Genomic DNA, 288358 nt, shown 5'->3' with positions numbered 1-288358 from the left:
CACAAGTACCTTTTCTCAGGCTGCACACCTGTTGGAGAGGATTGGGGGAGGGCATTTCACACAAAGCCTTGCTGGTTAAGCTCTCCATCGCCCTTGTGATGGACGAATGGACCGGCAGCATCAGCATCACCTGAAAGCTTATTAGAAATGCAGAGTCTTGGGCCCATTCAGGACATATTGAATCTGAATCTGCATTTTAACAAGATCTTCGGATGATCTGTATGCAAACAAAGGTCTGAGAATCACTGCTCTGGAAGACATACTCACAAGGGCAGTCATCAGCAGACATAAAGAAAGAAGCTGAATATTCTCTGGTGGATTCTGTGAGAGTTAAATGGGGTATATCATTTGACTACTACATTCAGATATTAACTTGGAAAGCATCACCTGGTTCTCATGCATGACAAGAATGTAAAGGAATTAGCACTCGCCTTGGACTTCAAGCAGCACACATCAGAATGCAAACTTAACTGCTGAATAGCTGGCAGTCTCTCCCACCTGCAGGAGGGAGACGGGGGTTGGGGGGAGGAGACACCCACGCAAAGAGAGGCACCCATAGATATTCCGCCCAGAAATAGGGCTTTGACTGGCACCATTCACTCACTACATGTTTTCTGATGCTGCACTAAGGTGTCAGGGGCTTAATGTTCTGAACACACACATCCAATTCTGTTTGGCACAGACCAGAAAGTGACTCTTCCCTTACACATTATGCTGCCTGAGTGGATTTCGTGGAGGTCTATCATCTTGTCGGTGGACAGGTGGTAGGCTGAATTGGATTCAGCCTCCTCCTCCCACCCCAACTCTCCCGCCAGATCTCATACCAGAGGAAGTCTGAGTCAAACACTATTTTTGATTTTTTTTTTATAAATTGTCTCTACAGGATGGTGTTCAGGCTATAATATGCAGTGTGTTTTAAAGAACCAGTTTTTAAAATTTGTCTGGAATTTAAAAAACTAAACATGTTGATAGATTTTCCTCACCAAGAGAAGCACATGCTAAATCAAAATGAATTTGTTAATTAACTTTAATGGTACTATAGAGGGTTGAATAGTGTTCCCCCAAACCCATGTCCTTCAGAGAAGGCAATGGCACCCCACTCCAGTACTCTTGCCTGGAAAATCCCATGGATGGAGGAGGAGCCTGGTGGGCTGCAGTCCATGGAGTCGCTAAGAGTCGGACACGACTGAGCGACTTCACTTTCATTTACATGCATTGGAGAAGGAAATGGCAACCCACTCCAGTGTTCTCGCTTGGAGAATCCCAGGGACAGGGGAGCCTGGTGGGTTGCCGTCTATGGGGTCGCGCAGAGTCAGACATGACTGAAGCAACTTAGCAGCAGCAAACCTATGTCCACCAGAAACCTTGGAATGTGACACTAGATGGAAATAGGGTCTTTGCAGATGTAATTGGTTAAGATGAAGCTATACTGGATGGGGGCTTTCTTGGTGGCTCAGATGTAAAGAATCTGCCTGCAGTGTGGGAGACCTGGGTTTGATCCTTGGGTTGGGAAGATCTCCTGGAGGAGGGCATGGAAACCCACTCCAGTATTCTTGCCTGGAGAATCCCCCTGGAGAATCTCTGGCTACAGTCCAGAGAGTTGCAGAGTTGGACACAACTGGGCAACTAAGCTCAGTTGCAAAGAGTCGGACACAACTGAGCACATGCTGGATCCGGCTTCTCTCGTGACTCAGTGGTAAAGAATCTGCCTACCAATGCAGGAGATGAGGGTTTGATCCCTGGGTCAGAAAGACCCCCTGGAGAAGGAAATGGCAACTGACTCCAGTATTCTTGCCTGGGGAACTCCATGGACAGAGGAGCCTCACGGGCTACAGTTCATGAGGTTGCAAAGGAGTTGGATATGGCTTAGCAACTAAACAACAACTTACTGGATTATGTAGGAGAGGGTCCTAAATCCAATGGCTGCTGGTGTGCTTATAAGGAGAAGGCTATTTAAAAATACACAGGTGTGCACAGGTAAGAACAGGTGATGATAGAGGAAAAAGCTGGCGCTACAAGCCAAGAGACACCAAGGCTGCCAGCAACCACTAGAAGCTAGGAAAAGGCGAGGATTCCTCCCTAGAACCTTCAGAGGGAATTCAGCCCTGCCAACACCTTGATGTCAGATTCCAGATTACAGAACCGTGATAAAATAAGCTTCTGTGTTTGAAGATACTTAGTTCATGGCACTTTGCTAAAGCAAGTCTGGGAAAGTAATAGAGTATCTAATAAGTAATGTTGCTAATATTATTTTGGGAGCTTGCTCTGTGGCCAGGCACTGCTCTGAACATGTATTTACCCACTTAATCATCAAAGCAACCTTCTGAGGGAGACAGTCATTCTCATTTTACTAAGAGACACTAAGTCATTTACCCACATTTGTTATCCAGCTGATGGATAGACAAACAGGCTCTCACCCAGGCAGTGCTACTTCAGAGCCCCCACTCAGAGCCTCCAACCATGAGCTCTGAGAGTTGGCAGTTGAAACTGAGATGGACATAAGGGCCAGCATCGGTGTGAACACAGCATCTTGTGTTCCTCCTCTAACTCCACCTGCCTGATGAGCAGACATCAGAACCAACAAGATTCAGCTGGACAAGCAGGAAGCTTCGCTGCTGGGTGGTAGGAGTTAATGCTGTTTGGATTCTAGGAAATGGAGTTATTAGTGAGTGCTTTCAATTAAGGAAAGCTCCAGAGTCCTAAGCTGAGTTGAAAGATCTCAAAGGCTCCGGAGCTGACATGCCTGGGGGCTATCGGCAGGGCCAAAGCTTCAAAGCACAACTCGGAGAAGATCCAGTTCACTCTGAGACTCAGAGGCGTACCAAGAAGGTACCAAGGAAAGAGTGACCTTGCTAAGTTAAGATGTTCAGTTCTTGGAATACATTTCCCTTAAATCTCTGATGGCACTTATTAAGAACTCTTCCTAAAATTACTGTGCTCATGTACTGCTTGCACTGGTTGAAAAGGCGGGCTAACTTGCTAGAATCTTTCAAATTCTACTTTCAAAGGTGGCCCTGCTATTGAAACACAAACTAGAAAGAGCTGCAGTGCCCTGTGGTGACAGACAGTTCTTCCTGTGAGCACAGCACCCAAGGCTTTAATAAGTTGTGCCGAATGAGTGGGACCAACACACAGTCTTCCTCATGAGTTCTGAGCTTTCTTACTTGATGTTTGGTGCTGGGCGATGGTTTGCTGGGGCTTCCCAGGCGGCGCTTCATTGTCATTCAGTCACTCGGTCATGTCCAATTCCTTGCAACCCCATAGACTGCAGCACGCCAGGCTTCCCTGTCCTTCACCATCTCCCAGAGCTTGCTCAAACTCAGGTCCATTGACTCGGTGATGCCATCCAACCATTTCGTCCTCTGTCGTCCCCTTCTCCTCCTGCCTTCAATCTTTCTCAGCATCAGGGTCTTTTCAAATGAGTCAGCTCTTCGCATGAGGTGGCCAAAGTATTGGAGCTTTAGCATCAGTCCTTCCAATGAATATTCAGGATTGATTTGTTTTAGGATTGACTGGTTTGATCTCCTTGCAGTCCAAGGGACTCAGTCCAGGTGGCGCTAGTGGTAAAGAACCCCCCTGCCAATGCAGGAGGCAGAGGGATGTGGGTTCGATCCCTGGATCTGTAAGATTCCCTGGAAGAGGGCGTGGCAACCCACTCCAGGATTCTTGCTTAGAGAATCCTGTGGATAGAGGAACCTGGTGAGCTACAGTCCATAATGCCACAAAGAGTGGGACACGACTGAAGGGACTTAACACACACGCATGCACGATGCTTTGTTGGGGATGACAAGAGGCTGTCCTGTGCATCTCAGGATGTTGAGCAGCGTCCCTGGCCTCTTACCCACCAGAGGGTCAGAAGCCTCCCTACCCCAGTGTGACAACTACAAATGAACCCAGAGAAATGAAATCACCCCCTACTGCATTGAGAACCGCTAGTCTGTAGAAAGTAACAGAAATAAGCCACCGTCAACTTGGGGAGAACTTTGTGTTGACAAGGCTTATCTGGCAGCTAAAGGTAGAGGGAGAATAATACTACCTTTTCTCATCAGCTCTGTCCACACACCCTTAGCCCATGTTTGGCCATTGACCTTCAAATTTTCTTTGCCTTCTTTCTCTCTTCCTTCCCTAGCTTCTCCTCACAACTTTCTCCTTTGTTCCATCCTTAGCCCTTCTCATGTTTCTTTCCTGGCTCTTTTTCCTTCACTTTCCCCTAAAATGTTGATGTTCCACCAGGTGTTATCCTCCAGCCTTCATCCTGCTTTCTTTGATTGCTGCTGCTGCTGCTGCTGCTAAGTCGCTTCAGTCGTGTCCGACTCTGTGCGACCCCATAGACGGCAGCCCAACAGGCTCCTCTGTCCCTGGGATTCTCCAAGCAAGAACACTGGAGTGGGTTGCCATTTCCTTCTCCAATGCATGAAAGTGAAAAGTGAAAGTGAAGTCACTCAGTCGTGTCTGACTCTTAGCAACCCCATGGACTGCAGCCTACCAGGCTCCTCCGTCCATGGGATTTTCCAGGCAAGAGTACTGGAGTGGGTTGCCATGGCCTTCTCCACTTTCCTTGGTTAAGTTTCACTTATCCCAGCCTTCTTTCTCACCTACTTGTTGATAACCAACTTTAACCTGACCCTTGTCCTAAGTTCTAACTTAAAAGTACTAAACTGGCATTCCAGTGTTTCCAACTAGTTATCCATATATGTTCCATTTATATCTCAAAATCAATTTATCTAAAACTATGCAGAATATTTATTAAAATTCCATGTAGCTTAGTTTCATGTTTGATTTGGTAGAATCAAAGTTCTACCAAAATTCTAAGAAGCATCTCTTCTGGAAGGCCCCCACAATTAATGAGACACTACATAATACTACAGATATTACTTGTGGTCTAAGCTCTCCTTTCTATTCTTGCTATGGCTACCCTGGTCCAGACCTTCTTTAAAGACTGTAAATCTCAGCCTCTCCAACTCCATCACCCTGCACAGTTGCTAAGGCACCATTCCAAAACAGTAAGGCTCCAATCCCTCTCTTCCTCTGATGCTTCTACCACAAGGTAGGCTCCCTGATCCACCTAGGTCCCAAAACAGAAACCTAAGCTCCACCACTGGCTCTTCCTTCCTATTAACCATTCAACCTGTCAACACAGTCAAAATCATTCTGCCTAAAATCCATCCACTCTTTCTAATTCTGCTCACTTAGTTTCAACAACCAGATGTTCAAGCTGGTTTTAGAAAAGGCAGAGGAACCAGAGATCAAATTGCCAACATCCGCTGGATCATCGAAAAACCAAGAGAGTTCCAGAAAAACATCTATTTCTGCTTTATTGACTATGCCAAAGCCTTAGACTATGTGGATCACAACAAACTGTGGAAAATTCTGAAAGAGATGGGAATACCAGACCACCTGACCTGCCTCTTGAGAAATCTGTATGCAGGTCAGGAATCAACAGTTAGAACTGGAAATAGAACAGACTGGTTCCAAACAGGAAAAGGAATATGTCAAGGCTGTATATTGTCACCCTGCTTATTCAACTTATATGCAAAGTACATCATGAGAAATGCTGGCCTGGATGAAGCACAAGCTGGAATCAAGATTGCTGGGAGTAGTATCAATAACCTCAAATATGCAGATGACACCACCCTTATGGCAGAAAGCAAAGAAGAACTAAAGAGCCTCTGGATGAAAGTTAAAGAGGACAGTGAAAAAGTTGGCTTAAAACTCAACATTCAGAAAACTAATATCATGGCATTCGATCCCATCACTTCATGGCAAATAGATGGGGAAACAGTGGCTGACTTTATTTTTGGGGGCTCCAAAATTACTGCAGATGGTGACCTCAGCCATGAAATTAAAAGACACTTACTCCTTGGAAGAAAAGTTATGATCAACCTGCTGCTGTTGCTGCTGCTAGGTAACTTCAGTCATGTCCAAATCTGTGCGGCCCCATAGACGGCAGCCCAACAGGCTCCCCCATCCCTGGGATTCTCCAGGCAAGAAAACTGGAGTGGGTTGCCATTTCCTTCTCCAATGCATGAAAGTGAAAAGTGAAAGTGAAGTTGCTTAGTCGTGTCCAACCCTCATCGACCCCATGGACTGCAGCCTACCAGGCTCCTCCATCCATAGGATTTTCCAGGCAAGAATACTGGAGTGGGGTGCCATTGCCTTCTCCAATGACCAACCTAGACATCATATTAAAAAGCAGAGACATTACTTTGCCAACAAGGTCAGTCTAGTCAAGGCTATGGTTTTTCCAGTAGTCATGTATGGATGTGAGAGTTGAACTATAAAGAAAGCTGAGTGCCAAATAATTGATGCTTCTGAACTGTGGTGTTGGAGAAGACTCTTGAGAGTCCCTTGTTCAGCAAGGAGATCCAACCAGTCCATCCTAAAGGAGATCAGTCCTGAGTGTTCACTGGAAGAACTGATATTGAAGCTGAAACTCCAATACTTTGGCCATCTGATGCAAAGAGCTGACTCATTTGAAAAAACCTTGATGCTGGGAAAGATTAAAGGCAGGAGGAGAAGGGGATGACAGAGGATGAAATGGCTGGATGGCATCACCGACTCAACGGACATGAGTTTGGGTAAACTTCAGGAGTTGGTGATGAACAGGAAGGACTGGCATGCTGAAGTCCATGGGGTCGCAAAGAGTCGGACAAGACTGAGCAACTGAACTGAACTGATATCTTGCCTGAATTCAATCGGTCTCTCTGTCTCAAATACTGGCCCCATGTAAAATTAGTCTTACACACAGTTACTAGAGTGATCGTTAGAAATTAAAGTCTGCCATGTAATTCAGCAATCCTGTTTCTGCGTATTTACCCAAAAGAACTGAAAGCAAATCTCAAAGAGAAATTTGCATATCCATGTTCCCTGCAAAACTATTCACAATAGCCAAGAGGTGGAAGTAACCCAAATATCCAACAATAGATGCCTGGATAAGGAAAATGTGATACACACAGTCAATTGAATATCATTCTACCTTATGCTGCTGCTGCTGCTAAGTCACTTCAGTCGTGTCCAACTCCGTGCGACCCCATGGACTGCAGCCCACCAGGCTCCTCCGTCCATGGGATTTTCCAGGCAAGAGTACTGGAGTGGAGTGCCATTGCCTTCTCCGATTCCACCTTATAAAGGGAGGCAATTCTGTCACATACTACAACATGGATAAAACTTGAGGACATTATATTAAGTGAAATAAGCAAATCACAAAAGGTAAAAGCTAAAGGTAGCCAGAGTAGTCAGACTCATAGAAACTGAAAGTAGAATGGTGGTTACAAGGCAATAGGTATGAAACTGAAGAAATACATCGTGGGGGGTGCTCCAAGGAACTCCAGTTCTTTATGTTTCAACTCAAAAGAATTCAGCAAGAGGCAAAGTGATAGAGAACTGACTTATTAGAATAGAATGCTTGTGAAGTTTATAAGTGGTTTGGCAAGGGAGTACCTTGCACAGAATTTAGTGGGTTTTTGTTTTACAATCAAAGGAAAAGTAGGGAAGGGGAAAAAACCATCTTTGTCCACATTCTTGAGTAGATGTCAAGCTTCCATCATCAGCTCTTCCTCCATGTCAGGCAGGGAGTTTTCTTATCTCTACAGTCAAGCCAGGACTGCCACAGTGCAATGAAAACAAGTAAAAAATGTAACGCATACTAAAAATGGTAAATCATCTCAGGTTTCAGTATAACGTCACTTTTTCCTTATATTTTTAATTTTAGTGTGCCCGGAGGAGCATGTCCTAAGACTCATTACCTTACTGACTGAGCTCACCGGGCACCATGTGAGGCTCATTCCACCATTATTTGTTTTGGGGCACGTCTCATGCTTCTATTCCATGGCTTCAAAGCAAGCCTACCGGGGTTTGTGGTTAAGCAAACTTGCTTTCTTAAGTGATTTTTAACTTAACAAGGGTCTCTTGTTCTTTTTCTTGTGATCCCTTAGTGGGATTGACTATTTAATCACGTACTTTGTCCCTATCAGGGGGAGAGGGGAATGAAGAGTTTTTCAATGGATATTGGCATTCAGTGTTGCAAGATGAAAAATTTCTAGAAATCTGTTGCACATCAATGTGTATATTCTTTTTTTTTCTTTTTTTTAAATTTTATTTTATTTTTAAACTTTACAATATTGTATTGGTTTTGCCAAATATCGAAATAAATCCGCCACAGGTATACATGTATTCCCATCCTAAACCCTCCTCCCTCCTCCCTCCCCATACCATCCCTCTGGGTCGTCCCAGTGCACCAGCCCCAAGCATCCAGTATCGTGCCTCGAACCTGGACTGGCAACTCCTTCCATATATGATATTATACGTATTTCAATGCCATTCTCCCAAATCATCCCACCCTCTCCCTCTCCCACAGAGTCCAAAAGACTGTTCTATACATCAGTCTCTTTTGTTGTCTCACATACAGGATTATTGTTACCATCTTTCTAAATTCCATATATATGCATTAGTATACTGTATTGGTGTTTTTCTTTCTGGCTTACTTCACTCTGTATAATAGGCTCCAGTTTCATCCACCTCATTAGAACTGATTCAAATGTATTCTTTTTAATGGCTGAGTAATACTCCATTGTGTATATTCTTAACTATTGAATTGTACACTTAAAAATGACACAGATGGTAAATTTTGCTATCAGATTTTTACTACAAATTTTTTTTAAAAAACTTTAATGAAAATCTGTACCTATAATTCTTTTATAAACTTTTCTGGGGCTCACTTTCTCTCTGGCCTTTGCGCAGTCTGTCTGCTCTGCTTGGAACTTGCTTCAAAACACGTCCCCTCCCCTACTCACTCTGCTTCAGGTAAATGCCTCCTTCTGGTGCTGATGACTTCTCTGCCCTCCCTGCTTTGTGCCCCAAACCTACCCCAGCAGGGAACTCACACCAAGTAGCGGCTGCCTGCCATCCACGTCTACCCACCCTAAGAAACTAACGCACGCAGGCAATACTCCCAGGTACTCATGTCTCAGGATGAGCATGTTGCCAGTTTATTTGTCAAGGCATTCATCAGAACCTAAAGCTCTGCTCAGGAGGACTGCTGTTGAATTAAGTTTTTTCCATCTTGTTCTACCTGAAACTGACTTTTCTTTCTCTCTTTTTATAATCTTCTTGCCTCAATAAACATCTGACACCAGCCTGGTCCTGCCTAGACTAACCTCAGGCTTTCCAAATTTCATTTTCCTCATACTTCTCTCCCACAGTGGCTAGACTCCAAAGCTTTTCGTCACTGTAGAGTTTCCTGCAGACAGTGTGCAGGACGATCCACTGAACCAGAAGGAAGTCTCCTCTTAACTGAGGCCAAGTATGATAAACCATGCAGTGGTTTACATGCAATGTGAAGGACTGTCCTTAGGCTCACTACTCAGAGCCATTAAAAAGCAGAATCATAATATTCTCCATCTCTCTGTTTTGTTTTGTTTTTTATTGGAGTACAGTTGATTAGGGCTTCCCTTATGGCTCGGCTGGTAAAGAATCCACCTCCAATGTGGGAGACCTGGGTTCAATCTCTTGGTTGGGAAGATCCTCTGGAAAAGGGAAAGGCTACCCACTCCAGTGCTCTGGCCTGGAAAATTCCATGGACTGTATATACATGGGGTCGCAAAGAGCTGGGGCTTCCCTGATGGATCAGCAAGTAAAGAATCCACCTGCAATGTAGAAGACCCAAGAGACATGGGTTCAGTCTCTGGGTCCTGAAGATTCCCTGGAGGAGGAAATGGCAGCCCACTCCAGTATTCTTGCCTGAAAAATCCCAGGGACAGGGGAGGGACCCTGGTGCACTACATTCCAAAGGGTCATAGAATTGTACCCAACTGAGTGCTACACTCAATATGCCAGCAAATTTGGAAAACTCAACAGTGGCCACAGGACTGGAAAAGGTCAGTTTTCATTCCAATCCCAAAGAAACGCAATGCCAAAGAATGCTCAAACTACCGCACAATTGCACTTATCTCACATGCTAGTAAAGTAATGCTCAAAATTCTCCAAGCCAGGCTTCAGCAATACGTGAACCATGAACTTCCAGATGTTCAAGCTGGTTTTAGAAAAGGCAGAGGAACCAGAGATCAAATTGCCAACATCTGCTGGATCATCAAAAAAGCAAGAGAGCTCCAGAAAAAATACCAATTTCTGCTTTATTGACTATGCCAAAGCCTTTGACTGTGTGGATCACAATAAACTGTGGAAAATTCTTCAAGAGATGGGAATACCAGACCACCTGACCTGCCTCTTGAGAAATAGAACTGGACATGGAACAACAGACTGGTTCCAAATAGGAAAAGGAGCACGTCAAGGCTGTATATTATCACCCTGCTTATTTAACTTCTATGCAGAGTACATCATGAGAAACACTGGGCTGGAAGAAGCACAAGCTGGAATCAAGATTGCCGGGACAAATATCTAAACCTCAGATATGCAGATGACACCACCCTTATGGCAGAAAGTGAAGAAGAACTAAAAAGCCTCTTGATGAAAGTGAAGAGTGAAACAGTTGGCTTAGAGCTCAACATTCAGAAAACTAAGATCATGGCATCTGGTCCCATAACTTCATGGCAAATAGATGGGGAAACAGTGGAAACAGTGTCAGACTTTATTTTGGGGGGCTCCAAAATCACTGCAGATGGTGACTGCAGCCATGAAATTAAAAGATGCTTACTCCTTGGAAGGAAAGTTATGACCAACCTAGATAGCATATTCAAAAGCAGAGACATTACTTTGCCAACAAAGGTCCATTTAGTCAAGCCTATGATTTTTCCAGTAGTCATGTATGGATGTGAGAGTTGGACTATGAAGAAAGCTGAGCACCAAAGAATTGATGCTTTTGAACTGTGGTGTTGGAGAAGACTCTTGAGAGTCCCTTGGACTGCAAGGAGATCCAACCAGTCCATTCTGAAGGAGATCAGCCCTGGGATTTCTTTGGAGGGAATGATGCTGAAGCTGAAACTCCAGTACTTTGGCCACCTCATGAGAAGAGTTGACTCACTGGAAAACACTCATGCTGGGAGGGATTGGGGGCAGGAGGAGAAGGGGATAACAGAGGATGAGATGGCTGGATGGCATCACTGACTCGATGGATGTGAGTCTGAGTGAACTCTGGGAGTTGGTGATGGACAGGGAGGCCTGGTGTGCTGCGATTCATGGGGTTGCAAAGAGTCGGACATGACTGAGAGACTGACCTGAACTGAACTGACAGGCTAAGCACTTAAAGTTGATTAACAATGTAGTAATAGTTTCAGGTGTACATCAAAGTGATTCAATTATACAAATATGTGGATCTATTCCTTTTCAAATTTTTTCCCCACTCAGGTTGTTATATAATATTGAACAGAGTTCCCTGTGTATACAGTAGTTCCTTGCAGGTTCAGTTAGTCAGTTCAGTCACTCAGTCCTGTCTGACTCTTTGAGACCCCATGGTCTGCAGCATGCCAGGCTTCCCTGTCCATCACCACCTCCCGAAGCTTACTCAAACTCATGTCCATCAAGTCAGTGATGCCATCCAACCATCTCATCCTCTGTTATCCCCTTCTCCTGCCTTCAATCTTTAGCAGCATCAGGGTGTTTTCTAGTGAGAAAAGTGATTTCTCACTAGTGATTTCTTTGCATCAGGTGGCCAAAATATTGGAGTTTCAGCTTCAGCATCAGTCCTTCCAATGAATATTCAGGACTGATTTCCTTTAGGATGGACTGGGTAGATCTCCTTGCTGAACAAGGGACTCTCAAGAGTCTTCTCCAACACCACAAAAAGCATCAGTTCTTCAGCTCTCAGCTTTCTTTATAGTCCAACTCTCACATTCATACATGACAGCTAGAAAAACCAAATCTTGGACTAGACGGACCTTTGTTGGAAAAGTAATATATCTGCTTTTTAATATGCTGTCTAGGTTGATCAGAGCTTTCCTTCCGAGGAGTAAGCATTTTTTAATTTCATGGCTGAAGTCACTATCTGCAGTCATTTTGGAGCCCCCAAAAATAAAGTCTGCCACTGTTTCCACTGTTTCCCCATCTATTTGCCATGAAGTGATGGGACCAGATGCTATGATCTTAGTTTTCTGAATGTTGAGTTTTAAGCCAACTTTTTCACTCTCCTCTTTAACCTCCTTGCTGGTTATCCATTTTAAATATGGTAGTGTATACATGTCCATCGAACACTCCCTAACTATCCCTCCCTGTTTTTCAATGCAGATTTTATTATTATTAAATTCTGGTGTAAATAATAAATTCGGAGATGAATGCCATCAAAAAGACATCGAGTGTTCCTCACACTCCCCAAAAGGAAGGGCAACACCGTACCAATAGGGCCTCCACAAGGAAGGGCCAGGGTGGGTCAGGAGGCAGTGGGAGTGAGGAGGGAGTGGGGAAGAACCTTTATTATTGTTTGAGGGGAAAGGAATAAGTTCAGCAGGATAAGCTAGCTGAGTATGGCTGGATGGGCTAGCCTGAATACTTTCAGTGGGCTCCAGGGCACAGGGGCTGTTCCTCATTGTCTGGTATCTGAGCCTAAAGTGCTTAGGGAAGGCAAGAGTACCTGGAAGTCTGAGAGTCTAAACAAGGAGATGATCAGAGGCGGGGTTCTGGATGGGGTGATAGAAATGTGACAGGTGAAATTGTAGGGGACTCATCTGCTATCTCCAAGAACCAGCTTACCCTGGGATGGGCAGTCTGTCCACAGCCAGTGAGTCTCCAAAATGACAAAGTGTCATAAAATGCAAAAAATTAAAAATATCCACACCAGGATCAGATGGAATATGAAGTATTACAGTGGCAGGGAGGACAAGGAAGGAAGAAAAAAAAATAAGGATGCTGCTGTTAATAACATTGCTGGTAACCCAGCTGAGAGCATTCCCTGACTTTCATAAAGTTGGTAAGAAAAATTCTTCCAGTCCTGGATTAAAAATAGCCACTCACTTTCTGAGAAGTCAGCTACTAAAACATTTACTTCAGATTTCTTTTTATGTGAAGTGATAAATATACATTTTTTCCCCCTGGAGAATATTTATGAAAACTTTTCTGGGAAATGTCTTTTCACTAAATATAGGGTCTCTGGAGACAGTTAAGGAAAGCAGGCCCCCAAATGCGCTGTCAATTGTGACCTGACTGTCAAAATTACCATATTTTTATATTGTAACTCACTTCCTTTAATGATATATATATTCAGCTAATGGTGTGAAAGAGACGGAAACTGGCAGCTTTAATGGTGTGTGATGTATGTGCTCCCTGAGTATTAAATGTGTGGGTTTGCCTGAGACCAGAAGAAGCTACATGGCCTGCGTCTGGGCCACCGGCTTCCGTGTGTCACTCCGCAGAGGTGACTTTGGTGGTGATGTGGCATGTGGATGCTGTTTCCTTAGAGCACATTACAGATGACCGCAGAGCTGGACTTTGCCAGTGGGAACTTCAGAGCCTTTTAAGCACCATTTTCTTCCTTTCAGGCCTCACCCCCACTCCCCTTGGGCCTCCTTTCCTTACTTTTCTTACTGTCTGTCTTCCTGGATGAGGCTCCAGACCTCAGCACTTACTGGAAGTGACTGTCAATTCAAATGACTCTACCGCTGGTCATTCTGTTGAAGGAGAGGTATGCCCGCACACACGTCTCTGGGTTTTGGAGACCAGGATGTTTAAAATGAGCCCAAGACAGGGCTGGGGCTTTTCGGGTGGTGCGAGTGGTAAAGAATCCACCTGCCAAAGCAGGAGACATAAGAGATGCAGGTTCGATCCCTGGGTCAGGAAGATCCACTAGAGGAGGGCAACCCACTCCAGTATTCCTGCCTGGAGAATCCCATGGACAGAGGAGCCTGGCAGGCTACAGTCTAGAGTGTTGCAAAGAGTCCAACATGACTGAAGCTACAGAGTATGCACACAAGACAGGGCTCAAACAGTAGGGCACCAGGTGTGTCTCCATCTGGGAAGTAAAGGGGGGAACACCACACATTGAACCCCTTCGTCCCTACCCTGTGTCTCCTCTCCAGACTGTCCCAACTCAACAGACCCAGCCAAAGGGGGGCAACATGAATCTAGAGCGATGAGTGTCTGTTACCCAGTGGCTCTCCTCTGTCCTCTTTTCCCGTCATTATATCCCTTTATTACCAACCCCAGTGTTCTCGACGCCTTTTCCTTGCAGAGGTGAGGAGAGGATATTTGATCAGTAATTCCTACTTCAAGCTAATCGTCCTCGCTCCAGGCATTTTCAGCCACTTCTGACTGTGAAGTACAATATTTAGGTTCCCTCAAAGAAACTGCAAACAGGAGCCAGCAGAGGGAGCAGAAATGATCTGACACAGTGGAAATGGGTCCTCCCTGGACCCATTTGATAGAAACAATTAAAAATACCTACTCCTCAAGGAAAATTATCAACCCAAAGAAAAAGAATAGGCAGACTGGGCAAATATAGTTGGAAATGACTATTTTTAACATGCTAAGTGTGCATGCAACTTAAAATAAATGCATTAAGACCCCAGCAGATAAAACTAGGAAGACAATAAGATAATAAAATTCAGAAATGTGAAAGACAAGTTTGCCAATTATAAAAATAATGCAAATTAAGTAAACATTAAGGTACACAATTTACACATTACGTTAATAAAGAAAAGTTTAATGGTAATCTACATTACTAGTAATGATGTATTGAAAATATGATCACCTACATTGTGTACAGCATTTTTAATGATACAATCCTTTCGGAAAGCTACTTGGCAATATATTTCAGGGACCAAATGAAAGATTATATTGTTTGACTTGATAATCTTACTTCATACAAACTATGGGAAAGGCTATATATATGAAGATATTTATCACAATATTACTTTAGTAGGAAAAAAAACAAATAATGCCCAGTAACAAAAGGATAATTAGGACAATTAAACTGGCTCTGGACCTGTGCCAGTTCTAAAACATCTCTGCAAATTCTTTCAACCCCTTGCCAGAGAGACATATCCCTTCCCCTTGAATCCGTGCTGACCTTAGTCCCTGGCTACCAAGGGGGAGCTGACTGGCACCGTTTTAAGGTGAGAGGAGACCAAGCTTTGCCTGGCTTGCTAGAATGCTCCTGCTGGAACCCTGAACCACCTCCTATGAAGTCCTAGCATCCTGGGGTTGCCATACTGTGAGGAAGCCCAGGTGGAGAGTCTACACCGAGATGCCCTGAAACTACAGAAAGACAAATGGATGCCCAGCCAGACCCAGCTGCCCCAGTCACCTCTGTCCAGGATCCAACCACCCTCTGATGGTAACTACTTGAGCCTAAACCACCTAGGCAAGCCTTCCCCAAACTCCTGACACACAGAAAGCATGAGAAGTAATTCAATTATTTTGTTGTTTTAGGTCACTAACTTCTGAGTGGGTACAACAGATGCCTAGAACAGGAATCTCTATTCGAACATGAGGCAGCCACTAAAAAGCTTAATTAAAAGACCATGTAGAGGGACTTCTTTGGTGGTCCAGTAGTTAAGAATCTGCCTTCCAATGCAGGGGACACAGTTTCAATCCCTGGTCAGGGAACTAAAACTCCTGAGGGGCAACTAAGCCTGCATGTCAAAATTAGAGAGCCCATGTGCCACAACTAGAAGCCCTTGCACTTCAGAGCCCCGTGCACCACAACTAGAGAGTCTGTGCACCGCAACAAAAGAGCCACAAGACTTGACAAAGATCCAAGTGCCTCAACAAAGACCTGGGACAGCTAAATACATTTTTTTTAAAAAGATTATATAGAAACTCAGAAGATTCTTGTACATAATATTTAGTGAAAAAGCAAGACTACAATTTTTTATTATGATTGTAAGAATTAAAGATCCATACTGAAAAGGACTAGAATGGAATAACTACAATGTTAAGAGTGTATTGGTTTGGTAATATGAGGATGGTGTGTGTGTGCTAAGTTGCTTCAGTTGTGTCCAGCTCTTTGCCGTTCTATGGACTGTAGCCCCCCAGGCTCCTCTGTCCATGAGATTCTCCAGGCAAGAATAATGGAGTGGCCATGCCCTCCTCCAGGGGATCTTTCTGACCCAGGGCTCTAACTCACATCCCAGTCTCCTGCGTTGGCAGGGGGGTTCTTTGTCACTAGCGCCATCCGGGAAGCCCAAGGATGGTATTACTGTGCTCAGTTCAGTTCACTCAGTAGTGTCCAACTCTTTGCAACCCCATGGACTGCAGCACTCCAGGCTTCCCTGTCCATCACCAACTCCCAGAGCTTGCTCAAACTCATGTCCATCAAGTCAGTGATGCCATCCAACCATCTCATCCTCTGTTGCCCCCTTCTCCTCCCACCTTCAATCTTTCCCAGCATTAGGGTCTTTTCTAGTGAGTCAGTTCTTCACATCATGTGGCGAAAGTACTGGAGTTTTAGCTTCAGCATCAGTCCTTCCAATGAATATCTGGGACTGATTTCCTTTAGGATAGACTGGTTGGATCTCCTTGCATGCTAATAAAGTCTAAACTCACTAATAGTGTTACAATGCTTGTGCAATTAATTAATGAGAGTCACTGGTCCCTAAGAGAAAAAAAATGAAGAGTTTCACTTTAAGATACTGGTTTAGCAAAATGAAAAAAAATCTACGATGCCAAAGCACAGAAGTACTATGGCAAAATCCATCCCTTTCTCGAGAGTGATTCTGAATTGGGATGGAACCCCTGAGGTTTAGGTGTTAAAATGTAAAAGTTGTACCTTCCATTGTTTCTAAAGACTGATAAGCCCTCATAAATATTGACACTATCCACAGCCAAACAGGCACTGCACATTTCTTCTTATTTTATAATGCCCTTATTTTTAGGACAAAAATTGCCAAGTATTTGTACAGAATGCAAACAATACAGAAGTGTTTGACATGGCTAAATGAAAATGTAGTCTTACAATGGTCTCTCTTGGGACTAGATAAGACTCTTGGGGCTACTTTTGAAGTTCACTCATATCCCATCACCTCCAGTCCACCAGGAAATGCATGGCTCCTTGGAGCTCAGTGACCTATCAACTGAAGGACACACCCATACAATATGGGATGATGGAGTCAGTCTCAACGGTGGTAAATAAAACATCCTGCTAGGGGAAGAGGACTCAGGAAACACAGAGCAGCCACTGGCCCACTTGTCCTTTATCAAATCCACAAGGTAAGTGCTGTGCAGGCCTCGTCTCAGGCCACAGAGTACACTGGCTGCTGGCCCTCTGTCCTGTCGTTGGAGGCGGGTGAGGCGGGCCCTGGAGGGTGTGCTCCTTTTAGATGCTGACCACCCACCTCCTGCTCATGCAGGTTTGGGATCAGCAGCATTGCTTTCAGGCTTGAATGATTCCAGACTTTTGCAGGTGAAGGTAATAGTGACTTAAAACAATAAAATTCCCCCCAAATTTTGCTAAGTTTCTTGCTTATTTGCCTGCAGTCACTCTGTGTATGGGCTTCCCTAGTGGATCAGCAGTAAAGAATCTACCTTAAATGCAGGAGATGCAGGAGACTCGGGTTCAATCCCTGGGTTGGGATGAATCTCCTTCAATTCCTGGAGAAGGGTATGACAGTCCACTCCAGTATTCTTGCCTGGAGAATCCCATAGACAGAGGAGCCTGGCAGGATATAGTCCACTGGGTCACAAAGAGTTGGACATGACTGAGCAACTGAGCACACACACAACTTTGGGTCTAAGACCTTATATGTGCTCATGATACCAGTCCAAAGGTTGGCAAACTTTTCTTATAAAAAGGCTAGAGAATAAACACATGGGGCTTAACGGGCCAAAACACAAAATCAGAAGTATTATGTAGATACTTATAGAATATTAGAGAGAGCACATATTGACATTTTTTTCCACCTGTTTTAAGGTCAGAATCATACAGAAACCAGCAGCAGGTCAGACATGCCTGCACATCAGCAGTGAGCCTGCCCCTGATCTATTCCTCACTGGCCTCAGTTTCCACACCCTTACTTTCATCTTCATAGTGGCTGTCTTGAAGCCATCGGAGACAGCAGGCTTTAGAGAGAGGGCAACACTTGATCTGATCTTTGTCCATTACTTTACTTTGCTTGTGGAGATGCAGAGAGCTCTTCATAGATTAAGCTTAAGAAGAGCCTACAGCCCAAAGTTTCTGTCCAGGCAAAGCTGCCCCTTCAGAGTCACCACTAAGCACTTTGGCTTTGGACACAGATGCATTGGCACTTTCAGTCCCCAGTCCCCAATTACCAAGCACTCCTTCGACTTAAGATTGCAGGACACGATAGAGTCCTATTTTAGCAGAGCTGTGCTCGCTTCCACCAATGCCTACAGACTGCTAACCCTGGCCAGGGCTCAGCTCTCTTATGGCAAGAGTGTCAAGAAACAGTCAACACACCCAACATTGTAACATTTTTTCACCTGTTCCTGAATACTACCCCTGTTCCATCTCCCAGTGAACTCAGGCAAGAGTTTTTACTAAATGTTTTGCCACCGCAAAACCAGAAGCTCACCAGCTTCTTAGCCAGCAATATCTGTGTATTCCCACTCACTACCTGACCACTTCAGCTCATCCTGTGCCACACACTGAGGTTCTGTAAATGCAGTCTCCCACTTAGGAGCCAAATTCTCTCTTGTAGCTATTCTTGGCTTTCATCTTTGGTCCAAGATTATAGCATCAGCTTCCAGGGAACACTATGGAAGACAAGGCAGAGTTAAAAAGGGAAAGGGGTATGTGCCGTGTCTTTAAAAGAGGGCTCTTAAAAGCTACTAAAAGATGTTTTTGCTTGCATATCATTTGCTTGCCAGAAGGTAGAGACTAAGAAGAGCTCAAGGAAGAGCTAAGAAAGGCAGTTTCCATCCTGGGGAGCCTGATGCCTCACAAAAAAATTGGGCTTTTATCACCATGGAAATGACAATGATATAAAGGCCGACTAATAGTCTCTTTCATTGATCAGTCAGTCAGTTCAGTTGCTCAGTCATGTCTGACTCTTTGCAACCCCATGGACTGCAGTACGCCAGGCCTCCATGTCCATCACCAGCTCCTGGAGCTTACTCAAACTCAAGTGCATCGAGTCAGTGATTCCATCCACCCATCTCATCCTCTGTCTTCCCCTTCTCCTCTTACCTTCAATCTTTCTCAGCATCAGGGTCTTTTCTAGTGAGTCAGTTCTTGGCATCAGGTGGCCACTGTATTGGAGTTTCAGCTTCAGCATCAGTCCTTCCAATGAATATTCAGGACTGATTTCCTTTAGGATAGACTGGTTGGATCTCCTTGCAGTACAAGGAACTCTCAAGAGTCTTCTCCAACACCACAGTTCAAAAGCATCAATTCTTTGGTGCTCAACTTTCGTTATAGTCCAACTCTCACATCCATACATGACTACTGGAAAAACCATACCTCTGACTAGATGGACCTTTGTTGGCAAAGTAATGTCTCTGCTTTTTAATATGTTGTCTAGGTTGGTCATAGCTTTTCTTCCAAGGAGTAAGTGTCTTTTAATTTCATGGCTGCAACCACCATCTGCAGTAATTTTGGAGCCAAAAAAAAAATAAAGTCTCTCACTGTTTCCATTGTTTCCCATCTATTTGCCATGAAGTGATGGGACCAGATGCCATGATCTTAGTTTTCTGAACGTTGAGTTTTAAGCCAACTTTTTCACTGTCCTCTTTCACTTTCGTCATGTGGCTCTTTAGTCCTTCTTCGCTTTCTGCCATAAGGGTAGTGTCATCTTCATTTCTGAGGTTATTGATATTTCTTCCCGGCAATCTTGAAGCTTTTGCTTCCTTCAGCCCAGCATTTCACATGATGTACTCTGCATATAAGTTAAATAAGCAGGGTGACAATATACAGCCTTGACTTACTCCTTCCCCAATTTGGAACCAGTCTGTTGTTCCATGTCCAGTTCTAACTGTTGCTTCTTGACCTGCATACAGATTTCTCAGGAGTCCCAATATAATTCTCATTTTGAAGATGAGAATATGTGCATATGTGTGTGCTAAGTCGCTTCAGTCATGTCCAACTCTTTGCAACGCTATGGACTGTAGCCCACCAGGCTCCTCTGTCCATGGGATTTCCCGGGCAAGAATAATGGAGCAGGTTGCCATTTCCTCCACTAGGGGATCTTTTCAACCTAGAGATCAAACTCACTTCTGTGGCTCTTGCATTGGGAGGCAGGTTCTTTACCACTGAGACATTCTTTACCACTGAAGATGAGAACAGCAAGGCTTAAAGAGACTGTGTTGCCTGAGATAAAGTGGTAAAACCAAAATTCCACACCAGGCTGTCTGACTCAAAGTCTCATGTTCTTAACTAGGATCAACCAGCTTTTATGTGGGATTTCACCACACAGTTTGGGGGTGCCCCTCCACTCTGCATACAAATAGATTTAGAGAAGGAAACTGCAGTGGGCTTCCTACCCAGCAACTTTTTTGAATCAACACATTTTCTAGCAAAATTTTCAGACTAAGTCTGAGAAGACAGAGGGGAAAAGGAAACTATGGTCCCCGAAGAGTGGATAACAAAATGCACTATATCCATACAATAGAATACCATTTGACTACCAAAGGGACTGAAGTGTTGATGCATTCTATAATATGGTGAACGGTGAAAACACTGTGCTAAGTAAAAGAAGCCCATCTCAAGGGAGCACACAGTGTAAGATTCCATTGATGTCAAATGCCCCAGATAGGAAAACTCATAAAGTCAGAAAGTAGATTAGTGGTTGCCAGGGGCTGCGGAAAAGGGCAATGGCAAGTGATTGCTAATGGGTACAGGGTTTCTTTTGGGGGTGATGGAAGTATTTTAAAATTGATTGTGGTGATGGTTATGTGACTCCGAGAATATACTAAAAGCACTGAGTTAGACGTTTTAATTGGGTGAATTCTATGATATGTGAAGTACATCTCAGTATAATTGTTGCCAAAATAAAAAGCCCAAGGTGACACTGCAACAGGAAAGTTAACACAATGTGTTATGTTGATAGACACGTGAGCATCTCATGTATTTACAACAATGGTCCCTGCTACTTGCCACACATCCAAAGAGTGCCATGGGAAAGCCATATCCACATTAGGAATCACTAGCCACAGTTGTGTGGTAAAGATTAACCAAAGGAAAAGAAAACAAGACAGGGAAAAGTGAGCTATGATGGTCAAAGAATGCAGGGTGAATGAACTTTCCTTTCAAACTGTTAAAATATTCTTATCTTTGTTATAGACTGATTAACAATCATTGATATGTTTCATGGTTCAATACAGCACCAAACATTCTGCACTTGGACTGAAAATTATGTGAGCAAGGAGAGCTTTCTCCAGCTGTGTTGCCTTGTTCTGGCCACACAGAAGTGACAAGCCCTCTACTCCACTCAGGGCCTGCCCTCACCTAGGCCTGGATTACTTGGGATTCCACTAATTACATAATCAGAGACTTCAAAGGTCCAGCTAATCCATCTCTCTTATTTTACAGGTTAAAGAATCAAATAATCCTAGTGTTTAGTGACTTTTCCAAAATAAGGCATCCTGTGGGGGCAGATCTCCTCGCCCCTCCCCTTAGCCCAGGATATTTCACCTTATGTCTTATTGTTGTTGTTGTTCAATGGCTAAGTTGTGTCCAACTCTTTTGTGACCCCCTGGACTGTAGCACTCCAAGCTCCTCTGTCCATGGGATTTCCCAGGCAAGAATACTAGAATGGGTTGCCATTTTCTTCTCTGAGGGGTCTTCCTGACCCAGAGATTGAGTCCACGTCTCCTGCGTTGGCAGGTGGATTCTCTACCACTGAGCCGCCAAGGAAGCCCACGCTAAGATTAAGCCTTGCTCAATCTCAAATGGCAATGGGGAAATGCTCTGGAAATGTCCAAAGGTTGAAACTAATATCTAGTGTCAATATTCTCAATGTTTTACAGAGACAAAAATATTATTGTGAAACAGGGACAAAAATGTATGTGTAGCTCTTCACTATGGCATCTAAGAGGGAAGAGTTCTCACAAGTCAGGTCAGCTCTTGGGCTGTCAGTATGAAGGTTCTGGACAGGGCAAAAGGGAAAATCAAGAGAGCCATTATGCATACAACTGTCAGGAGATGGTTTTCAGGAATAGGGAAATGAGAGTAAAAGATATGGATTTACAGTGGGCAAAAACTATTTTTTTATTGGAGTAAAGCTGTATTACAATGTTGTATTAGTTTCTGTTGTAAAATGAAGTGAATCAGCTTATGTATACATACATCTCTTCCTTCTTGCACCTTCCTCCCAGCGCCCATCCCACTCATATAGGTCATCAGAGAACACCAAGCTGAGCTCCCGGTGCCACACAGCAGCTCCCCACTAGCTAGCTATTGTATGCGCGGCAGTCCTCATCTCCCAGTTCATCCCACTCCCCATGTGTCCACATGTCCATTCTCTACATAAACTTCAATGTTTTTTTCCAGCAAAGAAAGCCATAAGCAAGATGATAAAAAAGCAACATAGCAATGAGAGAAAATATTTACAAAAGGACAAATAATTAATCTTCAAAATATACAAACAGCTCATGGAATTATATCAAAAAACAAACAACCCAATAAAAAAAAATGACCTAAATAGACATTTCTCCAAAGAAGACATACAGATGGCCAAGAGGTACATGAGAAGATGCTCAATATCACTAATTATTAGAGAAGTACAAATCGAAACTACAATGAGGTATCACCTCACACCAGTCAGAATGGCAAAAGCTATTAAAAGGAATAGTGATGGGAAAAAAAATATATCCTAAAAGAGGCTACTGTGTCTTAAGAATACACAAGCTTCTTTTCCATTTCAGTAAGAGTTTGAGTAAAGAACTAAGGTATTTTTATAACCTTTTGGCCAAAATATTGCTTACTTGAACATAACACCCTGTCCAAACCAAGCTTTGAAGTGTTGCACAATTTATGTAGGTTACAGTGATAATAAAATCAATCCTCTAAGAGTTCTATAGTTTCTGGTCTTAACAAATTGAGAAAGTAGCATTGACATATATACACTATCATGTATAAAACAGAAAACTAGCAGGAAGTTGCTATATAATATAAGGAGCCCAGGCTGGCGCTCTGTGATGACCTAGAGGGGTGGAATGGGGTGGGGAGAGAAGCTCAAGAGGGAGGGGATATATATAATTATGACTGACTTGCACTGATGTATGGCAAAGACCACCACAGTACTGTAAAGCAATTATCCTTCAATTAAAACAGAGAAAATTAATCCATTAAAGCCACCTACACAGTAATTCAGAAAAAGAGTGCTCTGAGGATTTTCTTTAACATTTTATTCTTATGCAATGTATGACTTGACAACTGGAGAGTAAATATTTTGAGAACAGAGAGTGGTTCTTACTCCTTTTTGTATTCCCAAAGTACCTAAAATTGCTTTTTCACAGTTGTGAGCATTTTCCATATTTATTAACGATAATTATCAACTTTCTGATCATCCTCAAATGTGAAAAAGAAAGTAGGCAAGCAATGCCTTGGGCCCTGAGGCAGAGCAGAGTTAGCCCTCAGGATATATTTTCTCCATATTACATGCCTGGATGCTCAGTCGAGTCCGGCTCTTTGCAACCCTATGGACTACAACCTGCAAGACTCCTCTGTCCATGGGATTTCCCAGACAAGAATACTGGAGTGGGTTGCCATTTCATTTTCCAGGGGATCTTCCTGAATACGGGATTGATCTCCTGCATCTCCTGCAATGGCAGGCGGATTCTTTACCACTGAGCCACCTGGGAAGCCCTGTCCATATTACATAGTAATAGGATTGTTGTAAAGGACCTGACTATCCCTTTAAAGACTACATTTCCCAGCCTCCTTCACCAATAGGCAAAGCCACATGACTCTTCCTGACTCCAGGATTGAACCTGCCACTCATGGCACCCCACTCCAGTACTCTTGCCTGGGAAATCCCATGGATGGAGGAGCCTGGTAGGCTGCAGTCCATGGGGTCGCTAAGAGTCGGACACAACTGAGCGACTTCACTTTCACTTTTCACTTTCATACATTGGAGAAGGAAATGGCAACCCACTCCAGTGTTCTTGCTTGGAGAATCCTAGGGACGGGGGAGCCTGGTGGGCTTCCATCTATGGGGTCGCACAGAGTTGGACACGACTGAAGCGACTTAGCAGGAGCAATAGAAGCTCCTGAATTGGCAGGCAGTTTCGATAACACTAGCGCCACCTGGAAAACCCCACATGACTAAACTGTGGCTAGTAAGAGCTAATGTGAGCAGCAGTGCTGTGTGCAAATTCAGGATGATGCCCTTAGAGAGAAAAGGGCTCCCTTCCTTTCCTCTTTATTTATCAGTCTCTATTACTGCAATAAAGTCATGATGGAAGAAGCTAGAGCAACCATGCTGATCATGAGATGGAAGCTGTGTTTTAAGGATGGTAGAGCAACAAAACATAAGAAACCTGGGTCCTTCTTATGGTGGAGTTGCAGACTGGCAAATTAAATTTGTAAATAAGAGAGAAATACACTTCTAGTTTATTTAAGCTACTGAAATTTTTTAACCTCTCTGTTACAGAGATCAAAACAATTGTGTTTTTATACATTTCATGAGCTTTGATCAATGTAAAATGGCATGCATTCATCATTCTAATATCATATAGAACTGTTTCACTGTCCTAAGAAAGTCCCTTGTGCTCTGCCTATTCACCTCTCCCTCCCTTACCCTCTAGCAACCACTAATCTTTTTACTGTCTCTAAGTAGTTTTGCCTTTTCCAGAATATCATATAGCAGGAACCATGTAATATGCAGCCTTTTCAGATTGGCTTTATTCACTTAGTAATGTGCATTAGTTTCTTCCATGTGTTTTTGTGGATTGATGGCTCATTTATTTATAGCACTGAATAATATTCCATTGTCTGAATGTACCACAGTTTATCCATTCACCTACTGAAGGAAATCTTGTTTGCTTCTAAGTTTTGACAATTGTGAATAAAGCTCCTGGTGCCCTAATGTATATTATGGACTCTGGGTGATGAAATGTCAGTGTAGATTCATTGATTGTAACAAGTGTAGGATTCTGGTGAGGGATGTGCATAGCAAAGGAAGTTATATGTATACGGAACTCTCTGTAACTACTGCTCAATTTTATTGTTAAACTAAAATAGCTCTTAAAAAATTAAATTTATTAATAACAAAAAATTTATGTCTTCAGGAGAATTTTTCATATGTAAAATATGAAAGCATCTTACTCAATTCCTTCCCAAGAGTTGGTTTTCCACACTTGTTGTATGACATTACTGGATGTCACAGGTTTTGGTTGAACCTCCAAATTAGCACCTGGATATGTTCTATTCAGTTCTCAGGGAATATGAGGAGTTTTCCCCTATCTTTAAATTTTTTTTTTTTTTTTTAAGAAACTATCAAGGAATTCTCTAACGGTCCAGTGATTAGGACTTAGTGCTTTCACTGCCAGAGCCCAGGTTCAATCCCTGGTCAGGAAACTAAGATCCCACAAGCCAAGTGGCACAGCCAAAAAAAAAAAAGAAATAACTACTTTGTTCTATTACACATCTAGGGGCTGTTATAGACCTTAAAAAGTATTTTCTAGGGATTGTTTTTTTCCGAGACCCTAAAAGTCTATAATGCATACAATTCTAAAAACACCAAAGAGGATTAGTTTTGAGAGAGAGAGAAATGTTTAAAGAACTCAAATAATCAGGAAGTTTTGCAAACATTGCTGCAGAGGCACTGGAAAGACTTCCTGTCCATGCGACCCTGGGTGAGGTCCTGCTACTCTCCCATCTCAGAAACTCAGTGGGAGGCGGGGTGGGGGGCCGACTGTGCACTAAGTCCCCTCTAGCTATAAAATGCAGATGTTAGTAAAATGAGAGCAACTTGGTTTCCCAGCTTTCAGTTAGACCAAGATAAGTTTATCTCCAGCCTCAGAACTCCAGGCTGAACTTCTTGGTTCTAATGGCCTACGTAAGATCTGTCTTTGGAATTCCGCTGAAAGTCTCCTGTTTCAGGAATGTAAAAATCAGTTGTAACACAGAGGTTTGAGTTGAGTTTCATGAAGACCAAGTAGGTCTGCCTTAAGGATACCCCTGAGGCTGCCGCACCATGAGGATCTGGGGAACTCTGGAGCCCAGGCACACCATCCTTTGCCCACTGTATCCTGATGGGTTTGCTTCTGCGCTCTGTGTCAGTGTTTTCTCTTACAACATCAGTGTGCATCCATCTTCCTGTGCTCTGCCCTGCTTCTCCTTGTATCACAGCCTGCCAGCCTCTACTCCCACAGTTTACTGCTCTGTTACCCAGCCTCTGCCTGAACGTCATTGTTATTCAGTCACTCAGCCATGTCCAACTCTTTGTGACCCCATGGACTGCAGCACACCAGATTTCCCTGTCCTTCACCATCTCCCAGAATTTGCTCAAACTCGTGTCCATTGAGCCAGTGATGCCATCCAATCATCTCATCCACTGTAACCCCGTTCTCCTCCTGCCTTCAATATTTCCCAGAATCAGGGTCTTTTTCAATGAGTCAGCTCTTCCCATCAGGTGGCTAAAGTATTGGAGCTTCAGCTTTAGCAACAGTCCTTCCAATGAATATTCGAGGTTGATTTCCTTTAGGATTGATTGACTGAATGTCACTGGCCCAGGTTATCTTTCAATGATAGGCCAAGCTATTGGTTAATGGCCAGTCTGCAGTCTGGCTACCACTGGGTTACACTGCTGTCTCTGTGCCAATCGGAGGTAACCAGGGAGATCTCACACTCCAACCCATGGCTTCCCTGCAGCAGTGTCTACAGACACAGTAAAAGCACCTTGATGGGTGTGCCTTGTATTCTATAATGGGACTGTCACTGCGTATACCCTATTTTGAGTTCTAATTAAATTGCAAGGCAACTGAAAGAGCTTTTGATTTTAGAGTTCATGCTCTAGAGGGATATGGACCCTCTCAGCCTCTGCTTCCTCAATTCTTGGGTGGGAATCATCATTTCTGCTTGTATTACTCAGGGATCTCCAGAGAAACAGAATCAACAGGAGATATATATATACATATGCATATGGAGAGGGGTTTATTTTAAGGAATTGGCTCACATAATGGTGGGGGCTAGCAAGCCTAAAATTTGTAAGGCAGGGTAGCAAGCTAGAAATTCAAGTAAGAATTGATGTTGCAGACTTGAGACTGAATTCTGCAGGGGAGCAAAGTAGAAATTTAAAAAAGGTTTCTATGCTGCAACCTTGAATAGAATTCTTTCTTCCTCAGGAAACCTCAGTCTTTGTTCTTAAGGCCTTCAAATATAAGGATGAGGCTCATCCAGATTATGGAGAGTAATCTGCTTTACCTAATGCCAACTGATTGTAAATATTAATCATATTCAGAAAAAAAAACTTTATAGTACTATCTAGACTATCATTTAACCAGATAACTACTACCACAGTGCAGCCAAGTTGACACATAAAATATAAAATTAACCACACTACCCTTCCTGACTCACAAGTTGCTTAGGGAGGCATCATTCCTACATATTTTGCTTATTGCCTACATAGCATTGGGCACACAATTACCACAAAAATATACTTTGTAAGTGTATGCTGTGATAACACTTTGGAATTCAGAGCAATTGTCCAAGTTAGGCCCTGAGCACTGTGGTTTGGGAGTGAGCACCCTCACTCTCATCATATATTTTTGAGCCCTCTGCCGCTACACCTTAATTTCACCTATTTCCATGAATATACTCACAGAGACACAAACTGACTTAAGGACAGTTATTCATCACAGCAAGGTTTGTAGAAGAAAAGACTAAAAACAACCTAAATGCCCATCAATACAGAATTTGGTTAAATGAACTTACTGGAATTTTTAAAATGAGGAAGCTCCTTATGTACTGTTGTGGAAAGATCTACAAGATAGATATACCATTAGCAAGAAAAGCAAGAAACGTAATGAGGGATAGGATGTTACCAAATTTTAAAAAAGAGAAAAAATAAGGAATATTTGAAATATGTCCTTACTTATACATAATACATATTTGTACAGGGGTATAAATTAATTATAATGGAGAGGGACACTGAGTCGCTGAGGGATGGAGGCGGGAATGAGACCTTTTACTGAATATTCTTAGTAATAATCTTAAATCCCATGAGCATATGACTGATACAAAATTAAATTTAAAAATAGAGAAAATGAACTCAACTAGTACTTGGTATAAAAATAAACAGGCAAACAAGTGAGTTTTCTTTGAGTTTTCTCTTCACTTACTTCTACCTGCTTTTGAGGGCTTCTCAGGTGGCTCAGTGGTAAAGAATCCACTTGCCAATCCAGGAGAAACAACAGATATGAGTTCAATCCCTGGGTTGGAAGATTCCCTGGAGAAGGAAATGGCAACCCACTCCAGTATTCTTGCCTGGAAAATTCCATGGGCAGAGGAGCCTAGTGGGCTACAGTTCATGCCCACACAAAGAGTCAAGACTCAATTGGGCAACTGAGTACACACACATCTGCTTTTGAACTTTGTGTTCAAAACTTTGTGTTTCTTGGATCTGAGAATCTCATAGAATGAGACATATTAAGAAGACCAACAGAGGCTTCATTTCCACAGGAAGAAGTCCTAAATTTTAGATTTGGGGCCTGATGTCTGGTTTGTAACAGATTTTCCTCTGAAGAAAGAAAAAAAAGAAAGAGTGAAGGGTTGGCTTAGAGGAATTCCAGGAAACTGATCTGAGTAAAAAGCAGCAGGAAAAGGTTTTTGAGAAGATGGCCAAAACACATCAGCCCAAACATAACAAGAGCTCAAAAAAAAAAAAAAAAAAAAACCAAGTTATTTAGTTGAAAGACAGAATTCCAACGCTTTTTTTTTTTTTTTGCATGCAGCCCATCAGAACTAAAACAAGTGAACCAGAAGAAGACTTCAGACAAGATTATAAAAGGTATATCTTTAGAAAACCAAGCTTGCAAATCCAGCCAACTCTCAGTTGGCAGAGGTTGGCAGTTCAATCTATGAATCCAGACTAATTCTTCATCTTTTTCAGAGCCCTGCTATCTGCTTTTTAACACTTCACCAACTCCCTCAAGCTGGAGAGGAAGCAGAAAAAGAAAAAAATCAAAATATTTCGCCCAGGAATTTGGATTATCAGGGCAGGGCTTTTCTCCTCCTTTTCTCAGTAAAGTGATATTCCCTATTCAGTAAATGTTGCTGTCTGTTTCTTTCTGTATCCATCAGGTTATGCTAGTTTCCACTGTAGTAACTGACAACCTCAAACATCTTAAAAGCTTAAAACAATGGCTTATTGCTCAGTTATTCAAAGTATACTGCCAGTTCTGGCACCTTCCAGGTAGCTGTTCTTGCTGTTGCACCCCATGACACATCCTACTCACATGACCACTGTAGAAGAGGAGGCCAGAACGTGGAGAACCTCAATTAACTCTAAGGCACTGGCACCCAGAAGCAGCCTGCACCTCCTCCAATCACATTATCAGGGACAGAAAGATCACACGAGACATCCGTCCTCAGAAGCCAGGGAAGTCCAACCTTCCTGCTCACCTAAAGGAGGGGAAGTGGGAATATTGAGAGGCAGCATTAGTGGCTTCCACACCTGCTTTGCTCCCCAACAAGAGAAGCTCTGTTATTGCTTGGTTTTTAGTTTGATTTTTGAAACCCCAGTTGTGTCTGGAATTGTGTCCAAATGCTTGGCGGGTAACAGTACTTGAATGACAATTTCCCTGGTGGTACACTGGATGGGAATCCACCTGCCAATGCAGGGGACATGGGTTTGATCCCTGGTCCGGGAAGATTCCACATGGCGTGGGCAACTAAAGCCCATGTGCCACAACTACTGAGCCCATGTGCTGGAACTACTGAAGCCTGTGCGTCCAGAGCCCGTGCTCTGCAACAAGAGAAGCCACCATAATGCAAAGCCCATGCACTGCAACTAGAAAACAGCCCCTGCTCACTGTGATGAGAGAAAGCCCACATGCAGCAATGAAGACCCAACACAAACAAAAATAAATAAATAAAAATTTTTTTTAGAAAAGCAGTGCTTGAATGAGTTAACCAGTGAAACAGCAGTCTGTTTCACTTGTCCTGCTTATTCTCTGACACTACTTTTTGAAAGCTATCCTCTAGGCACTACCTTCTAGGCACTAAGGGGACCCTGAGGGCTTCATCAACAGGGCACGTTCAATGGGGTTCCACTGTAAGGAGCCATTCCCATTCTTTTCATGACTCTTCCTTGTAAGTACTGCCAAGTATCTGTAAAGCTAGAGGGTCTTATGTAGTTTTAGAACCAAGTTTCCAAACATCTAAACTGATAAGACCATTAGATGATTAGACCATTAGAATATGCCAGCAAATTTGGAAAACTCAGCAGTGGCCACAGGACTGGAAAAGGGCAGTTTTCATTCCAATCCCAAAGAAAGGCAATGCCAAAGAATGCTCAGACTACCACACAATTGCACTCATCTTACACACGAGCAAAATAATGCTCAAAATTCTCCAAGTCAGGCTTCAACAATACATGAACCGTGAACGTCCAGATGTTCAAGCTGGTTTTAGAAAAGGCAGAAGAACCAGAGATCAAATTGCCAACATCCGCTGGATCATGGAAAAAGCAAGAGAGTTCCAGAAAAACATCTATTTCTGCTTTATTGACTATGCCAAAGCCTTTGACTGTGTGGATCACAACAAACTGTGGAAAATTCTTAAAAAGATGGGAATAGCAGACCACCTGGGCTGCCTCTTGAGAAATCTGTATGCAGGTCAGGAAGCAACAGTTAGAACTGGACATGGAACAACAGACTGGTTCCAAATAGGAAAAGGAGTACATCAAGGCTGTATATTGTCACCCTGCTTATTTAACTTATATGCAGAGTACATCATGAGAAATGCTGGGCTGGATGAAGCACAAGCTGGAATCAAGATTTCTGGGAGAAATATCAATTACCTCAGATATGCAGATGACACCACCCTTATGGCAGAAAGCAAAGAAGAACTAAAGAGCCTCTGGATGAAAGTGAAAGAGGAGAGTGAAAAAGTTGGCTTAAAGCTCAACATTCAGAAAACTAAGATCATGGCATCCAGTCCCATTACTTCATGCAAATAGATGGGGAAACAGTGGAAATACTGACAGACTTTATTTTGGGGGCTTTAAGATCACTGCAGATGCTGACTGCAGCCATGAAATTAAAAGACATTTGCTCCTTGGAAGAAAAGTTATAAACCATCTAGCTGCTGCTGCTGCTAAGGCACTTCAGTCGTGTCCGACTGTGCGACCCCATAGATGGCAGCCCACCAGGCTCCGCCCTCCCTGGGATTCTCCAGGCAAGAACACTGGAGTGGGTTGCCATTTCCTTCTCCAATGCATGAAAAGTGAAAAGTGAAAGTGAAGTCACTCAGTCATGTCTGACTATGCGACCCCATAGACAGCAGCCTACCAGGCTCCTCTGTCCATGGGATTTTCCAGGCAAGAGTACTGGAGTGGGTTGCCATTGCCTTCTCCAGAACCACCTAGACAACATATTAAAAAGCAGAGACATTACTTCGCCAACAAAGGTCTGTCTAGTCAAAGCTATGGTTTTTCCAGTAGTCATGTATGGATGTGAGAGTTGGACTATAAAGAAAGCTGAGCACCAAAGAATTGATCCTTTTGAACCATCATGTTGGAGGAGACAACTCCTGAGAGTCCTTTGGACTGCAAGGAGATCAAACCAGTCAATCCTAAAGGAAATCAGTCCTGAATATTCATTGGAAGGACTGATGTTGAAGCTGAAACTCCAGTACTTTGGCCACCTGATTCTAAGAGCTGACTCATTTGAAAAGACTCTGATGCTGGGAAAGATTGAAGGTGGGAGGAGAAGGGGATGACAGAGAATGAGATGGTTGGATGGCATCACTGACTCAATGGATGAGTTTGAGTAAACTCCAGGAGTTGGTGATGGACAGGGAAGCCTGGCATGCTGCAATCCATGGGGTTGCAGAGTCGGACACAATTGAGCAGCTGAACAGAGACTATTAGAAAACACTTCCATTCCAACCACTGCCCAGTAACAGATCAGAAACTTGAGATCCAGAAATGAAATGCCTTACTCAAAATCAAAAAGCTAATTCACGAGTGTTAAGTGGCTAAATGTGCAGTAATTTGTTACACAGTAATAGAGAACTAACACCAAGTTGTAGTCTCCCAAGAGTATTTCTGTTTTAACTAGGTGAAAATTAAGACCTAAAACACGAAAAGCAGTAAAAAGACTTTGACATCCAATAGTCACTATCACATGTAATTCAAAATAAAATGTTAGTTTTTTAAATTTCACATATCTTACATGTGTCGGATAATTAAAATAAATTCCTTAGAGATATTCTGATTTCAAAGGTCTAGATCATTCTATCAAAATAAAATTTTTCTCTTTTCTCTTTGGTACTAGATAATCTGTTGATTTTTATGATAACCCTTACTGACATTTAAGAACCTAGACTGCTTATTAAAAAAGCAGAGACATTACTTTGCCAACAAAGGTCCATCTAATCAAAGTTATGGTTTTTCCAGTAGTCATATATGGATGTGAGAGCTGGATTATAAAGAAAGTTGAGTGCCAAAGAATTGATGCTTTTGAACTGTGGTGTTGGAGAAGACTCTTGAGAGTCCCTTGGACTGCAAGGAGATCCAACCAGTCCATCCTAAAGGAGATCAGTCCTGGGTGTTCATTGGAAGGACTGATGCTGAAGCTGAAACTCCAATACTTTGGTAAAGAACTGACTCATTGGAAAAGACCCTGATGCTGGGAAAGATTGAAGGTAGGAGGAGAAGAGGAAGACAGAGGATGATGAGATGGTTAGATGGCATCACCGACTCAGTGGACATGAGTTTCAGTAAATTCCAGGAGTTGGTGATGGACAGGGAGGCCTGGTGTGATGCAGTCCATGGTTGCAGAGAGTCAGACATGACTGATGACGAACTGAACTGAAAATAAAAAGTAAACATCTTGGTGTGTGTGTGTGTGTGTGTGTATACATATAATGGAATATTACTCAGCCATAAGAATGAAATAATGCCATTTGCAGCAAGGACCTAGAAACTGTCACGTGCTCAGTTGTGTCTGACTGAGTTGTGACCCCATAGACTGTGGCCCTCCAGACTCCTCTGTCCATGGGATTTCCCAGCAAGAATACTGGAGTGGGTTGCCATTTCCTTTTCCAGGGGATCTTCCCAACACAGGGATCAAACCTCCATCTCCTGCATCGCAGGCATATTCTTTACTGTCTGAACCACCAAGGGTGAAACCAAGTTTGGGCCTCCTCTGAGTGGGAGAAACCAAGGAAGCCAGGAGACGCTTACGGCCCATGGCCACCAGGCCCAGATGACAGCACCCAGCAGGCACCCCGCTATAAACAGACTGAAAGCTCCTGAGGCAACTTCTCCCTTCAAGGCAACCACTGCCACTCCCTCACAGACATGATTTACAGAAGGGTGACCGGGTCCGGGGGTGGGGGCGGGGACGAGGCGGCGGGAGAGAAATTGAGGGAATAGGTGTCGCACCGGAATTAGAGAGCAAATTTCAGGTTACCATAGACAGAAACTTGGTTCTACACACCATGAGCATCCACAGAAGCCAACAGGGCCGCCCTCACAGCAGTCCTGTCCAGGGTAAGAGCAATGCTCTTGACAGCTTGCCTACAAATCCCGAGGCAGCATTGGCTACCTGTGCCCCTGGCCAAGTCCCCTGACTTCTCTCAGCATCTGTTACCTCATTCATAAAGTGGGCATGAAAAAACTAGCTCCATCATTAGGTGCTTTTAAGGACTGAATGACTTAAAACATAGAAAAGTTCGTGGTTTGATATCTAGCAGATAGAAAATATCTAAACATCTATTACAAAGGCACTGTCTTAGCCTTCCCTGGTGGTTCAGTAGTTAAGAATCCACCTGCCAATGCAGGGGACACAGGTTCAGTGTCTGCTCCAGGAGGATCCCATGTGCTGAGGAACAACTAATAAGTCCGTGCACCACAGCTACTGAACCTGTGTGCATAGAGCCTGTGCTCTGCAACGAGAGAGGCCACCGCGATGAGAAGCCCATGCACCACAGCTAGGGAAAGCCCGCATGCAGCAACAAAGACCCAGTGTAGCCAAAACGGTGAAGAGTCTGCCTGCAGTGCGGGAGACCCAGATTCGATCCCTGGATCAAGAAGATCCCCTAGAGAAGGAAATGGCAACCCACACTAGTACTCCTGCTTGGGAAGTCCCATCCATGGATGCAGGAGCCTGGCAGGCTACAGTCCATGGGGTTGCAAAGAGTTGGACATGGCTGAGGGACTTCACTTTCACACTTTCAAATCAACAAACAGAAACAAAAAGCAAAGGAGCTCTCTTTCTAACCTTTGGTAAACTCACTCTCAGCATGGAAGAAAAGAACCACCACTCTGTTCCTCTCTTCCACTCCTGCCCCCACTCCCAGAAAGAGCCCTGGTCTTATTCACCCACTTCCCTTGTTTACAGGATGAAGTCCGGCACCATGGCTGATATTTACTCTGTGCTTGGAAGAAGCTGCTCTTGCTGTAGCTTCAGGCCTATTTTTTTACTTCAGCTACTGGTTATCACTTCAGTCTGCCAAAAGCTGCCACCAGTGCAGCAGGCCATTGAGGTGGGCAATTGACTTTTTTTCCCCCTTAATTTGGGGCCAGAGGCAACAGCTTCTTTCAAGAAATGAAATCATAGCTCTGACTGTTCTCAGTGGGGAGGAGGTCGGGACTCAGTATGAGGAGAGGTGATACCTCCCTGTTCCAAGATTCCCAGGCAATGAATGTGCTTGAAGGTAGACATGGTTGGCCTGGGTCCACAGAAATGGGTAACCCCTGGTGTTAAGTGTCATCTGTAGAGAAAAAACCACAGAACCCGCCCAGCCCAAGGCAGTTAGCAAAACCCAGGCCAGCACTGTGAGCTACAGCAAAAACAATGAGCTTAAAAGGAAGAAACAAAGACAAAAAGTATGTGGTTTTAAGCTACATGGTCTTTATTTAAAGAGGTGTCCAGCTATTAAACAGCTGCTTGGAATTCAATACGGAAAGTACAAGGGGGTTATGGGATCACAATCCCAACCAAAGTTTAAAGTCAATTCACAAAGCCGCATCAAACTGCAGAGAAAATACTCAGAACATCTCTAAATTCACAGTTCAAAGATGACATTCTGTTGGTCACGTTTCTAGCAGCTTCTTTGGAGGTGTCCTCTCCTTTGAGTCCTTTTACTCAGGATAAGATAAAAAGAGAAATAGGGATGCTAGTGGACTTTTGAATCCCACAGGGCTGGTCTAAATGGCCTAAGGAACTCCACAGTCTAAGTGCACAGTTGTCTATCACTCAGAGCTACAGATGGAAAACTTAGACCCCCAAAACCTCCAATGAAGAAACAAAACAGCAGATACATTATCTGAGTGGCATCAAGTCAGGGAATTTTTTTTTCTTATTTCTTTTTCTGTATAGAACCATCCAGTCATCTAAACCTCGTGGTTATAACCAGGAGAGTCATTTAGTCTGAAATGCACTGGTTCCATTTGTCCACGAAGTGATAGTAATACACTCTTTCCCAAAGGGAGCAACAGCAAGAACGGAAATGTAATTTATTTTTTATTGCTGAGTTGGGCTTTTCAATTTTTGCAGACATATCTTTAATAGATTTTCCGACATTTTATTTGTTGAAAAATTTCCATGCCCTTGCATAATTTCAATTATTCAATGGAAAACACAGTTTGGGGAATTGCTTCCAGCCACTTATTCAGCCCTTTGAATAAGCCATATTTATTACTTGAATTGATTACTTTGCCCATTTGAAGATTAGCTCGGATGAACGGGGATTAGGAGAGAACGCGTTTTTAATTCTTTCTCCTCCTGAAATCACACAGGGGCCCTTTGTTTCTTGGAGCAGCTCAGAATCTGGCCGTGCAGATCCCTGGGGTCCTACCAGAGAGGAGCAGAAGAGGAAGGGTGCCATTGGGGCTTCCCAGGTGGCTAGGTGGTAAAGAATCCGCCTGCCAATGAAGGAAATACAGGTTTGATCCCTGCGTTGGAAAGAGCCCCTGGAGAGGAAATGGCAACCCACTTCAGTAGTCTTGCCTGGGAAATCCCATGGATTGAGAACTCTGGCAGGCTACAGTACATGGAGTTGCAAAGAGACACGACTGAGCACACACACGCCATGGGGGTGCCACATCAGAACATCCATCAGCTGCAGGCAGCAGAGCTTTGTTGAATCTCTAAATACAGGAAATCTGGAGATGGGCAATTATGGGCCTTGGCTCAGGGAATCGACAAAGCCCTGGGCTGACATCTCAGGATGTTTTTTTGACCACAAACAGCTGTAGCAAATCAGGTCATCACATCCACAAAGAAGAGTCAAAGGGGAAAGACCACTTCTGCACATTCTGCCTCTTTTTATTAGGAAATGAAAACCTTTTCCAGCAGTCTCCTGCTGGCATCCCCTTACTTCCAACTCCCACCCTCAATCCAAGCTACCATCTTATCACCCCCACTACATTCTCATTTCTCTTCCACCTTCTTCTCCTCGCTCTGTTTGCCTTTTCTCAATATAACAACCAGAGTGAACACATTCAAGTGAAAATGAGATCATGCTACTTGTGCCCTGAACTCCAGTAGCTTCCCCACATACTACAGAAAGAAGTCCAGGCTCCTCGGAGGGGTTGTGAAGCCCACATGACCTGGCCATCTCCTTCCATCTGTGGTCTCTAACCACTGAACAATCTGTGTCCACTATGCTCCAGCCACACTGGCTCCTTCTGGTTTTTTTTAAAGTATATATGTTTTTATTATTTATTTGGCTGCCTCCGGTCTTAGTCGCAGTATGTGGGATCTTTTGTTGAAGTGCACAGACTCTCCACATGTGGCACAGGCTCCAGAGCACATGCTTCAGTAGTTGCAACTCATGGGTTTAGTTGTTCCATGGCATGTGGGATCTTAGTCCCCCAAGCAGTGACTGAACCCATGTTCCCTGCATTGCAAGGCAGATTCTTAACCACTGGCCCACCAGGGAAGTTCCAGGCTCCTACTATTTTAATAAGACCAGCCTTTTCCTCCCCATCAGGGCCTTTGCACATGCTCTTCCTGCTGCCCGGCATGCTACTCCTCCTATAACTACACACTTGGCTCCCTGACCTTCTGCAATCTTTGTTCACATTTCATCTTAGAGGTGAGATCTTCCCTGACCACACTACTGATAATTCCAACTTCCCTTTCCCCATTTATTTCCATGTTTATCTTACTATTTTTGCATAGCATTATCTAACATATCCTGGAGGAGGGCATGGTAACCTACTCTAGTATTCTTGCCTGGAATCCCCATGGACAGAGGAGTCTGGCAGGCTACAGTCCATGGGATCACAAAGAGTCTGACATGACTGTGCAACTGAGCATATCTAACATATACATTAGGTCCCCTACATATGAATGAGTTCCATTCTGAGAGTATGTCTGAAAGTCTAATTTGCTCGTAGGTCCAACTAACTGAGTCTAGGTACCAAATTAACATGATCTACTATCTCAGACGGTAAAGCGTCTGCCCGCAATGTGGGAGACCTAGGTTTGTTTCCTGGGTAGGGAAGATCTCCTGGAGAAGGAAATGGCAATCCACTCCAGCACTCTTGCCTGGAAAATCCCATGGACGCAGAAGCCTGACAGGCTACAGTCCATGGGGTCGCAAAGGGTCAGACACGACTGAGCGACTTCACTTTCTTTCACTATATAGTACTGTACTGTAATAAGGTTTATAATACTTTTCAGACAAACAATACACACAAAACAAACACACAAAAAATAAGAAAGCCTTTTAATATTACAGTACGGTATTCTAAAAAGTACAGTAGTACAGTACAACAGCTGGGATACAGGGGCTGGCATCGAGCGAGAGAAAAGTTACTGACTAGAGAAGGGAGAGGAGGTGGGAGATGGTAGAGCTAAAGGATTGTCAGCAATACGAGAGTGAGGGCAGGCTGCAACTTCACTCAAGTCTGACACTGATGGAACATACATTCACATCTTTGAAAGTTCACAACTGGAAGATTTGTATGTAGAGGACTTACTGTATATTTATTTGTCTTTTTAACCTGCCTCCCCACAGTAACTGGAACAGAGCCTCACATGAGTTATCCACCAACGCACTCATGCAAGAATGCAAGAATGGATGGGACAGAACTAGTTTGCAAGGCCTTTATTAGCAAGAGCCTATGTACCACATATGTGGTATTCTGGCCTCTATGGCAAGAGCCTATCAGGAGAAAGGGGACTAGGAATTACTTTGGTGGGGGAGGTGGTGGTTGCCACACCATGCAGCTTATATGGGTGCTAGTGGTAAAAAACCTGTCTGCCAATGTAGGAGACATAAGAGACGCAGGTTCAATTCCTGGGTCAGGAAGACCCCCTGGAGGAGGAAATGGCAACCCACTTAGGTATTGCTGCCTGGAAAATCCCATGGACAGAGAAGCCTGGTGGGCTACAGTCCAGAGGGTCGAAAACAGTCAGACATGACTGAAGTGACTTAGCACACACGCACATGCAGCTTGTGGGATCTCAGTTCTTAGTTCCCCAACCAGGGATTGAACCTGTGCCCTCAGCAGTGAAAGCACAGAGTCCTAACCAGTGGACTGTAGGGAAGTCCCTAGAAATGACTTCTGAGTGCAACTAACAGTGAGTGTGATATACATACACCAGCCCTTCTTCATTAAAACAAAATCCCAATCTACAACCACTTGTGAGTGATTTTAACAAAACTGATCAAATTATTCTGATTTTTCTCCCTGAGGATTCCAAAGGTTAGCTGGAGTATTAAGGATAAGAAAAAAGAGAAAAAAATTAAAACAGATCATAGATCTTCATAGACATGTGTTATTCATTCTTTAAATCCTCAGGACAGCCCCAGAGGAAAGCAAAGTTAGGAGATACTGGGCAATGTGTCCACAGACCCTGTGGGGGTGTAATACTGGGGGTGTTAGTCCAGTGAAGGTGCTGGACACCCCACTGTAGAGACCCACACTGTCCAATGCTGTGGTCATCAGCCACAGGGGCCGTGGAGCACTTGAAATGTGGCTGATCCAACTTGAGATGTGCCATCAGGGCCAATACATAACAGATTTTGATGGCTTAGTAGGTAAAAAATGTAAAATACCTCTCTAATACCTTTCATATTGATTACATATTTAAGGGAAGATATTTGGGTTATATTGAGTTGAACAAAATATGTTACTAAAATTAATTACACCGGTTTGTTCTTACTTTTTTCATGTGGCTACTAGAAAATTTTAAATCACAGTTGTGGCTTGTGTTATATTTCTATTGGACAAAGTGGACAATTCATCATATTATACTGCCATTATTTGTTTTATCTCTGTCTCACCCACCAGACTGGGAGCTCAAGAAGAAGAGAAAAGAGAACCTTCCAGTGCCAGAGAGAGATTTATGGTAAATACTCCAGAAACATTTGTTGAATGAAGCTGTGAAAAAAAAAAAAAAAACTGCAGCTATTAAATGATTTTGAAATAGTTATAAATCTTTTGGAATTATATGCTATAAATTACTACTGAAGTGACCACCAGTATGTTGGGTGTGGATTTTCGATACATATGGTTAGTTTCTATGTCCATATAATCTCACGGGCATAGAGAAAATGAGTATTCCAAAACTACACCAAACCTTATGCATGTGAACTCAAACCTGCACACATTTATCTTTCAGGTGAGTTAGGCAGCCTACTAATAAAATGCTGCAAGTGACATAATTTGACTCTTCAGTCAGCTCTTCTATCTATATCCCTACTACGCAATGGCTGATCCAAGGACCAGCAGCAGGAGCATCACCTGGGAGCTCCTGAGAAATGCAGCACTTCTATGCACCCTGATGTCCACTGCAGCACTATTTACCATAGTCAGAACACAGAAGCAACCTAGATGTCCATCAGGAGAGGAATGGGTAAAGATGTGTTACATATATACAATGAAATGTTGTTTTTCAGTCAGTAAGTCGTGTCCAACTGTTTGCAACCCCATGGACAGAGGAGCCTGGGGGTGCTATGCAGTTCATGGGGTTGCAAAGAGTTGGACACGACTTACTGTTCAGGAATATTACTCAGGCATAAAAAGAAACAAAATAATGCCATTTTCAGTGACATGGATGGACCCAGAGAGTGTTATACAGAGTGAAGTAATTCAGAAAGAGAAATCAAATATTGTATAATACTGCTTATATGTGGAATCTCGACAAATGGTACAGAAGAACTTAACTGCAAAGCAGAAATAGAGTCATAGATGTAGAAAACAAATTTATAGTTACCAAGTGGAGAAGAAGGAGTGGAATGAATTGGGAGATTGGGATTGACATATATACACTGGTTAAAGCGTCTGCCTGCAAGGCGGGAGACCCAGGTTCAATCTCTGGGTTGGGAAGATCCCCTGGAGAAGGAAATGGCAACCCACTCTAGTACTCTTGCCTGGAGAATCCCATGGACGGAGGAGCCTGGTAGGTTACAGTCCATGGGGTCGCAAAGAGTCGGACACAACTGAGCGACTTCACTTTCACTTTCACTTCATATATATAATAGATAACTAATGAGAACCTACTGTATAGCACAGGGAACTCTACTCAAAGCTCTGTGGTGACTTAAATAGGAAGAAATCTTAAAAAGAGTAGATATATGTATATGTATAACTGAATCACCTTGCTGTACAGCAGAAACTAATACAACATTGTAAAGCAACTATAACCCAATAAAAATTTTTTTTAAAAGAAAGAAATGTAGCACTTCTGGTTGCACCCCAAACTTAGTGAACCAGAACAAGATTTCCAGTTAATAGTATGCATGTAAAATCTGAGAAGCCTAAGCTGTCTGTTTTTGCTTTTTAACTCTGGGAAGAAGGCCACCTGGGAACTTGGCTATCATTCCTTTTCATTTTTCACACCTTGCTTGTTAAAAATAATTAAGCATTTACTTTGTGTAAAATGCTATCCATAGGCCCAGAGATCCAGGGATGAACCAGGCACATGGCTCATGGCTCTGTGACTTGTGTCTCCTGTTACTGAGTCCTCACTCCTTGTATGGCAGCTGGATACACCAGGTACTAGAGCCCCAGCAAGCACTGCTGGGGGTGTGTACTGGAGTGAGAGGGCAGGCACAGTACAAATGGCCCCATTTCTGCAGTGAACCCGCGGATAGCCACCTCATGAATCGTGCATCTCAGCATGTCCAGAGGAAAGGAAGCAGCCAACACTCTCCTTTTCAAGAAAGAAACTTTCCCTGAATCTGCCCGTTTCCATAGAGACCCAAGAACCTGCAAAAGCTTCCATCAGCTTTTTGGTCCCCAGGCTCCAGTGCAAGCAAGCTTAATTTCCCTTTGTCTGAGTCTCTGGGATAGCATGAGTTTTCTTACTCTGGGGAAATGCAGGGTATTTTAGTCACAGGTGTATGGTCCCAGAGAGCAAAATCAACTCACACTGCATCTCAGCAGCAGTTCTCAGACACTCTGTGGCGGGCGATTTGTGCTGAAACCTCAATGAACTCTCAGACATAATCAGGAAATCCAACTCCCAGATTTCTTTTCCTCTATTTCCACAATTACAATTGCATCCACTTTATCAGTCAAATGTCTTGAGCACCTTTGATGTTGATTGTAAAGAATGCAGAAATTGTCCTTCTCAACAAGAAAAATTGATGTCTAAACAAGTAACAGTTTAAAACTTAATGCATGGCTTTCAATTAGTCACTGTTGCTGTTATTGTTCAGTCACTAAGCCATGTCCAACTCTTTGTGACCTCATGGACTGAGGCTTCCCTGTCCTTCACTATCTCCTGGAGTTTGCTCAAACTCATGTCCACTGAGTCAATGATGCCATCCAACCATCTCATCCTCTGTTGCCCTCTTCTACTCCTACCCTCAATCTTTTCCAGCATCAGGGACTTTTCCAATGAGTCAGTTCTTCACATCAGGTGGTCAAAGTACTGGAACTTCAGCTTCAGCATCAGTCCTTCCAATGAATATTCAGGTCGTTGATTTCCTTTAGGATTTACTGGTTTGACCTCCGTGCTGTCCAAGGGGCTCTCCAGTCTCCCCCAGCACCACAGTTTGAAAGCATCAATTTTCTGGCGCTCAGCCTTCTTTATGGGCCAACACTCACATCCATACACGACTTCTGGAAAAACCATAGCTTTGACTATAGACTTTTGTTGGCAAAGTGATGTCCCTGTTTTTCAATATGCTGTCTAAGTTGGTCATAGCTTTTCTTCCAAAAAGCAAGCATCTTTTAATTCCATGGCTGCAGTCATCATCTGCAGCAATACTGCAGCCCAAGAAAATAAAGTCAAGCAAAATTGATGTCTAAACAAATAACAGCTTAAAACTTAGGCACAGCTCTCAGTGATTCATCAGATCAGATCAGTTGCTCAGTCGTGTCTGACTCTTTGCGACCCCATGAATCGCAGCACGCCAGGCCTCCCTGTCCATCACCAACTCCCAGAGTTCACTGAGACTCACGTCCATTGAGTCAGTGATGCCACCCAGCCATCTCATCCTCTGTCGTCCCCTTCTTCCCTTGCCCCCAATCCCTCCCAGCATCAGAGTCTTTTCCAATGAGTCAATGATTCATACATGGAAATTATTCCACAAATGCTTGGTCCACCAGGCTCTATGTTCTGGACAGGCACCTGGCTCATCTCCCCTACCTCTTGCCTGCTCTCGGCACTTCAGCCAGACTGGAATGTTCTTCCCACCTTCCCCCTCCTCTGCCCCTCTTCTTACCTAATGAACTCTATTCATCCTTCAGTTCTCAGCTCAGGGATTTCTTTCTTGTGGAGCCTTCCAGGTGCCCAATGGCTTGTGTGACCTGGGTTTCTCCCCTGTGCTCTTTCTGACACTCTCTCCCCTCAGCCCTTAGCTGTACACCTCTTTCCTGACTGATTCAGACTTTATTCTATAGATTAGGGGAATTTGAAAGTTTTTGAGCAAAGGAGAGATAAGATTAAAGCCAGGGAAAGATAAATTCAGCAGCTGTGGGCAGAGTACAAAGGAAGAGATTACAGGCACAGGGAAGAGCCTGGAATGATAAGCTGTTAAATGCCAAGCCTGGGGCTGTTTTTAAAGTATTATCTTATTTGTTCTTCATCACATAGCTTCCCAGGTGGCTCCAGTGGTAGAGAATCCACCTGCCTATGCAGGAGACATAAGACTCGGGTTTAATCCCTGCGTCGGGAAGATCCCCTGGAGGAAGGCATGGCAACCCACTCCAGTATTCTTGCCTAGAGAATCCCATGGACAGAAGAGCCTGGCAGGATTCAGTCCACGGGGTCACAAAGAGTCGGACACAACTGAGCGACTTAGCACATATATCTGTGAGGGAAGTTTTGCTTTCCCCATTTTTTAGTTAGAGACTGGGACAGAGAAGGGTTTATTAACTTGCTCAAGGCCCCACAGCTGAAATGCCCAGGCCTGCCTGGTTCCCATAAGCAACTTCTTTCACAGGAAGGAACGAAAGGAAAGAACTGATCTGGCAAATATTGTAGAGAAAAAGCAACAGAATTAATTGATGATTATATGCGGGGATAGGCATGGTGGTGGTGGTTTAGTCACCAAGTGGTGACCCCATGGACTGCCTGCCAGACTCCTCTGTCCATGGGATTTCCCAGGCAAGAATACTGGAGTGGGTTGCCATTTTCTTCTCCAGGGGATCTTCCCAGCCCAGGGATCGAACTCGTGTCTGCTGCACTGGCAGGAGGATTCTTTACTACTGTGCCATCTGGGAGCGGACTGAAGTAGGAGAAAGGAATTTAACCAAGATGACTGACATTCTCACCGGGTCACCACCTCCTGGAAGCATATGAGACACATCTCTCCTGAGTCCCCTCAGCACTCTGTGTCTCCCTCCGTGCCCCCACCCCCACATCATAGCACTCTTCCTAGAGTTTAGAGCTCCCAGTCTGTTTGCCTGTCATCCCCACCAAGACGACGTCTATGGGATTCACTGCTGGAGCCCTGCAGGAAAGCAAACAGCCTGAAAGTGCCTAGTGAAGCCCTGCTACTGGAACACAAGGTGACAAATGAACAAAGGGCTGGACAATCAGGAGAGTGAGAGTGCCAAGGACACATTCACAGAGGGACGTGCTTGGATCAAAGTGCCAAAGATCAGCCAGCCGGAGAGGGCAGGACAGCTCTCTGGGGTTCACCTGGAGTGACGGTCTGATACTGGGGTTAGCTTCATGAAAGTTAGTGAGAGAAGCCCCACTGCATGATGGTCTCATTTCTATGTCATAGTTAAAGTCCACTGGTAAACAGCAATCACCCACACTCAGCACATTAGTGCGTTGCTCTGGTGTTCTTTGCAACCTAAGAGTTTCTGTAGCTAAGGACCCTAATTAAAACTATTAGCATGTCAAAGGAAATTTTTTAGAAAAAAACAATAATTAGCTTTGAAAATTTTCATAATTTTTTAATGTTGTCAAGCTCAATAAACACTATTTTTTTCCTGCTTACAAGTCTTTCAGGAAAGGATCTGAAATCCTGAATGAGTGGAAATACAATGGGTGGCCATTTTCAAACATTTTCCCTTTTTTCTAGAAAAAGAGTCTACAAAGGTTTTAAGGGCAACCAACTCAAAAATTCCTTATCAACTGTTTCCTCCCTCTTGGATAATTCTCAGCTTGCAAGAATATGCTAGAATCTCCATGTTTAATAACTTTCTCTTAACCTAGTCCTCCCCTCCAGAAATGGCACCAGCAAAACTTCTCAGAAAGAGTTGTTCATATACATTCTATCTCTGCTTTCTCATTGCCTACCTAGTCTCTATTTTGAATTAAATTTATATTGTGTTATAAACATAAATTCATTGTGGGAAGTTATAAAATACAAATAAACTATGACAAAATTAAAAGAATTCATGTGACGATGGACCTACAGATTATCGTACTAAGTCAGAAAGAGAAACAAAAATACCATATGATATCACTTATATGTGAAATCTAAAATATTACACAAATGAACCTATCTATGAAACAGAAACAGACTCACAGAAATAAAGGACAGACATGGTTTCCAGGTGGCAGGAGGGGTGGAGGAGGGTGTTTAGGACTAGCAGATGCAAACTATTATACCAAGAATGGATAAACAACAAGGTCCTACTGTAAAGCACAAGGAACTATATTCAATTTCCAATAATAGACCATCATGGAAAAGAATATGAAAAGAATGTGTGTATATAAATATACTTAATCATTTTGCTATATACTAGAAATTAACACAACATTATAAATCAACTATACTTCAACTTAAAAAAAAAGGGATGGGAAAAAGTATCCATGTGAGGAAACTAAGCACATGGTAAACTGCATTGCCCAGCACCCCTTGCAGTCTGGGCATGCACTTACATTCCATTAGTGAGTGAGACACATCATTTCTACTCACTAATGTGAGTGGTAGTAATATGTTCTACTTACTGGCATGGGCCACAAAACCCCCCATGTACACTCTTCTATGTTCTTTCCTCTTCCTATAATATATAAGAACTTATAACCAACTGGAATTTATTCCACGGATTAAAGGTTAGTTTAACACTGGAAAATCAATCAATGTAATACATCTTATATAGGTAAAAACCAAAAATTACACAATCATCTCAAAAGATACAGAAAAAAATTTGATGAAATCCAACACTTTTAGGATAAAAACACACAACTAAGAATGGAAGGGAATTTCCTCAACCTGATAAAAATATCTATGAAAATCCCAGAGTTAACTTTATACTTCCTGGTGAAAGACTGGAAGATTTACCCCTAAGACAATAAACAAGACAACGATGACCATTCTTGGCCACTTCTATTCAATCTTGTACTGGATGTTCTATCCAGGGCAATTAGTGATTTAAGATTCTTTCAAAAAATACCACAGACTGGTTGACTTAATAAATATTTATCTTGGGAAATTAAAGGTCAAGGTGCCAACAGACTCTGTCTGGTGAGAACAGCTTCCTGCTTCATAGACCACTATTGTCATTGTGTTCTTATACAGCAAAAAAAGCAAGGGAGCTCTCTACAGTCTCTTTTATAAGGGGACTTGACTGTGTGGACCACAATAAACTGTGAAAAATTCTGAAAGACATGGGAATACCAGATCATCTGACCTGCCTCTTGAGAAATCTGTATGCAGGTCAGGAAGCAACAGTTAGAACTGGACATGGAACAACAGACCGGTTCCAAATAGGAAAAGGAGTATGTCAAGGCTGTTTATTGTCACCCTGCTTATTTAACTTATATGCAGAGTACATCATGAGAAACGCTGGCCTTGAGGAAGCACAAGCTAGAATCAAGATTGTTGGGAAAAATATCAATAACCTCAGATATGCAGATGACACCACCCTTATGGCAGAAAGTGAAGAAGAACTAAAGAGCCTCTTGATGAAAGGGAAAGAGGAGAGTGAAAAAGTTGGCTTAAAGCTCAACATTCAGAACACTAAGATCATAGCATCTGGTCCCATCACTTCATGGCAAATAGATGGGAAAGCAGTGGAAACAGTGGCTGACTTTATTTTTCTGGGTTCCAAAATCACTGCAGATGCTGACTGCAGCCATGAAATTAAAAGACACTTACTCCTTGGAAGGAAAGTTATGACCAACCTAGACAGCATATTAAAAAGCAGAGACATCACTTTGCCAACAAAGGTCCGTCTGGTCAAGGCTATGGTTTTTCCAGTGGTCATGTATGGATGTGAGAGTTGGACTATAAAGAAAGCTGAGTGCTGAAGAATTGGTGCTTTTGAACTGTGGTGTTGGAGAAGACTCTTGAGAGTCCCTTGGACTGCAAGGAGATCCAACCAGTCCATCCTAAAGGAGATCCATCCTGGGTGTTCATTGGAAGGATTGATATTGAAGCTGACACCAATACTTTGGCCACCTCATGTGAAGACCTGACTCATTGGAAAAGACCCTAATGCTGGGAAAGATTGAGGACAGGAGGAGAAGGGGACGACAGAGGATGAGATGGTTGGATGGCATCACCGACTCAATGGACATGGCTTTGGGTGGACTCCAGGAGTTGGTGATGGACAGGGAGGCCTGGCGTGCTGTGATTCATGGGTTTGCAAAGAGTCGGACACGACTGAGCGACTGAACTGAACCAAACTGAATTCCAGCCATGAAATTAAAAGATGCTTGCTTCTTGGAAAAAAAAAAAAAAAAACTATGACAAACCTAGACAGTGTGTTAAAAAGCAGAAACATCACTTTGCTGACAAAGGTCTCCATAGTCAAAGCTATGGTTTTTCCAGTAGTCATGCACAGATGTGAGAGTTGGACCTTAAAGAAGGCTAAGCACCAAAGAATTGATGTTTTCACATTGTGGTTCTGGAGAAGACTCGTGAGAGTCCCTTGGACAGCAAGGAGATCAAACCAGTCAATCCTAAAGGAAATCAATCCTGAATATTCATTGGAAGCACTGATGCTGAAGCTGAAGCTCCAATACTTTGGCTACCTGATGCAAAGAGCTGACTCATTGGAAAAGACCCTGCTGCTTGGAAAGATTGAGGGCAGGAGGAGAAGGGGGCAACAGAGGATGAGATGGTTTGATGGCATAATTGATTCAATGGACATGAGTTTGAGCAAACTCCAGGAAATAGTGAAGGACAGGGAAGCCTGAGGTTGCAAAGAGTCGGACACGACTGAGAGACTGAACATCAATTCATTCATGAGGGCTCCGCCTTCATAACCTGATCACCTACCAAAGGCCCTATCTCCTAACACCATCACACTGGGGATTAGGATTTAAATTTATGAATTTTAGGGAGATACAAATATTCACAAATATTCAGTTTGTAAACAGCAATTAGTGCATAAAAGAAATAAAAGGAAACCAGATTGTAAAGAAGTAAAACTGTCTCTAGTCACAAATGACATAGTTTTGTATATAGAAAATTCTAATGAAACCACCAAAAAACTACTGAGTGTGCTAAGTTGTTTCAGTCATGTCTGACTCTGCAATGCTACGGACCATAGCTTGTCAGGCTCCTCTGTCCATGGGATTTTCCAGACAAGCGTACTGGAGCGGGTTGCCATTACCTCCTCCAGGGTATCTTCCCAACCCAGGGACTGAACCAGCATCTCTTCAGTTCAGTTTAGTCGTTCAGTTGTGTCCAACTCTTTGCAACCCCATGAATCGCAGCACACCAGGCCTTCCTGTCCATCACCAACTCCCGGAGCTCACTCAGACTCACATCCATCGAGTTAGTGATGCCATCCAGCCATCTCATCTTCTGTCGTCCCCTTCTCCTCCTGCCCTCAATCCCTCCCAGCATCAGAGTCTTTTCCAATGAGTCAACTCTTCGCATGAGGTGGCCAAAGTACTGGAGTTTCAGCTTTAGCATCATTCCTTCCAAAGAAATCCCAGGGCTGATCTCCTTCAGAATGGACTGGTTGGATCTCCTTGCAGTCCAAGGGACTCTCAAGAGTCTTCTCCAACACCACAGTTCAAAAGCATCAATTCTTCGGCACTCAGCTTTCTTCACAGTCCAACTCTCACATCCATACATGACCACTGGAAAAACCATAGCCTTGACTAGACGGACCTTTGTTGGCAAAGTAATGTCTCTGCTTTTGAATATGCTATCTAGGTTGGTCATAACTTTCCTTCCAAGGAGTAAGCGTCTTTTAATTTCATGGCTGCAGTAACCATCTGCAGTGATTTTGGAGCCCCCAAAAATAAAGTCTGACACTGTTTCCACTGTTTCCCCATCTATTTCCCATGAAGTGATGGGACCGGATGCCGTGATCTTCGTTTTCTGAATGTTGAGCTTTAAGCCAACTTTTTCACTCTCCTCTTTCACTTTCAGCATCTCTTAGGTCTCCTGAATTGGCAGGCAGGCTCTTTACCACTAGCACTACCTGGGAAGCCCCCAAAAGACTACTAGGACTAATAAATAAATTGTTGGCAAAGTTACAGAATACAAGATAAATGACACAAAAACAAACTGTATTTCACACTCTTGCAATGAACTATCCAAAAATAAATTATGAAAACAATTCACAATAACATTAAAAAGAGTAAAACAGTCACCAAATAAATTAACAAAGAAGTACAAAATTTATATGCTGAAAACTACAAAACTTTATTGTAAGAACAGCTAAACAAATGGGTAAGTATGACATGTTTATGGATCAGAAGACTTAATACAAAAACCACTGCAATATTTTAGAGTAATTAGCCTCCAATTAAAATAAATAAATTTTTTTAAAAGATAGTAACAATCCCCAAACTTATCTACTACAAATCCAAAACAAAATCTACTCAGAATCCTAACTGACTTCTTTGCAGAAATTAAAAGGCAATTTGAAACTCATACGGAATTGCAAGTGACCCAGAATAGCCGATACAAAGCAGAAAAAGGAGGACAAATGAGAGGACTAACACTTTTCAGTTCTGACAATTACTACAAAGCAATGTTAATCAGAAAGTGAAACTGATGTACTGCTGCTGCTGCTAAGTCTCTTTAGTCGTGTCCGACTCTGTGTGACCCCATAGATGGCAGCCCACCAGGTTCCACCATCCCTGGGATTCTCCAGGCAAGAACACTGGAGTGGGTTGCCATTTCCTTCTCCAAGGCATGAAAGTGAAAAGTGAAAGTGAAGTCGCTCAGTCATGTCTGACTCTTCACGACCCCATGCACTCCAGCCCACCAGGCTCCTCCATCCATGGGATTTTCCAGGCAAGAGTACTGGAGTGGGTTGCCATCGCCTTCTCCGACTGATGTACTGATGGGTATCTAAATCAATGCAACAGAAATGAGAGGCCAGAAGTCAACTCACACATTAATGGTTAACCAATTTTCCACAAGAGTGTCAACACCATCCAAGGGCGAAAGAATAGTCTTTCCAACAAATGGTATTGGGGACAACTGATTAGCCAAATGCAAAAGAATTAAGCTAAAACTTGACCTCACATTGTGTTCTAAACTGAAAACAAAATAAACCAACGACAAAATTAGAATTATACAACTTTTCAAAGAAAACATAGAAGTAAATCTTCATGACTTGAAATTTGGCAAAGGATTCTTAAATACACCAAAAGGACAAGACATAAGAGAAAAAACTGACAAATCAGACTTCATCAAAATTAAAAAGCTCTCTGCTTCAAAGGATACTACCAAGAAAATAAAAACGACAACCCACAGAATAGGAGAAAATACTTTCAAATCATATATCTGAAAAGGGACTTGTATCTGGAATATATAAACAACTCTTACTCATAAAGAATTCAATAATTTAAAAAACTCACTTTACAAATAGGTAAAAGCTCTGAATAAGCATTTTTTCCTAGGAAGACACACAAATAACCAGTAAGAACTTGCAAAGATATTCAACACCATTTGTCATCAGGGAAATGCAAATTAAAACCACAGTAAGATACCTAGTCATACCCACTAGGATGGCAACAGTCAAAAAGTCATATAACAAGCGTTGGTTAGAAAGTGGAGAAATCGGGACCTTCTTAAATATGAAGCTGGTGGGAATTTAAAAGGGTGCAGCCACTTTGGTAAACAATCTGGCAATTCCTCCAACAATCCAATATAGTTACAGTATGACCCACCAACTCTACTTCTAGGTATACAACCAACAGAAATTAAAATAAAAACTTTTAATACATGAATGTTTATAGTAACATTATAATAGGCCAAGTTAGAAACAACCCAAACATCCATCAACTGATGAATTAACAAAATGTTAATTTATTTTAATGTTAATTAAATGTTAATTAATTAATAATATTCCACACAATAGAATATTATTCAGCCACAAAAAGTAAGAAAGTGCTGATGAATTCTACAACATGGACAAACAGTGAATATACTATGCTAAGGGAAAGAAGTCAGTGACCAAAGACCACATATGCCATTATGTCATTCATATGAAATCTCTAGGATAGAGAAATCTACAGTCAGAAAGCAGATCAATGGTTGCTTATGGCTGGGAGGTTGGAGATTAGGGGGTTAGCAGGACGACAGGTAAAAGAGTATGAGGTTACCTTTTGAGGTAATGAAAATGCTCAAACTTTGGTGATGGTTGTACAAATCTATGTATACACTAAAAAGCACTGGATTGTATATTTTAAATAATGGTATAGTATATGAATTATATTTAGTGCAGCTGTTTAAAAATGTTTGAGCCATTGGCTATTGGGTTCAGCTTACCCTAACTAATACAACCAACAATCTCACAATCCATTTATATGCTTATTTTGACATATATCCTCTATACTTTGTTTGCATTATACACTTAAAAAAAATTCTTTTTAATGTGCATTTTTCACTTAATTATAACTATCTATAAATAAATATGCTTTTTCTTGTTTTATTTACTACTGAGCATTCCATTTCATTTTCTGTTTTATTATAGTTTAAAATCTTGAGTTGACAGGCTTTCTTTTTCTTTCAATTTTAATTTTTCCACAGCATATCAATTTTTTAACTTTTTTTCATCTTTTTGTTGTTATGTTTTATCTTCTGAAAGATTTCCTTAGCTTTAATACCAATGTCTCTAGCATATTTTAAATTTCCAACCTTCTATCTTTTTCTCTGAATGTTCCTTTTTATACTGCCTTATTCTTTTTCATGAACATAAAATCTTCTCCTATGCTTCTGAAGATATTAATTATAGGCTTTTTAAGTCTGTCTGATCTCCACATTGCTTTCTCTGAGCTCTTTTCTTTTCTTTCCTCTGTTCATTTCACTCTCTGTTTCATCATACAGGGTTACTTTAAATACATGTTCTTCCCTGGCTTTCTGTTCTTGTTTAAAGTGAAAGTGTTAGTCACTCAGTCACATCCAATTCTTTGCAACCCTTTGTACTGTAGCCCGCCAGGCTCCTCTGTCCATGGGATTTTTTAGGCAAGAATACTGGAGTAGGTTGCCATTTCTTCCTCCAGGGGATCTTCCCGACCCAGGGATTGAACCTGGGTCTCCTTCATTGCAGATAGATTCTTTACCATCTGAGCTACCAGGGAAGCCCAGTTCTTGTTTAAAAGTGCAGCATTAAAACATGATTGGAAACTATTTGTGTAGGGGTGCAGTATGCTAACTGCTGAGCACACAGTACAGTCAAGGAGAGGAGAGTCAGACTCCTCTGTTGTGGTTTCTCTAATATTAGTGTCTGGAGTTCTCTTATCTCACCCTAGATGATGTCTCCAGGCAGAAGTCCTCCAATCTCCAAGCCTGCATTCTTACATATGGCTGCCTGCATGCCAGTTGCTGGGAAAGGCAAGGGGCCTAGAGGGTAACCCCACTCAGCATGCAGTTTTCCTTGATCCCTTGTTTATCTTCCTGCCTTACTTCTATCTTTCGTTTTGTGACCATCTGCAAGCTCAGATCTTCTTCATTTCAGTCTCTTCCCAGGAAATCTTTCTCCCTCAACCACTCTGATCAGTTCTCCATCCTGATCTCTGAATGAAGACTCTCCTGCCCAAGTCCTTGATAATCTCCATCTTGCAAAATCCAAAAGATGTTTTTCCATTCTCATCTCACTCATCCTCTCAGAAGAACTCGACACAGTTTAGTATTCCCTCTTTATAGAAATTCCTTGTTTTCTATGACAAAAGAGCTCTCTGCCCCCTTGCCTTCTGCTGAATTCCCTTCTGTGGTTCACTTCCCACAATGCCAAACAAACAGGCCACTCTACTGCCTAAGCACAGTGAAGCATCTTATCCCAATTCAAAGCATCCAGTTTCCTTAACATGAACCCAAAGACTCCACAGCAACTCTCCCTACCTGCCCCTCCAGCTCATCTCTGCCCACCCTCTGCCCACTCACTCTGCCCCAGCAAACCTGGCCTTCTTTCTATGTCTCAAACACACCCAACTTGTTCCCTGGGGACTCTTTAAAATAAATTTATTTATTTTAATTGCAGGCTAATTACATTACAATATTGTAGTGGTTTTTGCCATACATCAACATGAATCAGCCACAGGTGCACATGTGTTCCCCATCCAGAACCTCCCTCACCTCCCTCCCCATCCCAACCCTCCAGGGTCATCCCAGTGCACCAGCCCTGAGCACCTTGTCTCATGCATCGAATCTGGACTGGTGATCCGCTTCACATATGATAATAAACACGTTTCAATGCTACTCTCTCAAATCATCCCATGCTTGCCTTCTCCCACAGAGTCCAAAAGACTAATCTTTACATCTGTGTCTCTTTTAATGTCTCGAATGTAGGGTCATCGTTACCACCTTTTTAAATTCCATATATGTCCATTAGTATACTATATCAGTATTTTTCTGACTTACTTCACTCTGTATAATAGGCTCCAGTTTCATCCACCTCATTAGAACTGATTCAAATGCCTTTTTTTTAATGGCTGAGTAATATTCTATTGTGTATATGTACCACAGCTTTCTTATCCATTCATCTGCCAATGGACATCTTGGTTGCTTCCATCTCCTGGCTATTGTAAACAGTGCTGTGATGAACATTGGGGTACATGTGTCTCTTTCAATTCTGGTTTCCTCAGTGTGTATGCCCAGCAGTGAGATTGCTGGATCATAAGGCAGTTCTATTTCCAGATTTTTAAGGAATCTCCACACTGTTCTCCATAGTGGCTGTATTAGTTTGCATTCCCACCAACAGTGTAAGAGGGTTCCTTTTTCTCTGCACTCTCTCCACCATTTATTGTTTGTAGACTTTTGGATCGCAGCCATTCTGACTGGCATGAAATGGTACCTCATTGTGGTTTTGATTTGCATTTCTCTGATCATGAGTGATGTTGAGCATCTTTTCATGTGTTTGTTAACCATCTATATGTCTTCTTTGGAGAAATGTCTGTTTACTTCTTTGGCCCATTTTTTGATTGCGTTGTTTATTTTTCTGGAATTGAGCTGCAGGAGCTGCTTGTGTATTTTTGAGATTAATTCTTTGTCAGTTGCTTCATTTGCTATTACTTTCTCCCATTCTGAAGGCTGTCTTTTCACCTTGCTTATAGTTTACTTCGTTGTGCAAAATCTTTTAAGTTTAATTAGGTCCCATTTGTTTATTTTTGCTTTTATTTCCATTACTCTGGGAGGTGGGTCATAGAGGATCCTGCTGTGATATATGTTGGAGAGTGTTTTGCCTATGTTTTCCTCTAGGAGGTTTATAGTTTATGGTCTTATGTTTATATTTTTAATCCATTTTGAGTTTATTTTTGTTATGGTGTTAGAAAGTGTTCTAGTTTCATTTTTTTACGAGTGGTTGTCCAGTTTTCCCAGCACCACTTGTTAAAGACATTGTTTCTTCTCCATTGTATATTCTTGCATTCTTTGTCAAAGATAAGGTATCTGTAGGTGTATGGATTTATCTCTGGGCTTTCTATTTTGTTCCTTTGATCTATATTTCTGTCTTTCTGCCAGTGCCATACTGTATTGATGACTGTAGCTTTGAAGTATAGCTTAAAGTCAGGCAGGATGATTCCTCCAGTTCCATTCTTCTTTCTCAATATTGCTTTGGCTATTTGAGGTTTTTTGTATTCCTATACAAATTGTGAAATTATTTGTTCTAGTTCTCTGAAAAAATACCAATGGTAGCTTGATAGGGATTGCATTGAATCTATAGATTTCTTTGGGTAGTATACTCATTTTCACTATATTGATTCTTCCAATCCATGAACATGGTATATTTCTCCATCTATTTGTGTCCTTTTTGATTTCTTTCATCAGTGTTTTATAGTTTTCTATATATAGGTCTTTTGTTTATTTAGGTAGAATAATATGAATACTTATTCATAAATATTTTATATTTTTCTTTGCAATGGTGAATGGAATTGTTTCCTTAATTTCTCTTTCTGTTTCTCATTGTTAGTGTATAGGAATGCAAGGGATTTCTGTGTGTTAATTTTATATCCTGCAACTTTACTATATTCACTGATTAGCACCAGTAATTTTCTGGTGGAATCTTTAGGGTTTTCTATGTAGAGGTTCATGTCATCTGCAAACAGTGAGTTTTGCTTCTTCTTTTCCAATCTGGATTCATTTCTTTTTCTTCTCTGATTGCTGTGGCTAAAACTTCCATAACCATGTTCAGTAGTAGTGGTGAGAGTGGGCACCCTTGTCTTGTTCCTGACTTCAGGGGAAATGCCTTCAGTTTTTCACCATAGACGATAATGTTTGCTGTGGGTTTGTCATATACAGCTTTTATTATGTTGAGGTATGATGCTTCTATTCCTGCCTTCTGGAGGGTTTTTATCATAAATGGATGCTGAATTTTGTAAAGGCTTTGTCTGCATTTTTTGAGATAACCATATGGTTTTTATCTTTCAATTTGTTAATGTGGTGTATAATATGGATTGATTTGCAGATATTAAAGAATCTTGCATCCCTGGGATAAAGCCCATTAGGTCATGATGTATGATCTTTTTAATATGCTGTTGGATTCTGTGTGTTAGGATTTTGTTAAGGATTTTTGCATCTATGTTCAGTGATATTGGCCTGTGGTTTTCTTTTTTTGTGGCATCTTTGTCTGGTTTTGGTATTAGTGTGATGGTGGCCTCATAGAATGAGTATGGAAGTTTACCATCCTCTGCAATTTTCTGGAAGAGTTTGAGTAGGATAGGTGTTAGCTCTTCTCTAAATTTTTGTTAGAATTCAGCTGTGAAGCCGTCTGCACCTGGGCTTTTATTTGCTGAAAGATTTCTGATTACAGTTTCAATTTCCGTGCTTCTGATGGGTCAGTTAAGATTTTCTATTATTCCTGGTTCAGTTTTTGAAGGTTATACCTTTCTAAGAATTTGTCAATTTCTTCAAAGTTGTCCATTTTATTGGCATATAGTTGCTGATAGTAGTCTCTTATGATCCTTTATATTTGTGTTGCCTGTTGTGATTTTTCCATTTTCATTTCTAATTTTGTCGATTTGATTCTCCTCCCCTTTTTTCTTGATGATTTTGGCTAATGGTTCGTCTATTTTATTTATCTTCTCAAAGAATCAGCTTCTACCTTTGTTGATTCTTGCTATGGTCTCCTTCGTTTCCTTTTCATTTATTTCTGCCCTAATTTTTATGATTTCTTTCTTTCTACTAACCCCGAGGTTCTTCATTTCTTCCATTTCTAGTTACTTCAGGTGTTCAGTTTAGTTCAGTTGCTCAGTCATGTCCAACCCTTTGCGACCCATGAAAGACAGCATGCCAGGCCTCCCTGTCCATCACCAACTCCCGAAGTCCATCCAAACTCATGTCCATTGAGTCAGTGATGCCATCCAACCATCTCATCCTCTGTCATCCCCTCTCCTCCTGCCCTCCATCTTTCCCAGAATCAGGGTCTTTTCAAATGAGTCAGCTCTTCGCACAAGGTGGCCAAAGTATTGGAGTTTCAGCTTCAACATCAGTCCTTCCAATGAACACTCAGGACTAATCTTCTTTAGGATAGACTGGTTGGATATCCTTGCAGTCCAAGGGACTCTCAAGAGTCTTCTCCAACACCACAGTTCAAAAGCATCAATTCTTTGGTGCTCAGCCTTCTTCACAGTCCAACTCTCACATCCACACGTGACCACAGGAAAAACCATAGCCTTGACTAGCCAGACCTTTGTTGGCAAAGTAATGTCTCTGCTTTTTAATATGTTGTCTAGGTTGGTCCTAACTTTCCTTCCAAGGAGTAAGCATCTTTAAATTTCATGGCTGCAATCACCATCTGCAGTGATTTTAGAGCCCAGAAAAATAAAGTCAGCCACTGTTTCCCCATCTATTTGCCATGAAGTGATAGGACCAGATATGATCTTAGTTTTCTGAATGTTGAGCTTAAAGCCAACTTTTTTACTGTCCTCTTTTACTTTCATCAAGAGGCTCTTTAGTCCTTCCTCACTTTCTGCCATAAGGGTGGTGTCATCTGCATATCAGAGGGCAGACAGACTGAAACCACAATCACAGACAACTAGCCAATCCAATCACATGGACCACAGCCTTGTCTAACACAATGAAACTAATCCATGACATGTGGGGCTACCCAAGACGGACGGGTCATGGGAGAGGTCTGACAGAATGTGGTCCACTGGAGAAGGGAATGGCAAACCACCTCAGTATCTTGCCCTGAGAACCCCATGAACAGTATGAAAAGAGAAAAAGATAGGACACTGAAAGATGAACTCCCCAGGTTGGTAGGTGCCCAATATGCTACTGCAGATTAGTGGAGAAATAACTCCAGAAAGAATGAAGAGATGGAGCCAAAGCAAAAACAACACTCAGTTGTGGATGGGACTGGTAACAGAAGCAAGGTTTGATGCTGTAAAGAGCAATATTGCATAGGAACCTGGAATGTTAGGTCCGTGAATCAAGGCAAATTGGAAGTGGTCAAACAGGAGATGACAAGAGTGAACATTGACATTCTAGCAATCAGCAAACTAAGATGGACTGGAATGGGTGGATTTAACTCAGATGACCATTATATCTACTACTGCAGGCAGCAATCCCTTAGAAGAAATGGAGTAGCCATCATAGTCAACAAAAGAGTCTGAAATTCAGTACTTGGATGCAATCTCAAAAAAGACAGAATGATCTCTCTTTGTTTCCAAGGCAAACCATTCAATATCACGGTAATCCAAGTCTATGCCCTGACCAGTAACACTGAAGAAGCTGAAGTTGAACAGTTCTATGAAAACCTACAAGACCTCCTAGAACTAACATCCAAAAAAGATGTCCTTTTCTTATAGGGGACTGGAATGCAAAAGTAGGAAGTCAAGAAACACCTGGAGTAACAGGCAAATTTGGCCCTGGAATACAGAATGAAGCAGGACAAAGGCTAATAGAGTTCTGCCAAGAGAACGCACTGGTCATAGCAAACACCCTCTTCCAACAACACAAGAGAAGACTCTACACATGGACATCACCAGATGGTCGACACCAAAATCAGATTGATTATATTATTTGCAGCCAAAGATGGAAAAGTTATATATAGTCAGAAAAAACAAGACTGGGAGCTGACTGTGGCTCAGATCATGAACTCCTTATTGGCGAAATTCAGACTTAAATTGAAGAAAGTGGAGAAAACCACTAGACCATTCAGGTATGACCTAAATCAAATCCGTTATGACTATATGGTGGAAGTGAGAAATAGATATAAGGGACTAGATCTGATAGACAGAGTGCCTGATGAACTATGGACGGAAGTTCATGACATTGTACAGGATGCAGGAATCAAGACCATCCCCAAGAAAAAGAAATGCAAAAAAGCAAAATGGCTGTCCAAAGAGGCCTTAGAAATAGCTGTGAAATTCCATTCACCATTGCAACGGAAAGAATAAAATACTTAGGAATATATCTACCTAAAGAAACTAAAGACCTATATATAGAAAACTATAAAACACTGGTGAAAGAAATCAAAGAGGACACTAATAGATGGAGAAATATACCATGTTCATGGATTGGAAGAATCAATATAGTGAAAATGAGTATACTACCCAAAGCAATTTATAGATTCAATGCAATCCCTATCAAGCTACCAACAGTATTCTTCACAGAGCTAGAACAAATAATTTCACAATTTGTATGGAAATACAAAAAACCTCAAATAGCCAAAGCGATCTTGAGAAAGAAGAATGGAACTGGAGGAATCAACCTACCTGACTTCAGGCTCTACTACAAAGCCACAGTTATCAAGACAGTATGGTACTGGCACAAAGACAGAAATATAGATCAATGGAATAAAATAGAAAGCCCAGAGATAAATCCACGCACATATGGACACCTTATCTTTGACAAAGGAGGCAAGAATATACAATGGATTAAAGACAATCTCTTTAACAAGTGGTGCTGGGAAATCTGGTCAACCACTTGTAAAAGAATGAAACTAGACCACTTTCTAACACCATACAGAAAAATAAACTCAAAATGGATTAAAGATCTAAACGTAAGACCAGAAACTATAAAACTCCTAGAGGAGAACATAGGCAAAACACTCTCTGACATACATCACAGCAGGATCCTCTATGACCCACCTCCCAGAATATTGGAAATAAAATCAAAAATAAACAAATGGGACCTAATTAACCTTAAAAGCTTCTGCACATCAAAGGAAACTATCAGCAAGGTGAAAAGACAGCCTTCAGAATGGGAGAAAATAATAGCAAATGAAGCAACTGACAAACAACTAATCTCAAAAATATACAAGCAGCTCCTACAGCTCAATTCCAGAAAAATAAACGACCCAATCAAAAAATGGGCCAAAGAACTAAATAGACATTTCTCCAAAGAAGACATACAGATGGCTAACAAACACATGAAAAGATGCTCAAAATCACTCATGATCAGAGAAATGCAAATCAAAACCACTATGAGGTACCATTTCACACCAGTCAGAATGGCTGTGATCCAAAAGTCTACAAATAATAAATGCTGGAGAGGGTGTGGAGAAAAGGGAACCCTCTTACACTGTTGGTGGGAATGGAAACTAGTACAGCCACTATGGAGAACAGTGTGGAGATTCCTTAAAAAACTGGAAATAGAACTGCCTTATGATCCAGCAATCCCACTGCTGAGCATACACACTGAGGAAACCAGAAGGAAAGAGACACGTGTACCCCAATGTTCATCACAGCACTGTTTATAATAGCCAGGACATGGAAGCAACCTAGATGTCCATCAGCAGATGAATGGATAAGAAAGCTGTGGTACATATACACAATGGAGTATTACCCAGCCATTAAAAAGAATACATTTGAATCAGTTCTAATGAGGTGGATGAAACTGGAGCCTATTATACAGAGTGAAGTAAGCCAGAAGGAAAAACATAAATACAGTATACTAACACATATATATGGAATTTAGAAAGATGGTAACAATAACCTGCTGTACGAGACAGCAAAAGAGACACTGATGTATAGAACAGTCTTATGGACTCTGTGGGAGAGGGCGAGGGTGGGAAGATTTGGGAGAATGACATTGGAACATGTAAAATATCATGTAAGAAACGAGTTGCCAGTCCAGGTTCGATGCACGATACTAGATGCTTGGGGCTAGTGCACTGGGACGACCCAGAGGGATGGTATGGAGAGGGAGGAGGGAGGAGGGTTCAGGATGGGGAACACATGTATACCTGTGGCGGATTCATTTTGATATTTGGAAAAATTAAGGAATTGGTGGAGCAGTCACAGCTACAGACGGACTAAGCGAAGAGCTTACAGATGAGGCATTTACTAACCAGTTACCAGCTGGCTTAATAACTGCAGATGGTCAGCAACAAAATGTTATGGTTTACACAACATCATATCAACAGATTTCTGGTGTTCAGCAAATTCAGTTTTCATGATCTGAAGAAATGATGGAATGGAGAGTATAGAAAAACAAGTCTGTATACAGATTCTGGAACAGAGACATTAGAAGGAACTGACTGGTGAAAAGATGTCTCTTTGTATATTAAATAGCTGTAATGTAGCTTCCCAATGCTTGACTAATTGAGGTGTTAATTCTGACTTGAGAATCTTTTTCATGAATGATTTTAAAGGAAAATTTGGATTTTAAAGGTATTAAAATACTTTTGTTTTGTAAAAAAAAAAAAAATAGCTGTGAAAAGAAGGGAAGTGAAAAGCAAAGGAGAAAAGGAAAGATATACCCATTTGAATGCAGAGTTCCAAAGAATAGCAAGGAGAGATAAGAAAGCCTTCCTCAGTGATCAATGCAAAGAAATAGAGGAAAACAATAGAATGGGAAAGACTAGAGATCTCTTCAAGTAAACTAGAGATACCAAGGGAACATTTCATGCAAAGATGGGCTCAATAAAAGACAGAAATGGTATGGACCTAACAGAAGCAGAAGATATTAAGAAGACGTGGCAAGAACACACAGAAGAACTGTACAAAAAAGAGCTTCCTGACCCAGATAATCACGATGGTGTGATCACTCACCTAGAGCCAGACATCCTGGAATGTGAAGTCAAGTAGGCCTTAGGAAGCATCACTACAAACAAATTTAGTGGATGTGAAAGAATTCCAGTTGAGCTATTTCAAATACTGAAAGATGATGCTATGAAAGTGCTGCACTCAACATGCCAGCAAATTTGGAAAACTCAGTAGTGGCCACAGGACTGGAAAATGTCAGTTTTCACTCCAATACCAAAGAAAAGCTATGCCAAAGAATGCTCCAACTACCTCACAATTGTACTCAATTCACACGCCAGTAAAGTAATGGTTAAAATTCTACAAGCTAGGCTTCAGCAATACGTGAACCATGAACTTCCAGATGTTCAAAGTGGTTTTAGTAAAGGCAGAGGAACCAGAGATCAAATTGCCAACATCTGCTGGATCATGGAAAAAGCAAGAGAGTTCCAGAAAAACATCTATTTCTGCTTTATTGACTATGCCAAAGCCTTTAGGTGTAGAGTTAGGTTATTTATTTGACTTTTCTCTTGTTTCTTGAGGTAAGCTTGTATTGCTATGAACCTTCCCCTTAGCACTGCTTTTAATGAATCCCATAGGTTTTGGGTTGTTGTGTTTTCATTTTCTTTCATGTCTATGCATATTTTGATTTCTTTTTTGATTTCTTCTGTGATTTGTTGGTTATTCAGAAGCGTGTTGTTTAGCCTCCATGTTTGTATTATTAATAGTTTTTTTTTCCTGTAATTGAAATCTAATCTTACCGCATTGTGATCAGAAAAGATGCTGGGAATATTTTCAATTTTTTTGAATTTATCAAGGCTAGATTTATGGCCCAGGATGTGATCTGTCCTGGAGAAGGTTCCATGTGCACTTGAGAAAAAAGTTAAATTCATTGTTTTAGGGTGAAATGTCCTATAGATATCAATTAGGTCTAACTGATCCATTGTATCATTTAAAGTTTGTGTTTCCTTGCTAATTTTCTGTTTAGTTGAAATATCCATAGGTGTTAGTGGGGTATTAAAGTCTCCTACTATTATTGTGTTACTATTAATTTCCCCTTTCATATTTGTTAGCATTTGCCTTATATATTGCGGTGTTCCTATGTTGGGTGTATATATTTTTATAATTGTTATATCTTCTTCTTGGATTGACCCTTTGATCATTATGTAGTGTCCTTCTTTGTCTCTTTTCATGGCCTTTATTTCAAAGTCTATTTTATCTGATACGAGTATTGCTACTCCTGCTTTCTCTTGGTCTCCATTTGTGCGAAATATCCCTTGCCAGCCCTTCACTTTCAGTCTGTATGTGTCCAACGTGGGTCTCTTGTAGACAGCATATATAGAGGTCTTGTTTTTTAATCCATTCATCCAGTCTTTGTCTTTTGGTTGGGGCACTCAACTCATTTACAAAGAATAGCAAGGAGAGATAAGAAAGCCTTCCTCAGTGATCAATGCAAAGAAATAGAGGAAAACAATAGAATGGGAAAGACTAGAGATCTCTAGTAATTATTGATAAGGTATTTATTGATAAGTATGATCCTGTTGCATTTACTTTGTTCTTTTGGGTTCGAGTTTATAAACCTTTTCTCTGTTTCCTGTCTAGAAAAGATCCTTTAGCATTTGTTGAAGAGCTGGTTTGTTGGTGCTGAATCCTTCAGCTTTTGCTTGTCTGTAAAGCTTTTGATTTCTCTTTCATATTTGAATGAGATGCTTGCTGGGTACAGTAATCTGGGTTGTAGGTTTTTCTCTTCCATCACTTTAAGTATGTCCTACCATTCCTTTCTTGCCTGAAGAGTTTCTATTGAAAGATTGGCTGTTATCCTTATAGGAATCCCCTTGTGTGTTATTTATTGTTCTTCCCTTGCTGCTTTTAATATTCGTTCTTTGTGTTTGATCTTCATTAATTTGATTAAAATGTGTCTTGGGGTGTCTCACCTTGGGTTTATCCTGTTTGGGACTCTGGGTTTCTTGGAATTGGGTGACTATTTCCTTCCCCATTTTAGGGAAGTTTTCAACTATTATCTCCTCAAGTATTTTCTCATGGCCTTTTTGTCTTCTTCTTCTGGGACTCCTATGATTCGAATCTTGGGGTATGTGACATTGTCCCAGAGGTCTCTGAGGTGGTCCTTATTTCTTTTAATTATTTTTTCTTTTTTCCTCTCTGCTTCATTTATTTCCACCATTCTATTTTCTACCTCATTTATCCTATCTTCTGCCTCAGTTATTCTACTGTTGGTATCCTTCAGAGTGTTTTTGATCTCATTTATTGCATTATTCATTATTGATTGACTCTTTTTTATTTCTTCTAGGTCCTTGTTAAACTTTTCTTGCATATTCTCAATCCTTGTCTCCAGACTATTTATCTGTAACTCCATTTTGTTTTCAAAATTTTGGATCATTTTTACTATCATTATTCTGAATTCTTTCTCAGGTAGACTCCCTATCTCCTCCTCTTTTGTTTGGTTTGATGGGCACTTATCATGTTCCTTACCTGCTGAATATTTCTCTGCCTTTTCATCTTGTTTAGATTGCTCTGCTTGGGGTGGCCTTTCTGTATGCTGGAAGTTTGTGGTTCCTCTTTATTGTGGAGGTTCCTCCTTATGGGTGGGGTTGGACGAGTGGCTTGTCCCCAGTTAGGGAAGCTTGCATTGGTATTCTGGTGGGTGGAGCTGGATTTCTTCTCTCTGGAGTGCAATGAAGTGTCCAGTAGTGAGTTTTGAGGTGTCTATGGGTTTGGTGTGACTTTGGGCAGCCTGTATATTAATGCTCAGGGCTATGTTCCTGTGTTGCTAGAGAATTAGCGTGATATGTCTTGCTCTGGAACTTGTTGGCTTTGGGTGCAGCTTGGTTTCAGTGTAGGTATGGAGGCTTTTGGATGAGCTCTTGTTGATTAATGTTCCCTGGAGTCAGGAGTTTTCTGGTGTTCTCAAGTTTTGGATTAAGCCTCCTGCTTCTGGTTTTCAGTCTTATTCTTACAGTAGCCTCACGACTTCTCCATCCATACTGCACTGATGATAAAACATCTAGGTTAATGGAGAAAAGATTCTCCACAGTGAGGGACACCCAGAGAGGTTTGCAGAGTTACATGAAGAAGAGAAGAGGGAGGAGGGAGATAGAGGTGGGCAGAAGGAGAAGAAGGGGAATCAAAAAAGGCAAGCACTATCTAGCCAGTAATCAATTCCCTATGTGCTCTCCACAGCCTGAAACACCCAGAGAGGTTCACAGATTTACACAGAGAAGAGAATAGGGAGGAAGGAGATAGAGGTGACCGGGAAAAGAAGAGGGTGAGTCAAAAGGAGAGAGACAGATCTAGCCAGTAATCAGTTACCTAAGTGTTCTCCACAGCCCGGAATACCCAAAGAGATTCACAGCATTGGGTAGAGAAGAGAAGGGGGAGGGAGGAGATAGAGGTGACCTGGGGGAGAAAAAGGAGAGTCAAAAGGGGGAGAAGGCAATCAAACTAGTAATCACAATCCTTAGTAAAAATGGGTACTGAAGATTGGATTCTCAAAGGTACAAAATTGATAACAAATACCAAAAAGCAAAGATTAAAAATCTAGAGTAGAGGTTAGACTCTCAAAAATACAATATTAAAAAAAAAAAACAAAAGAAAATCACAAAAATTATAAAAAATATATATGAAATTTGCTTTAAAGTAGCATCTTTTTTTTGCAAGGTAATAGTAGGTTATAAAAATGAAAATTAAAGGAATAATAAAGGGCTTAAAATTTTTTTAATTAAAAAAATTATAATAGTAAAATATATCTAGGAATTTCTCTGGAGCTGTTGTGGGCAGTGTGTGGTCAGTTCAGTTTCAGACAGTTCCATGTTCCAGCTTATACTTCTTCTCGAGGTCTATAGGCCCCTTCCAATGTAGTCGGTGCGAACTCCAGGGTTTTAATCTGTTGCACCTGTCACTTCCCAAGCGGTCCCGTTTATTTTGGCTTCTTCTGTTTGCAGGTCTCTTCAGTGTCTAATTTCTACCCTGACACAAGGGGGCGGAGGTGGTCACTTATTGAGGCTCACTTGTTCAGTTGTGCTGTGGGGAGGGAGGAACACTGCCAACAAATATCACTGGCGTGTGTGGGGAGTGCTCACACTGTCTGGGCCACACTGGGTTTGCCCCCACTAGTGGTGTGTGTGTTTTCCCAGTCTACACTATTCAAGCTCCACGTTGCTCTGCAGGGGAAATGTCTAAAGCCAGCCCTGGGTTGCATGAACTTCCCAAGTCTAAGCCACTCAGGTTCAGGTTCTCAGGTATTCCACAAAGGCACAGACTCGGTTGGGCCTGCGTTTTGTGCCCTTCCCAGGTCCGAGCAGCTCAGGCCACCAGGTGCTTGGCGAGCGCACTCTCCCCACATGGGGTGGTGCATCTTATCATCTCCCTGGGGCCAGCTGCTCGGTTTCCTGGGTGCGTAGCAGGAGCGCCGTCTCAGGTGTGCCGTGTATCTCCTCTGGAGAGCTGATCTCTGGCTGCGACCCTCCTGGCAGACATCAACCTTCCAGGATCCCAGGAAGACTTGATTAACAATTGGGAGACTGCTCGCAGTTTGGTAGAGGATGCCATCTCTGGGGTCGAGTTTGGCCCTCGTTGGCTCTGGCTGTCACCCACCTGCCTCTCTGCCTCTGGTGGGGAATAGGCTGGTTCACAGCTGGCTAGCTCTCCTCTGGTATTCACTCAGTCCTTTGTTCTGTGAGCGGGCCAGGCAGTGCCTTAGGTTAGAGCTTTTCACAGGAAAGTTGTCTCTTTTTTTTTTTCCTCTCTGGCTGTCCCACAGTGTGGGTTCCTATCTCACCCTAGCTCCCTCAGATTGTCCTCAGGGCATTCAGGCCCGGTCCTTACCCTAAGCAATGTAGACCACACCTCCCTGTTCAGCCCCTGCTTGCTGGTGGTGGACGCAAGCGTCTGAGCTACTTCTCCACTGTGAGTTTTGGTTAGACTCATAATCTGTGGGGTTTATTTATTTATTTTTTCCTCCTGGTTATGTTGCCCTCTGAGATTCCAAAACTCACCACAGACCTGCCAGTGAGAGAGTTTCCTGGTGTTTGGAAACTTCTCCTCCTTCACGACTCCCTCCCCAGGATGAGTCTATGTCCTTAACTCTTTTGTCTCTCTTTTTATCTTTTATATTTTGTCCTACCTCCTTTTGAAGACAATGGGCTGCCTTTCTGGGTGCCTGGTGTCCTCCACCAGCATGTAGAAGTTGTTTTATGGAATTTGCTCATGTTCAAATGATCTTTTGATGAATTTGTGGGGGAGAAAGTGGTCTCCCCGTCTTATTCCTCCAGCATCTTAGGACCCCCCCCAAGTCCTGGGGAGCCTTGCACTTCTGTTCTTCTCCGTTAAACACTTTCCTCCATTAAACACTCCAAAGTTAAAAATCTTTCCAAAGTTGGCTTCTTCTCCTTACCCAGTTTTCAACTCAAACATCACCTCCTCAGCCAACCCAATGGTGTGTTGCTACCACCATTACCTCTGCTACACTAACTGCATGAGTGAGTTCTATTGTCACCATGATATTTAAACCTGTGTGATATTCAATGAGGACAGGGAGGGTGAGCAGGACAAATTAGGAGTATAGGATTAACAGATACAAACTACTGTACATGAATAAGTAAGCAACAAGGATTTACTGTATAGCATGAGGAATTAACTATACTCAATATCTTATAATGGGCTTCCCAGGTGGTGCAGTGATAAAGAATCTGCCTGCCAATGCTGGAGACACAGGAGACTTGGGTTACATCCTTGGGTCAGGAAGATCCCCTAGAGGAGGAAATGGCAACCCACTCTTGCCTGGGAAGTCCCATGGACAGAGGAGCCTGGTGAGCTACAGTGCATGGGGTCACAAAGAATCAGACACACCTGAGCATGCACACATGTAATATCTTATAATAACTTTTAATGGAATACAGTCTGCAAAAAAGGTGAATCCTTATGCTATACACCTGAAACAAACACAATTTTAAACCAACACTACTTCAATAAAATAAAATTATGAAATATTACCTTGATTATTATTTATACCCTTTCTGTCTGAATCCCCTACAAGAATGGAAGCTTCACGTGGACAGAAGTGTTATTTGTTTGGCCTGCAAGTGCCATCAACTGCTGCCTGGTACATGAGGGTTCCTGGTAAGTGTCCACTTTGGGAACACATGAAGTGGATACAGAGTCATGTTCTAAGCTCTCCATGGGAAGTCATTGCAATACAGCACAAGAAGGATCCATTTTCAGTTCAGACTGCCACCTATATGGAACTCTTTCCAGTGGAACAGATTTAAAATGCTCCTTGAGAAATTGAGATTGATTTATATGTATGTATGTATGCGTATATATATATATATATATATATATATATATAAAATGATACTATGCATAAAGCTCAACATTCAGAAAACGAAGATCATGGCATCTGGTCCCATCACTTCATGGGAAATAGATGGGGAAACAGTGGAAACAGTGGCAGACTTTATTTTTCTAGGCTCCAAAATCACTGCAGATGGTGACTGCAGCCATGAAATTAAAAGATGCTTACTCTTTGGAAGGAAAGTTATGACCAACCTAGATAGCATGTTCAAAAGCAGAGACATTACTTTGCCAGCAAAGGTTCATCTAGTCAAAGCTAGTCAAGGCTATGGTTTTTCCTGTGGTCATGTATGGATGTGAGAGTTGGACTGTGAAGAAGGCTGAGCGATGAAGAATTGATGCTTTTGAACTGTGGTGTTGGAGAAGACTCTTGAGAGTCCCTTGGACTGCAAGGAGATCCAACCAGTCCATTCTGAAGATCAGCCCTGGGATTTCTTTGGAAGGAATGATGCTAAAGCTGAAACTCCAGTACTTTGGCCACCTCATGTGAAGAGTTGACTCATTGGAAAAGACTCTGATGCTGGGAGGGATTGGGGGCAGGAGGAGAAGGGAACGACAGAGGATGAGATGGCTGGATGGCATCACTGACTCGATGGACGTGAGTCTGAGTGAGCTCCGGGAGTTGGTGATGGACAGGAAGGCCTGGTGTGCTGTGATTCATGGGGTCACAAAGAGTCGGACACAACTGAGTGACTGATCTGATCTGATCTGATCTGATGCATAAAATAGATAACCTAATGAGAACCTACTGTATACCCTGGGGAACTCTATGCAATGGCTCTGTGGTGACCTAACAGGGAAGGAAATCCAAAAAAGACAGTATATGTGTGTACATCTAGCTGATTCACTTTGTTGTACAGCAGAAACTAACACAACATGGTAAAGCAACTCTACTCCAATAAAACCGATGAAAACAAATAAAATGTTCCTTGACCACCAGCGTCCCCAAAACCACTCATCACATCACAGAGCACAGCACTTCTCCCCAGAAAGACAGAGGACACACCTCACAGAGCCATTGCTCATCAGTAGTTAAAAGCAGGCACCTAGCAAGCAGTAAAAATCTTCCATTAAAATTAGTTAATAAAAACTCACTGCCTTTAGACAAAACTTTGGACAAGAACACAAGTAAATACTAAGAATTTAGCACAAATCACTGCAGTATGTGGATAAGCAGAAAAACTATACAAAATAGCCTGAAAGGCTGCTTTCTCATTCCCACTGATTGTGGGGTTCTAGCCACTTTTTTTTTTATAGAGAAGCTCTATACAGTCAGCAAAAACAAGACTGGGAGCTGACTGCAGCTCAGATCACAAATTCCTTATTACCAAATGCAGACTTAAATTGAGGAAAGTGGAGAAAACCACTAGTCCATTCAGGTATGACCTAAATCAAATCCCTGATGATTATACAGTAGAAGTGAGAATAGATTCAAGGGATTAGATCTGATAGAGTGCCTGATGAACTATGGATGGAGGTTCATGACATTGCACAGGATGCAGCGATCAGGACCATCCCCAAAAAAAAGAAATGCAAAAAAGGCAAAATGGTTCTCTGAGGAGACCTTATAAATAGCTGTGAAAAGAAGAGAAATGAAAGGCAAAGGAGAAAAGGGAAGATATACCCATTTGAATGCAGAGTTCCAAAGAATAGCAAGCAGAGATAAGAAAGCCTTCCTCAGTGATCAATGCAAAGAAATAGAGGAAAACAACAGAATGGGAAAGACTCGGGATCTCGTCAAGTAAATTAGAGATACCAAGGGAACATTTCATGCAAATATGGGCTTAATAAAGGACAGAAATGCTACGGACCTAGCAGAAGCAGAAGATATTAAGAAGAGGTGGCAAGAATACACACAAGAACTATACAAAAAAGATCTTCCTGACCCAGATAATCACGATGGTGTGATCACTCACCTAGAGCCAGACATCCTGGAATGTGAAGTCAAGTAGGCCTTAGGAAGCATCACTACGAACAAAGCTAGTGGATGTGACAGAATTCCAGCTGAGCTATTTCAAATGCTAAATGATGATGCTGTGAAAGTGCTGCACTCAACATGCCAGCAAATCTGGAAAATTCAGCAGTGTCCACAGAACTAGAAAAGGTCAGTTTTCATTCCAATCCCAAAGTAAGGCAATGCCAAAGAATGCTCAAACTATCGCACAATTGCATGCATCTCACACGGTAGTAAAGTAATGCTCAAAATTCTCCAAGCCAGGCTTCAACAGTACATGAACCATGAACGTCCAGATGTTCAAGCTGGTTTTAGAAAAAGCAGAGGAACCAGAGATCAAATTGCCAACATCTGTTGGATCATCGAAAAAGCAAAAGAGTTCCAGAAAAACATCTACTTCAGCTTTATTGACTATGCCAAAGCCTCTTACTGTGTGGATCACAACAACCTGTGAAAATTCTTCAAGAGATGGGAATACCAGACCAGCTGACCTGATTCCTGAGAAATCTGTATGCAGGTCAGGAAACAACAGTTAGAACTGGACATGGAACAACAGACTGGTTCCAAATAGGAAAAGGAGCATGTCAAGGCTGTATATTGTCACCCTGCTTATTTAACTTATATGCAGAGTACATCATGAGAAACACTGAGCTGGATGAGGCACAAACTGGAATCAAGATTGCCCGAAGAAATATCAGTAACCTCAGATATGCAGATGACACCACCCTTACGGCAGAAAGTGAAGAAGCACTAAAGAGGTTCTTGATGAAAGTTAAAGAGGACAGTGAAAAAGTTAGCTTAAAACTCAACATTCAGAAAACGAAGATCATGGCATCTGGTCCCATCACTTCATGCAAATAGATGGGGAAACAATGGAAACAGTGAGCGACTTTATTTTCTTGGGCTCCAAAATTACTGCCAATGGTGACTGCAGCCATGAAATTAAAAGAAACTTGCTCCTTGGAAGAAAAGTTATAACCAACCTAGACAACATATTAAAAAACAGAGAGATTACTTTGCCAACAAAGGTCCATCTAGTCAAAGCTATGGTTTTTCCAGTGGTCATGTATGGATGTGAGAGTTGGACTATAAAGAAAGATGAGCACTGAAGAATTGATCCTTTTGAACTGTGGTGTTGGAGAAGACTCTTGAGAGTCCCTTGGACTGCAAGGACATCCAACCAGTCCATCCTAAAGGAAATCAGTCCTGAATATTCATTGGAAAGACTGATGCTGAAGCTGAAACTCCAATACTTTTCTGATGTGAAGAACTGACTCACTAGAAAAGACCCTGATGCTGGGAAAGATTGAAGGTGGGAAGAGAAGGGGACAACAGAGGATGAGATGGTTGGATGGAATCACCAACTCAATGGACATGAGTTTGAGTAAACTCCAGGAGTTGGTGATGGACAGGGAGGCCTGGAGTGCTGCATTCTATGGGGTCGCAAAGAGTCAGACACGACTAAGCGACTAAACTGAACTGAGCCACTTTCTCACTGTAAAACAACTAAAAGTTGCCATCATAATTTGCTACAGAGCTGAGTTTATATTTATACAAATGTGCATGGCAAACTGCATATAAGTCTCTCCCCAAAATGGTGACAAATTAGTCGCACTCTACCAATTCTGACTTAAAAGAACATTTCTTCATATTTCATACATAGAGCACACCAACGTGGAACACTCCTGTGCTCTCTTTAAAGCATGACCACTTATGCCCCTACAATTCTACTTTAAGGAAGTTAACCAAAGGAACTAATTATGAATGTGAATTAATTTGGGGCTTTAAGGATAGTTATTACAATATCACTTATAGTAGCAATCTAAATGTTCTATTGCATGAGATTGGTTACAACCATCTAAAAAATTATTCTGTGGAGAAATATTTGTTGGTATCAAATGAGTTCATTATGTTGAAAAAAGCAGGTTACAAAATAATATAATCCCATTGTATTTATACAATACATACATTTATATATATATATACATACATATCCATCTATATGTGAATACATATGCCAAACTGAAATTTTATAAGCAATTTCTCTAGATGATAATAATATGGAAGATTTTTAAAATGTGTTTTTTCTTTACCCTAATTCAAATTTTCTGGTTTTCCTATAATGAACAGTTGCTACAATTGCAATATGGAAAAAAAAACGCCATAAAATTTTAATCAAAACTTTGTTGGTGATCATAATAGGTACAATCAAGTAGGAAATACACTTTACACTTTTCTTAATCAGTTTATCCTACTTGAAAGAGACACATGTCATGCACACGTGGACAGCACAAGGCTTTAAGCCTAAAACAGACAGAGCCCAGTCGACACCTGTGATGTGGATCTCTCTGACATAGTTGGAGAACCATTTCTTCCTAAATCTGTCTAATCCTTGACTTCTATGAAGTTACCTTCAGGAAGGCTTCTCCCTTTAGCCTTTTCATCATGCTTTTATTCTTTTTCTTAGCCTCCTTGTTTTAGCTTGACCCATCATAACAAAGGGGGCTTCCCGGGTGGGGCTAGTGGTAAAGAACCCACCTGCCAATGCAGGAAACATAAGAGATGTGGGTTCAATCCCTGGGCTGGGAAGACCCCCCGGAGGTGGACACAGCAATCCACCCCAGTAGTTTTGCCTGGAGAATCCCATGGACAGAAGAGACTAGTGGGCTACAGCTCATAGGGTCGCAAAAAGTCAGACATGACTGAAGTGACTAAGCACACATTAGCAAGTCATAATGAAATACCCCAGACTGAGGGACTTAACCAGCAGAAGTTTATTTCTCATGGTTTGAGAGGCTGCATGTCCAAGCAAGATGCGGGCTGACTCAATTCCTGGTGAGAGTGTTCTTCCTGGCTTGAGACGGCATCTTCTCTGTGTGCCTTCAGTCTTTTCTTGGCGCATATACTTGGAGGGGAGAGAGAGCTCTCTCCCTTTTTCTTCTTACAAGGCCACTTAATGCCATCATGACAACCCCACCCTCAAGGGCACCATCTTTAAATACCAGCACAGTGGGAGTTAGACTTTCAACATATGAATTTGAGGGCGAGGGTAGGGAGCACAAACACTCAGTCCATAACATTCCTCTTCTTCTGATTAAATACAAATGTTTTCCAGGGCTCTGTCCTGATGCTTTGCACATTCTCCACCATTCACATATAGCAATGCTTTCCACCCCATCTTTTTCTAAAGTCTCAGTGATGACTCAGGCTCCAACTCCAGACCCAAATCTTCCGTGCGTCCCACACACAGCTCAAACTCAAATATCCTAAAATTGCTACCCATCTCCAGACTCACTTTAGGGTAAAGAAAAACAAAACACATATGAAAAGGAGGAAACTACTCCATTAAGAACCTCAGGACCCAGAATTTAGACCCTAGTGTGACTGGCCTTGCATGAAGCTAGCAGTGGTGCTAGGTGCCAATGTGTCCTGGGTCATGAAACCCACAGCCTTTGGCCTCTCTGACTTGGCAGACATCTCACCACATTGGCTGCCAAAACATCCAAAATACATCTAGAAACAAGGGAGGCCATGGGAGACTTTCCTTCATCCTAAAATCACAAACGGCATTATCATCTGCCTCCCTGAGGTTTTGTGAGCAGATTAAAGTAAAAGCAACCTTGGAACAAGTTGAAATTCTCCTTCTCACCATATCTGGCCTAATTTGTATTAGCCCTGGAGATTTCTAGAACATATCTCAAATTCCCTTTGCCACTCCTCTTAGTAGCTCATGTTCTAGCCATTTCTCTCACAGATTAGGGCTCAGCTTCTAGTTTTCTCTGTTGCTCAAATCTCTCCTGACGTCCACCCATCGTCCATCCAGCAGCAGAATGGTCTTTCCAACATGGAAATCTAGGGAATCTCACCCACAGGAAATCCTGGGCTGACTTTCCTTTATCCCCTCGCATAGGGATCTTCTACAACCCGGCTCCTACCTGCCTGCCCACACCCAAATGCTTCATTCTCACTCACTTTTGCTGTACTTGCTGTTTTGAGCAAGTCGTGTTCTGTTGCCTCCACTCCCTTGCACGTGCATTTGCTTACACTGTGCTTCCAAGCCCCCAACTCCTCTCCTACCTGAGAACTTCCCTGAGAGCCCTCCCCTGCACCACCCGTGGAGACTTCAGAGTTGCCTTCTCCTTGCTCCTGTTGTACTGCAGAGAGCCTGGGGTAGCCAGACCTTGCCGTGTTATATAGTACATGTTGACCTCTCTCCACCATACAGTAAGCACCCAGAGAATAGTCATGAAATCTTTTTGCCTTTCTTGTCACATGTGATTCTGTTTAGACATAATGTTCAATAAATATATTTGAATGAGTTGGTGAATAAAATAATGAACAAACCAAAGAATGACTGTGGGCAGAAAGAAAAGGTGGGTAACAGAGGATGAAATGGTTGGATAGCATCACCAACTCATTGGACATGAGTCTGAGCAAACTCCAGCAGACAGTGAAGGACAGGGAGGCCATGCGGTGGCAAAGAGTTGGACACAACTGAGTGACTGAACAACAACAACAAAGAATGACCAGATGGCACCAATGACAATGACCTCTAAGATTAAAATATCCCTTCAGGACTTCCCTAGTAGTCCAGTGGTTAAAACTTTGCCTTCCAGTGCAGGGGGTTTGGGTTCAATCCCTGGTCAGAAAGCTAAGATCCCACATGCTTCAAGGCCAAAAAAAAAACAAAACAGAGAACAGAAGCAATATCGTAACAAATTTGATAAAGACTAAAAATTGTCCACATCAAAAAACATTTTTTTCAATTTAAAAAAATTAAAGTATCCTTCAAAAATGCTAAGGAATCCTTGTGGCCTTGGATATGGGACACTGGGATGGGGTAATGAAAAGACTAGAGAAGTTATTCATGTGACATGGATGTCATGAGAGTAATCTGATGATGGAAAAATGTAAGATGCTGGTCTGAAGAGTTTTGCAAGCCTCTGTAATGTTGATTTGGTGATTTTGCCATAGTCATGAGAAGGAGACACTGTAGCTCAGACCCACTGTTTCTTAGCAAATATGCTTCAAAAGATAACCCAGGGAAAACAAATCCCACTGAAAGCAACATTCTGTTAATCAGAGGCTCTCAGATGTGACCTGCCTGGGCAGCTATTGGGCCTCTTCTGCCATTTTATATTTCCTCTTTAATCAATCCCTGGATGCTAGGGTTTTCAATGTGCAGAGGTTTAAAATGTGCTTTGATTAATGGACTTGATCAGTGTCCACTCTTGTTTAACTACTGCGTTCTCTTCCACGTTTCACATTTCACACCCACATAGCACCATTCCCCTTTTATTACAGGAACTAAAGAATGTGATGGCCTGCCAGACAGCACAGTAATTTATGAAAAATATATTTTTAAAAGGAGAGTGTATTAGAGCTTGAAAAGAACTCCAAGCCTGTTGCTATTTTAATTTTAAATAGGCTATGCAAATAATTAAATGTCAGGTCATATTGACACCATCAAATTTAGGAGTATAGATGGCATACAACCCCAGAGTCCTAGGGAATATTAAATCAGATTTACTAGGGCACTGAATCATGTTTTGGTTTTGACATGAAATACCAGTATTGACTGGGTCAAAAAAGAGCCAATTTCTGAAAACCTCTACCTGCTACAAATGCTTTCATATGTACCACAGTTTTTTAAAAGGAGATGAAAAGAAAGAGAGATGAATTCCAAATATATTTAAGCCCTAAATCTCTCTTTGGTCTTTATTTTTCTCAAACCTCTCCTTTCTCACACTAGCCAATTTCAGATATTGACTTGCAGGAGGGGATGGATGAGAATAGCCAATATTCAGTGCGAAAGTAACGGACACCGCTCACTCTGCTTTAGGACAGTTTAATTTGGATATTTACCTGAACTCTGCTCATGGCTTTACACATCTGAGTCTCAATCAGTCACATCAATGGGCCATAGGTACTGTGTACTATGTAGGGTGTCCCTGGTGACGCTATTCTAGATTCACAAGAAGATTGAAAATCCCTCTAAAAATGACACCGGAAAAACACAAATGGTCAGTGAATAAATATTTATTGTGCAAAGAACTGTGCTATGTCAGAGATGTTCTATGATGAATATGACACTATTATACTCTTGAGAAAAGGAGATAACAGCAGAAAATGTGCCTTCTCCTTTTAAATTCTTATTAGTGATGAAAACAAATTCCTATTTCCAGAGTACCTAATAACTGGTCATCAGGAGATGGACTAGAATCAAGCTGGATGTCAGAAGGAAACCAGTTCTGCATCCAGAATTGTTTGGCCATTATTAACCAATCCTGTGATAACAAAAGTTTGTACTGACATCATGACTGGTCCCTCCACTACCTGTAACAGACCTCTCTAATCAACTATGGCATTTTGCCATCCCTTCCACAAGTATTTACTAAGCATTTCCTACATGTCAGCACTCTAACTGGCACAGCAGATACGCAGTGGACAAGGTAAACATGATCCCTGCCCTACTGGAGCTTTTTTCTTTTTTGGCTGCACTGCATGGCTTGTGGGATCTTAGTTCCCCAACCAGGGATCGAACCTGTGTCTCCTGCAGTGGAAGCGCAGAGTCCTAACCACTGCAAGTCCCTTGAAGCTTATACTCTAATGGGATAAGAAGGCAATATACAAGAAAGAGTATTTCAGATAATGCAAGGCGAAAGGAAGACAAGCAAGGAAAGGAGATGGATGTAGGAGAAGATGGAGGAGGGAAGGCACTTGAGCTGGGGTGTTCAAGTCCTCTTGGTAGAGGTCACATCTCAGGAGAAACTTGACCAGTTTCTCCAGCCTGAGAGGTTCTTACTGACTCCTCCTCAACAGGGCTCTCTTGGCAGCCATTACCAGTCAACTGCCAATTGACTGTGCTGTGGATGAACCCTGTACAAGGCATGCTGTGGAATGTGGAAAAGTCCAACATAAAAAGCATTCAGTGGAGCTGGGGGAACACATTTAACAACATCCCACAGCACAAGGTTCTGAAATACACAGCGGAAGGAAGTTTTGGAAAACACGGATTCCAGTTCCTTTTAACCTTTCAGAGTCTCAGTTCCTTCACCAGAAAAATAAGAGGTTTGTACCAGATGGTCTATACAATTCTTTTTAGCTACTATGGTCAACTGTTGTTGTTGTGCTGTTGTGCAGTCGCTCAGTCACGTCCAGCTCTTTTGCAACCCCATGGACTACAGCCCATCAGGCTCCTCTGTCCATGGGATTTCCTGGGCAAGAATACTGGAGTGGGTTGCCATTTACTTCTCCAGGGGATTTTCCTGGCCCAGGGATCAAACTCATGTCTCCTACATTAGCAGGCAGATTCTTTACCACTGAGTCACCAGGGAAGCCTATGTTCAACAAACCTAACTAAAAAGCAAAGCAGTATTTTAGACAATTGCAGAGAGAAGCCAGATTAAGGAGAGAAGTCTATCTATAAATGGGGTCATTTGAACAGCTAGAGGAAAAACTAAAATGTAGGCACACTTCTTGGAGTCTTCTTGGTAATTTTAGAAACAGCCACAATCAGCCCTGGTTTTGCAAACAGCTTCAACTGCCACAATGCAAAGCAGTGTTCACCTTAAATTCTAGATGAAAATTAGTTGGTGTGGTCTTCTCAGCCATACATATTCACAATCACCCTCAGCCCAGTCATCTGGTCATCTCAAACACAAAGCACTACACAAACGCCAACCACCCAGCTGTGGAACAAAGAGGGAAGAGTTAACAGAGGTTCGTCCAAAGAATCCACCTTGAACAGCTGCCTGTCAACAAGAGAGCCGGAACTCCCACAAGTGCCATATGAGAGAATTACAGGTTTGCGTGGTAATGACTGAAGCCTCCCTGGTGGCTCAGATGGTAAAGAATCTGCTGGCAATGCAAGACACCCAGGTTCAATCCCTGGGTTGGGAAGATCCCCTGGAGAAGGGAATGGCAACCCACTTCATGATGGGTCTGGACCAACACTCACGTATATGTGTCCAAACTTCCTGTTCTTCCTTCACAATAGCATTAAAAATAGATCTCAGGTGCATGGAGATGTCCCCCTTTGTACAGGCAGCAGTTCAAGTTTGGGGCGTCAACCATAACACAAATACATGTGTCATCAGTGATATTGTGTTTTTAGATGAGAAATGATTGAAATTCACTTTGTGGATACAAAGTGTTTCATAAACACTTAATCTCCAGACAGCCTTCAACTTAAGAGTGTCTGACTCCATTCAGAATTCTCGTCCATGTCACACAGCGTCCCTCTCTGTCTGTACCTATTTCATGTTCCACACTGGCCTCTTCACTGTTCCCCAGGCTGATGACCAATGCTGACATGGATCTGGACACCCTGGCAGACTGACACATCCTGAACAAGCCAGGAATGGTGTTTGAGTAACTTATGATTCAGAAACAGCACCACCAACTTACTGTTTTTCTGCTTTTCCATGCTCTGGAACAAAGATGAAACTGTGACTCATCCCAGATCACAGGGGTGGATGATTTTATGGGAGGATGCTCTCTCCAAAAAGCTCTTGTTACCAATCCAGCCCTTTGCCCACAAACTGTTCATCAGCCTAGTTCCCCCAGCCAAGAGCTAAACAGAATGACTGAGGGCTCATGTTCCTCAGGAACATACGAGAAATGGCAGTGGAAATTTCATCTTCTCTGTCACCCCTCATAAGGCAACGGTTCTGAAGACATTCGTTCAACACATCTTTGGTCTACACTTGAGGGAGCTTTTGAGGCCAGGCTGGAGAGTTCCTAGCCAGAGATTTGTGGTTAGTGATAAAGCACAGCAGTGATACTATTTCTTCCTGGTTCTCAATCTTCTTATTTGTAGAATGAAGGTTTGCATCTGTCTTTTAAGGCTTTCACATAATGGAAAATAATTGGTGGGTAAAGTGAAAGTGTTAGTCGCTCAATCATGTCTGACTCTTTGCGACCCCATGGACTGTAGCCCATCAAGCTCCTCTGTCCATGGAATTCTCCAGGCAAGAATACTGAGTGGGCAGCCGTTTCCTTCTCCAGGGTATCTTCCCGACTCAGGTCTCCTGCATTGCAGGCAGAGTCTTTACCATCTGAGCCACCAGGGAAGCCCAATAGAAGCTGGATGCTCAGTCAAGGCACCGCTGGAAATGAACCTAGGGTCTCCTGTTTATCAGCAAGTAAACAGGAGACCTGAATCGGTGGGTAAGTCTTGGTTCAAATCCCATCTCTGGCACTTACTGCTTATGTGACCTGGTTTCAGCTGACGTCTCAGTGTAATAAAATGATATTTGCTTCACAAGGTAATGGTAAAAAGCAAATTAATTAAGCATGTGAGTACAGTCCATAGAGTCACAAAGAGTCAAACACGACTGAAGCGACTTAGCATGCGTGCCTGTGTACTCGTTAAACCGCAGTGAGATGTTTTACATGATATGTACAGAGACAGTCTTCTTCCATCACCATCCAGCACACTTTCCTCCCCATGGAGATGCTTACTCAACACTGGATTGATTACTTATTGGATTTAAGCTGACAACAAAATTGTACCTGCAGTATAGACCAAACTCTACTTAAAAGAAGAGTTTATCTGGAGCATCTCTGTTGAAGATGGAGATCCCAGGCTAACCATGCCTCCTCACGGGTGAAAGCATCCAGGCACACAATATGAAGGATCTGGGAAAAGGGAAAAGAAAATCGAGTACCTGAGCATGAGTGTTAAGTGTGTATTATCTGCTTCATTACCTCAGTGCCTTTAAGACAATAGTTATATTATTATATCTTGTGACTTTTTGGGTTGAGAATTCAGGCCACGGTTTAGCTAAGGGATGTTTCAGGTCCTCATGGCATCAACTGAGACCAGTCTGTGGTGTTTAGATGGTGAGTAGGATGAACTGAGGTCTTCCCAGTGGTACTAGTGGTAAAGAACCCTCCTGCCAATGCAGGAGACCTAAGAGACATGGGTTCAATCCCTGGATTGGGAAGATACCCTGGAGGAGGTCATGGCAACCCACTCCAGTATTCTTGCCTGGAAAATCCCACGGACAGAGAAGCCTGGCAAGCTATGGTCCATAGGGACACAAAGAGTCTGATACAAGTGAGGTGACTTAGCATACGCACACACGTGCAGGATGAACTGTAGGGTCCAAGACAGCCTCACTCATACCTGGGGGGCCTCGGTGTGAATGGCTGAAAAGCTGAGCTCAGCTGGACTGTCAACCAGAGCAGCTCAAGGGGGCCTCAGGGTGGTCACACTTCTAACACAGTCAACTGGGGTTTTGAGGTTGTGTCCCAAGAGACTGAGGCATGAACTTCAAGGCTTCTTCTGACCAAGCCTCAGAAGTTATACAGTGTCGCTTCAGCCACATTCTGTTGGACCACTAAGGCTGGCTCAGATTCAAGGGGATGAGTAGCAAAGAATTTACAGCCCTCTTTCATCTGCTCAGTTACCTGAGCCTCAGTCCTGTTTTGTAGAATGGGCTGTGGGTGGGTACCACCTTTTTCATCCTCTCATCCTTCCCAATGTCACTGTCAATCTCTTCCTCGCCAAGACTGAGATATTACGAGGACAACAGAAAACCTCAACAGGTTAATTCCAAGTAGGGTTGCCAGATAAGATACAGGGTATTCAGTTAAATTTGAACTTCAAGTAATTATAGTAATAATTTTTAGTATGTATTTCTGGAGATGTACTTAGACTAAAAGAAAAAAAAACAGATTGATCATTTGAAATTCAAATTTAGCTGGTTTCCCTGTATTTTCTTTGTTAATTTGAGCAACCCTACTCCCAAATGACCTGCACGGGCCATGTAGCATTAGGAAGAAAAAACTTGCATTAATTTAAGCCATAGAGACTTGGGGATTGTTACAGCCCAACTGCCTAAAATGACTTAATTTCTCATCTTTGATGAAAAATATTTTGATTAGTCTTAAGTGAAGCCCTAATATTTGAAAGGAAGTAGGCAGCTCCTCTACATAATAATAGAGAAAATTAAAAGCTCTGAGATGTTATTTCAGAAGCAGAGATGGAGAGAAAACTGATAAAATACTGCCTCAGCCATCCAGGAATCACTTGTCTACTTGAAAAAGAAAACAAGAGAAAAAAATTGATGGTAAAGAGTAGTCCTGATTAGTCCTGAGGACAGAGAGGTCATTGTGGGTTTGGAGGAGGCACAAACGATTTCAAGAGAAAGGTGGGCTTGTCTGACCTGGGGATGGCCTAATAAGTAGGATTTAGACCCTGAGGAACAGGACTTCCCTGGTGGCCCAGTGGTTAAGAATCTGCATTTCCAATGCAGGGGGCATGAGTTCAATCCCTGGTCTGGGTTCTAAGACTCCACCTGCCACAGAGTGTGACCAAAAAAAGAAAAACAGACACTGAGGAGCTGGAAACAGGAATGTTGTGCAAGAATCACCATGGCTAGATTAGTTAGTGCTGTCACTTTCCAGCTTCTTCAGCCCCTGTGGGCTTAGGTTTCTAGGTGGAGATGGAGATCAAGCTCCAGGTGGCCACTGGACCCTAGTTCACAAATTGCTCGGATGCTGACAGATCGACTGCATGCCACCACACAGGGGTCGGTGACTACCCTGGGCCTCTGGACTGAGAGTTGAAGTAAAACCACATTGGCAGGGAGTGGATGTTTCAACACACAAATCCAAACATTTTTGCTAACTTTTGTCTAAAACATCAGTGTCGTAGGAAAGCTCCTTGGTATTAAGGGCCTGGCTCTCTTCATCTTCATGTGACCCTGTTCTATGCAGCCCCACCCTTAGTGGCTGGTTGGTGAAATAAACATATTGTAATCATTAGGCTGCTGCTGCTGCGTCGCTTTAGTCGTTTCCGACTCTGTGTGACCCCACAGACAGCAGCCCACCAGGCTTCCTGTCCCTGGGATTCTCCAGGCAAGAACACTGGAGTGGGTTGCCATTGCCTTCTCCAATGCATGAAAGTGAAAAGTGAAAGTGAAGTCGCTCAATCGTGTCCGACTCTCACGACCCCATGGACTGCAGCCTACCAGGCTCCTCTGGTCCATGGGATTTTCTAGGCAAAAGTACTGGAATGGGGTGCCCTTGCCTTCTCCAAATCAACAGGAGGAGGCCCTAAACATTAATATATTGAGACCCTTTTAGCTGCTACAGTTACTCCCTTGGACCACCAGGGGGCAGCATGGCGTCTTAAACGGTAAACCATAGTTGGGTTTCAGAACCAGGATGGATGTGATTCTCAAAAACCAGCTGGACCTGGATGCCAGACCCTGCCAACATTTTCCTGGGTCCACAGCAAAGGGAGACAGATAGAGGCAAAGTGGTCGTTTTTTTTTTTTTTTTTCCTGTAAAGGTATTCATACAATTTGAAGGAAAACACTTTGATCTGAGATTGTCTTCCCCAATACATATTTTATCATTAAAACCTCCTTTCTTTTATGAAATGATGGCAACAATATGTGGCAGAGGTTTTTTTTATTGTTAACATTCTTATGTAATCAAATAAATAATGGTAACCTTCTGGTATCTGAAAATGATTTTAGAATCTTTTTTTTTTTAGGTTTATGAAATCAAAAGTTTTTTTTTTTAGGTTTATGAAATCAAAAGTCAGAGACCCATTTCTGTAGAAAGTCAGAATGAGACAGGGCCCAGGACATAAAAGAGGGTAGGAAGATAAACTTCATCTTTGGGTCCCCGGCCTTCTTTCCCACCACCCACTGCTCTTTTCTTCCTGCCAACCTCCTCCTCCTAGTGGAAAGCCATTCTCAGGAAAAACTCTGCTATCAACAGCTTAGACCTCACTGAAAATTTAAATCACTCGTTTCCTCACCCAGAAAAACCTGCCTTCCATGTTCAATCTCGGATCTTAGAACACAGATGTGTGTGGCCAGTTTAAGGGTTTCAGGCATCAGCAGAAGATCTGGGAATGAAAGGCAGTCAGCAAGACGCTGAAATCAGGCCATCCAAGCGGCTCGATGACACCAGTGTGTTTTACTAGGGAGACAGAAGAGCCACCCCCAGAGCAAGAGGACCAGGTTTTCATACAGAAGGCCCCAGTGATTATTCTTCCCTCAGCTCTCTGGAAAGTCACAGGTTGAACCCATAAGTACTATGATATTCTGGCCCTGATAACAGAGCTTTCCATCCAGAGGACCAGAGCAGCCAGGGCACAAAGAGCCTCCCCAAATCATAAAGGTCTGCTTCCGTCACACCTCAAGAGGTACTGTCCACAGTGCACGTGGAATACAGCACTCCTTTCAGCACTGACTGCACCCAACAAATCGACAGACCTTGGCTGAGACCTACCATGGGTGCCATGGGGACTCAAAGGAATACAAAACGCCAAGAGGCTGCCTATAAAAATACTTCAAGACCATTGCCAGAGTTGAAAAAGAGCTGACAGCTGGTTTTGCAAAGACTTGGAAAGGCTTCATGAGCTGGGCCTGGAATAAAGGGTAAGGTTTTGACAGGAAACAAGGATGGAAAGACCTGTTTCAGTCAAGATACAGCCTGACTCAAGGGCTCCAGCAGAAAGTACGGGGCACAGGGCCCAGTGCAGTCTGGCCAAAATATCAGGCAAGTAGCAGGAAACAGAGAAATGATAAGGAAAGGCAAGAGGCTCTGCCAGGCAGGCAGAGGTGGGCCTGAATGCCCTGGCCACAACGGACCTCTCGGCAGCCTCGGTTGTCCCTGCTGCTTCTATGGCTCTCAAAGTCACCTGAATCTCTGTGGCTCTCTGCTCTGGGACGAGGGGACAGCCCTCTCTGCTCTGAGACCCTCACACCCTTCCTGTTTCCTCCCTAGGGTCCCTGAGGTCCCACAAGCCCAGCCCTCCCCGGGGAACTTGGCTGAGGGTAGATGAGAGCAGCATGGCCTCCCTGGTTTCAGGCACCCCAGTGCCCCCTCTCGTCACCCCACACCCCTCCCTTATCTCTTACCAACGTGGGACCACTGTGTCTATTTACCACTTGTGCTCCCAAGTCTATCAGAGACGACCTAAACTTCTGAAACTCAAGAGCCAAAAGAGCCCTTTTCTCCAGCACTCTGCCTTTCCTGACATACCTCCCTCTGCTTACATGGAGCAAAGGGGTCTGCTAAGAAAATACCAGCAATTAAGTGACTCATAATTTGAAAATCCTGGGACTTCCCTGGTGGTCCAGTGGCTAAGACTCTGCACTTGCAGTGTATGGGGCCCAGGTTCTGAGAGAGTCATTTCCTAGGCAGGTTGATAGGGAGTCTAGGGGTCCCCAAGGAGAGAGGGGTCTGGAATTCTCAAGGAGGAAGAAAGGACAAACTTTTTTTTCCTTCTCTACATTCCTTAGGATTATATAACAATAATGTATACTGCCTGAGGACAGTCTCCAGATTAAACCTTCTGGCTAATTCTGTTATCTTAAAATGTAAATTATGGGAGGTCTTTACAACCTCCAGACATTTTTTGGATTCACTGGAGAGTATATAACTTCATTGTTAACACTAGCAAGCGGGTACTCTTTCTGCCCCCTTCTGATGCCTATGTCAGAAGCTTTCTCTATCTCCTTTATACTTTAATAAAACTTTATTACACAAAAGCTCTGAGCGATCAAGCCTCATCTTTGGCCCCGGATTGAATTCTTCTCCTCCGGGGGCCAAGAATCCCAGTGTATTCGCATGATTCCACAACAACCTTTCAGTTCTATCCCTGGTCAGGGAACTAGGTGCCACATGCCACAATTGAGAGTTCGAATGCAGCAGCTACAGATCCCGTATTCCCCCACTAGAAGACCCCCCAGGCCGCAAGGAAAATCAAAGATCATGTGTGCTGCAACTAAGGCAGGTGCATCCAAATAAATAAGTAAATAAAAAATAAATATTAAAAAGAAATGGTATCCCACTGCCCCATTCAACTGCTCGGCCCACTGAACATGTGTAAAGGTCTGTTTTCTCTGGGGTGAACATTCAGTCAACCAGGATCACTGACCATATGATTCTGCTTTGCTCTCAGTGCTAAAAGCAGGAAAGTACTAGGCACCAGGACAGAAGAATCATCCTGCAGTAAACACCATGACCTTCCCCAGTCCAGGATGCTAAACGTGGGGATTAAAAGTGCTGAAGGAACTGAGAAGTCTCTCCAACAAAGGCTCTTTTTAACACGGTGACCGGTTATAATTTCAGAGAAACGCCAGCAAAAGGCGCTTGGCAACTCATGGGATGACACAGAGGCATCATGGAATCCTCTCGGGGGCTTACCCCACAGCCCTCACCTCACACGTGACCTTTGCTAGGACTCTGGTCCACTCTCCACAAGCAGCTGCCCCACCACAAAAAGAACACTAGACTTCTTTTTCATATTCTTGAAAATAAAACTATTACAGGCTCCCCTACCCCCTTTTGCCCCAGGATTCAGTCTTTCTGACTTTTCGTGTTACCACTGTAGTTGACAGGCATCTGAAATCTGTAGCGTGTCTGCAGGGCAGAAAAACCACGTGGAGCTCCTCAGCCTGAAACCTAATTTCTGGTAGGAAGGTACCATCTGGTGGATATTGGGGAAACTGCTCACGTCCAGGGCTTGAAAAGGAGCATGAGTGCAGTTCGCCCGACAGAATGCCAATGAAATATCACTCGGAAACTTAACAACAGCTTATCACCCAAATACAGATCCATTCCTTTAAATATCTAACGCCACATACAGCTATTCTCAGAGCCAATCAGAAGCACCAGAGTCTGTCTCCCGGCCCTCCTTTGTCCAGTTTACAATGACAGCCGTTTCCCCCTTACCTGAAGCTTGGCTCTCGGAGGGTTCCATTACCCACGGTCAACTATGAACAGGAAATATTAAATAGCAAATCCAGAAATAAAAAATCCTTACGTTTTAAATCACGCACCACTGAGCAGCGTGATGAAATCTCGCGAAGTTTTAAATCCCGCCCAGAAGCGGATCAGCTCTAGGTCCAGCACATCCGCCCATTGGTTACTTTGTAGCAGGCTGGGTATCAGATCAACAGCTGTGATAATCTGGGGCTTGAGTTCAAGTCACTTTTATTTAGTAATGACCCCAAAATGCAAGAGTGGTGATGCTGGCGATTCGGGTGGATATACCAAAGACGGAAGTGCTCTCTGAGTGAAAAGGGGAAAGTTTTCTACTTAATGAGGAAAGTGGGAAAAATCATATGCGGAGGTTGTTAGGCGCTACAGAAAGAACAAATCTTTCTGTGAAATTGTGAGAAGGGAAAAAGGAATCCGTGCTCCTTTTGCTGTCACACCTCAACCTGCAGAAGTTAGAGTCACCACACGTAGTAAGTGCCGAGTTAAGATGGAAGAGACATTCAATTTGTACAGTAAGGTATTTTGAGAGAGATTACATTCACATAACTTTTATTGCAGTATCAGTTCAGTTCAGTTCAGTCGCTCAGTCGTGTCCGACTCTGCGACCCCGTGAATCGCAGCACGCCAGGCCTCCCTGTCCATCACCAGCTCCTGGAGTTTACCCAAACTTATGTCCATTGACTCTGTGATGCCATCCAGCCATCTCATCCTCTGTCTTCCCCTTCTCCTCCTGCCCCCAATCCCTCCCAGCATCAGGGTCTTTCCAATGAGTCAACTCTTCCCATGAGGTGGCCAAAGTATTGGAGTTTGAGCTTTAGCATCATTCCTTCCAAAGAAATCCCAGGGCTGAACTCCTTTAGGATGGACTGGTTGGATCTCCTTGCAGTCCAAGGGACTCTCAAGAGTCTTCTCCAACACCACAATTTAAATGCATCAATTCTTCGGCGCTCAGCTTTCTTCACAGTCCAGCTCTCACATCCATACATGATCATTGGAAAAACCATAGCCTTGACTAGACGGACCTTTGTTGGCAAAGTAACATCTCTGCTTTATAATATTCTATCTATTGCTGTGTATTTTTATGTAATTGTATTTTATTAGCGGTTATTGTTGTTAATCTCTTATTGTGTCTAATTTATAAATTAAACTTTGTTACAGGTATGGGGCTTTTCTGGTGACTCAGACGGTAAAGAATCTGCCTGCAATACAAGATACCTGAATTCCATCCCTAGGTTGGGAAAATCCCCTGGAGAAGGGAATGGCTACCCACTCCTGTGTTCTTGCTTGGAGAATTCCATGGACAGAGGAGCCCGGGGCTACATTCCATGGGGTCCCAAAGAGTCAGACACGACTGAGCGACTAACACTTTAACTTTCATGCATGTACAGGAAAAACATCATATTAGATTTCAGAACTTACTATCTATGGTTTTGGGCATCCAATGAGGGTCTTGGAAGGTATCCCCTCATGGGTAAGCGGGGACAGCTATAAATCAAAGAGCTGTTCATTGTCTTTTCTGTTCCTCCTGACATATAATTCTGCTTCTCTTTATCATGGGCATTCATCTCTGAGAGTTGTAAATATCTTGAGAAATCTAGTCATCCCTCGTTCAACCCTCCAAGGACAGATTCACACATTATATGTAGTTAATCATTCTGCGGGGGGTGGGAGGGGTCCTCTCCCCAGCTCACCTCAGCCCCTTCCTCTGAGACTCTGCACCCCCGAGACCCCGGCCACACATGTTGAACCAGGATGGCCATGTCACTCAAGGAAGGCAGCCAGATTCTCTCCCTCCTGGCATTTGGGATTGGGAATCGGTATTCAGAAATCATGAACTGGTGCAACTAAATCTGCGGTGAGGTGGACTCAGGTGCTAAGGGGCAACTGCTGCCACGTCGTGCACAGGAAGACGGCCAAGACTGGCCAGCTGCAAGTGGACGCCAGCCCAGAGCAGAGTCTGCTGCAGAGAGGCGCTCCTGCCTGTGCTCTGGAGTTATTTCTGGTTAACACACACACACATACACACACACACACATACACACACACACACATACACACACACACACACACACAGTCTGATGATCTACCAGTAGATTCTGAGCTGCCAGACCTCTGAGTTCACCTGGGGAGTCTGAGGACTGCACACAGATAAAAAATTACTTCTAATCGAAAAATTCTGAGCAATTCTATACTCTATATAATATATAGTATCTGTGATCAACAATGAGTTAAGCCATACTGCCCAAGCCTGTCTGAAGATTCTAGCAAGAGAGGTGCTATACCTCTGCCCACCCGAAAAGCAGGTTTTATCCAATTAGCTTTCATGATGTAAACGGTATGGGGGAGAAAGTGCATGGTGATGCAGGAAGGAGACACCCACCCCCCATCACAGCAGTCAGGCCACAGTGGGTGGCAGATAAGGCAGTCAGAGGCTTCTCTGAGGGTCCCTGTGTTCCCCGGGAAGTGCCTTTGAAGTTTAGTGGGCAAGCTCTGGGAGGGGGCAGAGGCAGGACTGGGTAGATGGAGAGCTGAATTTCTGTACTGCCCAAATCAGTCTCAGCTGCCAATCCAGTGGCTAATCTTCTTAGAAAACAAAACTCTGACCTGTAGAAGGAGGGAATGGAGAGAAGGTGAAGGACCAAAAAGGGGAGAAGTAGTACAGTAAAGAGAAGGGGCAGAGAGTAAAAGTAGAAATGGAGTGGATATTGATGGCATCCCCCCTATTTCTTACTTATAGATCCTGCTTTTGAGGGGATGGTTTAATTTACTTTACATAATACCTGTCATAGACGGCAGCCCACCAGGGTCCCCCGTTCCTGGAATTCTCCAGGCAAGAACACTGGAGTGGGTTGCCATTTCCTTCTCCAATGCATGAAAGGGAAAAGTGAAAGGGAAGTCACTCAGTCATGTCTGACTCTTCAGGACCCCATGGACCGCAGCCTACCAGGCTCCTCCATCCATGGGATTTTCCAGGCAAGAGTACTGGAGTGGGGTGCCATCGCCTTCTCCAAGAAAGAACAGAATGAGAAAAATGTGATCTCCTAGCGCAGGTGTCCCCTACCTCCAGAGTCTAATGCCTGATGCTCTGAGGAGGAGCTGATGTAATAATAATAGAAATAAAGTGTACAATAAATGTAATGCACTTGAATCATCCTGAAAGCAAACCACCCCTCAACCTGAGTCCATAGAAAAACTATCTTCCACAAAACCAGTCCCTGGTGCCCAAAAGTTTGGAGTGTAGACTGCCTGTCAGGGTTGCCCACTTTGGGCCAAGATGTCCCAGTCTTTATACCCTTGTATCTGTCAGTCACTGGGTGAGGGTCTCCAGGCAAAGGCAATGCCTGGGAGGAGGAAGCCCTGCAGACCTCCCAACAAGGGTCTGGGGGAGGGATAACAAGTCCTTCCCTGAGGGCGTCACCAATCACTGAAAACCAGCTGGTGGTTGTCTGGAGCTGAGGTAGCCCCAGGCAGCTGGGGTGCAGAGTGTGTTCTCTTCATTCCCTAACATGATGTTTATTCCATTGTTAAGGTCTATGCCCACTAGGGCAGTGGGCCCCAATCTTTTGGGTACCAGGGACTGGTTTCATGGAAGACAGTTTTTCTATGGACTTGGGGTGGGGGTGGTTTGCTTTCAGGATGATTCAAGGGCATTACATTTATTGTGCACTTTATTTCTACTATTATTACATCAGCTCCTCCTCAGACCATCAGGCATTAGACTCTGGAGGTAGGGGACACTTGCGCTAGGAGATCACATCTTTCTCATTCTGTTCTTTCTTACCCTCGTGCAATGAGAAATGGCCACAGGCATTATGTAAAGTAAATTAAACCATCCCCTCAAAAGCAGGATCTATAAGTAAGAAATAGGGGGGATGCCATCAATATCCACTCCATTTCTACTTTTGCTCTCTGCCCCTTCTCTTTACTGTACTACTTCTCCCCTTTTTGGTCCTTCACCTTCTCTCCATTCCTTCCTTCTACAGGTCAGAGTTTTGTTTTCGAGGAGGATAAGCCACTGGACTGGCTAATTCTTACTGTTAATTGAGTGACAGCTAACATCATTCTTGTCCAGTGTAATCCTCTATTCCTGCTGTGGCCCAGATGTTCAACTATATCTAGACAGTCTTTTACTCGGTCTCCCTTCTCCATTTCTTCCCTACTCCACCCAGACCACTGAATCCACACAAACCAACTCTCAGTATCTCTTTTGTCAAGTCACTCCCTGGCTCAATGACTTCTCAGTGCCTTACATGCCCAGTTCAAGGCCTAGGAGCACTAGATGAGAAGCCCTGGACGAGGAGCACTGGACTTGTTGCAGGAAGGGGGACCCCTTCCAGGGCCCGAAACTGGGCTCTTGTCTAATGCTTGGAAATGAATTGTCTGAGGAGACACATGTGCTGACAAAGCAAGAGATTTTATTGGGAAAGGGCACCCAGGTGGAGAGCAGTAGGGTAAGGGAACCCAGGAGAACTGCTCTGCCACGTGGCCTGCAGTCTCGGGTTTTATGGTAATGGGATTAGTTTCCAGGTGGTCTTTGGCCAGTCACTCTAATTCAGTCTTTCGTGGCACACGCACCACTCAGCCAAGGTGGATGCTATCGAGAGGGATTCTGGGAAGTGGACGGACACGCGGTGTCTTCTTTCAACCTTTCCCGAACTCTTCCGGTTGGTGGTGGCTTATTAGTTCCGCATTCCTTATCAGGACCTCCTGTCATAAAACAACTCATGCAAATGGGTACTATGGTACCTGGCCCAGGGTGGGCAGTTTCAATCAGTGTGCTTCCCCTAACAGACTGAGGGGCTCTGTGGCTCAGAAATGAAGAGTGCACGTTGTGCAGCCCAGCTGCCTGGGGCAGATCTCATTTCCACCATTTTCTGGTTCTATGACTTTGGGCAAGCTACTTGTACTCTTCTGCCTCAGTTTTCCCATCTGCGAAATGGAGGTGAAAAACAACATAACCAGCTGTGAGTATTCAATTAGATAATACATGCAAAGCACCTAGGATAGTGGCTGGTACACAGTAAGTGCTCTATAATCTTAGCTATTAGTAGCCCTGTTAGTACTATTATTACCACTCCTATTCATAGCATCATTAGTACCATTATTTATGGTATGAGTACTACCAGTAGTAGTAGTAATAATCACTGAGCACCAGATAACTGAGTGACTTTGACCTTGAACAAACCACACCATGTTGCTGAAAAGAGGCTTTGGTTTCCCCACTTTATTTATTTATTTATTTGGTTGTGCTGGGTCTTAGTTGCAGCATGCAGGATCTAGTTCCTTGACCAGGGGTAGAACCCAGGGCCCAATGCATTGGGAGGACAGTGTCTTAGCCATTGGACCACCAGGGAAGTCCCTCCAAACCTTTAAATTGAGAAGATTGCCAAGTGTCATCTCCAACCTTGGAATTTTGTTTCTCTCTTCCTCTTTGTGTATTCAAGACCTACGCATCAATACACATTACCACGTCATTGTAGGGTAGCTACAGTTTTCCGTTCACCCTTAGAGAAGCCTTCGTTCCTAGAGTTGTCCCTGCACCCCTCCAGGTGCTGTCAGTCTTACTAGATAAAGGATAGAATTTGGTCTTCGTGATTTCTATGTTTTCCTCTAGTGCTTGGAGCAGCTCCTCCTACATAGGCATTCAGGAAGTGCTTATTGGCCAAATAGATGCTGCCGAGCACCAAATGTTTTTTGGCCACTTTCAGCTATTTGTCCTCCCTGCCTCTCCCCCTCTGGAATCACTTCCCCAGCAGAGGGCCTGGAAACGATCTTTTTTCAATTGCCAGTTTAATTTGCCACCATCTGTCAGAGGACAAGTTCTCAGAGGCCTGGAGCACATTTCCAGGCGTTCAGCAGGGGGTGCATCCGCCTCCAGGCAGAGGGAGTTTACATATTGGAAAAAAAAAAAAAAACCCAGACCGCCAGTAGGAGAGAGGAGGGAGGCAGACACTGCTGTAGACACTCTTACAGCCTCCAGTTTTTAGTTCTCTCCACTCTCTGGGCACTGATAGAATTTTAGGAGTTGATTTCTAAACATTTAGAGAAACTAGTGTCGTCGAATGGCAACCCACTCCAATACTCTTGCCCGGCAAATCCCGTGGACGGAGGAGCCTGGTGGGCTGCAGTCCATGGGGTCGCTAGGAGTCGGACACGACTGAGCGACTTCACTTTCACTTTTCACTTTCATACATTGGAGAAGGCAATGGCAACCCACTCCAGTGTTCTTGCTTGGAGAATCCCAGGGATGGGGGAGCCTGGTGGGCTGCCGTCTCTGGAGTCGCACAGAGTCAGACATGACTGAAGTGACTTAGCAGCAGCAGCAGCAGCAGCAGCAGTGTCGTTGAGTACAGACATCTTCCAGAAAGATAACCTCCTAGACATATCTTTTATTCTTTTGTAGGTTAATGGCTACAGCACCCACAGAAGTAGAGACACTGGTGACAGTGAAAGTGTTAGTCACTCAGTCATGTCTGATTCTTTGAGACCCCGTGGACTGTATGTAGCCCACCAGGCTCCTCTGTCCATGGATTCTCCAGGCAAGAATACTAGAGTGGGGCCATTCCTTTCAGAAGGAAATGACAAAAAGTCCTAAGATTCATGGGTTATGGGTAAGGGAGGTGGGAAATGACAGTTTTTTCTATAAGTATCAATGATGAAATCCATAATATCAGATAAGGACGTCTCTACAATGTGAATGAGCAGAGCAGTCTTAGACCAGTATCCTCTGCCTAGAAAGTCAAAAATATACTTATGAAAATTTTAATCTGTGTATATTTGGGCCTGTCAGCTGCCCATACTGAGGATAGTTGCTAGGGTTTTTAAAAATATACATCCCTTTTCAGATGTAGCCAGATTTCTGGCAACTTCAACCCTCCAGAACACAACCAGGATCCTGGGGTCAAGTAAAAACATCACAGCATCACTGCCTGCCTGTATCACCAACTGGCATGCATTCAAGAAGTACAGAAGCACTCTGGCTGGAGCAAACTTTATACTTGCTGCATCACATTCATTGTGAAGCCCATTCGGTCTGCTAGGAGCCCCTTTTGTGCTGCAGATACAATTCTGATAATGATTACAAACCAGAAGGGCTCCTGAATTCAAAGTCTGGCATGTCCCAGGTTCATCTTGCCAATCTTTGCAGCCAATGTTAATTGAAATTGGTAGAGCCAGGTAATTCCATCCCTGATTGATCTGATCAAAGAATGTGTGCCTAGTGTCTCTTGATAACACATCACGGTGTGGTTCCTAACTTAGGGCTTGCTGCCATCTACCACCACATGATAGACAGGCTAGAGACTGACTCTGGGGAGAGTGAGCTCTACTATCTAGCCCTGGGCAGTTGGGAGAGGCATCCTGTACACGTGCTGCACTGAAATCAACCTCCTTGAACCTGAAGTGGGACCTTTTATCAACTTCACCTGTTCAGAGTAAATAGAACAAAAAAAATCTCTTAAGGAGCCATGTCATGCTGAGGACAGGCATTGGAGCTGGGGCTGCACCATCCGTACTCGGGAATATGTCACTCATCCTCTCCTGCTTTGTTGCTTTCCAAGAAGAGGACCTAGCCATCATTCTTCTCCAGGCTTAACCTGACCCCACTTTCTTCCCATCCTACTAGCTCTTACCTCTTCTGGGAACATTTTTTTTTAATTCCTTTTATTTAATTTTGGCTGTGCTGGGTCTTCCTTGCTGCACATAGGCTTTCTCTAGTTGCGGCGTGCAGGCTTCATTGTGGTTGCTTCTCTTGCTGCAGAGCATGGGCTCTAGGCCCATGACACATGGGCTTCCATAGTTGCAGCCCACTGGCTCTAGAACTCAGGTTCAGTAGTTGTGGTGCACAGGCTCAGCTGCTCCATGGCATGTGGGATCTTCCTGGATCAGGGATCAAATTCATGTCCCCTGCATTAGCAGGTGAATTCTTATCCATTGTACCACTGTACAAGGAAAAGTCCTCTCCTAGGAATCTGAGTCCAAATCCACCCTCTCACCCTGCCTCCTCACCCCCAACCCAGTCATCTCCAACACCACCCAGGCTACACTACTCAGCATGGTCCTTCCTCCACCTCTGCCTGATCTAATGATGCACTGAGCTCCACTGACACCCGCTCTGCACCAGCTTTCATAACCACTCCCTTGAGCTTGTTCCCAGTCTCCACTCTAACTTAAGGCTGAACTGGCTCTTTGCTGGAGAATTAAGTGGTAGCCTAATTTATTGATTAACTTGTATGTTTTTATGTTGCCATTTCCCTCTTCTATTCCATGAAGACAAACACTTTGTACATCCTTGCCTCTAATAAAAATCTTTCTGGCTTTTATTGGAGAAAGCACACTTAATGCTTTTTAAGGGAACAAGGGCTTCAAGAAGGAGCTGCTTCCAAGGAAAGAGGAGAAGCAGGGAACAACTTACAAAACAGAGAGGTGGAATGCTATTCAACAACACAAAAGTAACACTAAGCACCAAAAGTGAATGCTGATACACACGACACTGTGGAGGGGTCTCACATATAGAGTGCTGAGTGAAAGCTGAAGGATTCTATTTATATGAAATTCTAGAACAAGTATGGGCTTTCCAGGTGGGTCAATGGTAAAAAATCTGCCTGCCAATGCAGGACACACAGGCTTGATCCCTGGGTTGAGAAGAACCCCTGGAGGAGGAAATGGCAACCCACTTCAGTATTCTTACACAGAGAATCCCATGGACAAAGGAGCCTGGCAGTCCATAGGGTCACACAGAGTCGGACACGACTGAAGCGACTTAGCACATATGCATGTCTTTTTCTGGCTAGTCTTCAGTGACTCCAGGTTCCTTACAGAAAAGCATCCCTTGGCCTGAATGATATTCAAGGGCCTCCTCAATTTGCCTTCTCAAACTCGTGAGCCCATAGCTACTCCTCACTAAGGAGACAGTGAGAGGGACGTTCTGTAAGAAGAGACTGTTAAAACCAGTCAAAGGAGTTACGTTGTCTTGTTTCCAGGAAGTCACACTCTTCAATACCACAGTTGCTCCACACACCATTTGGCCAATGTTCAGAGAAAGTGAACAAATGTTAATACTTATCTAACCCAAATGTAATTACAAGTGTAAATCTCTTAAACACTGGGATCTGCTGCAGTCACATTTTTCATAAGAGCCATACACAGGAAGCATTTATGCACATGTGAGTTTCAGGAATACGTGAGGCAAACACAGGCTTTGGATAGGCCCCTGCTCTGCTCCTAGGGAGCAGACATTGTTGACTGTGTATCCAGCAATCTGAGATGTGCACACGCCTGATTTGTCTCAGGGAGACACACTCTTCCACTTGCTCTCACTAAGTCAAACACTGAAATCCACTCAGCATGGACACATGCTGACCATGGAACACGTAAGAACTCTTCTGAGAGGTATGTAGGAAATTGCCCTTTTTCTTAAAAAACGACGATCCAGGATGAGCTGTCTCTGCTGCTGCTGGATACGATGGTGTCTGGATAAGAGGCCTGAAACAGCAACTATTCACTGTCAACCACAGGAAGAGAACCCAAACACAGTTCGTGCTGAGAATGGCACAACAGAAAGAGGGGGGAAATGGGGTTCTGGATGATGCCAGTGGACTATCAGGTTAATCACTCCTGGAGCTACTTACCTGTCGATTGCGTCCACACAAGGTGATATTCTTATTTATTTAATCTATTTGAATTTGATTTTCTGTTATTGTATCCAAATGGAGCCTGCCTTGGTCAAGTCTTTCCTCCTTGCTAACTTCATTTTTCTTCTCTGTAAATGGAGTTAGTGACGCCCAAATCATGGAGTGACTGTGAGTATTAAGTGTCAAGTATCCAAAATGCTGGAGAAGACTCTTTGAGTCCCTTGGATTGCAGGGAGATCAAATCAGCCAATCCTAAAGGAAATATCAACCCTGAATACTCATTGGAAGGGCTGATGCTGAAGCTGAAGCTCCAGCCACTTGATTCAAAGAGCCAACTCACTGGAAAATACTCGGATGCTGGAAAAGACTGAGGGCAGGAGAAGGGGACGACAGAGGGTGAAATGTTTCGATGGCATCACCAACTCAATGGACATGAGTTTGAGCAAACTCCAGGAGATAGTGAAGGACAGGGAAGCCTATTGTGCTGCAGTCCGTGGGGTCACAAAGAGTTGGATGTGACTGAGCGACTAAACAGCGACAATCCAAAACACTGCCTAGCACAGAGTTGGTGGTCAACAGATACTAGTTTTTGTCTTAAAAAATTTTTTTTCTAACTATTTTTGGCTGTGCTGGATCTTCATTGCCGAGGGAGCTTTTCTCTGGTTGTGGGAAGCAGGGGCTATTCCTCATGGCAGTGGCTTCTCTTGTTGCAGAGCATGGGCTCCAGGGCACTCGGGCTTTAGTAATTGTGGCAGGTGGGCTCAGTAGTTGCAGTTCCTGGGCTCCAGAGCACAGGCTCAATAGTTGTAGCACATGGGCTTCAGTGTTCCACAGCATGTGGGATCTTCCCAGACCAGGGATCAAACCCATGTTTTCTGCATTGGCAGACAGATTCCTTACCATTGAGCCACCAGGGAAGCCCCGTCTTGTTTTTTAATTTGGCCATGTCTCACAGCTTGTGGGATCTTAGTTCCCCAACTAGGGATTGAACCCATCCCCTGGGCAGTGAAAGCACAAAGTCCTAATCACTGAGCTGCCAAGGAATTCTCAGTAGTTATATTTTCAACTACTTGTCAGCCTCATTTTTCAGGTAGCAAAAAATCCTTTAAACATTATCTTTTACACTTTCCCTTTTCAACTACTTTTTAATACTTATTGAACAGAATTGAATCTTTCTGTGGAAAAATTATCAAAACCAAAGCAGCTTAGGATCATGACTGGGAATCTTCATTATTTTTCACATACGCAGTGCATTACACCAATGAGTGCAACAGCAAACACTGGGACAGACTCCCTCCTGGTTCCTTCACCTGCCTTCAGTGGGAAAACATAAAACCACTCCAGGTGTACATCACTGAAGTGATCAGGCTTCACCAAACAACCTAGTAAGTCCAGAGGAGGGTGGGGACAGAAACACTAACTCAAAATCTAATATATTAACACTCATTAGGGACGAAACACTAGAACAGAGAGCTTTCAGAACCATGTGTCAGGTAAGCATGAATTTTAGGGCACAACCATGAGGAAAGAGCAAGGGGTCAGAATGTGGGCTTTTACCCAATCCTTTCTGGTTACTCAAAAGGTTTATTATTTCCTACTTCTGCTGGTTTTATGAATCCTTGAATAGCCAAGTTTCAAGGAAAAGTGTTACTTTAGGTATAAGTAGATCAAGGACATAGATCCCCCAGCAGCCACTAAGAGCCAGAGACTTCAGCTTCTCCACCAGCCTCTACAGAAAGGGCAAGGCCCGCCTGGAAGGCAAGTCAGTGAATTCAGACTGTTGTGCTGCTGCTGCTGTGTTGAGATCTATTAATGCCATCAGTAGTTTTCCTGAGCTGTTTTTAATTAAAAGTTTATTTCAACCAAAGTGGTGAATGAACAAAAGTAAATACACAGAGGTTTGAAAAACAAATCAGGTTGGAGTGAGAAATCGTGCATTTACTTCTGCACATTTTCAGCTACAAATGACATTCTGTATTTCCTTAGAGGGCAATCTGACAGCTTATCACCTCTTTGAGTTCCTGTGTATCGATTTTATCTCTAGTGATACTACTAACAGGGGGCTTATTTGCACTTACCACACATTATGACAAATACATCTATTCACTGACATTTAGACAGATGGAGCTACAAAAAGCTTCAACTGCACAGCGCCTCACTATCAGGGTAACTTGTACTTTATACAGAGACAGAAATGTGAGGAAGAGGAGGATGCCACCTAAGGATGCCACCTAAGGATGCCTTAGGTTTCAAATTTGGGGAAAGTCTCAAGGAAATAGCGAAGATGTGAAACTTCTTTGATTCAAGGTGTAAAGTGTTTATCTTTTAAATGTTTTATTATTTAATTTTTACCTTATACTGGAGTTCATTTGGATAACAATGTTGTGTTAGTTTTAGGTGTACCACAAAGTGATTTAGCTATGCATATACATACATCTATTCTTTTTCTAATTTGTTTCCCATTTAAGTTGTTTTAGAATACTGAGTAGAGTTCTGTGTGCTATTCAGTAGGTCCTTGCTGACTACCTGTTTTAAATATAGCGTATATATGTCAGTCTCAAACTCCCAATTCATTCCTCCCCTGCCACCTTTCCCCTTTGGTAATCATTAGTTTCTTTTCTAAGTCTGTGAGTCTGTTTCTGTTTTGTAAGTTTTACTGTATCATTTTTTTAAGATTCTGCATATAAGCCATATCATACGATATTTGTCTTGGAAAGTGTTTATTGAACACCTACTATATGCACAACGCTGGTCAAGACACTGGAAAAAAATCACATGGAATTTTAAGCACAAACTCCACCCTCCATGAAGAGGTATTACTTTGTGGAAGAGAAGTTATCTATCTATATATAAAACTACTAAAAGTGAAAACACAGGATACAGGTATATATTAGTGCATATAGTATGTAAATGCATTACATATACATATATTTAATGCTAAATTGAGAACTGTCAAAGTGGAAAAATCACTTCAGTTTACTTGGCCTCATATCTGTAATACCAAACTGTTTAAAAGGTGACAACACCTAATAAATTAATAATTCAGCTGCCTTCTTGAAGCAATCCTGAATCCTCAGTTAAAATCAGATTCTCTGTCCTTTTGTGTTTTATACTTGGAATAGATTTCTGTCCTAGCCCAATCACCGTTAAGACTTCCAGGAGCATACCAATAAACTGACCAAGTCACCAGTCTGACAATACCCATTACTGTAAAAATACCTGCACATGAAGGAAATGTGGAAATTACAAATTCTGGGGAAAGGGTGAAATTTCAATAAATCAACCTTGTGATAGGCTCAGAGCAAGGCAAGGCTCCGTAAAGGGCTGAACATAAGGTCTGGACTACCAACTGGGTACAGGGTTCTGTATCCTTGGGAACTAGAGTTGACATGTGCCATGACATGTTCCCAAACCCTTATTTGAAGCTCTGCCCCTCATCTGGAAGCCAGGGCAACTTGTATTAAAGTAAATGACAAAAAAGTGGAATATTTCATCTTACTGACAAATTTTAAGTAACAAAATTTCTGATGGTCTATAAGACTTAGAAAACAAAGTTTCTCAATGAGCAAAAAAGCAGTAGACACTTTAAGGAGATTGTTATATTACAGTTGCAGCATATCCATGGGAGAAACACTGTTTTCTGTTAACTATCTGTGTCTCATGAAGGGCAATGCAGTGTCCTGCCTCTGCTTAGTAACATTAGTTCAGGGCTGTCTCCAAGTTAAGCTACACATACAAAGTGCTCTGTGTCCCCACTGTCTAGCACAGTGCCTATGTGATGAATGCTCAAACATATTTTTTTGGACTGAATTTGATTACCAAGGAATAGCAATATTTCAAGTTCAGCAAAAATGGCACATCACGCCCAACCAAAACTAAGATGAGGCTGATTCAAGCAGTAGATTACGAAGCTACAACAAAAGACCTCCCCACTTTCAAAAGTGAAGGCAGGCCAGTCTTCCTCAGGTGGAAGGAACAGTGATTTAACAGGATTTCAACAGGAATCCATTCAGCAAAGCTGCACGTACAAAAAGAACTCTCAAAGGAAATGGGCAGCTATGAATCGGGTTAGCCTTCTGTGTAAACCCTGCTCACACAAATAAGGTGATACTTTCAACCTGCAACTTTTAGATTTTGCTCTTTTTATGAATGGGGACAGTAATCAGCCTTTTCTTCCTATCTTATCCTATCCTAGACACACATTAATTGCTTGAAAAGGCATAGCCTATTAAGTTTTTATTGCTCAAATGATGTATATAACATCTTCTTAGCTCCAATGTGTCATCATTAGATAATCACACCCATTATAGAGAATATAATAAGACCTCATGGAGTGGAAACCTGTTCTTACCCCAATGTGATAGGGACAGAGTAAAGGGACAAAGTAGGTGAATAAATGGTTAAACCCACTAAGGGATTGTTAAGTAAAAAAATACAGGAGGACTTCCCTGGTGGTACAGTGGATAAGAATTCTCCTGCCACTGCAGGGGACATGGGTTTGACCCCTGGTCCAGAAGAGTCTACATGCTTCAAAACAATTAAGCCTGCACTCTGCAACTACTGAGTCCATGTGCTGCAACCCTGAAGCCCTCACAGATAGAGCCTGGCTCCAGAAGAGAAGCCACCGCAATGAGCTCGCGTACCGCGACAAAGTAGCCCTCACTGGCCATTGCTAGAGAAAGCTCACATGCAGCAATGAAGACCCAGCACAGTCTGCTATATATATAGGACTACATATATTATATATGGGAAACTCCTATACATTACCGATTACTCAACAAAGTAGGTTTGCTTAACCACAAAACCAAGCAGGCTTGCTTAGCAGCAAAACCATGAAGCACAAAACATGCCCCAAAAAATAACACAATGGTGGCATGAACCCCACATCCTGCCCAGTGGGCTTAGTAAGTTAATGGTGCCTAGGAAATGCTCTCTGCACACATAAAAAACAATAATTTGTGGTCTTAGCTTGACCATGTAGGGACAAGAAAACTTCCTGGCTCAACCTGCAGGAGGAACCGATGATGGAAGGATATCTACACCAAAAAATTTGTTTTTCTCCCCCTCCCCACTTTTCCTTTGATTGTAAAACTGTAGCCCAGTAAGTTCTTGGAGCACAGCATCCTCTCACCCACCCACTTGTAAGCCTTAGAAGTGCCCTATTCTAATAAATCATTTCTTACCTATCGCTTTGCCTCTTGCTGAATTCTTTCTGTGCTGATATAAAGCACTATGGTGCTGGAGCTCTTCAAAGTCCCTGAAACCACCACCAAACTATTTTAAAAGTCACTCCTAAGGGTTTTTGTGTGTTAAGAACACTTTCCACTCACTGCAACATGAGATGTTAACACACTGGTAGGGCATGTCTGTAAATTGGTGTGGTGGGTGTAAACCAACAGACACAGTACAAAAAGCTGTAGTTCACAAGACACGCTGTCTGCATACATAAAAAGACATGGCACTAGAATTTCTGCGTTTAATAATTCTAAGGTAAATGTACTACAATGTGGTGAACACAAGACTTCCTTACTGATGTTCTGGGGTTTCCTGGTGGTTCAGATGGTAAAGAACCTACCTGTAATGCGGGAGACCTGGACTCAATCCCTGGATGGGGAAGACCCCCTGGAGGAGGGCATGGAAATCCCCTACAGCATTCTTGCCTGGAGAATTCCCATGGACAAAGTTGTCTGGTGGGCTACAGTCCATGCAATTGCAAAGTTGGACATGACTGAGTGACTAAGCACAGTACTGATGTTCTACCATGCCCTGTTGACCAGCTAGGGCAACTGGCCCTGATCTCAGAACAGACAAATGTTCAGAGGCAGAAGTGGTGACAGACGTCAGCAAGGCATCTCCCCATAAAAGATTTTCAGTCAATTTGTAGAGCCCCTTCTTGAAATTGGGAGTGACAAGAGACATGTATTACTGCAGCTGTGTCACAGAGCCAGGGGTCTCCTGCCTGGTTCAATGTGCAAGTTCTTTCTCCAGAGTTATCTCAAGGTCATTTAAAATCCTAATATCTATGTATTGTCAAGACAATACACAGGCATTTATTCCACTTCACAAAAATTTGCATTAAACTTCAGGTAGCTCTATCTCAATCTCAACTGCCATCCCTCAAACTCACAATAAAGCATTCTTTTAAGAGTTAGCTTTAGGCTTGTGCCACTGGAGTTCACCTTGCACATTTTATGAGGAAGCGCTGGTAGAAAACCTAACAGGATATAAGGAAATAAAAATGCTTGCTTCTTTGATAAAGTATAACTTCAGTTCATTTCTTTGCTACTAAGGCTCAAGGCCACTTATTAATACTGAAGGAACTTTAATCATCTCCTTTTGCTATTGGTGCTCATTTTGAGAATATAAAGGGCCCAAGAAGGAAAGCTGCTGGGGAATGGGAAATGATCTTGCCAAGAATGTAGGTGACACAGAGCACACAGCCCCTGGTCTCAGAACACCATAAATTCCCAGTTCTTGTAATTTTATGATGTCAGTTAAAAAAAAAAAAAGTTGAGATTTTCTGTTGCAAAGGACTAACCAATGTCCAGAAAAGGGTATACATACCTTGAATATATTCTGGAATATAAAACTGAAATCACAATCCTGAGGCCAAAGCACAGTACCTCAGATCAGACTAAAACAGGAAGAGCAATGGGCCAAACCAATTCATGCTGTTTCACCCAACGTTCAGTTTGATGGATAAAATACCCCACCGCAAGGAACTCTTGATCACACATTGCTAAATGGAGGTAATTTTTAATTTTTTTTTCTAAGAAACCTTAATTTACCCTTTATATATTAACCTTAAAAAACTTAAGTTGGTGGGTGTCTCAAGTCTGCATGTATTCAAGACAATTAACAAATCATGTCTTTGTAACATGAGATGTAACGAATCTTAGACTTCTTTGACTTTGCAATTAACTTGGCATTTCTCCAATGATCTACATCACTAAAGAGAAATTGAACAAAGCCTAACCTTAAAGAGTCTCAGGTAGCAAATACCACTTCTGTTTTGCTATTATAGTCCCTGCATCTTGAACAGTACTTAGTATACAGAATGTTCCAAACAAATACTGCAGAATAAATCACACTCTGAACGATGAAACAGCCTAAGGAATATTTCATTTTTAAAAGCCATGCTGAAAATGGCATCCTTTAAATGGGAAAGTGAATGTTTTTGGTATAACTCAGATCCAAACTGCTCTTGACAGCAGCAAATCTAAATGAAATATATTCATTAATGGAGAAGAGAGAGACATCTAGTGGATGGATTCAAAGACTAAACTCAAAAGCTACCTCTGCCACTCCTTCCATCTGTTAAATGTCTTTTAAATCATGTGTCTTCTTTGTGAAATAGGTAAAAACAAGTAGTACCTTCAATTTCAATAATATAAAAATGCTAAAGATTAAGTGTAGTCTCCTACGTGGGGTTTAAGAAGTCGTATCTTTCTCCTTGGGGAAAAAGTACTTAAAACCATTTAATTCATTCTTCCAATGCCCTAAGAAATAATGTCCAGAGTTGTTACTTCCATTTTATAAAGGTGGAAAAGAAAATTAGGTAGGAAAATAGTACTGTTCAGATCAAATAACCATATATGTATTTTTTTAGATATATCAATGACAGATGAATTCAGACATACAACTCAAATGCAATCCAAATGTGGAATCATTAGCAAATCCTTGAAGTTATTAAAATATATACATAAAGTGTTGAACTACTTTTTCAATGAACCATCTTACAAAAGATGAATTTTAAAGACAGCTATAAATGTATATGTAAATTTTTAATTTGTGCCAAATTTGTGACCTATTTTTAAAACAGATATCCCCCTGCCTGCATTGTAAGTATTCTTTTAAATTACTGGATCAAAACAGTGACAAGATCAGAAATATCATTTCCACAAGTCCTTTTTGAACCAGATCTTTTTTCCAAGAAATATCTGAGCACTTCCCACATGCCATAACTTCCTAACATTATCATAAACTTCACTTTTTATTTGTAGTCTAAAAATGCTTTCTCTGTTTCTAAAACCAGTTCAGGTACTAATTAATAAAAAAACAGTTATGCCACTGACAAATTTAAATTTCAGTATTAGTGAGAGCTGAAATATGGTACATAAATTTAGCATTTTAGAGATACATGGCTAAAATGTGTAAGAGCTCAAATATGCCATTTCACCTATATTGGGACAGTTTAAGATTCCAAAGCTTGTTCTGTATATGAGGTGTCCTTTACTTTCTTTTTAAAGACCATTGCCTCTTAACATCTAATTCAGTCTCAAATAGACATCCTGAGTTTTAGGCTCTTGCTATTCATTCAGCCCTCTGGCCTGGTAACTATGGGCATCATGCACGACTTGGTAGACATTAAGTCATTTAACACCTTCCTCTTATAAACAGCATCTAGCATAAGAATGCTGGTATGAGCTCTCCCAAGAGAATGATGAGTCTGAGAGGCTAAGCAATGTTGCCAAATAAATTTTGGAAAACAAAATCATATGCTATTCAATATAAACAAGTATCATTCCCAACAAGTCCTATTCTGTGACTATTAAAGTGGTCTCACACAATGTGTTTCCTCATCTATAAAGTGAGTTTAAGTAGACCAAACTCTGAAAATTCCCCAGTGATACTGATGTCAATTTGGGTGTGATATCAACCTTAACTGCATCAACTTTTAAGTCAGTCAGTGTTTGAAGGAGACACCTTCTCATCTTATGCCCCACTCTTCAAACTTGTCTACAATCACTTGCTCTCTCTCTGCCCAACTACTAACCGTTTCACAGGCTGTTTCTTCTATAACTAAAAACATCTTCCCCATCTACTCTCCAACTACCAAAATCTTATTCTTCTTTCAGGATCTCAGGAAAGACCAGTAGTATTTCAATACAAAGTGAAGTACTTCTCTGTGAAGTACTTCTATCATCTCATGAATATATGTGACATCTCAGCTAAGCATCATGGCACCAAAAACAAGTCTCAGATTTTTTTACTGCCCAGCCTTCTAAACAATGGATTCTTAAGAATTTGTTTGGGAATGATACCATGTATGGCCAATAAGAGAAAGACTGTGTGGTTCTAATTCCAGTATTAACTTTCTAATAAAACTCCAAGAGATTAACAGCCTACCATACCACTGACTTATTAATTGAAAATGGAGGCAATTTTGAAGTCATCACCTCTAAATCAATTGGTTTAAAATGAAATTTGAACAAAACAATCATAACTGATCAATAAAAACCAGAGCTAGAAATCAGGAGTTTTTTTACTGTTGATATTGAATGTTACAAAACATTTCAGGGCATTTCAATTAGCCTTGTACAATGCAATGATTTTCAGAGACATGGTCATTTACATCAGAGATTTCAAAATGATCAAAGACCTAGTTAAGGAACTACTGAAGATCTACTTCAGAAAATTTGATCATTTAAATAATTCCCCACTGTTTTATGTAAAGTATCACTGTTTTATTTTTAAGGCAAAAACTACTGGCATTAAAAAACATTAATAATTCAGTCTTAAGTTTTCTGATACAGATATTTTTTTAAGGAAAAAAGCTATATACTCAAGTAACTCAAACTGTTAATTTCAAAGTGAAAAATGGCTTTTATTCATTCATCTATCAGACACAGCCACCTAACCACCACACTGTGCCAGACAATACCGTAAGGCCCTAGAAAGAGTATATGGATAAGACAAACCCTACTTTGAGATTTCACTTTTGTCAACTATTGTTGGGTAACATTTATCAGTATTTTAAGAATCTCAGGCACACATAAAATACTAATTTTAAACCATAAAGTGTTGAAAGTGTTAGTCACTCAGTAGTGTCCTACTCTCTGTGACCCCATGGACTGTAGCCCACCAGGCTTCTCTGTCCACAAATTCTCCAGGCTAGGATACTGGAGTGGGTAGCCAGCCATTCCCTTCTCCAGAGGATCTTCTCATTCCAGGGATCAAATTGGGTCTCCTGCATTGAAGGCAGATTGTTTCCCTTCTGAGCCATCAGGGAAGCTAATTTTAAACCACAGCCGCACTTATATTGGGCTTCCCAGGTGGGGTTATTGGTAAAGAACCTGCCTGCCAATGCAAGAGACTAAGACACAGGTTTGATCCCTGGGTGAGGAAGATCCTCTGGAGAAGTAAATGGCAACCAGCTCTAGTATTCTTGCCTGGAGAGTCCCAAGGACCGAGAAGCCTGGTGGGTTACAATCCATAGGATCACAAAGAGTCGGATAGGACTGAAGTGACTTAGCACACTTATATTGTGTATGTATTTTCCACTTCACCTGAGTTTTCTCCCTAAAACCCACTACCACCACCACCATCTTTACGAAAAGAAATTCTAAGTTAACATGATGTTTTGCAAAACTCAGGGCAAAATATTCCTCACTCCTCTGAGAGCATCTTTACTAATACATTAGCCTCTGAGCTCAGGGCAGATGTTCTATTCACCCTCATGCAGTGCCTGAATCACAGTATGTAGTCAAGAAGTGCCCGTGAGATTAGAGGCCCCAGATTTGATGCACTACATAGAGTATAAATGAGTTGTAATGTCTGAATAAAACTGAAACTATTTTGACTCAGCATCTTAGCTTTAAATGTAATACATAAAAATCACCAAAAGTGAAGAAACACTGGAAAACAGTATAAGAATAATAATTTGCTAAATCAAAATAAAGAATACTTTTCTTCTTCCATTTTTAATTTCCTTATTTTCTTCTTTCAGGTTTTTTTCCCCCAATTGCCACTTTTTCTAAATCATTCATTTCTATTTTTGTTTTTTTTGTTTTTTTTTACTGTGCCTGTGACACTGGAACAATGTTAAAGTAATTCTAAATTCAAATAGGTGTTATTTCCTTTCAGCTCCAAGTTAAAAATGTATCAGTTAAACTGGGTTATGGCATAGAGAATATCAAAGACAACCATAGATTTTAACTTGTTTTTGTTAAGGTTCTACCAAGACCAAGCAGGTTATAAAGAAAACTCTGGAATGCTGGGGGAAAATGTGGAAGAGAGATGAACATTTATATAGTACTATGGTGTTATTAACAATGAGTCGCAGAAATCCGTTTCCACTAATGTCTAAAAACTTTTCATACTCACAAGCAGATCTAAATATTGTTGCTTAAGGTTAGCTTAGATGTGATATGGAACTAATTATAAAAATAAATTTTTATTTTCTGAATTTGCTGTGAAAGTTCCTTATAAACTCTCAATAACAACTCTGCCCCAGGCCAACTATATAGAGTAAGTGTTATTACACAGAAACATATTCTAAAAGACAGGATTCCAATATGAATGAGAGAATGCTTCACTCCTAGAGTTGGCACATATTTTGGTTTGTATGTTAGCTAATATATTTAGTCCCTGTTAACCGAAGCTGAGATTCTTGGTGTTAACAGTTAAAGAAGAGACTGCCAAGGGCTATCCAAGGTACTCAAGGTTACTGAAGATGAATTACAAAATATCAGGGAGTACGGGGTCACAAGAGTCAGAGATGGGATGGTAAGAAAATCACAAATTCACTGGATTTCACTAGTGACAGAAAGTCCAGTATTTATAACAGCACTCTTTACAATGACACAAATAAGCTTTTACATTACAAATAATTTCCTCAACATTGTTACAAGTACTCTAGTACCACCTTTAGGGTTATCTGAAAGTTTTTATTCATATAGACATATTCTCTAGGACTTCTCTAGAAATTAAGTAAAGAATAGAGAACATAATAGCCTATTATCCACACAGTTCATTTTATTTCTGAAGGTATTTCTAGAAACTGCAAGAACAATTTATTTCCATTTTTTAAAGTAGCTTTGAAAACAAACCAAAAAATGTATATTAAGGGACCTGAATATATTAACTGCCTTATCTCTTATCAAAAAGGAAGATCGATCAGAACAGGATGATTACTTGCAGTATACATCTTTTAGAGATTTTAAGGGTAAGCTGTACTTACCAAAGAGTAAACATCATATTAGAGAGAGCCATCATCTATTTTATTTCTGTCTGTTAGTATTTCCAATTGATTAAAAGTCCTGCCTATCAAAAAAGAGACCTTTAAAAACATCTTTACTACCACAAACAGATTAGTCTCACAACTCATAAAAACTGCATTGTTAATCCAGGTAACACTGTGCTGTGATATGCTTAGTCGCTCAATTGTGTCCAACTCTTTGCAACCCCGTGGACTGCAGCCTGCCAGGTTCCTCTGTCCATGGGGATTCTCCAGGCAAGAATATTGGAGTGGGTTGTCATGCCTTCTTCCAGGAGATCTTTCCAACCCAGATCTCCCACATTGCGGGGAGATTCTTTACTATCTGAGCCACCAGGGAAGCCCAAGAATACTGGAGTGGATAGCCTATCCCCTCTCCAGGGGATCTTCCTGGCCCAGGAATCAAACCAGGGTCTCCCGCATGTAGGCGATTCTTTACCAGCTGAGCTACCAGGGAAGCTCCCAGATAACACTACTATCTTATATATAAATTGAATTAAGGTCGAGCAAGTTCAAACAATATGTCCATGATTATATAAATTTTTTTTTCATGTTTTAACAATAACAACAATAATAAAAGTTGAAGGACTTGTATTATCAATCTGTAGAACTAGAATAAAAATTTCAACAATTGGCTTTAGGCTTCAGTCTGGTGTTTTTCCAATGTAACATGCTTATGCAGTCTCTTATACTGGTGTTATAGGTTTTAATCACCTTGGCCAACCTCTATACATATACAACCAAGGGTGCTTTAAATTAATGATATACAATGACAGGAGAGATGTAAAGGACGTAAGACCACTGTTTCTATCATATTATATACCAGGAAACATACAGGAAAGGCTAGAGACTTCTTGTTTCCCCAAGTAAGTTTAAGCTTAAAATAAAATTTCTGACCCTCAAGTTTATTTATTTACTATTCAATCATCTCAGATGGAAAAGACAGTTATGACAATACTAATAATAATACTGTATTGGGCCAGGTGGATAAAATCTTTAATGCTTATTAATTTAGTTCTGTATCAAAAGATCTTTGAAAAAGCAAAGTGCAGAACAGTATATATAGTAAGCTCTTATTTCTGTAAAACAAGGGAGCTATATTCATTCCTATATGCACAGAAAACTACAAGGACATAAAAGACATTCTAAGAGTGTAATGATGAGAAAAAATGAGGCTAGGGTAGGAAAGAAATCTTTCATTATGTACTCTTTGGTACTACTTGAACAGTTTTTTTTTTTTTAACAATGTTCATGAAATACTTTTTCAAATAAAACAAGATCTTTGATCCTGACAGGATTACCATTTTACAACATACAGTATGTTCCTGACTGCCACACTCAAAAGAATTAAGATTCACATAAATGATTAATATAATTTTAAACATCCATATTCACTCTAAATAAAAACTAAAGTTTACTCCTCAAATCTATATTAAAGACAAAAACACTTTAACTGTTCTTAGATTTTTGGACAGAAGTATATATTAATATTAATCCTGTGTGGTTTTTCATGGTTAATGAAGTTCAAGTGTTCACTGGTATTACTGCTTAAGTTCTAAAAGCCTATAAAACATCTCTCATTTTAGTCTTCTATAAATAACTGGCAAAATTTCAAGTTCACAAGAAATTTTCTACCACATATATAGAGAGATTTCAATGAATTCTACTATTTCAACAGAAATAAAAAGCATATAAATATATAAACACAAAGTAGAACGACACTGCTTCTAAAAAAAAAACATTAGAAAAGGTAATTCAGTTTTAATTTATTTTCATCACTTGTTCTTCATGATCCAGATTATTTTAAAATGTAATGAAAATTAACTTTCCATGATATGTCAGGGACTGGCACTAAAAAAATTTTTGGACTGCAAATGAGTTATACAAATGAAAATATCAAATGGAGATCCAGTTATCAAAATGAAAGCACTCAACATATTAAAAGTTCACAATTATTTGTTTAGAGCACATAAAAAAGTCAGCTCACTAACCAACTGTTGAGATTTTAAAGAACTATTGCAGAGGTTTGAAGAAAATAGATTTATTAGTTAACTTATAAAGATTAAAGAGCTTAAAACAAGTATTAAAAAGAAATTTGTGCCTTTATTAGAATGGTGTTAGGCTTTAAATATACCAATTTGGGTAATCAAATTATTCATTTTTTAATAAGAAATGACACTACAGAACTGCAATACTGGTCCAACAGTCTTGTCTTTACTTTTCCTTTAAAGCGAGAAAACAGAATGCAAGTAATCAGAAAGCACTAGCAGGCATCAGTTAATCCAAGACACTAGCTTCTTAGTTCCAAAAGCACTTGCAAAGAAAACCATTGGGGGGCACAGGAGGGTGGAAGCACTTCATAATAACTGGAATCCCATGAGTGTGTGTGTACGCCAAGTCTCACAGGCTATTTTTTGTATTTATCCTTTACTTGGTCACTTTTTTATTTTTACCCTCAAATACTAGTTTTTCTTTGACTTTTTTTCCTCAAAGTATAAAAAGTATGAAATATAAACAAGCTCTTGCATTGCACACACTTCAAAGTGTACAATTCAAGCATTATAGAGCTATCTACATACTGATAAATCCCATCAAATCTTGGATAATTCAATAATATACAAAATACCAGGGCACAGAAAGAACTAAAACCCACTTCTTTTGATACACATAAGATTCAAATATTCAATCTAAAGAAAAACACTTAATCATTTTGGCTCTCCTCTACATTCGCATGTTGATATACTTATTAAAATATTCCTGTATAATTAATGTTTGGTCTTATTATTTCAAGTCAGGTTCAAAACCAGCCATCCAGACAAAACAGGTAATCAGAAAGACTATTTCTTCCCCACCTCCCTAACCCCAATAACTATGAAGCCAATTTTACGACATGACTCCAAACACTGGATTGTGACGACAAATGCTAGGTCCAATTTCTTCATAATCCTTTTTGGTGTGGCATACTTGGTAGAACTCAGGCTGAAAATAAAAACAGATTTTTGGAAAGGTCAAAAATGTACCACTTTAAATCCAAAACGTTTATCAGTCCATTTATGGTAGCTGAACAAAGCTTTGAAATTCCAACTGTGACTCAAAATCAGCTACAAGTCTATAACCAAAACTGAAAAGGAGCATTTGACAAAAGTCTCTCCAACCCCTCTCCTCAACGTTTGTTTCTCCTGGAATTTTTCAATTTTGAAAAAATTGAATGGAATGGAAGGCTAAATCTCAAATGCCCAACTATTCTGTTGTGGCTTTCCCACACTGTACAGTGAATCAAGAAAAGCAGCAGCATTCATGTAAGTTACAGATGATGTATTCCAGGTCATGCTCCAAAAACTTCTAGATGAACTTGCTTTCCTCACTGAAGGTCTGGTATAGACAGACTATTCCATAGTCTATTACCTCATTTCTCCAAGGAGAAAGTTACACACTCAACTAGGTGATAGAGACAGCACAAATGAAGACAATTCAAATTAAGGAAGAAAATAACTTTTACCTCTTATTTTTAAGTGCTTTTATTGAAATCCAAGGTTGTATGGTTTTCAATAATTCAAATAAAAGTTCTTACATTTTATTTTATACTGTGTACTATAGGATAAAGCTAAAAAAGTTAAGTCACTCAGTCGTGTACAACTCTTTGCGACATCATGGACTGCAGCCCACGAGGCTCCTCTGTCCATGGATTTTCCAGGCAAGGATACTGGAGTGGGTTGCCGTTTCCTTCTCCAGGTACTACAGGATAGAGCACCACTACTTACGAGGTGAAGGATGTTAAAATTTAAAGTATCTTTTAAAGGGACTTTAAGATGTTTTGGTTTGGGAGAGGTATCTTATTAATTCCCTTGACTCAAGTTTAGAACATCATACTTTTTATGTGGTAACTTAATATTTTAAAATATTTGCACAGAAAAAACAATGACCTTCTGATACCTGTATTACTACAGAGTTAAGCCTGTGCTCTACAACAAAAGAAGCTACCACAATGAGAAATCTGCACACTGCAATGAAGAACAGCCTCCAGTTGCTGAAACTAGAAAAAGCCCACGTGCAGCAATGAAGATTCAGCACATCCAAAAAAAAAAAATATGTTAAATAAATTTTAAAAAGAACTGCTCACTCAAAAAATGTCTAGCAAGAACAACAACAAAAAAAAACCCCCAAAAACCAGTAAGTCCAAATAAATTCCACTTTTCAAAAATACTATGTTTATTTGTGTTCAATTTTAAAACTTTCCTGTGCAATATTACATAAAAATTTAAGAAATTTCTCTTGTTCTTCTAAATTGTTTAAGTTGATAAATTACTTTATCTTTAAAACAAAAAGGTCAAATTTTAAAGCTTCATTTCACTTACTGTGGAAGCCAGCATAGATCCTCCAAACCAAACTGCGTATCGTTGCATGTGATGTGTAATGACTTGTACATCAATAGGTTTTGGCTATAAAAGATGTAGTAAGATCAGTTCAATGGTAAACTCATATAACAATTCTTGTATTATTTAACCTTAGTTGTACATACTCAAAAATAAACAAATAAAAAAGATGTGAGGTGGGGGTGTACATAGAGCAAAACAATGTAACAGAAACAAATTAAGCTAATTTTATTATTTTTAAAAAAAATATAACCACAGTAAAGTAAGGGAAACGAACTAATCCAGGTAACCCATGAACACAGTATTAGGACTACGCCCTCAAGGTTAAGCTAAAAACTAAGCAAACACTGAACTCTCATTAGTCGGTCTATTTCTCACAGTGGCATGGATCAATAACTCTAAAATGACTACATATGTATTCCAGGACTGAGCAAACAACAAACATAAGGCTGGTTTCTCACCATCAGAGAAGAGCATTACAAATATAGGAAGGTATAAGGCTAGAATGAACCTTACAGTATTCTGGAACTTCTATTATCAGTATGAATCTGTAGTTTTTAGTTTAAACAGAGAACTAGATTTATATGCACACACACACACACAAACACACACACTACATCTGACAGCCAACAAGGCCTAGATGCACTGACCCCTCAGTAACAACTGAATATATATCTAGTGTCCAAATCCTGGTTTCTTTTAATTGAAGTACAGTTGGTTTACAATATTGTGTTAGTTTTTGGAATTTGGAATTCCAAAACATAATTCCAAATAATGGAATTTGCAAAATACCACTTGGCAACTACCACAGCAATAACTAAATATGATGTTATAAGCAGTGGCTGAGACTTTGATGAAAAACAAGTCAGTTATACATAATCTGAAAGTATCATCCTATAAGATTCTTATTAAATATAAAGGAAAAAATAATAACTTTATAATAGAGACACCTGACACACTTAACCAGGTGATCCAAGTTAACATATAAAACAAATCATGCGTTTGGCAATGCAATGCAGTAAAAAGAATACAATATCACTTCTGTACTATTACTGCAAAAAATGCATTATCTGAACCCAATCATAAGAAAACATCAGACAAACCCAAACTGAGAAACAGCTTGCAAAATAAATTTCCTGTTGTCTTCAAAAATATTAAAATTATAAAAGACAAAAAAAAATGAGTACTTTTTCCAGATAAGAGGGAAATGAAACCAAATTCAAACATATGATCTTGGACTGACTCCTAGACCAGAAAAAAAAAAAAATATATATATTTTTATATATATATTTTGATTTTGATAATTGTAATGGCCTGTTTTTAGGAAATACACACTAACGTTTAGGGGTAATAGGCTATATTTGCAACTCACTCTCAAATAGTTCAGGAAGATACATGTATACATACATATATTTATAAAAACAGAAAAATAAAGCAAATATGCTAAAATTTAGAAATCTAGGAGACGAATATATAGGAATTCCACTAGAATTTGCCAACAGTTTCAAAGTATGAAATTATTTTGGAATAAAAAAATTTTTTAATTTATGTATCACAAAAAGATACGGCTTTTTGTTACTATAAAAAAGCTATTTGACTGTCATTTAAAATTGGATTGACAGAAAAAAAAGCCAGATTTAAATACAGATATATAAAGATGTTATAAAGATCCATAAAAATAACTACTGAATAAAATAAAAGGGAAGGTGGAGTACTCCAGTATGTATGATTTTTCCTATATTATTAGATATGTTAGCATAGTGCTGATATCACTGAGAGGAAAAAAAAATCAGTTCTTATTTAGAAATGTGTAAGAAGCATAAAAATATTTTAACATTTTCATTTAGCTGCAATGAGTCATTACAAACTAAACCACCACTTTTTACTGTACTCCAAGGAATAGTTTAAAGATAATCAAAATTTAGGGGCTGAAAGTCAGCTATCATGCAATTCTTCAAACAGCAGTAAAGCAGAGTGTTGTATCTACTGCTTTCAAGTAATTCTGGGTGACTGGTAGTCTCGGATGAAGCCCTCATTCTTGGTAATTTTCCAAGCTGCATAAATGTGTTTTACTTAGTAACATATCTTCTGAATCAATGTTTTGCTTCAATATCCCACAATATCCCATAATGAAAATGAAACAAATTTACTGAAAATTTGTCTTACAAATATGTAAAGCAGTCATCTGAGAATTTGAAGTTAATTTTGATTTTTTTTGACAGCAAGCCCAAAATTACAGGACAGAAATTGAAAGGTTATTTTCCTGTACCACCAATCTCATTTCACACTATGAGGCTGCTATAGGAGAGGATAAAGTCAGTGTGTGAAAACAGGTGAAATCACACAACAGTCTCTCTCTTTCAACTCTGCTTTGTTGTCCTGCTATAAAAGGTATTTAATATTTTGTAGACTCATAAAGAATATTATTCCTGGAATATGCAACAAATCTACTATATGTAAATTATTTGTGAGATAAACATTAAAAAAATCTCTCTCATAGCTATAAAAGTGAAAGTGCTAGTCACTCAGTCACGGCTGACTCTGCGAGCCCACGACAGCCCACCAGGCTCCTCTGTCCATGGAATTCTCCAGGCAACAATACTGCAGTGGGCTGTCGTATTTTCCAGAAATATAGGTTATATCCTAGAGGAATGGAATGACCAAGAATATCATGGATATGAATCTATAAAATTAACCACTTTCCATTAGATACCTCAGGCTCCTCTTACCTTCCAAAGAAAAGCTGGCAGACATTCTACATTTCCAATACAATAATCAAGGCACCCTCAACCTTTCCACCAATAATTGAGAAAACCTACCTTCAATCTACCACCACTCAATTCCTCACTTAATTTCAGCCTGGCATCTACAGTTCTTTTCAAATCTCTTTGCAAACGACGTCCAAAGTCCCTGAACATGGTTGAACCTCCAGAGAGGACAATATTCTGTATTAGTAGAGAAAAATAAATAAATAGAACTTTTACATAAAGAGAAGTTTAGATGTGGTTTTAAATCTACATTCACCAACAGAGAGAAAATAAAGACATTTTTAGAAGTGTGACTTAGAATACAATTTTGCTATAAACACCGACCTTGTAGAGAGGACGTCTGACATCGATAGGACAATTCTGAATTACTTCATCTACAACTTCTGAGATAGGCTGGGTAAAGTCTGGGTTAGCAAACTGAAAAGTAAGTTGGACACATGATAGAGATTAGACCACTACTGATTTAAATATCACAATTAAAAATTAAGAAACTTTTCAGTTAAAAAATAAAGGACTTATAGAAATATTAAATTCTGGTCTCTGATTCAAATTAAAGACACTGAAATCAGAGATTTCAAAAGAAATAAAATTAAAATAATGATTACATATACCATTTCATAACCATCAGATTAGCAAAAATGTAAAGCCAAACATATACTATGACCTGGCAAAAATCTATATAAATGGGAGCACTTTACAATGCTGATGAGAACATACATTGATGTAAAGATTACTCACTATAGCACTTTAGCATTCAAAAGAAAGTTCCTGAGATTAACTCTCTCTGATACTATTGACTGGTATTTTCTGCGGAATAATTCAAAACAAGTCTATCTTAAAAAAAGAAACAAGACTTACCTCTGGATGAAAAAAAATTTCAGGTCCCAAGAATCTCTCATATCCAACATCAATGGAAAACTCTTTCTTTGAGATAGCATTGATTCCAGTATACTGTTTAATCCACTTTGATCCATCTGTATCATACTTGTTAAATTCTTTTACTAAGTCTGGGCAGACATAACTATAGCGCTCCTAGAAAACGAAGAGTAATTTTTCCCTCTTGTTTTAGGAAAAGCAAAACAGAATGGTATTTATTCTCAGTAAACTAAAATCAAATCAAAAAATATCTTCAGAAAATAAAATTCAGAGACTAAGATGAAGAAAATTTTATGTTAGGATGTTATCATATGTATAGTACAAATAAACAGCTCATCTCCTGGGCTTCACATACAAATAGAATAAGATTTAACAAAGAGTTGATTTCTAATATTTCAGTGCTACTTCATGAAAGCACTCATTAATGTCATACAAAATTTTATACTGTTTCAATAATTAAAGGACTTTATATTTTAGAAAAGAGAAAACATAAAATACAAAAGAATTGCAGAATAAATACCTGACTTAACCACACAAATTAATACAATAAGAGGTACAAATTATTAGGTATAAAATAAACTTCAAGGATATATTGTACAACATGGGGAATATAGCCAATATTTTGAATGAACTATGATCTTTAAAAGCTATGGCTCACTATGCTGTACACCTGTAACATATATATTAGAGCAACTATGCTTCATTAATGCACTATAATCATGAAAAGACTGTCAAATCAATGGAATTATTTTTACCTGGGAAGTTTTGCTTTTACGAAAAGCATATACGAAAACATATACGAAATTTTAAACATATAAGAAATTTTTTAGAAATGTTGACAAATGATAAATTTTAAAAAGCAATGCTAAATATTTTGGTATTTTGCATAAGCCCTAGTGTAGCCTACAAATTATTAAAATACCTTACACAGCCTTCACATTTTTCTTCTATCTGCCATATCATTTGAACCTACCATTGCATCTATCCTATAGCCCAATGAATCAATGACACCAAAAATTTTATTCTAACAGACAACTGTTAGAATCAGAAATAAATAAATCAGTGAAAATTGAGATGTGAGGACTCTGAAGTGAACTAATAACAGGCATACCCCATTTTACTGTGCTTTGCCGATAGCGTATGTTTTACAAACTGAAGATATCTGGCATCTGAATTATCAGATGACAGCATGCGTTAGCAAAAAATATTTTTTAATTAAAGTACAGGATTCCAAATTAAAGTATGTACATTTTATAGACATAATGCTATTGCCACTTAATAGACTGTAGTGTAACCATAACTTTTAAATGCACTGGGAAACCAAAAAATTTGTGTGACTTGCTTTTTTGTGATACTCCCTTTCCCACAGTGGGACAGAACAGAACCCATAGTACCTCCAAGGCATGCTACATTTATTTTACTTAAGACAGTAACTATGTTGAAGTCAGTTTGTATAAATATCCTTATATGTTAGTCCTCTCAAATGTGAAATGTGGTGAGAACAAGCAACAACTTGCTAAGCCCCCAAAATTTCCTCTAAGAAATACAGAGAAAAAATATAAATAAGAATAGTGGTTTGTAACTGGGTAACAAAAGCTTTTTTTAAACTACTGTTCTTGACTTAAGAATTTTTCCTATTAATATTATAAACATGACTTTAATTTCTAACTGAATTATATTCTCAGAATCATTTTTTACCTTCACTGCCTTAGCAGTTTCCAAGGACTGCTCTGGAGGAATTCCTACTTCTCGGTCTCTCAACAATTGCTGAATAAAATATGTTATATCTCGTCCTGCGATGGGAATGTGCTTAATACAGCTGCCAATCACATACCCTTCAGCCTAGATGGGGAAAAAGTGTCAAATTTACTTTCAGTGTTTTCAAGAATCACCTAAACTAATCACTAAAGATCAATTTCTTAGATTACTACATTTGTATCCTTAAGTATTGCTTCATTCCAGGAAAACTCTTCTAGTCTTTATTCCTCAACTGTATTCTTTACAGCTAACTTACCACAGAATTTACAATACTGTACAGACACCATGAATGAGAATGGCAAGTTAGATTTATTATCCCACTGATAAGAGTTTATAACAAAGACTGAAATGACTCAAAAGCAAAGAAATAGTGAATTTCTTAAGTATTAAAGGTTTTAGATAACAGACTTCAAACAGGATATTACTGTTTAAATTTTCTATAATTTCAGCAAAAAATTTAAATTGCATTGTAGGAAATAATCATTAACACATATTTTCTATCATTTTTATAATGAAGTAGGTATCAACTTAAGTCTGAGATAGTCCATGCACTGTAATACTTCCAAATAATTTAATTTTACAGAATGAATTCATAAATTTACTACAACTCAGAAGTACAAAAATAATGTAACAAAATTAAATTTTATTAACACAGTTATTTATGAAAAAGTAGAGTATTATTATTAATTATGATAAGTTAGATGTTTACTATAAACCATACAGCAAAACTCACCAAAATCAAATGACAATAACAAAGAAATACACAGCATAGCTAAGTCAGTAAAAAAGACAAAATGAAATTATAAAACACATTCCATTAATTCAAAAGAATGCAGGAAAAAATAATAGGAACACCCAATTCTTAATATGCTTCATAAAACTATTCCAAGTTGGTAGCTTCTTTTTGTAAATTATCTACTCCAATATTAACTATAAGGATAAAGACCTTATTGCTTAACTGTGTAGATATTAAGAAAAGGCTGCAGTCAGGCAGAACAAGTTCAAATCCTAGCACCATGACCTACTTGGTGATGTTAAGGAACTCATGTGCATTTTATAAGTAAGTAAACTGAGGTCCTTAAAGGATAATATAATCTACAACGTAGATCTTGAGGTTAAAATGAGAATTTTAAATGAACAATTTAAGAATCTTTATGTATCTCTAAGCAGCATACATGTATCCATTATTTAATCCTCAAAACAGTTCTATTAAACAGGTTGCTATTATTGTTCCCATTCTGGAAAAAAAAAAAAGGAAAAGAATATGTAGCACTAAGAAAAATATGCCAACTAAATTATAAAAAGCTATCAAAATATTAGATATAACCCTAATTTCCAAGATATTAAAATATCCCCCAATACAATACAATAAAATGTAGAATAGCCATATAAAAAGATATTTGGCAAAATAAGTAAAGTACTAGACATGCTACAACATGGATAAACCTTGACAACACTGGGCTATGTGAAAGGACAATCACCAAGAGTGTAGGACTCTGTTTATATGAAATATCCAGAACAAGCAAAACTATAGAGTCAGAAAAGGTAGACTGGGCTAAAGGTAAAGGGGGAGAGTGAATACTAAAAGATATAAGGTTTCTTTTTAGAGTGATAAAAATTTTTTTAATTGACTCTGGTAATGATGCACTTTATGAATATACAAAAAACACTGCATGGTACACTATAAACGAATGAATTGTGTGGCGTGTGAATTACATCTCAAAAAAGTTTCTATTTTTTTTTTTAAAGGACAAGTATTACTAAAACTATTATGATATCAGGAGGGTGAATTATGACATCTAACCTAAGGCAGAGGATGAGACGGCTGGATGGCATCACCGACTCGATGGACATGAGTTTGAGTGAACTCCGGGAGTTGGTGATGGACAGGGAGGCCTGGTGTGCTGCAATTCATGGGGTTGCAAAGAGTCGGACACGACTGAGAGACTGAACTGAACTGAACCTAATAATCACTCTGAGGATGTAACTGTCAACAGAGGTTGCCCGGTGTATTAAAATGAGGAATAAGAATAATGAAGAAATAAAAGTTCAAAACAATTTCATTCTTTACATGATATTCAATATAATATAAAAAATTTTTTAAAGAGAAACATTTCTATATATACCAACCCAAAGAGATCAGTATGAATTCAAGTAATAATTCTGAATCTATTGGGCACAATGAAAAAATTTAATTTGTCATTAAAAATTAGAAGTAGAAAGTCTTTGGCAGAAAAATGCCTTCTCTCACAAATAATCCAATCTGATGCATTTTTCTTAATTGTGCTTGATTAAATCCATGTAAAGCACAATCACAACTTGAGCTTTTTAATTCAAAAAATGTAATTTCCCAAAAGTCACTGATGGTCATGTGCTTTCAACTAACTGCCATTTTAGTAGAAAGCTAACACAAGTATGAAATCTGTTAATTAAGAAGAGAAAGAAAAACTATTCACTGGCTGTGGAGTAGGAAATGGCAACCCACTCTCCAGTATTCTTGCCTGGAGAATCCCATGGACAGAGGAGTCTGGCAGGCTACAGTCCATGGGGTCACAAAGAGTTGGACATGACTGAGCGACTTAGCACATTCACTGGCTAACATAAATCCAAACTGGAAAACTGAATTCCATGTTTAAGAAAAGAAAGGCACATTTCCATTCCAGATACTGTAATTCATCATTTCCTAACTACAAACTGGAAACTTCTAGTAATTTTCTAATTATTTTTAACTACAGGCAAACCTATAGCAAAAAAAAACAAAACTGGAATTTGTTTATAATAATGTGAGCAAAACAACTATAGCTGAGCAATGACCAAATTTTAGTAAATAAATATAATATTTCAAGTTTTTTTAAAAGGTGGCATTAATCTATATAATTAAACTTTGCTAGATGTTAACTGCTATTTTGTTCAGTAATTTTAAAATATCCTTACCACAGGGATGACATGAGTGACACCGTCTCCACTGTCTATTACCGTACCGGTCAACGTCCGTTCTCCTACTTGTCTAGAGGTCCAAGACGCAGCTAAGGCAAGAACGGCCTTGAAAAAAAGAAATATGGCAGGCAAGAAAATAAAGAGTTAATAGAAAATTTCATTTTATTGTAGAACTTTATTCAATTGTAAATGTAGTATCTTTAGAAAGGAAATACACAGAATTAACTTACATTATACAATAAAATTGTTTATATCCTATATATTATTAAGACAAAGCCTTACATTAGTTTTTAAGGGCATATTTATAATTTTCCATATTTTAGTGAGGGCCATTTTCCTCCTATAGCCAAAAAAAAGTGGAAGACTAACATGAGATACCACAGTACTAACATATAGGAGACTAACATGAGATAATACAGTATAGGACTTAAACTCTGTGTATATGGCCTAGCCCGTAACAAACACAAAAGTAAAAGTAAGGCAGAGAAGCACACAACCACCAACCATTAGTTATTCAATACATAGATGGCTATACACAAGTATCACTCTTATAATATTACCTCCAAATTTTCTAAATGCAACATGCATTCAGGAATATGTAACAAGCGATATAACCAGAGAAAAGACCACTGCACACTTCCAAATACTATGATTTAATTAGGAAAACAAAGTTGATGAAATGTTTTTCTATAAAAAATCTTGGCATAAGCAATAAAGTATAAGTTTTTCCATTTACAAATTAAGAAATTAATGTAACTAGTTCAATTAAAAAAACTAAATCTCATATAAATCCAAGCCTCAAACAAGATAATTAATTAAAAACAGTACTAAGTTGGCTTTATTTTATCTACTTGCAATATAATAGCTGTAAGGAATCTAGAAAGGTAACTAGACCATCCTCTTACTTTAACACTGGATCACACCATAATCATTATGGGCTAACAGAACTACACAATAATTTATATACTTATTAAGCATTTGTGATATGCCAGGGATCACATTTGCTACAGGGTTAAGAAACAAGTAAGAAGTAAGCTCTGTTCCTAAGAGGGGAGAGAGACTATTCCACTGTTCCACACAGATTTATTTCCATACAAATTAAATTCGACAAAACTTATAAACTTAAAAAACTATAGGGATTTGTGATATACAGTATACAGAGGGGCACAATGGCGACAGTGGTCAAACATATGCAGTGGTAACTAATTCAAAGCAGACTACAAAAAAGGATACAATGAATGTTCTAAGGGTAAATCAATGTGTATACAACATTCTTGACATGAACTCTGAATAAATATTAGTTCCCTTATTTCTGTTTTACAAAAGGCCTTATTAATTTACCCAAAAACCATCAACTTACTTCCTTTTAACACTTCTCTTTTACTCACTAAATAGTTCCATTGTTCTAATGATTTCTAAATTATCAATTCAATAGAAAACTATGATATGTTTTGAAATTAAGAAAAATACACAAATATTTTAAGGTTAAATTAAACCAGGTTAAAATTTAAGAGCCATGCTTATTTTGACATCTAAACTTGCTTACCTGTACAGCAATGTACAAGCCAGGAACATTGAAAGACTCAAACATTATTTCAGCAGTATATTCCCTGTTTTCTGGAGTATTCAGTGGAGGTTCAGTCTATGAAATTGAATAACATTTAAATAGGCAATATCAGATTACTGTGATAACTTTATACATAATTTGTAAGTGAGAAATAATGTATTTCAAACACTATATTTATATAAAAGTCATTAAACCCAGAGGTACAAAGCTAACGAAAAACTGTAGAGAATTCAAATAGATCTATACATACATATAACTGTTAGAGTGTAAAATGGAGATGTTTACACAGTTCTCTTCAGTTTAAGTTATGTGACTGCATACACCACACCACTTAGAAACCTATGGGGTAAGTCTGGGTCAGAAACTATCCCAGTGAGGTAAGAAAGGACCTAAGGAACAGCACCCAAAATCCTGAACTTCATGCTTCACCTTTGCCTCAGGAATACCTAAATTATTTTATATCACCAAGCTTGAAACCACATAAGATATTATTCTCATGAATCTGATTTGACTATTTAATTCTTTTTGTTATCTCAAATACTTAAACTTGAAATGCAAAACTTTAAATTTAAGAAATACAGAATTATCTTTTTGACCTGGGGTTAAGGAAAAAGTCCTTAAATTTAATGAGCACAACTTGCAAAAGGAAAGACAGATAAAACTTAAAATCACTGCAAATAAAATCATGTTCTAGATTTTAAAAGACACCATAGAAATCTTTTTTTCAATTAACTGGTATTAGATCTTTTCCATTCATACAACCTTTAACTTCTAAACTACTTGATGTATTTAAACTTAATGGTAACCCACTCCAGTGTTCTTGCCTGGAGAATCCCAGGGAAGGGGGAGCCTGGTAGGCTGCCATCTATGGGGTCGCACAGAGTCGGACACGACTGAAGCGACTTAGCAGCAGCAGCAGCAGGAAGGCTTTGGACTATGTTCAAGAATTTGGAGATAATTTAGTAATAGTTATGTATAAAATTAAGCAAACTTAAAAAACCAAGGCAGTTAAATTATAAACTCCAGAAGTCTATACAAAATAAAATTTAATCAGAAGATCTCACAAGGAAAATATACAAATAGCTAATAAGCACATGAAAAAGTACTCAATGTTATCAGTCGTCAGAAAAATGCAAATTAAAACCAAAATGAGAAAGCTCACACCCACCAGAATGGCTAAAATTAAAAAGACTGATACATATCAAATGTTAGATAGAACGCAGAGTAACCGGATCAATAACACATTGTGGGTGGGTGTGCAAAAAGGTACAATCCTTTGGGAAAAGTTCTGAAACTTTCCTATAAAATCAATCATACAGCTACCCTATGGCACAACAATTCCTTATCTAGGTGTTTTTTACACAAGAGAAATAAAAACATGTTCACAAAAGACTTGTATAAGAACATTCACAATACCCAAAATATTCATAACTATCAAAAACTTGGAACAGCCCAGGTGATTTTCAACAGGGAAATGGGCAGTGAGGCATATTTATACAACAGAGTATGACCAGCAAAAAAAAGCATTAAATGCAACAACATGTATGAATCTCAAGATTATGGTGAATGAAGTCTTACCAAAGAGCACATTTTATACAATTCCATGTATATGAAACTCAAAAATGAGGAAAATGGATATGTGTGGGAAAAAAATTGGAACAAGGGTTGCCTCCAAGAGATGGGGGTAGGGATTAACTGGAAAAGGCATGAGATAACTTTGCAGCTTAACAGTAATGTTCTGTATCTTGATAAGGGTTTGGGTTACACAGACATATGCATCTGTCGAAACTACAGAAGGGCAACGATTAATACATCATGCATCCTGCAGGCCAAATCTAGTCAACCACTTCTTTTTGTAAATAAAAGTCGACTGGAACACAGCCACAGCCACTCATTTAAGTACTGCATATGGCTGCTTTCCTACTACAACAGCAGAGCTAAGCAGCTGCAACAGAGACCACATGGTTCACAAAGCCAAAAATCTTTCCTATCTACCTTTAGACAAAGTTTGCCAACGCCTGGTCAAACCGATAAAATGACAGGGTTAAGATGTGTGATTTTACAGAATGTAAGTTTTACAGAAAAGAAAAAAATGTAAACAATAATAAACTCTAGTTGATGATAATGTATGCTAAAGTAGTTAGGGGTGAATTGACTCAATCTGCAACTCTTTGTGGTGATTTAAAAAGTAAGATGGAGTAATAGAAAGGTAACCAAATAAACAGATGTTCTAAGACAATTACAGCAAAATTGAATGCTGAGTCTAGATTGTAGGTGCTCACTGCAAGGTTCTTTGAACTTTGTATTTATGTATATGTATATTCCCATATTTATGTGTATATATATATATTCACAATCACCATAATAAAATATAAAATATTAATTTTACCCAAAATTATGATGTAACTATATCACAGAAAGAGGAAGAAGATAAGGATATTGTGTTAAGGAGGGGGGACAAAAGGAAAAGAACAAAATACTCATCTTTCCTAGTAGGAACTTATAGTATCTAATATTTAAAATAACAAATGAAATACATGAGAAAACTATCAGGGAAAACTCTTTAAAATGTTAAAGTGTGTGCCTCTGGAGAATCAAGTGTTTAAGAGTAGGGAGAGGTTAGGAAGAAAAATGCTGTTTTTTAAAGTTAAATCTATAGCAATTAAATTTTTAAAGTTATAAACATGTATTGCTTTAATAAAAAAAGTTTAAAAATTAAATTACATATTTTATTAGCAAGAATCACAAATGAAATAAAAATCACACCCGCTATTTTTTTAATTTAAAAAAAAAAAGTGCCATGTTTCCAACTTTTTCCCCTCAAATTTATAGTTGAAGATACTAAATATGATCCAGATTTATCACAATATTTTTAGATACATGACAAATAAATTATAGCCTATTGAGTACAGATGTAATGAAAACATTCTCATTAAGCTTCTTCAAAAATTTCCTCACTGAAATTATAAGTTGTGCTTACCAAAAGAAAATAATGATCTTCAGGTTCCGCCCTTAAATATTTAAAGATGACTTGCTCCATAAACCTTTCCATCAAGTCCCAGTCTTCAACTATACCATGGCGGATTGGCCACTATTAAAACAAAAAAATAAAACAGGAATCAAATCTTTATTAATATCAAAAATAAAACAAATCATTAGTGAATAGTAGAAGAGGGAAGCATTTCTTACGTATAATGACACACAGATCATTAGGAGATGCATACTTAAGTAGAGATTAAGGAAATGATTTCTACATATTTTCAGATGTTTCTATTTAAAAAAAATGCAAATATGTCAAAATGTTATAAACTATTCAATCTAGATGAAAGATTGCACCACTCTTTCTGGATTTTTGAAAATTTTATAATAGAAACATACCCCATTAAAATTCAGCTTGTGAAAATTACAGGTTATGACAATTTGCTTAATCTTTATTAGCTCTCACAAATATTTGTTGCATGTTTTATATATAAAAAACAGTTGGTAAATAAACAGCAAGAATAATCGTAAATCAAGCAAGCAAAATTTTGTAAGACAAGTCATACATATCTATATAGACTCAGTTTCAAAACTGAACCTGGCAGAACTACAGCAAATTCAAAAAGATATGGCAAATATTTTAAATTTTCCAGGGAAATTTGGTGATACTCAGAATCAGTTTGACACTACATATCTACTAGTTTAAGACAGTATAGTTTCAACCATCAGTCAGTAACATCACTTCTTTGAAAAACTGGATTACCAGCAGTTGCTTTGATAAAAATTAAATCCCTCCCCCCAAAAATCCATAAAATAAGAAATGTAAAAAGTAAATTAAGAATGAGGATGGGGATACAAAATCTAATTCCAGGTGTGAGAAACTGTGACCTACCTGACAGGCACATGCATCCTAATAGTAACTAACAATTTAACAAAAATATTTTCCTTTCAAAGAAGTGTCATTTTTTTTCAAGTAGCTACGTTGCTACTTAACAAACAGATTGTTAAAATTTCTTTCTAAGTGACAAAAAACTGTCAAAACTTTACTGAGACACTAAAGGCACTAAGAAAGTTCGTGAACCTCTGCAATAAAACAGTTTCACAACACATAAAACTAAAGTAAAAATTAGTATTCTGAATATATGAAGAATTCCTTAAACAAGCAAAGTAAAAGCTTAGGCAAAAATCTTCCAAAATTTTACAAAAGAAACATTTTTAAAAATATACTTCCATGCACATAGAATAAATATACACTCAGTACCTAAGGATGAATACACTAGTGAAGAAAATATCCTACTGTCATTTAGTCATCATTAAACCTCTTATCTATTCATTTCTAATAACCACATTTCACCAAAACCTTCTAATAGATACTTCTTAAAGCATTACACTTAAAAAATAACTTCTACTCCTCACTGACTCATTGGAAAAGACTCTGATGCTGGGAAAGATTGAAGGTGGGAGAAGGGGATGACAGAGGATGAGATGGATGGATGGTATCACTGACTCAACGGACATGAATTTGAGTAAACTCTGGGGGTTGGTGATGGACAGGGAGGCCTGGCGTGCTGCAGTCCATGAAGTCGCAGAGTCAGACACGACTGAGCGACTGAACTGAACTCCTCACTTTGCTTTAGGAAAGGAAAAAAATGTACTTATTACATCATTCATTTTATAACATTACTGGAAGTTTACATATTTTAATGTTCCAAATGATATTTATTCATCATCTATTATTGTGCACCTACTATGAATCATTGGCACAAATGCTAAGGCCATGAACATCCTGCCATAAGAATCTATCTAATGAAAGAAATATAGCAGATACAAACATTAGCTTTTAAAGAAATAAAGTACCTAGGACAAGATGAACAACTTGCCTTCGGAGGGAAAATATGAAGGATCCTATTTCTCTATGACTGAGGAGGTCATATCTAAGCTGGGTCTTAAAGGAGCAATCTTGTTAATTTTCTTTTCAGAGTGGGAGATAGAAGAAAATGTAAATAGAGAATAGCAAACAATACGTACAAACACTGCATAATATAACATGTTATATTATGTTATTATAATAACAGTTATCAATGAAAAATACCTGTGCCTTTAGGGAAAGGGGTGTAGATAGGTAGATTGTTTCTAGATGAAGGGGACCAGGTTCTCAAAAACTATTACTTGCCTTGTATTGGTCTTTTATTCTATAAGAAACAGAACATCAGTAGAAATTTTCTATCAGGGTAAACAAGAATAGCTTTGATTTTTAAGAAGATAATTATAGTAACATTGGGAAAGCTGAACTGAATCCTGAAAGAACAAAAGAGAATAAGAGCCCCAGTTGTGCTGTAAATGATGTTAGGCCAGACTGAAGATTTCTATCACTATGAGAAAAAACTCAAAGATATCAATAGGTTTCTAACTATCAAATCAGGATGAAAAGGATCTATTATTAATCAAGATACCAAAAATGTATTTTGTCTTATCTTCGAATAGCAAGGGTGGAGTATATATAAAAAATTGTTTTGAATATATTAAACTCAAGAGCCAGAGAATAGGTAGGTGACAGTAGGCAGCTGGAAATGGGGTCAAGGAATTGGGTAGAGATCTAAGCTGTGCCTGCAGATGAAGGTGTGGATGAGATCATCTACAAAAGGTCTTAAATAAGAGAGAATCAAGGACAGTACCCGGGAAATACTGATATTTGAGTAGTAGGCAAAGGAAGGGAGAAGGCAATGGCACCCCACTGCAGTACTGTTGCCCGGAAAATCCCATGGATGGAGGAGCCTGGTAGGCTGCAGTCCATGGGGTCGCTAAGAGTCAGACACGACTGAGCGATTTCACTTTCACTTTCCACTTTCATGCATTGGAGAAGGAAATGGCAACCCACTCCAGTGTTCTTGCCTGGAGAATCCCATGGATGGAGAAGCCTGTCTGTGGGGTAGCACAGAGTCGGACACGACTGAAGTGACTTAGCAGTAGCAGCAGCAGCAGCAGGCAAAGCAAGAAGAACCAGTGACAGTACAGGGGAAAAAATGAACAGTAACAAATAACAAGAATAGCCCATGTTAGGAAGAGAGCCAGCAGAGTAATCTTGTGAAAGAAAGACAAATCAAGAAGGATGAAGACTGCTAGATGTAACTGGATTTAACAAAGAGCTTATCAAAATAAGTTGGCTTTTAAAAGGACAAAGAGGAAAAATAAAACAACAGCTAAAATGCTGAGGAAAGAAGGCAGGACTGTAAGAAGCTTTGTCATTTGCCTGTTGCATCTGGAAGACCTGAAAGCGTATTAAGAGAACAGAATCAATGCAGAGAACTCTGGCCTCTCAGTTCACTGACTTCACCACCTCTGAAGGTGTCTTTTCCATTTTGGCCACAGTCTAGATCTTAGTATCATTATCATCTCTAAATTTCTGAAATGCAAGTACACCCCCTCTCTGATCACAACTTCTTATCCTTCTAGCATACTCCAGCACCTCACTACATCTCTCTTGACTTGCAGTCCACAGGCTAATCTACTTTTTCTCTAGCCAAAACCCATCCCTCCTCACAACACACAGTTTAGATTTGGGCTTCCTTACTCTGCTCATATTTCCTTTTGTCATTCCATCTACCAAAACCCAACTTGGCATGATCCTACCCTAAACTTAACCTATATCCAGAATGCTGATCATACAAATGACACAGAACCGGCTGATAAAACTAAGAATTCATAACTACTATTCCCAAATGGACATAAATATACCTGGCAAGCTGTTGTTTCCCCACTCTGTTCATTTTTACTCTCCACAGTGATGATTTTAAATATTCTCCCCATCACTCAGACTGCACTTTTCCCCTCTATTTCCTGAGCAGTAGAGAAAATGTCATCATGTGTTTCACAAGGAAATCAGGAGCTAACAGTCAGGAAGCCAAACTGACTTTCCTCACCAAATCTATAAAACTGATTCTGCACTTACTTCTTTTTTCTTTTTCAATTTTTTATAATTTAAGAGATCCCCCAACTCCAGTACTCTTGCCTGGAAAATCCCATGGACGGAGGAGCCTGGAAGGCTGCAGTCCATGGGGTCGCTGAGGGTCAGACACCACTGAGCGAATTCACCTTCACCACCATGTATGAAGTAGATCATCTATGCTCTGGATTCCATCCCTCTAGCTTTGTCATCGACCTGTATTATAGTCTGTCTTTCCTGTTACTTTGATCTCTTTTTCTAATAATTCTCTTACATTAGCATTTAAGCATTTAAACATCTCTTCCATCTTATGCCCACAACTTATCTGTTTATTTCTCCTTCCCAATCAAAGCCAAACCTCACGGAAATAATCCTTTCATTTTTCCTGGCCTACTTTTCTGGCCATTCACAATCTAACCTATACTTTAATCCAGGCTCATTAATCCTCTAAAACTGTTCTTATTAAGGTTACAAATAACATCCTTGCAGCTAAAGACAGCAAGTAACGTATGGGCTCTAGATCACCTGATAGCAGCATGCCACACTGTTTATCGCTCTTTCCTGTTTACCCAGCCTAACTATGCCTTTTCAGAATCCTTTGTAGGCTTTCCTCCTCCATCCAAACCTCAATGGTGCATTGACCAAGCTCTGTCCTAGGCCTACCGCTAGAGAATCTTACCCCTTCCAAAGGTCACTAATATCTTCCAAATATTTATCTCCAGTTCTGTCTTGTTTATAAGCTCCAAGAGCCAAATATCTGTATAAATGCAAACCACTTATAATTACTTCTTCAAGGGCTTTCTTTCCACCACATTACAATAGTCTTGAAGTCAAGAAATCCATTTTTCTTATTTAATCTCAGCACTTTAAATAAAGTTGTTTATACATGGTAGTTTTTTTGTTAATGAATAAATTATGAGAAGTGAAGAAAAGATATATAAAGGAAGAAATGCACAGATCAGGCAAAGAGAATTTAAACAGTATCTACCTTTTGGTGCAGGTGGGGACAGTGACTCTGAGCACAGACACAAGGAAGGTATCTGGGTTACTAGATTTGTTCTCTATCCTGAACTTTTATGATTACAGTCACAAAATTTTTTTTAACTGTATAACTAAGCCTTACCCATTTTATAGTATGTAAATTATATCTCAATAAAAAAGGAGCAGGAGGATGAAGGATAGGAACAAACAAGATAAAAAACAGTGCTCTTTCAGATGACACAGGCTTCAACAGGAGAAAAATAGTGTGGGTTTGAATAAAGATGGGAAGTATTTCTAGGTGTGATAATGTGGAGGCAAGAGAAAGTCAATCACATTGATGACTCTGAGATTGAAAAAGTAAATACCAGTTACGTGAAGGAGCTAAAATATTCCTCTTGGTGGGGAGGAAAAAATAATACAGTTAAAGCAAGGCTGGAAGAAGTCACAGAGAAAGAAGAAATTTCTACTGTGAAGAGGCTGAGAGTATTAGTCCTGTAATTAAGTGGCAAAATTACTAAACGAACTAATTTTTTGAAATAAAATGTTATTTATTTTTATAAAAATCATAAAAATATACCTTTGTTGCATATGTAGGTTTTTCTATTGCTTCATCACCAATGAAGAAGTCTAGGTCGTCAACACCTTTCATCACCCTCCTTTGAGCTTGATCTCCCACTTTTGCTGACTCTTTAATAGCAATACCTTTAAAATAGAAGTTATTTATGTATGTAAAAAATTTTATTTTTTTCAAGTGAGACAAATTTTTCACTTGTATTTTTTCATAATAAAGTATTATTACATAGAACATGATCTAGTATATTTAAATTGCTAAATTAAAGCAAAAAGGTCATTAATAAAAAAATGACAAAATTCCTTTAATACAATGAAATCTCAACTTCCACCCAGAAACAAGGCCTCAAATATAAAAAGCCCCCAAAAGAGAAGTACTGCTGTGGGAATGTTTCAGTTTTGTTTGTAAAAACTATGTAAGCTCTATTTTGATCTGAGTAAAACTGTAATTCCACCAAGTCAACATAGGCTTGATGGACAATCAGAAAGAAAAAATTGAAAACCAGTAATAAAAGTAGGTAAATTGCATGGGGAAATATTTTTTAAAAATTTTTTCATATCCTGTTTGCACTACTATGAACTAGCTTACTTTTAACACTGGCATAAGGACCTGTTAAACTTTAATCCACATATACAAAGGGAAATTTCAAATCGTTTAGGTAAAACCCACAGCAATCTCCTTATATAATTTCAAAAAACAGCATACAGTTCTAGACCTAAAACTTATAAATTTCTTAACTAAGTTGTAAATGTCTGAATCCTTCAAATTAAACAGTTCTTCATTCAAAACATCTGCATGGGGACTTTCCTGCTGGTCCTGTGGTTAAGACTCAGGTCTTCTACTGCATGGGTGCAACCTCTGCTCAGATCCTGCATGAGGAGTGGCCAAAAATTTAAAAAAACAAAAACATGCATGCACATAAGCTGATGGGCCATTCAAACAGTTACACTTTCAGTTAATAACAATTTATATCCTTAATAAGGTGTGTAGAAAATACAGAAGAAAATTCTAAATCCAATCAACTTCTAAATGCTGCTTCTCTAGCATAATGCACACAGACATCCAGATGCGTCACTACAAATTTCCTAGAAGACAAAGATTATGAAAATAACTTTGAATCATATCCACAGGTTTTCCAGGTCAAATATCCATGTTCATCAGTGGCAATGATTATATCTGCTCATTATAAAACTACACTTGCAGCATTAAAACTAGTTGAGTAAAAAAAACTCCATAATCAAAAATCTTTTCTTTCATACACAAAAGGATTTTTAACATGCTTCAACCTCTCATAAGAAAGACAATGAAAACTAAAATTGCAAATTTTGGCAGAAAGATGAAATAGAAAAAGAATATAATGGTGATGAGAACCAAAAGTTTAAAATATCAAAAGTATATGGGCTTCGAACTAAGACTTAATACAGCAGTGAAGAATATAAGCAAAAGCAAATCTTGCAAGAATCAGAGTTAACACATCAGGAATCTCCTGAAATAAATGTTTTAATCACAATACAATGCCTTATAAAAAATTACAAATTAAGAGATTGCAAAATCAGCATTTTAAGAGTTGTGTGCCCCCAAAAAGATATGTTTAGGTCCTAATTCTTACTACCTCAGAATGTGACCTTATTTGGAAATAGGGTCTTTCAAGTTAAAATGAGGTTATTAGGATGGGCTACAATCCAATGACTGGTGATCTTATAAAAATACAGAATTTGGGCATATCCATTCACAGAAGAAGAACAATGTGAAGACACATAGGGTTAGCTGTGTGACTGGAGTGATGCACATACAAGCCAAGGAATGCCAAGGATTGTCAGGACACATCAGAAGTTTTAAGAGCCAAGACGATTTCTCCCCTACAGCTGTCAGCAAGATCATGGCCCTGTTGACACCTTGATTTCGGACTTCTTGCTTGCAGTACTACAAGTTTCTGCTGTTTTAAGCCATCTGGTTTTTGGTACTTTGCCTTGGCAGCATTGGGAAACTAATATAAATATACACATGGTATAAAACTAAACTCAAACATAACTAACGTCAAGTACTAGTTTGCAAAAGTACTCTATTTTAGTCAGCAACAGAGCCAATATTTGTCATCAAAATCTTAAACAAACTATCAATATACTGATATGTAAAGTTGGGACAAAAGTGAAAAAAAGCAAATCTGTCCCTCCATGTAGATAACAAATATACTTGAATAAAGGGTAAAAACAACAGTACTACAAATTAACACCACTATATTCCTATGAATAAGTTATTTCATCAGTGTCAGCTAAAAGCCATTCCATGTATTGAAGCATTAGATTTAGGTAATAGCCTAAATTCACAGATAATCAATCCCTAGAAAAAATGTATCAAAAGTTTATCAGAAGTGCACAAGTCAAACAGGTCTGTTTCTAGAGAATGAAAGAAATATATAATAGTTCCCCCTTTAGAGATAATTTTGACACATCTTCACACATTTAACTTTGTTCTTGCCATACATAAACGACAAAACTACTCGTTCATGTCCAATGAGTGCCCAACTGAGTCCAGAGATCTGTAGTTCAGGGAAGTCTAGTAATTTCTACCTTGTTCTCAATATCACAGACTCTGAATCCTAGGCTGCTTTCACTATTCTCTGCATTTTATCTTTCTGTTTCCTTCTCATTTTCATAAATCAGTAAGAATACACAAAAATATTCAGTCACACAAATACTAGTGATACTTCCAAAATTAAACCACCTAGAAGTTAGCACCACCAAGGAATGGCTCAAAAAGTTTGCTGTCTGATATGCTGACGTCTTAACCTGGTGGTAGGTCAGGTAGTTGAGAAATGTGACTATACAATGTGCAAAAGGTGAACCATCTAAATGAGACGTCCAAAATATGTCCATCAAGGACCAGCTACATAGCTCAGGCTAACAAATAAGAGCACAAACAAACCAAGTCTGAGAGTATTTTTTAAAAACATCTGAAAGATAAATTATTGAAACTGGACAGTCAGTTAAAGCGAAGTTAACAAACATAAGACAGAACAAAAATAACCTAAGTAAGGTTATAAAGTATTAGAGAACAGCTGAAGTCTGCATCTCTAAAGATAAGATGCCATCCTTATTCTGAGCCATGGGCTTTTGTTAGGGATGTCAACAAGCACAAGCCCCGCAAAACTCATGAGCACAAACCAAAGGATGGTCTTTGTAGGCGTGTGATGGGAAATGCATTACTTAATAGTAACATACACACATTATTAATAGCAATATCCTCAAAGCAGATTCCCAGCTCATTCATTTTTGTCTTTAAAAGGTATTTGGTAGATTTAGTAAATGAAGAGCTAAAAAGAGATCTGAAATAAATGGTCAGAGGTACAGAAATGAGGCCACATTTGGAACTTGGCAAATCATGTTTATAAAGGACTAAATCTTAAAGAGTGTTGAAATGATTATTTTCTTTTTTACTTTATCAAGAAAAAGATATTAAGTCAGCTTATTTATGACTTAAAAGAAATACTTACAGGAAGGGATGATAAACTGTGGTTCCGTATTTCCAGCATATCCTAATTTTGTATACCTGAAAAACAAAAAGAATTTTATAAGTATTTCACTAATATCTTGGCAATTATGAATTTAATTCTTAGATTTATATTTGTTACAAAGCAAGATTCCATTCTGGGTGAATACTATACAAAATCCCATAGCTTCAATTTATTTAAACATTTCTACTTTCAAAATTATAAGTACCCATAACTTTTATTTGTTATTTGTATTTCAACTGTTTTACAAAACTGCTATCTCTTATAGTACCAAATGGGTGATTAAGCCTCTGATAAAATAATATATAGTTCCATAAGAGGTCAATGATTTTAACAGTGAAACTAGATATGGAAGAAGCAACAAGAGGGAATGTTTTCTTGGATCGAGAGGCTGGTAAGACAGGTGGTCCAGAGAATTTTGGATAGTGTTTTATGACCTAGTCCAGTAAGAGCACACTGAGTGGCCTATAAGCAATATCTCTGCCAGACCTGGGAATGAGCATTCTCAGCACAACAGGACGAAATAGCAGCCTCAAATCACGGTCAAATTTATGACACGAAGGGACCCTGCCAACTGGAAACTGGCAGTTGCCATCTACCTCTACAAAGATTAAATCATGGCCACTGCAGCTGCTGACCTTCAACACCACTGAAAGATTAGGGTGGAGATCAGGAATCAGGCATTCTGTGCTCTGGAAAAACTGGCAGAACAGGCCTTCAGAGAGTTGGATATCTTCAGGAAAAGATTTTATGAGTCCCAATTCCTGCATCTTCTCATACACAAAGAAACACTAATATTGTTAAAGATGATATCTGCTTTGGCTAATAAGAAAAATATTAAAAGTCAAAACTCAGAGTAACTATGGTTCAGACATCCAAAGAAATAACGAGGTGACACAATGGGTGTAATTTCAGGCTAGTCTTTGCATTGCTAACAAGGTGAGTTTTCTGAGACGTGTCAGGCTTGGATGCCATTGGACATTATCAAAACAGTATCTGCTGGCAGCTAGTAACTATAATCTTACTTTTTATAAAGCCAGGCAACTGGCTACCTGGCTACAAGTCATTAAAACTAAGCAGGAATCTATGAAGCTTTAGGGTCTTTCTGTGTCCCCTGTTTCTTCCCAGGTGGGTCAGTGGTAAAGAATTTGCCTCCCAAGGCAGGAATGAGTCAGGAAGACCCCCTGAAGGAGGAAATGGCAACCCACTCCAGTATTCTTGCCTGGAAAATTCCATGGACAGAGGAGCCTGAAGGGCTAGAGTCTATGGGGTCACAAAGAGTCGGACACAACTGAGTAACTGAGTACACACAGCTTTTCATGAGAAACTGCATTTCTAGAAACTGATCCTATAGGGATATTCATAATGTACAAAATAACACAGAATAAGGCGTTTCATTACAATCTTGCTTATAATAGCAAAAGTGAAAATAAAGAGCCATCAAATGAGAAGCTTATTAAATATGTTATGTTTAAACCATAGAATATTAGGTAACTATTAAAAAGTGATTGAAAAAGCTCTTTATGTACAGATATGGAACAAACTCCAAAATGCTTTTGTTAACTGAACAAAATCAAGGTACTGAACAATGTGACATTTGTAAAAAAGTAAAGGGTACAGGTAAAACATATTTCGCTGTATAAGCACAGAATATCTCTGGAAGAGTATTAAGAAATTCATAATTTTGGTTGTCTCTAGAGGACAGAACTAAATAACAGGCAAGGGTAAAAAGTTTTTTTTTAATCACATATTATTTCATACCATTTGAATTCATTACTACTCAAAAAAAAAAGTATAAATTTTATAGTGTTTGCCGTAAAAGATTCAACCTACAGTCTTACAATGGCTTTCCTGGTGGCTCAGCAGTAAAGAATCTGCCTGCCAATGCAGGAGACATGGGTTCAATCCCTGGGTCGGGAAGATCCCCTGTAGAAGAAAATGGCAACCAATCCAGTATTCTTGCCTGGGAAATCCCATGGACAGAGGAGCCTGGCCAGCTACAGTCCAGAGGGTCACTAAAAGAGTTGGACGGGGTTTAGTGACTAATCAACATTAACAAAATAACAACAAGGATGTCTAGAAAAGCGGAGCTTCCACAAGCAGCATGTTGGGGGCTACTTAGGAGACAGCTGGATACTTTTTGGCTATAAGCAGGCTTTAAAAAGAAAGTATTTACATTACAATATTTTGAGAAACACACTCCACAGACAGAGTTTGACTCTATATTCAAACACACTGCTAAACAGGAGGCAGGTAAATTACTGTGATATTCTTGGATTTTAATAGTTTCAGCATAAATATTTTTTAATATTGGGAAGATCTCTTTGGAGTACATTTTAGCCCCCAAATTAAGTTCAAGATCTGAAAGTGCTAAACAAACTAAAACATTAAAAATAAGGGGAGAACATAAACTGTTCACAATGTGATACTGCTCCACTGACCAAATCTCTACAAAGATTCCATACTGTATACGTTATAAAAATAAATAAAACTTCTTTGCAGGACATACAAAAGACCCCCTTTAATATTTGGCTCCTGACAACCTTTTCCAGCAGCCCTGACACCACACCACACTACCAAACCATAAAAATACTAACAATTTCCAAAAAGACCAACTCATGCCATGCCAAAGAGCCACTATCAACACTGTTCCGGGTTAAATGCCACTGCTTTTATAAGAAAACTTTCACAACCTCCCACATAGTTGATTACCTCTGCCCTTGTGAGTACAAGTATTGTTTACTAATAATTCCTAAGCCTTAATTCCTTCATTTGTAAAATAAAGAGCAGTAACTTATGACTGTTAAGGGTATTTAATAGGAGAACAAGGTAAACCATTAAGCACAGCACCTGGCATAAAGGACACACTTAATACATGTCAACTCTAATTACTCTGTCCATGCATTCTCTCCAAAATTTCCATTCCCCAATAATCAGATACAGGCCATGCAGATAACTGAACTTCTAAATACTTATCAGTTCACTTCAGTTGCTCAGTTGTGTCTGACTCTTTGCGACCCCATGAACTGTAGCACATCAGGCCTCCCTGTCCATCACCAACTCCCGGAGTCCACCAAACCCATGTCATGTCCACTGAGTCGGTTATGCCATCCAACCATCTCATCCTCTGTCATCCCCTTTTCTTCCTGCCCCCAATCCCTCCCAGCATCAGTGTCTTTTCAAATGAATCAGCTCTTCGCATCAGGTGGCCAAAGTATTGGAGTTACAGCTTCAACATCAGTCCTTCCAATGAACACCCAGGACTGATCTCCTTTAGGATGGACTGGTTGGATCTGCTTACAGTCCAAGGGCTCTCAAGTCTTCTCCAACAGCACAGTTCAAAAGCATCAATTCTTTGGCTTATCACTATGATACAAATTATCCCTGTATTCATAAATGAAAGTTAGTCTGTAGAAGGTTTTTCAGATTAGTGCTTGTATCTATTTTTTCAACCCTTTCACTGTCTTTTTTTTTTTTTTAAAGACAAGAAGTGGATTTATTTAGAGAGAAACATACTCCACAGACAGAGTGTGAGCCATCTCATAAGGCAAGACTAGTCTTGGGAAAAACATACTTCACAGACAAGAGTGTGGGTTGTCACAGAGGGCTAATGCCCACACTTTTTATACTTCCAAATCAGTCTCTTCTTAATGTAAAACCTTCAACTGTGGTAGAATAGAACTCCTGTAATAGATGGAGGTCAGCATGATTGAACCACTTGCTCACACCCTCTGGTTTCGGTACAAAAAAATTAGAATTATTCAAACACACAAAACCACCATCAACTAACATGAATAATCTGTTCCCACTAAACTCACTAAAACTAACAGTAACCTACTTGAAGTAAAAGGGTATGTGTGTGTGCTCAGTCATTTTGTGACCCCACAGATGGTAGCCTGGCAGGCTCCTCTGTCCATGGAATTTTGGAGGCAAAAATATTGGAGTGGGTTGCCATTTCCTACTCCAGGGGATACACCCAACCCAGGGAATCGAACCCACCTCTCTTATACCTCCTGCATTGGCAGGCAGATTCTTTACTGCACCACCTAGGAAGCAGTACTGGATAAAGTAGAGGCTACCATGACACTGAAAGGAAGAGAGCCAACAGTATACCTTGTCCCACCCCATCCACAGTGGGAAAAAAGAACTACTTTAACCTTATCAAAACAAAGACTTGGTTAAACCAAGTCAGTCTAAAGCTGCCTGAGGCTATAAAACCCTAAAAGACACTACTGTCTTACCAACACAGTGGCAAAATGAATACTAATTATTCTTTCATCCAGTCCCTTCCATTTTATTCCCAAAGCTGTTCAAGCAATTATATACAACAGTACCCTAACAGAACAGAAAGACTTCCTTCCAGTTCTATGACCCTCACAAAGGAGGATAATCTCCCTGAAAAGTCACTGCCTAACAAAAATCTTCAAATGAGGCTCTATGACCCACAAGATTAGAACTTGTTTCTGCGTCTATAAAATGAGCCACTGTAAATAGTTCGTAAAGTACCTTGTAGATAAAAAATTATGACTCTGACTCCTTCAGCTAAGTATTAAGATTCTCCAAAATAATCCTCAATTCAACTTTAAAAGTGTCTCCCATCACTTACTTCCACGAACCCAACTCAAAGCCCACTGTACCTATTCCTCATTTTCCCCTACATGACTTGCACGTTCTCCCTCACATATTATCTGTGCTCTCACTGCACCCTCTCAAAAACCTCAGATCACAGCTTAAGAGTCTTTCATGAAGCCTTTCCTAATCATTTTAAGAGTCATCCTTTCTTTCAATAAACTTCTCTCAACCACTTGATGAACATATATATATAAGCCTATGTTATTTTTATGTGTGTAATACCATTTCCCAAGAATAACAGTAAGAAACTTGAAGTAGAAACCACATTACCGTAAGAAACTTCCATTTAACAAGTTCACCAGGTAAATCAATACTCTATTCCTGATCAAAGTAAAATTCCCTAGGTTGAGCATATTCAGCAATAATCTACTCTCAAAACAAACACTGAAAGAAGGATATAATAAACTTAATACAAAAGTCAAGACATAATCAAAACAAGTATGTTCTTCCCCCAAACATGAAGGTAACTACAGATAATATATCAACTATATGGATACACCATAACATTTAATCATTTCTATTAAATTTAAAACAAATCTAGCAAAATAATTTTTTAACTGGGGGAATGGGGGGAACAGCAGCCAAATATATTTACTAATGTTCTACTTGGAGTAGGAAATGGCAACCCACTCCAGTAGGAGCCTGGGGGGCTACAGTCCTGGGGGATCCTGGGGGGCTACAGTCCATGGGGTGGCAAACGGTAGGACATGACTGAGCAACTGAACACACATACACAATGTTCTACTGCCCTGGATTTAAATAATACCCCAAAGAACAAAATCTTCTAGTCTAGATACACCAGATAAGAGACCACTATATAATAATACTTGAGATTATCATAGAGGACAATATTTACACCCATTTTTAAGAAATGTAAGGGGAAATGTCCTAGTTTACGTAATTTTACAAGTTGTTTAGCTTCTAAAAAGCTTTCCAACCCTTTACATATCAATGCATACAAGATACAGTAGTATTTGTAGAGCACATATAAATAAACTGGAGGGGATTTGAGAATATAGCTATAAGAGGTTTGCTTTAAAACTTCACTTAAATTTTCTTTATATTAATATAAGAAAAAAAACAAGAAAGACTTTAAATACTAAATTTGTTTAGAGCTTTCAAATATAAACTAGCTTTTCATTAACCTAACTTAATATTAAAATATTATCAGGTTTTACATTTGAAATGACTGATTTAAGGTATTTTTTACAATGAGCTGTCAAAATTCTCCAGTCACCAGAGAAGAAACACTGTATAAGTAGATGGCAGAAGAGCTTCTCTCATTTTTTTTCTTACTCAAAAAAACTCTTCTCTCACAATTAATTCAATTTTTATAGTAAAGGAAACATTTCAAATCAAACTTTTTCATATTAAGAATTTCTCTGGACCCAATACAAAGTTAAAAGTTTGAAAAAAAATAATTTCTCTAGGCATACACACGTTCTTCTCTTAGTTATAATACTGTTCCTTAGACTTAAAAACAAATACTGACCAAATAGCACAGTAAACCATTTCTAACCTTACATTTACAAGGCAAATTTTTGTTTTGAATTCATATATTCTGTCAGTACACTTTATTTTTCCACAGCCCTTGCAATTTTCTACTAAGTTTTTGGGGTGTTCAAAAAGTCACTTATATAATTAAGCATATTGGGAAAATAACAGTTAACTAAATTATACTAAATTTCAAACATTCACACACATACACACACCAAATCTTTCTAAACTTCCCTTGTAACAGGGAAGAACAAATCTGACTCCATATTAGAGCTGTTCCTTTTATATACTTTATTAACCTTTGTGCTTTGTTTCCTATGCTTAGTCATGCTAGCTCCGCACTTTTGTAAAAATAAAAAAACATTGCCTATAATCTGAAATACACAGGATAACAGATTCTCAAGGCTTCTTTGACCTTTTAGAGTATAATACCTCCTTATTCATACAGAGATAAAAAGTTGCAGAAATCTTTGGTCTTCAAGGCTTACAGAAATAACCTGACGTATGTGAACAGTTGCCAACATACCACTCCATCGTTTTGCCTTTAAAAGTGCTTTGCTGAAACCTTTCAAGGAGTTAAGGGTTTGGGAGGCACAAGGTACCAGTCTCCTTGCATGGCCCTGCAATAAACCTTTCTCTGCTCCAAACTCAATGTTTCGGTTCATTTGGCCTCACTGCTCAGTAACACCTTCAGGAAAAAAATCTTCCTTCAGACAGACATGAGATTAAATAGCTTGGATTTTTCTTAAATTTGCCATCTGGATAACATTATTTGGTACACGACTCAGACATGGGTCAAACTTGCACAACAACAAGCTATTTACTGAAATCCACCTACAGACCCATGTGATTGCTATCAAAATTCCAACAATTTTGGGGGGAGAAATGGAAAATCTATTCTAAAATTCACATGCAATCTCAACAGCTAAAACGATCCTGAAAAAGAACAAAGTTGGAGGTCTCACACTTCCTGATTTCAAACTTAAAAATTTACAGTAACCAAAACTGTGTGGCCTGACAGACATATAGACCAACTGGAATAGAACAAAGCCTGGAAATAAACCCTGCCATATACAGTTGAATAATTTTTGACAAGGGTGCCAAAACTATTCAGTGAAACGACAGTCTTTTCAAGAAATGGTGCTAAGAAAACTGGACTTTAATCTTATACCACATACAACTCAAAATAAATCAAAGACCTACATGTAAACACTAAAACTAGAAGGTGATGACAACAAGGCAAAGAAAGGAAGAGGAAATAAGGGAAGGAAAGGTAAAAGACAATAACCACTTAAGAAAAAGAAATGTAAATGGCTACAAACAAAAAGATGCTCAACTCCACAGGGCTTAAAAAAAGCAAATTAAAAGTACACTGAGATAAAATTTCATACATTTCTAGTTGAAATGACAGAAAATCAAAATCATTTGTAAATAGCCACTTTGGAAAACAGTTAAACATTCATTTACCATATGATCCAGCGATCCGACTTCTAGGTATACACCCAAGAAAAATAAAAACATATGCCCACACAAAGATATGTGCACATTTGTTCACAAGAGCATTATTAGTGATGGCCCAAAACTGGAAGCAAAGCATATATTCATCAACAAGAGAACAACAACAAAAAAAAAGGTTGGTTAATTCATACACACGAAAATTATTCTATTAATATGAAGAATCAGGAAAATGTAACCCATTTTCCAAGGAAAAGACACTCAACAGAAGATGAAATAATCCAATGTTAGAATTATCAGATAAAGCCATGAAAGCAGCTGTGACTACCACAATGAAGTAGTAATGACTGATGATAAATAGCAAAGAAACTCTAAAACTGTAAAAAGAGCAAATGGAAATAACAGAACTGAAAAATGCAATGCCAGGTACAAAAAGTTCTCTGAATGAGCAAAGCAAAACAGAGGCAACACAGGAAATAATCAATGAACTTGAAGGCAGATCAGTAAAAATTATAAAATCTGAAAAGAGAGAGGAAAAATATTAAAAAGATAGACACAAAGAGAAAAGAACAGACCTCAGAGACTTAGGGAACAAAAAATGAAAGGTGACACAATGAAGTTCCTGAACGGTGGGGAGGAGGAGGCTGGGAGGGAAGTGGGTAGGAGAGAGGGAGGGGAGAAACAGAAAAAACACAAAGAAACCTTAGGGATGTCATAATTAAACTACTAAAAATCAAAGATAAAGAAAAATCTTAAAAGCAGCCAGAGAAAAAGGCCCCAATAACAGGAACAAAAAATTCAAATTACCAGCACCTTATTATGAGAAACTATGGAAGTCAAAAAATAGTGAAGTAATATTCCTTAAGTCTGAAAGAGGTACAAAAATAGTCAACCCAGAAATCTTTAAGAGCAAAAATATCCTTCAACAATGAAAGTGAAATAAAGAAAAAAAAAAAAAAGAAAGTGAAATAAAGACATTTTTCTAGTTAAAAGAAAACCCATTGCCATTAAAACCTGAGCTAAAGAAAGTTCTTCAGGCTGAGGGGAAATGACACCAGAGGGGAAACTGTGGTATTAATGAAAAACATTAGAAATGGTAAACAGGTAAATGAGACTTTTTTCTGCTTAATTTTTGACATACTTTTGAGTATTTAAAGCAAAAATTAAATTGTATTGTGGGGTTACATATGTAGATGTAACACCTATGATAACTACACCATGAGGTAGAGGGAGTGGCAAGAGAGTTAGTATTGATAAATCTACCGAGACACAAGGGTTCTACTCTGCTTAAGTTTTATTCACACTAAGTAAAAAATAAAATGGCATACCCAAATCCAACTATACTGTTACATTAAATGTAATAGACTATATTCTCCAATTAAAGGGGATAGACAATCAGTACAGATGAAAGAAAAAGGAAGAGAAGAAAGGAAGAAAGAGAGAGAGAGAGGGAGCCCCAACTATATATTGTCTGCATGGTACACACTTTAAATATGAAGATGGAGAATGAAAAAAGATGGATGAAAGTGGCTATATTAACATCGAATGAAACTTTTAAGAAAAAGAGTAATACCAAAGGTAAGAGAAATTTTATGATAATATAGCAATAAATTCATCAAGAAGACATAACAGTCTTAAATGCACATGCCTATTAACAGTTAAATGTCAAGCATGGATTAACAGGGGCTTCCCTTGTGGCTCAGCTGGTAAAGAATCCACCTGCAACGGGGGAGACCTGAGATTGATCCCTGAGTTGGGACAATCCCCTGGAGAAGGGAAAGACTACCCACTCCAGTATTCTGGCCTGGAGAATTCCATGGACTGTATAGTCCATGGGGTCACAAAGAGTTGGACACAACTGAGCCTTGCACACACATACATGGATTAACAGTACAAAAAACCAAGGCTCTGCTTTTTAGAACACCTCAATGAATTTCACTGATTTGAAGACCTCCTCAACAAGCTATGTATGATCTGATGCCTATTTACCTTCTCAGACTCATCTAGATACCCACAGTTCACTTTCTTAATTCTCAACTCCTGCAATACACTCTGTTATGTCTGAAGCAGAAAGAAATAACTATTATAAAGTCTTGAAAATTGTATTTGGGAACAGAAACATAAATCCTAGCACTTATAAATGCTCCATCCTCTTTTCATTGTTGTTTTTGTTTTATCCTAATCATTTGTTTCTTCAAAGGTCCTTTTCAAATCTTCCATTTTCATTAGTCCTTTTGGACACATTTGATTTTCACAGCATGATTCCCAGGCAAAATCAGGAAGAGTCCTAAAGCCTTCCAACTTGCTATGTCTTAATAAATGGTGTGTGTGTATGTATGTGCCTGTGCATGTACGTGAGTCTGTATTTTAGTATTAATTACATTACACTGTTACTTTAAAATGTCTCAAAAATACTTTCAAACCTAGTTCTAAACAGGGAAAAATACATGTTGTGAATACTCTGATATTTTCATGTCAAGTATTTTTGTCAACTACAAACAAAAATTTACATATACATGTAGAGTAGAAATAAAATTACACATCAAGAATAATTCTATTATATATTGCTAGAATATATATACACGGTTTCTTCTGAAAGTCTACAAAAGAAATAGTAAAGTCTGATTACCCACAGATAGCAGGATGTCAGAATTTTGTTTTTCAAATTAACACTTGTCTTAAATAGTATAACCATACACATAAATTATTTTTAAAAGAATTTCTGAATAGGTAACATGAGCACATGATAAAAAATTTAATAAATAAAACAGGAAGTACTAAAGTTAGTATCTTTACCACACAAAAAGGTTCCCTACAAGGCTGATCTACTAACCAGTCTGTTGCTACCAAGAGTCAATCATTTATGTATTCCAGAGATATTTCACACACAGACAGGCATATATATTACTTTAATTTAAAACATGTCACTGGGTTACCTGGGTAGTGAAATAATGATTCTTTTTCTTTAAGCTTTCCTATACTTAGAAAAAGAAAGTGTCATTTCTAAATGGTTTTTAAAGAGACCATAAAATGAAAAAGACAAAGCTATACTAAGTTTATGAAACTGATAAGGGCAATATAATACTCAGAAAAATTAAACCAAATTTTTTCCTTTGTGGCCCAGGGAAGCAAGTTGAATATACAGAAAAATCTCCCTGGACTGCAGTAGCAATGAGAAAAAATCTACAATGCTGGTTTTGAGCAACAAGGTTAGAAATTGCTTATGAGAAAGGAATACAATAAAAGAGTTCAAAAGCACTTCTGAAATTATATCAAAGTGACTAGAAGAGCAGTAATGGTAATGTAATCAAGTCGGGAGTGAGGGAAGACCTGGACTGATAGAAATGAACAGCAAAAAAAAAAAAAAATTTATACAAAAAATGGTTAATTTATTGTAGTCCTAAATGCTTCTGGGCAGGGGAAAAGTGGGCTTGAGGAGAGTCATTTATAATGTTCTCTTATTCTTAAAAAACAAAGAGATGAAACAAATATAAAAATTTACCAGGTAATGATTCTAATAAATAGGGGTATATGTTATATTATTCACTGTATCTTTCTAAAAGGAATAAATTTATGAAAGAATATTTTTAAATAGTAAAATCAGTGATGCTTGTAATATAAAAGCAGTAGCACCCCACATGTTGGGTATTACTTTTAATTCTACAAATTCATGTTTCCTTATTAAAAACATTAGTTGACAAAAAGTACTTTTTTTTACTTAATACAATGGTTCACTTTTCTTTTTGTTTTGAAAAACATATCACAGCAAAAACTACTTAAAGATCTCAATTAGTTGCTGACATCAAACCATTAAATGAGAATATTAAAGAGAATCTTTGAAAAAAATCACATTTCAAAAATGAAATGGATAGAAAGCTAGGACAAAAATCATTCCAGAAAAGAATAAACTGAATTTATTATACTAAGTATGGTGTACTTGATTCTATAGACTACATAAAGGAAAAACAGCAGTAGAGTTTTAACTTTAAATGTTGCAACAATTTTAAACCATACAACAAAACAAATAAAAGACCCTAGACCCTAGAACTTTAGAGTGCAAAGAACCTTAATAACAGTACAATCCATTTTCCAAAATTTTTTGGTAGTGAGAACCATTAATTTAAAGTTGAAAGAATTTTACCTCAGTACGAATGATCAGCTTCCACCCTTAATATGTTATAAAAACAAAGTAAAGCGTACACATAGAGATTTTTTACAAAATAACAAATGATTTTCAAATTTTAAATGAAAAAAGAGGTATACAAATGAATCCCAATGTCAAATTTCATAATACGTCAATTCTCAGCTTAGCTATAGTTTTCTTTATACTTGTAGTGTTAAGGAACTTTCAGAAGAAGGTAGTATCTAGTTAACAGGAAATGTTAGCTATAAAGATAACCAGCAATTATTTAAAGAGCATTTCCAATCTCCTCCAATGCTCTTCTCACTACATGAAAGTCACTATTTAACCTGACACAAAAACACGTACAAGACCGCTGACTGGAAGAATCTGGACTCCTAAATATCAACAGAAATATTCTTTCAATTCTTCTAGAGCTAAAACTTAATACCTTTACACTAGTAGGGAGGTAAGAACATGGACCATAAAATCAAAAAGTTATGAGTGAAATGTCCACCATTTACTGTCTTATGATTATAAACTTTACTCCTAAGACTGTATTCCTAATACACATTGCAAATGTGTATTAAGTCCTCTGAGTCTAACACAAAAATCATTTTTATAGTCCTAGATTCTAAGGCTAGTTTTACTCTTGGGTTCAACAGTTTCTTTCTGTGTTTTATGCCATCATTAATGAGGAAGGACTTTTTAAATGCATCAATTGTTTATCTTCAAATTGCAGCTTAACAAATATGCTCTTCATTTTAAAGTTATATGTAATTAGACATCATTTCCTTAATTGAGCTGTCCTGTATAAACCAACAATTGTCAGTTTTATTATGTTAAATACAATATATGTCCTTATAATATTCGTGAGGCTAAATAAATAATTCTATGCTATGTAATTTACATGTGGTTCCAGTTAGTAAAATCAATGAACTGGTCACAAAGACCTCCCTATATATTTCATATTTGTTCAAAGTTAGCAGTTCTGGGACATTCCTGGCAGTCCAATGGTTAAGAATTCAGCTTTCAATGCAGGGTACTTGGGGTTAGATCACTGATCAGGGAATTAAGACCCCAGATGCAGAGGGCAACTCTGCCTGGACACTGCAACTAGAGGAACCCTCTTGGGCCGTAACTAGGGAAAGCCTGTGCCCTGCAAGGAAGACCCAGCACAGTCCTGCGTCCCTCACCAAAAAATGCAGTTCTAAAGTAGAAATTTAGGACTTTCCTGGTTGTACAGTGGATAGGAGTCCACCTGCCAATGCAGGGGACATCACTTAGATCCCTGGTCCAGAAGGATTCCACATGCCACAAGCAACTTAAGCCCGTGCACCACAACTACTGAGCCCACGTTCTAGAGCACGCCAGCCCCAACTGTTGAAGCCCATGTGCCTAGAGCCTGTGCTCTGCAACAAGAGAAGCCACCGCAATGAGAAGCCTGCCACAGTGATGGAGTAGCCCCCACTCGCCGCAACTAGGAAAGTTTGCAAGTAGCAACGATGACCCAGTGAAACCATATATAAATACACAGTATCCTTTAAATTTTTTTAATAAAGAAATAAAAGTAGAAATTTGCTTTTCTAAATATGTAGCTTAAACTTTGAACACTATTCAAAAAACTGGGTGAACAATTTAACTATCCCTGTTGAATATATCCCAAGTTAGGGTAGTACAGCAGTGGGCCCTGGAGTCAGACTGCCACAGGGCTCAATTGTAGACTACTACGTAACTGAGCAAGTTACTTAAGCTCACCATACCTCACATTCCTCATCTTTAAAAAGATAATTATAAATAGTACCCATTTAGCAAGGTTTCTGAAACTGTTATAAAAAGTTATCTCAGAAATAAAACCCTTACAAGGGCCTTGAAAGACATTTCTCAACTCTGGACCTCTGTTTAATCTGTAAATAAAGAGTGGATTAAATTATTTTTCAAAGTCTTTTTCAGCTCCAAAATTCTGTGTGAGTAATTAGGCACTTTTCTTCATTCACTAAAGTGTAAGTGAAGTGTTACAAATACACATTAAATACTATTTTTATAGCCTCAAAGTAACCTAATTTTTTAAATGTTTATAGCAGAAGAAAAAGTGCACTGTATTTAATTATATTGAATTTTAAAACTTTAAGTAGGCTCACATTTGTGTTTTGTCATAGACCAATATTAAAAACATAGTTTATATTTTTATACAGCTTCCAAACCAACCCTAAACTGTAAGGTATTTTGCATCCTAGTTCCCCTTTTGAAGACGTACCCTCCTTCTAGCAACCTTTCATTCACATAATTACTATAACCGAAAAAGTGTTAAAGACATCCTTCTCAAAAGTATCACGCTTTCACAAAGGGCAAGAAGCCTGCAAGGAGAATGTTTAAAGATAAAACGCTCAGCATTAGAACAAATGAAGAAAATATCCTTTGGGGTATGGTTTGTAAGTAGGAAGCGAGAGAAGGAGTAAGAGTGAAAAAGAGAATGTGACCAGATATATTCAAGGCTGTTCCCTTCCTGGTTGCAAGGATGACTTGTGTTTAAATGAACAGTTTGGAAAGCTTTTGAAAGAAAATTATTAAAATTCCATAAAACTTTGTCCTTTGAAAAAAATTAAGATACTATTTGTCTTTCTTCACTGGTATTAATCAGCTATGCAGGCACATTTTATATATTTTATGATATAAAGGTATACATAAAGATATAAAGCGCTTTCTTGGCGGTGCTAGTGGCAAAGAATCTGTCTGCCAATGCAGGAGCCACAACAGATGTGGGTTCAATCCCTATGTTGGGAAAATCCCCTGGAGTAGGAAATGGCAACCTGCTCCAGTATTCTTGCCTGGAAAATTCCGTGGACAGAGGAGCCTGGCGAGCTACAAGCCCATGGGGCTGCAGTCAGACATAACTGAGTGATCAAGCACAAAGACATAAAACAAGCAACACAAAAATAGTATTAATTGGTACCATACTTAAGAACCAGATTTAAAACATTAATCCAATAACATCACCCTATCTTGCACCATTCCTTAATAATTCATGAATTATTAAGTTCTTGGTAAGCTAGAAAGCATGTTAATGTAACACTATTATTACTTGACTGCTTTGCTCTTACCTCTACGTTAGTGGCTATTATAGACCACAGTTATCATAAAAGAGGCTATAAGTTCCAAAACAACTGCAGGTGAGCATTCCAATGCTTTTATTACAAGGGAATTTTGTTTAAGAAAATATATTGCCTAAAGAAACATTTTAACCATCCCAGACTAGAGCATTCTGGACTAGGAGAAACACTGTGGAGTAAAATATAACCCACCTTGAGCTAAATTCTTCTAAGCACTTTGCCTCTTAAGAAGTGGGATGAGATCACTCACCATGTCAAGCCACAGAGCTCTCTTATTCTTCTTTTTGTGATGTTCAAGAAGCCAGACCACATATCCAAGATTTTTTTCAAAAAAAGATAAATATTCAACCTTTCTGTTCTCTCTTTAAATTGTCATCTTATTAGCTTCAATTTAAAAATTATAATGGTGACCGCCAAATCCCCACCTTTACTCCTGAAGTTCCTACATTGCTAACTTCTCTTGGAACATTTCCAATTATGGCTCACAAATACAAATTTCAACCTTACTCAGCTTCTCAAAACCAACTCCTTCATGTCCCACTCTAAACTCACAATCTGGAATCTTCATTGATTCCTATTTACAATACACCAGAAACAAATGCCAAGCCCTAACTATACCTCCATCTTCCAAATCAACAAAAATATTGTGACTGAGCAAAAAACTATGGTAGACAAAGCCTGTTGGAAATAAGAAGCATAAGACAATGTGTTCCCTTCCTTAAGAACTTTTCAATTCAATAAAAAGACAGAGCTAACTGATAACTGTAATGATTACAATGTATTGAACTATTACTATTTGCCAAGCACTGGGTTGAACCATCTTCATGTATTATCTCAAAAAACTAAAACTCCGTAAGATACTATGATCTCCAAGTGACAAAAACAGTATCTGTAGAATCTGAAGTGTACAAGATCACACAACTAGAAAATGGTAGAGCTTGAACTCAAAAATAGCTCTGACTACAAAGCCCTTGCTAACCATAAGTAAAACATACAAAACAATGTAGCTGCCAAAAGAAAGGGAAAGCAGCAACTTTTCCCAAATTGATCTCTTCTCCATTCCCACTGCCAACACCCTATTTCAGAATTCCTGCAAAACAGGTACTGAGAGGGGTGCTTAAAAATCACACAGGGAGCCCATTTAAATAAATGCTCCTAGGCCCAACCCATAAGATTCTGAACCACTGGGCAAAAGGTGTTTCTGATGCACTTTTTAAAAACCATATCCCTAATTATTGCTCATTCACTCATTTATTCATTCATTCATTCAACAAGGATTCAGGTTCCTACTATGTAGCAAGTCCGGTAAATTCATCCCAAATATCTCCTCTACACCTGATCCGACTAAATTCCATTCCAGAAATACTCTAAAAACCCTATTTTCAACATTCACTCATCTGTGTACTAGATTATTATGCCCTATCAAGTAAAATTATTTTGATCAAAGCTTTCCTGCCATATAATGAACACCTGATACACAAGAAGAGCTCAATAAATGTCAGTACCTTTCGCATTACATAATCTAGATCTGCACTGTTATTACAGACTTCAATCCATAACACAGGGGAAATGGTGCAACATTTGCTAAGAGGACTAAACACAAACAGCTCTCCCCGCTCCCCACTATATGTGCTTTTCCTTCCCCTGCCTCAATCCAAATCCTTAAAGGAAGAGTTTATATCCTATCTTCACTCCAAGTTCCTCGACTCATCCTGACCACAATAATTCTTCTTTCCTTACTAACCTATAGGACAGGAATTACTACTGCCAGAAAAGGAAATATCTTAACATCTGATTAAGTACAATCTTATACATCCTCTAAATTCTTTTAAAAATATTTATTTACTTATGGCTGTCAGGTCTTGACTGTGGCACAAGGGCTAGGTAGTTGCTTTGAGGCATGTGGGATCTTTGTTCCCCAACTAGGGTTAGAAACCCAAATGCTCTGCACTGGAAAGCAGATTCTTAACCACAGGACCACCAACAAAGCTCCTCTAATTTCTTTTTAATGATTTTTCACTCTTGTCTCATTGAGATTCTTGAGAGCTGATTGTACTACACATTTTCATTATAATTCCAAGAGTTTCTGACCTGCTAAGTATTTAAGTGTTAGTCGCTCAGTCATGTCGGATCTATGCAACCCTATGGACTGTAGACCGCCATGCTCCTCGTCCATTGGATCCTACCGGGAAGAATACTGAACCCGGGTCTCCTGCACTGCAAGCAGATTCTTTACCACTGAGCCACCAGGAAAGCCCCCTGCTAAGTATATAGTTAGCCTTGATATGACAACACCAGTTTTTCCACCTGTGCAAGTAATCCTTAAGTTACATTGCTTTCTGCCTTTTTAACAACATATATTTTTCTTTTAAAAAATATCTAAATGATTCAAAATTGTCAAAAGCTCATCCTCTATGTAAGGAGACTTACATAGTACAGTGTCTCTACCACAGGTATTTGCTATAATACCTTGAGTCAAGTAGTTTAACTTCTCTAAACCTACATTTCCCAGTCTAAAAACGGAGGTAATACTTCTCCAGCCAATATGAAAAGTAAATGAGATAACACAGAACATTTAGCACAGCATTTGACACATAATTCTTGGTAAATGTTAGTTGTTAGTATTTCCTGATAAACAAAACCTGGAGTAAATTTTTTCTGGAGATTAAATTTAATCATTTCTAAAACAAAGTGACAAAATAAGTCGGGGAATTCACATATCCAGAAAAAGAAAAATCAAAAGTAAGTCAAATTTGCACAGAAAGGTTTCTCTAATTAGTAAGGCTGCTACTGCTGCTGCTAAGTCACTTCAGTCATGTCCGACTCTGTGCGACCCTATAGACGGCTGCCCACCAGGCTCCCCCATCCCTGGGATTCTCCAGGCAAGAACACTGGAGTGGGCTGCCATTTCCTTCTCCAATGCACGAAAGGGAAAAGTGAAGTCACTCAGTCATGTCTGACTCTTAGCAACCCCATGGACTGCAGCCTACCAGGCTCCTCCAACCATGGGATTTTCCAGGCAAGAGTACTGGAGTGGGGTGCCATTGCCTTCTCCGAATTAGTAAGGCTGCTGCTGTCACTTCAGTCGTGTCCAACTCTGTGCGACCCCATAGACGGCAGCCCAACAGGCTCCCCCGTCCCTGGGATTCTCCAGGCAAGAACACTGGAGTGGGTTGCCATTTCCTTCTCCAATGCAGGAAAGTGAAAAGTGAAAGTTAGGTCGCTCAGTCATGTCTGACCCTCAGCGACCCCATGGACTGCAGCCTACCAGGCTCCTCCGTTCATGGGATTTTCCAGGCAAGAGTACTGGAGTGGGGTGCCATCGCCTTAGTAAGGCTAGGATTTTTTAAATAAGATTATGAAAAGACTCTGATGCTGGGAGGGATTGGGGGCAGGAGGAGGAGGGGACGACAGAAGATGAGATGGCTGGATGGCATCACCGACTCGAAGGACTTGAGTTTGAGTGAACTCCGGGAGATGGTGATGGACAGGGAGTCCTGGCATGCTGTGATTCATGGGGTCGCAAAGAGTCGGACACGACTGAGCGACTGAACTGAACTGAAGCAAGAATAGAGTTAACTTTACTAATACAAATAATCAATGTGCATAGTTCCTAAGAGGAGTCCCCACAGTATTAACAGAAAGAACGTGGGGCTTAAATACCAAAAAAAAAAATAATAATAAAATAAACTTAAATGCAAATAGCAACGCTCACACTTAACTACATGATACCAAAAAAGTAAATTCTCTATCCTATTTTCTCACTTGTAAGATGAGGTAAAAATAGCTGTCACAAGATTAAATAAGTAAAAAGCCTGACCAACAGATCCTCCACTAGTGGATCTTTCCCTTCTGTGCTTAAAAGTAAAATTTCCAAACTCTTTTACAATAAGGCTTAAAAGTTCATTAGATACAACATATACCCAATCCAAAGTCAATATTCCAACACAAAATTGGCAGGCAGAAGAAGACTGGAAGGAAAGGAAAGGAGAGATTTTAGACATGACCAAGTAAGAATCTGACTTTTCAACAGGAGCATGTCTGTTATATTTACTGCAAACAGCATGTAAAACAAGACCCATGAAGTAGTAAGAGTTTTAATGAATGTTTTGGTAACAACTAGATACTGTGACTGTTTCTGCTCTTCAAGACAACTGGAAAAATAGCGTTATTATTACATATTACATACAGAATTTATTTAAGAAACATGGACTTCCCAATTGTATTTTCTCCCACCCACTCAGCTCTTCCTCACTGCTCTCAAACGTGAACACCCTATCTGTACTAATAGCTAGAATGTGACTACAAGATGAACCACCAACTCCAACAAAATACTATGCTTACATTTCAAGATGGCCAAGAAGTTTAACTCAACTAGGAAAACTGCTTAATTGATTCTAGATCCGAATATATCCAAGAGCTCTTGGATATATGTACAATAAGACTATAATAACTCTGTTAATGGAAATAATTTACAGTATTTATTAGGAAAAAAAAGGAAAGACATTAAAGGGGAAAGAAATTTCACAATGCACAGCTCTGCAAACAAGTATAACAAAATAAAAGCATGTAAGGAGTTCCTTTATATGGCTTGAATGCTGAAGAATTCTGGGGGAAAATATGCAAAAGATAACTTAGGATAATCTTAACTTTACAAGTATTACAATATTTTTTAAATGCTTAAAAAAAAGTTTTCCTCACCACTGGTAGCCAGCCCATTTGAGTCCGCACCTTAGTTCTTAAGCAACCTGCTCTATCAATAATAATCTGTTCCCAGATTTTATTTTACATTACTATTCCAATACAGATTCCACCCAAAACTATGTAGACATGGTATCAATATGAAAGAAGTATTTTTTTCTAAATTCTTTTTAAAAGGAATTATTTTCTTTTATGATCTGTGCTTAGGTGATTCTTTATCTTATGCTGAAATAAAGGATCACTGGAGGATCTCTAAATTTGGGGATTAAATGTCATTGTTTCCTAACTTTTACAGCTTTTCTTACCTAAGCCCACCAAATTTCATAGACAGCCATTCTTTTTATCACCTTTTGCTTATCTTATATAATGAAATGGAATGAGTATCTGAACTCATTATAAGTTTTCACTTATGTAAATGGTAATTGTGGTTGATGAATGCACTCTCTAAAGTACAAAAGAACACACACATTGTAGGTGCATAATTTGCATCTGGAAAACTACAGTACTCTGGAACATAAAACTCTATATTAAGGGCTTATTTACAGATGTTTATCAAAGGTGCAATTTCAATGAGCTATCTTCTGTACGGTATTAAAGTTGAAGGTGTAACTTTGCAGGATTTGTATTAATAGGCAACAAGAAAGACCAAAATGCCTTCTGAAAACCACAGTAAGTGTATATCTTGAACTTCCCTGGTGGTTAACACTCAGTTTCCAATGCAGGAAGCAAGAGTTCAATCCCTGCTCAGGGAACTAAGATCTCACATTTCGCATGGGCAATCAAATTAAAAATAAATAAATGGATCTCTAAAGGTGGAATTTCAGACAGTGACAGATGGTAAAAGAAACAAGAACTCTTAGATCAGTTTCATTTAAATCATGACTGTCCAGATAACAACCTCTCCCTATGAGATAAAACTAATGTAGTAATATAATCAATAACTGATCATTAAAGCAAAAGTATCCTAAATATAAGGGGCTTCCCAGGTGGCTCAGTGGTAAAGAATCTGTCTGCCAATGCAGGAGACACAGGTTTGATCCCTGGGTGGGGAAAATCCCCTGGAGTAGAAAACGGCAACTCACTCCAGTATTCTTGCCTGGAAAATTCCATGGACAGAGGATCCTGGCAGGCTACAGTCCACCGGCCACAAGGAGTCGGATACAACTCAACCACTAAGCATGGGCAGCATCCTAAGTATAGATTGAACCCCTCTCCCCCACACCTCCTAGTCACTCAGTCTGTGTTTTAAATTCAAGGTTGCCCTATCAGGAAGGCACTTAAAGATAGTCAACCTCGAAGAAATAGCCAGCATACTAATTCAAACATAACCAAGACTGTATTTCAAAAGGGAAAAAATTAAATGAGAAAAAGTTAACACCTTACTTAAGATATTACCATTAGGGCAACACTTATCTACACTAATTTTACTGACAAGGCAATAATTACTAAAGCATAGAATATTAACTATGTAACAATATTTTTCACTGTAACAAAACATACTTGAAAATTCTTTCTCAGTCAAGCTGCCAAATCTAATTTTAAAACTGACCCTAAACATAAAACTACTCACCAACTGGACTAAGAAGGAAGGCGGAAAAAAAAATACTGGTTTAAGGAAATAAAACTGGATTAAGAAAAATAACTTTAATCAGCCGTCCATCAAAAAGCTACATACAAGTTTCATGGCTAAACGACACTGGTTTATTATTATATTAATAAATCGCTTATTTCCTTCTGCACGGCTGGGATTTTACAAACTGCCACACTTTCATAAAGGTATGATTATGAGGCTTATAGAGAAAGTTCACACAGAACAAACTGAGTGAGGAGTATACCATCCTTTAAGTAACAATATTTGCTAAAGAGTAAAAAGGGAAGGGAAAGGCTGACAATCTACTTCTCATAACCCCCTCCAAAACTGGGGGAATTGGAGAAGTAATCCTGTATCAGACAGTATTCACAAGCACAAAAGAAAACACTTCCAATAGTGAAACATAAAGCAGTCACTCTGCATTAAAACACAGGCAATATTTTCTACGTTAGTATAAAGTGTGCTATAAACGCCTATTAATACAAAAGGAACGACCACTTCCACACCGTTATATACTTTAGTAAACTACACTGCAGATCTATAATAAACAACTCCTTGAAAAGCAAGTACCTTCCTTTACAACTCTATTACCTTCCTTCTCTCCTTAAGACATGGTCACAGAATGAATCTATACAACTTAATTTTCCTGGGTGCTTCCCCTCCTTCCTCTCCATGCAACGCAAATATACTTTTTACGTTCACAGAAATTCATACCTAGTACCAGTATCTCAGCCTATTTGAAAACTGCTTGATTTTGAAAGTTCTAATAAGATGTGTTCAGGTTGGAAACGAAAAACTACCTTATAAGGGTATAAAAGACTGAAAGCAGGAAGCGGCTTTGACAAAACTAAGGAAGTTGCAGCGCGCTTGCTCACTGGGGGACTTTTTTGAGGCAAGAGAAGTAACACATGACATCTTTCTCTCAAATTAAAATGTGACTTGTTTGGCCGGTAGGAACGTAGTGGGAGATGGAAAAGACCGGGAGTCGAAAAGGAAGAGGAGGTGGGTGGTCCAATGAAAACCCCGATCTAGGTTCCCATTTTCAGGGTCCGATTCTTCCCTTTCCCCACCCACACCCCGGGTAGAATGTTGTCACAGCAATCTTGCAAAACCTAAAGGAGCGCTTCTCTTTTCTCGCTCCTTTGCCCGGCCAGTCCCCGCGCTCCATTCCCCTCGGCCTCCAAACCTACGGGCAGGAAGGGGCACCGGGAAAAGGAGGGTCGGCTGCGCCGGGCTCGACGACCACCCCCACGCGACCGCGGGCCCCGGGGAGGCGACCGTCCCCGCAGCCCCTCGGGCCGCGCTGCCCACCGCGGTGGGGGAAGGGCCGGGAGGGGTCGCGCGGAGGAAGCCGCTCCCGGGGGCGTTTCTGGGCCCCGCGCCGCCGCCCGGCTCCCAGAGAGTGAAGCGCGGGGGATGAGGGAGGCCCTGACTGCGGGCCCCACCCCTCGCCACCCGGCGCGGCCCGGGCTGACACGGCCGGCGGCAGCACCTTGCCGCTCCATTCATCTCCCGGCCTCCTCCTGGCCCCGCCATTTTCCTGCCTCCGCCTCAGTTTCCCCACCCCCGCCCATCAGCCCCCTTACCCCGTGCCACAGTCCACCACACAGGCCGGCAGCCGTCCCGCCATCTTCCTCCTCGCCTGCTGCTGCTGCTGCCGCCGTCTGCTCCGTGCCGGTTGGGGCCAGGAATGGGCGGCGGAGGTAGAAGCTATCTGATCATCCACGGCCGGGCCACCCTCTCCGTCTGGGGGGGAGCCGGGAAGCCGAAGCAGTAGCGAGAGAGAAGCAGGCTCGGTCAGCGGCTACCACTTCCGCAACCCGGGCAGGCAGGCAGTCCCCGCCCTGCCCCGCCGCGGCCTCCTCCCCCTCTCCCCTCCTCCTCACTCCTGCCCCCACCCTACAACTTCTTCCCCTCACACCGCCTTTCCCCGGGAAGCCAAGATGGCCGCCGGTGCCGACGCCCCGGCCAGGCCAGGCCTAGGCCTCGAGCGCTCCCCCTTCCGGCTCCGAGCGGGCGGGGCGAGAGAGCATGCGCAGTGAGGAGCGCCGCCGGCTGCCGCTCCCATTCCGAAGGTGAGGTGGTCCACTTCGGGTGTTCTCCAGGTAGGGGCGACTAGGTCTGCCCGAGCCTCCAATTCTCCTTCTGAAACTGGAAGGGGTTTTTCGTTGCAATTACTTCTGTGCTAGGTTGAGGAAGCGTTGGAATCGCATTCCACAGCCACAACTATCCTCCGGTGCTCCGGGGAAAACGGCCTAATTGAAAACCTTGTCAGCGGCACCCATCCGTTTTTATATCTTGAGCGGCTCCTTTTCTGGTTGGTAAAGAGCTATATCTGACGGAGGGTGAGCCGTTGGTGGAGAGAGGAACAAAGGCTTGCGCCGTGGCTCCTCTGCCTTGGTATTGTTTTTTGTTTTTGTTTTTTCTTCAGTTACACTTGTGCATTGTTACAACGGGGCACATTACAAGTGTTACCACAAGGGTTAGATTGTAGGCCACCCGGAGGGCAGGCCTGTGCCCACTAGGAAGGCACACCTCACAGGAATGTACAGGTAAACACTTACACATATAAGCTTTTGGTGGCTTTGAATGAGGAGAAAAAAGTACTCTCCGGGGTAGTTTTAGACTGTGCTATTCTACTTGAAGGATGAAACCACGGATTAAGGACCAAAAATTTTAATTAAAAAAAATTAAAAACTAGAAAGCCTAGAAATGGCATTTAAACTTCTCAAAGTGTGCATCAGAATTCCGTGGAAGGCTTGTTACAGCACAGAATGCTGAACCACATCCCCTGAGTTCTCTAAGGGGTCTGGAGTGGGGCCTGGTAATATGCATTTCTACCCAGTTTCTACGTGTTGGTCTGGGACCTCCCCCCACCTAGGAAACCTATAATGTTACTAGCTTTTTTCTCTTCTGGTTTACCTTCTGATAAACCATGTGGATTCACTTATAGGTGACTGAAATAAAAATATTTTTCCTAAGAAAGGATGTCTCATTACTCCAGAAGATAACAGAGTGGTGTTAGACCAGGCTGGGCAATGTAATTTAAGCTTTTCATTCATTTGGCAAATAAGAATTGCTCACCCATTCTATTAAGGCAGGGACTATGCTGACCGTTAATATTCAGTAGACACAAAATGAACAGGTTCTCCGCGCTGCAGAGTTTACAGTTTAGTGGAGAAACATATAAACTGTATTAAGAGCAATAGAAATTATAAAGCAGAGGGCTCTGAGAAATGGGGAGGAGGGGTGAGTGAATGGGAGGGAAACAAAAGGTAGGAGAGGCTTCTCTGACAAAAGTGAAAGTCGCTCAATTATGTCTGACTCTTTGTGACCCCATGGACTATACAGTTCATGGAATTTTCTAGACCAGGATCCTGGAGGGGGTAGCCTTTCCCTTCTCCAGGGTATCTTCCCAACCCAGGGAGTGAACCCAGGTCTCCTGCATTGCAGGCGGATTCTTATACCAGCTGAGCCAGAAGCGAAGCCCAAGAATACTGGAGTGGGTAGCCTATCCCTTCTCCAGTGGATCTTCCTGACCCAGGAATGAAACTGGGGTGTCCTGCATTGCAGGCGAGTTCTTTACCAACTGAGCTATCAGGGAAACATTTAAAAACTGAGGGCTGGAAGATGATAGATAGGGAGGAGAGTGAGGAAGAAGGGGAGAGCCTTCCAGGAAGTGAGAAGAGTCCAGGCCCTGAGGTGAGAATGAGCCTTTTTTCTTCCACAAGTTTAAAGAAGTTCCAAGTGTTCAAAGTGAAGTGAGCCAGAGAAGAAGACAGAATGGGAGGTAAAGCCTGAGATAAGGAGGAATCAAATCATGCGAGGATTTGTAGACTTCTTAAAGCATCTTAAAGTTTAGCCTAAAAGCAACTTGGAATCCATCAGAGATTTAAGGAAATGTTTTGCCTGCTTTGTAAGGAATGGATTCTACAAAGTTAATAGTGAAGTGAATGCTTATATAGCGTATATGATGTTGGCGTTAAGAGATAGAAAATATGAGGAGTAGCATCCAGATGGGATTAGATGTGTTCAAAGGAGACTTACTAAGGGGCATCATCATCATTACCATCCACTGGTGCCCAGTACATCCACAGCTACTCATATGAAATAAACAAGCAAACAAATAAATAAATCTCAGGGGCCACTTTCCTCAGAGATTTGTCTTCCAAGAAGTCAAACAGAAGTGATTCTTTGTTCAGGTACCTTCTGTTTTTTCACTATACATAGAAGATGGTATATGAGGACTCTTTGCTGCCTTTTCCACCATCAAGTACTGAAGGTTTTGGGGGAGAGCAGATGCCCGAAGATTGGCCCTGACAGAAGATGGAGATGTGGTTTGGTTGGGGTAGAGCAAATGATTGTTTCCAGTATGACAGGTAGTATGTCTGGACTAACGGGATCTTACCAAAGGGGTCTCAAGAACAGAGGTTTGGAACTTGAACTCAGGGAAGTTCTCCTGCTCAGGGAAGCCCACAGCAATAGATCCTCAAAATGGCTGTCCAAAATGCTGGCCTTGGGTGGGTTGTCATGGAAGTAATTACATCAGTGTTCAGAAACTAGAATGATCCAGGCAGGCAGCCTCATAAGTGAAGAGGGCTATGAGGAGGGTATGGCAACGTGGAGAGCCCACAGAAGACAGTAGAAAATTGTTGCTATGTAAGATTGTAGGCCTTGTGTTGCCAAAACCTCCCTTTTTTTTTTTCAGGAAAAGTTGGAAATACCTGTATTTTTATCTGTTGGTAACTAATTTTTTGAAGACCATATCTGACCCACAGGCTACCCATTTTCAATGTTTGATTCAAGAGACTGTTTAATGTATACCAGTATATTACATTCAAATATGAGCTTTGTGTTCATGGTAGTTACTGTGTCTCATTCCGTAGACATGAGGAGACCTGCTGCAGTCTCTTTCACAGAGTCAAGACCTGTCCCTCGTCTGTAAAGGGAGTGACTTGTTAGAAGTGTTTCAGTTTCTAGCACTTGTGAAAACTGTCTGTGGAGGTTCCTCATAACTCACCTACCCAAACACTTTGCCTGCTTAAGACCCTTTCCACTTCCTGCTTGCTGCATGCCACATTGGTCAGCGTCTGTACCGCTGTGGTGGCTCAGCCTTCTTCAGCTATGTAGAACCTTCTGAGGCATATCCGGCCAAAGCATTTCTGACCACCCTGTTTGCATATGCACCCCTCTTCCTGCTTACCCTTCTACAAATACTGAGAAGCAGAGGATGTCAGAGCTAGAAGGCCTCTTGGGGATGATCCTTGATCAATATGAAAAGGAAAGCAGTGGTGGATGAGTGGGATTTGTTTGACTGCCCTAAATTCATTGCTGCCTATTAGTACCCTGGTTTTCCTTTCAGTTCAGGTCAACTACGTGCTTTGTTCTTGTCAGTTTCCAAACCCAGTTCCTAGCCTTTTAAGCATTTGTCCATCTTACAGTATCCTTCCAATAAATCCCCTTTTGCTTAAGTTAATAGCAGTCAGTTTCCATTACTTGCATAAATTTAAGAGCTCTAAATGATACAGAAGCCCAGAGAGTTTAAGCGATTTTCCCAATATCTTAGAGAAACTAAGGAACAGAGTCCAGATCAAAACCCAGTTCTGACCCCTTTTCAGGACTCTTAAGTTATAATGCCACAAGCATTCTTTAATTTTGACTGCTATACTGGTTACAGGTTACCATGAGATTTCCTAGGTCATTCCTGTTCTTTAACATCAATTTAGCAAATGTCTCTGAATCTTAAAATGTCCAAGACTTTCACAGCACTTCATTTCCATTATTTTAAAATGGGAAACAATATTATTTTTTTTTAAATTAACTTGGGTACTTGTTGCACAGGTGACTATTTGCAAGTTGTCAGAGCAATCAAATCTATAGAGAGCATTGATTAAGGCAGATTAGATAAATGGTCAAGATGTCCATGCAGCCCAGTGGTCATAGGGGATGATGGCTATGAACGGTGGCTTCTCCTTTCTCAAGTCGTGTGACCTTAAATAACTTGGTGTGTAGAGAGAGCACTGACCTTGGAATCAAGAGACTTGAATGTCAGCTTCTTAAATTAATCTGTTTCTTCATCTTTAAAAAATGGTAGGAATATGTAACTCACAGAGTTGTTGTAAAGCATAAATTTTTAAAAAGCATGTTGCAAATTATAAAACAACTGTATGAAAAGATCGAAAGGAACATGCTTAAATTATAAAGTAATGACTCTTTTACTTATTACTTATACAGACCTAAAGTTTTAAAGTTTGTCCCTCTTTTCACAGAAATTATCTTGGGGCCCGTCTGCTTACTCTTTTAACGCTGCTGCTGCTGCTAAGTCGCTTCAGTCGTGTCCAACTCTGTGCGACCCCATAGACGGCAGCTGCTACCATCATGCAAAATATTTTTAGAAGGTTTCTTTCAGACTTGCCTTCAGAGCCTGTTGCACATTCCCTTAAATATCTTCATTGGTGGCAAATCTTGGCCCTTGAGTGTTTGCATGTCTCGCACGGAGGCACAGGTCAGCAGTGGCCTGACATGGGGACAGGAGCTCTGGCTGCTGCAGACCTGCATCATGCAGCATGTGGCATAAGCCCTATTGGAGGAGGTCGTCATTAGCCTCACCATAGAGCTGCCAAGCAGACAACCCACAAACTGCTGAACAATTATACCAAAGAAATTCTCACACTATTAAGAAAGTTCTAGGATCCAAAACAAATTTATAACCTGGGATCGGGCAAAGGGAAGGAGAAAACAAAGGGAATTTGACTTTGGAGGGCAGTGGGATTTGAGTACAGAACTTCCCACAGGACTGGGGAAACAGACTCTTGGAGGGCACAAACAAAACCTAATGTGCACCAGGAGAAAGGAGCAGTGTCCCCACAAGAGACTAAGCCAGGCTTACCTGTGAGTGTCCAGGAGTCTCAGTGGAGGCATGGGTCAACAGTTTGGCCTCAGGTCAAACAAAAGAGAGAGAACACAGCCCCACCAATCAACAGAAAATTAGATTAAAAATTTACTGAGCATGCCCCCGCCCAGTAAACAAGACCTAGTTTCCCCCACAGTCAGTCTATCCCATCAGGAAGCATCCATAAGCCTCTTATCCTTATTTATCAGAGGACAAACAGAATGAAAACCACAATCACAGAAAACTAACCAAACTGATCACATGGACCACAGCCTTGTCTAACTTAATGAAATTATGAGCCATGCTCTGTAGGACCACCCAAGACAGACAGGTCATGGTGGAGAGTTCTAATAAAACATGGTCTACTGGAGAAGAAAATGACAAAACACTTAAGTATTCTTGCTTTGAGAACCTCATGAACAGTATAAAAAGGCAAAAACATACAACACTGAAAGATGAACTCCCCAGGTGGATAGGTGCTCAATATGCTACTGGAGATCAGTGGAGAAATAACTCCAGAAAGAATGAAGAGATGGAGCCAAAGCAAAAACAACACCCAGTTGTGGATGTGACTGGTGATAGAAGCAAAGTCTGATGCTGTAAAGAGCAATATTGCATAGGAATCTGGAATGTTAGATCCACGAATCAAGGCAAATTGGAAGTGGTCAAACAGGAGATGGCAAGAGTGAACATCAATATTTTAGGAATCAGTGAACTAAAATGGACTGGAATGGGTGAATTTAATTCAGATGACCATTATGTCTACTGCTGTGGGCAAGAATCCCTTAGAAGAAATGGAGTAATGCTCATAGTAAACAAAAGAGTCCAAAATGCAGTATTTGGATGTAATCTCAAAAATGACAGAATGATCTCGCTTCATTTCTGAGGCAAACCATTCAATATCACAGTAGTCCAAGTCTAGGCCCCAACCAGTAATGCTGAAGAAGCTGAACAGTTCTATGAAGACCTACAAGACCTTCTAGAACTAACACCAAAAAAAGATGTCCTTTTCAACATAGGGGACTGGAATGCAAAAGTAGGAAGCCAAGAGATACCTGGAGTAACAGGCAAGTTTGACCTTAGAGTACAAAATGAAGCAGGGCAAAGGCTAACAGTTTTGCCAAAAGAATGCACTGGTTGTAGCAAACGCCCTCTTCCAACAACACAAGGGATGACTCTACATGTGGATATCGCCAGATGGTCAACACTGAAATCAGATAGATTATATTCTTTGCAGCCAAAGATGGAGAAGCCCTATACAGTCAGCAAAAGCAAGACCAAGAGCTGAATGTGGCTCAGATCATGAACACCTTATTGCAAAATTCAGACGTAGATTGAAGAAAGTGGGGAGAACCACTAGACTGTTCAGGTATGACCTAAATCAAATCCCTTATGATTATACAGTGGAAATGACAAATAGATTCAAGGGATTAGATTGATAGAGTGCCTGAGGAACTATGGACAGAGGCTCATGACATTCTACAGGAGGTGGTGATCAAAACCATAATCAAGAAAAAGAAATGTAAAAAGGCAAAATGGTTGTCTTGAGGAGGCCTTACAAGTAGCTGAGAAAAGAAGAGAAGCAAAAGGCAAAGAAGAAAAGGAAAGAGATACCCTTCTGAATTCAGAGTTCCCAAGAATAGTAAGGGGAAGTAAGAAAGCCTTCCTCAGTGATCAGTGCAAAGAAACAGAAGAAAACATTAGAATGGGAAAAACTAGAGATCTCTTCAAGAAAATTAGAGATACCAAGGGAACATTTCATGCAAAGATGGGCTCAATAAAGAACAGAAACTGTATGGACCTAACAGAAGCAGAAGATATTAAGAAAAGGTGACAAAAATACACAGAAGAGCTATCCAAAAAAGATCTTCATGATCCAGATAGCCACAATGGTATGCTCACTCACCTAGAGCCAGACATCCTGGAATGCAAAGTCAGATAGGCCTTAGGAAGCATCACTACAAAGCTAGTGGAAGTGATGGAATTCCAGTTGAGCTATTTCAAGTCCTAAAAGATGATGCTGTGAAAGTGCTGGACTCAATATGCCAGCAAATTTGAAAAACACAGCAGTGGCCACAGGACTGGAAAAGGTCAGTTTTCATTCCAATTCCAAAGAAAGGCAATGCCAAAGAATATTTAAACTACGACACAATTGCACTCATCTCACACACTAGCAAAGTAACGATCAAAATCCTCCAAGCTATGCTTCAACAGTATGTGAACTGAGAACTTCAACATATTCAAGCTGGCTTTAGAAAAGGCAGAGGAACCAGAGATCAAAATGCCAACATCCATTGAATCATAGAAAAAGCAAGAGAATCCCAGAAAAACATCTACTTCTGCTTTATTGTCTACGCCAAAGCCTTTGACTATGTGATACACAACAAACTGAAAAATTCTTCAAGAGATGGAAATAACGCCTTACCTGCTTCCTGAGAACTCTGTATGCAGGTCAAGAAGCAACAGGTAGAACCGGACATGGAACAATGGACTAGTTTTGAGTTGGGAAATGAGTACGTCAAGGCTGTATATTGTCACCCTGCTTATTTAACTTACACACAGAATATAACATGTGAAATGCCAGGCTGGATGAAACACAAGCTGGAATCAAGATTTCCAGAAGAAATATCAATAACCTCAGATATGCAGATGACACTGCTCTTATGGCAGAAAGCGAAGAGGAACTAAAGAGCCTCTTGATGAAAGTGAAAGAGGAGAGTGAAAAAACTGGCTTAAAACCCAACATTCAGAAACCTAAGATCATGGCATCTGGTCCCATCACTTCATGGCAAGTAGATGGGGAAACAATGGAAATAGTGAGAGACTATTTTCTTTGTCTCCAAAATCACTGCAGATGGTGACTGCAGCCATGAAATTAATAGATGCTTGCACCTTGGAAGAAAAGCTGTGACCAACTTAGACAACATATTAAAAAGCAGAGACATTGCTTTGCTTACAAGGGCCCATCTAGTCAAAGCTGTGGTTTTTCCAGTAGTCATGTATGGATTTGTGGGCTGACCCATAAAGAAAGCTGAACACCAAAGATGATGCTTTTGACCTCTGGTGTTGGAGAAGACTCTTGAGAGTCCCTTGGACTGTAAGGAGATCAAACCAGTCAATCATAAAGGAAATCCATCCTGAATATTCATTGGAAGGACTGATGTTGAAGCTGAAGCTCCAATGTTTTGGCCACCTGATGCAAAAAACTGACTCATTGGAAAAGACCCTGAAGCTGGGCAAGATCGAGGGCAGGAGGAGAAGGGGACGATATAGTATGAGATGGTTGGATGGCATCACCGACTCAATGGACATGAATTTGAGCAGACTCCAGGAGTTGTTGATGGATTTGGAAGCCTGGCGTGCTGCAGTCCATGGGATCACAAAGAGTTGGACATGACTGAGTGACTGAACTGTATTAACTCAAGATGACTTAAAAACTGCTTCTGACTGTGTTTCTAAAAAGTAGTTCTAGAAAGATTTGTTGAATAGGCACATCCCTGAGATAAAAACATTATATACTCATGGGGACTTTGCTGATTATCCAGTGGTTAGGACTCAGCACTTCCATTGTAGGGGGCATGGGTTCATTCCCTGATCAGGGAATTAAGATCCTGCATGCCACATTGCATGGCCAAAATCCAAAACAACAACAAAAACAAACAAAGCAAAACAACACAAAACAAAAATTACACTCATTCTATGTTTAATTTCAATTGAACAAATATTTTATTTAGTAATGTTATCTATACAGTGTTGAAATGGGGTGAGATTCTGTAGAATATCACCCTAGTTCCCACCACCACCTGCAAATGATGAATAGTTTATTTAAAATAGAACTCTCCATTTGAAAGCAAATCACAGTTAGACTCCCCCTAGACACATACCATATTACATAAAAAAAAAAAAGTCCATATGAACTATAAATCCTCAATGTAGGATTAAATCTTTACTCCTCTTTGGTCTGCTAAACCCACCATGTTCTGGTTCCTGCCTCCCTCTCAAATTTTTCTCCTCTCCTTGAGCCATTAGCCACATCAGCCTTCCAGCTCTTCACACATCCCAAGGCCATTCCCACCTGCATCTTCTCCCCTAATCAGTAGTTATTCCTGAATCAGTTTTATCTTATCTCCTCTTAGAAGCTTTTCTTGGTCACTCAATCTGAAATAGCCCGCCTCACCCTACCACATCACCATGTTTTAATTCTATGGTGAAATGCCTCATGTTTTATATCAGTTCATTGCATTATTGTCCATTTTACCAACTAGGAAAACATCCCCAGTGGAATTTGAAGAGGACCTGGCATATAATAAGTGGTCAACAAATAGTTGATTGGATGAGTTGGATAATAAAGATAGAAATATATCAGAAAATCAGAAGAAATTTTAGGAAAATAATCTGAAAGTGGAAGAGATGTTTTCTTAAGTAAAAGTAGAAATCCATCACCATTCATGGAAAGATTTGGTTACATAAATTTCCAGTGGCTAAAGATTTTTTTTAGAAATTATGGGATTATAAAAATATTTATATCATGTATGACAAAGTCAAAATGGTAAGAACAAGGCAAATAATCCAACAGAAACATTGGCAAAGAGTTTTAACACAAACTCCCTGCAGAAGAAATTTAAATGGACAATTAACATAGACAAAGAGGCTTTTCATTGCTGACAGTACGGGAACCACAAATCAAACAATGACAGATACCATTTTTCACCCATGATTCACAACATTTAAAAAGAGAAAAAAAAAAAAAAAATCCAGTGCTGAGAATATATAGAAAATGGACATGTATTGAACAATGTATGTCAGTTGCTCTAACATTGTGTCAGTTCTTAAAAGTGAATTGCCATAGCCTCCTGCAAAGTGAACCACCAGTATCTGTTAAAACTTTAACTTCCAGTATGACACAGGGAGCTCAACCCAGTGCTCTGTGACAACCTAGAGGAGTGGGATGGAATAAGAGGTGGGAGGGATGTTCAAGCGGGAGGGGATATAAATATCCTTATGGCTGATTCATATTTTTGTATGGCAGAAACCAATACAACATTGTAAAGCAATTATCCTCCAATTCAAAATAAGCTGAAAAAAAAACAACTTAAACTTTGCTTAAGGTAGTCTTAGGAATCCCATTTGGTGAATCCTAAAAAAAAGCTCTGATGATGGAAGAGAAGGTTATGATCATGAAGTATTATTTAAAATTTTGAAAAGTTAGAAATACAGCCTTCATTTCAAGTACCTCTGTGACCAGGTTAAAGCTGAAACTTCTTTTAACTTAAAAGAAGAGGCATCTGGAACTTGAGGGACTCTGACAGTCTCGGCCATATGTCTGTACTAACCTGCAGGGATATGGAGCAGAGGTTGATATTTTTGTTTTCTCCTTGATAGCAGTACCCGGATCTTATTCTGGTGCTTGTGTTCCCAGTCAAGGACATTTCTCCACCTCCTGTGTAGCTAGGTGTGGCTGTGTGGCAAAGTTATGGCTCATGAGATCTGAGTGAAAGTATTTGAGCAGGACTTCCGGAAAATGCCTTTAAAGAAGGCTGATTCAGGAGAAGCACCATTCTGTGTTTTGCCCTCCAGTTTTCTACTGCCTGTAACACAGATCAACATTGAGTGACTAGAGTTCTTAGCCAGTAGGGATGATAAACTGAGTTTGAGACTAGAAGCCAGGTCCCAAGGAAGGTGGAAAGGAAAAATAGGAGGAGCTCAGGTCACTTACGACTCTGAAGTGCCATCTAGGCTGTGGCCCACACACTTCCAGACTTATTTTACATGTGAAAAAGAGAAACCGGTAGGATTTAAGCCACTATCATTTGGCATTTTCAGTTATAGGCAACTGCATGTAATTCTAATCGATAATATCATGACATAATGTTAAATGCAAAAAGCAAGTTGGTAAGTAATACCAGGAGGATATAAATTCAAATGCTTACAGGTGATAGGCCAGAATGTAAAAAGGTGGATTAGTAGAGGCGTGAATAATAGGAACTGGAAAGGACCATGTTAAATTAGAAAGCCTGTGCAGTGTTGATAACATCATCAGCACAGAGGAATGGGTGTCCAGATTGTTCATGTTAAATTTCCTTAATCTTTTGCCAACAAAATATTTTCCCTGACTGTGAGCCGCTAGTTTGTGACCATTGATTTGTAGTGGGATCCAATATTTGGAAAACTATGAGTGGAAAAGGGAGGATTAAGGGAGGGAGAAAGGAAGGAAGGATGAGCCCTGTGTATGTCTGTGTTCATATGTGGTATAAACAGGAACTGTATAGAAAGTTGCACATGAAGCAATGGAGACCTAACAGATGAGATTGAAGGATGATTAAATTTTTCATTGTAACTTTTGGTATAACTCTTTATTTTCTGTCTAATTACAATGAATATACATTAATTTTCGTAATTTAAGAAAAATCTAATAAGGCAGGAGCAAAATTGCTGAGTTACCCAACTTGGAAATCCAATGCAAATATCAAAACATAGTCATAGAAAACTTTTAGGATGATTCAGCCTGAGCAAGTTCAATGTGTCTTAGGAGCAGATCACTATGTATTAACACCTAAAACTAAAAATACAAATTTGAGAGAGAAAACACAGACACATCGTAGGTTGCTGTGATTTTTGTTAGGTGTGGATGAATAGGAAGTCATGTAAACACATGCGCATGAGAAAAAAAAATGTTTCAGGAAATGGAACCTTGATTATTTCTTAAGTGAAAGATAAAAAGAAGTGCATTCTGAGTTCTTTGAAGTTGCTATGTAACCCACTGTGTCATTACATTTAGTTTAATGTATTATGTTGGTTTTTATTAAAACTGCTTCTGGTTTTAGAGCAGCCCAGGTTTTTAAATAGTCATTGCTTTTTTTCTACGTTTGTCTCAGGCATTGCCATCTCTTCGAAACACATATTTGAAATATGTTTAGGCTTCTCTCAATCCAAAACTGGGCATTTGGTTCCAGTTTGATGAGAAGAAACTGAATTATGAATGCATTTTTTCCCTGACACATCTATTTTCATCCTTTGGTAAATTTGACAACCTGTGACAGTTCTCACATTTCTGGAACTCATCTCCCAATTACAGAAGAAGCTAATAATGGTACTGTGATAAATAATGAATTATTTGACTGTTTGGGGTTTATCCAAAATGAAGTTTATCGGACTTTCTTCTCCTTCTTTCTCTACTCTCTCCTCCTCCAGCCCCTGACACTTACTGTATGCCATGGCAGCATTTATGGTTGGAAAATTATGATCCTCAATAGCAATCAGTTGCTCTAACATTGTGTCAGTGTTTTTTCCATAGAATAATAATTTTGCAGAAGGGGCTTTGTATAATTCCCCAGTTTAGCAAATGAGGAAGCTGAAGTACAGAGGATTAAATGATTTATTTAAGACCTGACAACAAACTGGTAGATTACTTCTACTTAAGTATATCTCTAGGGATTCATAGAAGAGAAGAGCTTTATTGAAAATCCACACAATTCTTGTATAATAAGTTCAGTGATGCTATAAAATCAGATATAGTGTCTTATGATCAAGACACATATGATAGTAAATGAGAGAACTCAAACTCAAGCCAGTTTAAGAATAAAAAGGATTTTTTTTTCTTTAGAGTGAGTAGAGCTCAACTAAGTAAAAATCTCAAACAGTAAACGATTTAGTCACAGCTGGATGCAAAGGTTCAAAAGTATCATCAGAAATTGCCTGTCTTTCTCTTTTGGCTTTGCTTGTTATCATGTTGGCTTCATTCTTAGGCAGCTTACTCACACAGTGGCAAAAATGGCTTATGTTCTAACAGTGTATCAGTCCCAGTGCAGGGAGTACATCTTTTCCAATAGTCTTGGCAAAGGAACTAGGACTAACTCTCCTTGGCTGCCTTGGACCAGGCATCTTCCCTAAGCTCTTCACTGTGACTCCAACTGGCCAAGCCTGGGTCACATGTTCCCCGTCCCCAACCAGTCTCACCAAAAAGAACCATGTGTACAGAAAGTGGAGGAGGAGTAGTCACAAAGGGAAAAATACACATTTATTACCCAGAGAATGAATGTAAGGCAAGAAAAAACAAATGAAGTCCATTAAAAATTGCATTTACATTGAATTATAAACTGATACCGAGTGTCAGTGTCTTGCTTAGTAGTTGGGGGTTCATGCTATGTTCATTGAAACAAAAATACTACCAACTAAAAGCCAAAAAAATAGAAATACACTGAAAAATATTTTTGACTTTGCAAAAAAAAGAAGAGATGAATTGCATGTTTGTGTTTTTATTGGTTTACTCTCAGTCATGTCCAACTCTTTGTGATCCCATGGACTGTAGCCCACCAGGCTCCTCTGTCCATGGGATTCTCCAAGCAAGAATACTGGAGTGGGTTGCCCTTTTTCTTCTCCAGTATTTATATTACCAGCCCATATATGAACACAAAGGCAAATGAAAAATAAAAAACATTGGACATCTGCCAAACAATACATTAATCTAAATGTTTAATGATTCCCTCAATCCTGCACATGGAGAACAATCATATTTTTTGTAGTAGCATTTGTTTCTTTCCATTTTATCTCAAATGCTGATGAGCTTCTGCTAGCTTTGCTTAATAGTATTCTGTTGAAAGATATATAATTATTCAGTTCATAAAGAGTAATGATCTATACACAGCCAATTTCTACCATAGTGTAACCAGAATTCTACTCATTCATTAGTCTATTTGTTCATTTGTTATGTCCCTGTTATGAATCAGGAACAAGGCTGGACTCTTAAGATTAAAGAGATGAGTAATTTGCAGTCCCACCCCTGGAGGAGTCAAAGTACAGTAAAAGAAACAGACAAGTGAAAATTAAAGTACGCTATGAGAAGAGATTTGCATAGGGCTTTTAAAAACAAAGGCAGACCCTTAGCTCACTCAGCTGAGAGATCAAGGAAAGCTTTAAAGTGGGCTTAGGGAATGCTTTCCAGGATGAAAAAGGAGTGCAAGGTAATTCTGGAAAGAATAGATATGCAGTGACACAGAGGCTTTAGAAGAACCCTGGGAGTTTCAGAAATGGGTTACAACCATGACCATGATATGGGGTGTGTACGGGGGAAGAGTCCATGTGAATCACTGTGTGCTAAGTTTAGACTTCATCTTGCAGTTCCAAAACCCTGGTCCCTTGACTGGAACCAGGCTGACAGTAAATAGCTTCTGAAGAGCTTGTTAAAAATACAGATTGCCAAGGCCCCACTTTGGAAATTTTAGTTCAAGAGGAATCTGTTGGAAAAAGAAGTTCCCTAACATGATAATGGGTTACATCCAAGTCTGAGAGCCACTGTGTATGGACAGTGGGGGTCTATCAGAGGGTACCAGGAAAGAGAATAACGTGTTTTGGAAAGAGAGCACTTTGTCAGCGCAAAGTTGCAAAAGAGCAGATCAAAACAGGAGATGGAGAGACCCAATAGACTATTGTGATAGAACAAGTTAAGATATGGCACGTACCTGCACTGTAGCAGAAGCAGATGTTCAGAGATGTTTCTGAGAAATGTAGTCATCAGCACCAGATGACCTGTTTGATGTGGGAAGCAAAGTGTGTCTGTCTGTGGGAGGCAGGGGGTGGAATTAAGTTTATAAAGGGTGCCCATGAAGCAAAGTGTGTCTGTCTGTGGGAGGCAGGGGGTGGAATTAAGTTTATAAAGGGTGCCCATGAGTTCTGGGAGTGAGAGGTGAGCAGGAGGCATGGCTTTGTGTATAGCGGTGTAATGTTAGCTCAGGATGGAAACCAGGCTGGAACTTGCCATGGGCAGGAGACCAAAGCTTGGGACTGGGCTGTCCAAGGTCCAGAGCTTCCAATTTGCAAATCTTGAGGTTGAAAACTTGTGGATGACTCCTTGCCTAGGAAGGAGGAGGCAAGGTACGTCTAGGTACCTAGGTACGTCTCTACCTCTCTTCTTTGTGCCACCTGTGAGCCCTGCCAATAGTCACCTCTCATAGCTTCTGTAGTAGCTTCTTAGACTTTCTCTCTAGCTTATTTATTTCCTGAAGCTAGGAATTATGTATATGTACATGTTCTCAGAGTCTAGCCTTGTGCCTGCACATATTTGATGCCTCTATTTCTGGGTGAATGAATTTTATTAATATCTATAATTATAGCTACAGCAGCCTCATTATATCTGTATAGATTTTTGGCCTCCCTTGTGTGTGTGTGTGTTTGTGTGTGTGTGTGTGTGTGTGTGTGTGTGATTATATAAACTAGTATTTCTGAAATTCACATGCTTCCTTTATTATTTTCCAAAATGTACATTTTAATGATAAAGGAGAGTATGCAAAATACACTGCTTTCTTCCAAACATTAATTATTATAAATGCCTGTATAATTAGTGGATCAGGCATCTCCTATATTTAGATTCCACCAAAAAAGAGCTTGGTTAACAAAAAAAAAATAGTTTAAAAACATTCAATCTAATTAATTAAAGACAAGGAACAATTTTCATTTAATTTTATCTAAATAAACATTGTGGATCCAAAGAGATTTTTCTTTTTTTTATGAGCCGGCCAGAGAACATAGCCTGAAGAGCCGGTCTGCGGGCTGCAAGGAGGCTCATTTGCCAGTTTTCAGAGAAACCCGTGACTCTTTCCACCGTTTCCCCAGGAGGCCTTGCCTGCAACCCCAGAAATAACCTCTTTGTTGTTCAGTCACTAAGTCGTGTCTGATTCTTTGCGACCCCATGGACTACAGCCTGCCAGGCTCTTCTGTCCATGGGATTCTCTAGGCAAGAATACTGGAGTGGATTGCAGAGAGATTACTTTTAAGGAGAATAGTATGATCATGTTAAAGTATCTTTTTCTCATATGATACTATATAGAATAAATAAGAAAAGCATTACTCAAGCTCATGAAAAAGAAATAATACAAGGACAGAAAATGTAAGACGAATTTGATGGTTACATTACTCTATATGTAAACTTTCATTCTATCCATTGACTGGATGATTCCTTTTTTGTTTATTCCCCATTATCTTTGCCTTCCTTGCTGCAGATAAGTGCCTTGTGAGTACCTAACAGGAACATCCTACTTGTAGAGTTTGCAATCAACAGAAAACTCAAATAGTTACAACTTTTCTTTATAATCTACTCTCATGAGAAAGCAAAGACAAGTAACTAAACTAATACAGTGATTTCAAAGTGCAATTTCCAAGCAAATACAGGAATGTCTACTTTTCAAACCGATTATTTGGGATGGATCCCTACTGTAATACAGGTAATGAATGGTATCTCTCTGTCAGCCTATTTGACCCCTTCTTACTACCCTGTGTGTGTTGATGTTCTATCTGCATGATATGGCCTAATTATCCTGAAAATCTATGGCTTCTTGTTTCCTCTGATCTCCAGGAAACTATTTTATATGTCTCTACTTATAATTTATGACAAATGTGTGCTGATTCTCTTTATTGACTCAACTCCTATTTATGACTCTGCATTCATTTTTTTTTTTTTTTTCAGTTTGGTTGTAGTATGTGGGATCTAGTTCCCTGACCAGATATCAAACCCAGGCCCCCTGAATTTGGGAGCCTGGAGTCTTAGCCACTGGACCACAAGGGAAGTCCCATAACCCTGTAATCTGTATGCAGTATCTGTCATACCTCACTGGCTTTGCCCAATCTCTGGTTTTGTTTTCTCTGACCTGTTTTGACCATTTGCTACCCCAAAGCACAACATAACACACTGTACTAAGGGCTTAATGTGCTGGCCGTTTGCTTGCATGTGTGCGCTAAGATGCTTCAGTCATGACCGACTCTTTGTGACACTATGGATTATAGCTCATTAGGCTCCTCTGTCAATGGGAGTCTCCAGGCAAGAATACTGGAGTGAGTTGCCATGCCATGCTCCAGCAGATCTTCCTGACACAGGGATCAAACCCGAATCTCTTAGGTCTCCTGCATTGGCAGGTGGTTGTTTTTTTTTTCCCCCACTAGTGCCACCAGGAAAGCCTAGTCATTGGCCTACTTGCTGTCAAATTCATTCATTCTTTGTCATTCTCTTATTCTGTCTGTATGGAAGGAAGCTGATTCCTGCCAGCTTCATTTCTTAGACTCATTTGCCCATGCCAAAAAAGAATTAGGGTAATGAAAGATAAAAAGATAAAATAGGAACACAGGCAGAAGAAGAGAAGCCAAGGTATTTGCCTCTTTCTCTGAATCAGGAAGCTTCTCCCACAGTGACTGCTCTCCTCTGTGATTCCCGTTCTAGGACCATCTGGGGTAAATGACTCCAGGGATCTGTTAACTCAGTCCCTCTGTTGGTCTTTCCAAACCCTAGAGGTGGTGGGTAGAGGCTTTCTGCTATTGCTTCTCACTGGGCTTCCCCTCTTTCCCCAGTTAGGCTTTCTGGCCCATCTAGCACCTTCATAACCAGTTCCTTATTAAATTCCCTCAACTGAACTATCTCACTTGATTTCTGACTGGTCCCCAGAGACAATACTTGACAGATTATTAGACAAAGAACCAAGTGATCATCATCATCACAGAACTCATGTAGGTATTTCAAGGTTCACATCCCAAAATATCCAGCAGAGGTATAGAATAGCTAATGAACATGCTCTTGGAAATATATAATGCAATGGAAACCTAGTCATTTAATTTTTTTAAAGGGACTTTCATTTATTTCTTATATTTATTCATTAGTAATCTCCCATCAATAGGGAAACCATGGGGAATAGAGCAGAATGAACAAAGAACCATGCCGACGTTGAGTCCAAAATAATCCCAAGCATATTTGCCTGCACAAAAGAAAGAAAGATGTAATCAGCACCCAGTGTAGGAAACAAAATACATTTAGCATTGTTAATGTTAAATAACAATGGGGACCTCTGCTCTCCCCCCAAGAAACTCTCTTTCTGCATTAATTTTTACATGACACAAAAGCAGCCACACTAATGGCTAGGAAGTCCAGAACAATTGTCAGTGGCCCAGATGGCCTAGAAGTGATCCATCCTTTGAGGTAGGTTTCAAAATCAGACTTTTGTACTCTGGGAAAAGTTGATGCTATGGTTTCATAACCTTGGGTAGGATTCAGTTCATTGTTTATCTTTTAAGTAAATTATTTTCTGGTTTTGTTGAAATGTAGCAAAATGGAAGCTATAAGGGGATAAGTTTTATTCTTCAACCAGTGATGGGCTATATGTTAGATTCCAGTGTAACAAAGGACCCACAAACTAGGGGGCTCAAACAACAGAAATGTGTTGTCTCACAGTTCTGGCAACTAAAGAATCAGATTAAGGTGTTGGCAGGGCTGCTTCCTTCTGAGGACTGTAAGAGAAGGATCTATTCCAGGCCTCTATCCTAGCTTCTGGTGACTTGCTGACAGTCTTTGGTATTCCTTGGTGGGCAGAAATATCGTCCTGATGTTTGCCTTTGTTTTTACAGTCAAATCTCTACCATTTGGTGGGCATTTAATGTCACACATAATTGAAGAAGGGCTTCTCCGGTAGCTCAGATGGTAAAGAATCTGCCTACAAGGTGGGAGGCCTGGCTTCGATTCCAGGGTTGGAAAGATACCCTGGAGAAGGAAATGGCAACCCACTCCAGTATTCTTTCCTGGAGAATTCCATGGATAGAGGAACCTGGCAGGCTACAGTCCATGGCGTCACAAAGAGCTGGACATGACTGAGCAACTAACACACACATATGTAAAGAAAGTTAAACATTTGTTTTACAAGAACTTTTATGGCCTGAAATGTATACCTGGTACTCAATGGAAACAAGAGATCTGGGTTCAGATTCAGAGTCTCTCTTGCAAGCTGTGTGTGCCACTGGACAGTCAGTGTTTGTGAGCCTTAGGTTCCCCATCATTAAAATGGGTATGTTAACATTAGGTTGAATATATAAAATTGACAATTAATCAACATTAAACACTGAATAATATGTCTTTAAACAGAAACACACATGAAGCAAGATTATGAGTTCAGTTGACAAAAATATTGTGACCAGAGGTCAACATGAACCTAACCCTGCATTTCCCCTAGGATCAGTGGTTCATTATTCATTAATTTCATGTTCACAGCAACTTTATAGAATATAACTACCATGCATAATGAGAATTGACTATATTTTATAGTACAACACATGAAGTCCAGTTTTCTTATCTTTTTAGTTCTCAGTGTAAGTTTGATATAAGTGTTTCTTAAATATGATAGCTGTGCTATATTCATAGTCCACACTCTTGAGTTTAAAAAAATATTGTGATGCCTGTAAAAATGGCTCCTAATAATAATTTTAGAAGGGATAGATTTAAAGCCATTGTTCATTTGAGTGGTTCAAATATCTTTCTAATTTCATAGGCTATGTATCACTTATAAAACAGCAGTAGCTACCAAGTTTGCATTTCCTTTGTTGTTGTTTGGTCGCTAAGTTATGTCTGACTCTTTGCAACCCCATGGACTATAGCGCACCAGGTTCCTCTGTCCATGGGATTTCTCAGGCATGAATACTGGAGAGAGTTGCCATTGCCTTGTCCAGGGGATATTCCCAATCCAAGAATTGAACCCGCCTCTCTTGCATTGCAGGAGGATTCTTGAACACTGATCCACCTGGAAAACCCACAGTTCCTTTAGGAGTGTCTATATTTCTTATTAATGTTAAAAAAGAAATTTAGAGTAATCTTCAGTAGGGACTGTGAGTACATATCTTTGTATTAACAACATAGAATGTAATCCTGTTTTGCATTAATAGAAAATGCTTTATGTTAATTATAAGAAAAACAAGTATTGCTTAGCAAGTTTTACATATTATCCCAAATATTGCTACAATTTATGTTATAGTATGGTCCAGCTGGCCCATTTCTCTCCACTCCCAGCTGGCAAGGAATGGGGAACTCTGGGATCTTACTGCTTTTTTTTTTTTTTTTAATTGAAGGATAATTGCTTTATAGAATTTTGTTGTTTTCTGTCAAACCTCAAGATAAATCAGCCATAGGTCATTAGCTTGTGGGGCTTACATTTTCTCTGCTCTTCAGCAGGATATATACCTCACAGACCACTTTCTCTGAAACCCTTAAGTCTACTCACCACTGACTTGCTCACTGGCTCTCCTGGAGCCAGACCCTTCCTAGTCCCAGGAAACAGAAAAATCTGATTCTTACATACTGTACCCAGTCCTTTCAAGACATGGGCTTTGATATTTCAAAAGCTTAATCTTTCACATTTCTGACAGAATGTAGTCCACCGGAGAAGGGAATGGCAAACCACTTCAGTATTCTTGCCTTGGGAACCCCATGAACAGTATGAAAAGGCAGAAAGATAGGATGCTGAAAGATGAACTCCCTAGGTCAGTGTCCAATATGTTACTGGAGATCAGTGGAGAAATACCTCCAGAATGAAGAGATGGAGCCAAAGCAAAAACACCCAGTTTTGGATGTGACTGGTGATGGAAGTAAAGTTTGATGCTGTAAAGAGCAATATTGCATAGGAACCTGGAATGTTAGGTTCGTGAATCAAGGCAAATCGGAAGTGGTCAAACAGGAGATGGCAAGAGTGAACATCAACATTCTAGGAATCAGTGAACTAAAATGGACTGGAATGCGTGAATTTAACTCAGATGACCATTATATCTACTACTGTGGGCAAGAATCCCTTAGAAGAAATGGAATACCCATCATAGTCAACAAAAGAGTCCAAAATGCAGTACTTGGATGCAATCTCAAAAATGACAGAATGATCTCTGTCCATTTCCAAGGCAAACCATTCAGTCTCCCAGTAATTCAAGTCTATACCCCAACCAGTAAGTCTGAAGAAGGTGAAGTTGAACAGTTCTATGAAGAGACCTACAAGACCATCTAGAACTAACACCCAAAAAAGATGTCCTTTTCATTAAAGGGGACTGGAATGCAAAAGTACGAATCAAGAAACACCTGGAGTAGCAAGCTAATTTGGCCTTGGAGTACAGAATGAAGCAGGACAAAGGCTAACAGAGTTTTGCAAAGAGAATATGCTGGTCATAGCAAACACCCTCTTCCAACAGGGCAAGAGACAACTCTACACATGGACATCACCAGATGGCCAATACTAAAATCAAATTGATTATATTCTTTGCAGCCAAAGATAGAGAAGTTCTATACAGTCAGCAAAAACAAGACCAGGAGCTGACTGTGACTCAGATCATGAACTCTTTATTGCCAAATTCAGACATAAATTGAAAACAGTAGGGAAACCAACTAGACCATTCAGGTATGACCTAAATCCCTTAAGACTATACAGTGGAAGTGAGAAATAAGATTCAAGGGATTAGATCCGATAGACAGAGTGCCTGATGAACTATGGATGGAGGTTCTTGACATTGTGCAAGAGACAGGGATCAAGACCGTCCCTAAGAAAAAAAAATGCAAAAAAGCAAAATGGCTGTCTGAGGAGGCCTTACAAATAGCTGTGAAAAGAGAAGCCAAAAGCAAAGGAAAAAAGGCAAGATATACACATTTGAATGCAGAGTTCCAAAGAATAGCAAGGAGAGATAAGAAAGCCTTCCTCAGCGATCAATGCAAAGAAATAGAGGAAAACTATAGAATGGGAAAGACTAGAGATCTCTTCAAGAAAGTAAGAGATACCAAGAGAACATTTCATGCAAAGATGAGCACAATAAAGGACAGAAATGATATGGACCTAACAGAAGCAGAAGATATTAAGAAGAGGTGGCAAGAATACACAGAAGAACTATGGGAAAAAGATCTTCAGGACCTAGATAATCATGATCATATGATCACTCACCTAGAGCCAGACATTCTGGAATGCGAAGTCAATGGGCCTTAGGAAGTATCACTACAAACAAAGCTAGTGAAAGTGATGGAATTCCAGTTGAGCTATTTCAAATCCTAAAAGATAATGCTGTGAAAGTGCTGTACACAATATGCCAACAAATCTGGAAAACCCAGCAGTAGCCACAGAACAGGAAAAGGTCAGTTTTCATTCCAATCCCAGAGAAAGGCAATGCCAAAGAATGTTTAAACTATCACACAATTGCACTCATCTCACACGCTAGTAAAGTAATGCTCAAAATTCTCCAAGCCAGGCTTCAGCAATACGTGAACTGTGAACTTCCAGATGTTCAAGCTGGTTTTAGAAAAGGCAGAGGAACCAGAGATCAAATTGCCAACATCCATTGGATCATCAAAAAAGCAAGAGAGTTCCAGAAAAACATCCACTTTATTGTCTACACCAAAGCCTTTGACTGTGTGGATCACAACAAACTATGGAAAGTTCTACAAAAGATGGGAATACCAGACCAGCTGACCTGCCTCCTGAGAAATCTGTATGCAGGTCAAGAAGCAACAGTTAGAACTGGACATGGAACAACAGACTGGTTCCAAATAGGGAAAGGAATACGTCAAGGTTGTATATTGTCACCCTGCTTATTTAACTTATATGCAGAGTACATCATGTGAAATGGCGGGCTGGATGAAGCACAAGCTGGAATCAAGATTGCCAGGAGAAATATCGATAACCTCAGATATGCAGATAATAACCACCCTTATGGCAGAAAGCGAAGTAGAACTAAGGAGCCTCTTGATGAAAGTGAAAGAGGAGAGTGAAAAAGTTGGCTTAAAGCTCAACGTTCAGAAAACTAAGATCATGGCATCTGGTCCCATTGCTTCATGGCAAGTAAATGGGGAAACAGTGGAAACAGTGACAGACTTTAGTTTTGGGGCTCCAAAATCACTGCAGATGGTGACTGCAGCTGTGAAATTAAAAGACACTTACTCCTTGAAAGGAAAGTTAAGACCAACCTAGACAGTATATTAAAAAGTAGAGACATTACTTTGCCAAGAAAGGCCCATTTAGTCAAGGCTATGGTTTTTCCAGTAGTCATGTATGGATGTGAGTGTTGGACTATAAAGAAAGCTGAGCACCAAAGAATTGATGCTTTTGAACTGTGATGTTGGAGAAGACTCTTGAGAGTCCCTTGGACTGCAAGGAGATCCAACCAGTTTATCCTAAAAGAGATCAGTCCTGAATATTCATTGGAAGGACTGATGCTGAAGCTGAAACCCCAATACTTTGGCCATCTGATGCAAAAAACTGACTCATTTGAAAAGATCCTGATGCTGGGAAAGACAAATGGCGGGAGAAGGGGACAACATAGTATGAGAGATGGCATCACTGACTCAATGGACATAAGTTTGAATAGACTCCAGGAACTGTTGATGTACAAGGAGGCCTGGCGTGCTGCAATCCATGGGGTTGCAGAGTTGGTCCCGACTGAGCGACTGAATTGAACTAAACTGAATCTTTCACCTTCAATAGACTGTTCTCTTCAACTCTTTCTTATTTATGATTTTGAAGTCTGTTTTGAAATGCAAAAACATCAGGAATCAACTTTGTGTTTCCTTTTAGTCTTTTCTTAAAGCCTAAAGGCAAAATAATTAGTAGCCTGAGGATGAGGGTTCTGGGAGGGGTAGAGCTAACAGGGAAGAATATGTGGGAATGAGGGGAATATCAGTTAATGTTCAAAATACTGTCCTGTCACTTATGTCTGTTGTTTTTTCTCACCACAGTTTCTCATGTAGTTCTCAAACTTGAGGCTCTCTATCAACTATCTAGCACCATGCGGCTTGCAGGATCTTAGTTCCCAGACCAAGGATCAAACCCATGAACCCTGTAGTAGAAGCTTGGAGTCCTAACAGGGAAGTCCCTAGACCCCATTCTCTTTGAAGAAGGCTACGTTGGACCAGTGGAAACAGTTGACCTTTTATCTTACTTTATACTTGTGGACACATCCAGATTGAAATAACTTGAAATCCTAGGAAATAGAAGGAAATGTTTTAGGTAAATAGGACTGAAATTTATTTTCAGCCAGGAATTGAATAGCAACGTGGCACTGGCTAAACAGCAAAGCTTCTTGCTGTTTAGCAGCTTCTTGGCCCTTTGACTTTACCTGTGAGCAGTGCTTTTGGACATGGAAGGGGCGCTGGGCCCGTATTGAGACAAGACTAACATAGGACAGAAATTGTTCAAAAGGACATGACAGATCAGAGAGGAGAGTCAGGCAGACTGTTCTGCTGTGCTATATCTAAATTGCAAAGGAGGAGAGAGACTTGGGAAACAGTGTAATTAGAGGCATTTTAAGCTCCCTCGTAGGAGGAACAGCAAAATATTCTAAATTTGAAATTGTAGTGGGAACTTGAAGCTCCAAGGTGGTGGGGACAAGGATAGGGAACAAGGAGAAGGGAAGAAGGCGCAATGTGCTTTCAGACTCAGAGGGAAAGTATTTGATCAGACACTTCAGAGAATCAGAAGACACAGTTCTAGGAGAAAGGAACAGTAAAATCACATTTCTCCCAAGTACAATGAGAGATGGAAGGCTAGAGAGGAAAGAACCAGAGATTGAGGGAGTGGGAGTAAGAACAGGGCAGAAAGAACTCAGATGAAAGCAGATTGAATATGTACAAGGCATAAAATAAAAATTGATTTTTTTAAGTAAAAATATTTCACTGTACAAAGTCTCTAGGCATGCCATTAATGTTTAATTTAGATTATCACACTCACTATGTATTTTTTCTAAAAATACTTTTAAAAGTGCTAACTTTTTGGCCACGGTTCAGAATACAATTGTGAAGCCTCACATAGACTCAGAGAGTTTCTCCTCCTGAAGGCTAATTTTGTTCTGTACCTGATCCTGACAAACTGAGGAAATAAGCATAAGTTGTTTCTTCAGCAAAGAGCAACTCTCAAAACTGCTGTCGTTCTAAGAGGAGAGGCAAAAATACCAATGTTTCATGTTTCTCCTAGAAAAGATTTCTTGTTCAAATAACCCGTCACAGTTATATAGCACTTTATGCCTTTAAAACACTTTCAGATACATTATTACTTCATTTGAATTTTAGTGAGTTGTATCATAACAGGCACTTTCTGTTTCATGTATTTTTACTTAATGCTTTTCTACCATCAAAATCAATAAAACATTAAATATGGTTAATTAGATTCTTATGCCCTAAAAACTCTCAGCCTTTTGCTATTTCCACTTAAGGTTTTGTTTTGTTTTTAGTTTTTTTTTTTTTTTTTTTTCACTTTCCGTCTAATTAGAGAGCATTTTATGCTACTGGTCTGTTGTCTTGACTGTCTAAATTTCTCATCTTGCACTTAACAAAGTAACACAGGGCCTCTAAGACCTAGAAAAATCCATGTTGGGATGGACCTCTGGGTGTCTATGTTATAACTAACTGCCCAGGTCATTCACTAATAGTGTGAGAGTTCTGTGGCCTGTTGATGCTGTTGAAGCACTTTAGAGGTTATCAACTATCAACCAAATTTTTAAGCTAGACTAGACCAGGCTTTGAACCCTAGATTTACCACTTAATAGCTGTGTGGCATCCTCCATAAAGTGGTGATATTTACTTCATGTCATTTGTAAAGTTTCTAAGTACACTAGTGTTCCTGATATACAGTGGGCACTGAATGCATGTCCATCCCTTTCCTAACCTCAGAGAAGGAAGACCGTTGAAAAGTGGAGCCACAGTTTATGTGACAAGGACTGGGGTTGATTTTCTTGACAAAAGTAGAGATGGGAAGGCTACCTGCACACCCCAGGGTAATTGTGTGCACTGCTAAACTCTGACCAGTCCACCAAGCCTGCTGACACCCCAGTGGATTCCATCATCACCATCAGGCAGATCATAAGGTGCCTACATACCATAATCTCAAAATGGCCCAAATATATACCATATTCCCAAAGAAGACCAGCCCCATAATTACACAAACAGAAGATTCAGATAGCACCAGCCAACCAACATCACTCAAGACATTTTGCTTTCCTAATATGGGATGAAAACAGTTGGAGTGTTTTTGCTTTATCCTTGAGGGGCTCCTAAGGCCTGTTCCTCTGTCTGAGTCGAGTTCCCTGGTTTTCCAATCATCAGTCAGTCTTAGGTCTCCAATAGTCTTTCTTTTTTTTACCCTTTAACACGATGTAAGAAAAACTAGTGTCTTAGCCTCTGGGGAAAAACTGTTTATCTTTATTCCCCTATAGAAGAAGGAAAATAACTTAGCTTGATAGATGTTGATTCTTTGCCTAAAGGAGAGAACCAAGTTGGGAGAAATGGACTGGAAGATCAGAAGATTTTGCTTCCACAAGACAAAAATCTCTCTGTGAGAGACAATGGCTCAGTTTCAATTTCAACAAACACGCATAGAGTATATACATTGTCCAAATACTGTATTGGATTTCAGAGATATTAAAGTGAGTAGAACATGTTCCTTGTCCTATCCTTCAAGCCTACTTGGAAGAACAAAAGAAACCTGTGATTCAACCTATCATGATGGTGACTGAGGCTAAAAAAGGCTTAAAGTGGAAAGTGCTCTGCGTCATACATAGAGTGGAAATCATCAGCTCTAATGGGAGGAAAGGGAGCTAAGAGAAGGCTTCACAGCAGGGGTAATACTGATGCTAATTACAATCTCTATGTTGGGTCTAACTGGCAGTTACTTTGTGAATGTGAGATATATTATGGAGTTTATTGACATTTCTGGTTTGTCCTAATTCTTTTATTTTTTCAATTCATAAAGTTCTGTTTTACAAATATATGTGTGTGTGTGCGCGCGCATATATACATACACATGTGCATGTCCATGTATATAAATGTATGTACATGAATATATTACAAATACTGTGCTCTATTGTGAGTCTTTCTCCTGCTTCTTTCACATATGTTCAAGTGTTAAAATACGGTTGAATCTATGCTTTTTCTACCTAGTAGATATAAATGATGACTTCTAAATAAGCTGAAACTGGGATCAATATGTATTTTATATATGTATACACATACCCTGTTTGACTTGAATCCCCTAAATACCTTCCTTTCTTCCTTTTGAAGACTGCCATCCTTATTTGGGGCTTCTCTGGTGGCTCAAATAGTAAAGAATCTGCCTTTATTGTAGGATACCAGATTTGATCCCTGGGTCAAGAAGATGCCCTGGAGAAGGGAATGGCTACCTACTCCAGTATTCTTGCCTGGAGACTTGCATAGACAGAGGAGCTTGGTGGGCTACAGTCCATGGACTTGCAAAATAGCCAGACATGACTGAACAACTAACACTTTTGCTTTTTCATTCTTATTTTCTGGTCTGTATTTCTTTCACCATGCTTGTCATAGAGTTAGCCATCAGCCTACATCCTGTAACCAGCAACATTGCCCCAGGATCCCTTACAAGAAATACCTGGAGAAGCCCATATTGTATGGTCTGAGTACACAGCCCCTGTTATTACTTTCAAAGCTCCATGCAATTCTGCAACTTCCAAGTAGGCTTGGACTTTGGAGAATGTTGTCATCTTTATTGTGAGGAAATGCTCTATGCCCTGCACTGCTCTCTTGATCGCCTTTAAGAGTATTTTCTGTTAGTGAAGTATGTAAAATAGAACTGTGAGTTTCAACTCGTCTCAGAGCGTCTGTCCTTGAGCTGTCTCTGAGTCACACTGATCCAAGGAGAAGGGATGGTCCTGCTCGTGTTTTAATGGAAGGAGAGTTTGAAGTAGAGGAAACTAGCAAAGATTCCCTAACTGAACTCCAAAACCTGCTTTCTGTGTGGTTCCTATAGGCACCTTCCCTTGCCACTGCTACTTCATCATCCCATATCCATTTTGAGGGAGTGGACCATCCTTGGCTGAAGCTTACCTCACATCCCTCTATGATGTAGACCACAAACGCACTTTGCAAACTGTAATGCATTATACAAACACAGAGTCTTATTGTAATTGTTAGAAATAGCCACCCATTAAAAGATAAAGTCTGTCTGCATGGATCACACCCATTTATCAGTCCTTTATCACCATTTATGTGAACTACTTTGGGTCTAAGTTGCCTTATTATTCCTTACAGTCATTAAAAGGCTACCCATGTGACTGCAGAAGAGCCTAAAAGAGACTTCAACTTTTCAGGAATGTTCTTGTATTTAAGAAAAAATATGATGAACATCCATTAATTCTGGGTATCTGTATTTTTCACTGTCATCTATGGTTTTTTCTGTATTTTTAAATGTTTTCAAATTTCAAAAATTAAAAATCCTCCCTGGGCCAAACTGCATACCTGCTAAAATGTGCATAATTAATATATAAGAATAAGAATCTGATTCTGCTGAATCAACTGACTCTTAAAGGTAACTTCTAAATCATTCACATTTAACTTTTTCCTTTTTAAAAAAAGTTCATTTAAAAATTTTTCTTAGCATCTCCTCCCCTACTTATGCTGAGAATACCCATTGTGCTTGTTGGCATATATTTATAATTATAGGTAACTGGAAACAATAGCCACCAGATGTAGACATTAAGAATGTAAGTCTGATGACTGATGGTGTATTGAAGAAAACATGTTAAATTTCAAAAGTGGCAAAATAAAAACATATATATTGTGTGTATGGGGGCATGGAGGGATAAAATTGGGGTGGAACATGAAGAAACAAAATCACCATATAGTAAGGGAATTTCAGGTCACTTTTAAAAATTGCTTGTAAAAATGTACTCCGTTTAGCTATGAAGAAAGATGAGTGTCCTTACATTTATGCCTCCATGACACTGAGTTTGGGCTCTCTTTGGTGACTCTTGCTTCTACTTTTCTAGCATGAGTTCAATTGTTTAACTGCTAGATGCTATCTATGCTTCTCTGGTAATACATTCTAGCTATGAATGGTGACTTTTTTTGTCCACAGAAGCTGAAAAAGGGTCAATCTCACATCCCTGTCCCTTCCTCCTTAATTTTCATTTCTGTGAAGTGTGAGCTGTACTTTATCCTAAGCACCTTAGGATCAGCCTTGCCTCACACTCCCTGATACTCTCTTTCTACCCACCCTGGGAGCATAGCAAGGAAACCCCAAAGGGGAACGTCCTCTTGAACTTCAGCACTTCATTTCTTTGCATAGATGGCCCAGTTTAAAATATGTCTTGGTGCAAAATTTAAAAATCACCTTTCTTGGACTTCTCTGGTGGTTTGAAGAAAAGTGAAAATGAGAGTTGCTCAGTCATGTCTGACTCTTTGGAACCCCATGGACTGCAGCACGGCAGGCTTCCCTGTCCATCACCAGCTCCTGAAGCCTGCTCAAACTCATGTCCATCGAGTCAGTGATGCTATCCAACTATCCCATCCTCTGTCGTCCCCTTCTTCTTCTGCCTTCAATCTTTCCCAGCATCAGGGTCTTTTCCAATGAGTCAGTTCTTCACATAAGGTGGCCAAAGTATTGGAACTTCAGCTTCAGCATCAGTTCTTCCAAGGAATATTCAGGATGGATTTCCTTTAGGATTGGCTGGTTGAATCTCCTGGCAGTCCAAGGGACTCTTAAGAGTCTTCTCCAATACCACAAGCCAAAAGCATCAATTCTTTGGTGGTCTGCTTTCTTTATAGTCCAACTCTCACATCCATACATGGCTACTGGAAAAACCACATCTTTGACTATACAGACCTTTGTTGGCAAAGTAATGTCTCTGCTTTTTAATATGCTGTCTAGTTTGGTCATAACTTTTCTTCCAAGAAGCAAGCGTCTTTTAATTTTATGGCTGCAGTCACCATCTACAGTGATTTTAGGAACCAAGAAAATACAGTCTCTCACTGTTTCCATTGTTTCCCCATCTATTTGCCGTGAAGTGATAGGACCGGATGCTGTGGTCTTCGTTTTTTGAATGTTGAACTTTTTTTTTTCCATTTTTTTATCTTATTTTTTAACTTTACAATATTGTATTGATTTTGCCATATATCAACATGATCCACCACAGGTATACACGTGTTCCCCATCCTGAACCCTTCTGCCTCCTCCCTCCCCATACCATCCCTCTGGGTCATCCCAGTGCACCAGCCCCAAGCATCCAGTATCGTGCATCGAACCTGGACTGGTGACTCGTTTCATATATGATATTATACATTTTCAATGCCATCTTCCCAAACCATCCCACCCTCTTCCTCTCCCAAAGAGTCCAAAAGACTGTTCTATACATCAGTGTCTCTTTTGCTGTCTTGTATACAGTGTTATTGTTACCATATTTCTAAATTCCATATATATGCATTAGTATACTGTATTGGTGTTTTTCTTTCTGGCTTACTTCACTCTGTATAATAGGCTCCAGTTTCATCCACCTCATTAGAACTGATTCAAATATATTCTTTTTAATGGCTGAGTAATACTCCATTGTGTATATGTACCACAGCTTTCTTATCCATTCATCGGCTGATGGACATCTAGGTTGCTTCCATACCCAGCTTTTCACTCTCCTCTTTCACTTTCATCCAGAGACTCTTTAGTTCTTCTTCACCTTCTGCCATAAGGGTGGTGTCATCTGCATATCTGAGGTTATTGGTATTTCTCCCAGCAATCTTGATTCCAGCTTGTGCTTCATCCAGTCCAGCATTTCTCATGATGTACTCTGCATATAAGTTAAATAAAAGGGATAAAATATGCAGCTTTTACATACTTCTTTCCCATTTTGGAACCAGTCCATCATTCCATGTCCAGTTCTAACTGTTGTTCCTTGACCTGCATACAGATTTCTCAGGAGACAGACAGGTAAGGTGGTTTGGTATTCCCATTGCTTTCAGAATTTTCCACAGTTTGTTGTGATCCACACAGTCAAAGGCTTAGGAATAGTCAATAAAGCAGAAGTTGATGCTTTTCTGGAACTCTCTTGATTTCTCTATGATCCAACAGATGTTTCCAATTTGATCTCTGGTTCCTCTGCCTTTTTAAATCCAACTTGAACATCTGGAAGTTCTCGGTTCATGTACTGTTGGGGCCTCATTTGGAGAATTTTGAGCATTACTTGCCTGCATGTAAGATGAGTGCAATTGGGTGACAGTTTGAACATTATTTGGCTCTGCCTTTCTTTAGGATTGGAATGAAATCTGGCCTTTTCCAGTCCTGTGGCCACTCTGAGTTTTCCAGATTTGCTGGCACTTTCACAGTATCATCTTTTAGGATTTGAAATAGCTAAGCTGGAATTCCATCACCTCTACTAGCTTTGTTCATAGTGATACTTCCTAAGGCCCATTGACTTCACACTCTAGGATGTCTGGCTCTAGGTGAGTGATCACACTGTCATGGTTATCTGGGTCATGAAGATCTTTTTTGTATAGTTCTTCTGTGTATTCTTGCTACCTGTTCTTAATATCTTCTTCTTCTGTTAGGTCCATACCATTTCTTTCCTTTATTGTGCCCATCTTTGCATGAAATGGACTGGTTGGATCTCCTTGCAGTCCAAGGGACTCTCAAGAGTCTTCTCCAACACCACAGTTCAAAAGCATCAATTCTTTGACGCTCAGCCTTCTTCACAGTACAACTCTCACATCCATACATGACCACTGGAAAAACCATAGCCTTGACTAGATGGACCTTAGTTGGCAAAGTAATGTCTCTGCTTTTGAATATGCTATCTAGGTTGGTCATAACTTTCCTTCCAAGGAGTAAGCGTCTTTTAATTTCATGGCTGCAGTCACCATCTGCAATGATTTTGGGGCCCAGAAAAATAAAGTCTGCCACTGTTTCCACTGTTTCCCCATCTATTTCCCATGAAGTGATGGGACCAGATGCCATGATTTTCGTTTTCCGAATGTTAAGCTTTAAGCCAACTTTTTCACTCTCCACTTTCACGTTCATCAAGAGGCTTTTGAGTTCCTCTTCACTTTCTGCCATAAAGGTGGTGTCATCTGCATATCTGAGGTTATTGATATTTCTCCTGGCAATCTTGATTCCAGCTTATGCTTCTTCCAGCCCAGCGTTTCTCATGATGTACTCTGCGTATAAGTTAAATAAGCAGGGTGATAATATACAGCCTTGATGTACTCCTTTTCCTATTTGGAACCAGTCTGTTGTTCCATGTCCCGTTCTAACTGTTTCTTCCTGACCTGCATACAGATTTCTCAAGAGGCAGGTCAGGTGGTCTGGTATTCCCATCTCTTTCAGAATTTTCCAGTTTATTGTGATCCACACAGTCAAAGGCTTTGGCAACCAGTCCATTCTGAAGGAGATCAGCCCTGGGATTTCTTTGGAAGGAATGATGCTAAAGCTGAAACTCCGGTACTTTGGCCACCTCATGCGAAGAGTTGACTCATTGGAAAAGACTCTGATGGTGGGAGGGACTGGGGGCAGGAGGAGAAGGGGATGACAGAGGATGAGATGGCTGGATGGCATCACTGACTCGATGGACGTGAGTCTGAGTGAACTCCAGGAGTTGGTGATGGACAGGGAGGCCTGGTGTGCTGCGATTCATGGGGTCGCACAGAATCGGACACGACTGAGCGACTGAACTGAACTGAACTGAACTTTCATGAAATGTTTCCTTGGTGTCTCTAATTTTCTGGAAGAAATCCCATTCTATTGTTTTCCTCTATTTGTTTGCACTGATCACAGAGGAAGGCTTTCTTATCTCTTGTTACTATTCTTTGGAATTCTTTGCATTCAGAAGGGTGTATCTTTCCTTTTTTCCTTTGCCTTTCCCTTCACTTGTTTTCTCAGCCAATTGTAAGGCCTCCTCAGACAATCATTTTGCCTTTTTTCATTTCTTTTTCTTGATCACTGCCTCCTGTACAATGTCACAAACCTCCATCCACATTTCTTCAGGCACTCTGTCTATCAAATCTAATCCCTTGAATCTATTTCTCACTTCTACTGTATAATCATAAGGGATTTGATTTAGGTCATATCTGAATAGTCTAGTAGTTTTCCCTCCTTGTTTCAATTTATGTCTGAATTTTGCAATAAGTAATTTATGATCTGAGCCACATTCAGCTCCTGGTCTTGTTTTTGCTGACTGTATAGAGATTCTCCATCTTCAGATGCAAGAATATAGTCAATCTGATATCGGTAGTAGTACTGACCATCTGGTGATGTCCATGTGTAGAGTCATCTCTTGTGTTGTCAGAGGATGTTTGCTATGATCAGTACATTCTCTTGGCAAAACTCTGTTAGCCTTTGCCCTATTTCATTTTGTACTCCAAGGCCAGACTTGCCTGTTACTCCAGGTATCTCTTGACTTTCCACTTTTGCATTCTAGTCCCCTATGATGAAAAAGACATCTTTTTTAGGTGTTAGTTCTAGAAGGTCTTGTAGGTCATCATAGAATCATTCAACTTCAGCTTCTTCAGCATTAGTGGTTGGGGTATAGACTTGAATTACTGTGGTATTGAATGGTTTGTCTTAGAAATGAACAAAGATCATTCTGTCATTTTTGAGATTGCACCCAAGTACTGCATTTGGGGCTCTTTTGTTGACTATGAGGGTTAGTCCATTCTTCTAAAGAATTCTTGCCCACAGTGGTAGATATAATAGTCATGTAAATTAAGTTCGCCCATTCCAGTCCATTTTAGTTCACTGATTCCTAAAATGTTGACGTTCACTCTTGCCATCTCTTGTCTGACTACTTCCAATTTACCTTGATTCATGCACCTAACATTCCAGATTCCCATGCAATATCATTCTTTACAGCATCAGACTTTACTTCCATTACCAGTCACATCCACAACTGGGTGTTATTTACTCTTTGGCTCTGTCTCTTCATTCTTTCTGGAGTTATTTCCCCACTCTTCTGCAGTAGCATATTGGTCACCTACTATAGTCCATGGAATTCTCCAGGCCAGAATACTGGAGTGGGTAGCCATTCCTTTCTCCAGGGGATCATTCCAGTCCAGTGATCAAACCCAAGTCTCCTGCATTGCAGGCAGTTTCTTTACCAGCTGAGGTACCTTGTCTAGTGGTTAGGAATCTGCCTTGCAGTACAGGGGATGCAGGTTCCATTCCTGGTTGGCAAACTAAGATCCCTCATGCCATGGGGCAGCTAAGCCCATGCATCCCACAACTGGAGAGACTGGGTACTACAACTAAGACCCCATGCAGCCAAAAATAAATAATTAAATAGATAAATATTTTTTAAAAAATCACCTTCCTGATTCTGTCCTTTGGTACTGTAGCCTTCCTCATAAACTACCCAGCTACTGTTTTTTACCCTTTTATGGTAGACTGTGTGCCTTGTGAGTCGTGCTCCTGGAACTTTTTCCTTGCCTTGTAATAAGAGTTACCCCCAAATCTCAGAATTTAGAAACATTAGTGCTCCTGAATTCCCAGCAAATTTTTACTTTGAAAATGTCATCATTAATAAATAATACATGGATATGTAATATATATGAATATATTTAAATATGTTTATCATATATATAGATGTCAAAGTATGTGTTTAAAATACAAAATCATGTGTTAGAATGGTAAACATGGAATTAATGAGATAGGTTTTTGATGTAATGATAAATACTAGTAAAGAGAAATAGTATAGATGCCCTTAATGGATTGGCAATGCTTTTTTTTAAGGGGAGTAAATATGTACAGTGTTAAGATTTGATAAAGCTTAGTAGTGGATATATATGTGTTTCTATATTGGTCTCTATTATTGTCTATGTGCATGAACTATTTCACAATTTTTGTAATGTGGTTTGAACTTCTTGTTTTTTTTTTTTTTAATTCCTTTTTTTGTTGTTGTTGTTGTTTGGTTGCACAGTTTGTAGGATCTTAGTTCCCCAGCCAGAAATTGAACCCAGACCCACGGAAGTGAAAGCACTGAGTCTTAACTACTGAACCACCGTGGAATTCCCTGAACTTCTTATTCCATTATGCTGGTCCTTTGAACTTTTTCATTGAAATCTTACAGAGGACAGCAGTAAAAGAACTTTGGAAGTGGAATGGGAGGGGACCTATACAAAGTGGGGGGTTGAGAGCTATAGGTCATTTGTTAATGGAACAGGAAACAAAAATACATAGAGTAAGAAAATTGCAAAGAGGAACTAAAAAGCATTACCTAAAATTACAATAGTGGAATTAAAACTAGTGAGCTATTCATGTTGAGGGGTCGGGAGGATGTAAGTGAACTAAGTACTCATGTATCAGAATGTGAAGGAAGTTCATAGATAAAAGTCTATTTGATAAAGAAAAAGTCCTGATATGACTGTATTACTGAGAGATAGGGAAGTAACCACCCAAAAGAATAAAATAAAAAATAAACTGTAGCTGTTAAAAAGTTAAACTTAGTTGATTTTCAAGTTTGAGTCTTCTAGGGTTTGGGTAGAGAGAAAGGAGTGGGGTAGGGCTGAGATGTAGCAACAGGTATTCCTACCTTTTGCAGTAGCTCTTCAGCATCATTGATACTTTTTTATAAACGTATGCACATACTGCTTTGATATTTGAAAAAATATTTTAAGAATGAACAGAGAAAAACTGTCCGACCCAAGAAAATGTCTCTTCAATAATCTGATCAATTTACTATTCACTTCTTAAGCTGTATTGTCTGCTTGCGAATAATTGTTTACATCTTCATTTTTCAGTTATCCTAGAATTATCCTTTATTTGTTTCTTTCTCTGTTTCTTTTCTTTCTTTTAATTGTTATCCTCTGCAAACATTTCTGTATATAAAAATTTGAAAGCTGCTTATCCATTCATGAAAAGTTATTTCTGATAGATTATTTTTTAAAATTGGAGGATAATTGCTTTACAATGTTGTATTAGTTTCTGCTGTACAACAATGTGAATTAGCTATATATATATATATGTATATATACCCTCCGTCTTGGGCCTCTCTCCCACCCCTACTCTCATCCCACCCCTCTGGGTCATCACACGACCAAGCTGAGCTTCCTGTGCTTTATATTAATAGCAGCTTCTCACTAGCTATCTGTTTTACAGATTAGTGTATATATGTCAGTCCTCATCTCCCAATTTGTCCCGAACTCCCCTTCCCCAACCACGTTCATATGTCAGCTCTCTACATCTGAGTCTCTATTCCTACCCTGGAGATAGATTCATCTGTGCCATTTTTCTAGATTCACATGTGTGCATTAATACATGATATTTGTTTTTCTCTTTCTGACTTACCTCATCCAGTATAACAGACTCTAGTTGCAGCCACATCTCTACAAATGACTCAGTTTTATTCCTTTTATGGCTAAATAATATTCCATTGTATATGTGTATCACATCTTCTTTATCCATTCATCTGTTATTGGGCATTTGGGTTGTTTCCATGTTCTGGCTATTGTAAATAGTGCCGCAATGAACATTGGGGTGCATGTATCATTTTAAATTATTATTTTCTCAGGGTATATGCCTTGAATCATTCCTCAAGTCTAATCAAAGCTGGCAGGAAATCTGGAGGAGGGGGAAAAGGGCTCAGATAGGTTAAGCAACTCACTCTGGATCACACAGCTGGTAAATCGCAAAGGCAAGTGTCAGACCCAGTTCAGTCTAACTTCAAAACCAGTGCTCTTTCCTCTGCACCTTCATTTTTAGTTAGATCAATGCCGTTGAGACATATTGCCAAAGAAAGTGAAAGTGAAGTTGCTCAGTCATGTCCGACTCTTTGCGACCCCATGGGCAGTAGCCTACACCAGGCTCCTCCGTCCATGGGATTTTCTAGGCAAGAGTACTGGAGTGGGTTGCCATTTCCTTCTCCAGGGAATCTTCCTGACCCAGGGATCGCACCCAGGTCTCCCGCATTGTAGACAAACGCTTTACCATCTGAGCCACCAGGGAAGTTAAGTGGCCTCAAGAGGTTATATCAACTTAATTGGTGGTTATAATTGGTGGATTTTTATGTTTATTGGTCATTTACATATTTGCCATTAGTAGATTCTCATATATATATTAACTACATCATTTCTTCTCTGAATTTCCTGCTAATTCCCTTTTCCCTGTTTTCTTACTATGTTATATGTAAGTTATGATTCTTCTTGATTTACAGCCCCTCTATATTATGGCTAATGATTTCTTTATTTTCTTTGTTATAATTCCGAGTTCCTAGATTGCCTTTCACCTCCTAACTTTGTTTATAGTACTGTTACATGAAAAACAATTATAATTTTTCACATTTTAATCATTTTCTTTTATGGGCTTAATGTTATTCTGAGAAATGATTTTACCACCCTGAGGTTATAAAAACATTTCTATGAATTTTGTTCTTAGTAGTTTTATAACTTTCTTTTTTATTAAAAAAATATTCAGGACTTCTCTGGTGGTCCAGTGGTTAAGACATCACCTTCCAATAAAGGGGGTGAGTTTGATCCCTGATCAGAGTGCTGAGATCCCACATGCCTTGAGGCCAGAAAAACAAAACACAATACAGAAACAATATGGTAACAAATTCAATAAAAACTTTAAAAATGATCCACATCAAAAAAAAAATTTTTTTTTAATTTTCAGGTCTTGGATCTATCTGAAATTTAGCTTAGTTTGTGATATGAAAGATAATTAGCATTATTTTTTCTTTAAACAATAATCAGCTGTCCCAAATCAATTTTACTTTACATAATGATTTGGTATTCAGCCTTTATGGAATAATAAATACACACGCACACACATACACACACACTGCTGCTGCTGCTGCTAAGTCGATTCAGTTGTGTCCGACTCTGTGTGACCCCATAGACGGAAGCCCACCAGGCTCCCCCGTCCCTGGGATTCTCCAGGCAAGAACACTGGAGTGGGTTGCCATTTCCTTCTCCAATACGTAAAAGTGAAAAGTGAAAGTGAAGTCACTCAGTCATGTCCAACTCTTAGCGACCCCATGGACTGCAGCTTACCAGGCTCCTCTGTCCATGGGATTTTCCAGGCAAGAGTACTGGAGTGGGGTGCCATTGCCTTCTCCGCACACACAGACACACACACACACACACACACACATACATATATATTAAATTGACATACACATATATACAAGAATCTAATTCTACAGATGGCCTACAGACACATGAAAAGTACTCAATATTGATAATTATTCGAGAACTGGAAGTCAAAACTACAATGAGATATCATCTCACACCAGGTCAGGACAGCCATCATCAAAAAGTGTAAATAATAAATGCTGAAGAGGGTATGGAGAAAAAGGAAACCTCCTATACTGTTGGTAGAAATATAAATTGGTTCAGCCACTATAGAGAGCAGTATGGAAGTTCCTCAAAAGGCTAAAAATTGAAGTACCTTATGATCTAGCAATCCCACTCCTAGGCACACATCCAGACAAAACTCTAATTTGAAAAGATACATATTGCCAAAGTGGCCTCCAAAAGGTTATATAAACTTATATCAATAATTGGTGGATTCTTATGTTTATTGGTCATTTACATACAGCACTGTTCACAATAGCCAAGACATGGAAGCAAAGTAAATGTCAATTGACAGTTGAATTGATAAAGAAAACATGATATATATATATATGTATAGACATATATATATATATATAAATATATAATGGAATACTACTCAGCCTCAGGAAAGGATAATGACATTTGCAGCAATGTGGATAGACCTAAAGATTACCATACTAAATGCAGTAAGTCAAAGAGAGAAAGATAAATATCATATGATATCACCTATATGTAGAATCTAAAAGTGTGATACAAGTGAACTTATTTACCAAACAGATTCACAGACATAGAAACAAACTTATGGTTACCAAAGGGGACAGGGGTGGGGAAGGAGGGATAGAAAAGAATCTGAAAAAGAGTACATACGTTATGTGCTTATATATGTGTATATAGATATATAGATATAGATAGATAGATACATATATCTGAATCACTTTGCTGTATACCTGAAACTAATACAATATTGTAAATCTACTATACTTCAATTTTTAAAAAAATCTGTCTTCTAGTCTGCTCCATTAGTTTTTTTTGCTTATTTCTAAATCAGTACTGTGCTGTTAATTTTGACAGAACATATCTTCTTGCAATATGTTTTGAATAAACAAAAAAAATCTCACAATAAGTAAATAAAATTTGTACCCAAAGTTGCTAAGTGACGTGTTCAAATTCTTGTGTAATTTAGAGATAGAATCCAGAGAGTAATCTCAGTATCTTGAGTTTGGTCATCTTTCATTTTATTTAATATATTTTTATTGAGCACCTATTATTTTGCCAGAGACTCCAGCAGTGAAGGAAACAATATACATCTCTGCTAAATTTCTCAATTTTGAGAAATCAATCTTAGTTATTTCTTTAGCATAAGTGAAAGAGTTGGAATCTTGCACTTTATATTTCAAAGCCTCTTTCCCTTACATATAAATATTTTAAACTCTACAGTTTCATTTCTCTCTTTTTTTTTTATTTAATGCAAAGTAGTTTCTCTTCTATACCCAAGTTTGGTTTCTAAAAACCTCTTTGTAGAGAATTCATTGTTGAGGAGCTTAAAATTTTGTGAGGAAAGTTAGTTTAGGGAAATTAAGGTCAGATTTAAACTAGAAAAATACTTATTTTCCTTAAACAGTAATTAAAATAACAACTAGCACATATTTTGCATCTGAAATTAGTAATTAACTTTCCTTCACTATGTTTTGCTCAGGGGAAATTTTTCAGAACTTTCCTTTTATGAAGTTTCCAAAGTTTCAGAAGATGCATGATTATATTATTTTAAGGCAATGGCACCCCACTCCAGTACTCTTGCCTGGAAAAATCCCATGGATGGAGGAGCCTGGTAGGCTGCAGTCCATGGGGTCGCTGAGGGTCGGACACGACTGAGTGACTTCACTTTCACTTTTCACTTTCACATATTGGAGAAGGAAATGGCAACCCACTCCAGTATTCTTGCCCGGAGAATCCCAGGGACAGGGGAGCCTGGTGGGCTGCCGTCTATGGGGTCACACAGAGTCGGACACGACTGAAGTGACTCAGCAGCAGCAGCAGAGCATGTAAAATTCATGATGAATCTTTTTTTTTTCTTCCCTATAAGTTCTAATCATTACATATAAAATTTTATGATTTGGAGTAACTGAATCCCACTTTGTAGTTGCAACATGACCCCAAAGAAAGAGAATTACTTGGCTGGAGTTAGATTTAATTATATGTTTGGGTTCTGAAGTTGTACAAATCTGAAGACAGAACCAGCTTTGCCACAGAATCACTGTGACCTTTAGTAGGAGAGATCACTTCTCTGAACTAGGATCTCCACCTATAGATTGGTAAGAGTAATAATAGTGCTTCATAGATTGTTGAAAACATTAAACAAACAAGAACATGTAAAGTTAACCCCTTAGTGCTTGTCACATAGGTGTTAAATAAATATTAGCCAGTGCTATTATTCCTGAGATGTTGTCAATATCCTTTCATTACAAAGAACAATGGTTCATTTGAGGGTTGGAAGTAGAGGTACTGTGAGGACATCTGTGGAAGTAAAGACTTTTAAGAATCTTCTTGGAATTTGGGAAAAGTGATGGAGTCAGTCCTCATGAACACTGGCAGTCATTCAGGAACTGGAGGCATCCAGTGAAGAGTTGCTGCTCTGAGTCATCTTGCTGTCTTGGTGAGTTTAGAGCCTATACTGCCATGACTCAGCATCCCTCCATCTGCCCTGCCACCATTCCTATATCTGCCTGCCGATTTCTCAGCTCCCCTATGAATACCTTGTGATTTTAGCTTCTCTTTTCTGATAACTTAAGCTTCAGCTTATTCATAATCTTGCAGTTCCTTGTCAAATTTCTAAAAGATAGTGTCTGCTTAACTCAGAAAAATCCCTACTTGGACAAAGGTTCTATGCCAAACCTCCTCATAGACCATAAATCTATAAAATTGTTTGGGGGTTACATGCTCCTTCCTGGCTCCAGTCAGCTGAGGTAGGAGAACTGGGAGCTAAAAGATTAGCTAACAGTCATGGTGGAACATGGCAGAGAAGGCAATGGCACCCCACTCCAGTACTCTTGCCTGGAAAATCCCATGGATGGAGGAGCCTGGTAGGCTGCAGTCCATGGGGTCACACAGAGTCGAACATGACTGAAGCAACTTAGCAGCAGCAACAGCATGGTGGAACATGGCAGGTTTTTCCAAATGGATCCGTGCGATGACTGGCTTGCCCATAAGGTCTATTGTGGTTAAATTATATCTAATCTGTTCAACATAGCAAAAAAGAAATGCATCACTTTTCTTCCCTCCATTCATAGCTATTTTATTATTTTGGTTGGTTTCAAACTTGACACAAAATGGGGAAATTATTGACTCAGTGACTCCAGGAAACATGAAAAAGTAGATAACCAAATCCAGTCTTTCTTCACATATTACTTTACTTCTTGTTGTAAAATTATACCCTAAATCTTTCCTCTCTGATACCCATAAACTGTGCCTGTAACCTTGAGTGATCTACTGCTATCTCAGTGACCTGTTTCCGGTTTACATAACACTTGGCCCACATATATGGTTTATTTTTAGCTTTTCTAGGCTTCTTTCAAACTCCTTTTACTTCCTTAAATTCTTAATGTTTTACTTCCTTTAATCTCAGAACTCACATTTCTTTCTTTTCCTATATTCTTCCTTCTTGAATATTTTATATACTTGCATGATGCTTCTCAATTCCTTTGTGCTTTACCTCCATGTCTTCCATGGAAGCCTTTCTTCACCTCTTTGTCATTGAGCTCAGGAATTTTTCTCCTCCACTGACTGAAAACACAGGCATCTCTGTTAGAGTAAGAAATCTTGGTACTCTTTCCTTAACAAAGGTTTGTTTTGGCAGTTGTCCACTTTTTCTCATTCATTTATTGTTATCTTCACCATTTCCTGAAATTGAATTTGATGAAAGTGAAAGTCATCTTCTTGTTTTTATTTTTATTGACCCCTTTGATCTCATCCTTCTCTTACAGAATCATTAATTCTCCTGCATTCAAAGGGCAAATAATACCAGATAGTGCCTGTGTTTATTTGCTAGGACTGCTATAACAAAGTACCATGACTGGGTGGTTTAAACAACAGAAATTAATTTTATCACAATTCTGGAGGTTGGAAATGCCAAATCAGGGTATTAGGAGGACTTGTTTCTTCTGAGGCCTGTCTTTGGGTTGGTGGCAATCTTCTCCCTGCTTACTCACATAGTCTTCCTTCTCTGTAACTGTGTTCTAATTTGTTCTTCTTATGGGAACACCAGTACTATTTAGTTAGGGCCCTTAATATTGGGAGAGGGACAGGAATTTGTGATTCCCAGGCACTTTCAGGTTTGGAATTCACTAGCCCTGATGACCTTGCACAACTTGAACTTTTAGGGTGGTGGTGGTGATTGAGTCACTAAGTCATGTCCAACTTTTATAACCCCATGGACTGTAGCCTGCCAGGTTTCTCTGTCCATGGGATTTCCCAGGCAAGAACACTGGAGTGGATTGTCATTTCCTTCTCCAGGGGATCTTCCCAAACCAGGGATAGAACCTGAATCTCCTGCATCGACAAGCAAATTCTTTACCACTGAGCCACCAAGGAAGCCCAAGACTATTGTTTTAAAATAAACAGTTTGAAAACAGTTGAGCGGTAGCGGAAGAAAGAAAGTGAGCCTTTGAAGAGGTACAGTCCAGGCTTTGAACCACAGTATTACCACTTATCTCACAGCAGCCTTGGGTAAGTTGCTTAAGCTCTCAGTCTTGCTTTCTTTATCAGTATATAGTAGAAGGACACCAAGTTAGGATGTAGTTGCAAGTTCTTTGAGGTCATTATTGTATTCATAGTCCTTGGCATTTAGTTGCTCACAAAACATTTGCTAAATGATCTAATGATTTGGTGACTATCTAGCATGAAAGAAAGAAAGTGAAAGTCACTCGGTTGTGTCCTACTTTTGGTTACCCCATGGACCATATAGTCCATGGAATTCTAGCATAGCACCTACTTAATAAGAGGAAATTAGTGTTATTACTGAAATATTTTTCTCCTTTTTTGTCATTATTCTCAAATACCACATGTACTTGCACTTCAAATTTCAGAAGATCGTTTGAGGAGGTGTTGGGATTCAGAATAGGGTATAACTGAGAGATAGCCAAAGGGGAGTTTATTTTGACCTGTAACTTTTATAATTTTTGCAAGGAAAGTATATTTGTGTATTATTTGTTCTATTAGAGAGAAAAATTTTAAAAGTAAACTCAAAATCTCTTTTATATCACCCCATGAATGGTCTACCAACCAGCTTAGAAGTTTTTCTTTAATTTTTAATTTATAATTCTGCACTCGCATATGTACACACACACAGCAGACACTCAACTTTCCATCTAAAGAAAAGTTGCATATTTTCCTTTCTATTAAGCAAGCTGCCTTGAACTGTGTAACACTTTCCTGCTGGGGAAATATGTATATCTCTTCTTAGTCTGCCTCACCCTCAGTCATCTAAACCCCTTATCTTATGTTCAGAACAATTCCGATTAATTTACTTAAAGCTTTTATCTTATCTCATGAAGGACTCTTGTTACCACACCTCTTTTTCTCTGCAGTGAACAAACGGAGTGTGGTGTTACATGCAGCCTGGGCAGAGAGTGGCCTCTTAACCCTTTGCTCCCAAGTGACAGTCCAGCATTATCTGCCTGGCTGGCAAGACCTTCCAGCTTGGGCCTCACTTGACCAAGTGTTCTTTTCCAGTTGCATGTAGACACCTCAGCATCTCTAGCACATGGTAAACTCCTTGGGTGTGGAGCCTAAGCCTTCAAACTGTTTAAGATCTCTTCAGCTCAATAGGGCCTTTGTCATGAAGGAAATGTTCCCGTTGGATGAATGAAACTGGAGTTTTGATTTTACATTAAAAAAAAAATGATTCAGTCACTACTTCTTATCTACAATAAATAGAAGTTGTGGCTGAAACACAGCTTCCCGCTATTGTAAAAATTAATTTACAATTGTCTGCTGTTTTTCAGGGAGTTGGTGATGGACAGGGAGGCCTGGTGTGCTGCAATACATGGGGTCGCAAAGAGTCGGACATGACTGAGTGACTGAACTGATTGACTGACTGACTGTTTTTCAAGGTTTCAACTTCCCTTGCTCATGTACTTATTCTGAGCTCTAAACTGAATGTCCTTTTTTTCTCCCCGTTTATATTTGACTAAATACATGTTTAACTTCTGCTTTTGCAGAATATGCTGACTTTAGAGTTTATTTTCAGTGACAGCCATGTCATTGTATGAGAATATTTTATTGGAGAAATTTCAACTTCTCATCCAGTGGGTTTTGTTTGTTTTCGGTATTTCTTAGTAAAGACCACTGGCTTTGGAACACCCTGGGCTTGAATCCTGAATCTGCCATTTAATAGTTACGTGGCTCTGGACTACTTATTTCATTTTTCCAAGCCTTATATTTTAAATTTGTAATATTAAAAAGATGGCCATAGTAATGATTGAGAGAATTAAATGAGAAAATTATGTTGAGGAGTTAGCTCAGTGGCCAGTCCACAGAGAATACTTAGTAAATAGTATCTGTGATTATGATGAAGGTGGCTATTGTGAACTTCATTCATTCATTTATCCATCCATTTATCTGATTGTTAATAGCAATGGCACTTCCCTGGGCACTACAGGAAAACAAAACTAAGACATTCTTCCTTCTAGCTTTTCTTAAATGTGTGTTTGTGCATGTGTGTGTATGTACTCTTCATTTACTATCTCTATATATTTAACTATGTAAACTGTGGTGATATAAGTTATAAGAACTGGCAGTATCCACTTTTTTAATGTTAATCACTTAACCAACAAACCTTTATTAAATATCTTCAGTACTTGATGCTCTGAGGAACTCAGGAGTTCTACACACTCAGTAGTTCTTACAAGAAGTTTCTATGGGGCTGTAGATACACATGTAACAGTGAAGGACTATATATAATTAGGAAATTGTGGGCTACAGAGAAGTGGCTCTCAGTCTGCTCTAGCTGGGACAAATCCCAGGCACCATGATTCATAGGGACACAATCTCTTATTAATCATGGTTGTGCCAACACCTGCTCTTCCCCCTGTTACTCAGCAGATGGAAAGAGTTAAGTGTCATGTGAATATAGGGATAGCTCTAAACACAGTCTCTTTTGTTTGTTTTAAGTTGATTATTAGCAAATTTCAGCACTTTCACTGCTATCAGATAAAAATGCTTTGCCTGAAACTGAGAAAAAGATTCAGAAAAGGGTCTTAAAGTAAAATGCCTCCAGGGAGTGAGATGAGCTGAATCTGAGAACCTACAGGAAGCTGACAGAGAGAACCTCAGTGAGCCAGGATCCACTTGCATTTTTAAATGGGGCTGCGCCCATGTGGCCCTCAGTCATCAAAGGACCAGCACTGCCAACAACTCTGTTTTCTCAAACAACCCACACGCCTGAGATTTTCTGTGAAATTTCTGGATTTTAATGTTGATTCGTATACTTTTAAACAGAATGGGACACATCAAACATGTCCAATTTATCTAAGACCTAAAGGTCATTGGTTTGTGATCCAACTTACAGGCCAAACTTTTAAATTTCATATCCTAGTCAGCAAAAAACATATTGAACATGAAATTCAAAATATAATTTATAAATTTTATACATGGACTCAAAGTAGATGAATTGAATGTTAATAATACCTTCTTTCTTTTAGGAAAAAAATAAACCTAAATAGATGTTCTCACATTTCCCTTCTTCACTCTAGAACATCACCGTGGTGATGCTGTCTGGACTCTGGGTGCTCTATAGCACCACCTTGGGGGCAGTCTGGACTCTGGGTGCTGGAGGAATTAAAGATCATGGGACCTAGGCAAGTGGAAAATAATTCTCTCTTGTTCTCCCACCCCTGACACCCAAGTTCCCAGTTGCCTTCCGCAAAGCATTCATGATAAATATTTGGCCAGCAGGGCGAGGTGGGGGGGGGGTTCTCCTGTATTTTTTCATTGTAGTTAATTTATTCAAAGGAAATTTATTAATAGCTACTATGCCCCAGGGGCTTCCAAGTTGACTCAGTGGTAAAGAATCCTCCTGCCAGTGCAGGAGGCAAGGGTTCAGTCCCTGGATTGGGAAGATCCCCTGGAGAAGGAAATGGCAACCCACTCCAGATTCTGGCCTAGAGAATCCCATAGCCAGAAGAGCCTGGTGGTCCCTAGCCCATGGGGTCTCGAACAGTCAGACACAGCTGAGTGACTAGGCACACACTCTCTGCACCAGCCCTGTTTTAGGTGCTTGGGGTCTTCCCTAATGGGACTCCACATGCTGTTGGGAGAGACAGCTAGTAAACAACTAAACCATTCAATATGTAACTAAATGTCAAATGGTGATCAGTGTGATGAAGAAAAATAAATCAGGGTAAGGTGACAGACATTATAGGTAGATGGGGAGTGGGGAAGGAGGAGACAGAGACAAGGATGAGGAAAGGTCCCTATGAGGAGGTGACATCTGAGCAGAGATCTGGGTGATAGGCCAGACTCAGTCTCTGGGAAAAGCACTCTAGGCAAAGGGACCATGTGTTGAAGTAAGAATGAGCTAGAATAAGATGAGGTCAGAACCAGATCATAGGGGATTGTGGAGACCTGGAGAGCAATATGGTTTTACTCAACTTGATTAAAAAAAAAAAAAACACTTTAAAGGTTTTGAACAGGGCGAGAGTTGGAGGGGTGGGGGGATGATGTCATTTAATATTCCTTTTAACTGGATACCTTGGGCTGCTGTGTGGGGATTAGATTGAAGGTTGGAGGCAGTGAGGCCAGTGAAGTAACGAGAAGATTGCTATCCTCATCTAGGCAAGAGGTGATGGCTCTCCTGAGGATGAGAATGATGGAAGGGGAGGAATGGTTGGGACTGGAATTTATTTTGAGGATAGACTCAACAGAGCTTTCTGATGAATTATTCTGAGCAATGAGTGCATGTATGCGTGCTCAGTCGTGTCTGACTCTTTGCAACCCCATGGACTATAGCCCACCAGGCTTCACTGTCCATAAAATTTTCTAGGCAAGAATACTGGAGTAGGTTGCCATTTCTTCCTCTATCCCTGGATATTCCTTATCCAGGGATACAACTCATGTCTTCTGTGTCTTCCACATGGATAGGCAGAATTTTACCACTAAACCACCTGGGAAGCCCATTCTGTGCAATAACAAGTGTATATTTATAGTTTCCACTCCCTCTTTTTTTTTTTTTTCACAGTTTTTTTTTTATGTTGACCATTTTTAAAGTCTTCATTGAATTTGTTACAATATTGCTTCTGTTTTATGTTTTTTGGTTTTCTGGCCAAGAGTTATGTGGAATCTTAGTTCCCTGACCAAGGATTAAATAAACCCTTGTCCCTTGCATTGGAAGGTGAAGTCTTAAACACTGGATCACCAGGGAAATCCCCACTCCATTTTTTAAAAATTTACCTATGTATAAAAAATAATTTTATTTACTTATTTTTTACGTTTTTTTTTTTTTAACTGTGCTGGGTCTTTTTTGCTTTGTGGACTTTTTTTCTAGTTGTGCAAGCAGGGGCTCCTCTAGTTACAGTGAATAGGCTTCTTATCGTAGTGGTTTCTCTTGTTGCTGAGCATGCTCTAGGGCACACAGCTTCAGTAGCTGTGGCACATGGGCTCAGTGGTTGTGATACCTGGGCCTTAGAGTACAGGCTCAATAGTTGTGGTGCATGGGCTTAGTTTTTCCAAGGCATGTGGGATCTTCCCAAACTGGGGATCGAACCCACGTCTTCTGCACTGGCAGGTGGATCCTTTACCATTGAGCCACTGAGGACACCTCCGCCTCTGTTTTTAAAATGCAAACAATAGCTTAGTATACAAACTACTCCACATTTTAGTTTGTGTCACTTGATATTAGACAGAGATTATTACATGTCAGTCTGGATTAAAGATACTTATCACTTTCTTCTCTGTCTTTTTTCTTTCAGTTTTTATTTGTACTTAAGTGAACATACACATAATTTTAAAGACAAATATTTCTTTGTGACTTTTTGTGGAACACAGCAGGTCCCCTCACATATCACTTCCTCCTTCCCAGAGGCACCAGTTTCAGCTGATTATTTTGGTATTTGCCTGCATTTTTCTAGATAACATTTTTGCATTGCTCTTTCTTGACTTTCCAGTTTTAGATATGATCTCTTGATTTTCCATTCAAGAAGAAGAATAGAAGAGTAAGGCTCAGTACTCTTTTATCGGTTCCTGCCCCCACTACTTGTACCCACTTTTTGTACTCATTTTTCTCACAATTTGGTCAATTTTTCTTTTTCTTTTTGGCTGCATGGCATGGCATGTGGGAATATTAGTTTCCCAACCAGGTATCGAACCCATGCCCTTTGCATTAGGAGTACAGAATCTTAGCCATTGGACCACCAGGGAAGTCTGATCAAATTGTAATTTTCATTTGTTTAATATTTAGTATTAACCAGCTGACTTATGACCAATTAAACACTAATTAACACTAAATCTGTTGCAAATTGTGGTTAGTTTTATTTGCTAACAACATTCTGTTATCCTCAGAGTTAATAATGGCCTGTATTTTTTTCTCTGCTTAATTATCTTTTTATTTGTTATGAATTCAATACCAAAATCTTTAACAGCTCTCTAAATCTTCCCTTAATGTGTTCAGACACATCAGTTACATTTTACTAATTTCATCTTCTTAGAGAATTTTCTCCTGGAAACTTCTGCTAAACTCTGTAGTAGATTGCTAACAGAAATGTCCAACAATTCCCTTTCTAATAGCCCATGTTCCTTGCTTTGCAACTTTAAGTACATTTTCTACTTTGATTCCTAACTTGACCATGTGATTCTCCTTGGCCAGTGAAATGTTAGTAAACATGACATAGTAGTTGGAAAAGATCTTGTGCTTTGGGCTGTTGGAGTTCTGGTGCCATGTTAAAAGTAAGGCTTACCTTCTGGATGAGGAAAGAATTATATAGCTTAGCCACTTTAATGGCTCTAGCCACCATCACCACTTGTCAGACATGTGAGTGTGGCCATCTGGAACCAATCACCCACAGCTAACCTGCCAACTGGCCACAGATACATGAATGATCCTAGCTAGGATCAGCCAAAAGAAATACCCAGAAAAGCATGAGCTAAAGAGTTTGTTTTAAGCCACTTCATTTTAGGTTTATTTGTTACACAGCATTGGGTAGCTGATACAAGCTACAATATGGATTGGTTTGCTGTGGGGGTATAACTACCATCTTGTGATTCTCTTGATCACTGTTCTGGAGCTGTCTTTTGCTTTTTTCCTAAATGGGATCTCTTGTTTCCAGTAACCCACATCTTCCTTTTGGTTGGTTCATCCAGTGACTTCCCAAGAAAAGGTATATGATAAGTAAATTGTTTAAGATCTTGCATGTCTAAAAGTGTCTTCTTAAAGAAATTCTCACATTTAAATGATAATTTGGCTGGGTGTAGAACTCTGCATGCGTGCTCAGTTGAGTCTAGCTCTTTATGACCCCATGGACTCCTCAGTCCATGGAATTTTCCAGGCAAGAATACTGGAGTGGGTTGAAATTTCCTCCTCCAAGGGATTTTCCCAACCCAGGAATCAAACTCGTATCTCCTGCATTGGCAGATGGATTCGTTACCACTGAGCCAAGTTGTTAATTATTTTCCTTAAGAATTTTGAAAGTCTTCCTCTATTGCTTTGTAGCTTCAGGTGCTCCTGTTCAGAAATTAAAAATCTATGTCAAAGGCTGATGAGATCACCACTCAATATCTGAAATAAAAGAGTAACACTGGATATACTGCTTGCTATGGTACAGGAGAGCTATGCTGGTCAGGCATGATTTCTCCAAGCAAAGCAGACTGCTAAGCTTGTCTGGGGTTTTGGGAAAGCACAGAGTTCAGGGACTGGTGGATTTTCAGAGGCTTTAGTGGGTTGCCATCATCTGCAGAATCACAGTTCCTTGGGTGTGTTTACTGGAGTGAGTCCATCCCTGATGGGCCAATGATCGGAAGTGAGCAACTCATGCTGATTGGTTGGTTTTCAAAGGCATATTCTTCCAGGGTGGGGGGAGGAGGGGCATTTGATTGATTTAGAGTTTAAAACCATTTTAATGGCCACTTGTTATCATGACTATAGAACAATTGCCTTTATCCATGTTTGGGGGAACATTTTTATTCTCACTGATTGCTGATCCTGTGTGTATGATCTGGACGTTTTTTCCTCTTTACAGTCTTGCAGGATCTTCTCCTTGCCCTAAATGTGAAATTTCACAATGTTGTACTAGCATGAATCTGTTTTCACTTGGTAAATTTTTCAGTCTGGAAATTCAGATTATTACCTATCTCTCCTTTCCATCTGCTCTTATTTTTCCTCTCTTTTTTAATGCTAATTTTTCCATGATCAGTTTCTTAATTGTCTTAGAGTTTTTTTTTAAATCTATTTTCTGTCTTCTTTTCTTTTTGCTGATAAAATTCCTTAACTTTATATTTTAAACTTTCTATCAAATATTTTTATTTGATATTTAATTTCTAAGACATTCACTGTGTTTTTGGAACATTCCACTTATTTACTTGTTTGTTTCTTTATTGGGGGGGTAGAATTCTGTTTATTTATTTGGGACAGAAATGGTGTGGACCTAACAGAAGCAGAAGATATTAAGAAAAAGTGGCAAGAATACACAGAACTATACAAAAAAAGATCTTCATGACCCAGATAACCATAATGGTGTGATCACTCACCTAGAGCCAGACATCCTGGAATGCGAAGTCAATGGGCCTTAGGAAGTATTGCTACGAACAAAGCTAGTGGAGGTGATGGAACTCTGGTTGAGCTATGTCAAATCCTAATAGATGATGCTATGAAAGTGCTGCACTCAATATGCCAGCAAATCTGGAATACTCAGCAATGGCCACAGGACTGGAAAAGGTCAGTTTTCGTTCCAATCCAAAATAAGGCAATGCCAAAGAATGTTTAAACTACCACACAACTGCACTCATCTCACATGCTAGCAAAGTAATGCTCAAAATTCTCCAAGCCAGGCCTCAACAGTATATGAACCATGACCTTCCAGATGTTCAAGCTGGATTTAGAAAATGCAGAGGAACCAGAGATCAAACTGCCAACATCTGTTGGATCATCGAAAAAGCAAGAGATTTCCCAAAAAAATCTACTGCTTTTTGACTACGCCAAAGCCTTTGACTGTGATCACAACAAACTATGGAAAATTCTTCAAGAGATGGGAATACCAGACCACCTGACCTGCCTCCTGAGAAATCTGTATGCAGATCAAGAAGCAACAGTTAGAACTGGACAAGGAACAACAGACTGGTTCCAAATTGGGAAAGGAGTACATCAAGGCTGTATATTGTCATCCTGTTTATTTAACATATATGCAGAGTAAATCATGAGAAATGCCAGGCCAGATGAAGCACAAGCTGGAATCAAGATTGCTGGGAGAAATATGAATAACCTCAGATATGCAGATGATACCACCGTTAGGACAGAAAGCGAAGAAGAACTAAAGAGCCTCTTGATGAAAGTAAATTAAGGGAGTGAAAAAGTTGGCTTAAAACACAACCTTAAGAAAACTAGGATCATGGCATGTGGTCCCATCACTTCATGGCAAATAGATGGGGAAACAGTGGAAACAGTGGCAGACTTTATTTTGAGGGGGGGGCTCTAAGATCACTGCAGTTGGTGCCTGCAGCCATGAAATTAAAAGACGCTTACTCCTTGGAAGAAAAGCTATGACCAACCTAGACAGCATATTAAAAAGCAGAGACATTACTTTACCAACAAAGGTCCGTCTAGTCAAAACTATGGTTTTTCCAGTAGTCAGGTCTGGATGTGAGAGTTGGATTATAAAGAAAGCTGAGCATAGAAGAATTGATGCTTTTGAACTTTGGTGTTGGATAAGACTCTTGAGAGTGCCTTGGACTGCAGGGAGATCCAACCTGCCAATCCTAAAGAAAATCAGTTGTGAATATTCATTGGAAGGACTGATGCTGAAGCTGAAACTCCAATATTTTGGCCTCCTGATGCAAAGAACCAACTCATTGGAAAAGACCCTGATGCTCGAAAAGATTGAAGGTGGGAGGAGAAGGGGATGAGGGAGGATGAGGTGGTTGGATGGCATCACCGACATGATGGACGTGAGTTTGAGTAGGCTACAGGAGTTGGTGATGGACAGGGAAGCCTGGCATGCTGCAGTCCATGGGGTTGCAGAGAGTAGGAGACAACTGAGCAACTGAACTGAACTGAGAATTCTGTTCTTTTTCATAGTTAACAGTCATTTCACTTTGTGATGTTTTTGACCTTTATAGTGTCTTTAATTTTTCAACATTATTTTTTTCCCTTTATTTTATTTTCTATCTTCCAGGTTAGCTTTCCTCAGATTTCTCATACATAGTCTTTGTACTTGACAATATTTAAGTGTGTGATACTAAAATATTGACTGAAAGTTCTGAGGATGTGAAAGATGAGCTAGTCTGATGTGAGTTTTCCTATATGAGCATCAGGGTGGGCTGTCTATTGGGGAAATTTCTGATGTCAGTACCTTTCCAATGTCATGGCTTTCATCACGGACTGGCCATATTCCCAGAGAAGACTCTTTCAGTGTCCTGCCAGAAGGGTGAAGATCTAGCTTTCAGTGTCCTGGACTCGGAACTGAGAAAGATCACATGTTATCACATGGAGACATCACATGTCTCCAAAGCAAATATGCATACATTCATTTATTCCCCTGTTGATAGTCCTGCTCTCTTGCCCTCAATGCACTGATATTCTTCCATGCAGACCATCTATTTTATTTCATTCTAAAGATAAGCCATCACTCTGCCAGTTAAGGAAGGAGCAGTTTCTGTATTCCTCCTTTACTTGTGCTTATTCTCTTCTTGACAGGTTTGCAAAAGCTACTTTGTCTTCCAAGAAGGCATCCCCAACTACTGCAGCATCCCCCACCCCAACCTTCTTCTTCCTGAGGTTTTAAGCTGTTCAAGAAAAAGGATGAGGTCATCCCAACTATTGTGTGTCCTCTGTGCCTGGCACATGATGGCCCACAGTGAGGGTTCAATGAGTGAATAGATGAGCTCCCCCTCCCCCCCCCTTTTTGGTTGCACTTTGTGGCATGTGAGATCTTAGTTCCCCAACCAGGGGTGGAATCTGTGCCCCCTGCAGTGGAAGCCCAGAGTCTTAACCACTGGACTTGCAGGGAAATCCTAGTTTCTAAGTCTTTGATTCTCTGTAAATCAGATTACTTTTTAGTATTCTCTATTGTTTGATTGAATTCAACTTTCTCAGCTCTTTTTATTCTATCCCTATGTATTCATCTGCTGTCCAACTTCCAAAATGATCCCTTTTCTAGCTTTCCATATATTGAGTTTAAGCCTTAAAATATCCCTTCACTGATTGTGTTAGCCCACTAACAGAAGGGCAAGAGAGTCAAAGTACATGTTAAATCTCCTCTCTTCACACAGAACTTGCTTTTTATTTTCTATTTATGTGAAGTGTGATAATGGCTTTGTTATTGAATATAGCTTATAATTTATGTGAGAGCAATCTAAATCTGATATATGAAAGATGACTTTAATTACAATAAGCTTAAAGCAAAGCTCTCCTTCTTAACACTGCTGCTGCTGCTGCTAAGTCGCTTCAGTCGTGTCCAACTCTGTGCGACCCCAGAGACGGCAGCCCACCAGGCTCCCCCGTCCCTGGGATTCTCCAGGCAGGAACACTGGAGTGGGTTGCCATTTCCTTCTCCCCTTCTTAACACTACAGACAAGAAAAAATAATTTGGCACTAACCCAATGAAGGGGGATACATAATTATAAATCAAGATGAATATGCTTGGAAATACTCTTTCCATTCATTTCTATGCCCTTGCTAAATTGCAAATTGTGTAACAACCTTAATAAGAAAATTCCTAAGCCTGTGCAAACTTGTGGGAGAGGTGTGGTCATGCATAATCACACACTAAAATCTGCCAAGGTAGTGCATACTATGGAATTCATAATTTACATTTTTATTCCACACAGTAGCTCAAAGCCGGAAATAAACGTGTTCATGAATATGTGTCAGGTTAATTACTTTTTCCAGTTGTATCACAAGTTTAATACAAGCTTATCAACAACCTGTTGCTAGAGTAACCTATTTGCTAATCTTATGATAAATCACACACAAGGTAAATTAATGTTGCTCTGTTAATTGCAATCATTTTTTTCCCCCAGAGCTCTGCTCTTCTGCAGTCTTTTCAGAATGACTGGCTTCCTTAGCTAGAACCAAGCCAGACAACAACACACTGTAGCACTGCAAAACAAAAATAAGCAGAAAGCACATGTGGGCTCTTATTCAGTTATTCCATCTCATTCTGAAGTGACCCTTATTTGCTCCTGAAGCTATTGTCTACTCTCCTTTCCTTGATTCTGCCACCTCTTGTAGGTGGCCTTGGACCTTACAGTGGTCTTTTCTCACTTCTGTCCTCTTTCATTCCTAAGCAGTGTTTGCCAAGATTACTCAGACTCTCTTTACTAAAAGGTAACTTACAGGGACTTGCCTGGTATTCAGTAGCTAAGACTCCACACTTCCAAAGCATGGGGCCCAGGTTTGATCCGTGGTCACAGAACTAGATCTTGTATGCCACAACTAAGGGCTCTCATGCCGCTACCAAGATCTATGATCCCACATGTCATAACTAAGACAGTGCAACTAACTAAATAAATAAAAACAAGTATTTTTTAAAAAGGTAACTGACAAAACAACTCAAACATAATGAGCTTCAATAGGAAATCTTGATTTCCCACCTTAAACCCAACCCTTCACTTGTTTAACCATACATTAGTTGATAATAATAAAAGCTTATATAGAAGATTTATTTAGCTAGGTGCTAAATACTTTTCATATATTAACTCTTTTTACCATCACAATAACCCTATGAAATAAAATCTATTATACCCATTTTTATAAATAAGAAAACTGAGTCCAAAGAATTTATGTAATTTGCTCAAGCAAAAATCCCTGGTCAATGGCAGTCCATATATGTGAACTGTACCCTCATTCACCCCAGTTTCCCAAGCCAGAAACCTAGAAATCAGCATTAATTTCTCTTTCTCTTTCTCTCTATGTTCTTACCATCTTAGGCTAAGCTACCATCATTTCTCACCTGGCCTGGTGTATCAGCCTTCCAACTATTTCCATTCATGTTCCTTATTTTTCATATAACTGGCATGTGAATTTAAAGGTTCATCTAGTCAAGGCTATGGTTTTTCCTGTGGTCATGTATGGATGTGAGAGTTGGACTGTGAAGAAGGCTGAGCGCCGAAGAATTAATGCTTTTGAACTGTGGTGTTGGAGAAGACTTTTGAGAGTCCCTTGGACTGCAAGGAGATGCAACCAGTCCATTCTGAAGGAGATCAGCCCTGGGATTTCTTTGGAAGGAATGATGCTAAAGCTGAAACTCCAGTACTTTGGCCACCTCATGCGAAGAGTTGACTCATTGGAAAAGATTCTGATGCTGGGAGGGATTGGGGGCAGGAGGAGAAGGGGACGACAGAGGATGAGATGGCTGGATGGCATCACTGACTCGATGGACGTGAGTCTGAGTGAACTCCGGGAGTTGGTGATGGACAGGGAGGCCTGGCGTGCTGCGATTCATGGGGTCGCAGAGTGGACACAACTGAGCGACTCATCTGATCTGATCTGATGATTATAATGAAAGATTTTTAACAAACTTATTTCAAAAACTGACTTCATACCATCAGAATAGCTGTATAGATAAAGATGTATTAATATCTTTATGGTGTGGGCAACACAACTAACAAACCAAGTCTGACAGACCTTTGTGGAGCACTGCCCCCAAACAAAATAGAGAATACACATGCTTCAATAAAACTTGGAACATTTACAAAACCTATGTCATAGGCCACAAAATGAGTTTCAATGAATAACAACTAATTATTATCAAATAGACTACAGTCTTTGATCATCATATAATAAATTTACAAATCAATAACAAAAAGATCACTTCCTTGCTGTTTTCCCTTTACTCTTCCCCCTATGAAAGGGAACTACAATTCCCAGGCTGCCTTGGGCTCTGATAGCGGAAGGCACTGATAGCACTGACCTAGATTAGCAGGAAGAAAGGGAAAAGGATGTTTCTTGGTTCCTCTGGATTGTCTCTCTTGGCTCCCAGCTTCTGTTGGGCAGTCCCCTCTTTGGCTCTAACTCACTCCAGATGGGTTCTGCTTTAAGCTTGGGTGAAGCCACCTCCTTCTGTTGTCCCCACAGACATAGAATTGGTAATGAATTCCTGCTGTTGCTAATCTCTGGATTGCCTCAGTGTCCCCAGTTGCCTTCTCAGTCTGTGGCCACCATGGAATCAATTCTCTGTGTTAAATTTCTCTCTAGTCAAATCTGTATATCTATAGCTATATCTATCATATATCTATCATGACCAATACAACCCCCTATACTTAGAAACTATGGCTAAATAATTCATGGGGTAATGTTTAGAAATGAGGAATTACACAATCTATGTATCACCATTTGAGGATGTTGGTAAAGAAGTACTTACAGCGAAATTTCTGTCTTAAAAAGCAAGATCTGATGTTGATCCTCCTCCAAGTTTGGCTAACTTGTCTGTGCTATAGTCACCACTCTTTAACACTTTTCTTTTCTTTTAACCAATTCTGTATCATTCTTTAATTTTTGAAGCAACTGTCATTCTTTTGAAAACCTCCACTAGGGACTTCCCTAGGAACCCAGTAGCTAAGACTTGACGTTCCCAATGCAGGGGGTCCAGGTTCAATTCTCAATCAGCGAACTAGATATCACTCGCTGCAAATAAGAGTTTGCATGTCCCAACTAATCACGTGCCACAACAAAGGCTGAAAGTCCCAACTGCCAAAACTACCACCTGGTGCAGGCAAATAAATAAATATTAAAAACAAAACAAAACAAGCAACCCTCCATTGATACTATTAGCCTTGGAAACGATAGTTTCATCCTCTATGTCTGCCTCTGGCACTGACTTTATGCTGGTTTCTATACCCTAACATCTGTATCCCCTGCCTTGCCTTTTCTCCTGAATACCATTTCCATGTTTGCAACTGTGTATTAGACATAGCATACATTATTCAGGACATCAAATTTGACTAAATTCATCATCTTGCTCCCTACCCTCTAGAATTTGCTGTTTTAATTCTCTCTCTGACCCTGTCACTTTCCCAAACAGCCATCCTTGAAAACTCAGACACCTTCAAAGCAGACACTGCATTTCTTTCACAGTAATATCTTTTGTTCCAAGCAAAGAGCCTGACGTGGAACGAATATGCAGTCAATGTATTTTGAATCATTGGAAGAATCCACCCCCTTTCTAATTCCATATCCCTGTTTTGATTATCTTGGTAATGCCCTCTCATATTTATTCTCTTTATGTTTCCTATTTTCAATGTTACTAGTTTTCTTGACCACTCACCTGGAGAGAGGCACAGGATAGGCTGAAATTCTGAGAGTTAAATTATAGCTCATCTGAAACCCTGAGAGTGAAATTATAGCTCATCTCATAATAGTGTTCAACAAAAGCCATGTTAAAAGCAAAATGTTTCTAAGTCAGTTAGAAGGGTAAGACCTGACTGGGGGTTCTAAATGCTGATAACATAATGGAGAAAGAATGTGTTGATCCAATGGGGAGTTGGTATGTGGAAAAGACTGTAAAGGCTAATACACCAGCAGAACCCCTTGAAGTTCTTTCAGGATATTTCCCTGTCCCTGGACTCAGCTTCTCCCAGGGATGCATGTAGCCCAGTTGGTTCGAGTTTTTGGCATAGCTGGATTTAGCTTCTCTAGAACCACATCTAACCACTCCCTACATTTCTGGCAGTCCCAGAGCTATTCCTTCAATTGACCAGGCTCAGAATGTAAAAATTATTTCTGAGTCTTAGCCCTGTCTAGTCCTCACATCTGCCTGATTGATCTTTTTTCATTCTTAATCTCTTTCTCTTATTTCACTCCTTCCTTTTCTCTGCCACCCATAATTTATAAGGCACTCATTAAAATAAACCCATAATAGTCCTTCAGTTAGATCTCTTTGCCTCTTTCCACCCCTCCTAAGAGTCCTGCCCTTGGCACCAGATTTCTCATCCTCTTTTTTTTTTCTTTTTAAAAAAACTATTTATTTTTATTTATTTGGCTGTGCTGGATCTTAATTGTGACATGCAGGATCTTCAATCTTTATTGCGCCATGCAGAATCTTTCATTGCAGCATGTGAACTCTTAGTTGCAGCATGTGGGATCTAGTTCCCTGATCAGGGATTGAACCTGGGACCCCAGCATTGGAAGCACAGAGTCTTAGTCACTGGACACCAGGGAAGTCCTTATTTCTCATGTTTTTGATGCATTTCACTGTGTAATGCTGTAAGACCAAGGAATGTATGAACATTCCCAGCAGACTTTCCATCCTGGCATTTCAAATAGGCACTGCCTTCCTCAGCAAACCCAGTGGTTCACCTATGGCCAGTGTCACTGTGGGTTTCAGGCAGGTGGTATTTTCTGTCCTTCTGTGAACACACAGTGTTCACACTCCCCCCACTGCCTTTACACTCAGGGTGCCCAATCACAGCTCAGCTCAGTTCAGTTTAGTCGCTCATTCATGTCTGACTCTTTGCAACTCCAAGAATTGCAGCACACCAGGCCTCCTTATCCATCACCAACTCCCAGAGTTTACTCAGACTCATGTCCATTGAGTCGGTGATGCCATCCAGCCATCTCATCCTCTGTTGTTCCCTTCTCCTCCCGCCCCCAATCCCTCCCAGCATCAGAGTCTTTTCCAATGAATCAACTCTCCGCATGAGGTGGCCAGAGTATTGGAGTTTCAGCTTTAGCATCAGTCCTTCCAAAGAACACCCAGGACTAATCTCTTTTAGAATGGACTGGCTGGATCTCCTTGCAGTCCAAGGGACTCTCAAGAGTCTTCTCCAACACCACAGTTCAAAAGCATCAATCACAGCCACACTTCAAAGTCCATCTCCTCCTAAAAATCTCTGCTGATATTCCTGGCTGACGATGATTCATTCCTTGTCTGGCCTTCTTCAGGTGCAAGGACATTTAGATGAGATGGATTTGCCGTGAAGCTAATGGGGCTTCCAGGCTTCCCAGGTGGCACTAGTGGTAAAGAACTTGCCTGCCATGCAGAAGATGTAAGAGACGCAGGTTCAACCACTGGGTCAGGAAGATCCCCTGGAAGAGGGCATGGCAACCCACTCCAGTATTCTTGTCTGGAGAATTCCACGAGCAGAGGAGCCTGACAGGCTACAGTCCATAGAGTAGCAAAAAGTTGGACATGACTGATGGGACTAAGCGCGTGCACACACACACACACACAAAATGAGGCTTCCATTTGAAGGCTCCCTTCTTGGGACAGTTCCCTCCAAAAACTTTAGGCCTAACTTTTATTTACACTTTACTATTTTTTCTGAAAGAAGATCTTTCAAGTTGTAAAAGCCTGAGGTCCTACATAGTGTGGCTCTGTCCCTGAATTTGGGCAGTTAATTATATTCTTTCCTTTCCCTGAAGTATTTTCTAATTGATTAGTATTAAACAAATTTGTTTTCCAAATTTGGTGTGAGCTTCTTGCTACATAATGTTGTCTAATGTATAGCGTAGTAATTAAAAGGGTCATCAGTAGAGTCCCTCAGAGCTATATCCAAAATTATCTCTACCATTTCTTGCTCTGTTGCATGTTTTATTTCTCCACTTGATTGAGCCTCAGTTTCTTTATTTGTTAAGTGGGAATGATTATAGCAAGGGCTACATTATGACTTTCTGAGGCCCAAAGGCATTTTGCCCTCATGGATGCTTACTCCATAAAAAATATTATAAATTACATTTTATGGCTGTGAGAAAAACTAATGTCCAGGGAAGATTATATTCCTTTATTTTCCCTTCTGATTCTAAAAGAAACTTAAACATTTTCATGGACCTCTAAAAGCATTGTGGGTCCTAGGCATTGTACCTAATGAGCATAATGGATAAGTTGGTCCTGATTACAGTCTCCACAGAAGGTAAATCTGGTAAATAATAAATGAGACAGTGCATGTAGAGCATTTAATAAAGTGCATGGCACGTATTAAGTGCTCAGTAGATGGTAGCTATTATTACTGGGTTGGCCAAAAATTTCATTTGGGTTCTTTGGGTTTTTCCACGAGATGGTAAGGAAAACCCCGAACGAACTTTTTGGCCAACCCAACATTTTTGTTATTTGTCATTGTTTCATTCCTCTTTTATATCTTTCACAATGAATAACAGAAGATAAAAGCTTCCTTGAGCAACTGAACTGAACTGATGACAAATTGAAATTATAATGGATTAACCACACTTACAGGCATACAAAAATGGAGTCAGGTGGCCATTGAGAATCTGATCTCAGACACATCTCCACACCATGAGAACCTGAGCTCTATTTGAACTGTACCAGATCCAAAGACACTACCAGTTGTATTCAAAACAACACTTGCCAGCTGCAACCTTGTGGTCTCAAGGTCTCCCTTTGTAACTAGGCAACCTTTTTAGACTCCAAGCAATTCTTACTTAATAAGCACCCTTACTTCTTTCCAGCTCCAATTATAATTCTTGAAAAATAATTCAAGTAACTCATAGTAATCTTCAGTTTTCTTCCCTTATAAGCCATTTTGTGATCTGGGAGAACACAATTCAACTGCTTCTTGAATCTGTGTATCCTGCAGTCCTGCTGCTGCTGCTGCTGCTAAGTCGCTTCAGTCATGTCCGACTCTGTGCGACCCCATAGACGGCAGCCCGCCAGGCTCCCCATTCCCTGGAATTCTCCAGGCAATACCAGGCTCCTCCATCCATGGGATTTTCCAGGCAAGAGTACTGGAGTGGGGTGCCATTGCCTTCTCCACCTGCAGTTCTAACAAACCCCAAATTAGCACTTTTTAATTTCAATCAGTTCTCTGTTTCTGAAGCTTGATTAACAACCCCTGTTCTAGGAACTTCCCTGGTGGTCCAGTGGTTAAGACTCCACCTTTCAATGCAGGGAACATCAGTTTGATCCCTGGTCTCAGAAGATCCCACATGCCATGGAGTCACTAAGTCCGAGAGCCATAGCTACTGAGCCCATGAACCACAACTACTGAGCCACACACCCTAGGGCCTGTGCTCCACAACGAGAGAAGCCACCCCAGTGAGAAGCCTGAGCACCACAACTAGAGAATAGCCCCACTTGCCACAACTAGAGAAAGCCTGCATGCAGTGATGAAGACCCACTGGAGCCAAAAAAACAAAACCCTATTCTAGCTTTTAAGGAACTTCCAGAACAGATGCACATACAGCACTAGAAGAGAACATTTTCAGGACTGAATAAGTACTGCTGGCATTGAGCATTCAGAGGAGGAAGCAGTCACTATAGGCTGAGGTTTTGAGAGAGGCCTCACAGTGAAGAGTGACAGCTGATTCATGAAAGAAGGTAGACCTAGGATGTGTCATGGCCAGGAAAAAAGAACACAGGACTGGGTCTAGGAATAAAACTGGTTTTGCCATTCACTAGCTTGGTTTCTTTGAAAATGAAGATACAGAAAAATATAAATCTGTCAACATCTACTCTAAACAAAACAAATTTGGTATAAGAATATTAATATTTACAAAAATATAATTTAATGCAAAAAGAAGGATATAATATTAAGATAAGCAATTGTCTACCAGGAGGATAGAATCATCATGTACTTGTATGTATTGCCCCCTTGCACCCCCAAAAAACAGCCTTGAAATATGTTAATCCCCAAACTGGGAGAATTTAAAACATCTCTCTCAGATAATGATGGACCAAGCATTTAAAACATTGATAAGGATAATGAATAATTGATTTGAACAACAAGAAGGGGAAACTGAAGCACAGAGCTTCAGTGAAATAGCTTGTCCAAGACTATATAGCTAGTGACAGAGCAGAGATTCAAACCCAGGAAATCTTTTGTTGCCAGCCTGCGGCTAAAGTGGAATTATGCAAATGTATTTATATAAAAGTATTAAAAACAAGTCAACTAAGCATTCAATATTCAACTCAACAAGTTTGAAAATAGATAAACCCCCCAAAGAGGAAGCAAACAAAAACTCTAAACACCCAAAGCTGGTTCTTTGAAAAGCCTATAAAAATAGGTTTCTTTAAATATTGACAGAGAAACTCAAAGAGAATGAAAATATGAGAGAAAAAGATGTGAGTAAAGAAAGAGACATAACTAGAGAAATATCAGAGACTTTTAAAATTATGGATGAATAGTATGAAGAATTTTTTACCAATAAACTGAAAAGTTAAAGTGTATTTTTTTCTAGAAAACAAAAGTTAACAAAGTTGCCAAAAAAAAAAAAAAAAAAAGATGAACCAATACCCAGTAAAGAAATGGAAAGTACTCAGGACTCTTGCAACACTCCTTTTTTCACTTACAAAAAGAGAAGGTACAGAAAATTTTATGGTGCATATTAAAAAACCTTTAAAGCAATGATAATCCAAAGTTTTAGAGATTTACAATTACAAGCAGAAAAAGGAGGGGGAAGAAAGCCATGAACTTTGTTTTATGAAGGTTTAACTACCTTTTCACCAAAATGGGACAAGAACAATACAAGGAAAGGAAAGATGAAATTTTTCGAGGTAAAATTAACAGAGATCTTTTAGTCTGAGATCCAGTGAAATGTGTTTGCTATATGGAAGTAGAAGGCAGAGGGAATCTTAACTCAATGAAACTGCTGGGCTCTCCTCACTGACTAGCTTCCCAGATTATGAAGAATGAGGCATCAGCGTTCTGCATCATCATCCAATGCAAAGGTAATTTTTTAAATTGGATCCTTCTATGACCCGAAGAAATGAGTTTTTATTTCCCAGTGCCATTACTATTGATACTTTGCCGTTCTTCTTGACCTTAGGTAGAGTGGAACATGACTGAGCACCATTATAACCTCACTGGGATACCACACAGACAGTACTCTACAGGTAATCTAGTATTAGATTAGAAATTATTAGAAACTGCAAGAGTTTTGTGGGACCCAATGACTCGAAGCTCCTTCTACAGCAAAGCTTCAACTAGATCAGCTATTGCACAACAGGACTGCTTTTGATTTCAGCTGCTTTTGTTCCTCCTCTTTGGTCACATGCCTTATTCTTTCTATTTTTATAGTCAACAGTTGGCTAAGTAGCAAGTTCACAAAAGGTACTTGCAGGGTGTCATTTGTCAAAAGCTCTTTTAGTTTTAATTAGTTAATTTAGTCTTCTTTATGCTATGGATAAAAAGGCTCTTTGTATCAGAGAGATGGTACTTAATATGTTTTAGCTTTTCCTGCTTTTCAACAATAATCCAACTGATAAGAGTTTTAAGAGCCATTTCATTTTATAGCATATGTATATAATTATATAATTTTCTATTTACCTATGGAAGACAGCATTGAATATTCATTAGGAATAAAGGCTTTGGAGTCAGAAAAGATGGGATTTAAGTCTTGGCTCTAATAGAAAATGGTGTGGAAATAAACACACCCAGTTGTTAATAGAGGTTACCTCTGGAGGCCAGCAGGCACTCCACTTTTACTTTACCCCCTCTGGATTTAATGAGCATATGAACTTTTTTAACTTGAAAAGAAGAGAAGGGAAGGAAAGGAATAGGAAGAGAGCTAATTTTGTGATCAGAGGCAAACAATTCTGCCTCTCTGTACTGCAGGTTACTCATGCATTATATAGAGAATACTGAAGGATTATTATGAGGAATACAGGAGATAAATGCATATAAAAAATTTTGCACTTCACTTGGCACAAATTCAGCATCCAATAACTGTTCACTGTTACCCCTAGCAAAATACTTAACTCAATATTTGCCATATAGTAAGTGCTCAAAAAATGGTAAGTAGTCAAACAAACAAACAAAATATGATAGGTATTCCTTCTTTTTTTCCCCCAGTTTTATTGAGATATAACTGTATAAGTTTAAGGCATACAGAATAATGATTTGACTTACATTCATCATGAAATTATGACTACAGTAAGTTTAGTGAACACCCATCATCTCATATAGATAGAAAATTAAAGAAATAGAAAAAAAATTTCTTTGTGATGAGAACTCTTAGGATTTACTCTCTTATAAGTTTGTATATATAACATACCACAGAGTTAGTTGTACATTATATCACAGTGTTAATTGTACATTATAGGTACTTACTTATCTTATAACTGGAAGTTTGTACCTTTTGACTAATGTTCATCCAATTCCTCCTTTCTCTTCCCTCCTCTGATAATCACAATCTGATCTCTTTTTCTCTGAGTTTGTTTTTGAAATAAATTGTAGCTACAACACTGTTAGCACATGACACAGTGATTCAGTATCTCTATACATTTCAAAATTGTCACTACACTAAGTCTAGTTACCATCTGTCACAATACAAGATATTACATAGTTATTGACTATTTCTGCACACTATACATTTCATACCCACGATTCATTTATTTTGTAACTGGAAGTTTGTTCCTCTTAATTTTCCTCACTTATTTCTCTCCTCTTAGCCTCACCCCCCACAAATGATAGGTATTCTTACTAAGTACATTTTTAAATTTTATTTTTCTTGTTCTTGTCTATATCTGAAAAGTTTTCCTTGTATTTTGCTTTGAGTTATTTGCAATTGGTTCTTTGTTTTTAAAAAATAAAGGCCCAAATTGAAGGACAGTTTTTGAACTGGCCTAAACTCTTCAAAAGTGTTAATGTCATAAAAATAAAGATTGAGAAGCTATTAATGCTGATTTTCTGATACTTATCATTGAATATAATTAGTTACTAAATAAATGTAGAAACCCTGTGATCCATTGCTAATATAATATAAACTGATGTGACTGTCCTGAAGGATATTTTGGCCAAATCTTTCAAAAATAGAAATGAATATATCCCTTGACTCAGAAATTCCACTTCTAAGAAATTATCCTATAAAGATGCTTCCATTTGTGTGAAATGAAATGATACAAATAAAACAATATATTCTTTGTGTGAACAAAGTTTAGAAACTTGCTGGACCATCAGTAATGTGATACTTAAATAAATTCTAATACACTCAAACAATAGAGTAAAATGGACTTACTATACTGCTTTGAGTGTACTTTTCTGGAAAGAATTCTGAGAGAAGGGAAGTTAAGAGAATAAGGCAAAGTACAGAACATTGGGTAGAATATGCCCCCATTTGTGTGTGGGGAAAATGTATGTGTGTATGCATATGCATATATGCCGGAGAAGGCAATGGCACCCCACTCCAGTACTCTCGCCTGGAAAGTCCCATGGACGGAGGAGCCTGGTAGGCTGCAGTCCATGGGGTCACTCAGGTTGGACACGACTGAATGGCTTCACTTTCACTTTTCACTTTCATGCATTGGAGAAGGAAATGGCAACCCACTCCAGTGTTCTTGCCTGGAGAATCCCAGGGACGGGGGAGCCTGGTGGGCTGCCGTCTATGGGGTTGCACAGAGTCAATCATGACTGAAGCGACTTAGCAGCAGCAGCAGCAGAGGGCCTGGTGGAGAAGGCAATGGCACCCCACTCCAGTACTCTTGCCTGGAAAATCCCATGGACGGAGGAGCCTGGTAGGCTGCAGTCCGTGGGGTCACTAAGAGTCGGACACGACTGAGCGACTTCACTTTCACTTTTCACTTTCCTGCATTAGAGAAGGAAATGGCAACCCACTCCAGTATTCTTGCCTGGAGAATCCCAGGGACGGGGGAGCCTGGTGGGCTGCCGTCTATGGGGTCGCACAGAGCTGGACACGACTGAAGCTACTTAGCAGCATGCATATATGCATTGATTTTTATATGCATCTATTTATAGTTTATATTAAAATATATTAATATATATATTTGTGGGTCTTCCTGGGTGGCACTAGTGATAAGGAATCTGCCTGCTGATGCAGGGGATGCAAGAGATGCAGGTTCGATCCTTGGGTTGGGAAAATCCCTTGCAGTAGGAAATGGCAACCTGCTCCAGTATTCTTGCCTGGAAAATTCCATGGACAGAGGAGCCTGGTGGGCTGCAGTCCATGCGGTTGCAAAGAGTCAGACATGACTGAGAAGCTGAATACACGTGCATACCTATAGTTGTATACTTATATATGTCTATGTACATACTTTTTAATACATTGATACATGTATGTATTTGTAAAAACATAGTATACCTCTAATGATGCTTTTAAAAAAAATTGAGGATACTGTTAGCTCCAGAAAGGAAACTGAGTTACTGGGAGATAGAAAGTGGGTGTGACTTACTTATCTTGGTATGTACCATTTTGTATTTTGTGCAATGTACAGGTATTATGTATTAAAAAAAACACTAAAGAATAGAGACAATGCAGAATGTTGGAGAGTCAATATGAAATCAGTTGAAAGAAGTGAACATTTATTTGTTAATGACATGAGTACAAGCAGATGGAAAGAGAACTGTACTGAACAATTCTCCAAATATAGAGACCATCTACTGGAGAAAGTCAGACAAACATGGCATGTCCAAAAATCTGTTTCCAGTTTAAAGCATATCTTTTCATGGAGTAAGGATGTTCACATGATTCATTTCTTCATTTTTAAAAAAAAAAAAACTAAGGTAAAGGGGTTAATTTTATTGTATATGAATTAAACTTCAATTAAAAATATAATGAATTTTTAGGAGGTTAATAATGATGACTCATTCATACCATGGAATACTGCTCAGCAATAAATAGAAAGGAAGTATTGATACACGCACAAGTTGGATGAATCATCCAGGCATTGTGCTTATTGAAAAAAGCTTGTCTCAGGAGGTTACATGCTGTAAGATTCCATTTATATGGCTTTCTCAGAGACAAACTGTAAAAAAGAAGATAGTGGTTTTCAGGGACTGGGAGTGAGTGACTATAGAGGGATGGTAGGAGAGAGTCTTTTTTGGAGGGTGGATGATGGGATGGTTCTATATCCTGGCCATGGAGGTAGTTGCAGGAATCTATACATGTGTTAAAATTCATAGAACTTTACCTCAAAGGCAAAAAATCAAAATAGCTATATAATAATATATAAACTAAAAATGTTTTAGGTTAAAACGCACACATACACTTAAATGTGGGGGTTCTTGCAAGAGCTATCTCCAAGCTAGAGTTCATAACTTTAGCATTTAAATTTTGCTTCTATACCAAGAGTCAGCAGGGTTTGGCTCGTGATTTGATATTGCGATCATATTGTCTTATTCAACATGACAACCCTAACCTTCTCCATGATTCTCTTAGAAAGAGTCAGGGAGTATTTAATAATTCCAGAGTCTCATTATTACGGGAACACAGTGGCTACACATTGTAATTTCCCTCTCATGTAAATGCACCAGCCAAGTTGACATTGGTGGATGGTCATGACACACCCTGTAACACAGTTTTATGGTTCGTTGTTACAACACACCTTAGGTGCCAGTATGAAGATGACTCAACGGAAGTAAGGATTCCAGGGCAGTGTCAGATCTGAAAAAGCAATTCCAGTACCAGTTCCTTGTCTCACAGTGGCTTGGCAACTTCACCTCTCTCAAAGTAGAGAGGAAAATCAAGTCAAACAGGCCTTCCTGAAACATGGCGTGAAACACCACATGTCACCTTTGTTCCTGGAGGAGACACTAAACAAGTACTTGTTGAGGTAAACTATTACATATTCTCCCCATTTCTCACCTAAGCAGTTGGAAGTTAACTATCTTCTTGAAGACATGAAAAGAGCAAAACAGCTATCTGGCATTCTTATATTTCCCCTGCTGGTAATTCTCTCATAGCCTACTTATTTTACACATTTCTTCTAGACTTCAACACAAATAGCTCTAGGAAAAGCCACTTGTTATAGGGCAAAATGGGCTGATGGTTCGAATTATCCATCCACAGAAGAAGAAATGATCCTGAAGAGAAAGCTGCATAAAGTATTTCCTGGTTGAAAAGGCTCTGGAATCAGCGTCTAGAATTTGAATCTCAACTCTGAAGTGCATCAGCTGTGTGACCTTAGGTAAGTAACTAAACTTCTCTGGCCTCAGTTTTCTCTCTGTTCATTACAGGTGCTAAAGGAGCCTACTGAACTGGGGGTAAGATTAAATCACATAATGGCCATAATGCGTCTAGAAGGAGGCTTGTGTGTGTGTGTGGTTGCTCAGTTGTATCTGGCTCTGTAACCCCAGGGACTGTAACCCACCAGGCTCCTCTGTCCATAGAATTCTCCAGGCAGAAATACTGGAGTGGGTTGCCATTTCTTCTCCAGGAGATCCTCCTGACCCAGGGATCAAACCTGTGTTTCCTACGTCTCCTGCATTGGCAGGCAGATTCTTTACCAGTGCACCACCTGAGAAGCCCAGTAAATGGCTTAGAGAGGCTTAATGCATATTCAGGACCTGTGAACCATTTTCACATGCTAAGTCATTAATGCGACCAGGAAGGGGTGGAACTTTCCAGGAAGGTGTTTAAATTCCTTTTGCTGCCCAGTTCGTCTAATGTGTTTAGGGTGACCTACAACAGGGGCTGCTGCCTGCTTCCCTGTTGGCATGGTGTCCTGTTCCCTCATGTCCTTTTCTGATCTGCCAATCAATCTGGAAATCTAATCATCCCTGAGTTTTTAGTGACTTTGACTTCTCCACTTAGAGAATGATGGTGTAAGTAGTGTACCTTAGGCTGGGAGCAGCTGGGGCCAATCAGCAGTCTTCAGGTAGCACCTCTTACCACACAAGTCAGCCCCAAAGCCTGGGCTATGACCCCTTTGTGAACTGGCCACCACCTTGCGCTCCCTTCTCATGGTCCAGGGTCCTTCTACACATTGATGATACTCATCTTTCTGCTTCCCTTCCTTTTCTCTCCTTCCCTCCCAGACCAGAGTGGAATCAGTTCAGTTGTTCAGTCATGTCCGACCTTTGCGACCCCATGAACTGCAGCATGCCAGGCCTCCCTGTCCATCACCAACTCTCAGAGTCCACCCAAACCCAATCCAACCATCTCATCTTCTGTCATCCCCTTCTCCTCCTGCCCTCAATCTTTCCCAGCATCAGGGTCTTTTCCAATGAGTCAGCTCTTCGCATGAGGTGGCCAAAGTATTGGAGTTTCAGCCTCAGTATCAGTCCTTCCAGTGAACACCCAGGACTGATCTCCTTTAGGATGGACTGGTTGGATCTCCTTGCAGTCCAAGGGACTCTCCAACACCACAGTTCAAAAGCATCAATTCTTTGGCCCTCAGCTTTCTTTATAGTCCAACTCTCACATCCATACATGACCACTGGAAAAACCATAGCCTTGACTAGATGGACCCGTGTTGGCAAAGTAATGTCTCTGCTTTTTAATATGCTATCTAGGTTGGTCATAACTTTCCTTCCAAGGAGTAAGTGTCTTTTAATTTCATGGCTGTGGTCACCATCTGCAGTGATTTTGGAGCCCAGAAAAATTAAGTCTGACACTGTTTCCACTGTTTCCCCATCTATTTGCCATGAAGTGACGGGACCGGATACCATGATCTTAGTTTTCTGGATGTTGAGCTTTAAGCCAACTTTTTCACTCTCCTCTTTGACTTTCATCAAGAGGCTTTTCAGTTCCTCTTCACTTTCTGCCATAAGGGTGGTGTCATCTGCATATCTGAGGTTATTGATATTTCTCCTGGCAATCTTGATTCCAGCTTGTGCTTCTTCCAGCCTGTGCTTCTTCCAGCCCAGTGTTTCTCATGATATACTCTGCATATAAGTTAAATAAGCAGGGTGACAATATACAGAACTTGACGAACTCCTTTTCTTATTTGGAACCAGTCTGTTGTTCCATGTCCAGTTCTAACTGTTGCTTCCTGATCTGCATACAGATTTCTCAAGAGGCAGGTCAGGTGGTCTGGTATTCCCATCTCTTGAAGAATTTTCCACAGTTTATTGTGATCCACACAGTCAAAAGCTTTGGCATAGTCAATAAAGCAGAAATAGATGTTTTTCTGGAACTCTCTTGCTTTTTCCATGATCCAGCAGATGTTGGCAATTTGATCTCTGCTTCCTCTGCCTTTTCTAAAACTTGAACTTCAGCTTGAACATCTGGAAGTTCACGGTTCATGTGTTGCTGAAGCCTGGCTTGGAGAATTTTAAGCATTACTAGTATGTGAAATGAGTGCAATTGTGCAGTAGTTTGAACATTCTTTGGCACTGCCTTTCTTTGGGATTGGAATGAAAACTGACCTTTTCCAGTCCTGTGGCCACTGCTGAGTTTTTCAAATTTGCTGGCATATTGAGTGCAGCACTTTCACAGCATCGTCTTTCAGGATTTGAAATAGCTCAGCTGGAATTCCATCACCTCTACTAGCTTTGTTCATAGTGATGCTTCCTAATAATAGAATGGAATAGGGCTCATTAAAGCCTTATAGGGATAGTGCCAATGAAGAACTTTCCAGATCTGGACTTGGTCCAGAGAAGACTCATTAATAAAGATCAACTGGGAACTTCCCTGGCAGTTCAGTGGCTAAGATTTCACCTTCCAATGCAAGGAGTGTGGGGCTCAATGCCTAGTCGGGAAGCTAAGATCCCACATGCCTTGCAACCAAAAAACCAAAATTTAAAACAGAAGCAATGTTGAACAAATTCAATAAGAACTTTAAAAAGGGTCCACATCAAAAAAAAAAAAAAACAAGAATCTTAAAAAGATTGACTGTACACTCTGGGAGCCTATAGGTAACTGCTGCTTCCATTGATGTTTACTATTTATTGCTTCCTCATAATCTTTGGGAGAAGGCAATGGCAACCTACTCCAATACTCTTGCCTGAAAAATCCCATGAACGGAGAAGCCTGGTAGGCTGCAGTCCATGGTGTCACAAAGAGTCTAACACAACTGAGTGACTTCACTTTCACTTTTCACTTTTATGCATTGGAGAAGGAAATTGCAACCCACTGCAATACTCTTGCCTGGAGAATCCCAGGGACGGCAGAGCTTGGTGGGCTGCTGTCCATGGGGTCACACAGAGTCGGACACGACTGAAGCCACTTAGCAGCAGCAGCAGCAGCGTAATCTTTGAGTGGCTATCTTGCCAATTTAGGAAGGCTGAGGAAAAATTAATTTGCCAACAAAAGTCCTTCTAGTTAAGGCTATGGTTTTTCCAGTAGTCATGTATGGATGTGAGAGTTGGACTGTGAAGAAAGCTGAGTGCTGAAGAATTGATGCTTTTGAACTGTGGTGTTGGAGAAGACTCTTGAGAGTCCCTTGGACTGCAAGGAGATCCAACCAGTCCATTCTGAATGAGATCAGTCCTGGGTGTTCTTAGGAAGGAATGATGCTAAAGCTGAAACTCCAGTATTTTGGCCACCTCATGCGAAGAGTTGACTCATTGGAAAAGACTCTGATGCTGGGAGGGACTGGGGGCAGGAGGAGAAGGGAACAACAGAGGATGAGATGGCTGGATGGCATCACCAACTCGATGGACATGAGTTTGAGTGAACTCCAGGAGTTGATGATGGACAGGGAGGCCTGGCATGCTGCAATTCAGGGGGTCGCAAAGAGCCCAACATGACTGAATGACTGAACTGAACTGAAGGAAAAATTCCTATAAATGTTATTTTCTACCACATGATATATTTACTATTTGGCTTGAAATTTTGATTTTTGTGTTTCTTATAAAAATATAAATAAAATCACTACTGTTTTCAGGCCAAACACAGATTATTGTACAACAGTCTACTGTGTATAAGAAGAGTATCACACAAGTTGGAAGGGTTAATTCTAGAAGAATTTGACACAACACTATAATAATACAGTATTAATAACGGAACTAGGAATGAAAAAGGAATCCATTAAGTCTTCGGAATCTGTGAATATGCAATGGTACACAGCAAGGGGGAATGAAGGATGCAGATGGAATGAAGATTGCCAAGGGGCTGACTTCAAAGAACTGATATTTTCCTGATTATCTGGTTCAGCTACATGAAATCACAAATCCAGGGAGGCAGGAAAGAAAGTTAGGCAGAAATTTGAAAGAGCTTTACAGGAAACCCTGCTCCTCTTCTCAGCAGATTTCTCCAGCTATTGTTCTATTAGTCTCTCTCCCTTCATTGCTTAACTTATTGAAAGAATTGTCTATGTTCTCTGCCCAGACTTTCCTCACTTCTCATTCATGACTTAATCTATGATGTTTTTGCCTTTACGTTGTATTGAAATTGTGTTTCCCAAGGTCACCAATTACCTCCTTGTAGCTAAATCCAGTGACTATTTTTTGCCTTCTTCTCTTAGAGATCTCTGATAACTCCTCTGTCATAAGATAATTTTACTTATTCTGATTTGTGTGGTTTTACACTTCCCCATTTCTCCTTCAGCCTCTCTGGATGTTCCTCCTGGAGGTCAGTGCTTCCCTTGCCTTTCCCCTAAATAATACTTATGATTGGCCTTCCACTTCTTCTACAGACTATTAAAAATCATCTACATTCACTATCTCAATGAGAAAGCATATGTTGATGACTCCTAAATATTAAATATCTTCCAGCCCAAAGTTTCCACCTGAGTTTCCAATCTTCATATCCATGTGCCTTCTGAAACCTCCACTTGGTTGTTTCAAAAACAGCTTCATTTTAGACTCTGATACTCCAGTATGGGTGCAAATGGTTTATTTTGGGGGGAGGTGATCTCTGGAGGCCTTCTAAGGGAATGAGACAGGAAAAAAAAGAGAATCAGCAGAGGATGTGTCAACGAACAGCTATTGTGGTTGATACCTGAGGCTTAGTCTCATGGGACCCTCTAAACCCTGGATGGAAGATGCCTCAGAAATGGTGTGTAGAAAAACAAGAAAAATTCCCTTGCAGTCCAGTGGTTAGGACTCCGAGGGCCCAAGTTCCATCTCTGATGGGGGAACCGAGATCACAAAAGCTGTGCGGTGGAGGCAAAAGGAGAAAGATAGCTAAGATTGTGATTCATCAGTTCCTGTACCTCACTGTGGTTGGTCACTCTTGGGACATCAACTCCCTGAAACTTTGTAGCTGACTACATGTGCCCTGAAGCAAAACTCACTTTAGTGAGCAAGGAATGACCACAGGCAGAGAGATGCAGATGCTTTCTTCACATACAGGAACTTATTGTTCAGTCCCTAAGTCATGTCTAACTGTTTGTGACCCTGTGGATGTCAGGCTTTCCTTTCCTACACTATCTCCCAGAATTTGCTCAAATTCATGTCTTTGAATAGTAGGCTTCAGGGACATGACTAGGTCATTGCCAGTGTCCACTACACACCTCAAGTCAACCTGTCCCAAACTGAATTCCAGATCTTAGACTCAAATCTTAGACTCAAATCTTAGACTCAGATCTTCCTTCTGGGTCCCCCATTTCAATAGATGACCTGACTATCAACCTAGTGTCCAAGCCAGAGACTTGAGCAATCTCAGTAGCAGGCTAAAGTCCCCCCTCTCCTTTCCTACACCATCCACATATCATGTCCTGTCAATTCTACCTTCTAGAATTTTCTCGAATCTGCCCTCTTGTACATTCCACAGCCAATACATGATCTCAGAGGACCATTGTCTCTTTCTTGGATAGCTACATAGATCCTGCTTTGGAGTTTTAATCTCCTATCTCCAGACTTTGTCTTTCTCAATCTGTTTTCAACATAGCAACCAGAGTGGCCTCCAGAAACAAATTCAATCATGCCACTTTCCTGCTAAAAATTATTCAATGACTATTTCCATAAAGGTAGAGGTCATACTTTGTAATATGGTTTGCTAGACTTTCCGTGATATTGCATTTGTTTACCCCTTTAACCTCAAGCCACATCCCTTTCCTGTTCATTTATTCCCTAAAAAACACAGAAACAAAAACATTTCTCTCCTTCACCCCTGCATGTAACTTTATATTCTCAGTGCTGTCAAATATGCCATATGCTCTCCAGCCCCTGGGACTTTGCTCATTCCGTCATCCATTCCGTCGTCATCCAACGACATTAAGTCCTGTCGTTCCTGAGATCACAATTCCAGGTTGATTCTTTTAGGAAGTCTTCCCTGATTTCCTCCAGTGTAAGATTAGTTAGGGTTTCCTGGGTAGCTCAGCTGGTAAAGAATCCACCTGCAATGCAGGAGACCCCGATTTGATTCCTGTGTTGGGAATTTCCCCTGGAGAAAGGATAGGCTACCCGGTCCAGTATTTTTGGGCTTCCGTGGTGGTAAAGAATGGTAAAGAATCTGTCTACAATGCCAGAGACCTGGGTTCGATCCCTGAGTTGGGAAGATTCCCCTGGAGAAGGGCATGGCAACCCATTCTAGTATTCTTGCCTGGAGAATCCCCAGGGACAGAAGAACCTGGTAGGCTATTGTCCACCAGGGGTCGCAGAGTCAGACATGACTGAGCGACTAAGCACAAACGCACAGAAGCTTAGTACCCTATGTGTCCTCAGTTTGGTATTTCTCACACTGAATTGTAGGCTGTTTACCGGCTAGATTCAGCTCCCTCCTCCAATAACAAAAGCTCTATTAAATAGGTCTTTTAGGTGGATCTAATAGGTAGATTAGGTGTCATCAGCACATTGCACGGTGTGGCACATAGTAGAAAATAATACATATTTGTTGAAAAACATCTCTCCATGCTATGGCAAAGCAATAAATTTGTAAACTTGGCTGGCTGTTGACTCTTTTCCAAATGCCTGAAATCTGAGAGCCAATGCAGTTTTTGTATCTGAATATCACATAGCAAAGAGAGGCCTCTCTTTGAAGTCAGTGGGCCCGAAGAGAGTCTGCTATCAATAGACCTACCTCCCACCTGCTGCTGGAGGAATTTATCACAACTCTGAAGAGTATCCAAGAAGATATGTCTCCCAGAAAATTCAAACCACTGATCTTTCCAGAGCCCCTCCTTTTAGGAACCCAGTACAAAATCAGTCTATTCATCTTTCTGGTAATGATTTTTTTCCCTCCTCAAAGCACTCAATTCACTTTCCATCACTGGCATGTAATCCAGAAATAATAGAGGTCAGTCTAGTACAACTCATTTCCAAAAAGGGAAAGTGCCAACACCCCGAAAGAAAAGCTCTGAATTAAGTATTCCCGAAAATAAATCAGAGGATATGAAAAGACCTATTCAGCAGATCATACCTTTTTTTTATTGTTTATTATAAACATATCCCCCAATAGAAAGAGTTAGATTTGAAAACAGCGTTCTGGGACAGTCTTTATAATTATATCGTGGGTTTCAAATCTGAACATTTCTTCTTATTCTGTTTTCTAATAAAATTCTACTCAGGGATGCTAATATTTAAGCCATTTTTAAAACCCCTAAACTCCCACTTTGTGGTGTGTATAGTCAAAAACAATGACCAGAGACCCTGTGAACAAGTAACATAAGTGAGAAATAAACCTTTGTTATTTTAGCCACAGGTTGGAAGGCTTTTATGTGTGTGTGATTTCTTTAATTACTTTTTTATTGGCTGCTCTGGGTCTCTGTTGGCACCTGCGGGCTTAGTTGCCCCATGGCATGTGGGATCTTAGTTCCCCAAGCAGGGATCAAACCCGCGTTCCCTGCAAGTTAGATTCTTAACCACTGGGCCACCAGGGAAGTTCCTTGAGGGGGGTTTTGTTCCTATAGAAGAAGTGATTATTTCCTTTCAGCCCTCTGAATTCAAACCTCATTGAGAAGTGGACACAGGAATCAGACAGCTGAAAAACAAAATAATCAAAGGGACAGTTTGGAGAATGGATATTAACCAAAATTCGGTCCCCTGATAACTTTCCCTACAGATTGACTAAACTTCAAGTCTCCTCATTCCAGCCAGATCCTGACATAGAAAGCTTATGCCATGGATAAATAGAATGAGAGATGCTTGAGGAGAGGTGGGGCAGAGAAGCAACAATGAGGTATAGGGGCTAAGCTGAGCATACTGAATTCCTGCTCCCTATCACCAGGCCGGGAAGGCACCCCTCCAAGGGAAGAATTTCCATCCTTTCCCTTCCTAAGGTGGAAAAACCAACAGTTGAAATAATGGAATGTTGATCCAATTAAGCACAAAAGCTAAAGAAACTCAAAGGGCCTTCTTTCACCTAGTTTTAGACTTCCGTGGTGGTCCAGTGGTAAAGAATCTACCTTCCAATTTCGGGGACATGGGTTTGATCCCTAGTCAGGGAGCTAAGATCCCACATGCTGCAGGGCAGCTATGCCTGCACACCACAACTAGAGAAGCCCATGTACCTCAGTTAGAGAAACCCCTGCACTGTGACAAAGAGCCTGTGCATTGCAGTGAATACCCAGCACAGCTAAATAATAATAGTAAAAAATAAAAATTATAAAACAAAGTTTCACAGTAAGGTAATTTATTATAAATAAATAAAAATTTATTGTAGGTTGTAGATGCTAAATTCATGCAATGTGGACTCTGGAAGATAAGGTGCAAGGCCATCTATCTTCAGGGAAAGCAGGACCTTGTACTGTTTTGGGTTTCATGGGAAGCTGGGTTAAAAACAAAACAAAACAAAACTCTATCTGGGTAATAATGGGTTGATCTGCGCTCTAAGACCAGCTCTGAGAGAGAAAATGTCCCAACAGACAGCCTGGATTCCTAGTTAGAGGAATGTGAAAGAAAAAGAGACAGTCCTATTATTTTGGCTCAGTATGGAGAAAGGGCTCTGGGTCCGATTAGAGGCACATCAGCCTCAGAGATTGTAGAAGCTCATGATAAAACACATCTTTTACCCAACATTTGCCTTCCTCAGTTGTTACTTCCCTCTTTCACCAAGTGAACAGTGTTTATTCATTTAAATCTGGGATTCGATGGACTTTAGCTTTAAGTTCATAACAAAAAAATAAATTGCTGAGGACAAGGAACACCCAGTTTGAAGCAGGAGGAGAAGCATGATGCAGTGATACCTTGGAAAAAACAACCAGCTTATCCTATGATTGTCATGTGGGATGTATCAGCTGAGTAACAAACGTGTTTGACTTCCAAAGCAACAAAGTGCCTTCAGCCTCTGCCAAGTTGTAAAACATACACACACACCTACAGAGAAAAGTCAAGGTAGTTAGAGGTAGGTAGATAGAAAGAAGGAAGGAAAGAAGGAAGGAAGGGGGAATGTTTCTCTCCTTTTTTTTCTTTTAACATTCTATAAACTATATAACAAATTGAGTCAATTTGGGTCAAATACCTTTTTTATGTGTCACAACTAAGAAACCACGAGATCATCATGTGAAAAGGACGAGTCTGGCGTTACATCTGAAATTGTAATTATCTTCTTTGCATGAACATTGGGAAAAGGTTTTCATGTTAGTTTATTTTTGTAAAACATTCTGCTTCAGCTGATCCTAAGACATCTGAATGAACGACACAGAAGTTAAGGATCTGCCAGGAGAGTAAGCATACATCATTGAGATTGCCATTGAAGCTTTTTCTTTTACATAAAACTTTTCTACTGTTTGTTCATTTCCTTCACAGTTTCTTGTTTACTATATGGAAGCATGACTAAAATTACTGGAAAAGTATTCTTGGGACCTATTTTTCCCTTCTGAGGTTACCCAGTTAGTAGCTGATTATGAATGAATGTTATTTTTTCCCTGGAAAATATAAATAGTTTAGATGGATTAAATAATAATCCTTTAATGTTATATTACCTTATTCTGATATGGCAGATTTCAGTTTAGGTATGGTTTATAAATTTTATTAAATAGATGTTTCAGAGAGCTATGATTAGCTTCCAGGAAATTTTTAGACAAGGACCTATATATGTGCTTGAAAAGTTCCTTCATTAATGAACACCTGTTATCAATAGTTTTAATTTCGGGTCAAAATTTATGATTTGTGGTTTCTGCCTGTCGTCAAGCAGTCTATCTATCCTATAAAGTTTGCTGTGACTTTCCAGCATGGCTCGAATATGTGAGTGAGACAGAATCCCACTGCCAAGATGTATTTTCTGATGGTATTAAATCTGATTTATGGCTTACTGTCTTGGGTTATTTTTAAGCTCCAGTCATTCTTCCACAGTGGGAAAGAGCAGCAGTGAGCCTCAGGACTCCAGAGGAAAAGATATGAGTCTATTTTCTATAGCAAAAGATTATTGTAATAATTTCTGCCCTCTGTAGCTTATTGATCATAAGAACAAATACAGACAGCTGCTCACCATAGGCTATGCTCTATCTGGTTGTCTGAGAATAATTAATTATCCTAATTTTCCTGGCACGGAGAGGGTTACTGGGATGTGGGTCTTTCAGTGTGAAACTGGTAAACTTCTGGGTAAACCAGGACAAGCTAATCAACCTAGGTAGTTCTATATTCTGAAAGATTGCAATCCCTGATTAAGACTTCAGAGGTCTGACTGACAAAATGGAATTGCAGTGGATCTGTGAATATAGCTCACTAGCTGCAGGTTTGCCTTAAAAGGAGACAGGGAGACCATATCTGTTCCTGGCCCGTAAAGGGTTAGGGCCTCCTCTCAAAAGTACAACTGCTTAACTGCTGCCACACTACTAAGAGATTCCTTCCTGGTATAGACTTCAGCCCTCCAGACCATATGGGGTACCTTTTCCTCTTTAAGGTTTTGACAGGTTTGCTGAAAAACAAAAATAATATTCTCGGCTATTGACTATTTATCAATAGGTAAGAGCTGTCTTTTTTATTTCTTAATGACCTATTGAAACATAGTTCACATACCATATGATTCACTCATTTAAAGAGCACAAATGAATGGCTTTTTAATGTTTTCAGAGAATTTTCCAACCATCTCCACAATCTAGGGGCTTCCTAGGTGGCACTAGTGGTAAAAAAAATCTGCCTGCCAATGCAGGAGACACAAGAGATGTGGGTTCAATCCCTGGGTGGGGAAGATCCTCTGGAGTAGGAAATGGCACCCCACTCCAGTATTCTTGCCTGGAAAAGCCCATGCACAGAGGAACCTGGCAGGCTACTGTCCATTGGGCCACAAAGAGTCTGACATGGCTGAGCAACTGAGCATAGCACAATCCACAATCTAAGATAAGAAAATTTTCATCATTCCGCAAAGTTGCATCATACCTATTAGCAGTTACTTCCTATCCCTCTCTCCCTCCAGCCCTTGACAATGACTAATCTATTTTCTTTTTATTATTTTTTAAATTTATTTTTTGGCCTTGCTGCACCAAAAAAATCTTAGTTTCCCAACCAAGGTCTAACCCTCACCCCCTGCATTGGAAGCTCTTAACAACTGGTCAGTCAGGGAAGTCCCTAACCTGTTTTCTATCTCTATTTTCTGTTTTCTATTTCTATCTCAATTCACCCATTCTGTACATTGCATATAAATGGACTCATACAATATGTGATTTTTTTGAGCCTCACTTCTTTCAATTGGCATAGATTTTCAGTGGTCATTCATATTTTAGTAGTTTATTCCTTTTTGTAGCTGAATAATATTCGATTATATGCATATACCAGGGCTTCCCTGGTGGGTCAATGGTAAAGAGCCTGCCTGCAACGTGGGAGACCCAGGTTCAATCCCTGGGTTGGCAATGCCCTGGAAAAGGAAATGGCAACCCATTCCAGTGTTCTTGCCTGGAGAATTCATGGACAGAGGAGCCTAGTGGATGGTCCATGGGGTAGCAAAGAGCTGGACACAACTGAGTGACCAACAGTTTCACATGTGTATGCCACATTTTTTCCTCCATTCATTCACTGGTGAGTATTCTGGCTGTATCCGTTTTGAGGCTATTATGAATAATGGTACTAATGCACATTCAGGTAAAAATTTTTGTGTGAACTTACTTTTTAATTCTTTTGAGTACATAGTTATGAGATGAATTTCTGGCTTATATCATAACTCCATATTTAAACTTTTGAGGAGCTTTCAGAGTAATTTCCAAAGCGGCTACCCCACTTTAAATTCCTACCAGCAGTGTATGAGTGTTCTAATTTCTCCATATCCTCAGCAAGAGAATGTTATGTTCTCAATTTTTTATTTTACGAATCCTAGAAGGTTTAAATGGAGAAGGAAATGGCAACTCACTCCCGTATTCATGTCTGGAAAATCCCATGGAAGGTTTAAAGTGGTACCTATTTTTGATTTGTGTATCCCTATTGGGCTTCCATGGTGGCTCAGATGGTAAAGAATCTGCCTACAATGCAGGAGACCTGGGTTCTATCCCTGGGTTGGAAAGATCCCCTGGAGGAGGGCATGGGAATCCACTCCAGTATTTGGGATTTCCTCATAGCTCATTTGGTAAAGAATTTGCCTGTGATGCAGGAGACCTGGATTAGATTCCTGGGTGGGAAAAATCACCTGGAGAAGGAAATGGCAACCCACTCCAGTATTCTTGCTGGAGAATCCTACGAACAGAGAAGCCTGGTGAACTACAGTACAAGAGTTGGACATGACTTATCGACTAAACCACTGCTAACCACCACCACCACCAATCACTAATGATTTTGAGAATCCTTTCACATGTTAATTGGTCATTTATATATCTTCTTTGGAAAAATGTCAATTGGAGCTGTTTTCTATTTGACTAAGTCAAATAGAAACTGGAATTCCAGTTGAGCTATTTCAAATCCTGAAAGATGATGCTGTGAAAGTGCTGCACTCAATATGCCAGCAAATTTGGAAAACTTAGCAGTGGCCACAGGACTAGAAAAGGTCAGTTTTCATTCCAATCCCAAAGAAAGGCAATGCCAAAGAATGCTCAAACTACCACACAATTGCACTCATCTCATATGCTAGTAAAGTAATGCTCAAAATTCTCCAAGCCAGGCTTCAGCAATACATGAACCATAAACTTCCAGATGTTCAAGCTGTTTTAGAAAAGGCAGAGGAACCAGAGGTCAAATTTCCAACATCCACTAGATCATGGAAAAAGCAAGAGAGTTCCAGAAAAACATCTATTTCTGCTTTATTGACTATGCCAAAGCCTTTGACTGTGTGGATCACAATAAACTGGAAAATTCTGAAGGAGATGGGAATACCAGACCACCTGACCTGCCTCTTGAGAAACCTATATGCAGGTCGGGAAGCAACAGTTAGAACTGGACATGGAACAACAGACTGGTTCCAAATAAGGAAAGGAGTACGTCAAGGCTGTATATTGTCACCCTGCTAATTTAATTTATATGCAGAGTACATCGTGAGAAACGCTGGGCTGGAAGAAGCATTAGCTGGAATCAAGATTGCCAGGAGAAATATCAATAACATCAAATATGCAGATGACACCACCCTATGGCAGAAAGTAAAGAGGAACTCAAAAGCCTCTTGATGAAAGTGAAAGAGGAGAGTGAAAAAATTGGCTTAAAGCTCAACATTCAGAAAACTAAGATCATGGCATCTGGTTCATGGGAAGTGATTGGTTCATGCATCTGGTTCATCTGCATCTGGTTCATGCAGATTGTGATTGCAGCCATGAAATTAAAAGAGGCTTACTCCTTGGAAGGAAAGTTATGACCAACCTAGACAGCATATTAAAAAGCAGAGACATTACTTTGCCAAAAAAAGTCCATCTAGTCAAGGCTATGGTTTTTCCAGTGGTCATGTATGGATGTGAGAGTTGGACTATAAAGAAAGCTGAGCACCGAAGAATTGATGCTTTTGAACTGTGGTGTTGGAGAAGACTCTTGAGAGTCCCTTGGACTGCAAGGAGATCCAACCAGTCCATCCTAAAGGAGATCAGTCCTTGATGTTCACTGGAAGGACTGATGCTGAAGCTGAAACTCCAATGCTTTGGCCACCTCATGCGAAGAGCTGACTCATTGGAAAAGACCCTGATGCTGGGAGGGATTCGGGGCAGGAGGAGAAGGGGACGACAGAGGATGAGATGGTTGGATGGCATCACTGACTCGATGGACATGAGTTTGGGTAAACTCCAAGAGTTGGTGATGGACAGAGAGGCCTGGTGTGCTGTGATTCATGGGGTCGCAAAGAGTCGGACACGACTGAGCAACTAAACTGAACTGACTGAACTGAAGTCAAATAAAAACAAACAAACAAACAAAAATAATTCACATAAAGTGAACTAAGTTTTCAGCTGCAGGGTAGATAGGCTTTTAGGTCTCCTACCATGACCTTTTCTGTCACTTCTGAGAAAAATCAGTGTTCTGACAACAGCATAGTTGTCATGGATCTGATGACCTGTAGAGCCCAGGTGCTCTACGGTGAGGTAATAAGTGTGCAGACTCCTTCACCCAGCAACTCACTCAACTTTTGTGACAGATTAAATTTAGAGTTCTGGGAGAACTGGTAGGATGCCAGTCAAGCTGATCCTTAATACCTCACTCATCAGTCAGTTCAAGCATGCAATTTTTCTTCCAGTGGCAAGTCAGCAAGAACCTATTGGTGACTTCAGCTATGGATGGACATTAGAAAGCAGGAGAGACTTATTATCCATCATTGCAATGTTACTTGGTTGCATTTGATACTGGCAGGAATAGGGACAACTTTGTCATCTGGGTGAGGCACTGTTTTAAGACCTTCCTGTCCCTCAGCTCTTGTCCCTCAGCAATATTTTAAGATCTTCTTGTCACTCAGCTCTTGTCCCTCAGCTCATTCTTTTCCCTTGGCAATATTTTAAGACCGTCTTGTCCCTCAGATTTCATTGTTCAGTTCAGTTGGAAAATATTACAGAGTATTTTAAAAGTTTGGATGTGTAGTAAGAAAGTTAAAAAGTCCTAGAATGTTGAGTGGTGGGTGAACCCTATTGCAGAAAACTTTAGGGTGCCTTGAGGTGGCATAGAAGTGGTTCTTTTTTAGTTACTATGTCTGACTCTTTTGTGACCCTATGGACTGTAGCTTGCCAGACTCCTCTGTCCCTGGGATTTCCCAGGCAAGAATACTGGAGTGGGTTGCTATTTCTTTCTCCAGGTGATCTTCCTGACCCAGGGATCAAACTCACATCTACATTGGCGGGTGGATTTTTTATCACTGAGCCACCAGGGAAGCCTGGCATAAAAAGTATCAGGGCTCATTTCAAAGGAAACAGAATGTAGGGAATTGTGTCCATTGTTGATTCTGTCACTCACCCAGATTGCAGACCAATAAAGGTCTTGTCAGGTAATCTTTACTATTCCACTGTAACTCAGAAAAAGGGTAGAATAGAAAGAAAATGCTTTTAGAGGGAGGGATATTATAGCCCTCAGATATTTATAGCTGCTTTATTTGTAATTGTGAAAACTTGGAACAACCAAGATGACCCTTCATTGTAGGTGAATAAATAAGTAACTGTGATGCACCCAGACCATAGTGTATAATTCAGTGCTGAAAAGAAATGGACAATCAAGCCATGAAAAGGCATAGAGGAACTGTAAACTTACTAAGTGAAAGGAAAGAAGCCAATCCGAAAAGGTTACATACTATATGATTCCAACAATATGTCATTCTGGAAAAGGCAAAGCTATGATGAAAGTAAAATGAGTATTTATTGCCAGGAGTAGAAGGAACAAATAGAGCAGTGGACTTCAGGGCAGTGAAACTACCGGCTTTGATACCATAGTGGTAGATACCTGTCATCAGTTTGCTCAGACATGTAGAATGTACACCAAGATTGAACCTGAAGTTAAGCTATGGACTCTGGGTGATATGTACCACTGATGGGTTGCTGATGGTGGGGGAGGCTACACTCATGTGGGGGTTCAGTTTTGCTATGAACATAAAACTGCTCTAAAAAGACTAAAGTCAAAGCTTTGCCCTTGTAAAGCTGTCAGGAATTTAGCTGAGCTAAGAAAGGAAAAAACTGTTGTAATAGCTTTTTAAAACAAGCCAAAAATCAGAGTGAAGCCTTTAATCACTTCTTGTGATGCTATAAGAAAGTCTAAAACTGGGAAAAGTGCAGGTTCCCTCCAGTTTTATTTCCCCCACAAAATGGCATTCCAGTGAGGGTCAGGTGGATCAGTACAGACCTGGGAGTCTCCTGCAGTTTTATGCAGAAGAGGGGAGGATGGCAAAGTGAGGTGGGGCATGCTAAGGCTGGATAAGTAGGTGGTACTGAGTCAGAGGAAAGAAAAAATTGTCGAGGCTTTCCCACTAAACCCATAAGGAGGTCACATTGGAGGTGCCTGCAGATCTCTGCCCAAGGCCTTAGATAAAGAAACCTAGGAATGAAGCCTCCAGGGTTAGGAGTGAAAGAGCATGACTTCCCCCAGGGGTTCTGAGTCCTTGAGGCTGTGTGGGGAGGGGGAAGCTCCCTCCTCCCAACCCCAGACCTTCCAGCTTAAAGCCTTTGAATTGCCTTTGGTCAGGCCTGAAATGTCACACACAGGTTTTAAATCAGGAGAGGGACCCTTTACTAACATTGTAGACAATAAATAGAATAAGCAAGTAAAATATATGCTGTATTAGATAGTGATAAGTGCTGACAAAAAAAATTAAATAATAAAGCAGGGAGGATGACTCAGGACTCTCTGTCTCTGAGCCTGCCCATGTGTCCACAGGTACTATACTCTTTTTTCCTTCTAATAAATACTTGTTTCACTAAAAAAAAAAGTTTTTTTTAATAAAGCAGGGAGGTAGAGAGGGAGTCAATGAGAATCTGCAGGTAAGTGTGTGACAGCAATTTTGTTTATTTTTTTAATTAATTTTAAAATTTTATTTACTTATTTTTTGCTGCACTGTGCACAGGCTTAGTTGTCCCATGGCATATGGGATCTTCCCAGACCAGTAGTCAAACCCGTGTCCCCTGCATTGGCAGGCAAGTTCTTAACCACTGGACCACCAGGGAAATCACTTAAAATAATTTTTATGAGAGTAGAGTTGATTTACAATGTTGTGTGAGTTACTGCTATACAGCAAAGTGAATCAGTTATATATATGCAATCTTTTTAATTTTTATTTATTTTAAAAAGTATATATGTTTATTTATTTGTCTGGGTAAATTGTCAGTTGTGACATGTAGGATTTTTCCTTGCAGCGTGCCGGCTTCTCTACGTGTGGCACTGCTGCTACCGCTAAGTCACTTCAGTCGTGTCTGACTCTGTGCGACCCCATAGACGGCAGCCCACCGGGCTCCCCCGTCCCTGGGATTGGAGGGCTCTAAATTCCCCGGGCTCAGTAGTTGAGGTGCAGAGCTTAGTTGCGCCGAGGCATGTGGGCTCTTAGTTCCCTGACCAGGGATCAAACCCACATCCCCTGCATTGGAAGACGGATTCTTAATCACTGGACCACCAGGAAAGTGCCAGTCCACTCTTTTTTAGATACTGTTCCCACATAGGTCATTAGAGTGTTGAGTAGAGTTTCCTGTGCTATACAGTAAGTTCTTATTAGTTATTTATTTTATATATCAGTTCAGTTCAGTCGTTCAGTCGTGTCCGACTCTTTGTGACCCCATGAATCACAGCACACCAGGCCTCCCTGTCCATCACCAACTCCCGGAGTTCACTCAGACTCACATCCATTGACTCAGTGATGCCATCCAGCCATCTCATCCTCTGTCGTCCCCTTCTCCTCCTGCCCCCAATCTCTCCCAGCATCAGAGTCTTTTCCAATGAGTCAACTCTTCGCATGAGGTGGCCAAAGTACTGGAGTTTCAGCTTTAGCATCATTCCTTCCAAAGAAATCCCAGGGCTGATCTCCTTCAGAATGGACTTATTTGATCTCCTTGGAGTTCAAGGGACTCTCAAGAGTCTTCTCCAACACCACAGTTCAAAAGCATCAATTCTTCAGCGCTCAGCTTTCTTCACAGTCCAACTCTCACATCCATACATGACTACTGGAAAACCCATAGCCTTGACTAGACAGACCTTTGTTGGCAAAGTTATGTCTCTGCTTTTCAATATGCTGTCTAGGTTGGTCATAACTTTTCTTTCAAGGAGTAAGCGTCTTTTAATTTCATGGCTGCACTCACCATCTGCAGTGATTTTGGAGCCCCAAAAAATAAAGTCTGCCACTGTTTCCACTGTTTCCCCATCCATTTCCCATGAAGTGATGGGACCAGATGCCATGATCTTCGTCTTCTGAATGTTGAGCTTTAAGCCAACTTTTTCACTCTCCACTTTCACGTTCATCAAGAGGCTTTTGAGTTCCTCTTCACTTTCTGCCATAACGGTGGTGTCATCTGCATGTCTGAGGTTATTGATATTTCTCCCGGCAATCTTGATTCCAGCTTGTGTTTCTTCCAGTCCAGCGCTTCTCATGATGTACTCTGCATAGAAGTTAAATAAGCAGGGTGACAATATACAGCCTTGACGTACTCCTTTTCCTATTTGGAACCAGTCTGTTGTTCCATGTCCAGTCCTAACTGTTGCTTCCTGACCTGCATATAGGTTTCTCAAGAGGCAGGTCAGGTGGTCTGGTATTCCCATCTCCTTCAGAATTTTCCAGTTTATTGTGATCCACACAGTCAAAGGCTTTGGCATAGTCAATAAAGCAGAAATAGATGTTTTTCTGGAACTCTCTTGCTTTTTTGATGATCCAGTGGATGTTGGCAATTTGATCTCTGGTTCCTCCGCCTTTTCTAAAACCAGCTTGAACATCTGGAAGTTCACAGTTCATTGTATTACTGAAGCCTGGCTTGGACAATTTTGAGTATTACTTTACTAGCGTGTGAGATGAGTGCAATTGTGCGGTAGTTTGAGCATTCTTCATAGTAGGTTATAAAAATGAAAATTAAGAAGTAATAGCGGACTTAAAAATAAAAAAAAATTTTAATTAAAAAAATGGTAATAGTAAAAATATATCTAGGAATTTCTCTGGAGCTGTTGCACGCAGTGTGGGGTCAGTTCAGTTTCAGATAGTTCCTTGTTCCAGCTTATACTTCTGAAGATGTATAGGCCCCTTCCAATGTAGTTGATGCTAACTACTGGGTTTTAATCTGTTGCACCTGTCATTTCCAAAGCGGTTCCCTCTGTTTATTTTGGCTTCTTCTGTTTGCAAGTCTCTTCAGTGTCTAATTTCTGCCCTGACACAAAGGGTTGAAAGTGGTCACTTATTTAGGCTCACTTGTTCAGTTGTGCTGTGGGGAGGAAGGAAAACTGCAAACAAATATCACTGGCGTGTGTGGGGAGTGCTTGCAGTGTCTTGGCCACACTGGGTTTGCCCCTGCTGTACACTGCTCAGGCTCCAGGTTGCTCTGCAGGGGAACTGTCTAAAGCAGGCCCTGGGTTGCGTGCACTTCCCGGGTCTAATCTGCTCAGGTTGAGGTTCTTGGGTACTCCACAAAGGCACAGACTCCGTGGGTCCTGCGTTTTGTGCCCTTTCCAGGTCCGAGCAGCTCAGGTGACCAGGTGCTTAGCAAGCACACAGTCCCCAGGTGCGGTGCGTCTTATCACCTCCCCCATCCCAGCCACTTACTTTCCTGGGTGCACAGCGGGAGTGCCATCTCAGGTGTGCAGTGTGTCTCTCTGGGGAGCTGATCTCTGGCTACGACCCTCCCAGCGGGTGTCAACTGTCCAGGACCCAGTAAGACTTGGTTAGCAACTAGGAGCCTGCTCGCAGTTTGGTAGAGGATGCCCTCTCTGGGACCGAGATTGCCCCTTTCTGGCTCTGGCTGCCTCCCTGCCTCCGGCGGGGGATGGCCAGTCCGCAACGGGTTATCTCTCCTTTGGTATTCGCTCAGTCCTTTGTTCTGTGAGCAGGCCTGGCAGTGCCTTAGGTTAGGGCTTTTCGAGGGAAAGTTCTCTCTCTCTTTTCTCTCTCTCTCTCTCTGGTTATCCCACAGTTTGGGTTGCTATCCCACGTTAGCTCCCTCAGATTGCCCTCACGGCATTCAGGCCCGGTCCTTACCCTAAGCAATGCAGCTCCTGCCTCCCTGTTTAGCCCCCGCTTGCTGGTGGCAGACCCGAGCATCTGGGCTACTTCTCCGCTGGGAGTTGCCGTTAGGCATGTGGGTTTTGTTTATTTATTTATCCTCCCGGTTATGTTGAGGTTCCAACACTGAGGTTCCACTCTGAGATTCCAACACTCCCCACAGATCCACCAGTGAGAGGGTTTCCTCGTGTTTGGAAACTTCTCTTTTACAACTCCCTCATGGGATGGGTCTCCATTCCTAACTCTTTTGTCTCTCTTTTTACCTTTTGTATTTTGTCCTACCTCCTTTTGAAGACAATGGGCTGCCTTTCTGGGTGCCTGGTGTCCTCTGCCAGCATTCAGAAGTTATTTTGTGAAATTTGCTCAGCGTTCAAATGTTCTTTCGATGAATTTGTGGGGGAGAAAATGGTCTCCCCATCCTATCTTAGGGGCCGTCTTAGGGGTCATCTTAGGACCGCCCCTAGTCCTTTAAATCTATTTCTCACTTCCACTGTGTAATTGTAAGGGATTTGATTTAGTTCATACCTGAATGGTCTAGTGGTTTTCCCTACTTTCTTCCACTTAAGTCTGAATTTGGCAATAAGGAATTCATGATCTGAGCCACAGTCCGCTCCTGGTCTTGTTTTTGCTGACAGAATAGAGTTTCTTCATCTTCGGCTGCAAAGAATATAATCAATCTGATTTCAGTATTGACCATCTGGTGATGTCCATGTGTAGAATCTTCTTGTGTGTTGTTGGAAGAGGGTGTTTGCCATGACTGTTGCGTTCTCATGGCAAAACTCTGTTAGCCTTTGCCCTGCTTCATTCTGTACTCCAAGGCTAAATTTGCCTGTTACTCCAGGTGTTTCTTGACTTCCTACTTTTGCATTCCAGTCCTCTACAATGAAAAGAACATCTTTTTGGGGTGTTAGTTCTAGAAGGTCTTGTAGGTCTTCGTAGAACCATTCAACTTCAGCTTCTTCAGCATTATTGGTCAGGGCATAGACTTGGATTACTGTGATATTGAATGGTTTGCCTTGGAAACGAACAGAGATCATTCTGTCATTTTTGAGATGGCATCCAAATACCGCATTTTGGACTCTTTGGTTGCCTATGATGGCTATTCCATTCCATTCCAAGAATCTCTAAGGGATTCCTGCCCACAGTAGTAGATATAATGGTCATCTGAGTTAAATTTACCCACTCCAGTCCATTTTAGTTCGCTGATTCCTAAAATGTCAACATCCATTCTGGCCATCTCTTGTTTGACCACTTCCAATTTGCCTTGATTCGTGAACCTAACATTCCAGATTCCTATGCAGTATTGCTCTTTACAGCATCGGACCTTGCTTCCATCACCAGTCACATCCACAATTGGGTGTTGTCTTTGCTTTGGCTCCATCTCTTCATTCTCTCTGGAGTTATTTCTCTTCTGATCTCCAGTAGCATATGGGGCACCTACCAACCTGGGGAGTTCCTCTTTCAGTGTCCTATCATTTTGCTTTTCCGTACTGTTCATGGGGTTCTCAAGGCAAGAATACTGAAGTGGTTTGCCATTCCCTTCTCCAGTGGACCACATGGTGGAGAGTCAGAACTCTCCACCATGACACATCTGTCTTTGGTGGCCTTACACTCCATGGCTCATAGTTTCATTGAGTTTGACAAGGCTGTGGTCCATGTGATTAGATTGGTTAATTTCCTGTGACTGTGGTTTTCAGTCTGTCTGCTCTGTAATGGAGAAGGATAAGAGGCTTATGGAAGCTTCCTGATGGGAGTCTGACAGAGGGGAAAACTGGGTCTTGTTCTGATGGTCCTATCATGCTCAGTAAATTTTGAATCCAATTTTTTGTTGATGGGTGGAGCTATGTTCCCTCACTGTTATTTACCTGGCACCAAACTATGGTGGAGGTGATGAAGATAATGGTGGCCTCCTTCAAAAGATCCTGAGTGTAGCATGTACTGCTTCACTCAGGGCTCCCAACCCTGCAGCAGACCACCACTGAGCCCACTCCTCAAGTGGAGACTCCTGGACACTCACAGGCAAGTCTGGGTCAGTCTCCTCTGGGGTCACTGCTCCTTTCTCCTGGGTCCTGGTGCACAAGGTTCTGTTTGTGCCCTCCAAAGGTTTATTTCCCAGTTCTGTGTAAGTTCTGGCAGCTCTATGGTGGGGTTAATGGTGACCTCCTCCTCCTAATTTCCTTTAGGTTTGACTTGTTTGATCTCCTTGCAATTCAAGGGACTCTCAAGAGTTTTCTCCAGCACCACAGTTCGAAAGAATCAATTCTTCGGCACTGGGCCTTCTTTTTTACTGTACAAAATCCCCTGAATGTAGTAATATACTTGATATGGAAGAGGTATATAATACTTGTAACAGTCTATCTTAGTACACTGGATTAGATGAACCAACTTTCTGTCTTTTGCAAAATGTAGGTAGTAATAGAAGCTACCTCATAGAGGTGTCTTAGGAGTTTTGAAGTTTATGTAAGATAATACATATACCAGGTACAAAGAACAGTGCTTGGTACCTAAGTGCTCAATGAATGGTTGCTCTTTTAAAAATTTGTGTTGCAATGTAATGTTACTGCTGCTGCTGCTGCTGCTGCTAAGTCGCTTCAGTCATGTCCGACTCTAGCAACCCCATGGACCGCAGCCCATCAGACTCCTCTGTCCATGGGACTTTCTAGGCAAAAGTACTGGAGTAGGGTGCCATTGCTTTCTCCGGTAATGTTACTATTATATGCTAAATTATCATAGTGTATTTTTAATTTCATGTGAAAATTGTAACATCTGTTTTTAAGATTTAGGATGGGATCTGTCCCATCACAAATTTTTCAATGTGTTCAACAAGAAAGAAAACCAGTGAAAAGATGATGTAACCCCATTCTATGTCTCCCTTGTTGACAAAGTGCTGAGATCTATGATTATTTGAAGATTCTATATATAGAGCATTGATGACCCAAAAGTTCTTCTCAGATTTCATTTTTTCTAATAGCGTCTGAAAAAATACTCCCAGGAGTGTCAACTCTTAGTGTCAAGTTAGCTGGTTTTGCATTTACAGTAGTGTATTGCATTTTATCACATTAACTTTATCTCACAAGTCTATTCATGTCTAGTCTGCCTTGGTCATAAGAAATGCGTTATCTAATTACTTATTCAGTCTCTTTGCTAATATGGAAATAAGCAATTTATTTCATTGGCTAAGTCACTAAAACAGACATCATCATGTGTGCATGCATCGCTTTAGTCATGTCCAACTCTGTGTGACCCCATGGACTGTATCTCACCAGGCTCCTCTGTCCATGTGATTCTCAGCAAGAATGCTGGAGTGGGTTGCCGTGCTCTCCTTCCAGGGACCCAGCGATCAAACCCATATTTCTTACCTCTCCTGCATTGGCAGGCAGGTTCTTTACCATTAGCACCACCTGGGAAGCCCATCACTGGGTCTCTGTTAATTCTGGCTAAGATGCAGAACTGAACAATACTTTCATGTGTACTTCCTTCTATGACTTCAGAATCTTCCTGTTGCTGAATTGACACTAATGAATCTTAATATATGATTATAAAACTCCTTTAAGGTTTTTAAATAAAATTCCTCAATAAATCCATCTTGATTTTTACACTGTTGTTCTTGGTACTGAGCCTCTTCACTTTTTTCTTGTTTGAGATCTTGAGAAACTGCAAATTTTATTGGGTAAGTGAGAGTCTATACGTACATTGATTTTCAAATTAGCAGGATCAACATGAGATGTATAGTATATTCAGAGAACCTATTCTAATCTCCCCCTTCCTTCTTTCCCTTCTTACTGGTGGATTTGATTCATGCTTCATGAGAAATAGAAGTAAATGGACACTTTCTCATTTTCCTTTCACTGTGTCTCATTTTCCTTTCACTGTGTCTCTGCAGCCTCTTGAATCAGCACCCACAGTCTTTCATCCGCTATCATAGGAGGAAGCATACCTGTTCCTAAATAAAGCCAACCCTTTTCTTGTGCTCTGTACCTCATCCTCTTTCACTTTCTCAAAGACTTTACTCCCACAAATAGACGTCTCTCTCCTGAATTATCAGTTTCCCTCTTTTTAGGGGGTTGTGTCCTTCAGCCAACAAACCTGCTCTTGACCTCCCATTCCTGTCTAGTTGCTACCCCATTTTCCTGCTCTCTCACAGAAAAACTTCTCAAATGAATGCCTTTCCCCACCGCATCACCTATTTTCAGTCCATTTCATATAGGCCTTTGTTCTCCCCACTACACCTGAAACTTCTAAAAGATTCATCAGTGACCTCCATGTTACCAGACTCAGTGGTCACATTTTGCCTTCATCTATGTAACCACTCAGTGGCTTTTCTCCCAAGTGACCATGATTTCCTCGAAATTTTTCTTGGCTTCTGTGATACCCTGCATGCATGTGTATGTGCTAAGTCATGATATGTTTCTTCAGTCATGTTCAACTCTTTGCCACTCTATGGACGGTAGCCCTCCAGGCTCCTCTGTCCATGGGGTTCTCTAAGCAAGAAATGGGTTGCCATGGCCTCCTCCAGGGGATCTTCCCCGCCTAGAGATCAAACCCACGTCTCTTATGACTCCTGCATTGACAGGCAGGTTCTTTACCACTAGCACCATGTGGGAAGCCACTTTGTGACACCCTATGCCCCTGATTTTCCTATGTCACTGCCTAGTGACTATTATAGACTGGTAACTTCAGAGTGTGTATATCCACATCTAACCTTCCCCAGGATCCCAACTTGTGTATCTAAATGCAATTCAGCATCTCCACTTTGATGTCTCGTGAGCATCTCATATCCGTTTATTATGATGATCTTTACATGTAAATAAACATATATTTAGAATCCTTTTTCTCTTCACTCTGCTTAGTGCTCTCTTCCCTCATCTTTTCTCTTTATTTCCTGCTCCTTCTCCTAAACCAGTCCCCAATAATTTAGATACCTTGGTGATTCCATAGCACCCAGTAATTTGCCTTTGTGGTAATTAGCACACTTACAGTCAATTAGTCAAATATATGATTATCTGTTTAATGTCAACCTTGTGCTTTTAGCCTTTAAAATTTCTGAGACCACAGGTTTTCCATGTTGTCCACTATCTCTTCAGGGCTCAACTCAGTGCTTGAGCATATTAGGGCCACTATAAATATACTTATTTCTTATCTTTGTACATCTAGGTTATTCCTATTTTTCACCACTACAAACAGTTCTACAATGAACTTTCATGTAGCTAAATCTTTGACACGTCTTTAATCATGTGCTTTTAAAAATCCCTAGAAATAGAATCATTGGTTTTATAATGAGATGCACAATTTCAAGGTTTTTTGCTAAGGGTGACAGTCTGAAAAATAGCCATCATTAACTTCTCCTCTCCCTATACAAGCATGCCACTCATCCGTCAATAAGTGGTGTCTCTAGAGAACACACTTATCGTTGCCAAGGGGGAGGAAGGATGAGGAGGGAATGGGGTGGGAGGCTGGGGTTAGAAGATGCAAGCTGTTATATACAGAATGGATAATCAAAAAGGTCCTATAGGATAGCATGAGGATCTGTATTCAATGCCATGTAATAAGCCATTATGGAAAAGAATATAAAAAAGAATGTATGTATGTGTGTAACTGAATCACTTTGCTGTACAGCAAAAATTAATACAACATTGTAGATCAACTATACTTCAATAATAAATAACAAATTAAATTTTTAAAAAGTGATGTCTCAGGACTTCCCTCATCATCCAGTGGTTAAGAAACTGCCTTTCAATGCAGGGGATGTGGGTTCAATCCCTGGTCAGGGAACTAAGATCCCATAAGCCTCAAAGCAGTCAAGCTCATGTGCTGCAACTACTGAAGCCTGCTTGCTCTGGAGCCCATGTGCCTCAACGAGAGAGCCCAAGCTGCAACGAAAGATCCCACATGATGCAACTAAGACATGACACAAACAAAAATAAGTGATGTCTCCTTTCCTTATCCTTGAGTGACTTACTTTGACGTTCAGAATGTGGTGAAAATAGGATTGCCAGGTAAAATACAAGATGCTCAGTAAAATTAGAATATCAAACAAACAGTAAAGTGGGACATACTTATACTAAAATATTATTTGTGATTTATCTGACATTCAAATTTAACTGGGTATTCTGTACCATTTTATTGATGTGTAGCTGATTTAGTTGACTTATTGGAAAAGACTCTGATGCTGGGAGGGATTGGGGGCAAGAGGAGAAGGGGACAACAGAGGATGAGATGGCTGGATGGCATCACTGACATGATGGACGTGAGTCTGAGTGAACTCTGGGAGTTGATGATGGACAGGGAGGCCTGGCGTGCTGCAATTCATGGGATCGCAAAGAGTCGGACATGACTGAGCGACTGAACTGAACTGATTTATAAGATATTATATTCATGTGTACAGCATAATGACTCAATATTTTTGCATATTATGCTCAATTGTAAGTTATTACAAGATAATGGCTATAATTCCCTGTGCTATACAATATATTCTTGTTGCTTATCTATTTTATACACAGTAGTTTGTATATGTTAATCCCATATTCCTAATTTGTCTTTCCCCCTCTACCTCCCCGCTTTGGTAACCACAAGTTTGTTTTCTATATCTGTTTGTGTTTCTGTTTTGCACATACAATAATTTGTATAATTTTTTAGATTCCACATGTAAGTGGTATCCTATAGTATTTATCTTTCCCTGTCTGATTTATGTCACTAACATAATATATTCTCTAGGTCCATCCACATTGCTACAAATGGCAGAATTTCATTCTTCTTATGACAGTCTTCTTAATCCATTTGTCTGTTGATGGACACCTGGGTTGCATCCATGTCCTGGCTGCTATAAATAGTGCTCAATGAACATTGGGGTGCACGTATATTTTTGAATTAGTATTTTCATTTTTTAGAGATATATACTCAAGAGTGGTGAAGGCAATGGCACCCCACTCCAGTACTCTTGCCTGGAAAATCCCATGGATGGAGGAACCTGGTGGGCTGCAATTCGTAGGGTCGCTAAGAGTTGGACATGACTGAGTGACTTCACTTTCACTTTTCACTTTTATGAACTGGAGAAGGAAGTGGCAACCCACTCCAGTGTTCTTGCCTGGAGAATCCCAGGGACAGGGGAGCCTGGTGGGCTGCCGTCTATGGGGTCGCACAGAGTCGGACACGACTGAAGCGACTTAGCAGCAGCAGCATACTCAAGAGTAGAATTGCTGGGTCATATGGTAGTCCTATTTTTGGGTTTTTGAGTATGCTCCATACTGTTTTCCACAGTAGCTGCACCAATTTACTTCCCCACCAATAGTTTACAAAGGTTCCTGTTTTCCCATTTCCTTACTAATATGGTATTTGTAGACTTTTTGATAATAACCATTCTGACAGGTGTAAAGTATATCCCATTGTGATTTGCATTTAAGAATCAGCGATGTTGAGCATCTTTTTATGAGGCATTCAGTATTTTTATTTGCTAAATATAGAAACACTAGTATGAAGACACTATTGCTATTCCAGGCCTAGCCTTATTTTTTAAATTATTTTTTAATTGGAAGAAATTGCCTTACAGTGTTGTGTTGGTTTTTGCTATACAACAGTGCGAATCAGCAGACCTAGCCTTTGAGAGACATAGCAGTTTCTCCTGTTGCTATCTAGAAACCAGCTACTACTACTACTACTAAGTCACTTCAGTCGTGTCCGACTCTGTGCGACCCTACAGACAGCAGCCCACCAGGCTCCCCCGTCCCTGGGATTCTCCAGGCAAGAACACTGGAGTGGGTTGCCATTTCCTTCTCCAATGCATGAAAGTGAAAAGTGAAAGTGAAGTCACTCAGTCCTGTCCGACTCTTAGCAACCCCATGGACTGCAGCCTACCAGGCTCCTCCATCCATGGGATTTTCCAGGCAAGAGTACTGGAGTGGGGTGCTACCGCCTTCTCCGAGAAACCAGCTAGCATTCTGTAAAGAACTTTGCCCTAGACTCCTGAATGAATAGAGGTCAGCTAGGGAAGCCAGGGGGATGAGCAGTCACTTGACATGTTTCAGCCCTAGCGGAGCTCCCAGGCCCAGAGCTGGGGGGTGGGGTATAGAGGATTTCTCATCTAATATCCAGGTAGATTTCAGAATTGTTATAAACCTGTTCTCTGTGTTGTTGAATAGGAGCATCCATGGTGACTTTCCTGTCCACTTCTCACCATTGAATGCCTGGTAGGGGTGGAAGGGTGGAGGCAAGTTGGGAAAGTTCACAGTTCACAGCTTTCTAGACCCAGAGGAGCTGCAGTCACATCTTAGCATGATTCAGGTCATGAAATATTGAGCTTTTTAAAAATTTAATTCCAAAGTGGGTATTTCTTTTATTATTTAAAACGTTTAAAAAATTTTTTAATTTTATACTGGAGTATAGTTGATTAAGGGGCTTCACAGGTGGTTCAGTGGTAAAGAATCTGCCTGCCAAGCGGGAGACACAGGTTTGATCCTTGGGTAGGGAAGATCCCCTGGAGAAGGAAATAGAAACCCACTCCAGTATTCTTGCCTGGGAAATCCCATGGGCAGAGGGGCCTGGCAGTCTACAGTCCATGGGGTCACAAAGAGTCAGATACAACTTAGCGACTAAACAACAACAATAGTTGGTTAATAATGTTGTGTTAACTTTAGATGTACAGCAAAATGATTCAGATATACATATACACCTATCTATTCTTTTTCAAATTCTTTTTTCCCATTTAGGTTGTTACAGAATATTGAGCAGAATTCCCTGGGCTATATAGTAGGTTTTTTGTGAGTTAGAAATATTGAACTTTGAGGCTGATGCTCTCTTGGAATGAGACTTTGAGGTGTCTTGGGAGATGGTCTGTTTTGTTTTGTTTTGCATGAGAAAGAATATAAATAATTTGTGGCCAGAGGGAAGGCTCTGTTGGATTAAATATGGTCACAAATTCTTTGTCACTCCTCAGATCAAGAAGGTAAAATTTGTTTCTTCTCCCACAGGAACTCTCGGCTGGATTTGTGACTTGCTTGAAGAAACAGAATGTGATGGATGTGAAGCTGTGTGACTTTCAGCTTTTTGAAACATAATTAAAAGTCATGATTTAGAGCATTTGCCAATTTCTAAGAATCCACCTGAAATGCAGAAGACACAGGAAATGTAGGTTTGATCCCTAGGTCAGGAAGACCCCCTGTAGAGGAAATGGCAACACACTCCAGTGTGCTTGCCTGAAAAATCCTGTGGACAAAGGAGCCTGGTGGGCTATGGTCCAAAGGGTTGCAAAGAGTTGGACATGACTGAATAACTGAGCACATGGTGTAAGTGCTGCCAGCATGACTGATTTCGAGCTACCAATGTGATATCACAGAGCATGTAGTTGGAAAGAGATAGCATATATGACCAATGGGCTCCAGCATACCATCGCTTCCAGACTTACTCCTTAAGAGATCTGTCAGCTTCCATTTTTGCTTTCTTGGAATCCAGTTGACATGAAGGATCCTTGGGCTAGGCTTTTGAATGATGAGAGGCCAAATGGAAAGAAAGGCCATGTGGAAAAGAAAAGAAGCCTTAGGCGATCCATCCCTAGCTGGGCTCCCAGCTGAGTGCAGCTGCATGCTTGGCCTCAGCCAACATTCCATGACATGAAAGACCACGCAGCCAACTCACAGAAATGTGAGACACAATACATTGTTGTAGATTTAAGCGACTACATTTTGGAATATTTTAATTAGTCAGCAATAGGTAACTGGAAACATGTATTGCCAAGCCATTGTAAAACAATTTTCACATTTTACTCCTATGTTAGCAACGTGGCTCAGCTGGTAAAGAATCTATCTGCAATGTGGGAGACCTGGGAAGATCCCCTGAAGAAGGGAAAGGCTACCCACTCCAGTATTTTGGCCTGGAGAATTCCATGGACTTTACAGTCCGTGGGGTCTCACAGAGTCAGACATGTCTAAGCAACTTTCACTTTACTAGCAATGTACAAGAGTGCCTTGTTCTTTGCACATCAGCCTGCACTTTGCATTATCATTCACCAGGTTGATAAGTTAAAAAATGTACTTTGCAGTTTAGCTTGTATTCTTTGAAAATGAATTTGAATAGTTTTTCAGATGCTTATTGGCCATAAATTGGCTGTGCTCTCTGTTCATTTTTCTCTTGATTTGTAAGGGCTCTTTATATTTTAATAGGGCTTCTCAGGTGGCTCAATGGTAAGTTATCTGCCTGCAGTGTGGAAGACACAGGTTTGATACCTGGGTCAGGAATATCGCCTGGAGAAGGAAATGGCAACCCGCTGTAGTATTGTTGCCTGGGAAATACCAAGGACAGAGGAGCCTGGCAGGCTGTAGCCCATGGGATCACAAAATAATCAGACATGACTTAGCGAGTAAACAAAAACAATATAGTTGGTTAACAATTTTGTGTATAGTAACAACAAATGGACAATATTTTGCAATGTATGTGGCTACCTAATTTGCTTGTATGTTCTTTGCAGTAAAAAGCATAAACTATTTGTATGAAAAAATGATGCCTATGGCAGTTTTCTGCAAGTTTCTTATAACATGATCATTTTCAATTTTGGCTTATTTGTTTTTTTAGTATTTCTCACTGTATTCTAATATTTCCCCTGGATTTCTTATTAGTGATTTTATTCAAATGAAATCTTCAGCTGAAACCCAGTACAAAATACACTCTCTCCATTCCACTCCTCATTCCAATTTAAACAACACTGGCTTAGGCCACTGCGGTAGGTTAATTCTTCAGCCATCCTTGTATTAAATACTGTGGAAAACCTTTGCATAAACAGCTTGCCAATTTTAATTTCACAAATTTGAAGGTGTGATTTTAAAATGTTATCAGTTTACACAAATTTTGAATAATATGAATCTTTAAAAACAAAAAGTATTTAAAATTGTATTGGATTCTGGAACAAAAATAGGAGCATGCTGTGCTATGCTATGCTATGCTAAGTCACTTTAGTCGTGTCCAACTCTGTGTGACCCCATAAACAGCAGCCCACCAGGCTCCCCCGTCCCTGGGATTCTCCAGGCAAGAACACTGGAGCGGGTTGCCATTTCCTTCTCCAGTGCATGAAAGTGAAAAGTGAAAGTGAAGTTGCTCAGTCGTGTCTGACTCTTAGCGACCCCATGGACTGCAGCCCACCAGGCTCCTCCAGCCATGGGATTTTCCAGGCAAGAGTACTGGAGTGGGGTGCCATTGCCTTCTCTGAAATAGGAGCATAATGGGAAAATTAATGAAATCTGAGTAAAATCTTAAATTCAGTGAATATTGCCCATGTTAGTTTCTTAGTTTTGACAAATGTACTATAGTAACGTTAGGTGTTAATGATAGGGAAAACTGAGTAAGGGGTATAAGGAAAGTCAATACTATCTTTGCAAAACTTTTCTATAAATCTAAAATTATTTCCAAAGAAAAAGTTTAGTTTTGAAAAAAAACACACTAAAAATTTACTCTAAGAAGTGCTCTGTAATGTTGTAGGATTATTTATTATTATTATTATGAGAATACTATTTCTTACATTATATTGTTCTTTGGGTGGGATAATCTGTCTAGAATTATGCAAGTTTTGAATTATGTAATCTTTTTAAGATCTTTATCTCATGGATATAATTCACTGCCATATGAACTGTATAGTTAAATCCCATTTTAAAAATTGAAATAGGAAAAATTGAAGATGTAAGCCTTCAATTTTTAAGCTAAAAGAACTTCCTTCTCCCAATTAAGAGTGAAAAATAGAACTAAAACTCTCTCTCTTCCAATTTCTGACATTAGAATTGTGGCAGCAAAACCTTATCATTCTATGTGATCTCTGGACAAGTATGTGATTAAAGACATGGATTAAAGTGTGGAATCTGGAAGCTAGGTCATCAGGTAAGGCTTGGTCTATACTCTGAGGCAGAAATGTAAGCATGGAAATCCAAACCTTGCAGGCACAATTTTTATTAGAAGTTTGGCTTTTGTCCATGCAATTGGTAGGATTTCCCACCTCCTCCCTCCCACATTTCTGTGTTCTCTTCCATCACAGCAAGTGTCTTGGGAGTGGGGTGTTTTAGTTTGTCATCATTTCGCATTCCTTTTTAGGTTTCTTTGCAGATTAAAATGGAGGAGCCTGGTAGGCTGCAGTCCATGGGGTCGCTAAGAGTTGGCTAAGACTGAGCAACTTCCCTTTCACTTTTCACTTTCATGCATTGGAGAAGGAAATGGCAACCCACTCCAGTATTCTTGCCTGGAGAATCCCAGGGACGGGGGAGCCTGGTGGGCTGCCGTCTATTAGGTCGCACAGAGTCGGACACGACGGAAGCGACTTAGCAGCAGCAGCAGATTAAAAAAAAAAAAAGTACCTTCTTATAGGTTTCACAGTTGTAAAAGAAATTCCAACAATTTAAACTCTAGATGTTGCAGGATTTACATTTCCTACTGTTTTCCTCTATATTTAAAGTATATCCCTTGAAACCCTTTGATACACTCCCCTGTGCCTCATTTATTATAATACTTTCTCTCTGATACTGAATGGCCTTTGGATAAACAGTGTGTTTATATTTCACACTGGTATGAATTAGCAAATTTGAAACAGTGAGCAGTGAAAAATATTATTAAGGTCTCACTTTATGCATATACATTGAAATAATTTTAATTCCCCTCACTAGAAACTGTTGATTGTGCATTAAACAGTAAGTTGGATGTAAGAAATGTATTTCATTTGCCTAGGTTTACATGCACTCAGACTATTATTTCCCTCATTACATTTATTCTTAAGGGAAAAATCTATCTTGATGTCTTATGCATGTTTTGAGTTACATGAGGTTTTCAGGGGTTGTTCCCAGAGTGACTCTCCAGTGACTTAGATGATCCAGCTCCTCTGCTGTGAATCTGTTTATTATTTTTGCTGATTGTTAATGATAAAAGTTACTGATTGCTTAATCCTGTACTAGGGACTATGTTGATTATTTGTGTACTCAACAATGTATATTACTCCGTTATCTAAGAAGCAGATATCATTATATCATCTCCATTTTGTAAATGAAAATTTTCATGCCTGGAAAATTTAAGTAACTTGCCTTAAGGGAATATCTTTGGATGCTGAAAGTCTGGAATAAGATTTGTCAATGCCAAGATTTTTGCTAACCACTTTAGTATGAACTATTTGCCACACTTCCCTCTGTTATTTCAGTCCTGTAGAAAGGTAGGTAGATTTTGTTTCTGTGATCATGGTCTTTCAGCTTTTTAAAAACTTAAGTAATTTATTCATTTCTGGCTGCACTGGGTCTTCATTGCTTTGGACGGGCTTTCTCTAGTTGTGGTATTCAGGCTTCTCATTGCAGTGGCTTCTCTTGTTGTGGTGCATGGACTCTAGGCATGCAGGCCTCAGCAGTTGTGGTACACAGGCTCAGTAGTTATGCACAGGCTTAGTTGCCTCTTGGCATGTGTAATCTTCCCTGACCAAGGATTGAACCAGTGTCCCCTGCATTGCCAGGAGGATTCATATCCATTGTACCACCAGGGAAGTCCATTAAAAAAAATTTTTTTTAATTCAATTTTTTTTTTTTTTTGCTACAAAAACATATGGAATTTTAGTTCCCCAAACTGGGTTCGAGCCAGTGCCCACTGTATTAGAAGAATGGAGTCCTAACAACTGGACCACCAGAGAAGTCCCTGAAATTTTTTGTATCACTGTTTTCTAATCCAAAAAGGAGAATTGTGCTCCCAAGTTCTTGAAGATTATTATCAGTAGCAGTTATAGACATATGAAGTATCAGTTCAGTTCAGTTCAGTTCACTTGCTCAGTCATATCTGACTCTTTGCAACCCCATGAGCTGCAGCACATCAGGCCTCTCTGTCCATCACCAACTCCCAGAGTTCACTCAAACTCACGTTCATCGAGTCAGTGATGCCATCCAGCCATCTCATCCTCTGTCGTCCCCTTATCCTCCTGCCCCCAATCTCTCCCAGCATCAGAGTCTTTTCCAATGAGTCAGCTCTTCACATGAGGTGGCCAAAGTACTGGAGTTTCAGCTTTAGCATCATTCCTTCCAAAGAAATCCCAGGGCTGATCTCCTTCAGAATGGACTGGTTGGATCTCCTTGCAGTCCAAGGGACTCTCAAGAGTCTTCTCCAACACCACAGTTCAAAAGCATCAATTCTTCAGCGCTCAGCTTTCTTCACAGTCCAATTCTCGCATCCATACGTGACCACTGGAAAAACCATAGGCTTGACTAGACGGACCTTTGTTGGCAAAGTAATGCCTCTGCTTTTTAATATGCTATGTAGTTTGGTCATAACTTTCCTTCCAAGGAGTAAGCATCTTTTAATTTCATGGCTGCACTCACCATCTGCAGTGATTTTGGAGCCCCAAAAAATAAAGTCTGACACTGTTTCCACTGTTTCCCCATCTATTTCCCATGAAGTGATGGGACCAGATGCCATGGTCTTCGTCTTCTGAATGTTGAGCTTTAAGCTAACTTTTTCATTCTCCTCTTTCATTTTCATCAAGAGGCTTTTCAGTTCCTCTTCACTTTCTGCCATAAGGGTGGTGTCATCTGCATATCTGAGGTTATTGATATAAAGTATAAGACATATAAAATGACTTGTTCTGGTTTTATGGAAAGAGGCAACCACAAATCACTGCTGTTTTTCAAAATTATTTTGCAAGTTTTGTGTTTCAAAATGAAACCTACATTTATTGCCTTTAGATAAGAGTTATATTAAGGAAAGGGCTTCCCTAGTGGCTCAGACAGTAAAGAATCTGCCTGCAATATGGGAGACCTGGGTTCAGTCCTTGGGTTGGGAAGATCCCCCGGATGAGGGCATGGCAACCCACTCCAGTATTCCTGCCTGAAGAATCCCCATGGACAGAGGAGCCTGGCAGGCTATAGTCCATGGGGTTGCAAAGAGTCAGACATGACTGAGCGACTAAGCACAACACATATTAAGAAAGAGCAAATAAAATTTTGGATGGGAAGAACTACCATTCTTATGCAGAAAATGTTAGATATCTGAACCTTTTCCTGTGGTTCAAAGTGTGGCAAAAATCTTCAAAAAGGGCAGGTATCTAAGTGGGTGTGGGTAGCACCTGCTACACTAGAAGAATTAAGGTGTCTGTTCTCATTACCATCACTGTTATCTGGACCAGGTGACTACATACCTGTTGGTCAGGTCACTGTCCCCAACATAGCATTTTATGGGCTCAGGAATTATTCCTGATCTATATTGCTGTTCTTCCTGATGTTGCTCCAGCCTTTCCACCACTGTTCTTTCTCTTTTAAAAATGTTTTTATTGAAGTATAGTTGATTTACAGTGTTGTGTTAATTTCTGCCATACAGAAAAGTGACTCAGCTATACATATACAAACTTTTTAAAAAAATATTCTTTTCCATTATGGTTTATCTCAGGATATTGAATATAGTTCCCTATGCTATGCAATAGGACTGTGTTTTTTATCTATCCTATATCTAATAATTTACATCTGCAGTCTCAAACTTCCAATCCTTCTCTCCCCTACCCACCCTCCTTGGCAACCACAAGTCTGTTCTCTATGTCTGTGAGTCTGCTTCTGTTTCATAAATAGGTTTATTTGTGCCATATTTTAGATTCCATATATATAAGTGATATCATAAGGTATTTGTCTTTCTCTTTCTGATTTATTTCACTTAGTATCACAATCTCTAATTGTATCCATATTGCTGGAAATGGCATTTTCATTCTTCTTTATGGCCAAGTAGTATTCCATTACATATATATATACCACATCTTCTTTATCCATTCATCTGTTAATGGACATTTAGGTTGTTTCCATGTCTTGAATACTATGAACAGTGCTGCTATGAACATAGAGGTGCATCTATATCTTTTGATTATAATTTTGTCTGGCTATATGCTCAGGAGTGGGATTGCAAGATCGTATAGTAATTCTGTTTTTAGTTTTATGAGGAACATCCATACTGTTTCCCATAGTGGCTGCACCAACCTACATTCCTGCCAACAGTGTAGGAGGGTTTTCTTTTCACCACACCCTCTCCAACATTTGTTATTTGTAAACTTTTTAATGTTATTTGTAAACATTCTGACTCATGTGGGGTGATAACATTGCAGCTTTGATTTGTACTTCTCTAATAATTGGAAACATTGAGCATCTTTTAATACGCCCATTGACCATCTGTATGTCTTCTTTGGAGAAACGTCTATGTAAGTCTTCTGCCCATTTTTCAGTTGTGTGTTTTGTTGTTGTTGTTGTTGCCCAGTACTGTCCTTTTTGTACTTATACACTAGGAACAAGAATACTGGTTTCAGAATTTGCCATTTATTAAATAATAATAATAATATAGCAGCTAACAATTATCAGGTTTTCACCTGTGCAAACCTCCTTATAAGCCTTGTCTCGTGCAGCCCTCATAACTCATGAAGTAGGTGCAATTATTTTAATATAATACTCACATTTTAGGAAACTAAAGTATAGACCTTGAGCTTTGGTGAAATTTTTACCTTTCATTTTTTTCTTCTGTAAAATGGAGATTATATCTATTATTTATTTACTTCCCATAAGTGAAGAAATGTAGTTGCATTGGATAAATAACTTTTTGATGTAACCTTGATACACATGATGGAACTACTTTTCAGATGGATAAAAATAGTTTCCTTTCTAGGCTCCCAAGAATTTATCTTTTCATTGCTTACTTTATTCATTATTCATCCCGATTGCTTCCAAAAGGGCTTCTCTGCAATATTTTTTCTTCTCATTGAAAGGAAAATTGTCATCAAGAAGAGCTCAGAGGACCTCTCCAGAATGAAATTACACCTGAACACACAAGTTATTTGACTTTGAGGAAACAAAAGAAGGGCTTCCCTGTTGGCTAAGACTGTAAAGAATATGCCTGCAAGGCAGGAGACCTGGGTTCAATCCCTGGGTCAGGAAGATCCCCTGGAAAAGGGAATGGCTACTCGCTCCAGTATTCTTGCCTGGAGAATTCCATGAACAGAGGAGCCTGGCAGGCAGGCTATAGTCCATGGGGTCACAAAGAGTCAGACACAACTAGGTGACTAACAACACTGAGCAACACATATAAACAAAACAAACCCATTGCTACCAGGATTTCTGAATCCCTAAATCCTACCGTTTCTTCCCACTGGAGTCACACAGATGACATTTATACATGAGAATGCTAGAATTTCTCATGTATATGAGAAAAGACTGGACAAGAACTTCAGTGACACTGAACCTCACTAGAAGGGGAAGCCCAGAGGCCAGCTCCCCAGGGCCAGAGTGGCTCAGGGTCCTAGTCTCCAGACCCACAATGGTAGGTGTGGGTGGGAGGGACTCTATGGTTGATGCAAAGGCATGTACACTAAGGCCCCTTTAATGAAAACATGAGTGGCTATCCATACATGTCCCTGCCCACATTTGAATATCAGCAGCCAGACATCCTAAATGATGCATTTTCCTGAAGTTTACCAAAAAATAAACTCCTCTTTCCCAGGTTTGTTCTTAATAGATACTCCTGAGGAAGTTTGATTATGGGAATGTAATTGATAGATTTGGATAGTTGTCATTTTTCTCACTAATAAAGAGTTGGGAAGACAAGAGGGGAATTAACCTAGAAGTAATATTTTTAAAATATTAATAACTATACAAAAGAAAGGGAAAGGAAGTAAGGTAAATAAAGAGAGAGGAATAAAAGAAGAGAAAAAGGAAGAACAAGAGAAAAATCCCTAGGCATTCATACAACTCTATCAGAGTCCTTGATTGGGAACTAGATATTTTTTAGGTCAGGAACAGAGCTGCAGGGAGAAAACCTTGAGTGAAGTTCAAGATCTATCTCTGATGGTAATTCATTACCACAAAATCTCTGTGTGTTGGAGTAGGTGAGAACCATGGTTCAATTATTTCACTGAAGAAAGGGAAGGATAAGTCCCAACACATGCCAGTAACTTTCTCAAGATCACAGGTCCAAAATTTAAAAGAAGCTAGGCTTAGGGACTTCCCTAGTCCAGTGGTTAAGACTCCACACTCCTAAGGCACGGGATCTGGGTTCCATTCCTGATCAGGGAACTATATTCCACATGCTACAACTAAAGATCCCACTAAAGATTCTGCATGCCACAACTAAAGGATCTTTGATGAAGACTGAAGATCCCACACGCTGCAACTAGGACCTGGTACAGCCAAATAAATAAAGAGGAAAAATAAACAAAACAAGATAGGCTACAGTTCAGTTCATCGCTCAGTTGTGTCCGACTCTTTGAGACCCCATGAATTGCAGCACACCAGGCCCCCCTGTCCATCACCATCTCCCAGAGTTCACCCAGACTCACGTCCATCGAGTCAGTGATGCCATCCAGCCATCTCATCTTCTGTCGTCCCCTTCTCCTCCTGCCCACAATCTCTCCCAGCATCAGAGTCTTTTCCAATGAGTCAACTCTTCGCATGAGGTGGCCAAAGTACTGGAGTTTCAGCTTTAGCATCATTCCTTCCAAAGAAATCCCAGGGCTGATCTCCTTTAGAATGGACTGGTTGGATCTCCTTGCAGTCCAAAGGACTCTCAAGAGTCTTCTCCAATACCACAGTTCAAAAGCATCAATTCTTCGGCGCTCAGCTTTCTTCACAGTCCAACACTCGAATCCATACATGACCACTGGAAAAATCATAGCCTTGACTAGACGGACCTTTGTTGGCAAAGTAATGCCTCTGCTTTTTAATATGCTATCTAGTTTGGTCATAACTTTTCTTTCAAGGAGTAAGCGTCTTTTAATTTCATGGCTGCAATCACCATCAGCAGTGGTTTTGGAGCCCAAGAAAATAAAGTCTGACACTGTTTCCACTGTTTCCCCATCTATTTCCCATGAAGTGATGGGACCAGATGCCATGATCTTCGTCTTCTGAATGTTGAGCTTTAAGCCAACTTTTTCACTCTCCACTTTCACGTTCATCAAGAGGCTTTTTAGTTCCTCTTCACTTTCTGCCATAATGGTGGTGTCATCTGCATATCTGAGGTTATTGATATTTCTCCCGGCAATCTTGATTCCAGCTTGTGTTTCTTCCAGTCCAGCGCTTCTCATGATGTACTCTGCATAGAAGTTAAATAAGCAGGGTGACAATATACAGCCTTGACGTATTCCTTTTCCTATTTGGAACCAGTCTGTTGTTCCATGTCCAGTTCTAACTGTTGCTTCCTGACCTGCATATAGGTTTCTCAAGAGGCAGGTCAGGTGGTCTGGTATTCCCATCTCTTTCAGAATCTTCCACAGTTTATTATGATCCACACAGTCAAAGGCTTTGGCATAGTCAATAAAGCAAAAATAGTTTTTCTGGAACTCTCTTGCTTTTTCAATGATCTAGCAGATGTTGGTGATTTGATCTCTGGTTCCTCTGCCTTTTCTAAATCCAGCTTGAACATATGGAAGTTCATGGTTCGTGTATTGCTGAAGCCTGGTTTGGAGGATTTTGAGTATTACTTTACTAGTGTGTGAGATGAGTGCAATTGTGCAGTAGTTCGAGCATTCTTTGGCATTGCCTTTCTTTGGGATTGGAATGAAAACTGACCTTTTCCGGTCCTGTGGCCACTGCTGAGTTTTCCAAATTTGCTGGCATATTGAGTGCAGCACTTTCACAGCATCATCTTTCAGGATTTGAAATAGCTCAATTGGAATTCCATCACCTCCACTAGCTTTGTTCATAGTGATGCTTTCTAAGGCCCACTTGACTTCACATTCCAGGATGTCTGGCTCTAGGTGAGTGATCACACCATCGTGATTATCTGGGTCAGGAAGATCTTTTTTGTACAGGTCTTCTGTGTATTCTTGCCACCTCTTCTTAATATCTTCTGCTTCTGTTAGGTCCATACCATTTCTGTCCTTTATCAAGCCCATCTTTGCATGAAATGTTCCCTTGGTAGCTCTAAAAATCTTGAAGAGATCTCTAGTCTTTTCCATTCTGTTGTTTTCCTCTATTTCTTTGCATTGATCGCTGAGGAAGGTTTTCTTATCTCTTCTTGCTATTCTTTGGAACTTTGCATTCAGATGCTTATATCTTTCCTTTTCTCCTTTGCTTTTCACTTCTCTTGTTTTCACAGCTATTTGTAAGGCCTCCCCAGACAGCCATTTTGCTTTTTTGTATTCCTTTTCCTTGGGGATGGTCTTGATCCCTGTCTCCTGTACAATGTCACGAACCTCCATCCATAGTTCATCAGGTACTCTATCTGTCAGATCTAGGCCCTTAAATCTATTTCTCACTTCCACTGTATAATCATAAGGGATTTGATTTAGGTCATACCTGAATGGTCTAGTGGTTTTCCCTACTTTCTTCAGTTTAAGTTTGAATTTGGCAATAAGAAATTCATGATCTGAGCCACAGTCAGCTCCCGGTCTTGTTTTTGCTGACTGTATAGAGCTTCTCCATCTTTGGCTGCAAAGAATATAATCAATCTGATTTCAGTGTTGACCGTCTGGTGATGTCCATGTGTAGAGTCTTCTTTTGTGTTCTTGGAAGAGGGTGTTTGCTATGATCAGTGTGTTCTCTTGGCAAAATTCTATTAGCCTTTACCCTGCTTCATTCCGTATTCCAAGGCCAAATTTGCCTGTTAATCCAGGTGTTTCTTGACTTCCTATTTTTGCATTCCAGTCCCCTATAATGAAAAGGACATCTTTTTTGGGTTTTAATTCTAAAAGGTCTTGTAGGTCTTCATAGAACTGTTCAACTTCAGCTTCTTCAGCATTACTGGTTGGGGCATAGACTTGGAGTACTGTGATATTGAATGGTTTGCCTTGGAAATGAACAGAGATCATTCTGTCGTTTTTGAGATTGCATCCAAGTACTGCATTTCGGACTCTTTTGTTGACCATGATGGCTACTCCATTTCTTCTGAGGGATTCCTGCCCACAGTAGTAGATATAATGGTCATATGAGTTAAATTCACCCATTCCAGTCCATTTCAGTTCACTGATTCCTAGAATGTCGACGTTCACTCTTGCCATCTCCTGTTTGACCACTTCCAATTTGCCTTGATTCATGGACCTGACATTCCAGGTACCTATGCAATGTTGCTCTTTACAGCATCGGACCTTGCTTCTATCACCAGTCCCATCCACAACTGAGTATTGTTTTTGCTTTGGCTCCATCCCTTCATTCTTTCTGGAGTTATTTCTCCACTGATCTCCAGTAGTATATTGGGCCCCTACTGACCTGGGGAGTTCCTCTTTCAGTATCCTAACATTTTGCCTTTTCATACTGTTCATGGGGTTCTCAAGGCAAGAATACTGAAGTTGTTTGCCATTCCCTACTCCAGTGGACCATATTCTGTCAGACCTCTTCTCCCTGACCCACCCGTCTTGGGTGGCCCCATGAGCATGGCTTAGTTTCATTGAGTTAGACAAGGCTGTGGTCCTAGTGTGATTAGATTGACTAGTTTTCTGTGGTTATGGTTTCAGTGTGTCTGCCCTCTGATGCCGTCTTGCAACACTTATCGTCTTACTTGCATTTCTCTTACCTTGAACATGGGGTATCTCTTCATGGCTGCTCCAGCAAAGCGCTTAGAAGTGTCCAAATGTTAAATGTCAGGACAATTTTGGGCTTTGGGTGGTTAAGTATTGATGTAAAACAAGAGAAAATATAAAGAATAGAAGGACAAAGAAGCAGGAAGAAGTGGGGGGATGCTAAAAATACAAAGTGTATGTTTGCTTTGATGACCTTTGGTCTTGGACAGGCATGAGTCTTGCAGTGTTGTGAAACAGGGATTAGGGTGGATATAGCACATGTGGATGTTAGGCCAGAATCACTGCATGAGTACCATGGGGATTCACTAATAAAAAAAAAATTGTAATAATTTACATGTTTCAATGCCATTCTCCCATATTATCTTGCCCTCACCCTCTCCCACAGCGTCCAAAAGACTGTTCTGTACATCTGTGTCTCTTTTGCTGTCTCGTATACAGGGTTATCATTACCATCTTTCTAAATTCCATATATATGCGTTACTATACTGTATTGGTGTTTTTCTTTCTGGCTTACTTCATTCTGTATAATAGGCTCCAGTTTCATCCACCTCATTAGAACTGATTCAAATGTATTCTTTTTAATGGCTGAGTAATATTCCATTGTGCATATGTACCACAGCTTTCTTATCCATTCGTCTGCTGATGGACATCTAGGTTGCTTCCATCTCCTGGCTATTATAAACAGTGCTACGATGAACATTGGGGTACACGTGTCTCTTTCAATTCTGGTTTCCTCAGTGTGTATGCCCAGCAGTGGGATTGCTGGATCATATGGCAGTTCTATTTCCAGTTTTTTAAAGACTCTCCATACTGTTCTCCATAGTAGCTGTACTAGTTTGCTTTCCTACCAACTGTATAAGAAGATTCCCTTTTCTCCACAGACTCTCCAGCATTTACTGCTTGATTCAATGCATGATACAGGGTGCTCGGGGCTGGTGCACTGGGATGATTCACAGGGATGTGATAGGGAGGGAGGTGGGAGTGGGGTTCAGGATAGGGAACACATGTATACCAATGGCGGATTCATGTCAATGTATGGCAAAACCAATACAATATTGTAAAGTAAAATAAATAAATAAAACTGAGATTAAAAAAATAAATTAAAAAAATTTTTTTAATTCAAAAAATTGTAGTATAAAATACTCAGAATTTTAGTGCCCTCTGCAGTTCTTTTCAGAATCAACTTAATATGGAATGATTTCTGTCTGATGTGCCTTTCCTCATCTTCATGTCCTCAATGAACAACTTTTTCCTACATTTCTTTACCATCATAGAGACCTCATTTTGTACTCTGGGGAAAAGCCTGTTCTGCAGCAAGATTACCTCTCTCCCTTCCTTCCAATTATATATATATACACACACAATACATGTATGTGTGTGTGTGGATGTGTACACAATGTATAACAAAAACATGTGTATCCACTGAAAAATATTCAGAAAATACAGAAATAAAAACAACAATTTAAAATCACATTTAGTTCCACTGTTGCTGTTGTTTAGTTGCTAACTCATGTCTAGCTCTTTGCAACCCCGTGGACTGCAGCACATCACACTTCTCTGTCCTTCACTATCTCCCAGAGTTTGCTCAAACTTGTGTCCTTGGAGTCAGTGATGCTATCCAGCCATCTCATCCTCTGTCTCCCCCTTCTCCTCCTGCCCTCAATCTTTCCCAGCATCAGGGTCTTTCCCAATGAATTGTCTCAGCTTCAGGTGGCCAAAGTATTGGAGCTTCAGCTTCAGTATCACTTCTTCCGATGAATCCTCAGGGTTGATTTCCTTTAGGACTGACTGGTTTGATCTCCTTGCTGTCCAAGGGACTCTCAAGAGTCTTCTCCAACACCACAGATTAAAAGCATCAATTCTTCAGCGCTCAACCTTGTTTATGGCCCAACTCTCACATCTGTACATGACTACTGGAAAAACCATAGATTTTACTATCTGGACTTTTGTCAGCAAAGTCATGTCTCTGCTTTTTAATATGTTGTCTAGGTTGGTCATAGCTTGTTTTCCAAGGAGCAAGCGTCTTTTAATTTTGAAGTCACAGTGATTTTGGAACCAAAGAAAATAAAGTCTGACACTGTTTCCACTGTTTCCCCATCTATTTGCCATGAAGTGATGAGACCAGCTGCCATGACCTTAGTTTTCTGAATACTGAGTTTTAAGTCAGCTTTTTCACTCTCCTCTTTTACCCTCATCAAGAGGCTCTTCGGTTCCTCTTTGCTTTCTGCCATAAGGGTGGTATCATCTGCATATCTGAGGTTATTGATATTTCTCCTGGCAATCTTAATTCCAGCTTGAGCTCATCTAGCCTGGCATTTCACATGATGTACTCTAAATATAAGTTAAATAAACAGGGTGACAGTATACTGCCTTGACACACTTCTTTCCCAATTTGGAACAAGTGTCCGTTGTTCCATGTCCAGTTCTAACTGTTGCTGACTGTAGCTTCTTGGCCTGAATACAGGTTTCTCAGGAGGCAAATAAGGTAGTCTGGTTTTCCCATCTCTTGAAGAATTTTCCACAGTTCGTTGTGATCCACACAAAGGCTTTAGCATATTCAATGAAGCAGAAATAGATGTTTCTCTGGATTTCTCTTGCTTTTTCTATGACCCAGCATATGTTGGTAATTTGATCTCTGGTTCCACTGCCTTTCCTAAATCCAGCTTGTACATCTGGAATTTCTCTGTTCACATAGTGTTGAAGCCTAGCTTGAAGGATTTTGGTAACCATAAATTTGTTTCCTATGTCTGGAAGTCTGTTTATGTTTTGAAATAAGTTCATATGAATCATATTTTTACACTCCACATGTAAGTGGTGCCATATGATATTTTTCTTTCTCTGAGTTGCTTCACTTAGTATGATAATCTCTAGGTAATTAATATTTTAATTGTCTAAAATATTTATTGTCTAAAGTGCCACAATTTATTTAAATCATTCATTAGTATGGATATTTCTATGGATACAGATTTTTGCCAATATAAAAAAATACCACACAATATCATTGAAACTAAATCTTTGCATACTATTTATTCAGGATAAGTGAAGTGAAGTTGCTCAGTCATGTCCAACTCTTTGCGACCCCATGGACTGCAGCCTACCAGGCTCCTCTGTCCATGGAATTTTCCAGGCAAGAGTACTGGAGTGGGTCGCCATTTCCTTCTCCAGGGGATCTTCCCAAGCCAGGGATCTAACCCGGGTTGCCTGCATTGCAGGCAGACGCTTTACTGTCTGAGCCACCAGGGAAGCTTGTGATTTATTCAGGATAATTTCTAGAAAGAGGTCAAGATAATCACATAATTAAGCATGAACAGGTAGAGTTTTAATAAAGACCATCAATTTTTATTCCAGAAAGATTGTGTAATTTTATACTCCCATTAGCAAAAAGAGATGAAAACAGTGTATGTATATTTATATATATTTGCTTGTATTAGTGTGCATATAATGTATGTGCAAATGTGTTTCTTCTAATAAGGTGAAATATTACTTAACTTAGGTAACTATATTGGAGTGACTAGTTGCTACAATAAAACCTAAAATTGTAATGGCTTAACATAATAAAATATATTTTTTGTTGATATAGCTGTTCAGTGAAGGGTTCCTGATTGAAGATGGCTTTCTTCCATGGGTTGATCTAGAGATTTGGACTCTTCCATCTTGTGGCTGGCAATTTTCTTGTGCCTTATTGATGTTATACCCATGAAAGCATGATGGAGGTATAACTTCAAAGTCCACTGGCTAGAATCTAGTCATGTGGTCTACAAAGGACTCTGGGAAATCTAGACAGGGATTGGGGCCACAGAGACCAAAACGGATAGCCTCAGGTAGAACAATAGAGCAGGCTTACAAAATATGAAAAATTTCAGCTACACTGACAGAAGAGAGCAATTGCAGTCATTAGCAATGTCATTCCCATGTACACACAGGGAGTTTTTCATCTTAATTAGGCTGAAATTTTTTATTTTAACTAAGGCAATTTAAATTCTTTAAAGGTTTTCCACCTGCATATTTGCAAATATATGATAGGTTTTTTAATGCCAATTTTATACTTAAGAAGGCCTTCCCATTTAATATCATACTATCAAATTTTCAATATAATACATTTATATGATAATGAAAAGATGTTAACTGCCTAGTTAAAATAATTGTGCACACAGAAGACTTTTCATTTGACAACATTCAGTTTATAGTTCTGCTGTACTGCTTAGGTAGGTGAATACTCAGGTAGGTGAATATGCAGGTCCATTGATCAACCATAAAGTCTATCTTTCAATTTCACAGATGTGTTTCATTTTTTCCTCTTCTAGAAGACAACCCATTGCTTAATAATGATATATTTAAGGTTATCTTGTAGTAAATGAATAGCTTTGTATTTTCCTCCTTTTTACATTAAGCAAAAATGAAGTAGTCTACCCAGATGATCATTAAATAATTCTCAAAATTTTTTTTTTAGGAAACCCAGTAAGATTTTCGTAGAACTTGCAATACCATATATTTTCAACCTAGGTTTAAGCTTCACCATATTCTGGTTACACAAGAAGATAAATGAGTACAATCCCAAGAGACAAACATCAATTCCTTCCCTAACAATTCTCTTGCTTTCTTGGTTATGCCATTTTGTCTCCCAGTATTAAACTGCAGGAAGACAGCTTAGCCTTCTTTCAAACCTTTAAGCATGTCAAAGGGCAGGAGCTACATAAGTTCAAAGCGTGATTCTGAGTTATTTTACGGCAAATCATAGCTCTCCTGCTGGCTCAGTGGTAAAGTATCCACCTGTCAATGCAGGAAATGTGGGTTCGATCCCTGGGTTGGGAAGATCCCCGGGAGGGGGACATGGTAACCCACTCCAGTATTCTCGCCTGGAGAATCCCACGGACAGAGGAGCCTGGCAGGCTACAGTCCATACTGTTGCCAAGAGTCAGATACAACTAAAGCAACTTAGTATGCATGCCATAATCTAGACACTTTAAAGAGCATGCTGTTCATTGAGTATGTTGTAAAACACTTTTTCATATATTGTTTTCTGTGCAACAACACTGTTTTATAGAAGGTGTGAAACAGACAGTGAAATACGCATTCATACCTACTTCATTGAAAGCAAAGGAAGCCCTGATAAGAAAATTTTAGTAGAGAGACACTGATGTATAGAACAGTCTTTTGGACTCTGTGGGAGAGGGAGAGGGTGGGATGATTTGGGAGAATGGCATTGAAACATGAATAATATCATATATGAAACAAGTTGCCAGTCCAGGTTCGATGCACAATACTGGATGCTCGGGGCTGGTGCACTGGGATGACCCAGAGGGATGTTATGGGGAGGGAAGAGGGAGGAGGGTTCAGGATGGGGAACACATGTATACCTGTGGCAGATTCATTTTGATATATGGCAAAACCAATACAATATTGTAAAGTTAAAAAAAAAAGAAAAGAAAATTTGAATAGAGTTACTTCTAAGCATTAAACAAAAGCTAAAAACAAAAACTGACCCCATTTGGAAAACATGGAGCTGATATTAAAATATTACTAATGGAGCAAGAGTAAAATCAGTGCTTTCAGATCTCCAACTAATATGCTGAGCCGTCGTGAACCAACAAACTCAGTAAATATAAATAGATAGTGGTCAGAATAAAGAAAATAAAGATAAATGGAAATGAGGTGAAATATAATTCACTCAAACACTTTAATGTATTTTAAGATAAATAAAAGTGGCACTCAGTCATTTCCAACTCTTTGTGACTTCATGGACCCTACTCCAGGGGATCTTCCTGACCCAAGGATCGAACCCAGGTCTCCTGAGTTTCAGGCAAGATTTCTTTACCACCTGAGCCCCCAGGGAAGACAAATAAAGAGATTAAAAAATAGAAAAGCCCTACCCCAAAAAGTATATGCCAATATTTAGGAAAAAAACAAAACAAAACACATTTCAGGCTTCCCTGGTGGTCCAGTGGTTAAGAATCTATCTGCCAATGGAAGGGACACAAGTTCAATACCTGGTCCGGGAAGATCCCACATGCTAAGGGGCAGCTAAGCCCATGTGCCACAGCTATCAAGCCCATGCTCTAGACCCTATGCTCTGCAACAAGAGAAGCCACTGCAATAAGAAGCTCTGTGTGGCAATGAAGAGTAGCCCCCACTCGCCACAACTAGGGAAAGCCCACATGCATCAAGGAAGACCCAGTGCAGCCAAGAGCAAGCAAACTAATAATTAATTAAAAACAAACAAACAAATAAACCTCTTGTCATCTTGCCCTGGTTTCCAGTCTCTGATTCTTTCCCCTTCAAAGAATGTTTTATTTCTAGCTCTTCAAATCGAAGAAGCTTATGATACACATAAGTTGCTCACTTTACATATTTTGCAGAAAATACCACCTCTAGTCAAATCCTGGCTGTTGTTAATTCAGTGTCATCCTCTGATAGGTATCTGACTAAATTCTTTTGCAAAGATTGTGTTTTGGCTACTCAGCAGGATTCCTGAAGGTGCAAACTTCCATCTGGACTTATCTTGAATGTTACTTGGGATAGGATAACCTTTTAGATTAAAATGCTTATAGTCTTTCAATGATTATTAATGAGTAATCACATAGGGAACAAACATATGGCTACCAAGGGAGAAAGGGGAGGTGTGGGATGAATTGAGAGACTAGGATTAACATATACACACTACTATGTATAAATGTGTGTATATATATACACACACACACACACACATATATACACTACTATGTATACTGTGTCACAAAGAGTCAGACACAACTTAGCAACTGAAGAACAACAACAAAAAATATATAAAATAGATAGCTAATGAGAACCTACTGTGTAGCACAGGGAACTCTTCTTGGTGCTCTGTGGTGACCTAAAAAGGAAGGAAATCCAAAAAAGAGGGGATATATGTATAAATATGTCTGATTCACTTCATTGTACAGCAGAAGCTGACACAACAGCAACTATACTCCTATTTTAAAAAAGTAATCACACAGTGAGGTGAAATGTGTAATAAAGGCACATTAAAACTGTAAAATCCTTCAGCTTTGTATTGAACTTTTTGATTTCTTAAATTAGTTTTACAATTTGTGTAGGATTACATCATCTCATGCTTGTGATTTTGAAAGATGCCCTGAAGCTCCTTGGCTTGGCGTTTGTGGTGTTCAGCCTTTCTTATCTTTTCAGTCTTTCCTTGTTCTCCTACAAACTGTAATTCTGCATCGCTCTCTTTGGTTTAATTTTCTGGACCAGAGCTGGAAGATAATACCTTCCAAACTGTTATTACTTTCTTCAAGGCACACTTTGAGTCTCATATCCTCAGTCTAACCCCACGACTTCTGACGATCCTTTGCTGTATTTTCATTTCCTTCCTTCCTTCATTCAAGAAATATTTGCTGAATGCCTACCATGGGACAGACACTGTTCTCAGCCTTAGGGATACACCACTGAACAAAACAAATCCCTGTTCTCAGGGAGGTTACATTTGAGCATGGGAGTGCAGATAGTAAACAAACAATTAAATATAACAATTAAATATAACCTATCAGGTTGTTATGTAGGTCAATGAGGGAAAATAAAGCAGGGAAATGGAGACCAGTTGTGGCATCATAGTGGGGAAAGAGAGCTGTTTTTGCATTGGGGGTCAGAGAAGACATTCTTGCAAGGAGATGTTAGAGCACTATTAATGGAGTCTAGGAGACATGTAGGAATTTCGAGGTCAAGTGTTCTGGGGAAAGCATGTCAAGACTGGTACTAGTTATCTATCGCTACAAAACAAGTTATCCCAAAATGTAGCTGCTTAAAATAACAATAGATATTATCTCATAGTTTCTGTGGGCCAGATTTGAAAGTGACTTAACTGGGTGGTTCTGGCTTAAAGTCTCTTAAGAGGTTACAGTCAAGATGTTAGACAGGGATACAGTCTCTGAAGGCTTGACAGGGGCTGGAGGACCCAGTTCCAAAATGGGTTCTCTCACTTGGTGCTGATTGTTGGCAGGAGGCCTCGGTATCTGCCAGCATGGACCCCTCCATAGACTGCTTGAGTGTCTTCATGATACACTGGCTGGCTTCTCCCAGAGAAAAAAGTCCAAAATGGGGCAAGAGAGGAGCCACATGTCTTTTTTTTTTTTTTTTTTTTTTGGTTGCTCCAGTCTTAGTGGTGGCCTGCAGGATCTTTTAGTTACAGCATGTGAGATCTAGTTCCCTGACCAGGGATTGAACTTTGGCCCCTTGCACTGGGAGTGCAGAGTGTTAGCCAATGGACCATCAAGGAAGTCACAGAAGCCTCATGCCTTATATGATCCAACTCAGAAGCTACACATCATCATCTCCACAAAATCTGATTGTTTCACAGATAAACCCATCCAGTGTAGGAAGGGATTATGTAAGTGAAACCAAGTGAAACTGTGTAACCTAGATTGGGGCTTGAATCCACAGTCTTTTAATTGAGATCACACACTTGGTCTCAGGACTTAATGAAGTTCAGGTTTTTGATATCACATCACAGAAAGAATTCAGTGAGAGAAAAAGTGACAGGTAAGAAGTGAACTTATTTAGAAGTAAACACTGCACAGACATCTGAGAAGATGAGAGGTCCTGAAATATGGGGTGGGTAGTTTTTATGGCTTTCATGCATTGGAGAAGGAAATGGCAACCCACTCCAGTGTTCTTGCCTGGAGAATCCCAGGGATGGGGGAGCCTGGTGGGCTGCCATCTCTGGGATTGCACAGAGTCGGACATGACTGAAGCGACTTAGCAGCAGCAGCAGCAGCAGTTTTTATGGACTGTGTAATTTCATAGGCTAATGACCAGGGGGATTATTCCAGCTATTTTGGGGAAGGGGCAGAGATATTCAGGAATTAGGCCACCACCCACTTTTTGATCGTTGATGGTTAGAAATGTCATGGAGCTGGTGGGTGTGTCACTTAGCTGTTCAAGGTCACTGGAAGTCAACTCTTCCACCATCTTGGACCTAGTTGGTTCTAACCAATTTTTATAATGTCCTGTGTCTAAGTCATTCTTTCAAAGTTTGTGCCCTGCCCCTTTTCCTCATGTTTCATAAAGACATGAAAATCACGAGATGAGGATCATTGGGGATCATCCTTAAGGCTGGCTGCCACAGGGCTCTGAGGAGGAAAGAGGTTAGCAAGTTCAAGGAGCATAAAGTACAGTGTGAATACAGTGGAATTATGAGAGAGTGTGACAGAGGGTAAGGGAGTGCAAAGAAAGAGCCATGGTGCAAGAGGGAGCAGGAGGTAAAGTCATGCCGGCCTTTTTAGGTCACAGTAGGTTAGGGACTTCCAGTTGTTTGCTCACTGAGAGGGAAAGCCATTGGAAAATAGCAAGATAATTTACTGAATTACTAAATTCTGTTTGTTCTTCCATGATTTTCCCTCCCCACTCATTGTCATCAGGCTTTGCCATTCTATGCCTTAGGGCTTATGACTAGGCTGAAAGCAGAAACAGCCTAAATCCAAGGGATTCTGTTCAGTTCAGTCTCTCAGTCATGTCCGACTCAGCGACCCCGTGGACTGCAGCATGCCAGGCTTCTCTGTCCATCAGCAACTCTTGGAGCTTGCTCAAACTCATGTCCATCAAGTCAGTGATGCCATCGGGCCATCTCATCCTCTGTCATCCTCACCTCCTCCGGCCTTCAATCTTTCTCAGCATCAGGGTATTTTCCAATGAGTCAGTTCTTTGTATCAGGTGGCCAGAGTATTGGAGTTTCAGCTTCAGCATCAGTCCTTCCAATGAATGTTCAAAACTGATTTCCTTTAGAATTGACTGGTTTGATCTCCTTGCAGTCCAAGGGACTCTCAATAGTCTTCTCAAACACCACAGTTCAAAAGCATCAATTTTTTGGCACTCAGCTTTCTTCGGTCCAACTCTCACATCCATGCATGACTACTGGAAAAACCATAACTTTGACTAGATGGATTTTTGTTGGCACTAGGTTGCTGCTGCTAAGTCGCTTCAGTCGTGTCCGACTCTGTGTGACCCCATAGACGGCAGCCCACCAGGCTCCACCGTCCCTGGGATACTCCAGGCAGGAACACTGGAGTGGGTTGGCATTTCCTCCTCCAAAGCATGAAAGTGAAAAGTGAAAGTGAAGTCGCTCAGTCGTATCCAACTTTTAGCGACGCCATGGACTGCTGCCCACCAGGCTCCTCCGTCCATGGCTTTTCCAGGCAAGAGCACTGGAGTGGGGTGCCATTGCCTTCTCCGTGGCACTAGGTTAGTCATAGCTTTTCTTCCAAGGAGCAGGCATATTTTAATTTCATGGCTGCAGTCACCATCTGCAGTGATTTTGGAGCCCCAAAAATAAAGTCTGACACTATTTTCACTGTTTCCCCATCTATTTCCCATGAAGTGATGGGACCGGATGCCATGATCTTAGTTTTTTGAATGTTGAGTTTTAAGCCATCTTTTCACTGTCCTCTTTCACTTTCATCCAGAGGCTCTTTAATTCCTCTTCACTTTCTGCCATAGGGTGGTGTCATCTATGTATCTGAGGTTATTGATATTTCTCCCAACAATCTTGATTCCAGCTTATGCTTCATCTAGCCTGGCATTTTGCATGATATATGCGGAATATAAGTTAAATAAGCAAGGTGACAATATATAGCCATGACATACTCCTTTCCCAATTTGGAACCAATCTGTTGTTTCATGTCCAGTTCTAACTGTTGCTTCTTGACCTGCGTACAGTTTCTCAGGAGGCAGATAAGGTGGTCTGGTATTCCCATCTCTTTAAGAATTTTCCACAGTTGTTCTGATCCACACAGTCAAAGGTGTTAGCATAGTCAATGAAGCAGAAGTAGATATTTTTCTGGAATTCTCTTGCTTTTTCTATGATCCACCAGATATTGGCAATTTGATCTCTGGTTCCTCTGCCTTTTCTAAATCCAGCTTGAACATCTGAAAGTTCACAGTTCTAGTACTGTTGAAGCCTAGTTTGGAGAATTTTGAACATTACTTTGCTAGTGTGTGAGATGAGTACAACTGTGTGATAGTTTGAACATACTTTGGCATTGCCTTTCTTTAGGATTGGAATGAAAACTGACCTTTTCCAGTCATGTGGTCACTGCTGAGTTTTCCAAATTTGCTGGCATATTGAGTGCAGCACTTTCACAGCATCATCTTTCAGGATTTGAAATAGCTCAACTGGAATTCCATCACCTCCACTAGGTGATGTGTCTGGCTCTAGGTGAGTGATCACACCATTGTGGTTATCTGGGTCATGAAGATCTTTTTTTATATAGTTCTTCTGTGTATTCTTGCCACCTCTTCTTAGTATCTTCTGCTTCTGCTATGTCCAAACCATTTCTGTCCTTTATTGTGCCCATCTTTGCATGAAATATTCCCTTGGTATCTCTAATTTTCTTGACGAGATCTCTAGTTTTCCCATTCTATTGTTTTCCTCTATTTCTTTGCATTGATCACTGAGGCAGGCTTGCTTATCTGTCCTTACTATTCTTTGGAACTCTGCATTCATACGGATATATTTTTCCTTTTCTCCTTTGCCTTTTGCTTCTCTTCTTTTCACAGCTATTTGTAAGGCCTCCTCAGACAACCATTTTTGCTTTTTTGCATTTCCTTTTCTTGGGGATGGTCTTGATCACTGCCTCCTGTACAGTGTCATGAACCTCCATCCATAGTTCTTCAGGCACTCTGTCTAGATATAATCCATTGAATCTATTTGTCACTTATACTGTATAATCATAAGACATTTGATTTAGGTCATACCTGAATGGTCTAGTGGTTTTCCCTACTTTCTTCAATTTAAGTCTCAATTTGGCAATAAGGAGTTCATGATCTGAACCACAGTCAGCTCCTGGTCTTGTTTTTGCTGACTGTATAGAGCTTCTCCATCTTCAGCTGCAAAGAGTTATAAAGGCATCCTGTAGGATTGGACTTTCCTGGCTTTCAGACAGTGAATACCCTGCCTGTAATGCAGGGCACCTGGGTTTGTCCCAGGGTTGGAAAGGTCCCCTGGAGAAGGAAATGGCAACCCACTTCAGTATTCTTGCCTGGGAATCCCATGGACAGAGGAACCTGGTGGAGTCCACGGGGTCACTAAGAGTCAGACACAACTGCGGAACTAACAATTAACACTTTCTGCTGGGTTTCTTTGGGATGCCCCAAGGCTGAGAGGAAAAGTCTCCTGAGGCACTGAAATGTATTTGCAATCTGGGGCTGTGGATACCCTGGCATTGCTCCCCTGCAGGGACCCTGAGTGAGCACAGAAACAGCTTTGTGGGTACTTGGGTAGGAAGGATTGAAACAGAGGAACCACAGAACATGAGTGTGGTTTTGAGGCAAATGAAACAACAGCAAGTTGTATTTCCCTGTATCAGCCCCAGGACCTTTGTACAACTCTCCTTGAAAGATAGGTCCTGAAGGTCATTGAAATTGAATTTTTGGAGGGAGGTTCATAGTGATAAAGTTCATTAAACTGAAATACTAGGACTTCCCTGATGGTCCAGTGGCTAAGAATCCACCTGCCAATGCAGGACAGGTTTTTTCACGGGTCTAGGAAGATTCCACATGCTGCAGGGCAACTAAGCTCTTGCACCACAACTACTGAGCCTGCAGGCCCGAGAGCCCGTGGTCTGCAACACGAGAAGCCACTACAACGTGAAGACCATGCGCCAAAACTAGAGAGTAGCCCGTGCACAGCAGTGAAGACCCAGTGCAGCCATAAGTAAGTAAATCAATAAAATTTTAAAACATAACAAACAAAAAAAGAAATGTGGTGTTTCTAAGACACATTATTTTGTGCTCTGATATTCAAAACACACGATCAATGTGTTTTACTTAATTCCATCACTGTTAATGTTTGCTGGTCAGGACTGAAATAAAATTCTTGACTTACCTATAAATATATGTCATTGGCACAGATATTTTGTCACTGTACCACCAGGCAAGTCCTGGTATAGAAATTTTGGATGCAGCTAGATATCTACAAAGTAGCTTATCTGTGTGGTCATAATGAGATGGTCAGTCTGCCACCCTTAGGTTGTAGCAGCTGAGTGTCTCTAGCTTGAGCTTTTGCTATATGGACAGCTCCCTGAAGATGACAACTGAAATAGCCTGAAACAAAAGACAGAACTCTGGCTCACATAAAGCTATATGTGTGTGCTAAGTCGCTTTAGTTGTGTCCAAATCTGTGCGACACTATGGACCATAGCCTGCCAGGCTTCTCTGTCCATGGGATTCTCCAGGCAAGAATACTGGAGTGGGTTTCCATTTCCTCCTCCAGGGGATACTCCTGACCCAGGGATTGAACCCGTGTCTCTTGTGTGTGTTGCATTGGTAGGTGAGTTCTTCACCACTAGTGCTACCTGGGAATACTGTCTTTTCTAAGACATCTTGTTTGATGGCTAGGAAGGCATCCTTCGATCTGTGGACTGGAGCATTGGTTTCTATGCCCTGCTACAGTTATACCGTCTCTGTCTCTATTTGGCCAGAAATAGTTGAGGCTCAGATGTACCCTGGCAAAGGCAGCTGAGAAGATGGTGGCTGCTGTTATGGGCCATTGCATGTCCCTGGAGATGCTTTCTGTTGTACTGGTGGATGTTTCTGAGTTTGAGCTGGCTGCACTCACTAGTGCTGATGATTATTTGCATTTGGGAAGAGGAGCTTGATAGCTATTACCTTAAACCTGGCAGGAACTTTTAGAGATTTGGTAGAAAGATGACAGAAAGACATCCTGCTTATCTTATTTGGCATAAGAACCAGCATGTCTACTTAACGTTATGTTCCGAGAGAAACATACATATGTCACGAATCGTTTATCATGGGGAAGAGGGGAGTGCTCTTAATATCAGTACCCCAATATCAATGGGGGAGTGAAGAGGCAGAAGGAAAAGATGAATTGCTATCCAGTCACAACAGAGGACTCAACTGATAGCTTATGGAGCTCTGGACCTATGAATTGTCCTGATGGAGGTAAACGTGTCTTCATTTTCATCTTCCTCCCACCCCATCTTTAGATGAGGGTTGCCTACAGGGCAGTGACCTTGGGCGAGGCAATTCTCTGGTGATTTAGCTGGGAGTCATCAGCCTTCAATATGCTGGTAGCTAGAGAAGTGAAGGCTGTATTCCTGAAAAGATGATGCCAGAGGAGGGGAGAGTTAAACCTTGCAGCATATGACCACATCCACCACAGTCTGTTTCATGTTGGAAGGAACAAATGTGTCCCAGATAAGAGATGTTTGTAATAAGTTTATAAAATTAGGCAACACAGGCAACAAAGGAGAACTCTTGGCAGTTTGCCTATGACTGCATGTGTCAGTACAACCGTCATTCAGCATTCAACAATAATTGTGTTGCCCAGTGAGCTCATGGCCACCTCAGAAGCAGGCACATTGTTCCTACTCTTGCTTTCAACTCCAGAATGATTGCAATTTAGCTCTTCTCTCTGAACATGTCCTCCTCTGACCTTTTCTACTGTCCTGTCTTTCCACGTCTTCCAACTGCTCTTTCTTTTGCATTCATATCTTCCAAAAAGAGGCTATATTGGGGTTCATTAGTGAGATTGCTCAGTCATGTCTGACTCTTTGCGGCCCCATGGACTGTAGCCTATGAGGCTCCTCCGTCTATGGGATTTTCCAAGCAAGAATACTGGAGTGAGTTGCCATTTTCTTCTCCAGATTGGGGTTCACTAGTCACCCTCTAACATAGATTGTCCCAGTTAAGTTGATTTTGAGGCAAGACCACCCCAACCTATGTAAACTGGTTGCCTTTGGTCAGTGAACCCATTTTTATTTCATTTCAGCTGTGGCCTTATGACACTAAGCAAGTCAAGATATATTTAAGGAACTGCCTAGAATCCCTCTGCTCAGAAGGAACCAGCATCCTGGCAGGTGTTCAGTGTTTGAATGCTTGTTACACAGTCGCTTCCAACTTCTCTGAAGTTTAATACTGACACATGACTTTTTATGAATAGCACCAGAAGTAGCAAAGGCTGAAATGTTTAGAATAGTATAGAGATGATCCTTCCTTTAAGAAAAACAATAGGGCTCTGCCCCTACCTCCCCACTCTTCTTTCCGTGCTTATAATCTTTTGGCTATTCCTTTTATTTGTTACAGTTCATATTGCTGTTTCTTTATCAATTCTAGACACTGTCACATTTTTATTATAGTATATGGGAATTATGAGTTATCTTAGCTTTTCTTTGGATTGGAAAATTATACTAAATTCAACTGTCTGTAAAGAATTTTGAACACTAAATTACTATAAGCCATTAATATTTAATATGAAAGAACCCTTCAAGTTTTTCCCCATTTGATGGCTAGCTGAGAGCACTTTGGAGAAAGTTTAGTGTTTACACAGGAAAATAAATCCAACTGAGAGACACAGAGTGAAGAGAAAGATGAAGGATGATTTCTACTCTTTTAGCTGATGGTTTTGATGTTTGCCTCTGAACCCCTAAATAACCTGTCACTGTATTCGGCATAGTCACAAGATCACAACTAGCTGTAATATTGGACAGGAAATACAATCTTTTAGCTGGGCACCTGGTCACAGTGAATAAAATCTGGGTTCTATTGGAATAGAAGGAGAGAGGTGACCAGTGATCACTTCCATGTCAGTGTAATTTAAAATATTTTTCCTATTCTTAAAAATGATGGCATCTGATTCTCTAATGGAAAAAAATGGTGGGGAATGCTAAAAGAATTGGAAACAAAAATTTCTTTTTGAATAAAATAGCTCTAGATTTCCTTTAAAAAAACATTTTTCATGTATGTAGAATAGTACTAATTCCAGCAATTCTTGCTATTACAGAAAGCTCTAAGGTTTCAAAGTTGTTTCAGAGAACATTGTAGCCACTGATGGTCCTAATAGTCCTGCATGGTAGATGAGACAGAAATTGTGATCTTTATCATACAGGTGATGAAACCGAGGCACAGAAAGAATATGTATTCCCCAGGGTCCCATGGCTGTAAGTTCTAAATCATTCTTGAATTTCCCCACTTTAGCATCAGGTGGGAGCATTGCAGAAAGGAGAATCTTCCATGAAGGGCCTTGGTAGTGTTGGGAAGGGGAAGTTGGTTCATGCAAACATAGCCGTCAATGTCAAAAATATTTGTTTTCCTCAAGCATTTCTTCTTCAGAATCATTGCATACTTCTCAGATAAGCCTGGACGCCCCCTATCTGCTGCTTAGGACTCTCACTCGTGGTAGTGTAACAAATTTTAGCATCAAATCCTGTACAGATACTGAATAGATTTGGGATCCTCTGTAAGGCATAATACCAACTTGGTAGTTATAGACATTTAGCTATATAGTAATATAAATGTTAGTCACCTGGCCTCTGTATTTTTATGCATAGAGAGAGATCAATATAGAAATCCGATTATTAAGGATTGCAGATTGTTCAAAAATAGACCTAGTAATATGAAAATTCAGAGTTTGGGAAACAGAAAATCCAAGGTACATTTTATGCACTCAGATGTCATGCAATTCCTATTTTTCTCTAGTTATTCATTGAGTTGTGCTTGCATTAGAGATTTTGCAAGTGATAGATCTAAATGAAAGGAAAAAATGCAGTCATAGTGTTATGCCTAAAGGGGAAAATGTGTTTACTAAAGCAGGTAAATTTTTAACTGAAAAATAGTTGAGTTTCCTGGAAGGATTTTACCACTATAACTATTTAAAAGTAAACTTTTAAAACCACATAATCAAGCAGTCAGTTGAGGTTTGTGCTGTATTAGGTATTGAAAGCACTTTACACACCATTACAATTATTGACAATATTTCAAATACAAGATATTTGTAAATTCATATCATATACACAATTGTACACCAGCAATCTAAGGAAATAAAATTTTCTCCTTCAAATTCCAAATACCTAAGTTCCTAGCTATAAAAGTAATTTATTTTGGTTTTCTCAATATTTAATATCAGTAAAGATACACCAAATGCATCATACAGAAATGTTTCTAGTGATGTTTTCTTTCTTTCGCTATTGCATAGCTTTCAGACAAAAGAAAACTTGAACTTTTAAAAATAACTTTTTTGTGAAATTCCCTGGCAGTCTAGTGGTTAGGACTATGTGCTTTCAATGCTGAGGACTCAGGTTTAATATCTGGCTGGGGAACTAAGATCCCACAAAGCCACAGGGTGTGGCCCAAAAAATAAAACAATTAAAAATCGGAGCTTCTCTGGTGGTCCAGTGGTTAAGATTCTGCTTTGCAATGCAAGGGACACCGGTTCAATCCCTGGTCCCAGAAGGTCCCACTTGTCTTGGAACAACTAAGCCCAGGCTCCTCACTACTGAGGCCTGCATGCCTAGAGCCCATGCTCCACAAGAGAAGCCACTGCAATGAGAAGCCTGCGCACTGCAACTAAGAGTAGCCTGGCAACTAGGGAAAGCCCTTGGGCAGCAATGAAAACCCACCACAGCCAAATAAATAAATAAATCTTTAAAATTTTTTATTTAAAAAATGCTGTTAAAAAACTTTTTATGGGAAATTTCAAACATATATGAAAATAAAATAATACAGTGAACCCCACATAGCTATCATCCAGCTCCAGTAATATTCATGACGTCCTGTTTCATCAACACCCTTATCCCCTCCTCACCCCAATCATTTTGAAGTAAAGCTCAGGCAGCATACTTTTCATCTGTAAACCCTTTGATATATATGTCTAAAAATAAAGCTTATTCTTTTGAAAACATAACTTCTATGGTAGATTATAGTTGACCCCACATTTTTACCACTCCCTCCATTGAGAGGTGGAATCTAACTCCCTGTACCTTGCATTTCAGCCATAGTGACTAGCTTGACCAGTAGAATATGGCAGAAATATCAGACTAGCATTTTCAAGGTTAGCCCTTATCTGGATCTCTTGGGGTTTGAGCTGCCAAGTAAAGTCTGACAACCTTGAAACCACCACACCGAACAGGTCACACGTAGGTGCTCTGGTCAGAAGTTTCAAGAATCCAGTCTTTCTTTCTTGAAAATTAAAGGAAAAAAAATTTGGCCCACCACACAGCATGCAGGATCTTAGTTCCTTGACCATGCTCCCTGCAGTGGACCACCTGAAAATTACCAACTTAATTTTTAATGTATCTAGACTTTGTTTATAATTGAGAGATTAAGTGCTTTTGTTACTAGAATGAGTTATGTAAAAAGCATGCTTTAAACATTTATATTACTTAATATGGGTTTCCCAGGTGGCGCAGTGGTAAAGTGGTTAAGAATTTGCCTACCAAGGCAGGAGAGGTAGGAGGCACGGGTTCCATCCCTGGATCGGGAAGATCCCCTGGAGGAGGAAATGGCAACCCACTCCAGTATTGCCTGGAGAATCCCATGGACAAAGGAGCCTGGTGGGCTACAGTCCACTGGGTCGCAAACAGGTGGACATGACTGAGCATGCATGCAATTACATAATACGGTGATGAGACTGTTTTCCTTATATTTCAGAAAAAGAAGCTAAGCTATATTTGGTGAGGACTGACTTCAGGAGAATAAGGTAGAAAGAGCACCATCATGTCTTATGTAGCTTCATCCTCTCTTCTGTCTTGCAACAGGGACCTAAGATGGGATGTCTTGCTTATTATTAATGCCAAGACCTGGAACTTATCTTTGGCTTTATCCAAACTGTTTTAGAGAGCAGGTATATTTCTCCGGTCACAAATGTATTTAATTCGTACTCCATGTAATTCAGCAAGTACTAATTGATCTCTGCTGCTGCTGCTGCTAACTTGCTTCAGTCATGTCTGACTCTGTGCGACCCCAGAGACAGCAGCCCACCAGGCTCTGCCGTCCCTGGGATTCTCCAGGCAAGAACACTGGAGCCATTTCCCTCTCCAATGCATGAAAGTGAAAAGTGAAAGTGAAGTCGCTCAGTCCCGTCCGACTCTTCTCGACCCCATTAACTGCAGCCCACCAGGCTCCTCTGCCCATGCGATTTTCCAGGCAAGAGTACTGGAGTGGGGTGCTATTGCCTTCTCCGAATTGATCTCTAGTATTATGCAAAAGCAACCAGCTGGGCTCTGTGTGAAATTTAGAGGAAATACAGAAGAAAAATAAAATATATATATTCCCTGCTCATACAATCAAACTGGAGAGACAAAATAAATTTCAGGAAGATTATGTTCCAGGGTAATATGTAATTTTATGTTCAAACAAGTGGTACCAACACTTATTATTATTAGATTTCAGAGGCAAGCTAGATTAATTAGTGTGGTCTGAGATGTTCTTTGATCCAAACCCTGAAGAATGAGTGTTATTTCCATGGGCTGAAGAAGGCAGGGGGTAGAGGAACAAATAAGCAGTTATAAAGGTGAGAATAAAAATGACACAGAGGACATGGGAAGGCCAGCCACCTCACTATGGAGGGAAGGTGGGCGGGCATTAATACATTTGGAACACATGGGCCAGAATAAGTTCTCTGGCAAGTCTGAGTGGGAGGCTGAAGAGATTAGATTTCAGAAAACTGTCTGTGCCCTTCATTTCAGATGCCAAGGTCTTTGCTGTTAACCAGCATATATATTTCTGGAAAAAATCCAGGTGTATAATTAAAGATGGAAAAGAACTATCAGAGTTTGAAGTGGTAGAGGAGAGACATGCATAATAGAGACTTAAGTGCATGGCAAGGAAAATGAGGTGGTAAACTCAAGGAGGAAAGTCTGTATTTATTCAACAAATATTTATTGAATATATACACATGCAAGTCATGCGTTAGGCACAGAGGAGAGAGAAGAACATTAGTCATTAAGAATTTGTTCGTTGTCTGAAAAATTGAAGAAGAATCAGCGCTTTGATGTTGATGACTTGATAATTTAATCCTTAACAGTAGAATTTCAGGGTATATAATAGTCCAGTAGAGAAGGTATTTTTTGTCACAGTTGCTATTCCTATCACCTCAGTAGATGGGCATCTATCTACTTTACCACCAATGTGTAATGTCAAACTTGAAAAGTAAATGGATCTTTTCCAAATTGTTACTCTCTTTTTTCCCTCTTCTTGAACCTGTGGCCTTTATGAGCTCCAAGGATTGTAAATCAATCATACTCCAATAAACAACAACAACCAGTTCCCAGGAGAACAAGTGAACAGTTAACAGCAAGAGTTCTGAGGACAGTGGTTCTGAAAACATTAACTGTAGGCTAACTACTCTGGAGTAGGGAGCTTTGTTTAGAAAATTTGTCGGAAAGTATTAGTCATGAATTAATTCCATCAGTCAATATTAATTTAGCTCCTTATAAGCTTTAGGCCCTCATCTAGAGGTGGGGCATGCAGTGGTGAACAAAACAGAAAAAGTTCCTGCACTCCTGGAGTTGATATTCTGATGGAAAACAAAAAAATGCATAAATATATACTGTATTTCCAGTTGGTGATAATTGCTACGAAAAAAAAAAAAAGTATATAACAGAGTAGGAAAATGAAAAGTGATGATGGTGTGGGATGGGGTGGGGGGGAATAACTGTAGATTGCGTGGGTTGTGGAAAATCTCTGAGGAGATGACCTGGAACACTTCAGGAGTGGTGTTGCAGGGGAAAGCAATGGCCAGTGCAAAGGCCCTGTGGCAGGAAGGGCTAGGGGTGATGGAAGAACAATCATCATAGAAGGTAGTGTGGTTGGAATCTTGTGAGCTAGGTGGTAAATGATAGGAGAGATAGTAGGAATGCCTTTGGTTGTCAAGGTGAGAGGTGATAGTGGGTTTGGATGAGGGTGTGAGAAGTAGCTGGACTTGCATTTTGAAAGTGGAACTGGTAGAACTTGATATCCTTGGGATGAAAAAAAAGAGGTGAACAAGATTAACACTGCTCCACAGAGAATGAGGCTGGGAGAGGAGGAGGTTTGGCACTCAAATATTTGTTGAATGATCCAATAACTCAATCAATGATGTTCCAAACTTACGGTGATGAGAAAGAGAAGTTGTTTACTTCTTTGCTGTTAGGAGATGTAAGAGTACATAATTGTCTGGAATCACTCTAGACTGTGATAGAGTTTTTGGAGTTTCAGGTATTGGTGGTATAGATATCTTTGAAGAAATACAGAGTATTTAGAAATGCCATGACAGAAAAAAATTAAACTAGTAGTCTAAAAGAATTAGCCCTGGACTGGAGTCAGAATATTTTCAGTGCTTGAGGTGAGGGATGGAAAAAAAAAAAAAAAGCAACAGGCCTCTAATTACTTTTACCATGCATGCATGCTAAGTCGCTTCAGTTGTGTCCGACTCTTTGCAACCCCATGGTGTAGCCTGTCAGCCTCCTCTGTCCATGGGATTCTCCAGGCAAGAATACTGGAGTGGGTTGCCATTTCCTCCTCCAGGGCACTTTGACCATGTTCTTCCACTAATCTACCATTTTAGAGGTTCAAGGAAGAATACAAAAACACATTTTTTTCTTGAGAGTATAGGAATAAGCATTTGGACACTGCCCTTTCAGCTGGAATAGGGAACTATAGAGTCTCTCCATCCAAATTTTATAGGCTCTCGTCCAGCTGTAGATTTGGCAGATGTTGCCTAATCAGAAAAGCATGACACTTCCTAATTGGCTAAATTCCATCTCACACTTGAACCTTGCTGTTTCCACTGTAGCCACATAAGTAATTCATGCTTATAGCAGATGGCAAAGGTATAACTTTCAGGAAAGTATCTTTCAATCTTCTTTGCTCTATGGCATTCAGGCAACTACCAAGCCGCAGTTAATATTTCTCAGAATATTATACATATGTAGATTGTAAGTCTTTATTTTGAAAACTTTATAGGAGAATTGCAAAGCAGAATACAATAAATAGTCAGACACTCTTCCTCTAGAGTCTCTAATTGTTAACATTCCACCATATTTGCTTTATCACCAACTTTTTATATCTATCCATACATACAAGTGCACATATATGTGTATTATTATTACTACTATTTGTGTTGTTGAATTTTTAATAGTAAGCTGCAGATATCTTAACCCTTTACCCTTTCCTAGTATATCTCCTATGAACAAGGACATTCTCATACATAACCACAGGATGATGACCAAACGTGGTCAGTTTAACTTTGACACCATAATACTATCTAATGGTCAATCTGTATTCAAATTGCACCAGCTGGCCCAATAATAGTCTTTCTAGGGTTTTCCCTTTCTGATCCACTGCATTGTGCTTAGTTGTCATCTTATGACATATTTGATACTCTCCTTCTCCTCCTATCTCTGTATTTGGAGCTTTTATGAGTCTTTCTTTCATCTATTTAAGTCATTAAGCACCAATTGTTTAGCACTTGTTAAATGGTTAGCATTACATTAGGCCAAAGGAGGACCAAAAGAAGATGAGATGAAATTTCATATTGTATCATCTCTTGGAAAGACAATATTTCCATTCATAAAATGATTAGACTATAGCTTCAAAGCTTTATGTAGTAAAGTGTGAAGTAGATTGTACTTAACTGCTCAAGGAATTTAGAGGAGAAAGACAGAAAGGAAAAGAAGGAAAGAAAGTTTAAATATCCCTATAAGGTTTACTGAACTGTCTCCACTACAGTTTTTCCCTGTGGGTAGGATCTGAGATAGCCCTCAACTCTGTGTTAGGTTTCACATTTCCCTACTGTATACCTAGTAGAGGTACAAACTGGTCACCAGAAGTTTCTAAAACTCTCTTTGGAATTCTACATCAGTCCTTAGGTTGAGAATCATTGTACTAGAATCGGAAAACATCACAGTGAGCAAAACCTCCTATATATTCTTATACTTTCTTCTGATGTAGGCTGGACTTATTTCTGTTTGTAAGTTTGAGATGTCTATATAAATCCCAAACACTTCATTCTAAGTGATGATTTCCTGCTGGGAATCCTCCACAGAGGATTTAGTTTACTGTTCAGTAAATCTGTAATATATTTCCATTCATTAGACCAAAGCGTCTCAACCTCAGCACTATTGACATTTGGGGCAGTGGCTATTTGGGGGCACCATTGGCATTATTATGGAGCTGTCCTGTGTATTAGAGGTGTTGAGAAGCCTTTCTTGCCTCTACCTACTAGAGGTTAGTAGTGCCTTTCTGTTGTAACAACCAAAAATTGTGTCTAGATGTTGCCAATTGTTCTTGGGTTGGGGGGGTGGGAGGGGAGGTAGATAAAATTAGCCCACTGAGAACAAGCACCTTAGATGGAGCTCTGCAAGAATGGGGGCCATTGCTGATTTATTTACTATTATGTGGCAAGCACCACACCTGGCACAAAGTAAGTACAGGATAAAGAGCAAGGTAATGAATCAAAGCACTAGATTCCTGCTAATTTGTTTAATTAATCCCACTTTGTTTGTACTGAATTGTCTCCACAATAGTTTTTTTTCCAAGGACTGTGTGAGAAAGGGTTGGGTCGAATCCAAGTAATCTTTCTCTTTTCATTTTACTAATTTTTTATTGGAGTATAGTTGCTTTACAATGTTTTGTTAGTTTTTGCTGTATGGCAAAGTGAATCAGCTGTAAGTATATCCACTTTTTAAATTTCCTTCCCATTTAGGTCACCACAGAGAACTGAGTAGGGTTCCCTGTGCTATACAGTAAGTTCTCATTAGTTATCTATTTTATACATAGTGTGTGTGTGTGTATATATATATATATTTGGAGAAGGAAATGGCAACCCACTCCAGTATTCTTGCCTGGAGAATCCCAGGGACGGGTGAGCCTGGTGGGCTGCCGTCTGGGGTCGCACAGAGGCGGACACGACTGAAGCGACTTAGCAGCAGCAGCAGCAGTATATATATGTCAATCCCAATCTCCTAAATCAGTCCACCCACCCCTTCTCCCCCTTGGTTTCCATACATTTATTCTCTACATCTGTGTCTCAGTTTCTGCTTTGCAAATAAATTAATCTGTACCATTTTTCTAGATTCCATATATAAATGATATCATACAATCTTTGTTTTTCTCTTTCTGAATTACTTTACCCTATGATGGTACATTTTGATTAAAGTTCAAGGCTTTAGTTGACCAATAAGGCACAGGCAGATACATCCAGCATGGTATGCGATTAGTTTCAGAAAATGTATTCCTTTCAC

At 40.2% G+C, this 288358-nt stretch overlaps 1 protein-coding gene and 1 long non-coding RNA gene across 4 annotated transcripts; one reads left to right on the top strand and one right to left on the bottom strand.

Annotated features, from left to right (window-relative positions):
• Positions 1-108157: 108157 nt before the first annotated feature.
• Positions 108158-155789, bottom strand: ACTR3 (ARP3 actin related protein 3 homolog). Its single transcript, XM_027562131.1, has 12 exons — positions 155365-155789; positions 132655-132710; positions 129168-129292; positions 123668-123778; positions 120667-120762; positions 119118-119225; positions 116124-116267; positions 114408-114581; positions 113874-113966; positions 113601-113726; positions 110764-110847; positions 108158-109387 (listed from the first exon to the last, which is right to left on the bottom strand). The coding sequence occupies exons 1-12, from the start codon at positions 155406-155408 to the stop codon at positions 109292-109294; spliced, it is 1257 nt and encodes a 418-aa protein (XP_027417932.1). The 5' UTR covers positions 155409-155789; the 3' UTR covers positions 108158-109291.
• LOC113905155 lies at positions 154492-251977 on the top strand. 3 transcript variants are annotated; one of them, XR_003514609.1, is made up of 6 exons: positions 154492-154780; positions 218022-218078; positions 218177-218243; positions 222695-222917; positions 223154-223271; positions 251869-251977. It is a non-coding gene; the product is annotated as an uncharacterized LOC113905155 (long non-coding RNA). The 3 variants fall into 3 exon arrangements; XR_003514610.1 differs by lacking the exons at positions 154492-154780; positions 218022-218078 and adding an exon at positions 155798-155853; XR_003514608.1 differs by lacking the exon at positions 154492-154780 and having other exon boundaries at positions 216102-218078.
• The last annotated feature ends 36381 nt before the right edge of the window (positions 251978-288358 follow it).

The sequence above is a fragment of the Bos indicus x Bos taurus genome, chromosome 2, assembly GCF_003369695.1.
Source record: "Bos indicus x Bos taurus breed Angus x Brahman F1 hybrid chromosome 2, Bos_hybrid_MaternalHap_v2.0, whole genome shotgun sequence".
NCBI classification, from domain to species: Eukaryota; Metazoa; Chordata; class Mammalia; order Artiodactyla; family Bovidae; genus Bos; species Bos indicus x Bos taurus.
This window is presented reverse-complemented; position numbering and strand designations above follow the sequence as displayed.

Excerpts from the sequence above, each read along its gene's own strand:
- ACTR3 (XM_027562131.1), bottom strand. The coding sequence starts at position 155,408 with ATGGCGGGACGGCTGCCGGCCTGTGTGGTGGACTGTGGCACGGG. Across the intron at positions 123,779-129,167 it reads AACCTACATATGCAACAAAG|TGGCCAATCCGCCATGGTAT; the intron begins GTATATTTTTAT and ends TTGTTTTAATAG. Across the intron at positions 113,967-114,407 it reads AAATTTTTTTTCATCCAGAG|TTTGCTAACCCAGACTTTAC; the intron begins GTAAGTCTTGTT and ends CTTACTTTTCAG.